Genomic DNA, 288,358 nt, shown 5'->3' with positions numbered 1-288,358 from the left:
ACATTGTTGGTATTAGTTTTCAAAATTTGTTTAGTGATCATGAGATAGTTGGGAGTCTTTGTGGTATGTTCTGTAGGTTGAGTTAATGGGACAAAAATATTCTTCTCCACTGCATTCATGTACTTGGCATCTTTTCTCTGAAGCGCTTGAAATACCATTTTGGGGTATGTTTTAGAGATGCTAAGGAAAATGTCTGGACTATAAAATCCAAATTGGGATTTCCTTTTCAGCTTCAAGCTGCAGAGAATAATTCCACATTGAATACGCATGCCTCTCAAATCTTCCAGGGCCTGGGTGTGTCAGAGGTTGTTTATGTAATGTATATAGTTTTATGGTCAATAAATGCTTTCTGACCGACAGATTGAGGAGGGAAATGGTACAAGGTGGTGTGTCTATTCATCTAATTGTCTAGATGACCCATGGGAGTTAGAAAAACATAAACCTCCCACTGCTGACTGGGGGGGAAGCTGGGTAATCACAGTTTTCAAGAAGTTGAATTTCCAATTAAAAAAAAATTCCTCAGAGAGAAAAGACGACTAGCCAAGGGGATTTTTCAAAGGAGAACCTCTAGGGTGATCAAAGAATTCAGGCAAAAAAATCGAAGAAGACCTAGTGTCCACTCACTGTGATTCTTGCTTTTCCTGAAGCAATTTTTTTTCATTTATCTATCATCTTTATTGAGATGTAATTCACATAACATACAATTCATCCATTTAAAGGTCATCAGTTCATCAGTTCAAAGTTTTCAGTGTATTCCCTGCTATTTAAAAAGGATAAATATTTAAAAAGGATTCCCTGCTCTTTAAAATATTCCCTGTATTTAAAAAGGGTAACCAACGAGGACCTACAGTATACCACAGGGAACTCTGCTCAATGTTATATGGCAGCCTGGATGGGAGGGAAGTCTGGGGGAGAATGGATACATGTATATGGATGGCTGGGTTTCTTTGCTGTGCACCTGAAACTCTCACAACATTGTTAATCGTTAATCGGATATACTCCAATATAAAATAAAAAGTTAAAAACAAACAAAGTTTTCAGTGCATTCACAGAGCTGTGTAATCATCACCACAATCTGTGGAGCAACTTTTCTTTTCTTTGCCCCTACAGAGGCCAAAGCAACCAATCACTCTGGCTAGGTTTCAATTTTGCTTTCCTGATGTGTAACCAGGGGTCCCCCTTTCCCCTAAACTGGTTCCTCTTATAGCCCTCCAGGATTCGTCCTCTCTGGGAGACCTGACATTTTCCCCAGGAATAAAGTTCGGTCCCGGAGTGAATCTCATGCCTTTCTACTCTTCCCCTGTGTGTCCCATCAAGAAGCTCGTCCTTACCTCGTCCTAATGACAAGAAGTGGAGCTAAAAACAAGTTGTCTGATACGTTCAAAGTCATAGGCACCGTCCTGCTGGTGGGATTAGAAACCGGCGTTCAGGCTCCCTGATTTCCCACTCAGCTTCTTGCCAGGGCCAGCGTGCTAGGTGGGGATCTGCTTGCTCATCTTCCTCTGCTGGTGCCATGTCCATCACCCCCCTGATTTTAGGCCTGGCACAAAGGAAGCACCGACAGATGCTGGTCCTCCTGATTATAAATGACGTCATATGCCAGAGAGATTTTTCTTCCTTTCTCCCCAAATACTGAAGCTATCTACATGATGGGCCCTTCTGCTCTCAGTTTAGAAAATAGCACGTTTAACATATTTTACAGCATGTACTTCGTGGCATCCTTGTTACCCACAGCACTTCACGAAGGCAGCTTTCCTCCACCCAAATGGAGCTTTGGATCTCAGCCGTCACCCAAGATCAAGGCTGGGCATTCACAATGACCCCGCAACTTCAGAGAGGTTAGGGTCACCAGGGAAATCCTGATAAATGCTTCAAAATATATTAAAAGAGCTATTCCCCAAGCTGACAGCAGAAGGGCCATCATGAATCCAATTCACGATTTCATGCCCACCACTTACTCCTATATGTGAGCCCCTGAAGTTAACGTTCACAATTTTTCAGATGACATCAGACCCCACCTTGGGTAGGTGGGACAGCCAGGACTGGGTCCCCGGGGGGCAGGTGGCTTCAGCGTAGCTACTCTGACCCATGGCTAAGCTTATATGTGGTCTCTTCCTTCATTCTTCTTTCCCCCTGGAATTTTGATTTTAAATGTAAGGTAAAAGGACCTTTCATTTTTTCTTCCTCTGTAAAATGGCATGATCAATTTTGAGTGCCATTCTTAGATTTGGTGATTATTCCATTATTTTTAGACACCTACTCCAAAACATTCAGCCTCTCCCCCTCCGTCACTGGATTGCTCCTCGGGAGCTGTTGTCCGAGCTGCGAGCCCTGAAGCCTGGGTCCCGCGCAGGGCATCTCTCTCTGGACCACTCCGACCTGCCCTTCGTGTCTCAGCTGGTGTCTCCTCCGTCCTGAGACCTTCCCTAAACCCAAACTAGGACCCCTTGTGACCCCTCTCAAAGGGCTCTTTACTTTCCCTTTACAGTGTGGATTGGGGCTTAGACGTTGGTGCTGCGTCCAAAAGCGCTCCCGGCTCCACTGAAGATGCAGCCGTGCAGGGGCCGCGGTCACTCTGTGTTCCCCGCTGCATCCCAGCGCCTGGCCCAGCGCTGGTGTGGAAGATCGTAAGAACAGGAGGGCTGGTCCAGAGCCAGGGTCTGAGCGGGCTCCCAGAGGTAGGGAGCGGGGAAGCTGGGGCTCCAAGGACCAGCCGCAGGCGGCTGCGAAGGGGCTTTGCGGGAGTGGGCGGTGGGGCACCCGGTGGTGCAGAAACCACACCCCAAACCAGGAGAGCTGGAGCGCAGCCAGGGGGAAGGAGAGGGGCAGGAGAGATGCGAAGACCATCAGGCTTCATCCTGAAGCCATGAGCTGCCTGGAAGGGTTTTGGGCAGGGGAGCAGCCTGACCTCCACTTGACAGAGAATGCTACCTGGCAAGAGGAGAAGGAAAGGGAGGGGGCCAGTTACGGGCTGTGGCGACACCCCAGTGGGGCAGGATGGTGCCTGTGACCGGAGGTAAGTCACCGTGTCCAGGGACGGGGATTTTTTTCTTTTTTAACTTTTGTTGGAGTGGATTTGATTTACAATGCTGTGTTAGTTGCAGGGGTACAGCACAGTGAATCAGCCATACACAAACATATATCCCCTGTTTTTTAGACTCTTTTCCCCTACAGGCCACTACAGAGTACTGTGTAGAGTTCCCTGTGCTGTACAGCAGGTCTTTGTTAGGTACCTGTTTTATATACAGTAGCGTGTGTATGTCCCATTGAGCTTTTTACTCTGTGCCAGGCACTGCCCCTCCTGGATTGACTCCTACAGGTTCCTGCCTTCTTATTTATAATCCCCATTGCTCAGCTTTGTACACTGAGGCAGAAGTGGCAGAACCAGCATTGAAAACCAGGCTGTTTCCTTGAGAGCCTGGGCTCTTCATTGCTGCCCTGAGAGCCCCTTGAACTGGAAACACAGGTGAGAGTTGTAGGCAGACAGATGTGAGTTAAAGCTGGGAGAGAAGGGGCAGATCTCCACAGAGGATGGAGGTGGGGAAGACAATGAGGGGCAACACTGATTCCTCAGGAATTTCACATTTCGAGACGGGGTACAGCAGGAGGGGCCAGGAGCTGAAGCCAGAACAGACTGTCAGAGAAGAAGAAGGCCCAGGAGAAATGGATATAAAGAAGCAAGAGAAGAGAACACTTCTGGACAGGGTCATCCCGCGCTCGTATCTACAGATAAGCAAGACGAACACCAAGAAGTGTCTGCCAGCTTTAGGGACATGAAGGTGACTGGAGACCCCAGGCACCCGGTCCTTTCAAAATTCATCATACTGAGGTAGTTGCAAACATTTTACCCCAAGAGTTTTATTTTCTAGATTTAGAATTTTAGGGCATATCAAATTCCAAAGTGGTAATTACTTAACGTACACTGCTATTCTCTGTTTTCATTTACTCATGCAATGCGCTTAGAAGCTGAAATATACTTATGCACTTAAATAAGATTTTCCTCTGACTCAGTTGCCGATCTCCTGAGAAAAATCTGATAAACTAAATTTTAATTAATCTCCGTTATACCCTTCTCATCTTCCCTCGAATGAATTAATTTTTTCCCATAGCAACTGAATACATAGTTCACTCAAACACTAAGTTTTACTTTAGAACCCATACTGCTGCTTACATTGTTCTCTGCCTGAATTTTTTTCCCCCAAAGTTCACATTTTTTAAACATAGGTGTTTTTTCCCTAAGATCCAGGGGATGTTCTATTTTATTGCCTATTTTTTACATTTAATTTATTCACTGAGAAAATATGTATTAAGCACCCTCTATGTGCTGGACAGTGTGTTGGCTCCTGGGGTGCAAAGATGGACAAGTACATTTCCAGCCACTAAAGGTAACAACCAAGTAAAGGCACAGATGCCTAAGTGGGCAGTTGAAATGTGATGCCTAAGATGCGGGCGGGGAAGGGGTGTTGGGACGCTGGGTCTTGGGGGAGTTCCTAATCCCACCGGAGAAGCTGATGCGAGGTGTAATGTAGTTGTTGCTGTTTCAATGCTGTCATAACTGAGTGAAGTAAGTCAGACAGAGAAAGACAAACATTATGTGATACCACTTATATGTGGAATCTAAAAAATGGTACAAATGAACTTATTTACAAAACAGAAATAGAGTCACAGATGTAGAAAAAAACTTATGGTCATGAGGGGGGAAAGCAGGGGTGGGGGGAGGGATAATTGGGGAGATTGGGATTGACATACACACACTACTATACGTAAAATAGATAACGAATAAGAACCTACTGTAGAGCACAGGGAACTCTACTCAGTGCTCTGTAATGACCTATATGGGAAAAGAATCTAAAAAAGAGGGGATATGTGTGTATGTATAACCGATATACTTTGCTGTACAGCAGAAACTAACACAACATTGTAAATTGACTCTACTCTAGTAAAAATTTTTTTAAAAAGTGATTAGTGCTTAATAACAACAGAACAAAAATGCTGTTTTGACCCAGTTTTGAGGTTCTGGCTAGAGGTTGGTCAATTCCCCTTCTTGAGCAGCTGATTAAGTCCATACTCCAAGCCCTTCACTTCCAGGGCCACTCGGCACCCACCCGAATCTCCCTGGGTCCAGGTACCGGATAACTAGGGACAGCCAGATGCCCAGAGCCCCAGAAAATATTCAAGGTGGTCAGTGTACAGCGAGCTATGCCACGTCTGCAGTGCATAACTGCCCCTAGAGCCCCAGCCTCCGGTGACTCTGTCCCTGGGGGTAAGCTCCTGTGTGGCCCTACCTGGTGGCCTTCTCCCATGGGAGCTGTAAGAACAGAGAGCTCTGCCTCTCATTTCTCCGAATGTCACCGTGCTGTGTGGCTCATTGTCAAAAGAGCCCTTAAATCTTATAAGACTGCAGGCTGATTCCTTTTTTTTTTTTTTTTTTGTATGTGTCAAGCACTTCATAAATGTTATTATTTAAAAAAAATTTTATTGGAGTATAGTTGATTTGCAGTGTTGTGTTAATTTCAGGTGTACAGCGAAGTGAATCAGTCACACATATACATATATCCACTCTTTTTTAGATTCTTTTCCCATATAGGTCATTGCAGAGTACTGAGAAGAGTTCCCTGTGCTATACAGTAGGTCCTATTAGTTATCTATTTTATATACAGTAGTGTGGATATATCAATCCCAATCTCCCAATGGATCCCTTCTCCCCCGCTTTCCCCCCAGTAACCGTAAGTTTGTTTTCTACATCTGTGACTCTATTTATGTTTTGTAAATAAGTTCATTTGTATCATTTTTTTAGATTCCACATATAAGTGATATCATATGATATTTGTCTTTCTCTGACTAACTTACTTCACACAGTGTGACAATCTCTAGGTCCATACATATTGCTGCATATGACATTATTTCATTCTTTTTTATGGCTGAGTAATATTCCATTGTATGCATGTTCCATACCTTCTTTATCCATTCATCTGTCGATGGACATTTAGGTCGCTTCCATGTCTGGGCTATTGTGAATAGTGCTGCTATGAACATAGGGGTGTATGAATCTTTTCAAATTATAGTTTTCTCTGGATATACGCCCAGATTGCTGGGTCATATGGTAGTTCTATTTTTAGTTTTTTAAGGAACCTCCATACTCTTGTGCATAATGGTTTTACCAATTTACATTGGTCCAGGTTGATTCTAAAATGTCATTTAGGAACTGGACAGGTGAGGAGATGTTGGCCGGCAGAGAAAGCAGTCCACGCAGAGAGGAGAGGATGACCACAGGCGTGGTGAGGAATCGGGGTGGGGCTGAACTGCCGGTGCATGAATGAGCGCCATCAGGGCTTTGGAAGTCTAGAGGAATATTTACGCAGGAGGGGAGGAGGCTGAGGTGGGAGGCCTGGGAGTGGCGGCACCAGAAAAATAGGAAGAGAAGCAGAATCCAGGAGGTGACAGTGAAGGGACACCCTTCGAGGTGTGAGAGGACAGTGTGGAGGGAACCCTATGGAATGAATGGGCTTCTAAAGTGGGGAGTGACCTGCAGGGTCAAATGCAGGACAGGAGCCCAGAAAGGTCAATGTAGGAAAGAGTCCATAGAGTTTGGCCATTCAGAGATGTGGGTGGTCCCAGGGAGAGCAGGTTCAGGGCGGTGGTTGATGCACAAGCCAGATTGTGGAGGTTCGAAACACAGGTGGGAGGTGGAGGACCCGAGTGAGGGAGAGAGGACGAGTCTATGGAGGCCCTTCAGTAGGAGGAGAGGAGAGAGAGGGGACCGTTTGCTACAAGCGGAGGCCAGCTCGAGGGGCGCAGGGGTCTGCTTCCTTTCTCTCTCCTTCTTCTTTTCCTTTTCTTTCCCTTCCTTTCTTCTTCCCCATCTCTCCTTCCTTCCTTCCTTCCTTCCTTCCTTCCTTCCTTCCTTCCTTCCTTCCTTCCTTTCTTCATCCCTCCCTCCCTCCCTCCCTCCCTCCCTCCCTTCCTTCCTTCCTTCCTTCCTTCCTTCCTTCCTTCCTTCCTTCCTTCCTTCCTTCCTTCCTTCCTTCCTATGTTTGAGCACATTTACCAAAAGAAGGGCTGGTGATAAAGGAAAGGGAATAGTGGACAGAACCAACAGCTGAAGGAAGTGGTGAGGCCAAAGGTAGAGAGATTGACTCTCAACCCAAACTGCAGAGTCTTCTCGCCTCACAAATGGCTGGTAGTGTGTGCGTGCGTGCATGTGTGTGTGTGTGTGTGTATGTGTACAGCCAAATCTCCTTCTTGGCAGATTCCATATCTGTGAGTTGGCCTGCTTGCTATGATTGATTTGCAACCCCGCCCCCCCCCCCCAAATCAATGCTCATGGTGCCTGTACGGTCATTTGAGGACACGTGCAGAGTGATGGAAAATTTGAGTCCTCCAGTGTGCATGTTCCCAGCCGAAGTGGAACAAAGGGTGCTCTGCCTTCATTTCAGCTCCCACACCTTAAACGAGTGTCCTTTTCACAGTCTCATTTAGTAACACGTTTTCTGCACATTTGTGCCCTTTGCTATTTTGCTGTTTAAAATGACCCCCAAGTGTAGTGCTGTAGTGCTGGCTGGAGTGAGTTTCTAAGCACAGGAAAGCTGTGACATGTCCTAAGAGAAAACCTGTGTCTTAGATGAGCTTTGTTTGGGTGGGAGCTTTAGTGCTGCCGACTGTGAGTTCAGTGGTAATGAACCAACAATGTGTATATTAAGGAAGGCGTCTTTAAGCAAAAACAGCCATAACACAAGGTTAGGTATTGACCAGTTGATGAAAATGTTGTGAGCAGAGGCTCATAGGAACCTAGCTCTGTATTTTCCCCTGAGAGCAATGGTTCATATTTGTTAATTCAGTGTTTCCAGCAACTTTGTAGAACATAACTCTTGCAAATAATCAGAATTCTCTGCATATGTTAACACACATACATATGTGTCCATATATATACAATTTAATGAAATTTCATGACATTGAATCTTCATACCATCTCCATGTGGCAAATCTTTTTATTTTGCCACTATATAAATGAGGATTTGGAGATTCTGAGAGGTTGATGAGTGACCCAGTGTCACTGACATGTAAGTAGCAGGGCGGAGATTTGAACCCAGGACGTATGGCTGTAGGGTCTGTGCTGTTAATTGTTTTACCACGTGTCTGTCTGTGTATGGATCTGGACTAGGAAAGGGGTATAAGTAAGGTGTTTTCTTAGCACCATTTGCCATCTGGTAGTACAAGGAGAAAAGGCAAGTGGATTGGTTGTGTGAGGTCAAAGGTGAGGCACTTCTAGGGTGAGATCTTAGGGTTGAATGTCTGGTCCTCAGAGATTCTGAGTGACAGGAAGACCATGAGTCAATGGCCAAGAGACAGTTGTTATTTAAACAAACAATCAAAACCAAAATGAAACCAAAACAAACAATCATTGATCCCCTCCCAAGTACCAGATACTGTTAGCAGCCCCAGGGTTACAAGGGTTCATAAAACACGGTCCCATCCTCAGGGATGTGGAATGTCACTCGGAGTCCTGAGTCACACATAGATGACAGTCAAACAGTGACATGCGCATCCTTCCAAAGGCAGGTGGAGTGCCTACCTGGGCCCACCAGCTCAGAAGAGGCTTCCTATAGGAAAAGCCACCTGAGCTCACTTGAGAAGAATAAGATGTGCGACTTTGAACCTCTTGAAATTCAGATGCCTCAACTTTGAAATGAGGATCAAAATAGTCTAGCATTGTTTGAGAATCAAACGTGGTAATTCAGTGAGAGCGTTCCATCTCAGGGATTTTTCATAGTTGTAAGAGACATTTCTTAAGATATTGAACATTTTCTAACCCCACCTGACCCAATAAGCCTTGCTCTAATTCTTCAGCCTTCTTTCTAGAAGCCTATGGCTGCTACTTAGAGTTCAAAAGCAGCAGTGATTATATTTACTAAGCAGTTCTGGAAAAGCAACTCAATATTAGGAAATTATAAAAATTATTGGAGTTTAATATGACACAAAATTATTACTTGCAGTGAGCTCAGGAAAAAAGGAAATATTGGGTGCAGATATAGTTATCACAATAAAATTCTATGTGACTTTTATTTAAATTTAATATTTTTCCCCAATCTGGTTATTTCAGTGAGTAGCATCTTCAGACTCAAGTATGTATTCGAATCTAAGACAGTATCTTTACTTAAGAAAGGAAAGTTATCTTCAGGAAGAAGGTCTGTCTTTGCAAGTAGAAATAATTGACTGAACAGGCGTAATGTGATTCACTTTTAAAGTATGTTCTCCACTATGACACTTCAGTAGTAATAGTAACAGTCTTTCTTATTTTATGCTCCACTAGGGCATATGTAGCCAATTGTATCGCCAGTGTAAGTCTGGATTACTTTCTATTACTTTCTATTGATAATTTTTAATAACTGCAGACATTTGGAACTAGAAGGCAGTCAGTGGTGCTTGCAACAAAGCAGGGGCAATTAAGATGGGTGAGGGTTTTAAACTCTGCATTGGTCTGTGCGCACCGGGAGAGGCAAAGTCAGCCATTAAAAAAATTAAACCATTTGGGGCTTGGGTTAAGGTCTGTGAACTGTTTAATGTCATAATTGCCTGCTGCCTCAATCATTAAACTGAATGAACTTCTAAGCTGAAATGTCATAAATGCTCAGCGTAAAGATTTATATAGCCCAGGTATCCGACCTACCACCATGCCATGTCTGTGGCAGGAAGTGTTTGTTATGTCTTACTCAACCTTTGGGGAAAAAAAATAAATAAATCCGGAAATGTGTTTGTTCTGGCAGTGATCAAAACATTAAGAACCAATTCTGTTATCTGTATGGTGGGTTCAGAATCTGTGATAAACATATCCATTTCCTATAAAAAATAATTTAGATCCAAATTCCTTTCGTGGATGTGTGTGTGTGTTTATTATAACAAATGAAAATGGTTAGTGTCATGTTTTCCCCCTGCACATTTTGCTAAAATGTGAGAGGAACATTTCTAGTTAGAGTAAATTCTGTTTTATGAAGAAGTACATTATTTGTGGTTGTCACTTACATTTTGATTTTATCATGTGCATATTATAAAATGTATGCTAACTGTAAAACAATATTTTGTAGTTAAATATTATTGGAATTTCCCCTTTCTATAAAATGTAGGATTATTTTAAAGTCGGAGATTTATATAACTCAAAATAATGGCATATCTCTTATTTAAAAATTTAAACTCAATGAATTTCAGAGACATTGTGACAAAAGTTCTCTTGTGAAGTTCTATCAAATTTAATACAATACTAACCTATGGATTGCACTTCTCAAATTATCAAAATTGTCTGTATTAAACTCTTACAAATCAATAACAAAAATTAAAAAATAAATTAAAATGGGCAAAAGACCTGACTGAATCCTTGACAAAAGAAAATACGTAAGTGGTAAATAAGTATGTGGAAAGACATTCAACATCGTTCGTTTCCAGGGAAATGCAAATTAAAATGACAATGGAATATTATGACAAATGTATTAGTATGGCTGAAATTTAAAGTGACTTAAAATACTAAGAGTTGGTAAGAATGTAGAATACCCAGAGCTCTTATGCACTGAGGGTAAGGGCATGTATGAAATGTTTAATATATACCAAGCCCAAAATTAGGCACTGACAAAAACGAGGAATTCTAAGAGGATGGCACTGCCCGTGAGATGGCTGGTCTGGTGGGGGAGCTGGTCAGGTGGGCAAATGATCACAGCCCTGGATCAGATGTAGGTTATGCAGGAGATGCTTCAGGAGCCCATGGGCTGGCACCTCAGCCAAATACGGCAAGGGGTGGAAGAGACGGGGGATTGTAGGTGGTGTATCAGCTGAACCTGAGCAGACTAGGAGGTAGAAGAATATTACAGCAGAAGAACAGCAGACACTAAAGTATAGACCTATGAAAGACTATGTCTGACTTAGGACACTTCTGGCAGCAGGGGAACAAGAGAAGGGCAGAAGTAGCAGGTGGGTGACCACAGAGAAAGGTAGAAACCACATATTTGAAGGACCAGGTACAATTCCATGCTAAAATATTTGGTCTTCATCTTGAAAGCTATGAAAATCCAATAAAAATTTTGAGTGCCAGGATCAAATTTGGTTTTTGCAGTGACCACTCTTTCAGCACCAGTGAAAATGGGCTGGGTGTAGGTAAAACTGAAGACAAGGTGATTAATGGATGGAAAACCATTTATAACTCACCACCAATGAGCAGTATAGAGTTACCTAGAACAGTGATCCAGATCTTGGTATCTGGAAGTTTCCCCCAAACACGTGTGTGTGCTCTTTTAGGAATTTTTTTTTTCTTCCTAAAAGTGCTGAATACTCCTAAGTAACGCTGCTGAGGAAAGCACAGGCAGATGATGACAACAGTATTTTTCCAAAAGATGATCACATTCAAAACAATATTTCATCACAGAGAGACTGCCTTCCAGAAGAGACCCTCGGAAGCTGAGGGTCAGGCAGCCTGTTCTTGGCTCTGTTGCCCTCTAGCATGGCTCAGTGGAGACCCCCTCGAACCCAGTGAGGCTGGAGAATCAAACCAATCTGAAGCTTTCCTCTGCCAGGGTTAAAGGTGGTCTCTAAAGAGCTTGGAGCAAGGTAGCTGGTCCTTAAAGTGCACACTGAGAAGAAGTCCCCGTGTGGTCATGAAGACTGTGCAGGGGACTTTGGCTCTGTGAGTCAGTGTCTGTCGGGAAAACAGTTCCTGCCAAGGTGGTTTATTATGGGAGTCTAACACAGAAGCAAATAACAGAGGTGTTGGAAGATATGAAAATGGGGGAAGTGAAACAATCCAGAAGTCAACAACTGCAAGAAGTGGCTGCTACCCCAAGGATGGGAGAGGTCAGAGGAAGAGGGTTTGCGGCCTTGGAGGACGAGTCTGCTTTGTGGACAGACTCCTAGGAGAGAGAAAGCCACTGTTGGAGGAGGCTTTGGAAACAGAGGTGGGATGGAGATATTACTATGCCTTCCTCCCCACCCCCCCAGCCCTCCTCCCCATTGACACACACTTCCACACCCCTAATATCCTGCCATGGCTTCCATTGGCTGAAACAAGCAGGAATCCAGTGGGCAGGGCATTCAGGGAAGTCGAGTCTGCAGGTGTTAGCTCACTGTGCTACAGAGCAAAAGGATAGGGAGGGGGGTACATGAGGGCAGAGAGACAAATAACCTTCCCAATAAGGGTGGTCTTCACAGTGGACCTTGACACATCTTTCCTAAGGTCAGCAAAGAGCAGTCAACTTGTCTGTTTCCAATGAGAAGGCAATAAAATTATTGCATCATGAGATCAGAGGGTCTCAGAAGTTTCCCATGGGTGTCCTGTTACATGATTCAAATTTATAAATACAGTTCAAACAAGTCACGCTTAGTTTATTTAACAGGAGGTATGGTTTTGTTTTCCTACCCACAGTAGGTGCACAATAAAGTTTGCTGAAAGAATAATCTAAACATGATCAGGACACAGAGGCCCTCTTATCTTTGTCACTTCTGAAGTCTGAAAGCAAATTTAGAGCTCAATTCTCAAAGTTCCTTTAACTAGAGAGATCTCTTCATTCCTGAGGGAGAGACTTAATCTTTGAGGAGGAGGTGCTTAACAAAGATTTTAAGGAAGCAGAACTTTGGGTCCATTTACAAAGAGGCAACATCAACCCTGAGATAGGCTATGATAATTAATTCATGATGGTAAAATTTTGAAAAAATAAATGATTCAAATAATGATAGTGAAGAAAAGGGGCAAAGGAAAAGGCGGCTAGACCCCTCCTACCATCACCTTATTCAGTCCATTGTTCTGCAGTCTGCTCTCCTGCGTACATCACGAGAAAAGTGCTGCTTCACTCAGAGACTCATAGGTCACTGGGTTCAGGACACTTTGCTGAGCTTCCTCTCCCACTGGATTTTATTACCCTTTGTGTTTATCTAATCCTCACAAGTTTGAACTTGCCTACACATCATCTTTCTGATCCAGCATTCAACTACATGCATGGAATTCTTATTTTGAGTTTGACACTGCTGAGAATATGGACCCCAAAAAAACCAAACCAACAAGAAAACTCAAAAGAAACTCAAGGTATGATTCTTAGTCTCAGGGAGCTGATAGATCTTGACATCCTCTTGTACTTTTTCTAATAATTTCTTCATTTAATAAGCACACATAGATCAGCTGATAACAGTTCACATTCCTTAAGCAGTCACTGTGTAGGAGGCACTGTGTTAAGCATTTGACATGCTCTTGTTTTTTTTTCTTTTTTTTAATCAATGCTTTTAGGTGTGTCATATTGTAGTTATCACTTGGCAGAAGATGCAATAGAAGCAGAGAGAGGTTGTGCTGGCCTGTAGGTGGTGGAGCCAGGGTCAGAACTCCAAGAACAGAGGCTGAAAAATAGGCTTGTGGCTCATAGGGTGTGGTGTCAGCTCATGACTAGTCAGCATGGCATCCTGATCCATATTACACTGGTCTACTAGGTGCCAGGCACTGTGCTAAGAAACAGAACACCAAGCATAGCCAGGAATGGATCTGGAACAATAAGAGTTGCAGTCTAATTCATGAGACGGTGTACAAAATGTATCCAATGGTGCTACAGCTGCTGAGAGATGCAAGATGGTAAAAGTTGCCAAAGGAGAAATTTTTAAAAGGATAGTCAGGATGGTTCTACCTGAGCAGTGAGAGAGACCTTGGGCAAGTGATGTTTTAGCTGAGTCCTGGAGCTTAGCTCGCTGGGCAGGTGGCAGAGGATGATGAGGGAGAGAAAATGTCAAGAGAGCTTATAGTAAAGATGAGTGGGAATCAGAATGGTACTTAGGGACATAGATTGTTCAGCACACCTGTATGTTGGGTGCCAAAGGAAAGATGGCAGAGACAAGCACCAAAGAGATGCGGGGGCCATGATCATTTCACCAAGAAGGGTGGACTTGATCTTGACAGTAATGAGGCATCAAATGACTTGAAGGAGGTCTTGTCTTTAGAGAGGCAACCAAGAGCAGAAAGAAGGAGATTGGAGTGGTACACAGCAGCCGTAGATTCGGTGTGAAACAGTGAGGACCTGGGATGGGTCAGGAGCACTGGGACTGCCTTGGAAGTGGAACCAGAGTATTGGCCATATAACTGTCCCTGGGGCTGAGAAAAAGAGGAAATAAGAAAAAACCTGAGCTGAGAACAATGGATTTCAGAGCCAGGCTTCAAAATAAGAAAATAGGAGAAAAAGTTGGTTTGGGGTAATGCCTTTTTTCTTATCCTCCTGCCTTTTCTCCCTTTGCCATTTTGTTAAACTTGTATCTCATCTTTTATTTTCTTATGTCTCTCAAAGTAGACCTGAAAGAAGGTGGTGGTTTGCGTTACATGATTTGAAATTAGTGTGGCAAGAATCTTCAGTCAAGCATGGATCCACACGTGAGAAAATTCTCACTCACTTCCAGAGAACCAAATATTCCCTAATTAATTTAAATATTGGTTATTTTTTAAAAATATTAACAGAATGAATTGGACAAATCTGAAAGATAATTCAAAGGTAGATTTGAAGGCTGTGAGCAGGTGGATAGTAATCTGTGTGAAAGAGATCCTAGATGGGCAATAGGTTTCTGACTTGGATGTCAGAGTGATACTAATTAGGCTGGACTCTTTAGAGAAAACAGTAATTTGAGGGTAAACATGGGGTTTTTTTTATACTGAATTTGTGTGTAGATTCTACTAGGCAGGTGGATCCTGGGTTCTTCAGCACAGGAGCAGGACTTGGATGGGAGACAGGATTCTGGGTAGCATTAGCAGATAGATAACCATGGGGTCAATGTTACACCCAGGCTATTATGAGTGAAGGTGAAAGAGGACCAAAGGCAGAACCTTACGGATGACAATGTTTTCAAGTCAGGCAGAGAAAGAGGAAGGAGCAGAAAATATTGGGCAGGAAGTTCAGAGAAACAGAAGCACCAAAAGAGCTTAGTTCATGTGAGCCAAGAGAAGATAAATTTAAAAAGGAAGAAGTCAGGACTTCCCTGGTGGGCCAGTGGTTAAGACTCCATGCTTCCAATGAAGGGGGCACGGGTTCGATCCCTGGTCAGGGAAGTACCACGGGCTGCGTGGTACAGCAAAAAAATAAATAAATATAAATAAATAAATAAATAAATAAAACACTCACAAATAAAAAAGGTAGAGACATACAGACAAAAAAATAAAATGAAAAGGAAGAGGTCAGTGAAGCAGAGGCCAATGGATTGGATTTGGGTACTGAGGGACCACTGGTGACTTCTGACAGCAAATTCAGTGGAATGTGGGGAATGGAAAGCCGATTGCCATGGGGAATAAGGACGTTTATGAAATCTGTGATTGTGGGAAAGTGTTGCCACTGGGAAAACTTGCTTGAAAAATCAAGCAGAGTAAGGTGTGGAGGCATTCTGCTCTTCCTGAATGCAGGGCTTGCCATGATTGCTGGGGGTTTGGGTGAAGAGGTAGATGTGTCCACCAGGCGGTGGAATTTATGCAGCGAAGCTGGGGGCTGAGGATGGGGGAAACACATCAAAGCTTAGATAACAAAGCTGATTATAAATAATTCCATACGCCACCCCACCAAGATCCCAAAGTATTTCAGTCTGTCCTAAGAGTTCCAGTACCCAAACCACAAAATAGCCCAGGGACGTAATGGCAACCTGAGACCACGTACAAATGAGATTAGCCTATGTGCCACTCTATTCCTGCTGCTGCTTACTGACCCCAAGTCTCTCCAGTAACATCAAATCCCTGTAATATCAGCGAAGTATGTTCCATCTGGGAATGTTTAGATGTTTTAGTGATAGCCTTAGGCTGAGATAGATGGTAATATCTACCGAGATGAGATTCACCGTCGCAGGGAATTCCAAAGGCCATGCTTTCATGGGCCCCACCTTTTCAAGATGGAACAAGTATGTGATAACTACGTGAACAAATTAGGCATATCACCCCAATGATATCGAGACAGGCAAGATCATATGTGTCCTCGTCCAACCTGAACCTTCACTTTTCGGCATCCCGCTTGGTCAGACCCTCTGTGAATCATGGTTCATGGTCTACTGATCTGCTATTAATACAATTTCTGTTGCTCTTTGAGCTTTTAGCCCCACATGTGTAATTCCTCCGAGAAATTCAGTACGTTATCTGAAAGGTCTCTCAGTGCCACTGCATCAATGCAAACCAGACCACACTGAGATGAACAAAGGGAATTTAACTTTCATAAGTTGGTTTTAAAAATGCATTTACTTTGACTGCACTGAAAGAATCTAAAAAAGATGAAAAGCATCTTTAGCATGCCAAAAACATCTGGTTTCATATTTTCAGACCAAAAGGAAATTGCATGAAGACTAAAATCTTATGTTTTGATTTATATGATTATTGGAGGGCTGAGAAGCTGCCAGTCACCAAGTAAAATTTTATGATGATAAATAAATAAGGAAAACAATCTGACAAAACAAGTTGGGGAACAAAGCTGCGTTTCAAGTTTAATTAACTGATAACAATGTTTATGATGGAAGAACTGTGCCACCAATTATACAGTTAGTAAATGTAGGCTCCCAATGAGAAGACAAGCCCATAAAACCTGACAAAGGGCTCTTCCTCAACTTGCTCTTCCTCTCAGCCTATCCAAGCAAAGTTTTGCTTCGTACAGTAAATCCTGCATCAATTAAGACCCTCTCTGAACACGTGCATGAGCTGGTCTCTTAGAGGTGGCACCTCTTAGAGGTGGTATCTCTAAGTAGCACATTTTAAATTGAACAGTAGTGGGAGTGATGCTTTCCTAATAAGCTGAGTGATGGTGTCTCCTGCAATTGACAGGCACTGGTAGAGCAGAAATGTAGCCGTCAGGGAAGAAAGAAAAAAACAACAAAAAAGAAAAAAGACTTGTTCTCATCTTTTTAGCACTATGCTCTTCCCTCCTCCCCCAAAACCTCAGACAAAATTCTAACAAAGTGTTCCTGTAAGAAGGCTTTCCTAGAGCCTGCCCATCAGCAGTGAGCTGGATGGAGGTGGAAGTTTTCCTTAATCGTGGATGGGAGACCGGTCTCTCTGCTGCTCTGAATCTTGCATTTAAAAGCATTGCATACTCAGTCGCTGCAATTCAAAGAATTAGGATCACAGCCATTGTTTGTTCCCAGAATACAGTTTGCTTTCAGTTGACCACTGAGACTATTTCATGCCATGTTTCAGCATTTATCATATTTTCAGAGGGGGAACTTTTCTTAGCAGATTTTATAAGCTGATTTACTCCAAATACTGAAAGAGAGAAACCTAGGCCGATACGTACAAGATATTATGTCCGATTTTCCACAGCTTTTGGAATGCTCTACTATTACCAGATTGAGGAACTATTTAGCTCCCTTGACTCTTGGCCTATTAACCATTACGCTCGCCCCCAACAGAATCCTTTCAACAGCAATAATTCTCTCTGTGCTTTTGGTCTCTCTGATGCTGAGACCCCACGCAAATAAGTTAGCACACTAAGCAGTGCATTCCAAATATTAGGTACCTTCCCAATGGATGCCTAATGAAATTGAAAATACATAGATATATCCGATATCAAGAGGTAGAGTATTCAGTCACATGCTTTTGTTGGTAAAACTCAATATTCCGTAGTCAGACAGAAGGCCTGCAGAATGCAGAGCAGTTGTGGAAAATTCCTGGAACTTTAAGCTCAGATACAGTTGCCATCAAAAACATTCTGAAGTGCATTTGTTGATCCAAGAGGAAGTGCAAAGCATTTGGAACTTTCGTTTTCCTAGAATCCGTTCAAATTTCTGCATGGTCACTTCCTGTGTGATTTTTATTTTCTTTCCTCCAGTTGTGTTTTCCATGAGTTCATTTGGTGCTATTAGTCGCTTCTTATTAAAATTATTAGCAATCCATTCAATTGTTTGGTCAGCTATTTTTTGGTCGTTTCTCTTTTTTAGGTGTATATGATAATTGTCACCCCTGCCCTTGATGAAATCAACTTTTCCCGCAGGCGGGGAAGCCGCGCTGGTTCATTTCGCGTCTGTCTGCCTGCGTCTATGTGCGTGGAAAAGTTAACATCCTGTCTTCATTGCTGTTGGGAATTACTACTGGCATGTTTTGACTCATTATCTTGAATCTTAACCAGCTGATGAAAAAAATTTAGTTTCGTCAGCTGATGAAGGCTCAGGGTAATGAGTCAAAACATCCGGTTAGGGCTTCTCAGCAGCCAGAAATGGGACTCGAGTATTTCACCTGACACAGCTGTCTCTCAATGCTGCCCAGCAAATGATTTCTTCAGTCTCTCTATTTATCAGAATGTCACAGCCACAATATGGCACCAGAAGGGATTGGCAGGCCACGAGCTCTGTCTTCTCCTAAAAAAGATGCATCGTACTTTTATTATGTTTTTCTCTTGTGGTGAGTATACAGAATCCAAGATGAGCGCGTGAACCATTTTTAAGTGTGTAATTCAGTGGCATTAAGAACATTGCTGGGGGCTTCCCTGGTGGCGCAGTGGTTGAGAGTCTGCCTGCCAATGCAGGGGACACGGGTTCGAGCCCTGGTCTGGGAAGATCCCACATGCCGCAGAGCAACTAAGCCCGTGAGTCACAATTACTGAGCCTGCGCGTCTGGAGCCTGTGCTCTGCAGCGAGAGAGGCCACGATAGTGAGAGGCCCGCGCACCGCGATGAGGAGTGGCCCCCGCTCGCCGCAACTGGAGAGAGCCCTTGCGCAGAAACGAAGACCCAACACAGCCATAAATAAATAAATAAATAAATTAAAAAAAAAAAAAGAACATTGCTGGGCAACCCTCACCCTTGTCCATCTCCAATATTTTTTCATCTTCCCAACTTGAAATTCTGTCCCACTGAACACTACTAACTCCCCATTTTCCCCAGCCCCAGCTAACCGCTTTTTGCTTTCTATGAATTTGACTATTTCAAGTTCCTCCCATAAGTAGAATCGCAGAGCATTTGTCTTTTGGTGACTGGTTTATTTCACCGAGCCCGATGTCTTCAGGGTCAGCCATGTTGCAGCAGGTGTCAGAATTTCCTTCCTTTTTAAGGCTGCATCATATTCCATGATATGTACAGAACAAATTTTGTTTATCCATTCGTCTGTCGATGGACACTGGGGTTGCTTCTAACTTTTGGCTATTGTGAATATGCTGCTATAAATGTGGATGTACACATATTGGTTTGATACCCTGCTTTCCGTTCTTTGGGGTATATACTCAGAAGTGGCATTGCTGCATCATACTCTATTTTTATTTTTTTAAAGAACTGTGTAATTTTATTTTTAAAGTAACCTAACCTGGAGACCATCTGACGGTGTTTGTGGAGCACGGCTTTTGATACCTCCGTGAGCCTCAGGCTTCCCGTTAGGAAGAAAGTGTGATCCCGGCCAGAAATGCTCCCTGCTGTTCATAATCAGAAAATTTGGTGAAGAAAAACCAATTGGAAATGATGAGTTTTCAAGTAAAACAGAAAGGGAATATATCTTTACAAAAAATATAAGCCAATGTTTACAACAGTATGGTTTTCCAGATATTTTCTTAAAGACTCCATCATCGACCGCGTGTATGTGTTTTAAAGTGATACACCGGAAAGTCTGATAGAAGGGTGTTTCCCTAGTGGGCAGTTCAATTAGAGCAGAGACTGAATAACACCTTCTCCCCAGTACTGACTTTGCTCACTATCATTTGTGACTGTCACCACTGCTCCCTTTTCCTCATGTTTCTTTTCCAAATTGGCACTTTATTTAGGTCAAATCTCCTTTGGTTCAGTAGCACAACCAGAAATCCACTCAAAAGAAAGATGAAATAAATGAGAACACAGAGGGACTTCACTTACACAGCAAGGGGAGTCACAGGAATAAGCATTGTACGAAAAATAAAAGCAGTCGTCAGTCTGAAGTAGAAAGGTGTCAGTCAGGTCTTAGAAAATTTGAAATGGTGAATGCCAGGCTGATGATGGGGGGATGGCTGTCTATAATTTTAAGTTACAAATACTACGTCTTGAAGTGTGGATGATTGATAGAGTGACACTGGCCTTTCAGGCTGAAAAATTTCTGAACCTAAGGAATTTTCAGGAACACCAGCCTCCACCATCCACAGTTGGGGACCTAGAGGCCCTGTGGTCACAGAGCTGTTAGGGGCAGAGCTGGAGATAGGAGGTGGTGAGGGTGTCAGAAACCCCACCCAGAGGACAGATTGACTGCTTTTCGGTCATCCGTACGTGACTAGAAATTATATTTGCAGGCTCTTCTCATATTTTGTTCGGCATCCTTCTGCCCAAATAGGTCCCCAAGTAAGTCTTGATATTTCCTGTGTTCCTACTACCCCTTCCAGGTGAGATGCCCACTCCACACCTAAGCCTTTCAGTATCCTACCCATCACAGATGAACTCCTGCAGGGTACCTTTTTGGTTCTTCCTGGTTGACCATTTTCTCTCTCTGGTGCATTTCTGTGACACTTTTCTTTATGTTATTACACTAATATTTCACTCAAATTATTTGAACCCTTACCTTCTCCTGGGGGATCATAGTTTGAAACTCACTTACCTTTGTAGCTCCTAATAGGTATAGTAGTTGTTTAGTGGGCATTGGAAGAATGGAAGGATGTATTTTAAAAAGAAGCCAAGGAGAACACCTATGAGAATCGTCTATCCCTCGATCCTCTAATATAGTGGGAGGGAAAAAAAAAAAAAACTCCCCCCAGATTATTTGAATATATCACTCAATTAGATTTTATGAAGGAAAAGTTTAATTTTTACAACAAAGGTTATAAACTTGACTTGCTCCCAAGTATTTATATCATTTACTTTCTCTGCAAGTGCGACAGTCTCTCTCTCCTTCTGGAGCATAAATGACTTGAAAATCTCCTTCAAGTCTTCAATGCCATCTTCTCCCAAAGGGCTGCCCTGACCATCTCGCCTGAAGATCCGACCACTGGCCAGTCCTTATGACTCTGCCCCATCCCACTGCAGCACCTCCCTTTCTGTCTCCAACTCCACACACGTGTGTGTGTTTGTCTGTATGTATGTCTGTTTTACATATTCTAAGTTAAACGCATCCTCACACACACCTTCCTTATTTGTGTGTAAACACACATTCCTGGACCGCATTCTTGCTCACCTTTCCAGCTCCATACATATCTTTTAATTAACCACGTTATGAAGCAGAGTAGGACTCTAGGACAGGGAGGGGCACATGTTGCTGGCCGGTCTCAGAGATCCACCTCTATACGAGGAGGCATTCATTAAGCAAGTGAGCAGCTTCATAACATATTTCAGGTACCAGTTTTCCCGTGGTATTTCCCTCGTAATAACTGGAAGACATTTTCATAACTCATCAGACCATGCCAACAAGACTGCAAACTGTGTGGTCAACTCGAAACGTTTTTAGGCCCGGAATTAAAGTTTGAAACTGAAAAGTGTGATAGCATTCTGAGCCATGCGAAACGTTCTTAGCGGTAAGATTCAAGTAGTAAAGCATCATCTGTCTCTCCGAAGGTGAGGCAGGAGGTGTGGTGCGGTGGCAAACTTTTCACAAGAGGGCGAGGTCCTTCAGGCCTGATCAGGGTGTGTGTGTGCGTGTGTGTATGTGTGTGTGTGCACGCTAAGTATACTTAGTGTATACTGTCTAAGTATATTTTTGAGAAGCACAGAATAGAAAATGTATTGCCTTAATTGGTCAATTCAGTGCAATATCTGGAAACTTGAAGGAAAGAAGAGCATGGCTGTGAAGGGTGTATTGAATAAACAGATAGTCACAATCACCTGAATCAACAATCACAGATAAAGTTGAGCTTTTCAAGTTGCAAGAAAAATCAGAGTTCTGGGATTTGCATCAAATTTGTTGGCCCGTTTGACCATTGCTTTATTCAATAGTTCATTCTATTTTTAAAAAGGAGTTCTAAAATTTGTTTCCTTTTGCTAAATTCATTCTTCAAAAATCATATATTTCAATTTAGTAACAGCCTTCAATCTTTGGCAAAGGCCTTCAGATTTTCTGCTCTTTTTCTGATGGTGTAGGGGGAAAAAAGCACTACCTTAATTGCCATGGTGTAGTTTTCTTTTAAAATCTTTCTTTTCCTTTGAAGGAAAAGTCTTAAGCTCTCTGAGATTATTTTGGCGTAATTTCTATTCCTTATCCCAATTTATTTTTCTGTATTTATTATTCTTATCAGTATATAATAATGTAAAGTGAAATAATGAAAAACGATACATCCCCTCTCATTTTGAGCATGAAAAAGAAAAAAAAAAAAGAAAATCTGTCCATAGAGACTGGAATACTTGGGATGTGACCATAATCTCTGTTGGTTCAATTAAATTAATAAGGATGATGGTTCTCAATAATATGCTGCCAGTGTCGTGTGTTTGAAGAAGTACAGAACCACCTGTATGATATTTATTCTTTTTCCTTGAAAACATCTGATAATCCCCTGCAAACACACACAAAGTGGGGAATAGTAGTGCCGTACCAAGAATTAGTAGGTTAAGAGCATTCTGGTGTTCTTTAGCTTACACATAAGGCATCATTACTTTTATGTCTGAGAGGTATGATGGAAGCATGTGTAGATACTTTTGACTCTGCCTCTTTTAGCTCATTACAAACCCATTAAAATCTCCACTCACACTTTTTATTAATGCAGCCCGGCCACAATGTTAATAATACGAACTTTGATTTGTGACAGATAAGTCTTGTATTGTGTAAGATGTTGCTGGCCATATCCTCAGCACTGCTGAAACTGGTGCTTCTTTTTAATTAAAATAGTCTAGGATTCTTCAAACATCTCAGACAATCTAATCTTAGTTTATTGAACACTTTGAATAAATATTGATCTCATTCATAAGGTTCTGAGATTTCTAAATCTTTATTGTTTAAATAATTTGGTTTTGAATTTGCACAATTTGGTAAGATGATTTGGGAGTGCACACATTGAAATATTTATTCTAATTGTAAATCAGCTATACTGTAATACTGCTACTACTAAATTCTTTAACTTTAACTTTCATGGTAATTTCTAACAACACCAAAGACACTCTAACCTAGACAAAATTTTATTTATAATGCCTTCTTAACCAGAAATTTTGTTTCCTAAAAAATAAACAACAATTGATTTCAAGCTAAGTCTACTTTTCTGATCATGACTTAATTAAGCAGACAATAATTTGTCTGAAATATTTATGTCATAAAAAGTAATGTTGGCTCCAAAATTACAATGTTTCAAAAGCATTTAACTTTCTATGCTTTCTGAAATTTTCCAGAGCTGTTTTCTAATCAGAAACTCCTTCTGCAGTAAGTAACCCTTCTCTACAAATGATTTTTTGGGGTTAATAATCTGCCTGGTAATAACACATACAACCTTTATAACACTCTAAACTGATCACTGAAAGTCAGAAATACAGGATTCTTTAAAACTTTAACAAACAAAATTTTTAAGAGATTTGTCTTAAACTTTTTTACTTCAAAATTACATTTTCCTTAACCTAAATTTTTATGAAATTCGATATGCATTTTTATAATTCCAATTATGCACAGGATCCTAGTTTGCATATACCCCATTCTCTAGTTATATTTTCATATCACATGAATTAGTTATGAGGATGATAAAACGCTATTTATTGTTTCTACACTACTTCCATTAACCCCATATCAAGACTCTCTTGGTGAACTATTAGAGATATTTGTGGAAAAATGAGACAACAGCCACTTATGTCTGAAAAAGTTTTCAAATAATAGAAATAGGAAAAAAAATAAACCTCAAATAATCAAGCTGGAAATTTTGATTAAATGGAGGTGAATACAAAATAAAGAGCTTTGCAAGTATCAACATGAACAGAAATGTGTGTGCATGAGGTTGAGCCTGAAATCGATTAAGAAGAGATGGTAAGGGCTTCCCTGGTGGTGCAGTGGTTAAGAATCCGCCTGCCAATGCAGGGGACATGACTTCAAGCTCTCATCCAGGAAGATCCCACATGCCGCGGAGCAACTACTGAGCCTGCACTCTAGAGCCCGCGAGCCACAACTACTGAGCCTGTGTGCCACAGCTACTGAAGCCCACGTGCCTAGAGCCCATGCTCCGCAACAAGAGAAGCCACCGCAATGAGAAGCCCGTGCACCACAAGGAAGAGTAGCCCCTGCTCGCTGTAGCCAGAGAAAAGCCTGCGCACAGCAATGAAGACCCAATGCAGCCAAAAATAAAATAAACAAATTTATATTAAAAAAAAGAAGAGATGGTAAAGTTGCAGTGTCATCATGAGCCCAGTTTTACTTAAGTTCTCACACTTTTCCTTTGCTTTCAATTTCTATTTTTATGAAAAAATGTGTATTTTTGTACCTTCAGAAGGAAAAAAAAATAGAACCATGATACATTTCAACATTTATATGGAAAACTTCACATGGTTTTTACTATTTAAATGTGTTTCTAGTCTCTGAGACATTGGTGATATTCCTGTGTCTCCTATGTGAGGCCCACGTGGACCCTTCACTCCCACCATATATGAAATAATGGACAGTTCTTGGAACATGGCGGGTTCTACCTCTGGATCTTGGCTCTCTGCCTTTCTTCACCTAGAGGTCAGGCGTCACCACCTCCAGGTAGATTTCCTTGGGGCTTCATCTGCCCAACCAGGAGGAGGACACACTCAGAAGAGGGGAAGGCGGAAGGGCACTGCTTTCCTCCCAACTCTGTGCTCCTGGAACAAGTCTAGACTTTCATGGAACCACAGGGAGTGGGGATGCTTTGTACCAGATGATCTATTCAAACTTTTAAACTGTCCTGTATTGGACTAGGGTTCAATATAATGACCAGAACACTGCAGAATCAAAAAGAATTTGACAGAGTATGGTTGAAGCAGGATTGACAATCATACAATAGTTTCCTATTTCTGTGTTGAGAATCCTCAAGGAACCAGATGATTATCACATAGTTTATGCAAATTGTACTTGGTTCTGCATTGCATATGTGTAAGTTCTGTGGTGTGAGATTAGACTGGAGGGGTTGATATCGTACTGTAACTTGAGGGCCTTGGCCCTTGAAGTTTTGGAGTGTTTTAAGTCCAGAATCAGTCAGTAGGGCTTATGAGATCTATCTCTATTTGCAACGTATTGTCACTGGTGGTGGGACTAGGTGAGAAAGTGGAAAGTGCAGAAAACTTATACCAGTTTCTATAGCTACACTTTAGGGAATGTGGGATAATTTTCAGGTCTAGTTTATTGTACTTTCCCAAGTAAAAAGGCATGAAAACTATCTGTTTTTAAGTTCCTTTTACTATCTCTCTGGAGCCTTTTTAGATGAGATTTTTTTCGTTGATCTAGTTTGTCTGAGATGAAATTTCCAGAACCCAGGGAAACTCCTTGATGGATATGGGTCATCTGGCAGAGCCCACCATGTTTAATTCCTAAATTGTAGCTTTGTTGTCCTTTATTTTCTCCCTGACAAAGATTTGGATTAGAAAATATGGCTTAAGTTCCATAAATGAGGGGAAAATGCAATAGATAATAACACAGTCCATTCTACCGAATTTTTTTTTTTTACTTTAAAAAAACTTTTATTTTGGAATAATTATAGACTCATAGAAAGTTACCAAAAAAAAAAGTACATTGTGTCCTGTGAGCACTTCATCTGGCTTCCCCCAGTGGTGACATTCTACGACTGTTGTGCAATAGCAAAACGAAGAAGTTGACATTGGTATCATACTGTTAAATAGAAGAGAGACCTTATCATTCAGTTTTCACTTGCCCTTATTTATGTGTGAGTGTGTGTGTGTGTGTGTGTGTGTGTGTGTGTGGTTCCATGCTATTCAATTCCCAAATTTTTGTTTTATTGATCAGGTCCCCAGGCTTCAGGATGACATGAATTTAAGTTCTCTCAACAGGTCAGATGGTCTGACTCCTGTCATAGTTTTTTGTTCCTCACCCTTGATGAATCACCCCGCCCACAAGCCATCCAGGCACACACACAGACCCGTGCCCGGAGAAGGGATGTCCCTACAAATCACAGTTTCTAATGCTGAATCATGCCATAGTGATTTTTACAACCAGGATCTCAGAGAATGACCTAGTTTTTGTGAACATTTGTATTTACTAGAATCATTTTCCATTAAAAAAGTTATTACCTCAGTTACCAGTTTTGGTTGACTAACTCATAGATATATTTATCTCCTCCCACCCGACCCACAGAATAATTACCATATGAGAAAACAAACATTGTATTTTTGGTACAATAATTGGTAATTGTATGGTTCCTTTCTTCTGCTTCTCCACAAGCTTTCAACACAACACTTGGGAACGAAGCAGTGAGTGTAGAGACAGGAGCACAAAACTGTTGACCGACAGCCTTCCAAGAACAGACGCCTTTGGTTGACAATGATGGTGCCTTTACCTCTCCATCCAGACCCCAGATCTCCATGTTTTAAATTTCATAGGCTCTGCACATGTTCCTGACCATAAGACTTTTTAAAATTGAAGTATAGTTGATTTAGAATGTTGTGTTAATTTCTGCTGTACAGCAAAGTGATTCAGTTATACATATATATACATTCTTTTTCATATTCTTTTCCAGTATGGTTTATCACAGGATGTTGAATATAGTTCCCTGTGCTGTACAGTAGGACCTTGTTGCTTATCCATTCTATATACAGTAGTTTGCATCTGCTAATCCCAAACTCTGAATCCATTCCTTCCCCACCCCTCCTCCCCCTTGGCAATCACATGTCTGTTCTCTATTGTCTGTGAGTCTGTTTCTGTTTCACAGATAAGTCCACTTGTGTCACATTTTAGATTCCACAATAAGTGATATCATATAGTATTTGTCTTTCTCTTTCTGACTTACTTCACTTAGTATGATAATCTCTAGGTCCATCCATGTTGCTGCAAAAGGCATTGTTTTGTTGTCTTTTTATGGCTGAGTAGTATTCCCTTGCATATATATATACCACATCTTCTTTATGCATTCATATGTTGATGGACATTTGGGTTGTTTCCATGTCTTGGGTACTGTGAATAGTGCTGCTATGAACATAGGGGTGCATGCATCTTTTTGAATTATAGTTTTGTCTGGATATATGCCCAAGAGTGGGATTGCTGGATCATATGGCAAATCTAATTTTAGTTTTTTTCCATACTGTTCTCCATAGTGGCTGCACCACCTTACATTCCCACCAACAGTGCAAGAGGGTTCCCTTTTCTCCACACCCTCTCCAGCATTTGTTATTTGTAGACTTTTTGATGATGGCCATTCTGACTGGTGTGAGGTGGTACCTCATTGTAGTTTTGATTTGCATTTCTCTAATAATTAGTGATGTTGAGCATCTTTTCATGTGCCTGTTGGCCATTTGTATCTGGCCATAAGACTTTATCATCAGACTGTCCTCTCCTTAACTGCGGGGCACATGGCTTGAGTTTATTTTGCAGTGAATACTGCAGGTCAGCAGGTAACTAAATAGAGGTGGGGATTGTAGGTTTGGGGAGCTGTTGCCTGAGCTTCAGTGACTCAGAGAAGCTTCATCAGAAGGTTCTGATGGGTCCAGGGTCAGACTAGGGTTTGAGGAGGGTCTCAGACAAGCCAAGTTGTGGTCCGTGGACCTGTCCCTTCTTCTCCGACAAGAAAGCTCTACCCCGGGGCACAGAGATGCCCCTGCCTGGACGCTGGCCCATCCACCCTTTGGTGGATTTGCCCTTCTGGCCACACCTTCTGCTTGACTCCCTTTCTGACCTCCTTCCCCTTGTTGCTTCCGTAGAGTTTCACTTGGTCAAATCCCTGAAATGTCAATACTGCTAGTATCTGCCCAACTACGCTTATGGGGGCTGCGGGAGAGCTAAGTAAGGTATTAAAAAGGAAAGTTGCTATGAAGCTGCTTGCATTCAGGTTGTATTTCAGAAATTATGTTCGGGGATTGACGTTCGTACAGGATAAAAAGGAATTTGAAAATTGGTTTAACTGTAGAATGAAGACAAATCATCTGAGAAGAAACAGGAGGAGTTGAGGTTGAACTCTTTATATTTTGCCATAACTCTTTATTATATTTTGCTGACTTTATGAATTAAACTAAGCGTTGAAGACAAGCAATGATGGGGAGGTCTTTTCTTTTTTTCCTATTATTTTATTCAGAGGAGTAAACTGGAAATTTCTGAAATGATCAGTTAGATACTTTTTGGTGACAAAATCTCTATGATTTACGACGATTATAAGATTTTTTAATCACCAGGGATGTTTTTACATTTCAGGTTTCATTTTAAGAAAAAGTTTCCAGTTGTCACAGATAGCTGAAAAGTTTACCTATTAGAGAAGCTAAGATTTTAATTCAGGCTAAAAAGCAAACATGTTTCAGTTGTATATAAGACAATTTATTTGCAAAATTTCATTGATAAAGCTTTTGTTTTACAAACTATCATTGACTTCAGAGAGCTTTTAGGGCATAAAACAAAAAGATTTCTTAGAGAAATACTATAATCACTAGTTTCCAGTACACATATAATTTATCTGAGGAGGATTCTACCGGAACTAAAATTACTGATGATAAAACAGCTGGACGGATATTAGAATAGCTAAATTATGGTTTTGTTGAAATCATTGTCAACAAAATTTAAAACCACATACCTCGTAGGAATTAAATTGACAACAATTAAAAGAAGTTTCACATTTTGGTAAACGCAAGTTGATTTCTGTGTTTTCCTAAATTAGGATAATTATGGCTACTTTTCTCTGAAGAATATGTTTTCATGTATCTCCTCTCATTTGTTACTATGATATCCCTGCAAGGGACAGATGTAACAGCCTTCAATTTACAGATGTGGAAAGCGAGGCTCAGATGACCAACTTTGCCTAAAGTAAAGTTGGGTCACCATACTGGCTTCCACTGAAACTTTTATGATTTTGGTTAAATTCTTTGTTCAATGGGAGGGTAGGGTGTGTAGAATATACAGAAAATGGTAATTGTTGTTCAACCTACACCTCCCTCCCTTCCTTCCTTCCTTCCGAAACTGAGAACAGTAGGTACCATTTACCAGTCTGTCTGTAATATGAAGGCAAATCTGATCTATTTTAAAGTACAATTTTGGATGGGTGTGTTTGGAACAGAACTCCCTTGATTGTAAAACATAATCCAAATCAGACTAAATTTTGATAGCATCTGACACAGGTTTGCAATCTTCCACAAAATCTTGTCTCAATTTGCCCCATTAGATAAGAGATAGAGTCACAGATGTAGAAAACAAACTTATGGTTACCAGGGGGGAAAGGCGGGGGACGGATAAATTGGGAGATTGAGATCGACATATACACATTATTATATACATAATAGATAATTAATAAGGACCTACTGTATAGCATAGGGAACTTTACTCAATACTCTGTAATTACCTATATGGGAAAAGAATCTAAAAGAGTGGATATATGTATAAGGAAAAAGAGAAAATATCATCTTGTTTAGGAATTACAAAGAATTTTAAATTTATACGACAGCTCCTATGGTTGAAAGGAGCAGACCAGAGCCCTGGCTGAGAAGGATTCTGAAATCCAGTTAGGAACCAATGTGACAAGAGGGCTGTGACAGGTCAGGGACCCTCTGTGGGGGACCCAGGTCTACCCGGGCAGCAGGCAGGGACAGGAGGTGGTGATAATCTTTACATACAACCATTTATTTGCTTCTGATCTGTACTTCAGTGTGGGTTAGCTGGGCAGTTCTGGCCTTGGTCTGGGGCAACTTAATCAACTGCTCTCAACTGGTGTCTTGCCCCTGGCTGGTTGATTCAAGATAGCCTCACTCACATGCTGGCAGTTAATGGTAGTTATTGGCTGGAACAACTTGATTGTCTTCTTGTGGCCTCTTCAGCTGGATAGCGGGATGCTGGCATGCTCCAAGAAAGCAAGCCTCATTGTACAAGCACTCATAAAGCCTTTGCTGGCATCCCATTTTCTGATGCCCTATTGGCCAGGGCAACTCACGTGGCCAAGCTCAGTGTCGATATCTGTGGGGGGACTGTACAAAGGCATGGCGACTGGGAGACAGGAGTCCCTGGGTGCCATCACCGTAACAATCCCCCCGTCCCCCAGCACACAATGCAGCTGCTATTTCTGATACACTGGGGAAAAATGAGGTCTAGGGGTTTGTAAAGCTGGGTTCAATCTTGGCTGACTTCACTTACCTTGGGTTTCCATTTCCCTCCCAGGTAAAAGGACATTATCACATTTGCTCCTCTTGCATTTGTAAAGATTCTTTGTCCCGTAATGTTTCAGAAAGCTTTATGAAAAGATAAAACCTCGCTATAATGGTTCAGTTTCCTGAACATATATCAATCCTTAAGTATTTTATTGAAAATAGTAAAACACAAACGTCAAGTTCTGGCCTTTTAGGAGCTGATGGTGTAGTGAGGGCGATGGGCCATGTACAGAGAACAGTAACAAAACAAAACCTACGACACAGGCGGGCTTCTGTAAATACTTTATAAGTTTCATAGACAATGAGCAAAGAATTCTTATGAATTCTTCATAGGAAGGAATGCCCACTTTGGGGAAATCAGAGAACATTTTGTGAAGATCATGTGTAAGGAGGGCCTGGAAAGACGCATCACATAAAGCCTTCTTTTTTTTTTTTTTTAATTACAAAAGTAATTCATTTCAATTATAGAAAATTTAGAGAAAAGGGAAAAGCATGCAAAAGACCTTCATTTTTACCATGCTTATATACACACACATTTTTAAAAAATGTATTTGTGAACACTGTTTTGTTAATAACAACATATTATAACATTTTCTACAAAATTAAATAGTTTTATTACTTTCCACTTAGATGGTTGCATTACATTCCAACTAATGTTGTGTACCATAAATAATTTAACTGTCTATTGATGGATATTTAGGTAATTTATTTTCCTGTCTTAATGGTGCAATAAAAATTTCTGCAAGCAAATCTTTGCTAATAATTTTTTAAGGATAAATTCTTAGAGGTGAAATAATTAAATCACACGGTATACAGATTTATATTTAAAAGCTTTTAGTATAATGAATATAATGACAAATTGCATACTTGGAAAAGCTGAACCAATTTACGGTTTTCTTACTTTAAGGGTCACATTGTCTTGAACACTTACCAACATAACTATTGCAATTGTGAGTTTTACTTTTCAGTTTGAGGTTAAACAACTCATACCTAATTTTAACTGGTGCTTCTTTAATTACAAAAGGTACTGACCTTTTTTTCTATATATTTATTTTCTGTGAATGAGTTTTTCTGAAGCCTTGGTCCATTTTCCTTATTGCTGCTAATCTTTTCTAAGACAAGTAAGAGCTCTTTAAATATCAAAACTAATAGCCATTTATCTGATATACGTCACAATATTTTTAGTTGTTTCATTTTTATTTTTGTAGTAATTTTTTACATGTTTAATTTTTATGTTTCTCTATAACCTTTCTTTTTATGGCTTCTGTTTTTGGTATTGTGTACCAAATTTATTCCAAAAAATATTATCTAAACTTTACTTTTATTTCTTTCTAGAAGTCTTATTGTTTTATTTGTTTCAAGTGCATCCGAAAGTCTAACCTCACTGTGTGAGTGTCTGTATAGGATGTGCCCACACATGCAGATGGTTAGCTGGTTGAACAAGCGACCGCCATTGAATATTTTCATGGATAAATAGAATTATTATAAGCAGAGAGGCAGTGTAGACCTGCTTGTCATGGAAACCCCACTAAGAAACACAAGTGGGTAGATAATAAGTAAAATATGTTTAGGGGCTACTCATGTGAACTGGTCCATTCTTAGAAGTGGATTGTAGAAAACAAGTTGAGGAAGGGGATGAGATGATAAAAGGTCTTAAATGACTGACTAAGGAGCATAAGATCAATTTGGCAGGTGTGCTCTGGGCTTTTCTTCTCCAGAAATTAGAGATTGTGAAGGGACAGAGCATCACACAGGAATGGGATGGAGCAGGTGCTGGCACAGGCTCCTGCTGCCCAGGGCAGGGGCTCCACCAGGGCTGAGACTGTGGTGTAAGCTCTCCAAGAGTCACTATAACGCTATGGACCCTACTTCCACTCCCACCCCCATCTCACTGCTCCTAGGGCCACGCCAAGAGCTCTGGGGACCCTCTCCCAGCCCAGGGTTCCCTCTTTCCCCAGGAACTGCAGGGAGGTCCTCTCCCAATCCTGCTCTTCTGACTACTGGCTTCACTCTTCAGAGGTGCTCCCCCATTTCCCTGATACCAAGGGATGATGTAAGGACCTCATGCCGTGCTGTTCTCTTTCTGGAATTCTGCCCTTCAGTGACAACATAGAATACTTCTTATGGAGGATTAGAAATAAAAAGCAATGGTTTTCTCTGTTTCCCAGAGGATAATCTGGAACTGCTTCACACTCATTGAGAACCAGCACAGCTTACTTGATGAGAGTTTGGACTCTGAAATCACTTGAATGAGACCGGGTTTAAGTCTCGTCTCTGCCATACGCTTGCTGTGTGACCTTGAGCTGGTTATTTAACTTCCCCCTTAGCCTCAGTTTCCTCATCGATTCAATGAGAATACTAATAGGATCTACCTGGGGCAGACAGGGCTCTGCTGATAATGCAGAGAACTTCCTGCCATTATCCCTAGCTAAGACAATCAGATTTTAAATCTGATTTTGAACAAATAAGGTGCTCATGGTAGGTGGGTTCCTTCCCTAATACCAGGGAGTGAGACTTTTTGGGGACTAAGTCACCCATAGCAATCCCTTTACTTTTGCTGGGAATTGGTTAAGAGATAGGCACGTGATTACGTTCTGCCTGACGGGACCTGGGAGAAGACCGTCAGAGGGCTTATGTATGGGAAAAATGTTCCTTTTTTTTTTATAAAGAAATAAGATGTATCTAGAAAAAGAAAGCTCTCTTTCTTCTTTTCTGTTGTTGGAGGCATTGTGTGAAGAGTAGATGCTTGGGGCTGCAGCAGCCATCTTGTAAGCATGAGGGGAAAGTCAAAACCTGCACAGAGAAATAGATCCAAAAGCCTGATATTATTGCACAAGTGAATTATTAACCTTTGACCCTCTTCATTCAGCATTTTGTTTTTAAGGTAATAAAAATCCTTATGTGTCTGAAAGTTCTCAGTAGGTGTTAACTAGTATTATGGCTATTGCTATTACTATAATTATTACAATGTGTTGAATATCTAATGACCACCAGGCACTATGCTCAGTGTTCGAGAACACCAGGAGCTCAGATAGGATAGACCTATTTGTAATTCTGGGAATTGCAATTTCCAGGCAAGGCCATTGCTTAGTTAAGGATGCAGCCCCATCTTTAATGTCAAAGAGCGAAGACGAAGCATTGAAGGTATAAGGAGGGTTATTTTGGATTAATTCATGGTCCAGGTCAGAGTCAGTGTCATCACCGCATTCAGACCTGAGCTCACTGGAAAGATGGGAGTTAACAGAGAGTAGAATAAAATCTAACACAGGGTTCAAGGTTAGCACCAGTTAACCATGTCCAATCTGACAATTTACCAAGTTTTTAAGAAATATTTTTTTCAAGAGTCTGAACTACTCAGCTATTATGGGATCAAAAGGTTAGGATTACCCATCACTATTTTTCAGGAAAAATGTTAATGTATTTTTCTACGAAGAGATATTCATGACCCACAAACTTCTGCAGAAAATTGGCTATTGGTGGTGAGGAGGTGAGGGTCAGCAGAGCTAATTAATTTCTGAATTATTTTGAATCAGGACCAGATTGTAAATATTTTATATTCAAATTCTTGAAAAAATGAAGGAGAAAAAAATTAGAAGAAAAATAAATAAAGCTTAAAAAAATCTTGGTAAGTGTATTTTAATCGCTGTCATCACTAAGTGTTAAGCGTTCACTGAGTCTGCAGGTGGTGTGTGTGCCCAGCTGTAGAAATGAGTGACCTGGGTCCTAGCAAAGATCCCCCAACTGCATCTTTGACTCTGTCCTGAAGAGACACTACCGAACTGCTCACATCCCGTTATGTATTCACCAAATTACACTGTTGTGTTTCTCACTGCCTTTCTCAGATTTATTGTATGTCTCCATCTATATCACCAATTCTTGTGTTTTCAGTGTCACTAGTTTTTTTTTTTTCTATTTGGATTACCGTTGCCAGCTTCCTGCCCAGCCTACTTCTTTAGCACGTCTATACCCACCTCAAATGACCACATATTACTTCAATTCATTTTGACGCTTAGTTCTGTCAGTGGTTTTCCCTAAGTATCAAGTCCATATCATCTCAGAGAAGCCTGCTTAGTCCTATTTTTTAGGCTAATTCTACTGAACGACTTTCCCATTCATATCAGAGATCCTATCTTCAGGAGGTTAGCGACACAGATGGGTTGCTTCCTATTAATTTTGTATTAGAACTCTTCTTTTTTCTTTTCTTTCTATCCTTCTCTGTGAAACTTTCACAAAGGCCATTGATGAGTTTTAAGCAGGATTCGTGGATATCTGTTTCTGAAATATTATTCTGGCTTCTTTGAACAGACTGTTTAGGGAAGAGTGAGCATGGAGACAAGAGAATTCAGTTAGTAAGAAATGCAAGAAAGGAGGATGATTTGGAAAAGAAACATGGGTGAGCTGAGATATAGTTTGGAGGTAGAATAAGCAGAGCTTGCAGCCAGATTGGATGTGGATGTAAGAGAAAGAGGGGAAAGGCAGCTTGAGGAGCTGGATCTTCACTGTGTCAGGTAATGAAGTGGGAACCAGGAGAAGAGGGTCAGGTTTCGGGTGTGGCTAGTCAAGAGCTCTGTTTGAGAGAGTGTTTAGACATTTCATTGGAGGTGTCAGAAAGGAAGTGGCAGTTATGGGTGCTGACTCAGAGGACAGAAATGAGCTAGGGACCTTGTGAAGCAGAGATTATTATACCCCAACATTCAGATGAGAAAATTGAGCCCCCCAAATGTTACCTGTGTCTTGGGCCACACAGCTGTTGGGTAGTAGAACTGGGATAAACCCACGTCCATCTGAAGCGGTGCTCTTTCACTGGTTCCTTTGTCAGTAAGAGCCCACATTGTCTTAGGCAGAGATGTAACCAAGGAAGAATATGAAATGGTCTCATTCTCAAGGCGTTTATGTTCCAGAACACGCCACTCCTAGGGCTAGGGTTGCAGAAAGAGGAAAAAAAAGCTAAATGGCAAAGGGTAAGCAGTGTTATCTGCATTTTATGGAACATGCATGGAAATTACCTAGTTTATAGCCTATGTGGAATATTTGGGATTGATAAAAGAGTTCGAGTGGTTACTTACGTTACAAAGTATTTTCTCAGCATCAAAACCCAACAATAGCCAGGATTCTTGTAATACTGAAAAATTTTTAGACAATTTCTGATTCACTATAAATCAGCATAGTGAGGGTATGTGGTGCTATCTTAATAAATATTAGCCAACATTTCTAAGAAAAAAGTTTTATTTTTACCTTATAGGGGAAACTCATATCTCCTTCCTTGTTGTCTTGGGACTAGGATAAAATGTTAATCAAATTCAAACAAAAAAGGAGGAAGAGGTAGCTTAAAAGAAGTTCACGTGAAAAATGATATGGCTATTTTGTGACCACAGTCAGGATAGGATAGCATAAGCAGAAAAAAATATTTTAAAAAATATATAAATAAATTATTCCTCCAGACGTCAGTAGCTTTTATAAGATAATTAGTTGCTCAGGTGAGTTAGGTGGCCTGTCTCTGTTTTGGACTTGAGATCTCCAAGGTGGCCATGAGAGTGGAAGAGAAGGAAAAAGAGAGAACGGGTGGTTTTTATCAGCCTCTGCCAGGAAGAAGTTGCAAGGCTCAATCTAACTGAAAGTAGAAGCTACAGGGACCCCATGGAATATTTGGACAGTTTGGTTCTACTGGAGGGGCTGATAATGATAATGTAGCAAATTCACATGGAAGGCTGAAGTAGTGGATACAGAGACAGGATCAAGGTGAGAGGCAGGCTGGCTGAACCCTGCCTTCATCGCTGGGATAGGTTGCCCCCCCGCCCCCCGGCCACATGGAAAGGTGACTGGCTTGAGTGCACAAGAGGAAATACTGGGTTAGTGGTGAAGGTTCTCTCACTATGAGGACTTGAAGCCGAGTCCGGCCTCTGGACCCCGACACCGAATTGAATCTCGGAGACAGAGTTTTGGGTGAAGTAGAAAAGAATAGCTTTATTGCTTTGCCAGGCAAAGGGGGCCATAGCGGGCTAATGCCCTCAAGACTGTGTATCCCAACCTGGGGCGGGGGGCCGGGAGGAGTCGTATAGTCCAGGGGTCGCTGATAAGGATCAGGGTGCAGGGCCCGCATTCCTTCCATCCAGAGATCATCTGGCCTCAGGTGATGATGGGCAACTGGGACCTTCTCTGGAATGTGCTTCATCAGGTAGTTAACTTCTCCCACCTGGAGGGGGTTTCAGTATCTGCAAACAGCTCAAAGATATTGCTGTGTGCATCCCTCGTGGGGAACCAGGACCCTGGCCCAAGGCTGCGCTGTTGTTTCCTGACTGCTCCTCCCTTGTCTCTGCATTCCCTCCCTTCCCTGATTAGCATCTGCTTGAACCTGTCCTTGGAACTCAGGGAAGGTCCTGGAGGCTGAATGAAGCCTATTTCCTGCAACCAAGAAATGGGGGGGCGGGCACAGAAAGGCTTTGTAGCCCAGGAGCCCCACAGGGTCCTGCTCGGTTTCGGACTCCGTAGAGGTAGAGGGGTAGTTAGTTTGAACACTTGGGGATGCGACCCAACTATCTTCTTCAGCTAGCTACAGATTTATCCCTCGTTACACTAGATGTGGCTGACAGATTCTGTTTAATGGAAAAAGGAAACCTCTACCTCCAAATAGAATGGTGCTTTCAGAAATACAGTGAGCTTACATATGTGAAATCATTCGCGCAGCAGCTGCACAGCTGTTTGTTGGGAATACTATGAGGGAATTTCTGCACTGAGTGAAGTAAATGACCTCTGAATATTTCGAACTGAAGGAGTCTCTGAGTCTATTATTTATGGCGGTCTCTGTCAACACATGTACTTTCTTGGACAATATGAAGATAAGGAAGTTTGAAGATGGAAAAAGATGATAACGCAAATCTTTTCTTATAACTTTTTTTTCCCTCAAAATTGCAGTTAGTTCACTTCACAATTGGAAGTTTGCACATTTTCATCTGTGTCTGCTGTAGATCTTGAAGTGTGATGAAGCAGAGCTCTGTTCATTTACCTTCCTTGACTCCACACTGACACTGATATTTTTGTGTTTGTGCAGAATGTCCTTCAGCATGTTTTTTAACTTTTCAGGAAAGGACAAAGGAAACTGCCGGACGAGGACATAGTTTTCCTTATTATTATTATTTTTTAATTAGAAATTCTATTTCCTTTTGGTCTTTTTTTTTTCTTGATCCTGCAAATTTATAGTTATTGCCTTAAGTTAGAAGAGTTCAGTTATTTCATTCATTAAACGTCAATCATTTAAATGCCTACCGTCCATCTTTGCTCATTCTCTCCTCCCTCTCTTCTGCCTCAGAGAAGGAAACATCCTACTTGTTTCCAAGTCTATGCCCATCACCTGGATTTTGATCTTATTTCTTCCTGCCTCCTGTATGATTATCCCCTTAATTCCTTTCCTTCTTTCCTTCCTGCACTATCTTTTAACTGGCTCCTTCCCCTCTGTGTGGCAAAAGGCCAACTTTCACCACCATGTTAAGAGTAAAAGCTTAACACCTTCCTTCAACTCTGCTTATCCCTGGAGGATTCTCTCTCCCTGCATCCCTCTGTCTCTCCAATAAAGCTCATGTCAATGCCTTACCTTTCCCTTTAATTGCATAGGCTCAAAATTTCTCTCTTTAATTCCCCCTTCCCTCTTGATCCACCAGGAAGTCATCACCCTGTCCACGGGACTTGCCTTGCCATCATTAATCCAGGTCCCAGTTAGGTAACTTCTACACCATTGCAGCAGCTTTCCTTCTGGTCTGGTTAGTAGCCTTCTGACTATTCTGTTCTGTTCGACGACACACATTCGTCAGATTCATTACCTCCCAGATGACCTCTGATCCTGGCATTCTCCTGACCAGAAACCTCTACTGTCTTCCTATGAAACTATCGTAAAAAGTTATAAGCAGCATGCTTTGTGAAGGTTTTACCCCCTTCTCTAGCTTCATCTTTAACCATTATCCAAGATGGGTTTAATATAGCGTCCATCCCCAAAATTCAACTTTCCTTCCCTTCCTGCCATTACTTCTCCTTAACCTGCCCTCTACCCCTTCAAGTTCCCTTGTCCAAATGGTACTGACCTCATGAGGCCTTTTCCTGAAACAATCGCAGCTCTCTCTGACCACCCACATCATCTGTTTGCGCTCAAACGTCTTGTGTATTGTTGATGCTTCACACTTCTTGAGGGCAGAAATTGTATTTATTTGGTTTAAACACTTAGATCTCCTGGTGCAGGACATTGCTATTGCTAAACCAACAAAACAATTGCTGGGGGAAGAAGAGACGCTGCCCCTTCTTTGTTTAATATAACTGGTCTATAAAACTGGGATAAATCTGGATCCTTAAACTTGATTTTATTCATGCTCTTCTGTTGTTCAGGATGTAGTCTCTGATTTTTGAATCTGGTAAATTTGTATGCCTTTCTTTTCTCCTGCAGTAAGTTAGTTGTTATTGTTGTTGGTAGGGATGTTGTGGTCATTATTCTATAGGAGTGTTACCATCTCCTGTGTTTGTTGGTGAAGGAGAACAGTTTCAGTATGAATCTTGGATTCTCGGATATTATCTGAAGTGCTTTTGTCATTATTAACGCTTCCTACTCCTTTCATTTCTCTAAATGCCGATGCTTCTTCCTTTAGTCTTTAAACCTGTAATCTTGCAGGGTACTTCTTTTCTTATAGCAATAAACAATGCTAAGTTGACTTTTATTTTTGGGTTTTAATATTTAAAAGTTGCGTCAAAGCTATGATTCTTATACCCCTCTGGTAATCTAAGGGCAGTTGGATTTTTAATGTTACCTAGATGAATCCAAAAGAATGTTCAGAAATTTGTTCAAGATGGGTAAGCCCCAAACAGCAAAGCACCAGACTTCTATTTTCAACCTATCCAGGTTATTCTGATACTAAATATTTCATTTTTTCCCCTCAGCTGGATTAACCATGTTTTCCAACTCATATCAATTTTCAGCATTCTCTTCCTCCAAAGAGATTTCTAAGAGTTTAAACATACATCATAACCAGTCCTTTAATTAACTCTTCTACATCTCTGAGAAGATGTTTGTGAATAAGCATTTATATCGTTTCTCTTGGAAATATGAGGAACAATTGGATCACATTTTTATTGCAACAGCACAAGAAGTTAAGTAACATAACTAAGTAGCATAGACTTCTGCACATAGTCAGTCCAAAGTAATATTTGTTAAATTCAGTCACTGGACAAATAATAATTTTCCTGTCACAATATTCAAGAAGACGCCTTCTCTCCTCCCATCCTTGTGGATTTTCTGTTTACTGGGTGGAGACAAGAGAGGTAAACAGGAATCATTTATAATAGACTCTGCAGTAAAGCTTCTACTATGAGTACACGATGGACGGGATGTCTAACCTCACTACATACATTATAGAGAAGAAGTAAAAAACAAACAAACAAATTGAACTTTAAATACGAAGTAGGAGTTTACAAGTTGCAAAATGTAGGGAGGAAAGGTAGTCGTAGGGGAAAGCATGCACCAAAGCTTAAAGTTGTGAAAATACATGACACATATATTTACTAATTCATTCTAATTAAATATTGAATTACACACTGTGACTAAGAGCCTTGAGAATTCATTTAATTCCTTTTTAGAGGAACAGGAGGCTGTGGCAGAGACAGAAAAGGAGTGGCCTGAGAGGTAGAGGAAGAGAAGAGGGTGATCCCCCTTGGGATTTCAGTTTAGAGAAAGTGCTGTTCATTTCACCGGGTGGGAAATTGACTTGCACACAAGGCAGCGATTGAGGAGGCTAGAGTCGGTTCATGTCTTGAGATACATGTTAAAGCCATTTAGATTTTAGACTCTAACATCAATGGTTCTCAACCAGGATGAGCCCTGTAGTTGTCTGTGAAGCTTTTAAACGATGTCCTCTGATTTAGATTTGATTTGGTAGCTCCAGAATAGAGCATCTGCTCTTTTAAAAATCCCCAGAAATGAGTCTGTCATATATTCCAGGCTAGGAACCAGGGAGGTGCGGAGAAGTCATTGTCTGTGTTATGCAAGTGAGAAATAGGATTGCAGTTGCATTTGGGGAAGGTCATTCTTCCCTAGAGACCACTGATTCTCAAACCTGGCTGCACAGTGGAACCTTCTGTAGTCTTTTAAACACACAGATGCCCCAGACTCACCCAGGCTAACTAAATGGGAACTGCCTTTGGTGGAGGCTGAGTGTCTGTATACTTTGAAAGCTCCTCTAGTGATTTTTGTACTAAGCATCATGGGTGTAGAATAGAATGGGGTTGAAACTTGAAGCAGTTAGGATTAGCTATTGAGAGGACCATCCAGGCATCCTAATAAATTCAGACCCATGAACATACAGTTCAAGGAGTGCTCTCTGTGTTTACAAACGTGTGAGATATGGTTTTGTTTGGAGAGTTCTCCTAAAGGTAAATCCTGTCAGCCTTGCATAATTTCCTAGAGTGACACCTGTGTTTCGTGCCCCTTTTCCTCACTTTCTTGTGTAAATGTGTGATGGTCTCCCTCCCAGGCACAGCCACTAGAGAAAGGTCAAAAGAGTCTGACATAAATTCAAAGAAATCTGACCAATTAACACGTGAAAACCAGAGTAAAATAATACATTTCTCTGTATTTCAAAGTTAGAAGAACTGGGGAGGGGAAATTAATTTAGATAAATTAGCATTTGTTGCATGCTCCCATTGTTCCAGCCACTAAAGGTGGAAGAACTTCGGGGGATCAGAAAACAAAGTGTGAGATCAGGGACATACAATGAGGTTTCTTTCAAAAGACTTCCCGCTTATTTCTCTGGGGCTGGTGGCCTTTTAAAGAGGCTGGCTCTCACATCTGTGAACCCTCCCATACCCTATTTCCAATCCCCAGTCCTCTGGTTGGAAGAGGTGGGCTTGTCCAGGTGAGAAGATCAGAGATACTTAAAAAATATACGGTGTGAAAAGTGGGTTTCCTAGCAGGTTCCTGTTTTCCATGGCTCTCACAAAAAGCAAGTTTCAGGGGGCGCTGAACCCATTGGTGCTGAGAGAACAGTCATCTGTCGAGCTTTCTTCTTCTCCTCCTACTTTGGGATAAGAGAAAAGAATCAAAGAAGAATCCAAGATGTCCTAGAGAATTAACAGTGGTGAAATTTAAGGGCATAGGGCAGGCTAGAGAAAGCAGCAGAATTCGATGACAGTTTTGCTAAAAGAAAGTCACAAGTTCCTGCCAGGACAATCATTTTCCTCCAAGCGGTGTTGCTCCAAAAAATGGACAGCAATCTTTGGCTGGTCAGTTCTTTTTTTTTTTTTTTAATGTTTTTTTATTGTGGTAAAAGTCACATAATACAAAACATACTATTTTAACCATATTTAACTGTACAGTTCAGTGGCACTAAGTGCATTCACACTGTTGGGCAACTCTCACCATCATCCATCGCCCGAATTTTTCACTTTCCTAAACTGAAACTCTGTCCCCATTAAACACTAACTCCCCATTCCTCACCCCCGCCCCCGGCCCTGGCCCCTGGCATCTACCAACGTACTTTCTAACTCTACGAATTCAGTTCTTACTGGACAGTATGGTCGATAGTGTTTTCAGTGGTGGCTGCAACAACACCGCCCTTTCCTATGTTCTTATTTTTAAAAAAAATAAATTTATTTATTTATTTTTGGCTGCATTGGGTCTTCATTGCTGCACGTGGGTTTTCTCTAGTTGCGGCGAGCAGGGGCTACTCTTCATTGCGGTGCGCGGGCACGTGGGCTTCAGTAGTTGTGGCACGTGGGCTCAGTAGTTGTGGCTCGTGGGCTTTAGAGCACAGGCTCAATCGTTGTGGAGCATGGGCTTAGTTGCTCCGCGGCATATGGGATCTTCCTGGACCAGGGATCGAACCCATGTCCCCTGCACTGGCAGGCGGATTCTTAACCATTGTGCCACCAGGGAAGTCCCCCTATGTTCTTTTTTATTTAAATTATGCTATTTTGAGATAATTGTAGTTATCAATAGCTATTGTATTGTAGTGTTTGTTTTTTGTTTTTTTGTTTTCCTCAGACAGTAATTTAATTAAGAAGTTAAATAAGTTGGGATAAACATGCAGCTGTAAAAAGCATTACAGAGAGATCCAGGTAACAGTTACCCAGTTTCCCTGAATGAACACGTCTTGCAAAATTATGCTATAAGATCACAATCAGGATACTGACATGGATAGTCAAGATGCTGAACCGTTCTGTCATCACAAGGATCTCTTATGTTACTGTCTTAGGGACACACCGACCACCCTCACTCTACCCCCATCCTGACTCCAGAGACCACTAATCTGTTCACCTTTTCTATGATTGTGTCGTTTCAAGAATGTTATCTAAATAGAATCACAGTATGCAGCCTTTCAAACTGACTTTTCTAGTAAGTCTAATTCCCTGGAGAGTCATCCATGTAGGTGGATGGATCAATAGCTAGTTTGCTACGGTATTTATGTGTCTCCTGAAAATGCATGTGTTGAATCCTAACCCCTGAAAGTGATGGTATTAAGAGGGTTAGGGGCTTTGAGAAGTGCTTAGGTCATGAGGATGGGACCCTTAGCCATGGGATTGGTGCCGTCATAAAAGAGGCTCCAAGCTGATTACCAGAGTGACTGCACCATTTTTCATTTCTACCTGCAATATGAGTGATCCCATTTCTCTGCAAGCTTGTCAGTATTTGGTGTGTTTCTAGTTTTTATTTTAGCTACGTTGATAGGTGTATAGTGATGTCTCATTGTGGTTTTATTTTGCATTTCCCTAATGCCTAATGAAGTTGAACCTATTTTTACGTGATTATTTGTCATCTATATATCCTTTCTTGGTGAAATATCTGTTCATACTCTTTTTCCATTTGCTAATAGGATTTTTTTTCTTATAGAATTTATCAATTTCCTAATTTTCTGAGTTTTTCATGATCTTCTTGAGGGTTGAGTCTATATGATGGAATGCTGTGAGATTTAGGGACTGGGATAAAAATCTGCTGTGGCCAATGACTTTTCACCCAAAGAGAATGACAGAGTCCCCCCATCTTAATGGACTTGCCACCCATGACTGCAGGTCTCACTTTTGAGTTTGAAGGGGCATTTTCCATGAGGCAACATGCCTCAACCATTACATTACTCTCCTTCACAACAAAACTCTTGATTTTTTAGCATTGCTCTTTTCAAGTGGCTAAGACATATACCATTTCATGAATAAGGCAGGGATAAATATTTCAGTTACAAATAAAGAAATCACCAAAGACCTTGCTTATTCAATAGCATATCAAATTACAGAACTTGGTTCTTTCGTTTTGAACATCTCCTACCTTTCTTTGGTTGAAACATAGAGTGATTTATTCAGATGAATAAAGGATTAAAAAGATACACACTAGGACATAATTTGGAAAAATATCCTGAATGATTTTGCTTAATTTTGAGCCATATCAATTCATCAGGCTGTGCTTCTAAAGCGCTAAAGTGATGTGTAAGATGCCAGGCACACTGGTGACTTCAAAAAAGAGAAAGATAAAATCTCACTTTCAAGTCTAAGTTCAAGTTATAGAGATTTTATTAGTACTCAAAAAAAGTGCCTGTAAGAAAGGACAGCTTATAACTAAGTGGAATGACTGAGGAAAAAAATGACCACAGGGATTTAGACTCGAGAGTGATCCCATGGATTGTGTTAATCAGAGAAGGTTTCTGGAAGGTTGTAGATTCAGGAAGGGCCCATTGGATGAGTGGGAGGTGGACCCTGTAAAGAAAGGCATGAGGGTTAAAGGAGGCGAATGACGTGCAGAGGCCAGGCTGTCAGCCACTCTTGTTGGAGAAGTGGATTTGTTTCAGATGGTACTTTAGCTGAGGACAGAGTCTGAAAGACTTGAAAATTAGGCTGAGGAAATCTCTATTTTCTGAGAACCTGGGGACTTTGAAATGTTTCGGACTGAGGATCGGTGCAAATAAGGGGAGGGTTTGTGCACACTAGTTTGCAAAAGAGGCTGATGTCTGGCGTATGGCCAGGACTAGATGAGGATGATGATGGTTGCGTATGTACGTGTGTCGGGGAAGGACCTGGAAGGGACCACCGTGAAACTGTGAATAATACATTTCTTTTTTTTTTTTTTTTTTTGGCTGTGTTGGGTCTTCGTTTCTGTGCCAGAGCTTCCTCTAGTTGCGGCGAGCAGGGGCCACTCTTCATCGCGGTGCGCGGGCCTCTCGCTGTCGCGGCCTCTCTTGTTGCGGAGCACAAGCTCCAGACGCGCAGGCTCAGTAGTTGTGGCTCACGGGCCTGGTTGCTCCGCGGCATGTGGGATCTTCCCAGACCAGGGCTCGAACCCGTGTCCCCTGCATTGGCAGGCAGATTCTCAACCACTGAGTCACCAGGGAAGCCCAATAATGCATTTTTAAAGAAAAAGTGTACTTTGTAAATGAAAGGCTATTGTAAAAAGTAAAACACACATGCACACATATGCACACGCACATGAGTTAATCTTTTAAAATTGTGTTAATTTCGTGGTTCGGTATCACACTGCTCTCTCCAATATTGCTCTAAGTACGGTTTCAATTTACCCATGTAGAGTTGAAAATAAATAATATTAAGTCCAGAATTGCAAAATCAGTAGTTTGACTGTGGCCTCGTTATCCGGCCCTGCATGATATCAACACTTACAAGGCTTGACCGAATAGATGGGATGAGAGAGAGAAAAGAATCAAAGATAACACCAAAGTGTCTGCTCTCATTGACTGGGAGAACAATGACAAATGCATTTATTTTAATTTAAAATTTTTGCATTATTTTTATATTCATAAGAAGTTCGTGTCTTATACATGGTATCCAAAATAATATTATAAGTAATATGCATTATAAGTCCAAAACATAGATAAAATCCTTGTCAAGCATATACTGACAGTGTGAGAGAAAGCAGATAAGTGATGGATTTTGGGGAGACATGAAAGGAGGAATTATAACCCAACAGTGAGATCATCATAAGCATAAAGGTGGTTTTTGATTGAAGTAATTGTTACCTTAATGCAATTCCCAAACACCAACGATGTTGTCTAGTTGCACATAAGTTATGACTCAAGTCTAACTAATAGAGTTAGATAAGTGTGTTACATTCTGGAAGAAACTCATATTGAATAACATTCAATATAATTTAATAATTATATTTCTTATTATATCATTGCTCTAGTGATAATTTTAATCCAATGATATAGCCAATATCAACTGTTTTGTGAATTCATATGTAATGACAGTGATATAAAACGGGAAGGGAGACATTAATAAATGTTTCTTAAGTGGAAATACATGAGTGAATGCATAAAGGGATATCTGCCATCTATTTCTCCTTCAGAGAACCTGACATAGGAAGAGAAGTGAAGCCAAGTTGACAACCCATGGAAATGGCCTTGGAAAGTCAGCTCATCTTCAGCCTGGGCTTACGTCAGGTCATCATGTCAGTTTTGCTTATTCCCTGAAATAATCTTTCATTCTAGTATATAGCTGACGTGGAGAACACAAGATCAAAGGAGAGGAGAATAAAATGATAAACCTCGCCTTCTGGATATTATGCGTATATCTCATTTAAACTCATTGGAACACTATTAAACTTATTAGACAAAGACCAGTATGCATGAGATTTAAAAGATGAGGCTCTAGGTAAACACTCTGCAATTCCCATGAACCGTAAAATCGTTGAGTGTGCATTTTTTAAAATAAGTAGATAATGAGATGTGATATCATTATAATAATGTCTAAGTAAAAACAGCCAACTTGCTGACATCCAAATTGTGCCATACATAGCTTAAAATAGAGTTGATGCAGTTCCTAAAGCCCATCACTCTGCCGTCGCATTCATTTGCCTCTATTAAAGGAAGGGTTTATTCCACCTCTTAGAAATAATTATAGGCTGAGAAGTCTCCGCTGTGGTCTCCTACCTACTTTGCCTCTAAAACTCTGGTTCCCCACGGCTTTCCTGGCAGAGACCCATCCCCTGATGTGGAAGACATGGCTCAAAGGACGAAAGCCCAGCTGAGATGGTGGCTTTCTGGGCAGGAAGGGCCCTGAGTGACTCAGCACTTATGGTAGGATCCTCTTGTGCTTAACTTTTGGGCAGAATTCTAGGTTCAGTTATACTCAGCGCTCAAAGCATGTGTGATCCTTGGTTTACCAACCCATGACTTTTTTTTGTTTCTTTCTGTAAAGCTTGAGGTTTAAGTACAAGAAAACAAACTGAGAGGAGAAGGTGAAGGAAGGTCCCAAGTGAGACCCCTTCCATCATTGTCATTCCCAAACCAACCACAAATACCCACTCAGTGCAGAAAAATCATTGCTAACCAGCTGGCCAAACCTAGGCTCTAGTTCTATAGCGACTCCTGACCTAAGGCAGCCCTGAGCTTTCCCAGTCCTTGTTCACCAACCATCCACCGAGCACCACTCCTCTAGGTGGAAGTAAATTATTTTAAAACCTAGAGCTCCTGCTTTCGAGGAATTAGCTGCCTAGTTACAGAGCGGAGATGGTGCTAAAATAGGAGATACTGTTACAGAATCAAGACAGATAATGTCAGATCACAGAGGCTGTGAAGTACAAACTCCCAGGAGGGGCAGAGGAGGTCACCCACTCTTCAAACACTCCATAAGGAAGGTTAAATTTCTGCTGGTCCATGACTGGAAAATGTGGTTCCAATAAAGGGAATGGAAAGAGAAAGGGCAGAATAATTAGTCCAGGGATAAATGGGCCTGGTGATACCATGTTATGCATTTTGGACTGGAAATGATTGGTGCCTATAGCAGGCGTTGCTGTTGCCTTGCCTCATAAGCTCTTAGTCTACTTCTGAGCTCAACTGCGACCTGGGGACACAGTTGCGTTCCTTGAGGATAGCATCCCACCTATGCACTCGCGTCTCTTTGCTTCTCTGCCTGAAGCTTGTTTTCTCATAGGAGCTTTCTCAGCCCGCCGACAGGGCAGTCAGAAAATGCTTGCGTTTCAATGCCCCCAGGATAACCCTCAGTCAACCAGGAATGGAAATCAATGGATAAATACCCCTGCTTCCCCAACCCTCTTTCTACACAGCAGTTCCTCAGAAGGTTGGCAGAAGGGAAAATGATGGTAGAATAGACAGAACAATGACACTTAAAGATATCCACATCTTAATTCTCCAGAGCCTGTGACTATGTCAGCTCATGAGGCGTAAGGGACTTAATCAGATGTGATTAAACTAAGGATCTTGAGACGGAAAGGTTATCCTGGATTATCTGGGTGGGCCAATGCTATTTTGCAAGGGTTCTTGTAAGGGAAAGAGGGAGACGGGAAGGTAGGTCAGAGTCAGCGATTTGAAGATGTGGCAGTGTTGGCTTTGAAGACAGAGAAAGGGACCCCGAGCCAAAGGATGCAGGCTGCCTTGAGAATTTGCAAGGAAATGGATCCTCCTTCAGAGACCCCGGAAAGGAGTGCAACCTGGTTGACACCTTGACTTTCCGGGGCCTTGTCACTTCTCACCTGAGTCACTAAAATCCCCTAGCTGGTCCCCTTGTTCGCTGTCTCTCTCTGCTCTAATCCAGCCTTCAAAGAGCTAACTCAAAGGCCACTCCTACCAAAAACACATTGATGAGACCCACAACGGCTCTTGTGACATGGATATCACTTAGAGTTGATTTTCTGAGATACAGGCTCTGGAGTCTGGTTACTTCTTTGTACATTCTGAGATCCCTAAACTTTGCTGTGTAAAGGATTCTCTTACACCCTCAAGAGTACATTAAAAAACGTGTATTTTAATGTTTATTTATTTATTTATTTATTGACTTTGGCCACGCCGCGCGGCTTGTGGGATCTTATTTCCCCCACCGGGAAATGAACCTGAGCTCCTGGCAGTGAAAGCATCGGGTACTAACCACTGGATCACCAGGGAATTCCCCAAAATAAGTATTTTTAAGCTCTACCCCTCTGGTAGACTGACCACATTGCCAGCCCCAATTAATGACCGTCCAATATCCAAGCCTTTTGCATGGTGACTTCATTGCTACTCCTATCAGGAGGTAGAGTCTATTTCCCACGTTTGAATAGCTAATTGTTCCAACCCCCAAAGATTCTGATGAGTTCAGAGACATAAGTTGAACAGCATTTGGAGTACGACAGGCCAGGGTGACCGAAGTGAGCATCAGGTGAAAGGTGCAGTTTGTTAGGGCAGCACAGGCCTGACCATGAGCTTGCAGAGCAAAGATGTTATTCTCTGGACCCGTAACTGGGCCAGGCCTCAGAGGGGAGAATATGCAGATGCAGGGGCACCACGCCTGGAGGACCTGTTGAACAACTGCACCAGCTCTGTGTCCATAAGAAGCTAGTCTGTAGTCGAAATATGGCTCTACAAAGCCATAGCTTTATAATTTATAGACAGGACAAAATATCTCTATTCTATTATCTTTGATATCATAGCTCTTTTTTGCTTTAATATTTTTTAAATTGAATTTTTATTTTATACTGGGGTATAGTTGATTTACAATGTTGTGTTAGTTTCAGGGGTACAAAGCAAAGTGATTCAGTTATACATATACATATATCCATTCTTTTTCAGATTCTTTTCCAGTATAGGTTATTACAGAATATTGCATAGAGTTCCCTGTGCTATACGGTAGGTCCTTGTTGATTATCTATTTTATATATTAGTGGTATGTATATGTTAATCCCAAACTCCTAATTTATCCCTCCCTTGCACTAACCATACATTTGTTTCCCCTTTGGTAACCATACATTTGTTTTCTATGTCTGTGAGTCTGTTTCTGTTTTGTAAATAAGTTCATTTGTACCATTTGTTTTTTAGATTCCACATATAAGTGATATATGATATTCGTCTGTAGAAAGGTATCATGGCTCTTAAGCAAAGGCTTACTTGGAAGGCACATAAATGTGGTAGAAGTGGATGGCTGAGCTCTGTCTTTTCTTCCCAACCCCGCCCTCCTCGAGGCCACTGAGAGGTCTCTGTGGACCAGAGTTAGAAAATCATTGACCTGCACGATGAAATTTACATTCCTCAGTCTGGTATGCAAAGCTTCCACAATTTGATTTTATTGTCCCCGTTGTTCACTGCTGCATAAAAACTGCTCCGAACTTAGTGGCATAAAAAGACCACTTTTTAATTATGCTCTTGGGACCTGTGGGTCAGGAGTTCAGACTCGGTACAGCAGCAGTGCCTTGTCTCTGCCATTTTGGGTCTGGAGCCTCAGCTGGGAAGACTCAAGGGTCCCGGGCTGGAATCTTCTGGAGGCTTTTTCACTCACATGTCTGGTGCCTCTTTGTGATATGGGAGGTACGATGACCAGATATGGAGGGGATATTACAGAGGGTGCATACCTTCAGGATGGCAGAGATGAGAGGAATCCCAGAATTGTCCTCTGTCCTTATGAGAGTCAGGTAGTAAAGCATCAACCTGGAGGGATGATCCCTGGGTGTTGTTAGCTAATCACCTTCTGGAAACACCAGAATCCTCAGGGAAGACTTCAGAATCATGGTGGAGGCATTAGATGTCCAATTGCCGATGCCTCTGGTTATAATTAATAGTTAGGCTACTCGGACATTATTCAGTCAGACAGTGGACCCTTCCCTGCCGGGAGAGCACAACACTGTACCATGTGGGGTACAATGGCCCTTAATGCTCACGTAGTGAGAGAGAAATTGAACCCAGGTACAGCCAACTGAAGACAAACTGCACCAATGCAGCACTTGTCCCAAATTGGTGTACTGGCTTGACCACTTGCCTGAAATGATGCATCCCTGGATATACTTATGGCTGGAAGAGTCCACCTTCCCCTTTCTCTCTTCTGTCTCTTAGTGACCCCAGAGTTAGGAGTGGGGAATGGTTTGCATCAACACAGGTGCAGAGAATATTTTTTCCCTACGACTCTGATTTTCTCAAGCAGGTGGGATATCTGGACTGCCGTCTGTGTCAAAAGCTGGGAGGGCACCACTCTGTAGACATTGTTATCTGTTGGCTGGGTGTCCTGTGAACAGGTTTGCTTTTCTTCAGGATGACAGAGGTCCCCGAGCCACTGGAAAACATTTGGAGGTAGTGTTTCCAAAAAGGCCACAGATGATGGCCTTATGACACTTTCTGGGATAATGTATAATTCCCAGCTTGTTCTTACAAATGACCATCTCCTATCTGCCAGGAATAGTCACCAGCCATTTCTAACCATTCTTCAGTGCCCGCAATGGCTGTGTCAGTAGGAGGCCTCATGCATCTTAGGTGTTTAAATGATAAGAGCTGTCCATAGGCTGGGGTATTACGTTTAGGGACATCCTTTGGGTTTGCAGCACAGACAGAGGGGTAAAATGTATCTAACCTAAGACTGATCTCAGAAGAGTTGGCCTCTTGCAAATCTCTGTGCAAACTGGCTCCAGTGCTTATGGTAAAACCAGCTGATTTGGTTCCTAGTCCTAGTGCAAGGTTTGGACTTCAGCTCTTCCCTCCATGCACAACCCCTGCATGCAATGCCAGAGGGGGAATTAACGATGTTCCTCACACCAGCTGCGGAGCTGGCAGTGGATGGCAGGAGCCAAGGTTCCGTCATTTCGTATTATTTTTGCATCCTGGTCCCCATCATATCAGGAAAGGGGTGGCACTTTCCCGATCACACATCATAAAAGCTGCACATTCCAAGGGTGAAGTGCCTTTCTCAGTGATGACATCAGTCTTTCTAGATCTCAGGGCTGTCCTTGCATGAATGGGTGATGAGAAATCCCACCTGCTACGGGTCATGCCCACGTGAGTTTCCCCAGCGTTTGCTGCCCCTGCAGGCCTGGACTGCCTGCATCTGGATGATGTGCAAGCCACCACGGGCTGAAGAAGCATTCGGTTTCCTAACCACTGCCACCGCAGGCAGGTTTACAAAGACAAGTAGCTATTAACATGGAAATCAAGCCAGGCTTTGAAACTTGGTGAAGCTTCTTGTCTCAGCCCACCAGGAGCCCAGTGGTGCTGTCCAAACTCTAAGACAGGCCAGAAACCCAGCTGGGGACGTCTACAGCCACTGAAAATGTAGCCCTCTGGATCCAGCCTAATCATTGGCCTGCACCTTTGCTTAATCAACATAAAAGACTCTTCGAAGTAGCCTAATTGTTCTTTGTGCCACATTCTTAATGTTTCAGAACCTGCCCATGAAACAGCAAAAATGATTTCAAAATTTTCCTCTTTGGGGGCCTGGTCAATTGATATGTAATGGGCATCAGGGAAGTAGTGTGCCGTGTCAACTGTACTTTCAAATGTTACAGGATAACCCATGAGCTGTGTATCACTGCAGATGCCTCAACTTTCTGACTTTGTGGGATGAGGAACATCATACTGAGTATTAGATGCTCATTTCTGCTGTCTTAGCATCTGATAGCACTGAATCCTTGCTGGGTCTGGAAAGCATCCTGAGATGCAATGACTTCCTAAGTAACCCCTGGGGCACTGCGTGTTGGAAGACTTGTCCAGCCACAGAAATGGTTCCATTTGTAATGATGAAGAGCTAGCTGTGCTTGGAACAAAGAGTGAAACCACAGAGACGCTAAATTAGTCCTAGGTTTACAGGGGCCTACCAGTGGATTGAAGAGGCAAGACTTGTATGCAAAAGAGAATCAAAGAATGATATGCATATATCTAATCCAATGTTAGAGTGAGGACAAATACATCACAGCCATCAGAGGTGCTCTGTCTTGGAAAGAAAAAATGATTCACTGTTCCGTCGATGGGAAGACGTGCACTAGCCAGTGTGACATTGAAGCCTGTAATCAAACTATTACAGATTTCCATGTATACTATTAAACAGATATTGACTTTCATGAGGTTATATCAAGATTTATTGGCCTGAGAGGTAAATATTGACTGATAAGATGCTGAGGTCAATAATTACCTCCAGGGACAATAAATCTTTATATTCACAGACACACAAATTCAATAGTCAGTGTGGTTTGTTAGATTAAACAGAAATTCCAAGTCATTAGAAATATCTGGAAATCCCTTTTTATAACCATGAATTCTGACAGTTTATAATTCATCTTAAGACAGCATATTTTAAACCAGATCTGATATAACTCTAGAAGAGAATGTTAGTTTATTTTTACTCATAGCCCTATGGAAAAAAATCATTTTATATATGTCTTCAGGTTGACTAATTCTATTCCAGCAGCTAAGCCAGCAATTGCTGCTTGGTAGGTGCTCAATATACATTTTAAAAAATGAAATTCATTTCGTGAAATGTGATATTTAAATTCTTACTCAACAACAAAAGCTGATTAAAGAGTATATGCTATATAATAATCATCAATGTTTTAAATTCACTCACTCTTTCACTGCAAAAATATTTATTCAGAATTTATTTTAGGGTAAAGGGCATACCGGGCAAAAGATTTCTGTCACTCATGACATTGAAAGAATCTGGATTGTCCCTATGAGTTCTTCATCTGAAATTTATTCAGAATTTTATTTTAATCAGAAGTTAACATTTCAGTACTTTTAAGTTTGCTGTAATTGAGAATTTAAGTTTATAAGGCATGAAGATACACTACACACTATCATCTCGAAGAGCTAATTTTTATGTAGGCAACCAATTATTTTGAAATTGCGTCTGGGTTGAGACATATTGCCAGGTACCAGGGAGATGGCAAAGGGGACCGGCCAAGAGTTCAGGGCTGGTGTCTGGGACTGCGAACCATGAAGAACTGGCGATCCAAATGAGTGCTCTTGCTTTGCTGCAAAACTGCAGTGCAAGAGCCCTATGTTCGGTGTGTGTCGTGGGCTGGCCTTTGTCCACGCCCGCCACTGCCCAAACCGCTGGCCACTCACATCGCTGTCTCCTGGCCCACACGACCACTCCACAGGCCCCTGCTCTCAGCTGGCCTTCATTCTCTTGTAGCAAGAGCCAAAACTCCGTCCTGAGGTTGGCTGTGCTACCCTGGGTTTTGGTGACCTTGTGGGAGATTTATGATCATACTATAACCATGTGCTGACCATCCTGGATTAACAACTGTTAACAACGTGTCATGTTTCTGCTGTCTTCCTGTACAGGAATCAGGATTCTGGATACTGTAACTGTTTAGTTTACTTTTATCATTCTCTCTCTCCCTCATTAAGGGTAACCACCAGCAGGAGTTTGGAGCTGCTTCTTCTAGTATATTTTGTTTACTTTAAAGCATATGCGCATATACATATACATATATGTCTATAAACAGGTAAATATTGTTTTACTTGGGCATTCAAATATTACTTAAATGGCTCATATATATCATCTGCATTGTTTTACATCTCTTTTTTTTTCGCACACTGCGTTTTAGATATCTAGTCAATAAACTTTTTACAATAATTGGTGCACAAGCTGAATCCCTTAAGATTGGAATGGATAAGGGAAATAATCACATTCTGATATTTTCCCTGGTTCATCAAGTATCGGTCTTTAGATCAGTATTTCTTAAACTGACATTCATATGTACTGTGGAAATAGAAGTGGGCTTTGTTCGGGAGATGTGTGGATGAACTTGTGTGTGTGTGTGTGTTTATAAATGTGTATTTACATATAAGTGTATTATTTCTGAGAACATGTTCCGTAGCTTTCATCAGATTCCAAGAGGACTTCCTAAGTTCCAATTTTTAAAACTACCTTTTAAGAGCTCCGATTAATTTCAGTGCCACAACTGAGGTTAGAGCTTGTTGGTACTAAAATAATGAAAAGAGGAAGCTATGTGCCTTAGTCCATTCGGTCTGCTCTAACAAAATGCCACAGACTGAGCGGTTTATAAACAACTGAAATTTATTTCTCACAGTTTTGGAGGCTAGGCCGTCCAAGGTGAAGGTGACAGCATGGCCACCTTGTGATGAGAACTCTCCTCTTGGTTCATGACCAATACCTCTTGTTGTGTCCTCACATGGAAAGGACTAGGAGTCTCTCCGGAGCCTCTTTTATAAGGGCACTAATCCCATTCATGAGGGCTCCACCCTTAAGACGTAAGCACGTCCCAAAGACCCACCTCCACTACTATCATCTTTGGGGGTTAGGATTTTAACATACAAATTTGGAGGGGACACAAACATTCAGACCATGGCACCGTGATGAAATCTCCTATGTTGGAAAATATGGAAATGAGTTTTTGAAATCATAAATAGCTGTTTATTTTAATCTATCTAGATATTTTATGTCACATGGGAATATTTAACCCCAAAAATATAATGATTAAATCAATTATTACATCTTTGAATTTTAGAAATAGGCATCAGTTACCAAGGATCTTATATAGGGAATTCAACGAACAAAGAGGTGATTGGTCTAGTGACCTTTTAATTATTCCTATGAATAATCTAATCCAACCTCTCTATTTTATAGATGGGGAACCTGAGGCCCAGACAACTGGAGGGGTTTATATACAATTACCTTTTTTAGATTCAAGATCATTGCAGTGTCATGGAGAATTTCAAAGGTCAGTTTGGTGTGGGGAGAAATAGAGACTTGGTCATTTTTTTCAAATCCTTGTCAGACATTGGGAAGTGGGCTAAGAGTAAAAACTGACTTTCTTGTTATTCTCTAGAACTAGCTGGCTTAGGAAAACCCAAAGCTGTGAATCAGGAAGCATGATGCAAAAGTAATTTACACAAATGTTAGACACTTGATAAGTTCAATTTTCTAGCCATAGATACAAATGCAAACATCCAACAAGTGTACTTTCAGAATGTGTTTAGTGGAAATATTGGAGGAGAGTACAGATGGATCTGTCCTCATGGAGCCATTAAACTCTTTGAGTTCTGAAGCAATGGGATGTTAGTAAGACACTGACCTTGTATTTTTGTTTCTTAGTTGCTGAAAAAGAGCTTCTTCTCTCACTCACATCAATCATTTAGCTACTTTTGGAAAAAGAATTTTAGAGGCAGAAAGGGTAGAAGTTAATCTTGCCCTATAATTTTGCAGGTGAAAAATGAGGTAAAAAGAAGTTGAAAAATTCAACTAGAGTCATGGGTTAATCGTGGCAGGAGACCCTTCGTTCTTGCTTCTCCTCTCTGCAGAGGTTGCTAGAGAGTGGTGTGTATTTGCTGGTTCAGGATGCAGTTCTGTGTAAGTGTCACATTTCAGTGGGTGAAGGAAGATCTGTGCATGCAGTTAAAATGTGATTGAGAGGACAGAATTTTTATCTAACGCTTCCAAATCCCTACAAGTGGACTCTAAATCCTGATTATTTTTAGAGCAACTATAGTGCTAACATCTGTGATGAGTAATGAAGGGACCACAGTTTTCAAAACTGTAAATGAACAGAACTAACAGCAAAGGACACCCGTCGTAGCCACTCACTCTTGGTTTATCTATCTTCCTTTCTTTTCTTTATTTTCACCAACTCACTTTTTTAACTTTATTTTTTAGAGCAGTTTTAGATTTACAGAATATTTGCAAAGATGGTAAGAGAGTTCTCATTTACCCCACACCCAGATCCCCCTATTATTAAGCATCTTGGATTTAGTGTCGTGCATTCGTTACACCTAATGAGCCTATACTGATGCATTACTATTAACAAGAGTCAACATTTCATTTCCATTCCTTTAGTTTTCACTTTACGTTCTTTTCTGTCCTAGGATCCCGTCCAGGAACCACATTTCATTTGGTTGTTACGTCTCCTTAGCTCCATTTGGCCGTGATAGTTTCTCAGACGTTCTTTCTATCTTTCTTTCTTTTTTTTAAAGACCTTGACAGTTTTGATGGATACTGGTAAGTTATTTTGCAGAATGTCCTTCGGTTGGGATTTGTCTGATGTTTTTCTCATGATTAGACTGGAGTTATGGGCTTGGGGGAGGAAGACCACAGAGGCCAAGCACCACTCTCATCACATCTTATCAAGGGCACCTACCATCAAATGTCCATGTTGGCCTTGACAACCTGGCAGAGGTTTTGATTCCTCCACTGTAAGTTACCCTCCCCCGGACCCCCTTTCCATTCCGTCCTCTCTGGAAGGAAGTCCCCATATGCAGTCTGCACTAGGGAGGCAAGGGAGTCACACCCCACCTTTTTCAAGGTGGGGAATCTACAAAATGGTATGAAATTTTCTACAGAGGAAATTTGTCTCTTCTCCCTTATTTATGTATCTATTATTTATTCAGTCACTTTTATATCTGTACGGACTCAATATTTATTTTGTACGTTGGGTTATAATCCAATAATACTTTATTTTGTCACGCATATGGTTCCAGCTTTGGTCCTGGGGTGTTTTTGCAGTTGGCTCCCATGTCCCTTGGACGTACTCCCCATTGTAGGTTTTGGTCGTAGTTGTTGTTTTGAGCACTTCCTGACTTTCTGGAACTACAACTTGCTCCAGGCTCATCTTGTATATTTCCCGTCCCAGTCCTAGAATACTGACCCATCTTTCATAATTATTTTAAATGTATTTTAGAGTGTGATATTGTGCGTGTGTGTGTGAGATTAAAACCACTGGCTGGATGACCTCCACTTCTCCTTCAGGTTTAATCTCCACCCTTGTCCCCCTGCTCTGTGTCCAGAGAGGCTGACCTGTATGGAATGATAAAGAGGCCCTTGCCAACTGGGCCCTGGCAATGGGGCGCCCCAGGAGGAGACAAAGGGGAGCGCTGATAATGAGTCTGGTTATTTGTCTGTTGGTTCATCCTCTGCAGTGGGGACTCCTTGGGCCTCATGCCCTGCTGAGGGTCTCAGTTCACTTAAGCCAGTCCTCTCTGCATGGGCTCCTCTGTCTCCAGTACCCCTGCCCCACGACCCCTTCACCCCCCCCTTCCAACTCCCCACTTTGGCCCCTTTACTGGCCCAGGGCACTGCCCTAAATCTTGTACTTTTCTTCTACCTTGCCCATGCTTTTGTAGACAGACCTTTTATTGAGCTCCTCAAATATCCTAATTTGATTGTATCAGCTCTTTCCTGCTGGGACTGTCTCCAATAAATTTTTGGAATAAGGTATATTTGAGGAAGAACTGAAGAAGAAAAGGAGTGAGTGAGAGTCAGAGAAATAACAAGAGAGACCAAAAGAGAGAAGAGATTAAGAAACGGTTTGGGATTGACGTGTACACACTGCTATTTAATATGGAAAACCAACAAGGACCTACTGTACAGCACAGGAAACGCCGCTCAATATTCTGTGATAACCTAAATGGGAAAAGAATTTGAAAAAGGATAGACCCATGTACGTGTATAACGGAATCACTCTGCTTCATACCTGAAACTCATGCAACATTGTTAGTCTACTATGCTCCAACATAAAATAAATATTAAAAAAAAGAAAACGTGATCAGAACATACAAGTATGTCTTACACCAACTTGAAGGAAGATGCTTGGATCAATGGCAGAGGACAGGTTTCTAACTTTCAGCCAATCTATACATTCTTATTCCTCTCACACTAAAGAATAATTTTAGATCTATGTGGGGATAGACAATTTTGTTTTAGAATTTAACTTTAGAGCTAATAATTTTAATATGTGGAGTTATTATTAATGCCTTACAGTATCCTGACAATGTGTTAGACACTGAATTCTCAAGTAGATTCAGTAAACGTTTCTTATTCATAGAAAACAACTGGGAAAGTTCCAAATTTATGCATTTATGAGGTCTTATATTTCCATTTGATTACGTTGGCTATCTTCTTAATGAAGAGAAAAATCTTATCATAGACAGTCCTTTAGATTTTGCAGTAAATGTGGTGAAAGTGTGTTCTCAGGTAAAAGAATCTTGAATCTCCAGGTTGTTTAGCATGCTGGCTGCATTATAAAATTTCCAATGAATACTGAAATACAAACATAGTTAACTACTTACCACAATCTAAAGATGCATCTTTTATTGCATACTAACTGTGTAGGTAGGCACTTAATATGTATCACTTAATTTAACTCTCAAAGCGATCCGTTCTGTTAGAATTGTGAGTTTTATAGATGAGAAAATTAGATGGAGAGACTAAGGCACTTGCCAAAAAACACAGAAAGACCACAAAAAACAGAAATCACACCACTGGGACTGGAAAACGGGTCTTCCTAACTATAAACCCCGTGCTTTTACAGTTATACTACTAGTTAATGTTGCCATTTACTCTTGGGGGGGGCAATTAATTTATAAGTATACAGACACTAAAATATGAAAATACATTCCTGGGAACGTCTCATTTTACACGGTGCACTAAATTTTTGGTTAATGTTGAAAATGCTTTTACTCTCTGTCCTGTGTTTTAAATAAACTTCAACTTTTTCTTTTCTCGAAAACACTTAAAATAGTCTATTGCCGATGCTCACATACGACTGAATAAGACAGGACAACTGGCTCAAACATGCTTTCATGGTTTTGATTACCATTTGGTGTCAAGGTATTTAATTGTGGTTTTATTTCAGAGAAACAAACAGTCAAAGTTATATTTGTGGGAACAAGAAATAAAATGACTTCTTTTTCTCCTTCTGAAGTTTTGAACTGAAGTCGTTTACTTAGTCTGATCAGACTTTTGCTTGGTGCGAAAGAGAATGGAGACACATTGTTTTAATCCAAGGAAAAGTAGCTGATTTGCATACATTCAGTGTGAGTTCACACAGGCCTGTTAACATCAGTGTTTAAGGAGACTGGGTCTTGGACAACTCTTTTGACTGTAAGTTAAATAATGATTTATTCACCGAGCTGTAATGCAGTTCTTTCTTTTCCTCATCCATTCCACAAATTAGTTTTTTATTGAAGTATAGTTGATTTACAATATTGTGTTAGTTTCAGTGTACAGCAAAGAGATTCAGTTATTCATATATATATATATATATATATATATTCTTTTTCAGTCCTTTTCTCTTATAGGTTATCACAAGATATTGAGTATAGTTCCCTGTGCTATACAGTAGGTCCTTGTTGTTTATCTGTTATATATATAGTAGTGTGTATCTGTTAATCCCACACTCCTAATTTATCCCTCATCCCCTCTCTCCCCTATGGCAACCATAAGTCTGTTTTCTATCGACAAATGAATGGATAAAGAAGATATGGTTTATGGATATATTTATATATATATATGATGGAATATTACTCAGCAACAAAAAAGAATGAAATAATGCCATTTGCAGCAACATGGATGGACCTAGAGATTATCACACTAAGTGAAGTAAGCCAGACAAAGACAAATATGATATCACTTATATGTGAAGTCTAAAAAAAAAATGATACAAATGAATGTATTTTCCACAAATAATTTTTGAAGACTATGTTTCAACAGATCTTTTCATGTGTTAGGTGTCCTACCAGGTACTGCAGTGACCATGCTCTATGTAAACCCAACCTTTTCTTAGTATTGGTTGTTACCGTGTCTAAACACACTATTCAACTCTGTTACAAATTTAAAATGTTGTGAAGGGCTCCCAGAGCCCCAGAGGATCAGGCTGAGGAGGTGCTTGGAGACATGAGACCTTCCAGAACGATGCCATCTCTACCTGTTTCTGGAGGCTGGATATCGGGGAGCTGGGGACTTTCTCAAAGTCAAGGAGCAAAAGCAAGGACCCTTGTCTCCTGACTCCCGGGCCTGTTCTCAAAAGGGATGCTGGCTTGCACAGGAGTACTGAGGGAGTCATTCATTCATTCATTCATTCATTCATCTGTTGGCTCAGTCAGTTAGCACATATTTATTGAGCATCTTCTGCAGGCAGGTGAGGCACTGTGCTAGGGGTTGGGTGCTCATTGTGGATAGAACAGAGCATGTAGGGCCCTCACGTGACAGCGCTTCTGTCCAGTTAAGGTAAGACACTCACTTCCTTCACTCAGTGAGAAGATAGTAAGTAAGTCTAATATAATTCATTAAATGAGTGGATTCAACTCTGAGTACAGGAGAAACTGTAGAAAGCTGATAATCAGAGAACAGAATAGGGGGGAAGAAGAGAGAATACGGAAGCTTGTTTAAGGTTGTTTTGGGAAGGGGTAGGCTGGGTTAGGATTCCTTGAGGATGTGAAGCTCAGTTGTAAACTGCAGGTGCGGGGCTTGCCAAGTGGACGTTGAGATGGGGGTAGGCGAGCCTGTTTCCTGCCCCAGCAACGGAATATGCAGAGAAGGGAATTTCTAACAGAAATTCATAAGTTTATGAAGAAATAAATAATGATCATATTTATGCTGTGCCGACTTGGTGTCACCACGTTCTCAAAGCTTTACATCTGCTGATTTATTAATCCTCATACCAATACTCTGAGACAGAGGCGTATTATTCCCATATTATGGCAGAGGAGGACCCTGAAAATTACAAAAGTTAAAAACCTCACCCAAAATCATACGGGAGAGATGGATGAGATGGAATTCCAACTACGACGTGTGGGTCAGTGTTCCTGCCCTCAGCCACGATCTTACTTCTTTCAGAACGTAAAGCAGGTAGTATTTTATGCCTTCTTAGTCCTCTATAGTTGGAGTTCAATTTCTACAGTTGGGAAAAATTACTGAAACCCCCAAATAATTTGAATTTATGCCCTGTCATACTGCATTTGCTTAATGAATGCAAGCTTCTATATTTCCTTTCATTTGTGGGTTTATGAACGTCGGCCTCATACTTCATAAGTGGTTTGATTTTTTTTTTAAGATGTCTAACTTGCCATAATTAAAGGGACTGACTTGGGACAAAAACACTTCTCTCCTACTTGTAACAATCCAGCACCAAACATACAAAAAAAAAAAAAAAAAAAAATACACAACCCACCAGCTCAGACAAGCAGCACTTTATACTTGTAACGCTCCTGCTATTTAATATATGTACCTTGCCCAGTTTCTGGTCTGGTTCTCTTCCCCTAGGTTTTCCTCTGTATCATTTTTGTGGCTGCTTCATTTCTGTTTAATATTTGCTTATTTTTGTTGAAATCCCCAGTGCAGAAACCCACAAACCAAACAAATACTAACGGAAAACACTGAGCAGCTCGTATGTCCTTGGAGACACTCAATTTTTTTGTTGTTGTTGTTTGTTTGCTCCCATTTGTCATCCTCTGCTCAGAGAGATCAACAGTTTTTAGCACACAGATCAATATTCTCTTAACCCAGACCTAATCTGAGGAGAGCCTCCCTATGTTTCACCTTGGCCTACGCCTCTCGTCTGAAGTTGCCTCTTTTTTTTTTTTTTCCCCCAGCAATAATTTTGTCTGAGTAAGACAGCAATTTTTCATCCTTTGGTCAAAACTGGTGACAAAAGAGGGAATAATGATTGCTGACATACGAAATGATGGATTTGACACATGGCGTGCTGAGCTGGGAGCTTTCACGCGCCAGCGTAGTAAGACTGATAAGCTGGCTGATGGTGTTCCTGACACAGCTGATGCGCCCCACCCCCGCCTCTAGTACCAAAACAACCACCCTGATCTTTTCTTTTCTTTTTTTTTTTTTTTTTGGTCTTTTTCTTGAAGAAGTTTTGTCTCTGACTCTGGACAGGAATTAAGTCAATGCACCGCTCTCCCAATCTAAGTCCACATTTGCCCGTCGTGCAAAAATAATCAATGTAGCTTGTCCCAACCAAAGAATACATCTTTACCCACTGAATTGAAGTGCTGTTTTTATTAAATGTTAACTTTCTGAATATAAAAAAAAAATGATCAATCTATGCCCTTTTCTCTAGCACGGCAAGGACAATACAGCACGCTACTTGAGGAAATATTAACAAATATAGCCAGTGAGAGGGAAACAGATGGGGCGAAGAAATTGAACCAGCAGATTTCTGGATGGTAGTCAACGAGTGGAGTTTTCTAATACTGAAACAGAACAGCTCTTTAATTTTTCTGAGCATCCATAGAGGAGAAAACACCTCTCCCCAGCCTCCTGGTCTCCCTATGAAAGACCTCCACCAAGGGACACAAAAGGGTCCCTTTCTTAATCCTTCTGGCAGAAGCGAATTAGCGCTTACAAAAGCGAGTGCCAGGAGGGAGGGCAGAAACGTGCTCCCGGCCCTAGATCTGGTTCCCTGGGACAGACACAGTGACCTAGATGCCACAGAGCAGGGCTCCAGCCTGGGATCCCGTTACATCTTTACACACAAAAGCTTCTTTCAGAATCTAAACTAACCAAACAGGAACAATTTTTATTCCTGCCTGGGCTCCTCCAGAGCATGTGTTCACATTTAAAAGCCTGCCCCATGTGCCATTTGCCTGCGTCCAGACTTATTTGTATTCTTTGATTTGCAAACCACGGCTGCTCTCGTCACCGGTAGCCCGTAAACACCAGTACATACAATTTACCTTGTAAAATAAACCCAGCTCCAGATTCCCGCTCTCTCCTTTCCCTGGCCCACTGTAGTATTTGCCTGGGGAGCTATGGCTTTTTCACCATTGCCGATTTGCCAGGGGCAGCTCAATATCACCCCTCTACCCTACAGGATGAAATGTATAAATATTCTAAAGAAATGTATAAATAGTCTAAGGTGATGCTATTTACAAAGCCACAAAATGGCTACTTTGAACTTTCGTTTAAAAGACAGTTTTAGAAAGAATTTTTCAAACTACCTCAAAAAAGTGATCCTGATTTTTTAAAACTGCCAAGCATCCCAAGTCCATACATGCTAAATGCATAAGGAAAAAATTATAGATACATGATCGAATGCATGTTTCAATCCTCAGAGCCAGTTTTCTTTCTTTTTCCATTTTTTTTTTCTTTTTTGGGGTGTGTGTGTGTGTGTGTGTGTGTGTGTGTGTTGATGAAAAACATTTCTCTTGTGATACATTAATCGGCACATCCTATGGTATTTTTCACAGTTTCTACATGTTTGACATTTTAGCCAAACCTGTTAGGAGGGGGAGTCAAATTGGAGAACTACAATATTTAGCTTTCAATAACCACTGCCAATATAATAGTTGAAGGAATGTAAAGTTCCAGGGGGATGATTTTTAATATAATTTTTAAGCACACAGAGATTTACTACAAAATAGTTCATGAGAGATAATAAAGCAACTCTTAAAAGATGTATATAAATATTTTGAGATGTGTGTCTTGTGAGGAGAAAAAGAGGAGGGGAAGTTAAATAGGGGGAAAATCTGGCAGAAATCAAGTTTCCCATAATGAGAAATACTCTGTAGAGAACAGGTCTAGAATAAGTTGCTATTTTTTATTCTTTTCCTTATGAACTAGATTTCTCAGAAAATCTTGAATTACCTGACATTTTTTTGTTTGCGTGTGTGTTTAAAATGAACCTTAAGGTCATGAGTTAGGGTGCGTGTCCTTAGCCTAGCAGCTCCTAAGTGAGAAGTGTGGGTAGTCTTCTGGCATTTTCTTTTTAATAGCAATTCCAAGTACAGAATTGCTGAAATGTAGAATCATTTTTGAACATGCACCTGAGGCCACAGGACAATCAGGAACATTTCGAGGGAGTCGATAAAATAAAAATAAAAGCAGCAGCCGCGTGCTTTGGAAAGCAGTGCTATCGGTCTTGGTGGCCTCGCCCTTCACCTTGGTTTGTTTTCTCATCAGCCAGTAACTCCTCTTGAAGCTGGAGGGACTCAGAACCCAGCCCAGAGCCCAGACCTGCCTTCTGTATAAGAGAATTTGTGGACACTTCCTGCCAAGGAGGTGTTTACATTATCATTTCATCCCCAAAGCATCCTCTGATAGACGTGATTCGGTCAAGTGTCCTGCCTTTCTTCTCAGAGTCCTACTCATCGTAGGACACAAAGAGTTAAGATGATGTGTCTTGTTGTAAAATTAATCAGATTCATATTAGCGGTAGTAAATGTCATGCTGGCACCTTTTCCTTCTCACACATTACAGTTTCGAGTCTTTGCTGTGAGGGAATAATGAAGTCAGGATATGCAGTGCCATATACCGTGCATCTTTTTTGTCAGTTTGCATAAGAAATGAATTGTCTCTGCTACTAAGGGGGTCATAAGAGCAGTGAGTTAAGAAGACTGCTTAAAGAAATGACATGTCAAAGGAAACAGAAACTGATTTTTTTAGCATTTTCTAGGTGGATTGTCTTTTTTGGAAATAAAATGTCCACAGATACCCCTAGGCGATAAAGTCTGGTTACTTTTAATGGCTACTGACCAAGGAACTTTCAAGTTCTCTGAACTTACTTACCGAGATCAATAAAACACAAATAACCTCTTCCAAGGCAAACCTGAACACCACCAGGAGAGGGACAGCCTGCCGCCTGTCCTACACCGGGCACAGGGGGGCTACCAGTTCAGCGCTGGCATCACATTGCCTGGGGGAGAATCACTCAGTTCTGCCTGAGGGCAAGAGTTATCTGGACCAAGTGATTCAACCTCATCCAGCCCCTTCCATCATAAATGAGGAGGATAATAGTACTTATCTCACAGAATTCTTGCAAAGATTAAGGTTGTTAAATCACATAAAGCTTTTGAAATATGCTGCCTCATAGACTGAATGTCTCTATAACTGTTAGCTCTTAATATAGATTCATTAATTCTTTAATTTACTTAAAGAATATTTATTCATTACTTGCTAGGTTGAATATTTGGGAGATTCAGGAAAAAGAATTGACTTGGGTCAGATGGATTGAGATGGGTAATGTTCTAAGAGGTGGTACTACATAAAATCACTCTATGTAGTAGAGAAAAGAGAGTACAGTAGCTCATAACTTAGTAAAAGAGGCAAAAAAATCCTCACATATAAACTCCTGCAGGGGTGGGTGGTAGCATCAGAAGTGACCCATGAGAAAACTGAATAACTACACGAAGAATGCAATTAGACCCCTCTCTCACACTGTCACAAAAATTAACTCGAAATGGATTAAAAATGTAAATGTAAGATCCAAGACTGTAAAGCTACTAGAAGAAAACATTGGGAAAAAGTTCCTTGACCCTGGTCTTGGTAAAGCTTCTTTGGATGTGACATCAAACGTGCAAGCAACAAAAGCAAACATCAAACTAAAGAGCTTCTGCATAGAAAAAGAAACCATCAACAAAATGAAAAGGCAACCTAAAGAACGGGAGAGAATATTTGCAAACCCTATATCTGATAAGGGGTTAATGTCCAAAATATAAGGAACTCCTACAACTCAATAGCAAAAAGTAAAAAAATAAAAAAATAAAAAATAAAAACAAACCAGAAATCCAAAAGATTCAATTAAAAAAATGGGCAAAGGACTTGAATAGACATTTTTTCCAAAAAAGACATACAAATAGCCAACAGGTACAGGAAAAGATGCTCAGCTTCACTAATCATCAGGGAAATGCAAACCAAAACCACAATGAGGTATCACCTCACACCTGTTGGAATGACCGTCACCAAAAAGACAAGAGCTAACAAATGCTGGCAAAGGTGTTGTAAAAAGGAAACCCTCCTACACACTGTTGGTGGGAATGTAAATTGGTGCAGCCACTATGGAGAACAGTACGGAGGTTCCTCAAAAAATTAAAAATAAAACTAGCATAAGATCCAACAGTTCTGCTTCTGGGTATATAACCAAAGGAAATGAAAACAGTCTTGAAGAGATATCTGCACCCCCATGTTCACTGCAGCATTATTCACAATAGCCAAGATGTGGAAACAGCCTAAGTGTCCATGGATGGATGAATGGATAAAGAAGATGTGAAATGGAATATCATTCAGCCATAAAAAAGAAGGAAATACTACCTTTTGGACATTGACCTTGAGGACATCATATTAAGTGAAATAAGTCAGATGGAGAAAAAACAAATCTTGTACATTCTCACTTACATGTGGAATCTAAAAATGTCAAACTCATAAAAATAGAGAATAGAATGGTGGTTGGCAGGGGCTGAGGGTAGGTGGGAGAAATGGGGAGATGTTGGTCAAAGGGTACAAACTTCCAGTTATAAGGTGAATAATTTCTGGGGACCTAGTGTACAGCATGGTGACTATAGTCAGACACACTGTATTATATACTTGAAAGTGGTCAATAAAGTACATCTTAAATGTTATCACCCTCTAAAAATGGTAATTATGTGAGGGGATGGAAGTGTTAACTAACCTTAGTATGTTACCATTTTGCATGATGTATGTGTATCAAATCATCACTTTATACATCTTAACTTGCATGTGTCAATAATATCTCAATAAAGCTGGAAATAAAAGGAGTCATCCAGGAGTCATTTTCAGTATTTCTCTAGCAGTTTTCACTTTATGTAAGTGATTTCTTTCCTCCTTTTCTCTCTGGACCTCCGGCACTTTTTATAATATATTACTTAGTTTTCCATTCTCTCTCTCTCTCTTTCTCCTTCCCCCTCCCAGAAACATCCAAAGTCTGTATTTAAATCTCACTGTAATCCTTTAAGTTAAAGCAGTTGCTGCTTCTCAGATGAAAACATCATTTTGTAACTTTTGCCAGTATCACATCATTTGGGAGCATATGGGAAAGCAAGTGCAACTTGGGGTAATAAAGGTTTCTGTCAAAAAGGTATAAAACTATGTTATCCTTTAAAACACACCATTTGATACCTCCTAATGCCAGAGTCTATTGCTATAGTTTTTAAACCAGCTTTATTGATTTCTAATTTATATATAATAAAATTTACCCCTTATAAGTGTACAATTTTATGAGTTTTGACAACAATATATGTCATGAAACCTTCACTCCAATATACAGAACATTCTTGTCACCCCAAAAAGTTCCCTTGTGCTACTTTGCATTTACTCTCCTCCCTGACTTCTGGCCCCCAGCAACCCCTGACCTATAGTTTGTTTTTTTTGTTTTGTTTTGTTTTTTTCTGATTTTATATGAACGGACTCGTAAAGTGTGTGGTCTTTTGTATCTGGCTTCTTTGACTTAGCGTAATGTTTTGGAATTCATCTATGTTGTTCGTGTATCAGTGGTTCTTTTAATTGCTGGAATTCCTTAGGATGGAAATATCAACATTTATTTATGTATTCACCAGTAGATGGAAATTTGGGTTATTTTTAGTGTTTGGTAATTGTGAAGAAAACTTCAATTTCATTCTAGTCTTTATGTGGTAGTATTTACTGGGTAAATACCTGGGAATGGGATTGCTGGGTCATTTGGTAATTGTATGCGTAACTTTTTAAGGAACTGTCAAATTGTCTTCCAAAGTGGTAAACCAATTTGTGTTCCCATCAGCAGTATATGAATAAATAACTTTTTGACTTTATAGCTGACTTGATTCAATCCCAATTTTGAGATCATCTACTATGACTGAGCAATGTGTCAGGTACCGTCAGGGAGCATTAGATCCTCCATGATGACTGATCAACATTCACAAACAATGTTAACACAAGGTAGGTTGTCATAATCACTATAATAAGGATAGAAGCAAATTCTCATAAATGGGAATTTATGAGAAGGAAGAAAGGATGAACGTCCATAAACTATTACTTAAAACTAAATAAGGTGATCATTTCTACAGTCAGCCTTGTTCAATTCACTTTACTTTGGCCAGACAATGAAACCTTTAAAGCTGTTTTCCCATGGGATTGTTATGAAGTTCAAGTGAGCAAATATAGGTGAAAATTCTGTGAAAAACACCAAGAGCTACCAAAACATAAAGAGTTATGCTAGTACTTATCACCATCTTTGTAATCACCAGTTTTACGTACCATGTTTAGTAGTCCTGGAATATAAAGATCCTTATAGAGCAGAGCAAGTCACATTGAATGTGTTCAAACCACTTGGGCATCTTTTTAAAATCAGATTCTGAATCGGTAGGTCTGGAACTTGGCCTGAGGTTATGCATTTCTAGCAACACCCAGGAGAAGAAGTTGTGGCTAGAGCCAGGCTGGGGGCTGTCTTTTTGGTAGGGCCCATATTTTTTTCAGGTTTTGCCAACAGCCTTGGCTCTCTTATTCAGCTTTGACCACCAGGACTATGGATTCTTCCCAATAAACCACTGTGTCCCTGAGTAACCCAATCTCCCATGTCGTTTGGTCCAGTAACAAGTACCCTGGCTCACTGATTCTTGGATTGGAGTGGATTTTTAATTTCCCCTCAACCACCAGAATTAACTCATTAGATTCTTGGACACCTAAAATCTCATGGAACAGTCTCCTTTTGATTGAATCTCACCTACAACACTGCATCCTCTATTCATTTACTGCGTCTGACTCATAATTGCAGTAAACATGCTCAGTATGTTTTAGGGCCATGTGCTTGTCCAATATACTTCCTTTCCCAAAAACCATGAAGCTGAAGAAATTAACATTGGACATGAAACGTATTCAACTGTTCAAATCAAAAGGTGAAAGGTTAAGACAATATGCTTTCAACATACGTGATGGACCAAAAACTAAGTTTTCAAATATACAAATAATTATAAATTATTAACCAAAATAAAACTTCTAATGGGGAGGAATTAAAAAGAAGTTATATATCAGGAAATATAAGGAAGAATATAAGAATATAAGAGGAAGCAGCTGTAGTGTTATTGATATCAGATAAAGAAGAGTGCAGAGAAACAAGTATTGGAACAGTCATGGATATTTTATCCACCAGATAACACCACAAAAGGCTATTTAAATTTTTTTTTTTTAATTTAAAATTAAAGGAACGTTTTGATACTCCTTTCTCTATCTTCAGCAGATAAAGTAGATAAAAAGAAGTACAGATTTAATAGGCTTGTATCAAACTTTGCACTCTACAAATAAAAAATATACATTGCCTTCAGAAGTATTTGAGACAATTATTGCAGACTCAGTTAAACATTGGTTGAGCCCATTCAATGAACCAAGAGAGTTTACATATTTATTTATTCCTCAGAATAATCCTGTGATGTAGCTCTTGCTGCAGATTTATTGACAAGGTCACAAAATCTCACAGAGTAAGAAATTATTAGGTTACATAGTCTGAAAGTGATAGATATAGCCAGACTTGACATTTTCTTAACCTTTTTGGGGGACAAATTTTAGACTTACAAAAAGCTGCAAAAATAACGCAGACACTTCCCTGTACCTCTCACCAAGCATCCCCTAAAGCTGACATCTTAACCTACAGTTAACATTGATGTAATACTGTTATTCACATTTCACTCACTTTTCCACTAATGTCCTTTCTCTATTCCAAGATCCAATCCTGGATCACACATTGTATTCCTCCTTGGTGTTCTTCGGTCTGTCATAATCCTTCCTTCTTACCTTGTCTTCCATGATCTTGATAGTTCTGGAGAGTAGTTGGTTGTTGTTTTATAAGAATGTCCCTTAATGTGGGTTTGTCTGATGTTTTCTCAGATTCAACTGAAGTTACACAGTTTTGGCAGGAACGTCACAAATTCATCTCAGTGCTTCATGTGAGTTTCACAAAGTGGTTAAGTCTAATGACTTCTGATACTGACTTTGATCAGTTGGTTAAGGTGTTTTCTGCTGAGTTTCTCCAACTCAAAGTTCCTGTTTTTCTCTTTGTTGCTAAGAAGTATCTTGGGAGACATAGGTAAAGACTTTGCAAATTCTCTTTCTCCTCAACTTTTGGACAATTTTAAAAAATTCATCATTTGCCAGGCAACAAAGTAAATTAAAATAATCTATAGTTTTATTTTGTTAAAATTGAAGTTGTATCTGTCATATTATCTGAGAAAAAAACCTCAACAAAGTAATTGTCATTCCACATCGAAACTTATAGAAAAGATACACTGATTGTTTTAGGGCAAGTAAGTAATCAATCTGTAATTTCAGATTATTTAGAAAATAATAGAATTGGGAATGATATGTCTCTAAATTTAATTACAGAAATTACTAAACTTAGAGGAAAATTTCATATTGTTAAATTTCCATTAATTGATTTAATAAAGCCTTTTTTTTTTTTTTTTTGCTCACTGTATTCCAAATACTACATTAATGGTGAGCAAAACAGATGTGATTCCTCTAACAGTGATCACAATGAGAATAAATGAACTTTTCATCTTAAAAATCTTTAGAGGAAACCATACAATAAGTCTAAGGAAAATAGGAGAAAAACATAATTAATGAAACAGTAGCATTAATAAGCAGATTGTAAAGCCAAGTCCTGCCCTCTTGGAAATGCAGACAGTGCATGTCAAGGCTAATCAAAGGGACTTCCCTGGCAGTCCAGGGGTTAAGACTCCATGCCTCCACTGCAGGGGACTCGGGTTCGATCCCTGATCAGGGAACTAAGATCCCACATGCCACGTGGTGCAGCCAAAAGAAAAAAGAAAAAAAAAAAAGCTAATCAGAAAATTCACAAACAACCTCAAAACCCACAAGCTCCATTAGGAAAGCACAAACTTTTCTCCTACCCTAGGAGGAAAAATTAACAAAGGGGGCAGATAGGGAATTCATAAAGAATATATAAAAATAGTCAAGAAACACATTTAACTTCACTAGTAATTAAAAATTAAAACAGTGAGATCCTGTTTTTCCCCAACAGACTTCCACTGAAGACGGAATGGAGAGACCCGGTTGGTGTGGTTGTGTTCAGAACATCACACACGGTGAGTGACAGGGTTAGTGGGTCAAGGCCCTTGATGGAAACTTATTTTCTTTAATTTTATTTTTAATTTTTAAAAGTATTTATTTTGGTTGTGCTGGGTCTTAGTTGCGGTAGGGGCGCTCCTTAGTTGTGGCTTGTGGGCTCCTTAGTTGAGGGTTACCAGCTCCTTTAGTTGTGGCACATGTGCTCCTTAGTTGCAGCCAGTGGGCTCCTTAGTTGTGGCATGTGAACTCTTAGTTGCGGCATGCATGTGGGATCTAGTTCCCTGACCAGGGCTCGAACCCGTGTGCCCTGCATTGGCAGGAGGACTCTTAACCACTGCGCCACCGGGGAAGTCCCAATATAGGTTTTAAAACTTGGGACTGGTTATTGTTTCTCGTGTATTGTACTTTTGTACATATTTGTCCTCTATTTTTGATTGCTTTGGCTTTGACTTTTCCCTCAGTGATTATCTTAAAAAGGGTTCCTTTGAAGGTGGGTGATTTCCACATTCTTAGATACAAACAAGCAAACAAACAAACAAAAACTTAAAGCTTAGTAGTGACTCTCCTCCCTGCTTCCAGCAAGTTTGGGAACTTGGTGATTTGCAGAATTCAATGCCCCGTGGCTCTTGATTTATATTTTACATTGCGTTTTGAATTTTTTCCGTCTGTCTTTTTCCTTATTTACATTTGAGTCATTTAATTATTATTAGCACCTCTTTCCACTGGCAACTGCAGCTGCTTTGGCTGCGACACCTTGCGCGATTACATCTGCTCCCTTTCCAAGGTCACAGAGCCGCACATGACTAGCTGGGACAGTCAGAGAGATGGCACTATTCCCATTTTAAAGATTTTTAATTTTTGGTTTTTCTCCAAAACATGAATAATGGATTCTTAGCACTTTCTTGGTGTTGTACCTCTGTGCCACCAGTCATGGAAAGCTCCTCCATGCTGCTAATTACCACAGGGGTGCAGCAGGCAGGGCGCTGGGTGGGGAGCGTCTCCTGGGGAATTCAGAAAACTGAACATTTGATAGGCCCTGGTAGAGAGGAAATACGGGTATCCAGTAATAATTTCATTAGTGAATAACATCTGAGAACCTTTATATATAATCAGCCCAGTGTAACATGAATTGGAGGGGCCGACAAACATCTGGGAACTCCTTCTCAGATCCCAAACCCTCCAGCCTGATCTCAGAAAGAGAAATACCTACTCAAGACAACTTTCCCCTGTTAGATGGGTAATTTACATCATCGACAAGTTTGCTTAAACTGTTTTTCACTAAATAGGTAATTATGACAGGAAATCTCAGCATTCAAGGGCATTTGTTATTACACTCCTTGAAAATAAATGTCTTTCTAAGTCGTGTTGGAATACCTGACAATTACACATGACGTGTGTGTATGTGTATCTGTGTGTAGTAAGTCCTGATTCAGCCAGAATCTCTATGCCAAGGACATCTGCATTCTTTTCGTTTTTTTTCTAGATATTTTAATTTTTATTGGAGTATCGTTGATTGACAGTGTTGTGTTACTTTCTGCTGTACAGCAAAGTGAATCAGTTATACATGAACATATATCCACTTTATTTTAGATTTTTTTTCCCTATATAAGTCTTTACAGAGTATTGAGTAGAGTTCCCTGTGCTATACAGTAGGTCCTTATTAGTTATCTATTTTATATATAATAGTGTGCATATGTCATATTTTCTATATGAAGAAACCTGAACTTAAATTCACTTGCTTTATAACTAAGATCTCAACGAGTTTAAATTTCCTGAGACTTTAGCTCCAGTTATATTCCAGAAACTACTTATGAAAACTGAAATCAGATATTTTCAAATTCCTTCATAAGAAATTTACTTCTTATTTCTTTATTCGGGGTATATTGAGTGCCTGCTTGATGCCTGGCACTTAGGTAATAGCTACCTGCTATTTGCTAGGTGTCCCATTGCAACTCCTAGGCATTGAGGGTGGGAGATACATGAGAAAAGAATTTGAAAAGCCCACATTCTGGTTATTCCTTTCACTACAGTTGTTTCTATTTCCCTTTCACCTCAGTTTCCTCTTTTGTAAAGTAACAAAAGTTGAACCGCACTGTGCTATTACCTCTTTGCTGGGCACCTAGGGAGGTGATTTTCTATGTCTTTGCAGGTGTCAAACTATAGCCTACCCAGGTCCCCCCGTAAGGAATGTGTAGCATTGTGGTTAAAAGCAGGAACTTCAGAATCTGACAGAACTGGGTGTAGATCTCAGCTCTGCCTATTGCTGCCCTGAGACCCTCAACAAGAGTCTTGACTTCTCTGTGCCTCAGTTTCCCCTTGTGTAAACTAGTGATGGAGGATATATTTGTGATTTGGAGGATTAAAGGCTGAGCACAACACCTTTCACAAAGCAAGTGTTCAATTAATAGTAACTGCTATGGAATCATCAATGGTAGACATTGACGAATACCACTGGAAGAAATTCCTCCATAATTACATGACATCCCTTTGACACATGTATTTCAAGGTCTGGGATAGAAAATCAGTGTGATCATTTGTTTTGACACATTCTCCTGATTACTGTAGCTTTATATTGTCTTGAAGTCAGGGAGTGGCAGTCCTCCAACTTTGTTCTTCTACTTCAATACTGCGTTGGCTATTTTGGGTCTTTTGCCTCTTCATCCAGACTTCAGAATCTGTCGATATCCACAAAATAACTTGCTGGGATTTTGACTGGCATTGCGTTGAATTTATAGATCATGTTGGGAAGTACTGACATTTTGACAGTATTGAGTCTTCCTATCTGTGAACATGGAATGTTTCTCTAATAGTTTTTCTTTGATTTCTTTCACCAGAGTTTTGTAGTTTTCCTCATACAGATCTTGTATATATTTTGTTAGATTTATACCAAATTATTTCATTTTGGGGGGGTGACGATGTAAATGGTATTGTGTTTTTAGTTTCAAATTTCACTGTTTGATTGTTGGTATATGGGAAAGTGGTTGACTTTTGTATATTAACCTTGTCTCCTGAAACCTTGCTATCATTGTTTATTAATTGCAGGATTTTTTTTGTCAATTCTTTTTGATTTTCTACATATGAGATTATGCCATCTGTGAACAAAGAGAGTTTTGTTTTTTCCTTCCCAATTTGTATACCTTTTATTCCTTTTTTGTCATAATGCATTGACTAAAACTCAGTATGATGTTGAAAAGCAGTGGTGAGAGGGGGCATCCTTGCCTTGTCCTTAATCTTAGTGGACAAGCGTCTCGTTTCTTACCATTAAGTCTGATGTTCCTTGTAGGTTTTGTATAGCTACTTCTTATCAAGGGGAGGAAGCTCCCCTCTAATCCTAGTGAGAATTTTTATCATGAATGGATGCTGGATTTTGTCCACTGTTTTTTCTGCATCTATTGATATGATCAAGTGATTTTTCTTCTTTAGCTTGTTCATGTAGTAGATTATATCAATTGATTTTCAAATGTTGAACCAGACTTACCTACTTGGGATAAACCCTACTTGTCATGGTGCATAATTCTTTTTATACATTGTTGGATTCAACTGGCTAATATTTTGTTCAGGATTTTTACATCTATGTTCGTGAGAGATACCGGTCTGTAGTTTTCTTCCTTGTAATGTCTTTGTCTGGTTTTGGTATTAGGGTGATGCTGGCCTCACAGAATGAGTTAGGAAGTATTCTCTCTGCTTCTGCCTCCTGAAAGAGATTATAGAGAATTGACATGATTTCCTTTTTAAATGTTTGGTAGTGCTCACCAGCGAATCCATCTGGGTCTGGTGTTTACGTTTTAAAAGGTTATTAATGATTCAGTTTCTTTAATGGATACAGGCATATTCAGAGTGTCTGTTTTTTCTTGTGTGAGTATTGGCAGATGACTTTTATGGACCTTTCAAGCTGCAACACTCAAGGAACTCTCATTGTCCCATCAGGTGGAAATGTACCCACAGGAACTCTGTCTCAGTTCTGCATCCTCAATCGTAAACTCAGGAGTTGGCACATCATGAATGTTCTTCACTTCAGGCTTATTCAATGAATCAAAACTCTGTGGGTAGGGAAGGGTCCTGACAGCATCTAGAGCAGATGGTGGGTGGATGAACATACTTTTTGAATGACAAGGGGGCTTTTGATTATTCAAGAAACCTGGGAACCCCTTGTAAATAGCACCAACAGACCCTCAATCTCCTGTCAAACAAGGACTTTGTGCTTCATGGGCAAGTCCCTCTGGGTTGACACTTTTTTCAGTTCTTATCCTACTAAGAGTGACAATTTCACAACAGGACTCAAGGGCATTCCTTAGATAAACATTTTCCAAAGAGAGTTCTTCTGTAGGATACCAGTTCTGTGGACTATTCCTTGTTGTCCTGTAGAGAAAATGTTCCTTAATCAGATATGTTGATGCCCACCGGGCTCATTAGAATTCAATAGCCACTTTAGGCTTGTCAGAGCCTTTTTTTTTTTTTTTTAAATGATATTGATTAATTGATTGATTGATTGATTGATGGCTGTGTTGGGTCTCCGTTTCTGTGCGAGGGCTTTCCCCATTTGCGGCAAGCGGGGGCCACCCTTCATCGCGGTGCGCGGGCCTCTCTCTATCGCGGCCTCTCTTGTTGCGGAGCACAGGCTCCAGACGCGCAGGCTCAGCAATTGTGGCCCACGGGCCCAGTTGCTCCGTGGTATGTGGGATCTTCCCAGACCAGGGCTCGAACCCGTGTTCCCTGCATTGGCAGGCAGATTCTCAACCGCTGCGCCACCAGGGAAGCCCCAGGGCCTTTCTTGCGCTCACACTCGCTAGGTAATCGCCGAATGTCTTTGACCTATGAGCCGCAGGAACAGCCCCGGGACTAGTGTTCTATGGCATAAATTTTGACATGCTGCCGTCAACGTTCTTGCATCCATTTCCTCATTCTGCATTCGTATTTGAATGATCTGGGCAGTGCCATGCTAAGCTCAGGTGTCATGGCTTTATTAGCTCAGGTTTGGCTGAAAGCAGATATGCAGGTACAGGTGTATGGTCAGGTCATTCAAGATGGCTGTCCTCTTTTTCTCTGCACATCACCTGACCGACCAATGTCTGCTTCACCTACACCTACTCACATGACTCACTTTCCTACCTACAGGCCCCAGCTGGTGATTGTTCTTATCAAAGGGATGGGGAACAGCTGGGGAGGCGGGCCCTATACTGGTTTCCCTGGTAACTAATGAGCTCAGCTGACTTCAATTCCCCTATAATTGGCAGTCTCCCCTTCCTCCTCGGAGCGAAGACGGCAAGTACGTCCTGCCTGCTGTCCGCACCGTGGGGTGGGCTGTCGGTCCAGGACCTTGCTTCAGACAGGTAAGCTCCCCGATCCATGAAACCATCGATGTCTCTGTTGCTGACTCCGGGCTCTTTCTTCGGTCTTGAGGCTGGGGAAGCTCAGGCCTTGTAGGCCTGTGGGGGGGGAACAGCAAACACATTCTTCCCGCATGGGGATGCTCATTAGTTCATCATATGAGGGTGTTATGGACTGAATGTTTGTGTCCCTGAAGTCGAATCTGGCCTCTGTACCCTGACACTGAGTGAAATCTTGGAGACAGTTTTGGGTGAAGTAGAAAACAATAGCTTTATTGCTTTGCCAGGCAAAGGGGGCCATAGCGGGCTAATGCCCTCAAAACTGTGTGTCCCAACCTGGAGGGGGTCTTGAGGAGTTTTATAGCGAAGGTTCAAAGAGGGCGTGGTCGACTCATGGACACTCTTCTGACTGGTTGGTGGTGAGGTCATCGGAAGTCGGCATCAACAACCTTCTGGTTCCAACCAGTCTGGGGTTTATGTGCTTATGGGCACCTAACCATTCATTTCTCCCACCTGGAGGGGGCTTCAGTGTCTGAAAAACAGCTCAAGGATATTGTTGTGTGCATCCCTTGAGGGGGAACCAGGACCCTGCCCCAAGGCTGCACTATTGTTTCCTGACTGCTCCTCTCTTCTCTGCATCCCCTCCCTTCCCTGATTAGCAACTGTTTGAACCTGCTCTTTGGAACTCAGGGGAGGTCTCAGAGGTCCTGGAGGTTGAATGAAGCCTATTTCCTGTAATCAAGAAATGGGGTCCACGGAAAGGTTTTCGTGCCCAGGAGCCCCACAGGGTCCTGCTCTGTATCATCCCTCAGAATATGTATGTGAAGCCCTAATCCCTGGTGCGATGGTATTTGGAGATGTACTCTTTGGGACGTTATGAGGATGGGGCCCTTGTGATAGGATTAGTGTCCTTATAAGAAGAGTCTCTCTCTCTCTCTTCTCTCTCTCTCTCTCACCGTGTGTGAGGACAGAGTGAGAAGGTGGCCATCTGCAAGCTAAAAAGCCAGCTGGTATCAGGAACCAAATTAGCTGTCGCATTAATCTTGGACTTCCAGCCTCTGGATCTGTGAGGAAATACATTTTGGTTGTCTTAAGCTCCCACCTCCCTGCCTACCAAATCTATGGTATTTTGGTACCATAGGTATTTTGGAAGCCTGAGCCGATTAAGGCAGAGGGCACTTACTTTCCGTTTCTACTCTGTCCACTTCCCCTGTATGTTGGAGGCATATAGATGAAGATACTTTTCTAGAAATTACCTGTGGCAGAGGAATTCAATCTCACCCTCCAGAATCAAGTGAAAGGGAGAGATATTTTTCTGTAAGATTTCACGTCATGTATTGTATCCGCTGAGCAAAAATGGAACTCTCTCTCTGTGTTAATGTTTCAAAGACACTTACAAGGCATTGTGCACTGGGTCTTCCTCCCTGTGTTGAAGGCTCTGCTCATCTCAGTGGGATGGCTGAGGGCAAAGGGAGTGTTGCCTGTGTATACAAATATAGTAATAATGAAGTCATTTATTTTCTCCTGATCCTGTATTTGTGAAAAAACAGAAAAGGATTCAATGTCCCTGTCTTGCTGAGCAAATCACCTTTACATTCTGGATGGGCAAATTCAAGTGTAAACAAGATTACATAGACATTTCAAAATACTTTTGGGAACGTGTTTCCAATGAAGCTTAAGAATTTATACGTCATCTATTCATTCGAAGAAGAGGTAGTATTGCTACCTAACCACCACATTTTTCAGCCCATTATGTTTTTTTTGAAGTATCGTGGATTTACAATGTTGTGTTAGTTTCAGGTGTACAGCAAAGTGATTCAGATATATATTCTTTTTCAGATTCTTTTCCCTTATAGGTTATTACAAAATATTGAGTACAGTTCTCTGTGCTGTACAGTAGGTCCTTGTTGGTTATCTATTTTATATATAGTACTGTGTATAGGTTAATCCCAAACTTCTAATTTTTCCCTTCCCCCCTTTCCCCTGTCATAGCCATAAGTTTGTTTTCTATGTCTCTGGGTCACTATTGGTTCTTAATGAAGATTCCACTACATTTATTAAGAACCTACTACGTGCAGACAGTGTATGGGACTCTGGATACACAGAACTACTCAAATGTGATCTGTAGTCTTAAGGGTCTCTGAGCCTAAAGGGGGGTAACATACAAGGACACAGGAGAATTATAACTCATCAAAGTAGCGCACCCTCCACAGTGCAGAGAGGGGGGGGGACACACGAACTATGGTTTGAAAGTGAGATGGAAACTGTTGAAAAGAAATGGAACTTTCTATGAAGACTTTTCGTTAATTCAGACTCCCTCTTGGAAAGTAATAAAGGAACCCAAGTTTGCCTGTGGTTTCTTCTCCTTTCTTTCCTTGCTTGCCTCTCCCCACACTACCATTTCCCACTACCGGCTGGTTCAGGGTCCTGGATACCTTTGTCTCATACTGACCCTGGGACACTGGGACTTTTCCCCCAGGACAATCGTGCTGAGGCTGCCTTCCTTGGCCTGTTCCCTGTACTCACCATCATGATCCCTGCAAAGTTCACTTAGAAAAATTACCTGCCAGGTGATCATTTCCTCAGGGTCAGGCTTACTGGATTTTAGGGAGATTCTGCTTGACGTCTGCCTTGCCTAGACACATCCATGAGCTAAAGAGAGATGGAAAAACAGGAAGTCTTCTCTCTCAACTTTCTGGAGGGAATATGCTTGCCTGTGATCAGGGATAATATTAAAAAATTTAACAACCATTAAGACAAGGTCACTGAACATTAAGGAAAGATGCCAGCCATTGGGTTCAAGCAGGGTCCCGAAGGAAGGTATATAGGATTCTGGGAGCTGTCGTTTGCGGCCAAAGCAGGGGTGGTGGAGGCCATGATGCCTTGGGGAGGGGCTCTTTCAAATTTATACAGTAAGCCCCTTACATACGAACGAGTTCTGTTGTGAGAGCACGTTTGTAAGTCCAATTTGTTCGTAAGTCCAACAAAGTTAGCCTAGGTACCCAATTAACACAATCGGCTATATAGTACTGTATTAATAGGTTTATAATACTTTTCACACAAATGATACATAAAAAACAAAGAAACACAAAAAATAAAGAAAACATTTTTAATCTTACAGTACAGTACCTTGAAAAGTACAGTAGTACCAGCTACATCACCACTGCTTTCACGCTTGCTTCCGTACATCCTGGTCTTGAAATAAAGATACTGTACTACTATACTCTATACAGTACTGTACAGTAAAGTACACAAAAGCACATCCACTTGTAGAGGATGCATGCATGTGACAATGTACGCAGACATGTGAACTAACTTACGTGATTGGACATGTGAATGCATGTTCGCATCTTTGAACGTTCGCAACTTGAAGGTTCGTATGTAGGGGACTTAACGGTACTATTAACTATTGGGATGGCTATGTTGATGTGTACCAGCTGAGTAGCAACCGTGTCTTTATGCTAAATTAATGATATGAAGTCTTTACTTAATAAGAGAATAGAGAACTTGCCATTTGGCTCCAATGATGGGGATTTTAGGGGAGTTAGAAAGGGAAGGTAATGTCATAAAAGGCTGCTCCACGCAACATGCTGGAGCCTGTTCTCTACTTCTCCTCCCCCTGCTTCTTTTCCCTGTCCTCATCCTCAGACCCAGACAACAGCATGTAGGCAGAAGCTATTACCCACATCCCTGCAGGAGTAACCTTGCTTTTAGGTATTAAGTCAATGACACTGCTCAGTTATGAAAATATTGTTCAAGTTACAAAGATACCTTGAATTTGCCCCTTGGTACTTTGCTCAGGCTTTATTTACTTTGATTTCAAACCATAAGTTTGTTTTACCTTTTTTTTTTTTTTTTAATTTATTTATTGATGGCTGTGTCGGGTCTTCGTTTCTGTGCGAGGGCTCTCTCCAGTTGCGGCAAGTGGGGGCCACTCTTCATCGCGGTGCGCGGGCCTCTCATTATCGCGGCCTCTCTCGTTGCGGAGCACAGGCTCCAGACGCGGAGGCTCAGTAGTTGAGGCTCACGGGCCCAGTTGCTCTGCGGCATGTGGGATCTTCCCAGACCAGGGCTCGAACCCCTGTCCCCTGCATTGGCAGGCAGACTCCCAACCACTGCGCCACCAGGGAAGCCCTGTTTTACCTTTTATTCTACCTAAGCTGGGAACGCCAAAGGTAAAAGTAAGTATTTCTTTTGGAAAGATATTTCTGTATGAACTTCTGCAGATTTCTGATTTACGATTTACCTGCCATTACATGGACCTTTTATGAACAGAATCTTCCATATCAGTAGGAAACACAGAAAGATGAGTACTTTTTAAAGGAACATTTAAAATGTTAGCCTCTGTAAACAATACAAAAAAAGTAGAAAGATATACTTCAGTTTGCAAATAAAAAGCTTATATTGAACTGTGTTTGGTTGGAATGCAAGCCAAGTAAATGACTCTTTAATGCCCTTTAGGAAAGGCAAGTTGGGTATGAACCACTGCCTTGCTTCTTCAGTGACTCATCTGAAATAAATGGTAATATAATGCAAAGCAGCTTTAGCAACTAATAAAACTTTTTGTGACTTAGCAATTACTAGAGAGTTCCTGAATGCATTTGTTTATTTTTGACAGCACTGGATTTTGCATTCTCTACGTTTGTTTATAAACAAGCAGGAAATTATCTCCAGAAGGCAGGTGATAGGAAAGATTTTCCAACCAGTGAGTTTATTCCATGTCCACTTGGGCGATGTGGTCGTTTTGGTTTGTTTCATCCCTCATTTTCCTGGACCATCAGTGCCTCCTGGTACTTAGGACAGCTGAGCAAATGGAGGCTTTAACAAACGGCTGGAGAGTGATATCTTACCAGGCTTGTGATGGTGTGTTTTCCTTTCAAACAAAGTTCGAAATAGGCCTTTCAGGCTCAGGGAAAAAAGATTTAAAAAAGTAGCTTTCTCTTTTGATTTGAAGAAACTATGATTTCTTTTTTTCTATTGTCTTGGCATAGACTTTTAATCGGTAACGTGAGCTTGCCTCCAGCAAATCATGTCTATAGGATGTTTTCCAAACTGAACTATTCTAGGGGGATTTTGAAATGTCTTTACCCCAATCGCACATAAAAATTGTGTCACTAGAGAAAATTCAGACGGACGTAAAAGCAATAAAAATTCTCAACGCGTTTTAAGTAAAAACGCCCTCTGGAAAAGAAAAAAGTGGAAATTAAAGAAAAACTGCTCAACTAAATACTTTCTGACTAACTAAAAATATGTACACTGGGGAAAAAGCAGACTGTTAACAATGCCAAATTAACAGACACCATCAGCAAAGCTGATCCGTATGTCTGTACTCCAAAAGTTTCACATACCTTTCCAATTAGAACAATGAAATGATTCCTTTAATCAAATACAAATCAGGACCACAATTTCCATTATTTTATGATAAGGAAAAAAAAATCACAAAAACCTGTAAAGCTCAGTATTCCTTTTTTCCAGATGTACCAATTTAATTTGTAATTGTAAGACACTGCCTGGTTTTAATGAATGTGTAACATATGGATTTGTTCATTTCACTGCCTTTGCATGTAGGGTCCCCAAGAGCAGGCATCAATCTTGTTAATGACACACAACATTCTGGAGATTAAATATTTTTAGGGATAACAGTTTCTATTACTCTGTTGAGCTGCACCGTATCTGTGCCTACACTGAGGCTCCTGGTCTATAATTTGGACATTTCCGATAGCTGGTTACCATTGTAGTTGGTCTTGCCCATGTGATTAAGTATTTTAAAAGTCACTCATCCAACTGTATGTTTAGGTCAAACCAAATAGTCCAAACTTTCTCCAAGGCAGTGAGATTACAATAATTGCCACTCTAGGCCACTGTGAGTCATGCTGATTCGTTTTACCAAAATTTAGAGTTTTATAATGATTCTGCCACCAAAAAATAGGCATGGGTTTAGAGCAAATTAAAGTATAATTCGATCGCTTCCCTTAATGAGAGCACACCATCATCTTAAGCATTAAGTCAAAATCAAGTATTGGCACGGGCGCTGGGAGGATTTGGACCTTGTGTTGTTGAGTGGCTCACCTTTTCTGGGATGAAGGATGGGAATTTACCCACAGATAGGGTCCAGGTGAGTCTCTGCCCTGCATGAATTCCCAGGGGAAGTAGGACATTGAAGAAAGGGTGTGGGAAGGGGGTAAAAGCTGGCGGATGGAGAAGCTGACCATGCAAGGACTGTTCAAGATGGGACAGGCTTCCTATTTCTGAGGTCACCTGTTGCTTGTACTTAAGAAATGCACTGTGTCCAGCCACACATTTTCTACTTAGGACGATGCTAGTTGGCCAAGAAATGGGACTTTTCACACCTGCAGTTTTATCTGAGTGTATTTTTTTCTTTTATTTTAGAAAATAGTGTTTAGTGACAGGAAGCTGAATCTTGTTGATATCCTGTTAGTTACACCACCCTGAGGAATTAGTAACTCTACCATAAATGCTCATTTGTACATTACTAGGTAGAAAGGCCTTAAGGTGACGCTTTGATGAACATTTGCAGGTGGAGCGTGAATACAGTACAGTAGTGCCTGCCCTGAGCTGGGCAAGGAGGAAAGGAAGGACTTAGGGATGGCAGGGACTTGGAAACAAACTATTTCTACTCCCGAGTTTGGATGGAAGCCTTCTCTAGTCTTTGATGCGTCAGCACACATGTGGGCATTCAGTGGTTTACCACCTCTACCCTTACTAATCTTCTGATTCCTGGGTTGATGGCCCTTTCTTATGGTGGCAGAATTAAGTCACTTCTCTGAATAGAATTTAAAGGCTGTAAGTCAGCTGTATGCTTATTTACCTGCCTTTCCCACTGGGCTAGAAGCTCCGTGAAGATAGAGAACTTGTCTGTCTTGTTCACAGGAATTCTGGGCACCCAGTGCAGTGCCTGACACATAGTAGGTGCTCAGTAAGTATTCTGTTTAATTCAAGGACGAATGCAGTTTACCAAGCATGCCACATTTATCTCCTTTGTAGTTTTCCTTTGCATATGACAAAATATGTCTTTTGTCCTAATTTCAGTCAGTTTGCTGACTTGCCTTTACATCAATGGGTGAGTATAAATATCTCTTGATTTCTTTAGCCTGTGAATGTAAATGTCAAGTTCTACAGCGTAATAAAAATTTCTGTGAAAAGTCATTTGATGAAGGTGTCTTCTACTATTAAAAAACGCCTCCCCAGTCTTTTGGGTGTGAAAAATCAACATCTCACAGTTTTTTTTCTGCTAAAGGATAATCCCTGAGTAATTTAATGTATCTCCACACTCTGGAGTCCATAGGCCCATTTGTCAACGCTTACCAAGAGCAGCTCTCTTATTTTCCTTGGGGAAAGCTAAGTGAAAAATTAATCTTTTTTACTTTAATAACCAACGTTATTCCTACACCTGCTTCAAATACTAAAATTATTCTTAAAATTATGCAAAACGATTGGGAAGTTAACAGTTTATCCTGTGTCCCGTATATTATTTGCACATAACTCGTCAGTGAGGCCCTACTACTCGCCAGCATCTGACATTTTGTGTTGCCAACACATACTCCTAAATTAGTTGTTAAAACTCAAAATGGATTTTCCCATGGAAACGAAATTATTAAAGGTGATTTGTTTTCCAGCCTAGATTGTTGCAGTTTATCGCCGTCCTGTGCTGCCTAACACAACCTAGCGCTTCTAACACCCTCCGTGACGGGGTCCCCTGGTTGGGATTTGCACCTTCATCCCCGTTTTCCAGATGAATAGCTTCATTACACAGACACCCAATAGGGAAGGCTAAAGAGATCAAGCAAGCACAGAGCCGAGCTTAATTTTGCCCCAGGTCTGCTTGAGTCCAAAGCCCCTAGTCTTCCCATCCTACATCCTTGCCTCCACGGAACCTGAATGGAGGTGAGAACACCAAAGGACTAAAGGACGCAATCTCTCAATAGATACATTGACTCTGCCAATTAGTCATCCTTGGCTTCCCACGGAATAATTTAAACTGCTTTTGGTTAACACTGGAAGCGTTTGAGACAAAACACTTTTCATAAAAGTGGCCCTAAGTAGATGTTGGAAGTTCTAGTAAGAGGTCAGATTAGCTGATCATGGCCACCATTTTGAATGAAAGTAGAGAAGGGAGTGGATAGACGGAAAGAAACTAAGCCTAACGAGACAGAGATAGGAAAGGGGATGCTGTGAAAGGGGAAAAAGGGAGCATCTTAAAAGTTGTCCCACTGATTAATGACCTACAAGGTATTAGAGAAACATCATACAATAATCATGGGTAACAGACACACGTATTGTCTTAGAAGCTCTCTGTGTCATCAGCTACTGATCTTATTAACAGTAGCTGAGGTTAGGTAGATGATCCTACAGAATATTTAGGATATTTACAGGAGAAGAATATTATTAGCTGGAGAAAAAAATAGTTTTTTAGTACGTGATGCTCTAGACCATTAGGAAGATGAGTGGTCTATGTGACAACTCCCCAAATGTGATCTACTTTTTTTTTTTTAATTAATTAATTTATTTATTTATTTTTGGCTGTGTTGGGTCTTAGTTTCTGTGTGAGGGCTTTCTCCAGTTGCGGCAAGCGGGGGCCGCTCTTCATCACGGTGCATGGGCCTCTCACTATCGTGGCCTCTCTTGTTGCGGAGCACAGGCTTCAGACACGCAGGCTCAGTAGTTGTGGCTCACGGGCCCAGTTGCTCCACGGCATGTGGGATCCTCCCAGACCAGGGCTCGAACCCATGTCCCCTGCATTGGCAGGCAGATTCTCAACCACTGCGCCACCAGGGAAGACCCTGTGATCTACTTGTAAGGGATGATTTTATATATAAGGAGTCTGAAGTGAACGTAAGCACAGTGTTAGCCCTATAATTTTACTGTCAATATAAAGATGATAAACCATGCCTTTGGTAATGTAAAAATCCAAACACAATAAAGTGAAAATAAAAAAGGGATACAACTGAGCCTATAAGAAAAATATTATTATTACAACTATCTTTATCTCTCTTTTATTAGATTCCTTCAATGCACCAAACATGTTATAGAAGTCTTATGTCATCTTGACAATAATCTTGCATGGTAGATGATATTACCTTATTTTACACATGAAGAAACAGAGTGGGTGAAGTTACGTAACACTCAGGTTCAGCGAGCTGCCAGTGGTAAAGACAGGATTCAAACTATGTTTTTCAGACTTCTTTCCTGTACCCTTTCACTCTGCTATTCTATAAAGCAAAAAGACACTCTCTTCGTGGTCTTTGACAAAAAGGAAAGGGAAATCTGAGCCTAACAACACTAAATAACAAATGAGGACCCTTGACAGTTAAATTGAGCTTCGTTATTTGGTGCTTAGAAACTTATTTGGCATAAAAGTGTGCATTTTCTGTTTTAGTCAACGCGAAAATATTTTCCTTCATTGATTCAAACTGTACTTCTGAACACCAAGTACTTTAAAAGCATGTATCAGACACAATGAATTTACAAAGCAATAAAGAGCACATCCCGCCTTACTCACTGACTTTAAAATGTAGGGAAAATAAAATGTGACCAAAATGTGACATTCTTGTCACTTAATCCTTCAGTCCCATAGGATGATAACGAGGAGGGATAAGATTTACAAGGACATAGATGGTCTCGGACGGGGTTGATCAGAGAGTGGATTTCAGAGAGAAGTGGCGCTTGAATTGGGGCTTGAAGGATGTGTGGGCAGAGACCACGGCTGGCATTTCAGCCTGAAGGACAGCATGGAACCTATCGCATGGAAGAAAGACGTGATCAGGTCCCCTGGGTGAGGTGAGTGATTTAGTAGGCTTTGGAGTCTTGGGATATAATGTTGGAAAGACTGATTGCATTCTGAAAAATAAAGAACTTCAGTTTCAGTTTTGATGAAATAGTATTTTATTCCATAGTCAAAAATTAACCACAGAAGTTGTTTAGCCAGAGAAATATACATATTTATTTAATAATATCAAATATGTGTAGCCTGCTCCGTGTCTATATGGTACTATTTTCTTAAGCCCTTAAGAAATACTAATTGATTTAATTTTTATCAGCCCCTTGTGAGTTAGTACAACTACCAGCCAGAGTTAACCTGTGAGGAAACCAAGACCCAGGGAGGTTAAGTAACTTGCTCAAGGTTACAGAGATGGTTAAAGATGAAGCTTGGATTTGAACTCAAGCATCTGACTTGAGAGCCTTAATCACAGCCATTGTGTTGTGGTGCCTTTAAGGGGAGAGGTCATTTTGCAGGACATTTCCTGTCTTGACTATGTAATGTTGCATTGGAGATGGGGGAATGGAGTCAGGAGTGAGGGCAGTTAAAACATCTCAGCCAATTGCCCACTCATGAAGTCACAGGTGAGACGGAGGACAGTCTGCAGAGGTCATACACTTTGTCATCATTATCAAGGATTAGACACTTTCTTTTTTTTAAATGTATTTTATTGAAGTACAGTTGAGTTACAATGTTGTGTTCATTTCTGCCGTACGGCAAAGTGATTCAATTATACGTATATATATATATATATATATTCTTTTTCATATTCTTTTCCATTATGATTTATCCCAGGATATTGAATAGAGTTCCCTGTGCTCTACAGTAGGATCTTGTGGTTTATCCATCCTGTACATAATAGTTTGCATCTGCTAATCCCAAACTCCACTTTCTTATTGTGAACTATGCTTTTTGTTTTATCTCATGCCCTTGCCTTGAATAAATAATCCCTGCTTTCTTTTCATTTGTATTTGTCTGGTATATTTTTTGGTACTCTTTTATTTTTAGTCTTTCTAAGGTATTTTATTTTAGATATAGCTTACACACACACACACACACACACACACCCACACTTTGATTTTGTCTTCTGCTATGATTTGAAAGTTTTTCTCTTTCAGTTGTTAACTTTATTCCAACTACATTTATTGATATGAAAGATAGCTCTTACCTGTACTTACATGTGGTTTCTTAATTCTTTATCTTAAAAACCCTTTGCTAGGTTTTTTGTTTTGTTTGTTTTGTTTGTTTTTGCTATTGTGTGTATGTCTGTGTAAACATATTTGCGTGTTTCTTGGTGCGTATGTGTGTGTCCCTTGAATCTTGGTAAATTTGCGGATGTGGGTGACAGAAAGGAAGAAAAACCAGAGATAAAGACTGGTGTTTTGAACATGAATGACAAGGATGACAGCATTGGCATTGAAATAAGTAGAGAAATCAGAGAAAATAGTTTAGGGGAAGAGCATTTGTCTTCCTAAATGTTTTGTTTGAGGTCCTGGTGTGTCCTTCTCATGGAAAGGGCCAGCAGATATTTGGATAAGATGGGAAGAATGGGGGGAGAGGTGACCAGAGAGGCCAGGTCAATTTGGGAGTAAACAGAGGGGCAATAGGCAAGGGCACAGCCCAGCAGTTAAGAACAGGGGCTCAGCATAGCACAGGGAGATCAGCTCGGTGCTTTGTGACCACCTAGAGGGGTGGGATAGGGAGGGTGGGAGGGAGGGAGCCGCAAGAGGGAAGAGATATGGGAACATATGTATATGTATAACTGATTCACTTTGTTATACAGCAGAAACTAACACACCATTGTAAAGCAATTATACTCCAATAAAGATGTTAAAAAAAAAAAGTGATTTCCAAGAGGGTGGTAAATAAGACAGCTACATTTATGCTCCAAAATTAGCAATAAATCATAATACAATTGTAAAAAAAAATAAAGAACAGGGGCTCTGCACTCAGACGCAGGTGGGGCTGGAGCATGCTTTATCCACTCACAGCAGTGTCCTTCTAGGAGTATATCTTGATCCCTTAAAGCTCAGAAATTTTCTCCTTAAGAGAAGAAAAAGACCGTAAGAGTTTCTACTTTTCGTGGTTGTTCTAAAGATCAAATGAAATCACGGAAACAACGTCTGCGCTTATTAGTATAGAATCAGGTATATAATGAACTCTCAACAAAATTTAGCTATTAAAATTACAGTTGACTCTTGAACAATGTGGGATTAGGGACACTAACTTCTTACACAGTTGAAAATCCACGTATAACTATTGACGCCCCTAAAACTTAACCACTAATAACTACTGTTGATTGAAAGCCTTACCGATAACATAAACAATCAACCCATATTTTGTGTATTGTATGTATATCCATGTATATTTTATGCATTTGAGACATACCTAACATTTTCTTAATTTTTTTGAAATTTCTAGGCTACATGGTTCATCTGCAAGGTTTTCAAATAGTCGCAAATCTCCAAAAACTTCTCCAATATAGTTATTAAAAAATCTGCATACAAATGGACACATGCAGTTCAAACCTGTGTTGTTCAAAGGTCAGCTGTGTAATTGAATGATTATGGCAAGCGTCATCCCAGTGGATGAAAGCACTGAGAGAGGTTGGAGAGAGTGAGACAAAAAATGAAGAATTTTGAGGAACAGGGAATTCAAATGTAGGATATAAGTAAAGGAAAAAGAGGGGCTAAAGAAATAAAAGTGGTGATCATTCAAATGAGAGAGAAGTAGATTTGTTTTTTAATTAATTAAATTTATTTTTGGCTGTGCTGGGTCTTCGTTTCTGTGCGAGGGCTTTCTCTAGTTGCGGCAAGGGGGGGGCCACTCTTCATCACGGTGCACGGGCCTCTCACTATCACGGCCTCTCTTGTTGCGGAGCACAGGCTCCAGACGCGCAGGCTCAGTAGTTGTGGCTCACGGGCCCAGTTGCTCCGCGGCATGTGGGATCTTCCCAGACCAGGGCTCGAACCCGTGTCCCCTGCATTGGCAGGCAGATTCTCAACCACTGCGCCGCCAGGGAAGCCCTGAGAAGTAGATTTTTGACGGGCAGAAGGAATGGAGGAGAAGAAGTTTAAAAAGAAGCGTCAGTTGAGTCTTAAATGTCCTGCTGTAATGACAAATGATGGGAAATGAGAAAATGTCATCAACCTTGAAAAGCAGATTGTTTTGGGGGAGCAAAGAGGACCGTGCTGTGTGGTTTGCCAAAGGTGGGAAGATAGAGGTTACGGATTACTTTTGATCACGTGAACCTGATGTAAAGATTGTATAAGATCTGGTCGGGATGGAGAAGAAGCTAGAATAATCCTCAGACATGGAATCCCTGGTGCACTTCCTGTGAGTCAGCAGAGGGCGAAGATTTGAGGGGAAACTCAACTGGCGTGACACCTCATGGTGACCACTGCATCCAGATGACCTGGAATATTTTAGGTGCGCAACAAAATTCAGTTGAATGAAAAACTGAATGAATTCGCAGCAAGAGGAGTGGATAGGGAAGATAGGAGCAGGGTCTTCTGAAAGTAGAAAAAACAGATTTAATTTAAAAATCACCTAATATATTTTCAAGCTGACAGCCTTGCATTTGTCAGTGGGGAAACTTAAAAAATATATTATTGTAAAAACAATAACAGAATATTACATAAAATTTAAATGGTATGTGTGTGGGGAAACTCCTGTAATTTCCATCATACTTATATAATTAAAGTAATTTCTGTATATTCCCTTCTAGTCCTTTATTCATATGCAGTCATATTTTTACATAATTGCAACCACAATATACAGACAATTTGCATCATGCTTTTTAATTTAGTTCAAGGGAAGTTTAGCTACAATTATTTGAAAGAAAAAAATGTAAAAAATATTGGGTATAAATATTCAGTTACCAACATAAGAAAGTTTCATTCGTCAGTTCTTACATATGGAAAGGAAAAGCAATAGAAATGGGATAAAGTGATTCAACTGCACTTTCCAGTTCTTAATGGAAAAAAAAATCTTTCAAATTTATGGAACTGAATAAAATATTATAGCTAAAGGCACTGGTAACTTTTATAATATTTTGCTAAGCATTGCTTCATGCTAAATCTTGATGCTTTCTGTTAAATTGCTGTTAATGCCTTCCTGTAAATATATGCTTTGTAATAGAACATTATTATTATTATTAATTTATATTAATAAGACGACACCATGTAAACATTCTTTACCTTTGAAAAACCCCATTTGATCTTTGCATGAAAAGCACAACACAAATGAGAGGAATACAATGCAGGAAAAATGATGGTGACATAACCTGGTTTCAGCAATCCTATGGATTTCAGGCTAAAATCACCCTGCAAAGGAAGCACTGTTGATGTGATGTCTAAAAATCATGGACATTTCTACTCTGAATACATTTTGCCTGTGATTCATGAGTCTTGTGAAGTTTATAACTTTTTTTTTCCTGAGGCACCCCTTCACAAGTTCTATAATTTCCATAATACGCCTAAATTTTAAAAGCTCTGGATCTGCACCTACAGGCAGCTGCAGAAGATGCAAAAGAAGACAGAACAGCTCTCTTCTTTCCAGTCAGGATTTTCTATTAACATGTCTGCAACCTCCACCCCACTCTCCCGCAAATTGGCAGTTGAAGGTAGCCCAAATAAAGAGAAAGAGGGGATTCATTAGTTGATTGACTTAAAATTTATTTTTGAGTTGAAAAAGCAAGCTTTAAAACTATTAAACTATTTTTAAGTAATTTTGAATAGTTCTCAAGTAGCTGTAACATTGACCCTTGAAGTAAAAAGATGGCAGAAAGTCCTGTGGCCAGATGCAAGAAAGTAAGCTTGCACTTTTGATTAAAGAATACATGGCTCCTTCCCCTAAATAAATAAGGTTCCATGCGTACATGTCCTCAGAGTACAGCTTAGTCAGCCAGCCACAAAACATAATTGGCCAGAGGGGGAGGACTTCAAGAAATTTTAACAATTCATTTCTAGGTAGCCAAAATTCAGTCATTGCCCCAAGGCAGGTGTCCCTAAGCACATTTATGTGTTTACAAGTTTTCTTTAATCCTGCAAAGGGAGGTTGTAAATTGGGAATGGTACAAGATTTGATTACAAAAATGGCCAGTGAAAGATCTTTGTGAACCTTAGTGGCCTGAGTTCCAGAGGTAGAGATTATGTAATCCATAGTTTAATAAAGGGATGTTAATTACATTAACCACAGCCAACATTCAAATATCTATGATGTGTATCAGTCACCGTCCTAACCACTTTGCAGATAATAGCTTATTTAGTGCCCACAGACAATCCTACGAGATTGGTTCTATTATTACTATTCGCATTTTGTAAATGAGAAACAAAGAGATCACGCAGTTAGCCAAAGAGTTAATATTTGAACCCAAGGAGCCTGATTCTGTTTATAACCACTGAGCAATATACCTCAACTATCACAAGGATTAAAATATAAAATAACAGAAGATGAAAATTAATTTTAAAATGGTTCTACTTCATGTCATAGTCGAGTAGTTCTTATCAAACAAATTCTTCCTTAGAAAACAATTACAAATTGGGGAGTAACCAAAACTAGGCTGAAATTGAAGGGCACTGAGTTTCCCCAAGTTCACAACATTTGGCCTCAGGGTAAGCCCCAGCCTTCCACGTGAGGCTGGCCTAAACTGAGATGAACACATTCAATCTTACTGTCTTAAAGAGCCCAAGAACAAAGCTTACAGGACTCACAATATCTGGAAAGTGAAGGGTGGGAGGAACGTTGGAAAGTGAAAATCACAGATGTGGTGCTCAGAATTCTGCATGTAAACTTCTAAACCTTGGGCTACCCATGCATGGGGCAGATTTCAAGCAGTGCAGCCAAAGCAAACAGCATATTTCAGCTTCTACCTACCACACAGTCCAAAGTTCCCATTCAGCTGAGTGAAACAACCAACACTTTCTGGAGGAATATGGCAGAACCCAGAATCTCCACAATATAGCATTCAAAATCTTCAGCAGATAATCCAGAATTACTTGATCTACAAAGAAACAGTAACACATGATCCAAACTCAGAAGAAAAGGTTATCAATGAAGCCCAACTCAGCGATGAGACAGATACTGAATTTGTCAGAGAAGGATTTTTAATTCAATTATTGTAATTATTGAAAATATGCTTGCAACCAACATAACAGATAGGAACTCTCAGAAAAGAAGGCAAATGATAAAAAAAAAAAAAAAAGGTCAAATGACAGTCCTAGCACTGTAAAACACAAAATATGAAATTTTTTAAATTTAGCAAATGTGATTCAGAGGAGATTTCAGAAGACAGAAAGAAGGCTACTGAAACTGAGGATGGATTAATAGAAATGACTAAACTGAAGAACAGGTAGAAAACAAACAGAAAAAAAGGGAGCAGTGCCTTAAGGCCTGGGCAAGAATTCCAAAATGTCTTACATAAGTGTGATTAGTATCCCAGAATGAAAAGAGAGAGAAAATAGGACAGAAACAAAGATTTGAATAAGAATTTCCAAAATTTTTCCAAATTTGTTAAAAAACATAACTTTATAGATTTAGAAGGCTCAGCAAAGTAAAGAGAAAACATTGAAAGCAGCCAGAAAAAGACACCACATGGCATGTAGGAAAACAATCATATGAATGATAATTAAGGATAAATGTATAAAAGCACTAAACTAAATTTTGGTCTATAGATCTATAATCCATCTCAGTGACCTTGAGCATGACATTTAGTCTCTCTAAGAATCAGTTTCCTTGCCTGTAAAATGAGGCATTTTTAAAAATAAGTCTAAGTCCTGTCTAATAACTGATAAGTCCCAATAACTTTTCATGAATGTTTTAGCTTTCAAGAGTTTGAGGAAAAAACAAGTGAATGTCATTATAATATCCCTACCTTTCTCATCTTACAGCTGAAGATATGTTAAATTATTAGGAAAAAACATTAATTGCTGTTGCCTTTTACTCATTCTTCATAACTCAGAGAAAATTGAATTTTGGTATCAATTATCTTTTCATTATATAATTTCTTTATATCTTGAAAAGTTTTAATCTCAAATCTATGGGCAATTTAATAGCATCAGTCTATGACTTGAATATATAGGAAGAATAAATTTATCAAGCTTTCCAACCTCTACTTCTGGAAACTGGGTGAAAATGCAAATCTTCAAAATATATATGAGGACTTCCCTGGTGGTCCGGTGGCTAAGACTTCGCCTTCCAATGCAGGGGGCGTGGGTTCGATCCCTAGCCGGGGAGCTAAGATCCCACATGCCTTGGGGCCAAAAAACCAAAACATAAAACAGAAGCAATATTATAACAAATTCAGTAAGAGACTTAAAAGAAAATATATATATATAAATGAAATTAAATGCCTCTCTGTTCTTAACTTCCTCATCAGGAAGATAATTCTTTCACAGTGGTGTAAGGATCAACATGTGAAATATGGTCAAATTCTAAGCTATAAAGCACATACGTTAATATTTATTTAGCATCATTATAAAAGTAATGTGTTTATTGTGAAATATTAAGAACACATAGAAGAGAAAATAAAAATAACTTTAATTTCTGCAAACTGTGGCGATATTTTGGTGTATCCCTCATTAAAATTTTTCTTAGTTCACCAGTACATAATCTTTTCTTGTTTTAGATAAAAGTAGCAGAATGTGTATGTGAATTTATGAATATTGATGACCTTTGGATCATGGGAGAGTGTTGATTTAGTTTTAGATTCTGCTTTTTTTTTTAAATGTTCATACCCAAAGTCAAATTTGTCCAGTACAATAATCACTTCCTCTAATTTCCAAAGCATGTTTACTACAATCAACGCTTGACCTCTTCTCTTGCTTCTTAGGATAGACTTGAAGGATTCATCACTTAAGGAATCCTGTAAAGATAAATATTGGATTTGGAATTTAAAATAGGACACAGGGTCATAAACAAATCTCCTGTCTTCTGACGACAGTAATATCTTGCCTGCAGTCATTAAGCATATCACTTTAAACGCAGAGTTTTCCAGGAGGGTTGGAGAAAACACGGTGTCAGTGTCCTTCTGGGACAAAGCGCATTTTACAGCCCCAGGAGCAGGTGAGTTTTTGGCATTCGTTCCAATTTTGACTGTGTGAAGGCGAAACCTAGTGGCTTTCCACCTGTGGGCAGGCTGTAAGAGACCTCCATGCTATTGGCTTTTTGCTTCCATTAGGTGACTTCCAAGGGGGGAAAAAAAAATCATGGATTTCCAAGAAAAAAGAAAAAGCCCTTAAAAATATAGCAGGAAGAATAAGTGAACTTTGGGGACAGACTTTAACTGGGCAATGAAACACTTAGGCTGTTTCTATGTGAGCCCTGAGCACAGTAGGAATTAACGTTACCAGCCAGAAAAATTACATTTTAAAATTTTACACCCTCAGATGCTATGAAAACCCCGGATCGTGTGATACTGAGACTCTTACCTGCAGAGGTGCCTGAGGGTCTGGTGTATGATGCACCTGATGTGTCTTGCAGGGAGATTCTACAGGCTCCAAGGAGGACAGCAGATGCGTGGAGGTTTGCATTGAAGCCCATTCCTTTTGCGGGAGGAGAAAATTGGTTGTTAGGAAGGAAGTGAGGTTCTTCCTACAGGGCCTCCAGGCAGCGGCTGTTCCTACAAGCCCACATGTTGCATTGAGGGTCTGGTGTTCAAAGGGAAATGCCCTCAAGGCAAGATACATGGAAATCTACAATCCAGTGTCTCTCCTAGGTTACTTACTGGAGGAGAGTTCTCCTGCAATACTGCAGGGATCATTTTTCTTGTTTGTTTTTTCTTATGTTTCTTTACTACCTATCAGTTTTACTATTTTCAGGGAACTCAGTCTCAACACTATGGCCTAGCTTTTAAGTCACCAAAACTTCAGTGAGAAGTGGTTTGAGCATCAGAAGAAAATGATACAGAGCAGTTTTTAGGGAAAAAAAAATTACATATGCATAGATGCTTTGTTTTATTTTATCTATCTATCTATCCATGCGTCCATCTATTTATTCTTGCTTTTTTGAAGTGGTCCTAAACTTTTTTCCTCTTGATGCAAAGTTGGCATCAAGTCATACTAAAGTGATATTTCTGTTGGACAATGTGTGATGGCCTAGGTCATGTCTTGCTTTTTCATTAATAAGGATGATTAGGCATCTGGTTTCTTAAAATTGAAACCCCCAAAAATACAGAATGTAAAATTGTAACATTATTAACAAAAGCCTGACAAAGCATTACCAATATTAATCACAGGTGAGCAATGCTTTTTAGTCATTTGAAATCTAGAAGATATGATATGCCAACATATGTTGGTATACCAACATATTTCATATATGTATATGTACACATATATATGCATACACAGATATGTATATATATATATACACACACATAGATATATAGACAGACAGACATTAAACGTTAAGCCTGATGTCACCATCTAGGCAGGGTCTTCAAGTCTGCTCTAAATTACAATCAACCGAGGGAAGAGTAAACAAAATACCCAGACAAATGCCCACTTCCAAAGACTTGTGGATTAGTTGGTCCCCTGGGGCTCAGCCATCAGAATTTTCAAAGCCGCCAGGTGAGGCTTAAGACGGGGCTGTGAGACGCAGCACCCCTGACAGCTCATTTTCTCCTTGAATGACCTTCTTGCTTCCTCCTTCTCTTGTCTCCTCCCTCCCCACCTCCCCTGCCTTGTCTGGCCCTGTTTTTATTTACTTATGTATCTATTTATATAGGCCTTTTCTTTTCTTTCTTTTAAAAAATGTATTTAATTTACATTTTTGTCAGTGGGCCCCATAGGGTGAGGGCAGCTGGGGAGCTGGAGGGATCGTGATGTCAGACCCGGACCATCTCTGCTTTTATCAGACCCTTTGCCGTTCGATTTATCTTGCCAGTTGAAAGATTTTGCAAGAATAATGTTTACACCTCGATCTAGGAGGTTGTGAGTTTAATTTTTTTGATTACCACAGGGAAAGCAGTCATCTCTCATCAGGAGCTGTGGGGGTGAAGTGCCACATTTTTCCTGAAACAGGTGTGTGGTGACTCTTGGGGTCCAGACAGACCGGCTTCAGACCATCACTCTCCCACCACGGGAGCTGTGACACCAAGTCCCCGGAACCACACGGGGTGAGAGCATCTTGGGGCGGGTTGTGTCTAATTGGAGGGAGGTTTGGGAACCCCAAACCCGCGTGGTTAAACAGCTTATTCCTCAGATGGTCACCACACTGGCTGAGAAGAGGAACAATTCCCAGTGTTATCACAGCCACGAAACTGCCTAACTGTCTGCCTGCAGGACTATATTTATTTAAAAAATTATCCAAAATAGGCCTCATTTACTTCAAAAGATCTACACATTCAATTCCCTCAGCCTTGAATATTAGTTGTATATTGTCTCAGAAATGGCTGGAAGAAGCCCACATATTGTTGATAGGATTTAAAGCATAGGGGGAAGTTTATTTCTCCTTGTTTAAAGATATCTGTAAAATATACAGATGTTTTCTGATAAGGGAGTTTGACTCAAAATTTTTCAATTTCTCCCTTCAGAGCTCTTACCAGCCTCTTATCTTCCTGCTAAATAATGGAATCTATTCTCCTGATCAGCGTGGTTATAATTTGTACATAATGATTTATGTGCGTGTGTGTGTGTAAAAATGCTGACCAACTGCTAGTGTCAGAGAATGGTGCTGTCAGAAGGTTGGAAACCCTTGGTCTCAAATCTGGCAAGAGTAGCTTTTTCTTTCCCAGTACCTTGAGGGTATCGTGTGTTTAAATAGTCAGCAAAGGGCTGGTTTCTTGTGAAGAGAGGGTTCTTATTCAGCCTGTCTAATATATTCCTGGAGATGTCACATCCTGAAATGATACCTGCTCCCAGAAAGTTTTCTTTGGACTTAAAGAGACTAATCTTCAAGCCACTGACCTTCCAATGTATTCAAAGAAGGAAAACAATGCAACAAAATATATGAATGGAGTATGTTTGCGTAATACACGTGCTGGAAACATCAAAGTAGTATTTGTAGGATCAAAATTTAAATATTATCCTATTAAGTTTGCCATTCTCTCAAGAATTCATGTCTTTAAACTGAAGGAGAGAATAATTTGCACTTGAAAAAGAGGGCTGAATTTTTCCATTTTTCTTTCCAAATCTGCTCTGTCCTATTCTAATGTGCTCTGTGACTCTGGACCACACCAGACAGGCTCCTTGGCCCTCTGTCCTGGAGTTGACTTTAGGTGTATGGAAGCACCAACAGGGGTAGAAGACCAGGGGATGGGAGGAGAGAATGGTCAAGGAATTGAGTCCCTTTTCCTCACTGCAGGGTTGTGGGTTGGCTGAATCCCTCTCAGAAGCCTGCGACCCCTGTCAGGCAGCCTCTCTTATAGCTACAATCTCTGCAGGTTCCAGGACCTTCTCCCTCCCGTGTACCTGCATGCCTAGGAGTAGTAACAGATTGGATGTTTCCCCATCTTGTGGTTTGGTTTCCTTTAACCAAGATTCCTTCACATTGTTCCTTTACCAAACCCTCTTCCACACCACCCCTCCCTTTGTGGTTTGTTTTTTTTTTTTGGTTGCGCCACGCGGCATGTGGGATCTTAGTTCCCTGACCAGGGATGGAAGCCGTGCCCCCTGCAGTGGAAGCACAGAGTCTTAACCACTGGACCACCAGGGAAGTCCCTGCCTCTCCTTTTGGAGTGGGCACCCACATGATTGGAGATCGATGGCTAAAAACATTTTTCAATCAGTAATGCGTCAACGATGACTTTCTGAGCACCTTTTACATACCTGGCATTGGAGGTTAATGAGGAAGCTATTAAAGAAGAGTCCTTGTCAACCAATAATATTTAACTTTGTTAAGCAGTGTGATATTTGCTACTCACAGAATAAGCTGGATTAGCGGGTGCTTGTGCTTTAATGCTGGATTCTGGGAGCTGGCCCAATGTGGACCAGGATCGCTATGGATTGAAGGTTTGTGACTTTCTAAAATTTCGTATGTTGCAACCACTCTGAGTCCCCAGTCATGGAGGTGGGGCCACTGGGAAGTGATAAGGACATGAGGGCAAAACACTCATGGATGGGATTAGTGTCCTTATAAAAGAGACCCCAGAGAGCACCTTTGCCCTTTCCGCCACGTGAAGACACAGCGAGAAGACCGCGGTTTAGGAACCAGAAAGCAGGTTGGCACTAGACACTGAATCTGCCGGCACGTTGACCTTGGATTTCCAGCTTCCAGAATTTCGAGAAATAAGTTTTGTTGTTCAAGCCGCCAAGTACAGGCTACTTTGTTATTAGAGCCTGAATGACTAAGACAGTGACGTTGCCAGCTCAGCGGAGGTGACAAGAGTTATGTCTTATTCAAGACTCAAGGTAATAGAGAGATGTTAGAAAATTAAAAATAAAATCCAGTCTATTTATTATTAAAATAATAATATAATATTATAATATAATATTATATAATATTATATAATAATATAATAATATAATATTAATACTTGCTGGAGCAAGTATTAATCCTTGTTTACTTTTACATGCTGATTTTAAAGGATAAAACCTGCCTTCATAAATAATGGGTCTAAACGCTCATCACAGAGAAGAAGTGGTGTTTTGAACTCACTTTTCACACTGTTGTAACTGCCTCATTAGCAGCTTAGTATCTGTTTAGGGTTAGTGAGAAATATTCTCTTTCTCCTTTTTTTTCTTTTTTTCCTTTTTTTTTTTTATGTTGTTTGCAAGTAGACAAAAATGTCTTCCCCAATGCTAGCATTTACTCATATTCATTCTGTTCAGTTGGAAGAAAACATTTTTTTCTTCTGTATATTTTTAATCTATATCGATGAGGACTCTTTGAGCTGCACATTACGAAACTGAACTCATTCTAGCTTAGGCAGACCAGAGAATGGCTGGTTCTTATAAAGGAAAACTCTAGGGTTCCCTTTGACTTCAGGCAGAGAGAAAATCTGGAGCTCAGGTCGCTTCATCCTGGTCTCTCTATTTGGATTTTTTGTGTGTTGTTTTCATTCTTTCCTGCAGATGACGAGCAAAGCCAGCTCCGCCCTGCATTTTTCCTATGACATATGATGCTGGGGGATGAAAGTATCTCTTCTGATTCCTGTGTTGGAGATGATCTGGGAGGACCCTCATTGTCTTCTTGGGCCCTGTGTCCAGCCCATCCCAACCTCTGTGTCCAGGTCAACAGATGTCTCTGATTATCCAGGCTTGGGTCCCACAGACACTGCCAGGGAGAAGGAAAGAGGGAAATGAGAAGAATTGGTAGAGGCTGGGGGACAGGAAAGGTTAGCTGTAGTTGGACCAGAACTGGCAAGGGTGATTCCAAGAAAACTCCACTCACGTGGCAGCCTTTGGGTCAATGGTGCTGCCATAGGTGTAGGAGGTGGAGCCCAATCTGTGAGATATTCACATGGCAGCAGCTGAAGTGACAGCCTAACAAATCTGAGTCTAAATGCCCACACAGATGAACCCAAAGGCTCGCAGGAGAACAAATGAAACAAACTCTTCAGTTTACACTCGTAAACCCTCAGTGGGGCAGTTGGGTAAGAAGATCGTATGGCCTAGCCCACCCTCTCTGCTGTAGGAAGAACTTTTTCCTTAATATCAAGACCTGGGTGTTGATCTTTGACAACCAGTCCGCAGCCTCTCTCCTTCTCTTTGGGAGGCTTTGATTAAGACCTTCTCAGTGCAAAAGAGAGGTGTTAATACCTTTTAGATCTCAAAAGGGAAGGGGCAGGTATCTTGGTGCTTTTACTTCCAGAGCCCTCTTTAGCCCATGAGCACATTGACCCAATTTCTTCCTTAACTGAAAGGAAAACATTGGGAGAGACAAACTTAATGGAACCACAAATACCAGTTATAGCAAACTCAAGAGTCAAATTACTCACTTGTCTCATATTTATTAACCTAAGAGATGCCTCTACATAATTGTTTATAGGAAAAAGAGATAATAGCATATTTCAGAGCATCTTTTTATTGCCAACGTGCCACCAACAAGTTTACCATGCTATCTTTATAATAAAACCACTTAACAGCATTAATAGAAAAATATTAATTACTGTATGCTAGGCATTATGCCAAGGATTTGGAAATAAATCGGACCCAAAGAGGGAAGGTTCTTTCCTATAAAGATGCTGTATTTTAGTGTAGGAAACGAGCAATAAGAAAATACAGCAATAAGTAATTAAAATAATTTCAGACTATGGGGAAGACCAGGATGATTATAAAAAGAATCCTGTGATAGAAAAACAAAAAACAAAAAACCACAAAAACCAGCCATGTAGGGAGGACTCCTTTAGAAAGAACAATTAGGAAAGGCATCTAAATGAAATGATTTTTATGTTGAGACCTGAGGTTTAGAAGGTGAGAGCCTTTGGAAAGAACAAGCAGAGAGAATTCCAGGGGGCGTGAACAGCAGTGTGTGGGCATAGAGTGAGGAAGGGGCTTGGTTTGTTTGTGGATCTAGAAGAATGAAGAAGAATGATGTGTCAATTGAACAAAGTGTGTGAGATGAAGAGTAGTACATGACTCACCAGACAATCCTGTGTTAACTGAATGGAAAACTTATTGTTAACATGTCCATACTAGCCAAAGAGATCTATAAGTTCAATGCAATTCTTATCAAAAATCTCAATAACATTTTTTAAAGAAATAGAAAGAAAATAATTCTAATATTCATGAGGAACAACAAAAGACTCCAAGTAGCTAAATCCATCTTAAGAAAGAAAACAAAGCTGGAGGCGTCATATGTCCTGATTTCAAAATATATTATAAAGCTACAGAAATTGAAACAGTATGGTACAGACAGACATGTAAAACTGAAGAACAAGATAGAAAGTTTAGAAATAAATCCATGCATTGATCTTTGATAAGAGAGCCAAGACTACACATGGGGGAAAGTAGTCTCTTTAATAAATGGTGTTGGGAAAATTGGATATCTACATGCAAAAGAATGAAATTAGACTCTTATACCATATACACATATTAACTCAAACATAAGAAACTGTAAAACTCCTGGAAGAAAACCTGAACAAGTGGGACTCCATCAAACTAAAAAAGCTTCTGCTTTTTTTAGTTTGATGGAGCAAAGGAAACAGTCAATAGAGTGAAAAGGCAACCTACAGAATGGGAGAAAATATTTGCAACCACTATATCCAATAAAAGATTAATATCCAAAATATATAAGAAACTCCTACAACTCAATAGCAAACAAATCTAGTAAACCTATTAAAAAATGGGTCAAGGACTGGAATAGACATTTCTCCCAAGAAGACATACAAATGGCCAAGACGTATATGAAAAGATGGTCAGTGTTATAATCACCAGGGAAATGCAAATCAAAACCACAATGAGATGTCACCTTATACCTGTCAGGATGGCTACTATCAAAAAAGCAAGAGAAAACAAGCGTTAGCAAGAAAGTGGAGAAATTGGAACCCTTGTACATTGTTGGTGGGAATGCAGAATGGTACACTGCTATGGAAGACAGCATGGAGTATCCTCAAAAAATTAAAAACAGAACTACCATATGATTCAGTGATCCCGCTTCTGGGTATTTATCTGAAAGAATGGAAAGAAGGATCTTGAAGAGATAGTAGCACTCCCACGTTCATCACAGCACCAGTCATAACAGTCAGGATGTGGAAACAAATGAAATATCCATAGATGGATGAATGGATAAAGAAAATGTGGTATATACATACAGTGGAATATTTTTCATCCTCAAAAAAGAAGGAAATTCTGCAATATGTTATAAAGTGGATAAACCTGAAGAACATTATACCAAATGAAATAAGCCAGTAACAGAGGGAAAATAAGGCATGATTCCACTTAAGAGGTATTAAAAATAGGGCAAATTCTTAAAAGCAAAGAGTGGGATGGCTATTGTGGGAGTTTGCACAAGAGGGGGAAGTGGGGAATTGCCAGTCAAAGGGCATAAAGTTGTATTTAAATAAGATGAATAAGTTCAGGAGATCTTCTGTACAACAATGTCCCTACAGTTAACAAAACTGTACTGTACACTTAAAAAATTTGTCAGGAGAGTAGATTTCAGGTTAAGTGTTCTTACCACAATAAAATAAAATTAAATTTGAAAAAATCATTCGAAGACAGACGAGGCAGCATAATATAGGCCGTTGTAAGGAGTTTGATTTTATTCTCTGAGTCGCTTTCCTGTTTCAGGCAACCAGACATTCTCAATTTAGAGAACTATCAGGTGTGAAACAAGTCCTTCCATGAGAGAAGGAAATCCATGAAAAACTGAAAATTCCCAGGATTCTATGTGCCCCAAACTGAATCCATCTATCACCAGACCACCAGCCTCCACGTACTGCTTCCCCCCCCCCCCCCACTCCCATTTTCTATCCTGGTTCAGACTATTATTCAGGTTGATTGTATTATTGTCCTCAAGTGTTTTCTGGTCCTTTCCGTGACCCATCCCATGGACGTCATACTTGGCCATGTGATTTGCTCCATCCAATAAAACAACAGAAGAACCAACATGTGGTACTTCCAAGAGAGGGACTGAGAGCCCAGCGGCTTTACCATTGCTTCTTTCCCTCTGCTCCAAGAGTGGCACATCCCATGTAGGAATTGCTCCTTCACCTTCAGTCTCAGAATGAAGATATATTGGAAGAAAGCTGGAGCTTTCCCAACAGCTGACATTGAACATGAAGGAGAAATCATCTTTTGCTGTTGTTAGGCCATGGAAACTTGTGGGTTATGTATTAGATGGTATAATGTAACGGAAACTGACAAATAAAGAATTGGTACCTAGAGGTCAGGTGTTACCATGACAGCAATGACCACCACAAAACACTAAAATGTGTGGCATTAGATGTTGACAGAGTGTTGAGCAATGAGGAAAATGTTATCAGATGCTGAACAATATTGCCCTGCTTTAGACAGTGGCAAAACTCAGGTAAACCTGTCTTCTCTACCGCCAGATGCATTGCTCAGTGGGGACCTCCCCACCCCTGACTGAAAATATGTGATTGGAAGCCAATCGTGAAAAAACCTCAGAAAAACCCATAGTGAGGAACATTCTATTAAAAGAAGTGGGAGGAGGGTGGGGCTGTGGTCTTAAAAATGGTCAATGTCATAAAAGACAAAGAGAAGCTGTGACAATGTTTCAGATGAAAGGAAGTGAAAGATATATGGAAGTAAACACAGTACCTGCCCTTAGCCTGGATGCCGCTGGAGAAAAACACTGTAAAGGGCGTTAATCGGTCACCTGACAAACTTGGAATAAGGGTTAATAAGGTTAATGTTTGTATCAGTGAGGAGATGACTGGAGAGTTAGGGCCTGGATTGATGGTAGTTTCTGTGCCTCAAAGAGCACTCAGGTATTAGAAAGATCACTGCCAAGTTTTCTGGTTGATCAAATCCTTGACGTTGTTTTATGGGCACAGGAAGTGAGTGTTGGAGTGGGAAGGGATGAAAGAAGAAACAGAAATTCTCATTATTTTGAGGCCTGAGGAGGGATGAAGGTTTCCTCTTTTTCTAGCAATAGAGCCTATATTGAACAAAATGTTTATTTTACAGCAGCTGTATCAGCTAAGGGAAATTGCTCAAAGACTCTTTTCATAGATTAACTAGCTGTCCTAGGATAACGTGGTGAGCATTATCTTCTTTTGCTTCATCATGTTTATTTCAGTGAATCTTGAAAGAAGCTATCTCAGGGGATTTCTATCTGTGCCTTACTTTTAACAGGACCTAAAACCATACAACTGCAGTTGTTATATTGAAATAGTTAATTCCTTTCTTTACCTACCTATCCAAATACTGCTTATATTTTGTTTAAATAAACTTGAATACTATATTGTTAGGAAATGACATTAGTGTCTACCACAGCTTATGCTAATCTTTTTCCTTCCCCTTCTCTCTCTTTTTTTTTTTTTTGAGAATTATCTGCAATATTAATTAGGCTCATATTCACTCAATGAATATACTAATTCATATTTATATCACTGCTTTTGGGGGGCTACTATGTGAAAGAAACTTTGACAGTCATTTGAAATAGGTATACACACCTTATCATCAAGGAGCTTATGGATTCGTGAATAGAGACTTGAAGAAAGAGCAGATAATTAAATACATATAATTCCAGAGTGCTGAGAAGATGTACAAGGAAATAAAAATAATGATAGACCAGACGATTAATATGGAAGACAGACAAAGAAGATCAAACCTAAGATTTTTTTAAGGTATAAAAACCATTTTATTACGTGAAATTTAAATAATGAGTGGATAGTGCTAAATATTTCTCAAAGAATATATATTATTTTTGATGCAATTATGCTTAAAATGACTATAGTTATAAAAAGAGTCAAAACAATGCAAATAACATGTGCACTAGGTTAAAATGGCAGGATTAAAAAAGAGCTAAAAGTTCTATAGTGATAATTATCTTTAAACTATACATTTTTCAAGTGACTCTAGAATAAGGAAACACTTTATAAATTAGAAAATAACAAAGAAATATAAACAAAAGATTTTGGAACTTTAAAAAAACTGCTTACAGATGGTTTTAAGGACAATTTCTTTCAACCCATCAAGGAAATACATATACTATATTCAGAACTCTTCCAGAAAATGGAAATGAAGGAAAATGCTTCACTGCTTTAGTAAACTAGCATAGCCGCAACACAATACTGTTTTGAAAAAATAACGTAAATCTAAGTCTACTTTACTTATTGGTATAGATGAAAAATACTTTAAAATAACAGAAGTTAATCATTTAAGAAGAATATTCTTAATTAAAAAGTACTGTTTCTGCCAGTAATATAAGATTGATGTAATATTAAAGTGAAACACAAAGTGGTAAACACAATTTTCATCTCTGACTGGAAAATCAATAGAGGCAGGAACTGTATTGCTCTTATTCACCATTGCAGGCCCAGTGTTATAGCAAAATAAGTGGCAACAAATATTTAATAAATAAATTAATTATCTAATTAAGCTCAGCTGTAAATGGGCCTTTCAGAGTATTCAAATCCATTCTTGATATATTTTGAAGATCACATCCTGGTATTATAAATACTATTGGGTTGGCCAAGTATTTAAGATGTTACGGAAAAACCCGAACACACTTTTTAGCCAACCCAATACTTATATAAATCCAACAGTCAACCTCATATTTAAAGATGAAACCTTGGAGGTACAAAAATCAAGAATAAAATGTGGATGTTACTGTCACAATATCTTTTAACATCGGCATAGAGATATTGGTCAATATAATGAGGTGAAAACACAAGTAATTTTTTTTGTAAGTTAAATTATTATCTAGAAAATCTACAAGTAAAATAAAAACCTATTAGACATAGTAGAAGATTAGCCTAATAGACATTCGAGTATGGATATAAAAAACTTTTCCATATGTTAGAGTTTGAAAATCCTACAGAACAAAATTGACCATATGCTGAGGATGTATGAGAAAACCGTATGTAGCTCTACAGATGGGTATAATTTGAGAATATAAAAAAGAGCCATAAAATAACATGTGAATTGGTGCTAAACATGGAGTTGTACAAAACCCTAAAATATCTGGCATTGGCTTACTACTGTATGGTGGGTGGTAAAGAAAATGATATGGCCTGTTGGAAAGACGATGAAGCATTATAAAACATTTGGGAGGCTTATCTTTAGATTACCTAAGATATCTGTGATCAAGGGGAAAAGACTGGAAAATAAACACTAATCATGGGTTTTGGTTGCTATTAGCAGTCTTTGGCAAGGTATCACGAGAAAGAGATGAGCTCTAGAAAGAACAGGCCAGTTTGCAAGAGGGATGAAAAAGGGAGAGAAAAATGCCAGAAATCTGGGGCCTTGCAATGTTGAAAAAACTGACTACTTATAAGCTCCAGATAGTAAGAGATACCATTGTAAGATGTGTCTTTGAAATATAAAGGCTCCTTATAATTCGGCTTTATGTTAAAGGTATGTGTCCAATCATGGGTAACGGTTTACGTAGATTCAACACACCTTCTGTTAAGTTCAGAGAGGAAAAAATGTAGGCAAGAACTCAGAGAAATGCTGTATGGAAAATGTATTGTCATGAAAAGAAGTGAGGGGCTCATTAACTTTGCCACATAGCATGTTATAACTATGATGTGAAGAAAAGGTCCAATATTCAAAGGAGTAGGACACCGGTGATTTAAACACTATTTAACGTATTTTTCAGAATTCACATGCTAATGAGCCTCATGAATCTCCAAGAAGGGACCATGGGAGATGGTGTTTCTCAAAATCCGTGTACCTAAAATGTTCTATATCTCTGTTCCATTCACAAAACAACCATCAACATCCCTAAGAATATTCTTTCATAGACCATAGTTTGGGAAACGTTAGAAGAAGCTAGGAAAGAAACCACTGATTAGATTAAAAATTGATATTTCAGCAAGTAGAAAGGTCCTAAAAAGAGAATGTAAAAATAAATGAGGCAAGATCCACTTTCATATGACTGAGAAAGCTCTTGCCAAATCAACCCTTCCATAGACCACCACTATAAACTCTGAGCAAAATACAAACAGCTCTCTGAAGGCAAAGGAGAATAATTTAAAATGTCAGTAAACAGCCATAAAAAAGGACAAAATAATGCCATTTGCAGCAACATGGATGGACCTGGAGATTGTCATACTGAGTGAAGTAAGTCAGACAGAGAAAGACAAATATATGATACCACTTATATGTGGAATCTAAAAAAGGCTACAAATGAACTTATCTACAAAAGAAATGGAGTTACAGATGTAGAAAATAAACTTATGGTTACTGAGGGGTAAGGAGGAGGTGAGGGATAAATTGGACGATTGGGATTGACATATACACACTACCAAAATAAAATAGATAACTAATAAGGACCTACCGTATAGCACAGGGAACCCTACTCAATACTCTAATGGTCTATATGGGAAAAGAATCTAAAAAAGAGTGGATATATGTATATGTATAACTGATTCACTTAGCTGTACACCTGAAACTAACACAACATTGTAAATCAACTATACCCCGATAAAAATTTTTAAAAATATGTGAGTAAGGTTACAGATGATCTGAAGGACATTATCAACCACTTTGACCAAGTTGACATTTATAATACCCTAACTCTCCACAACCTCAGAATACACATTTCTCCACACACATATGAGCATTCACCACAATAGCCATAAAATAAATGTCAAAAAAATTAAAAACGGTTGAAATCAGTCAGTCTATTCTTTGACTACAGTGGACCTAAACTAGAGATCAGTTGCAATAAAATATCTAGAAAAACCTCAAATATCTGCAATTAAAGAAATTTAGGAAATATTTTAGACTGAATGGCAATGAAAGTCCACTATCAAATTTTCACAAATGATAGTCTAAAACCCTCTGAATGATCCCCTGCTGCAGAAAACCTGGACATAACACTAAAGAACAGCATCTAAAGGTGTCGGGTGTGAGAAGCAAACAGACTTTTGGTGGGAAATTCACATTTGGAAGAGGAGAGATGGAGAACGAAATGATACAAGTGAACTCCTGTCTCCCCAGCTCTTAGCATGAAACTAAGTTCAACCGTCAGGGCATGAATAGCAGCCCCAGAGGACACACTTGGAAAAACCCAGTCTTTCTTCCCTGGAGAACCAGAAAATGAAGTTGCCAAACTACGAACCCCGAAGAGAGTGGAGGACCCTCCAAAGAAAAGAGCCAATTAAGATGAGCAAAGGATTTCAACCGACACTTCTCAAAAGAAGATGTACAAATGGCCTTTAAGTACATCAAAAGATTCTTATCACTTATTATCAGAGAAATGCAAATTAAAGCTACAATGAAATATCATTATTCATCTATTAAAACGGCTAAAGTTAAAAGGCCTGACAACACCAAGTCTGGGTAAAGATATAGAGCAACTGGAATGCTCATGCATTGTTGGGGACAATGCAAAATGGTAAAACCACTTTGGAAAGTGGAGTTACGATACTATGACATAATTCTAATTGGTCGGTATTTAGCCAACACAAGTAAAAATGTGTATCCACAAAAAAGTGTATTTGTGAATGTTCATAGCAGCATTATTTATAGTAGCCCAAAACCCAAATGGTTGGCAACTGATAAAAAGATAAATAAATTGTAGTACATCTATACTTTGGAATGCCATTCAGCAATAAACAGGAACAAAATAAGTTCTGTATAAAACAACATGATGCATCTTAAAAAATATAATAGTATGTGAAGTTTAAAAAGTCAATCACAATAAATCGTACCTACAGTATGATTCCACTTATATGAAATTCTAGAAACAGCAAAACTGCAGAGACAGAAAGCAGATCACTTTGCCCCCGAGGCTGTGATCGCAAAGAGTGGGGACTGAGTGCAAGGGGCCACGGGAAAACTTCAGAGTGGAGAACATTCTCTCTTGACTGTGGTAGTCCATTGCCTTGCTTGGGTGCAAAGAACCCCTCACCTTCCCTTGAACACAAGCTCCTGTGCCTTTTTGGATGCCTCTTCCTCAGTCTAAATTCTCTTCTTTACATGATGAAATCCCTCTCATCATCCAGGCTCAGCTCAGATGTGATTTCTGCTGTACCCACATCTGATCAATCAGAAGCTCCTTCATTAGTTCTCCTTTCTGTAACTCCTTGTACCAAATCCTAATCACATTATATTTTAAATATCTGGGGTTTTTTTTTAGTCTCTTTTAATAAATTGCTGCTCCTTAAGAAACTGGACCATGCCTTATTTTTGAACCTTTGCAAGCATCCAGCTAAAATCCCCAACAAATAGAACATAATCAATACATTTATTTTATGTTGCAATTTCTGATTCCCTAAAGAACAATTTTTACTAGAGTCTTCTGGATTTTTAAATTTCCCTTTCCTTTTAAGAAGATGCCATTAAATCGTCCTTTGTAGCCTTCACTTTTACCATGCTTTTTTTTGCTAGCGGACTCTTAAAGCCTTCTTTTGAAATGGGAATAAATAATTCTCATCCTTGGGAATAAGCATTATTTAATATCCTAAGAGAATCTTTTTGTTCGATAACCCTATATATTTTGCATAGAGAGCTGTAATTGAGAAATATGATTTGTCTGTACTATTTGACTTCACCTTAGTCTGTGTCCTACAGTAGGACATACTGCTTGAAATTACCATATATAATTTTGTATAGTATCATTACATTTCTCAACAAGCAATGCCTTGTCTCCATTTCCCTAAAACTTTCTTATAATATTCACATTTCCTTTATGTTAATCCTTTCTAGTCCTTCTCCACCCTCTTCTTACCAGTAGGCATACATGACTGAACAGCTACAATTCACTTTAGCCGCTGTTGATATGGTGAAGTAATTACACACCACAATTTTGTTAACGTATCACGGTATCATGCTAGCTGCCTTAATAACAGCACTATTTCTAAGAAATAATCAGTAGGAGAGTTTCTTGTTAATGATAATTAGACTAGCAATGCATAGGAGTGGTGTATTTTATAAAACCCTCATAGGTTAAGGAAGACTTAGCAACTCCTTTGAGATTAAAATGTGATTTAGACATGGTGAGAGCAGTCAGAAACTTTCTGACTAATCCTCGTTAGTGAACCATTGTTAAGAGCAGAGTCTTTTCCCCATTTTTCAGTTATCCTCTTAGAAAATCTACTGCCTATTTTATAGATGAAGCAATGGAGGTTGGTAGAAATTGCCTGATGGAAATAGCTTTCTCTTAGCCAAAAATTAAATGGTAGAGCTAGATTTGAATTCACGTCTGTCTGATACCTAACTTAATGGTTTCTCTGAGATACCAGGCTGCATCTCTGCGACAATCTTTACAAAAAATAATATTTATTACAAACCTTTCCAAACACACACAAAAGCACAGAGAAGAGTATAACAAACAGCATGAACATCAATCAGATTATACATTTAATCAAGGTTCTGCCTCATTTTCCTCATCTATTTCTTGGTCTCTCTTCCTTTTTCTCTTCTTTTGTTGTAGTATTTTGAAACAAATCTTAGATGCCATGTCTTTTCACTCATATATTTTCCCGTGCATTTTTAAAAATAAAACTTTTCTTTATGACAATGCCTTTATGGGCTTCCCTGGTGGTGCAGTGGTTAAGAATCTGCCTGACAATGCAGGGGACACGGGTTCGAGCCCTGGTCCGGGAAGATCCCACCTGCCACAGAGCAAGTAAGCTCGTGCGCCACAACTACTGAACCTGTGCTCTACAGCCCGCAAGCCACAACTACTGAGCCCGCGTGCCACAACTACTGAAGCCCACGCGCCTAGAGCCCGTGCTCTGCAACAAGAGAAACCACCGCAATGAGAAGCCCGCGCAACGCAATGAAGAGTAGCCCCCGCTCGACGCAACTAGAGAAATCCTGCACGCAGCAGCAAAGACCCCACACAGCCAAAAATAGATAAAAAATACATAAATAAATAAAACAATGCCTTTATTATACCGAACAAAGTTAACAATGATGCTGTGGTATGAGATATCTCAAAAATATCTACAAAAGTTGTTTTGTTCAAGTCAGTATCCAAAGAGTCCACACATCAAATTTACTTGTCTTAACACCGAAGAGTTTTAAAATCTAGAGCAGCGCCATCTCCCACCCCCTCCCGCCCTTCATTCTGTTTATACATGTGAACATTCCTATCAGCTCTAAAGCCTTGACTAGATTCAGGTTCAGGTTCAAAACATTTTTTTCTTTCAAAAATCCATCATAAGCAGTTGCGCAGTTGTCCCATTTTTAGAGATACTGAGGCTGATCATTTTCAGGTGCTGAAACCCTGATGTTTTCGTTGTCAAATTTCTCATCCATCTTTCATCCCACTGAGGATCTCTTCACAACTGAATTGATTCATTAGGTGTTGCAAAATGGTGTTTTTCTGATTTTGCCATTCCTTACACATTTATTGGCCACCTTTCTTCTGTAAAGAAGAAATTCATCATATCAAATAGCCTTATGTGACTTAGAGTGTACATGAGAAAGTCAGAATAAATGCTTAACTTTTCCCTTTCATTGACAATTTTCAATTTTCAGTGCACAGAGTTGGTGCCCTAGATATTTCATATCTACCCCCACCCCCCTCTCTCATATCATTGTGAAGTTATAGGTTTTTACATATTCAATATATTTAAATAAATTATTCTTTTTGATGCTAAAGTTGATCCATCTTTGGCTCTTGGATGATGAGAGATCTTTATGTTGCCTTCTTTGTCCTTCAGGTTCAACTCATCTGTCTTTGATCACACTCTTGTTTTCTGGCACAAGACATTTCTAAGCTCATCATGTTTATTTCCTGCTTTACATCTGGAATTAGCCATTACTCTAAGAAATCCTAGTTCATTTTAGTGGAGAATGGCATTTGGAAAACACAATCTGGGCACTAGGGCTGCTCATTGCTATCGAGTTATCATTGGTTATGGGCATTTTTAGGGGACAGAGCTAGTACATACATATCTAAAATAAAACAGTAATTTATATGGATATTTCTAGCGTCCAGAAGTTTACCTGACTTCTTTGATTTTATACTTCTATGTTTTTAACTTACACTAAAAATATTTTTTCTTAACAACGTTAATATAATTTTTTATTTGTGTCATCTGGAAATATATATACATATAAAATGGTTCTAAAAAATAACATAAATATTACTACTAACAAATAGACTACTGAATATTTTAAGATATGTTTACAGTTTTTATGTGTTCTTAGACTATCTTCCTCTGTGTACATCTGTGGATGTTCAGTTCACATACCATGTTCCAGAGTCACTTGAAACAAGTGTTCACAGATAAACTGTATAATATGATATATTCAGAGAAGTCTGTCTTCCTTTGCTAGCTCCTGTAACCTACATCCTCCTTCACAGTAGGTTACTATTTTTATTAGGTGACCATTTTATTGCTCTGTTCACCTATTCATTAACCAATGCCAAATTACTATTCTTTTTTTTTTTTTTAGGATTTTTCTGTCTATTCCTGCTGGTTTAATCTCCCATATAAATGCTATATTCTACCTCTGTAACTAAAAAGAAAAGAAAAGAAAAGAAAAGGAAAAAAAAGCTGTTATTTTTGTTGGGAATCATAATAAAGTTATATTAACTCAGCAAAATTGAGATCTTTAGGATTAGTCTTCCTATGCCACATTTTTATACTTATCCAAGTCCACATTTGTGCCTTTCAGAAATATTTTAATGTTCTCTGCATATAAATTTTGTACCTGTATTTTAAAGTATATGCTTAGGAATTTTATCCTTTTGTGTTATTAAGTGAATTTCCTTCTGTTATATCTTCTATTTGATATTTTATAGATATGATAACTATTTCAGTATCTTCATTTTTACATATGGCTTAGTTAAATTCTCTTATTTTTTTTTTTGTAATGGGTTTCCATTTCATTCCTTGATTTTTATAATAGACAATCATATCATCTGTGAATAGAGATAACAGTACCTCTTCCTTTACAGATTTTATGCTTTTAATTACTACTCTTATCTAAATCCTCCATGGTTCTGTTAAAGAGTAAACAGTGGACAATTTTGTCTTGCTCAAGACTTCATAGAGAGGGCTTTAAACACCAGTGAGATTTTACCTCACACTTGTTAGAACAGCTGTCATTAAAGTCTACAAATAACAAATATTGGTGAAGATGTGGTAAAAAGAGAACACTTGTGCACTGCTGGTGGGAAGGCAAATCGGTGCAGTCACTATGGAAATGAGTAAGGAGGTTCCTCAAAAAATTAAAAATAGAACCACCATATAATCCAGCATTTCGACTCCTGAGTATACACCCAGGAAAAAAAAAAAACAAACACTAATTTGAAAAGAAAAGATACATGCACCCCAATGTTCATAGCAGCACTGTCTACGATAGCCAAGACATGGAAGCAACCTAAATGTCCATCAGCAGAGGAATGGATAAAGAAGATATATATATATATATATAATGGAATATTAGTCAGCTGTAAAAAAGAATGAAATTCTGTCTTTTGCAGCAACATGGATAGACCCAGAGAATATTATCCTTAGTGAAATAAGTCAGACAGAGAAAAACAAATACTGTATGATATCACTTATATGTGGAATCTAAAAATAAAACAAATTAATGTATATAGCAAAACAGAATCAGACTCAGAGATATAGAAAACAAACCGGTGGTTACCAGTGGGGAGAGGAAAGGGGGGAGGGGCAAGATAGGGGTATTGGATTAAGAGATACAAACTACTATGTATAAAATAGATAAGCAACAAGGACATACTGTACAGTACTGGGAATTACAGCCATTATTTTATAATAACTTTTAATGGAGCATAATGTATAAAAATACTGAATCACTATGCTGTACACCTGAAACTAATACAATATTATAAATCAACTTGACTTCAATAAAAAATTTTCTAAAAGGCAGAAAATTTTAAGAAATAACAATGCCTTTAATTAACAATTCCCAATTGAGATGTTGTTTTAGGAACTGTTCAGGAAAAATTCAGTTATTTCTATTTTACTGAGTTTTTGAAAAACGTAAGGATGATTTTTTTTTTTTAAGCAAATTGGTCCTCTTTTTTTGCATTTTCCCTCTGTGTGTGTGGAGGAGGCTTCTCCTCCAGTCTGGGCAGTAAACCAGAACCTTGGGAAGGTGTGTGTGCTTCACATTTCTTCTTTGAGTTGGCTTTGGGAAAGAGTATTTTTGGGTTGATTTGCAAAATACAATCACTCTTAAGTTCTTAATGTTAATTTTAGAGCACCTCCTGGTTCTCAGAAGCCATTCTTCTTGGATATGGATACACTTTCTAATGAAAATACTAAACAGCCTTACAAACCGTGTGTGTGTGTGCGCACATGCTCACGTGTATGTGTATTTATGTTTATATATTACAAAATACCCTTTCTAAATGATTAGTGCTTTGTTAGGGAGATAATTTCTGAGAGCACCTTCCAAAATATAATTATTGTAAAAAATTATATGCTTATATAGAAAATTCAGATTAAGTGGGTGGTTCTTAAACATAGATTCTTCGGCAAGTTTCACAGTAAGGTCACTGACTTTATTAGACAGCTAAGTTTACTTTTACAATATCGTATTATCTAGTTATTCCGTGGAATAACTGGTTATTCCACGGAATAACTAGACATTCCGTGGAATAACTAGACAATAAAAATGGCAAGCAGAAAGAAATTAAAATGATTAGATACAAGACACATTTTTTTGAAAAAGTGTTCGAATTGCATAGTCTCTGAAATCTGCCAAGAAATTATTAGAACTTTCATTGTCATGAAGCTTAATTTGAAGGAGGTATATTTTCTTTTCTTAAAAAAATAGCTTTTGTTTTTCGTGGCAGAAAATCCTGGTTTATTGGGAAGGTTTTGAAGGATCCTTTAGAAGAGGATGACAAAATAAAAGCCTTTTCAGTGGCCTGTGGGAAGGCAGGGCCTGTCCTGAGATGGAATTTGGAACACAATAGTTCCCTGGGCAAACTGTCACTCAGTTTTCAAGGTGGAATTCAAATAACCCCATTGTTTTCAAAGAACTCCTACTTTGACCAGCTATTCCGCAGAATTAGAACTGCATTGATCCCCTTCCAAAGCATTTACTTTCAAGATTCCTTCTTGAGTATTATGTTGTCCTATTTGAGACTTGACCTCATCAAAATAATGTATCCTATAGATAAGAATTCTGCGTCAAGGAATTTAATTTGACTTTCCAGAGGCCAAACTCTGAAAGTGAAGTCCTGCAACATGTGAATATAACATGTAATTTCAAAAAAGAAATACGACTTCTCGACAGGGGAAAAGAGAGAGATCCTCCTCATTTAAGTAAAGGATTAGCTTTTAGAAGTTAGTTACTGTGATCCCAAGAAGAGAATGATTTTATGTGTTTTTCCTAGTATTTCAGAGATACTGAATAGTTAAAAATGAAAGGCGAATCAAAAGTCAATATTCAGTTAGCTAAGATCTTTAGGACAAAATAGTTGAATCCAAATAGCTGATAATTTTGAACATTTAAAGAGGGCTCTAGAAATGGTGCAGAGGTGGGGAGAGGAAATGGCAGGAGAAAAAAAGAGAACTTTCATTTATGGAGTGCTTGTTATGTACCCTTTGTGCGTATGTTTTTATGTCATTTAATTTAATCTTCAAAACAACACTGTGAAATGTGTACTATTGTTATACCTATTTTATGGGTGGAAAATGTGTCTCTGAAGACTAAATAACTTGTCCAATTCACACCATTAGTAAGCATGGTAGGCAGAATAGTCAATAGTATGATGATAATATGATAATAGGGTGACAAGAGAGGATTTTATACCTGCAGGCCATATTCTTCTCTGGAAGTTCACAGCATCAAAAGCTACCGGGATCCTATAAATTTCAGTTTCAAATCTTTATTTTAAACCAATATTTGCAATAGTCATCTTACAGGAAAATTTGCTTTCACGGTATAATATCCTGCATGGTATTTATTTATCATGTTGACATGATATCGATATAAACAGGTAATAGGTCACTTTTGGCCTCGGGGCCACAGTTTGCTGACCCTGGTGTAAAGATGTACAATATGTTCTGAGGTCACACAACAACCCATCTTTTGTGTGGTTTTTAAAGAGTAAATTTTCAGATATCTCAAAAGACGGCTCACTTAGCTCCTTTTTTTTAAGCTTAAAAATAATCTTGATGTGAAAAATGATTTGGTAAACCCGCCTATCTGCACTCACCTGAATGACTAGAAACAATCTGAGTGGCTGGGGACTGGGGGTTTCAAATGAGCCTGCATTAAGAAATATCAGAGAGCAGTGGCTTTGCAGAAATAAGGTACATAGAAATGCAAGCTTGGTTTTGGATATACATTTATAGACTGTGAAACGCACAGATCTTAAGTGTATAGTTCCAAAATCTCCATCACCCCAAAAACTTCCCTCAGCCCTCTTCCCAGTCAATCCCCTCCACCAGCAGAGACAACCATTGTTTTGAATCTTTCCCCATATATCCTTGTTGCTTGTTCCAGAACTTTATATGATATCTTTCAGTATTCTTTAAGTCTGACTTTCTATCACTTATCTATTGCAGTGCAGCAACTTTCCACAAATGTAGTGGCTTAACAAACACTCATTTATTATCTCAAAATGTCCAGGTGTCAGGAATCCAAGCACGGTTCAGCTCGGTCCTCCGTTCAGGGGGTCACAAGGCTGCAGCTCAGGGTCTTCTTCCAGGCTCGTGTAGGTGGTTGAGAGAGTCCAGACTGAGGCTCTCCGCATCGGCAATTCACAACACGGTCCTTCACAGCTTCAAGGCTAACAAGGGAAGAGATTACATTAGATAAGTCAGACCTACACAGTATAATTTCTCATTCCATTAACTCAAAACCAACTGATTGGGGAACTTAAATATTGCCATATTATGCAGAGTGATAGCCTTCCTATTCACAGCTCCCACTCACCCTCAAAGGGAGGAGAGCATACAGGGTTACGAGGGGTGGGGCTGTTCCCATCATGGGGATCTATCACAGAATTCTTTTACATTTACAATATCCATCTGTATTATAGATGTCACTACACGTATTTGTAGTTATTCATTGTATGAATATACCATAATTTCTTAATTGGCTCTCCTATTGACGGACTTATTTTTGTTTTTTCCAATTTTTGGCTATCATGTATAAAGCTACTATAAATACTCTTAAGCAATTTTTTGTGGAAATTTTTTTTTTTTCATTTATTCTGGATAAATACCTAGAGGCAAATTGGTGGGCTGTAGGAAGACTAGTTTTTTTTATAACTTCTTTGTAAAAAAAACAGCCAACCCATTTGACAAAAATGATTTTACGATTTCTAGTTCTCAGTTTTAGTTCTTTATTCATTTATTTTAATTTGAGCCATTCAAGTGTGTGGAATGGTATCACACTGTGGTTTCAATCTGCATCTTCTTTATGACTAACAATCTTCAGTGATGCACTTTTTCGTGGGGTTTGTGGCCATGCCCTTGAAAAGTGTCTCTTGAAGTTTTTGGCCCATTTTTTTTAATGCAATCATGGGGCTTTTCATTACAGAATTTAGAAATTCTTCATACATTATGAGTACAATTTCTTTGACCAATATATATTTTATGACATTTTTCTCCCAGTCTGTGGCTTCCCTATTCACATTTTTGAGAGTATCTTTTGATAATCAAATATATTTAATTTTGAGGTGTCAACATTATTGATTTTTAAATTTAGTATCTGGTATTTCTGTGGCTCTTTTAAGAAATCTTTGTCTACTGAAAGGTTCAAAAGATATTTTCCTACATTTTTTTCCAGTACCTTATGATTGGAAAATATTAAAGATTTTGTTCCTCTTTTTGTTGTTGTTTGTATTGTCTCTGTTGAGAAGTAAGTAGTATTTTTATTACTGTTTTTGTGTATGATAATGCTTCTTCTTGCTCTGCAGTTGTGTCTTGCAGGCCTAGAATTTCCATTTGTTTCCTCTCCTCTTTTTTCTTTTCTTTTTTGTTTCCCTTTTTGTACTGAGATTTCTGATCCATTCATTCTCTGTATAAATTTTTTTCTTTGAGTACTTGAACACACTTATAATAACTTTTCCAAAGTCTTGTCTGCTAATTGAAACATCCCTATTATTTGTAGGTCACATTTTTCTGCTTCTTTGCTTATCGATAATTTTTTAAAACAGGCTTTCTTTTTTTTTAAAGCAGTTTTAAATTCATGGCAAAATTGAGCAGAAAATATAAAGTTTCTCTATTCTCTGCCCCTACACAATCAGTCTCTTCACCAAAAAATCCCATGCCAAAGTGGCCACTTCTTAAAATCAACGAACCTACATCATAATCACCCAAACTCCATAGTGTACATTAGGTTTGTTCTTAGTGTTGTACATTCTGTGGGTTTTGACAGCTGCGTAATGACATAAATCCACCATTACAGTATTATTATACAGAATAGTTTCACTGCTCTAAAGATCCTCTGTGCTCTATCTATTTATCCCTCTCCCAACCCCAACCCTTGGCAACCACTGGTCTTTTTATTATCTCCAAAGCTTTGCTTTTTTTTCCAGAATGTCATACAATTAGAATCAGGTAGCATGTAGCTTTTTCAGCTCGGCTCCTTTCACTTAGTAAAATGCCTTGACATTCCTCTATGTCTTTTCATGGTTTGTTAATGCAGTTCTTTTTAGCACTGAATAATATTCCTTTGTCTGGATGTACCACAGTTTATTTATCCACTTTCTTACTGAAGGATATCTTGATTTCTTCCAACTGTTGGTAATTATGAACAAAAGCGCTGTTAACATTGGTATGTGGGTTTTTTGTGTTGGCATAAGTTTTTAACTCATTTGGGTAAGTATCAAGGAGTGTTACTGCTGGATTGTATGATAAATGTAGGTTTTGTTTTGTAAGAAACTGCCATATTATCTTCCAAAGTGGCTGTACCATTTTGCATTTCCACCAGCAATGAATGAGTGTTCCTGTTACTCTACATCCTTGCCAGCTTGTGGTACTGTCAGTGTTTTGAATTTTAGCCATTCTAATGGGTATTTAGTGGAATCTCGTTGTTTAAACTTGCAATTCTATAATACTGTGTGATGTTGAGCATCTTTTTATGTGCTTATTTGCCATCTGTATATCTTCTTTGGTATCTGTTAATGTCTTTTGCCCATTTTTAAAAATTCAGGGGACTTCCCTGGTGGCACAGTGGTTAAGAATCCGCCTGCCAATGCAGGGGACACTGGTTCTATCCCTGGTCCGGGAAGATCCCACATGCCGTGGAGCAACTAATCCTGTGCACCACAACTACTGAACTTGAGCTCTAGAGACTTTGAGCCACAACTACTGAGCCCACGTGCCACAACTAGTGAAGCCCGCATGCCTAGAGCCCGTGCTCTGAAACAAGAGAAGCCACTGCAATGAGAAGCCCACGCACTGCAACGAAGAGTAGCCCCCGCTCGCTGCAACTAGAGAAAGCCCGCATGCAGCAACAAAGACCCAACGCAGCCAAAAGAAAAAAAAAAAAAAAATTAAAGAAAAAAATCTGGTAGTTCATTTTCTTGTCGTTGAGGTTTAAGAGTTCTTTGGATATTTTAGATAGTAGTCCTTTATCAAGTGTGCTATTTGCAAGTATTTTATCCCAGTCTGTGTCTTGTCTTCTCATTGTCTTGGCAGTGTCTTTAACAGATGGAAACATTTTAATTTTAATGAAGTTCAACTTATCAATTTTTTTTTTCATGGATCATGCCTTTGGTGTTGTATCTAAAAAATCATTACCAAACTCAAGATAATATAGATTTTTTCCTCTGTTATCTTCTAGGAGTTTTATAGTTTTTCATTGTACATTTGATCTATGATCTATTTTGAGTTAATTTTTGTGAAGGGTGTAAGGTCTGTGTCTAGATTCCTTCCATGCATGTGGATGACCAGTTGTTCTAGTGCCTTTGGTGGAAAGACTGCCTTTGCTCCCTTGTCAAAAATAGATTGACTATATTTGCATGGGTCTATTTCTGGCCTCTCTATTCTGTTCCATTGATCTATCTATCATTCTTTCACCAATATCACATTGTCTAGATTATTGTAGCTTTATAGTAAGTCTTTGAGTCAGGTAGTATTAGTTCTTTGACTGTTTTTCTCATTCAGTATAGTGTCGGCTATTCTGGATATTTGCTTTTAAACTTTAGAATCAGTTTGTCGATGTCCACAAAATAATTTACTGGAATTTCTACTGGGATTGCATTAAATCTATAAATCAAGTTGAGAGGAAGTGACAACTTGAAAATATTGAGTCTTCTTATCCATTACTGTGGAATTTATTTACCTGTTCTTCTTTGTGATTTCTTTCATCAAAGTTTTGTTGTTTCCTCATATAGATCTTATACATATTTTGTAGATTTATACCTAAGGATTTATTTTGGTGGGGTGCTAATGTAAACAGTATGGTGTTTTTAATTTCAAATCCTGAGATAATTGTTTTTATATAGGAAATCTATTGGCTCTTGTCTATTAAGCTTACAGTCTTCAATCTTACTATAATTGATTAACACTTCCAGGTTTTCTTTTTTCTTTGTTGTCAATTCCTTGGAATTCTCTATGTAGACAATCATGTCATGTGCTAACAAAGACAGTTTTATGTCTTCCTTCCCAATCTCCGTATATTTTATTTCGTTCTCTTGTCTTATTATATCAGGAAAGTTTTCATGTACGGTGTTGAAAAGGAGTGGTGAGAAGGGGCATTCTTGCTTTGTTCTTGATCTTAATGCACAAGCTTCTGGTTTCTCACCATTAAGCATTATGTTGGCTGTAGGGTTTTGTTCTGTTTGTTTGCTTGATTTTTTTGTTTGTTTCTTTGTGTTTTTGGTAGATGTTCTTAATCAAGTTGAGAAAGTTCCCTTCTGTTCCTAATTTGTTGAGTTTTTGTTTGTTTTTTGTTTTTTACAATAAATAGGTATTGAGCTTTGTCAGATGTTTTTTAATACATCTAACTGATACAATAATTTTATTTTTTATTTATCCCATTTCATTTTTTATTTATTTAAAGTTACTTATTATATGAATTAATTTTTGAAATTTTTTTTTTTTTTGGCCACACCACACAGCATGTGGGATCTTAGTTCCCCGACCAGGGATCAAACCCACACCCCTTGCAGGGGAAGTGTGGAGTCTTAACCACTGGACCACCAGGGAAATACCAATTTTGAATGTTGAACCAGCTTTACATACTTTTAACGAATCCCATTTGATTGTGGGATTTGGTGGCTAATATTGAGTATACATTGTTGGGTCTGATTTTCTAATGCTTAGATGAGGAATTTTGAATCTACGTTCTTGAGAAATATTGGTCTGTAGTTTTCCTGTAATGTCTTTGTCTGGTTTGGGTATACAGTTTTTATTTTATGCTGGATATTGCAGTTGATGCTACGAGGTTCAGCAAGTGGAATTTTTTTATACAGATGTATACTGTGATCTCTGACTCGCCCTCTTAGAGTGGCCACACTGCTTTGCTTGAGCAAGTTCTTCCCGGCAGAAACGTGTGGGTAGTGTAGCAACCACATAGTGTGTCTTCCTCCACTCTGCTGCCTAGTTTTCAGCTTATGAAAATAGTTGTTTTATATATTTTGTACAGTGTTAGAGTTGTTTATAAAGAGAGGTTATTTAAATATCTGTTACTCTGTCATGGCCAGAATCAGGAGTCCGAGGCTTTATTTTAAGTCTTTTCTTGGCATTAAGTCTTGAGCCTTTGAACTACATTTCTTAAGACCAAATTAAAAATGTAAAATTTTTTTTTAAAAAAGTCAAAACACTGCATGCTCATTTGCTTAAAAGTTTTGTAACACCTGGATCTTCAGCCCTTCCCTTTCTCCAAGTCTGCAAATGCTAATTTAATCTGAGCTCTTCATCTCCAATGAAAAAATTTAAAAAGCCAATCTAATGTCCAATATTAGTAAAACTGGATAAAACTATGTATGTATTTTTGCTGAAGTAGAAATAGCTACAAAATCTGGGAGTTCTTTTCAAAGATCAAGAAATCTCTAGTTATGGAAACGCAAAACAAAACAAACCATCTTTACAAGGATATGACGCTTGATCATTGGTGCTTTACTACTTAGATGTGCTTTTCTATGCTTGTAGCCCACTTTATAATACGTTCATACAAGTATAATTTTAGGGAAAGACACAAATGTCATTTCAACTTTTTATCAGTGTTGGTAAAGAAGTTTCCAGAATGGTATGAAAATGGATCCAGGTGACAAGGTCTAGCCTCTCTTGTACGACATCATGATATGGCTGTGCTCATAATCTCTTCCCCTGAGTACAATTTCTGATATGGGACAAAAAAGCCACCTCCATTACACGGAAAATTACAGGCTTGGGTGAAAGCTGCACTTTGTATCATTCTTCAAGGAGACCTGGGTGAAGAACTTGCAGTTTTATTCCTAATAAACACCCCTCCCCACCCCCCAAATTGCATGACTTGCTTGGACTCTATTTCAAATTTGTTTTTAAAACTGTACGCTTCTCCCCAATCCTTATGGCAATAATTCAAAATAATGTGGTACTATACAATAAATAAAACCATTGTATGTTTACAGATCATTTTTTGTTTTTTTTTTAGTGGGGAAAGTCTTACCTGTGCAGATAGCCAAGGGCCACCACTAGGAAGGCAATGAGTAAAGTGGAAATCCTGTGCTTACCTGCCCTGTGGCTCAGGCCAGCGAGGGTCAGTGAACACCCCTTCATTTCCTCTTCTGTTCTCTGACCCCATCTGTTTGAAGAGCACCATAGGGACGGTATCAATTTCCTTATGCTAGCAAAAACCACCCAGAAGGATCAACCATTTTCTCAAGCTGCAATTCCCCACTGTCCTTTATGTGTAAGTCTATGTGTTCACATGATTGTCATGTATACATCATAATTTCACTGGAACGAAAATTTCAATTTGTAAATACAAGTAACGCAAAAATTCTGCTACTGCCACCCAGACAGCGGGCAGACGCCTTTATAAGATGGCTTGTTCTGACAATCAGCATTTCCTTCATATCAATCTAGAATTATGGCACTCTTGGGAGAAAATTGGTTATCGCCAATGTTGTTGCTGAAATTTGTCCTCGGTTTACCAGTGCGAAATAGAAACGCAGAGACAAGAGCTTGGGGTGAAGTAGAAAAGAATAGTTTTATTGCTTTACCAGGCAAAGGGGGCCACAGCGGGCTAATGTCCACAAGACTATGTGTCCTGACCTGAAGGGGTAGTGAGGAGTTTTATAGCGTTTAAGGAGCAGGGCGTGGTCAGCTCGTGGACATTCTTCTGATTGGTCAGTGGTGGGGTAATCAGGAGTCAGCATCAGCAACCTTCTGGTTCCAACAGGTCTGGGGTCTCCGTGCTTGTGGGCAGCAGGCAGTTAACTTCTCCCACCTGGAGGGGGTTTCAGTATCTGCAAAACAGCTCAAAGGACATGGCTCAGAATATTCTCTATAGTCCTTGAGGAGGAACTAAAGGTCCTTGACTGTGTTTAATGTCTAAAGTATTATTATTTTGTCTTGCTTGACTGTTTTCCTTTCTTTCTGCATTTTCTCACTTCTCTGATTAAATTTATTCTTTGACTAAAATTTTTCTACAGACAAAAGGCAGGTGGAGGACATGGAGTGTGGGGGTCTATTCTGGGAAGGCCTCATAGGGTCCTGCTCAGTACAAGGTAAATGCAGAATCAATGGGAGAACTATCAGCAAAAATATTCACTACTTTCCAGGTCATAGGAAAATTTTCAAAAAAAAGAAATCTTTCTCATGTAGAAGAAAGCTTATGCACACATTTCTATGCTACAGCTTTTGAATACTTTAATTTTTTTGGATGTGCCATGAACACATGGGCTCTACTGTTTGAACCCATTCCTCTCATTCATTTTAGCTCTCCAATTGTGCTTCTGTTGGAATATATTATACTCTATGTCAGGACATTTGCACTTACTATGGGTAAAGAAGATGTGGCACATATATACAATGGAATATTACTCAGCCATAAAAAGAAACAAAATTGAGTTATTCTTAGTGAGGTGGATGGACCTAGAGTCTGTCATACAGAGTGAAGTAAGTCAGAAAGAGAAAAACAAATACCATATGCTAACACATACATATGGAATCTAAAAAAAAAAAAAAAAAAATGGTTCTGAAGAATTTAGGGGCAGGACAAGAATAAAGACGCAGACATAGAGAATGGACTTGAGGACACGGGGAAGGGGAAGGGGAAGCTGGGATGAAGTAAGAGAGTAACATTGACATATATACACCACCAAATGTAAAATAGATAGCTAGTGGGAAACAGCTGCATAGCACAGGGAGATCAGCTCGGTGCTTTGCGACCACCTAGAGGGGTGGGATAAGGAGGGTGGGAGGGAGACGCAAGAGGGAGGGGATATGGGGATATACATATACATATAGCTGATTCACTTTGTTATACAGTAGAAACTAACACAGCATTGTAAAGCAGTTATACTCCAATAAAGATGTTAAAAAAAAAAGTGTCAACTTCTCTCTTTTTCGTCCTTGAAAGCTTAGTTCAAATGTCATTTCTGCAGGAAAGTCTCTCCTGACCAGTCTCTCCCTTTACATATCTTTAAAAACATGGTTTACATTTTCTATTTATAGATTTGTGTTTTTATGTGATGAATTCCTGTTTCTACCACGGATTGTATGCTCCATGAGGGCTGAGACTTTGTATCTTTTGCTCACTATTTTATTCTTGGGAACTAGTGCAATGCCTAACACAGTGTAGGCCCTCCATAGATGAATGCATTTCTAATGTTACAAATATTTTAAAATAAAGTTTCTCTTGCATTCATAATTCCTTAAGTAAACCGGGTCTTTATTTCCTCTTTCTTTCTTTTCTTTTTCCCTGTCTTGGTTCCTCCTCTTATTCTTTTCTTCCATTCTCTGACTTCCATAGAAGACTCTGAATTGGACTTCTCAAAAGGTAGGAGATGGGGATATCTTAAAAAGTAAGTCTTGTCTATAGAGACAAAAAATTTATTAGGTTTAATTCTGCCTTAAACTACTCTAGCAGAAAACTTCAAGAACTAGAATCTAAGATCTAGAATGCAGATTCATATTTCTTCACAAATGTATAGCAATTTTCTAGAACAGTGCCTGGCAGGTAATACTAGGGGTTCACCACGTATCTGTTAAATGAATGAAACAATGAAATAGGCAGAAGAATGCTAACATGGAACCACTGTGCTCTCACTGGCTTATAAAATTTACTCTTAGTTAACTCCTTTAATAAAAATTAGTTGCAATCTTTTGCCAGAAATCTTTGAATTGTACTAGTGGATGTAGAAAATCAGATGGCTTCCTGCAACTTCAGCAGCTGCCATGCCCAGAAAATTATTGCTCTGAAAAGTTTCCAATAAGGTATATGAAGATATTTGATACTAAATGCTTCTAACACAGCTAAGTTTCTAATAGTTAGCTGTTTCATCATATTAGAAGACAAGGCATCTTAATGGCTCAAAATTGTATCAATGCTCCCCAATCTATTTAATCTCTGGATAGTCCATGCAGTTACCATGGTGGGAGGAACCTACATTTCTATGTAATTTTCCATCTTCCTTTATTTGTATAAAGAACTTCTAAAGGGTAGAACTTATGTTTTAAAAATGAGTAATGAACATATGCATCCCTAATGCTATTACTTATTTAGTAATTTCTTCACCACCTTAGATTGAAATGTTAAGCTTTAGTAATGTAGCAGCAGTAATTATTTGTGTTGGCCAGGAAGTTCACAGTTCATGGGGAATACTGAATCACTTGAAAAGTTGGATTAGCCAATCTTTCTAGAAATCTGCTTCAATGGAGATACCAAGTCATTCTCTGCAGTTGACATATATTTGTCGAGGATGTTGTAGCAGGTGATAATTACTTGAATAGGGCACCTAGTCACAAAATCCTTCCTCTCCAGTAAGAAAAAATGTGGACACATTGTTAAAAAACAATAGGCAATCTTTGTCTTGTAAAGTAATTTTTTAAAAAATTTTTTCATTTTCTTCAATATGGACTTTATTGTTTTTAATTAGTAATCTTTGTTATTTCAGAGCGGTTCCATGATTACAGAAAGACTGAGCAGAAAGTACAGAGGTCCCATATCCTTCTCCTATCTTCCCACCTTTGGTTTCCCTTATTATCATTTTGCATTGGTGTGAAACATTTGTTACAATTGATGAGCAAATATTGATACACTATTATTAGCTAAAATCCATAGATGGCATTAGGGCTCATTTTTTTTTTTTTAATTATTTATTTATTTATGGCTGTGTTGGGTCTTCGTTTCTGTGCGAGGGCTTTCTCTAGTTGCGGCAAGCGGGGGCCACTTTTCATCACGGTGCGCAGGCCTCTCACTATCGCGGCCTCTTTTGCTGCAGAGCACAAGCTGCAGACTCGCAGGCTCAGTAATTGTGGCTCACGGGCCTAGTTGCTCCGTGGCATGTGGGATCCTCCCAGACCAGGGCTTGAACCTGTGTCCCCTGCATTGGCAGGCAGATTCTCAACCACTGCGCCACCAGGGAAGCCCAGGGCTCATTTTTTGTGTTATATAGGTCTACCGGTTTTGACAAATGTATAATGACATGTAGCCACCATTATAGTAACATACAAAATAGTTTCACTGCCCTAAAAACCCTCTGTGCTCTACCGATTCATCCCTACCTCACCCTAACCCCTGGCTACCACTGATCTTTTTACTATTTCCATACTTTCACCTTTCCTAGAATGTCGTATAGTCGGAATCTTACAGTATGTAGGTTTTTTAGATTGGCTTCTTTCTCTTAGTAATATGCGTTTATGATTCTTCCATGTCTTTTTGTGGCTTCATAGCTCATTTCTTCTTAGCACTGAATAATATTCGATGGTATGGATGCATGCTTGTTTATCCATTCACCTACTGAAGGACATCTTGGTTACTTCAATTATGAATAAAACTGCTATGAACATCTGTGTGCAGGTTTTTGTGTGTTCATAAGTTTTCAACTCTTTTGGAAATCCCAAGGAGCTCAACTGCTGGATCAAATGGTAAACGCATGTTTATTTTCCTAAGAAACAGCCAAACTGTCTTCCATTTTGAATTCCCACCCACAGTGAATGAGAGTTCCTATTGCTTCACATTCTGTCAGCATTTGGAGTTGTCAGTTTTAGATTTTAGCCATTGTGATAAGTGTATAATGTATAAGTGTATAATGGTGTCTCATTAGTGTTTTAACTTGCAACTCTCTAATGTCATATGATATTGAGTAAATTTTCATATGCTTATTTGCTGCATAGTTTTAATGATTACTAAAGTACTTCTAATATTTTTTGAGAGGGGACAGTATAAGACCTCAAATGATTGAGAAGACTCAGTATAGATTTTGGGGTCAAGCTTCTTAGTCACTTCCTATAGAACACTGTTGTATTTAGCAACTGTGTCACTAACTTGACAGTTACAATACAGTTTTTAAAATATCAGACTCGATTGTGTGTCACCAGCCTCAGCTTTCAGTCTGTGCTTTTTCCTGTGAAAAATGCCAGAGCTGCATTGCCGCCCATGATAATATGATGATTACCTCTCAGAGTAATAAAGGGGTTTTAAAATGAATGGCACCCTTTATGGGTTGATAATTCATGTGGATAGCTTGTGAGTGACCTGTCTGCTCATTTCCTTACTACTGTCCAGCTTATGTAGGCCTATCAGGCCTGGAAATGCTGCATGACTTTGACCTCAGTGATGAAAGAGGTATATACTCAGAGAACTGGACCCCAGCATGCCTGGTCCATAACCTCTGTATCCAGCTACCTACACTGATCTCAAAATGTTATAAATGAGACTGTCACTGAGAAACATTCAATTTTTGTATTAAAGTTTCATTTGGACATCTTGCTTCCCTGAGGAAAGGTGTGACACATTTGAGTAGGTTTCTCTGGGAAACTGTATAATTTTATTTCCTAGTGATCTTAGGAATGAGGTTAAACTATGCTGGCAGAGTTTAAATGCACTATGACTTGGATTAAAAACACACCGAGGTCACTTTCTGCCTTGTGATTCTTTCAAAGTAGCTTTTATATTTGAATGTCACTCTTGTGCACTGTGTTTAAATAGCAGAGTTCATAACTTCTTGATTATCTTAAGGATTATTAAAAAAAAAGTTAGTATAAACAAGAGTAAAAGAGATTGAAGATCATCTTTCAGTCCCAAGAAACACCTGACATGGTTTATTCTTCTAGCAGAGCCAAAGGCTCTTAAAATATTCCTGGCAGACTGTTGTTCTTAAAAAAACATTTACCATCCCTTGTCAAAAATAAATCAAATCATGCTAATCTTTACATGCACTTAAAAAGGGACCCAAATTATGAGATGGTTTTATATACCAGATTACTCCAAATATTGCCTCTCTCTTGAAAGAGAGGATAAAAATGAATCAAATATCAAAAAAGTAAATTGTTCGCTTTTATTGCAATCATTTTCTCTTCTATAGAGATAATTAAATATAGCTTAAGAGACAAAAGTGTGAGAGTCAGAGATAGACAGTGATTTCAAAGACCAGAATTTAATGTTTGCTTGCAAGATAGACCTATTAAAGACACACTATCAATAACATGTCAACTTTAGTTTATATTATGACTGCCGAGATGACCTAAAACGGATACTAAATGTGAAAACAGACAATCCTCTCTTAAGACTGACTATAACCTAGTGCTTTTTAGTAAATGAAACTTTATTGAAGCAACTGTATTGTTAGTGATAATTCGATTTCCTTTTCCCCACGTTCCATTTTTGTCTTTGAAAAAGCGATCATCTGTTTTATATGTATATATTTTAAGGATGTGGTGGTGGAAGATGGGCTTAGGCTAAAAATAGTAATATTAATACAAATTTGATGCAGTCAGAGCAGTTAACCAAATAGTTTATAATATAGCTGGGAAATTTAAAGAAAAAAATTAAGAGAAAGGACTAAATATAAGCTAGGTACCGACATGTTTTCAAATTTCTCAAGAATAAATAAGGTGGCGTTTGCACCCAAGATCTTGAAGAAAAACACACACATGTACAAGCACAAACACACACACACAGAAGAAAAAAATAAGCAAGGAAATTCTTTCCAATCGTTGGCTTCATGAATACAACTGCTCCCCTGTTCTTGAAGCTGTTACTCGCCAAATAAAACATCACGATTCCACTAGGAAATGGCCAGCTAAACAGAAAGTGCCATGAATCTGCTGCTGTTGAATATATGGGCTTCTCCATGAAGTCCCCTGTGTCAAAAATTGTTATAGAGGCTTTTTTGTTGTTTTGGACATTCCCAGTACTGGTTGCTCAGTGTTATGTAAATGACAAATGACTCGAAAAAATCCTGGCATAGGTAAATAAGGAAATCAGTTTCCTGATGAAAGGATCCAAACAGGTTCAACTGCCATCTGAATGCAGCTTCTTAATATCTAAGAGATGTTTGTAATCTTTGGTGAATTTGGATATTGTTTTATTAAAGCAGCATGAATTTACCTAGATGCATCGTCAAGGGGAAAAAAATCCAGAAACATGGGTTAGAGCCTTTTTGTTTATTCTTCACATGGACCAGATTTAGTTTTATCTGTACCTGCAAATAAAAGGTTGAGAATTTTGTGACCAGGTGAATCAACATAACAGATAGGTTGTATATTTGTCTTTTTTCTGTTGATAGGTCTTATAATTGATTCTGTAAAGTATTACTCATGGTGAAAAGATTCATTAGTACATTTTCCCTTTTTGAAAAAGTTATCCATGCTCCTTTTCATAAGAATTGAAAATGTATTTTAATGTGTTATATCAAATAATTTTATTTATAATTATCAAATAGTCCAGATTTGCACAAAATACTGAAAATAACAGACTCATATGCAACCACCGCCTGTATCAAACAAATGTTAACAAAAAATAAATATTGTATTTTTTTAAATGGTTGAAAAATAAAGTTAAAAAATACTTGAACAAAGTAGCCACTGTTTTTTAATACCCTAGTCCCACGTCCAGGAAAGAAGGTGAAATTAAAAACATAGACACCTTCCAATGAGAATGACATTTAACCACACAAAAATGAGTTACTACAAATCTCAAAATAGTATGAACTGTAAGGGGAGGGTGGAAAACTTTATATTGGAAGTTCTTTCAGCTGAAAATATCTAATATGTAGGTGAGGAACTCAACTATTTAACTTGAAGATTTGTTTTGCAAATCTAAAAAGTAGGCATTTTAAAAAAGTTTGCCTCCATCATACCTTCTAAGTAGAACTACATCAGAACATATTTTTCTTGTCCAGATTTTGTATTTGTTGTTTTGATTAAGCGAATTTTCAATACAAAGCTGTCAAAGCAAGGGAAGTCTCCATATTTAAGAGATTGTTAGTTGAGAGAGGTTACCAGCTCGGTAAAGATTTGACAACTGAGACCAGGCGACTATTCCTCATCTTTCCTGGTCCAGCCCTGAGGAGTATCTCCAATGTCACACATTTTTGACATGTCCAGACCACACAAGGACACCCACCTCATTTTGTTAGTGTTGCCTCTTGATGATTTAAATATAGATTATCCAGCTTATCTGCTCTTTACTACATTTGACTGTGAATGACTTGAACTTTTTACCAATTTCCAGTCTATCCTCAAAGCTGAAAGACATGACTTATGACTATTTGAAAGGATACAGTTACACAAAAAAGATTTTAGAATGCTTGAAGCGATAGTAGCATATTTGAAATATATATATTTGATATATATATATAAAGTATATGTATATCAGATATGTACATATTACCTTACAATGACTAATTGGAAGAGGGCAGCCATCATTTACATATTTGCTCATTTATTCAATGGACATGTAGGGATATGAAGATGAAGATGCATTTCTCAGCAGAATTCCACAGTCACATGGCTGGACAAATTAAGTGTCGTGAGTTCATGAAGAAAATTACTCAATGCTACGGTCATTTGTGGGACTCCCCTGACCCCTCCTTAGCCTTCCCTCTGTCCGGCAAGTTTCTTTGCTGACCTTCACATGCTGTTCTCCCCCCAGCCCCTCTGCCTTTGATTGCCCTCTGCCTTGCTGGACAGTCTTTCCAACGTGCTTTCTAATTATCCCAGCGCTTCCTATTCCCCTTACCAACATTAGGTCACACTTGCTCCACAAAACCTTCCCCAGTTTCTCTGACTCCTATTTTCTTTGTTATCTAAATTCCTTCAGGACATCCTGCTCAGCATTGGCGGATTCAGGGTCTGGAATCCTTGTCTGTGCAGGTGTGACATAGCCTTCTCCCCCAGAAAACAAAACAAAACAAACAAACAAAACAGCAAAACAAAACTACTTAATTACTCGGAACTTAGAATTTAATATTAAATTTTGTTTAAATAAAATGACAACCTAATCAAGTTATACCGCTTTTTTTCACAGAATTTTGTAACTCATTTACTGACTATGAGGTTGTGATGACATCCAGAACCAATACACCTTCACTCTCTTTCAACCCGAGTCTTTCTTTCTGCATAGAGCCTGACCCCACTGAATTGCTCTTTTCTTTGACCTCCATTTCAACTGATGAGCTTTACCTCTCCTGGTCCCTTCTTGAATATCAGCCCTCTTTGGTTGTTACTTGTTAAGTCTGAGTTTGCAGGATTAGACCTTAAATCATATAACTGTGATTCTTACGTGCCATTCCTAAGGAATAACGAGGTTTGAAGAGATTGTTTTTGCCGCTGCATGCGTTCATGGAAAAAGTAAAGAAAAATGCAGTCAGATGTGGATTTTAGCCACACTGTATGCTGGCTTTAGGCTGGTGTGTTCTCCTGTAGTGAGGTGTAAATTTGGCAACTTCAAGGAGGGGGAGAATTCTTACTGGAAGCACAGAAATATGAGAACTTTGTGGCAAATGAGCCTCCAATGTGGAAAGGTGGCAGGGCTGCCACAATTAGGCAGTGCACAACCTACAACCTTCCCTAGGGACCCTGCTGGCAGGCATTGTGGTGGAAAGGGCTTTCACCAGGAGCACTTGGTGATGACAATGAGACCTATGTGTTGGCTATGGGTGATAAGAGAGGGCTGACATTTAGACAAATTGGATAGATAACAGGTAGAGAAGGAGAAAGAGACTCTGATGGAACCACTGGTGAGATAGAAGATAAACCAGAAAGTGTGAAGTCACAGATCCAAGAAAAGAGAAGACCTCAAGAAGGAGGAAGAAATACTGCTGCAGATCAAGGAAGATATGGCGAGTAAGTGTTAAGAGGTAGAAACAGTCTTCGAATTGTACCTGCTACATTTTCAATCACATTTCATAAATCCACATGCCAACCTTGGTAATCGAGATCATCAACATTTTTCAGTCCTGCATGTTGCAATTTTTAAATTATTTTCAAGCAGAGAGATGATCCTACTAAGTCACTATTATTAAGACAAACTTCAAGGTGACCTTTTCCCAAGGTACAATAGCAGGAGATTGGTGTCTATGCATCCACACTCTCTCTCCATCATCGTGCGGGGAAATTTTGCCAACATTTTCACGACTGCTGAAGGTTTAACCTGGAATAACAAAGCAGAATAGAACTGAGTGCTCCCTGGCAGGGGGGGAGTCAGGGCCCCTGGCACTGTCCTCTTCTTGCCTAACTGGGACCAATGGGATCAAAGAAGGTATCAGATTACATAGGGTGTCTCACGGGACAAAGAGTTAATGCAGGTATCTCCAATGTCAAATTTGCTCTCAGGGAGCTTGACTCATTCTGTAAAAGATGCAACCAATTCCAGGACAAATAACTTTGATCTCCAACATATTTTTGCAAAAGTTTATCCCTGGTGCTAGGAGTTGGCCGTGAGCCTGCTTAGTTCCTCTCCACCTCCCTACCCTGCTTTTCACCCTGGGGAAGAGATATTTATGGGCTTGTACTCATGGCTCCCTTGCCCTTTGGCTCTGCTTGCTTTGTCCAGTGGGAAGAGCTGGCAGAAGATCAGACGGAAGGAAGCTGGCGCCTCGGCCATCAGCCCTCTTCTGCCTTCTTCTGGGCTGAATCTGACAGTCACTGTTTTCTCTCTGGATGTCATGGATCCTCTTGTGAGATTCCGATGGCTCTGCTCCAACCTTGCCCTGGGTGTGGGACTGTCTCCCTGCTGTGACCAGCCACACACGGATGCTTCACTCTGCCTCGTTTCTTGGCTTGATCCTCTCACGCCTTTGGAAAACAGTTCGTCACTCAGCCTGCCTCAGGTTGCCCTGTGTGTGTGTGTGTGTGTGATCGATCTCCATCTTGCCAGGACCCTGACTGACAGCCCCGTGTTGCTGGATGGGTCACGTCTTCTGGCTCATGGCAAGATGGTTGAAAACTCTCTGTGATCCACCTTTTGTTCCTTACAATTAATCGAAGTCATCTGCGCTTCATTATCGGAAGAGTTACAAAAAATAACGTGTATCTCACAAGTCACTCTCTCAGTTTCATTTAATTAAGAAAAAAAAAAAAAGAACAGTTATGAAGGTGTTTTTTAAACTAATGGTTCTACAAAGCTTCAATTCTCTTCTTTAAATCTCCTGAATCTTCCCATCTTAGCTTAGACTTAATTGTTAATGTAATTCTACAGAATTTAGGATTTCATTTACGTGCACAGGCAGTTAGGCTTCCTCCCTTTAAAATTTTTTTTTATTTATTTAATTTAATTTATTTATTTATGGCTGTGTTGGGTCTTCGTTGCTGTGCATGGGCTTTCTCTGGTTGCGGCAAGCGGGGGCCACTCTTCATTGCGGTGCGCGGGCCTCTCACTATCGCGGCCTCTCTTGTTGCGGAGCACAGGCTCCAGACGCGCAGGCTCAGTAGTTGTGACACATGGGCTTAGTTGCTCCGTGGCATGTGGGATCCTCCCAGACCAGGGCTCGAACCCGTGTGCCGTGCATTGGCAGGCAGATTCTCAACCACTGCGCCACCAGGGAAGCCCGGCTTCCTCCCTTTTAAAATCGCTTTTAAAATGTAAGATCTTAATATGTCTATGCTCTACCTTCTGCCTTACAGCCTATGGTGTTTCCTTAACATCTTTTCTCTTTTCTTTCTTCTGAGTGCTGCACTTGCTATCTCTCTCTCTGCTTTTTTTCCCGTCGTGACTTCTCTCCTATCTGTACCTTTTCCGACCTCTCTTCTGCTCTGCTTCAGTCACAGATATTTTGAGTCCTATTTAGCTTATCTCTTTCGTTCTGTTTTCACTCTTTGAAGAAGTCACATAAAGAAATCTCTACCGACTGGCCTACTGTGGCAGATCTTACTGCTTGTGTCCTGGGCTGAGGGAGGGTTAAAAAGTCACACATCCTTCTAAACTAAATTCATTTATTTTGATTTGGTTTCTTCCAGTGGTTGCTTAAGTTAGATATCCACCTTTTATTTCCGCACATGTAAGTGCTCTAATTTTAGGTTTCTCTCAATTTCGACCTGTTGTTTGTTCTATAAACAGTTATATGCGTGTTGATCATACGCCCTGCATTGCCCTTGACAAGGCGAGCTTCCAGAAAAGAGAGCACTGAATGCATAACTGCCTTCTCTGAAGCCCAGATCTGAGCCATGAGATCTCAGAGAAAGTGTTTTCATGATTATATGAGTTATTAGGACCCGATGTAAAATTTCACTTAGAGGCTCCCATGAATTGCTCCGTATGTCAAAACCCATCTCACACAATATTATCTTGGTGTCTGTGGCTCCCATAATCACAGCCCAGGATGTACTAGCTCCTCATGTGATAGAGATAAATCACTTTTGGGGAACCCTAATCATTCTTACTTTTAACAGGCAATTTGGGTTTTATTAATACCCTTTGTGTGTCAGAAAGCACAGAGGAAATAGGTGATGAAGTATTTTATCAAATGCAAATCTGTTTTCCTTCCCAAGGAACCAGTGAAAACTGAGGGTTATAAAAATACATAACTAATGCCAAGTGAATACTATTTAAACGCAACTGATATATGAAAAGTATTTATATTAGCGGCCCATGAAAAGGATAGTGAGGGAAGTTGTTTTAGTTGAGTATTATTTTAAGTGAGACTCTCGATTTCTGAAACTTGATTTGCTCTTTCAGTAAATTAAAATGCCATTTGTCATTATCATCAACATCAAATAACTTTTCTCAAGCACCACACACGCTGGCTCTCTGCTGGGAGTCTTCTAAAGCAAGGTCAAGGGAAATGACATCTCCTGTCAGGAGTTCACAGTAGATGCTAATGACATGGACAAATATCCAGAGTCTAGTCACAGGACTATGTAAGGACTTAGTGCTAAGCGGGGTGATAAAATATTATTTAGAAAAATAAGAAATGTCATATATTTCATTGGTATAAATAATTATACCATCGTGAAAGGCAGCTTGGGACCATTTACTACAACTAAAAATTTACATATTATTTTGACTCAGTAATTCTGCTTTTAGGAAAATTTTATCCTATGGATATCCTCACACAGGAGAATTTATTCATTGCAGCATTGTTTGTAGCAAAAGAAAAGTCAGGCCTAACCTAATGTTCATCACTAGGGTCTTGTTGAATACACTGTGCTGTGTCCATAGAGTGGAATATTATACAGCTTTACAAAAGAGTGAGGGAATTCTATATGCACAAATACAGAAAAATCTTCAAGTGAAAATAAGCAAGATACAGAGTTGGCAGGATGTGCTGTGTTTTTGTGGGGAAGATAAAAGTATGTGTCTATCTGTACATGTGATGCAGCTGGGGACAGAGATGGAAGAGAGACTTTCCCTGTACACCTTCTAGCCTTAAAAGTTTTTTCTAACTCATGTGAAGACATTATATATTAAGACAAATTTTCAAGTTTGAAATAATATTTTTAGGGAAAAGAAGAGATTCTATATAAGTCAGAATATGCATCTCTTTAACTTAGTGTGTGTGTGTGTTCTTTAAGAGTGAAATGTTCACTGTGTCAGCCACCAAGTGTTGCTATGGTCACAACAACATCTCTTCCCTGCCCCTTTCCCTGCAAATTCTTTACTTCTCTCACCCAAGCAAACTTTTTCCTGCAATAAATTATGCAGATGACTTCATGGAACCCAGTTTTGAGTCTATTTCTGTGGTCAGATTATTTCACCTCTATGATAAGAAGTTCCTTAAATTTACTACCAGCTTGATGAAGCAGCTCTTCTTTTATTTGCTCTGTGGTATTTTTCAATTAATAATCAACCTATATATACACATTGCACATCTGCTATGTATGTATGTATACGTAGAACACACCTTCAATAACCTGCAAAGGGAGCATTTTAGTTTTAAGATTTCATAGAATAATCAGTAATGACCATCCACATCCTTTAAGTATGTATAAACCAGATGATGTGTTTTATATTTTTGCATAGAATATTATTTACTCTCTCCTCATATGGCAGACCTCCGTGTCTTTGCATCCTTTACTCAATGCACGTTTCCTGGCCATGAAGAGGCAAATTTAATCCATTTATGCCAGTAGGAGTGCAAAAGCTGTTTAATGGTTTAGTTCTGTTTTTGTTTCCCATTACTTTCTTAAGCACGTCCTAAATTCTGGAATTATTTCTGAGAGATGAAGTGTGAGCTGGATAGGCGTGAACTTCAGATCATAGACTTAGAATCACTTCTGGATGGTTGGAAGGAAAGATAACTGAGAAAAAGTCACTGGAAGCAGAGTTTGGCTGATTCCTTGTCACCCTTGGACACTCTCCCTTGTCCTTGCTTTGACTAAAGTTCGTTGGCCACTTTTCTACTCTTTCCTGGGTTTAATTGTTATCAATTTAGCATTTCGCTACTTGGAGCAGCTTATGCTGGAGTTAACAGTAACTTTCCAAGTAGTTTCAGAAACTAATTTTGGTTGCAGAATTTGTTCTTTGAGAATTTCTAGTTGACAGTTTCTCAGAGTGAAAAGAATGTATTCATTTCCAATCTTTGGTTCCCTTTTCTGAGCTGGTTGTTTATCCAGAAGCACGCTTCACTCTGACACCAAACCTCCTCCATTTTGAATATTTATCTTGCCCGGAATTTTTGCAGGCTGTTTTTTAATCTAACTGCATCAGGGCCACCAGCTGTCTCTTGTTTCTTTGCTTATTTATAAACACCTCCTGCCCTCATCAATGAGCTCTGGTAAGATTAGAACGGAAGATCCCCCAGGGAAAGGATTCATCTCCAGGACTTATGACAGGGCCTGGCACAAAGCACACGTTCAGTAAATATTTGTTCAATGGCTAAATATTTGTTGAATGAATTAGTCAGACATGATTCCTCTGTATTGAAAACATGTTCCAAATCCCATCATAAATCACACTAGATTTTCTCTTGTTTGGTAGGGAATTATTGAAGGAGGTTGATCTCCAAAAAGTGTTTGAAAGAGTGGGTCCTTGCAGGATATATTTTTGCCGTAAGCAATTGCCATGAACCGAGTGGCCTACAAAAACAGAAATCTGTTCTTTCACGGTTCTGAACTTTGAAAGTTTAGCTCTAGGGGAGAATCCTTCTGTGTCCTTTCCAGCTTCTGGTGGCTGTCGGCAACCCTTGGCTTCCTTGGCTTGTGGCCATGTCACTCCAGTCTCTGCTCCGTCTTTATATCAACTTGTCTTCCATGTGTTTTTATCTCTTCCCTTATGAGGATGTGTCCCTGGATCTCGGATGACATGAGTAATCCAGGATGATCTCATCACAAGGTCCTTAACCTAATTACATCTGCAAAGACCAAAGGCCTCTTTTCCAAAGAAGGTAACATCATAGGCTCTGGGGATTTGGATATGAACATATTCCACCTCACAAGGATTATTGGGAAACTGCATTCATGCTCAAATGAGCTACAATGAGAAGATGGAAATTATCTATGGAGCAGTTAGTTGGTTTTCTGATAAACTCTGAAAGGTGCAGATCTGGGGACTGCTCCACAAATGGCAGAGGCCTGGGGAACCCCCCCACCCTGACACACACACACGCGCACACACACACACACACACACACACACACACACCCATGGAGCTGCTATACAAGGGGGAAAAACGTGCTGTCTCTAGAGGTTTTGTTTCAAGAATAAATTGCACCATGCAATGCCTTACATTTGCCTCCCATGTCCCTCTCCATTTCAGTGAAAAGCGGTCCTTTCTGCTCTTCATTCAGACCCACTGAAGAGACAGAGTCCTGGAGGAGGCTGGCAATGCTAGTCCCCAAGCTCCGTTTATAGGCAGGTGAATGCACAAAGCATTTCAGTCTCTGGGGTTGTTAAATTTGGCATTTTACCCAAGTTCTAAATTTCCTAAACTAACAAATAAATATTTTTCAGCCTATTTATATTTTGTACCCAAATATGAAGCACATTGCTGGCAAAGAATATGTAAATGCTTTTGAAGACCCTCCTCAGCTCTAAACCCGTAAATGGAAATCTTTGTCCTTGTTGGGCTTGGTCAACATCTCCAACTGTATATCTTCTTTGGAAAAATGCCTATTCAGGTCTTCTGCCCATTTTAAAATTTGATTCTTTGTCTTTTTGATATTGGGTTGTATGAGCTGTTTATAAATTTTGGATATTAACCCCTCATAAGTCACATCGTTTGCAAATATTTTGTCCCATTTGGAAGGTCTTTTTGTTTTGTTGATGGTTTACTTTGCTGTGCAAAAGCTTTTAAGTTTAATTAGGTCCCATTTGTTTATTTTCACTTCTATTTCTTTTGCCTTGGGAGACAGAGCCAAAAAAAATATTGCTACCATTTATGTCAAAGAGTGTTCTGCCTATGTTCTCTTCTAGGAGTTTTATGCTTTCAGCATTCTACTTAGGTCTTTAACACGTTTTGGGTTTATTTTTGTATATGATGTGAGAAAATATTCTAATATTATTATTTTATCATGTAGCTGTCCAGTTTTCGCAGCACCATTTATTGAAGAGACTGTCTTTTCTCCACTGTATACTCTTGCTTCCTTTGTCATACATTAATTGACTGTAAGTGTTTAGATATATTTCTGGACTGTTTATTCTGTTCCATTGATCTATGCATCTCTTTTGTGCCAGTACCATGCTGTTTTGGCTATTGTAACTTTGTAGTATAGTCTGAAGTCAGGGAATGTGACACCTCTAGCGGTATTCATTTTTAACAAGATTGCTTTGGCAATTTGGGGTCTTTTGTGGTTCTGTATAAATTTTAGGATTATTTGTTCTAGTTCTGTGAAAAAGTCATGGGAATTTTGATAATGAATTTATTAAATCTGTAGATTGTTTTGGGTACTATGGACATTTTAACAATATTAATTCTTCCAATTCAAGAACAAGGGATATCTTTCCATTTCTTTGTATCATTTTCAACTTCCTTCATCAATATTTTATGGTTTTCAGAGTATAGGTATTTCACCTCCTTAGTTAAGTTTATTCCTATGTATTTTATTCTTTTTAACGTGATTATAAATGGGATTGTTTCCTTAATTTTTCTTTCTGATAGTTCATTATTAGTGTATAGAAAAGTGACCAGTTTCTGTATATTAATCTTGTATCTTACAGCTACTGAATTTTTTATTAGTTCTAATAGGTTTTTTTGGGGGGAGACTTTAGGATATTCTATAAATAGTGTCATTTCATCTGCAAACTGTGACTGTTTTACTTTTTTCCTTCCAATCTGGGTGCATTTTATTTCTTCTTCCTATCTTATTGCCATGGCTAAGACTTCCAATACTATGTTAAATAGAAGTAGCTAGAGTGGGCATGCTTGTCTTGTTCCTTATTTTAGAGAAAAGACTTCAGCTTTTCACCATTGAGTATGAATGTTAGCTGTGGTTTCTCATAAATGGCCTTTATTATTTTGAGATATGGTCCCTCTATATCAACTTCGATGAGAGCTTTTATTATGAATGGATGTTGAATTTTATCAAATGTTTTTTCTGCATCTATTGAGATGATCGTGTAATTTTATCTTTCCTTTTGTTAATGTGATGTATCACATTGTTTGATTTGTGAATATTGAAACATCCTTGTATCCCTGGGATAAATCCCACTTGATCATGGTGTATGATCCTTTTTATATACTGTTGAATTCAATTTGCTAATAATTTTGAGGATTTTGCAGCTATATTCATCAGAGATATTAGCGTGTAATTTTCTTTTTTGTACCATCTTTGTCTGCTTTTGGCATCAGTGTAATGGTGGCCTCATAGAGTGAATTTGGAAGTATAGCATCCTCTTCATTTTTGGGGGATAATTTGAGAAAGATAGGTATTAACTCTTTTTATTTTTTTGGTAGAATTTCCCTGTGAAGCCATCTGATCCTGGACTTTTGTTTGTTGGGAGTTTTTTTTTTTTTTTTTTTTAATACAAATTCAATTTCCCTACTAGTTATCAGTCTGTTCAGATTGTCTGTTTCTTCCTGATACAGTCTTGGGCGTTTGTATACTTCTAGAAATGTGTCCATTTCTCCTAGGTTGTTCCATTTGTCGTCATAAAACTGTTTCTAGTATTCTGTTATGATTTTTTGTATCCCCGGGGTATTGGTTGTTATTTCTCTTCATTCATGTCTTCTTTTTTTGTTTGTTTGTTTGGGTCCTCTCACTGTCTTTTGTTGAGGGCTAAATGGGTCTCAATTTTCTTTATCTTTTCAAAGAACCATCTCTTGGCTTCATTGTCATTTTCTATTTTTTTTTTTTTTTTAGTTCTATTTTATTATTTTCTCTCTGATCTTTATTATTTCCTTCTTTCTGCTGACTTTGGGCTTTGTTTTTCTTTTTCTAATTCCTTTAGATGGAAGGTTATGAGCAGCTGATAAAGAAAAAATATATATGAGAAATATATTTTGTTCATCTGAATGATTTCTTAAAAATCACAATCTCACACAGGTGGATTAAAAATGCAAGTGGAAAACCGAGGAGACAGTTGGATATATGTATCTGGAGTTTAGAGGAGAGGTCTGAACTAGGTGTGTAGTGTGGAAATTAATGCAGATAGAAAAAAGGAGAGACTCCAACTTTGAAACATTGGAGAAATGATGAGGAGCCAGCAAAGAAAATTCAGAAGCAGCAGTCGGTGAGATGAGAACAAAATAAGGAGAGTGGTGTTCTGGAAGACAAGAGAAGATAATGTTTTAAGGAGGAGCATTTAACTGAATCAGATCCTGCTAGTAGGTCTAGTTCAATGAGGGCCGAGGAATAACAATTGAATTTTTTAATATAGAGGTTGCTTAATGGCCTTGATAAAAACAGTTTTGTTGGTACTGGGGTAAATATCTAATTGGAGCAAATTCGAGAGAAAATAGGGAGAAAGAAGCTAGAGACACCAATATAGATGATCCTCATCAGGAACTTTGCTTCAAAGATAGAGCAGTCAATGGACAGAATGATTAGACCAGGTCAGCGGTTAGCAATACACCGGCGTTACTGTGGTAGAGACAGAGCTGTGTGTTCTCTGAACTCCGTGTCCTTGCCCTGCTAAGCACACATTTAGAGATTAGCTTCGCAGGCTCACTAGGCGTGACTGGATTTCAGTTCATGAAATGTGGATGGAAATGCTATATTCCCTTACTGGGCCTCAACTTTAAAAATATGTCCTACCCCATCCTTCAGCGTTTTCTCTTTCCTTCACTTATGACTGGTTGCCTTGGATCTGGCAAGGATTCAGGGATCTTGGGGACGGCGGGGTCTTGAGTGTCTACAAGGAGCAGAGTCCTGCCACCAACCCACTTTGGATTTTATTATGTTGACATGTGACATTGGGAGTATGGAGGCTCTCTTTTATAATTACTAGTTTACCATGACTAATTAACCTTGAATTTAATCCTCTCAATGAAAGGACTCTACAATCTCTGGTTAAGATTGATATTTCCTAATCTGTTTAGTATTTTGCTGAGATTTCAGTATTGAAGTACAGTGCTTAAAATTTACCTACATGACCTAATGAGTCACAGCAAGAGTTGTAAAGCTGTATCAGTGGATGGATTTTGAAGTGCTCCTGAACTGTAAAAGTACTTGTCCTGTGGTGGATTGGGTGAATTTCCTCACGGAAAACACATGAAGGCTCCCTCATTGTCCACTGACCATGGGCTATACCTTCTGAAATGACATTCAGGGCCTTCTACAATCTGTGCACAGATTCAGTTTCCTGCTCTGAGTTTCAAAGTGTGGTTGTCTTCTCCCACCTGCACCACCCAGCAAACACTGAGAGTCCTGAGTAGAATCAAGTAACTTCTTTGATCAAGTTGTAAACTATGGATCCAGCAGTCAGTCAAAAGAAATAACTTTTATTCCTCTTATAACTCTCCATAAACCTTTGCTAAGATTTTCATCGATTTAAATTACTATAATAACCCAATATTTCAGGTAGTCTGGTTTTGAAAGAAGGCATTTTACATAATATACATCGATTACTTGAAAAGACATTTCTGTGTGAAGATCAGATACAATCTGTAACTTTCAAATGCAGATTTTATAATGTCCATCTCAACCCTGGAGAAGCAATTGTGCAGGATTTCAGCAGGAAGAAGACCACAGAATAATAGGTATCATTTTTTAAGGATGAGCTTTAATATCAGGCTTTGTGCTTATCACTTTATAAATACTAAATTTCTTTAATTCAAAGATGCTGCGAATTGAAACATGCAACTTTCTGGGGGAGAGGACAAAAGAAATGCACTTATTACCTTCAGTGAAAACTGCGATGGCAAGAAGCATCAAGATTTTAAAAACGATTATAAATGCATGGAAAACATGTATTTCTCAGACAAGGAAATAGATTATTATCTCAAGTCTACACAGTACAGTATCTACAGGTACTGAGGTTCAGGCGTAACCTGTCTGAAGTCACACACCTTGAGAGGGGCTGAGGCGTGGGTCACACACAGGACTGGGGACACTCTGGACTGTGCTATTTTCACCTCCCCAAGCTGGCTCTCCCCGACGTTTGTGCTTCAAACTCTAGATCATGACTGACTAATTAGACTGTGACACTACCCCCAAATATAGTTAAGTCTAGTGAGTGAATCTGTTTTAAAAAGTGAAAAAAAATACATTTTACGCCATTGATAATTTTCTAAATTTTCTCTCCCCAATTCATACATTTAGTGGTTTTTGAGCCAAGCATTTAAGGCTTGGTTGAATCTGAAGATAATGTCAACACTTTGTCAAGCATTTGAATTGCTTCCAGCATATTGTAGTATAATCCTCTGTCCACAAACATCCCTTCATTATTGCCTAATTACATGCAAATTTCATAAAATGAATGAGTTTTAAGGACTTGTCAATCTGTCATCCTAGGAACCACTGAAACATTTTGACTGCTAGATAAATAATCAGCAATAATCACACTATGCAAATTTGATATTTTCTGTACAATTATCTGAAACCATAAATAACTGGACACAAAGACATTTGGCATTCTCTCCGAGAGACTTGACCTACGGGGCTTTTTCCCTTTTCCCTTTTCTAACAAACGTGCTAGTGGGAAATTTGCTTTTCTTTTTTCCTTTTTTTTTCCCTTAATTCCAACTGTGCAAATGTACTGGTGGAAAAATTATGAGTACATAAATGCAAAGAGAATTTTGTTTATTTTTAATGTGTTTCCCCTTGGCAAACATTTTTCTGTTTCCATTTTAATTTTTGCTTTTTGTAAGTTTCATTTCCTCTCTCTTGAAGTTGTTGTTTTTCTTTTCTTTTTCTCACTAGTAAAGAGAATATAGGTGGGGAGGATTCAGTGTAAGTTATTTATTTTCTTTAAATTTATTTTCTCCATATTCCGCATCTTATTTAATTTTTCCTCTATAATTCATTTCTAGACTGTCTGCTACACGTCAGGCACTTGGGAGAATCCAAAATTGAAAGGCTAATTATCACTCTACAGCCAAACTTGGAGACATATAAATAGTATATTCTGGTGAATTCACCAGGTCTGCCACTGACATTTTTTCTTTTCTGGGGTTGATGCCACCTATGTTCGTGTAAGAATGTGAGCACCATCTTGTCGCCTGTACTTTTTCATAAAAGCAAGCTGAAGAGTTTTAATAACTAACATAAAGCTCTTTGATAATGTATCTGCTATCAAGTCCTCCAAATTGAAATGGCGCTGAATCATTCAGGACCCATATTTACCTTTGCTTTGTGAATATCTTCAAATTTATACAGCTCAGACATCCCACAAGTTTTTTCAGAGTTTAAAGTTCAATTAAAGCCATCACGATTATTTACTAAAAGCTTCGATTGACTGACTGATTGATTATAGGGAGAGAGACTTTTTGGTTATCGTTGGCAATAAGCTGCCAGCTATGAGTAGAAATGAACCCTTGCTTCTATGGTTTGTTAATGGCTGGGCTCATTAATGGAAATAAATCCAGCATGCCACTCATTTTTAAACCACTGAAGAATCGTCTGATATGAATGTAGGGCATTAGTTTTTTTTTTTAATTTTAAGATATATAGGCAAATAAAGTACTTTAGTTGATTTCACTTAGGAGGATAATGAAAGAGTGCCATTCAGAAACTTGGAATTTAAAAATGATTAATAAAGTGCTTTGCACCACATCTACTCATTTTCTTCTGTAAGTGAGGCCATCAATCAATAGAGAGCCAAGCCTGACTCATTGATACTATTATTTCTAAGTCTCTGCTAAACGTGAAAGCATGTATTGTGTTTTGCTGCCCCTAAAAAGGAGAGGGTTAACTAAATAGTTTTTCATGCTCAAGACAGACAACCAGGAAAGAGGAGGTAGCTGAGTTCCTCGCTACACTCTGCCTGAATCAAACATAAGCCGGCAACTTGGGCAGAAGAAAATGATGTTTCCTTCCAGTGTAACTGACAAGTTCAAAACTAGCTCATGGAAGCCCTCTTCCTTCAGGGATTCTACTGGAAGTATTGCCTTTCATTCCAGTTTTCAGCATTCCAATAGAAGCATCCAAAGCAGGCATATCGTAATGTGCAATTGCAAATTGCTTCAAGACCTGAGATGGTAACATTCTCGTCTGATAAAGGAAGACGAAATATGTTTCAACAAAGCCATCTTAACAAAACATATAAAACTCTCCATATGGGTGAGGTACAGAAATGAATGTTCAGAGGTTACAGCCGACCAACGTTATTTAATCCTAGAAGAATGGCTTTGAGGATACCTACAGATGCATCTATTTATGATCGTGCATGTTCTGTGAAGTATAATTGTGATGTGCACCTTGTACTATTTTAGAATGTAGTGATATTCTTAAAAAATTAAGGTATCAATATAATACCATTTCATATGCACCATTAAGTACTGTTAAATAACATTGAAATATTATGCTTTGGGTTAACATTGGAATTTAGAATATGCACCTTTCTAAGCCTATTTAGACTATACATTAGGGAGTATAAATTGTCCATAGGTGCCCACAGAGCTCTTATCATACAGAACTCTTCCTGGGGGTTCACTCTCATTAAGGACTGATGCTCTATAATGTTAATGTATGAATCTCTGGCTGAAGCTTCAGCTATAGTGTGTGTGTGTGTGTGTGTGTGTGTGTGTAATTCCTTGGATTCTAGGTATGAATAAAAGCCTAAGCAATCTGGAATCAGACAATTTCAACTGGCAAATCATCTATTCACATTGGCACACACCTAGATATTATTTATATGAAAAAGTCAAGCCCCTGCTTTGGTATTTCAATTCACAGGCTAGGCTTTGGATGTACATAGCTATAATTGCAGAGTTCTAGAAAGTGTCAAAATTTTGAGAAAACATGGACATGTAGACAGGGTATGTTTCCCTTGCAGTTGACTTGGAAAAGTGATGGTTTATTTTTGTTCATGTTATTTAAAGCACACTCATTATTCCTCTAGAGATGATAAAATAATACTAATCATTATTTTAAAAATAAGGCCCATCAATTTTATTTTTTTTAATCCTGTTCTCGAGTATATGTTATTGAATTCTCAAACATGATTACTGCCATTGTAGTCACTGAAAAATGATTGTTTTTTTCCAGAGCATTCTTTCTGACTTTCATAAATTTTTGCTTTCTTAATTGATATTCTGAATAGAGAAGCAGGTCATGACAATGTCAACAGGCCCGAGCTGCCTCTGTGCTTGCAACCTTGAGAACAGAGGTGGGACTTTGTTAAGCTACTCAGTGACATAACCCTTCTGAGAGCCAGGATGCTTGGGTGACACTCATGTGAGAACTCCAGCTGAATGGCCTATAGGTTTCAGGTGCAGTTATTAGCGCCATCATCAGAGATGTGGCTTGGAGTAAAAAAAAAAATATCTTCTTATAGCACAAATAAGGAGAACACAGATAAAGTTTTCTCCTTTTGTGTGTTTAGGTCACAGCTGCATCTTGAGCACATGGTAGCTTGTTTTGATGAATCATATTTAACTTATTTGCCGCCATAGTTGTGACTATGACCTATCTTCTTCTCTTTGTTTCTAAAGAAAGAGAAATATCCCACTTATTTTTAAACGCACCGCTGATAATAGTTACGATTTTTCTTTATAAGGCATCAGAGCAAGTTCTTTTTTCCCTGTGAAATAGAGCATACAACTAGAAAAGTGCAAAACATATCTAAGAATGATTATAAAACAAACACCACCACACTGAATATTGCTGTCAACATCTCAGAAACATCCCTTTGCCTCTTCAGTCTTCTTTCCAAAGGTGTAAGAGTACCTTGATGGTATAATTATTTCCTGGCTTTTCTAAACGAAATTTTTTTTTACCATATCGATGCACTGAATGATATGACTTAGTTGGATAATGTATTTAAAAAATCGATCCATGGCCCTGTTGATTCAGTGAAATCCAGTGGTTACATCTGCCTTACCCCAAACGCCCCCCCCCCCCATCCTTCCAGACTTGAAGACAGAGACATGCATCCATGGCCCCTACTTGCTGGGTAACCTTGTCTAATCTCACTGGTCCCTGGTCCCCTCAGCAAAGGGCATAATACTTTAGGCAAGGGTTCTGTGAATATCAAACAAGACAGTATGTGAAAGCAATTAGCAAATCACCGGGCATAATAAAGATACGTACAGTCCTCCAAGATAGAATTTGAAGGTCATTGGTCAGTGAGCGTAAATCCAGAGACAAATGACCAGGCTGGTTGACATCCGGAGTGAAAAAAAAAAACCAGATTGAACATAGATAACGTTAGGTTCCAATATCTGGAAATTTACCATGTCAGAGGGCCTGCCTGGTGTTGTTTTAGATGGTGGAACCATGAGAGCAGCCCAGATTTTTTAGGCGGTGGATTGTAGATCAGTGTAAGCTTTCAGAATTCTGAGCAATTACAACTCTTCAAAAAAAAAGAACAAGGTGAAGAAAGCATGAGTTTTGAAGTCAGATGGACCTGAATTTGGATCTTGTTCCTAGCCATTGCTGGCTGCATACATATGGGCAGGTACATCTCTAAATGTATGTACATAATACGCTAATAAGGATAAATACATCTGTGTAGACTACGGAATAAATTAGATAGTATATGCAAAGTGCTTAGGATAGTGTCTGACATGGAATTTATATTAAAATTGAATGAGTTCCCCAGCCTGAAGAGGACTCAAGATGTACTGAGATGCCAACTAGGCAAGGAAGCTTATATGAGCAGAAGCTACATCCGACTTGGTCATTATTGTATCCCCAATCCTAGTACCTAGCAGATTCACACTTAATGTTTTTATAATATGTGAACCAATAGAAAGGATGTCTGCTTGGAGTTGATCTTAAAATAGATCATCTGTATGTGATTCTTTACTTTTGAAAAATATTTAATTCTTGCCAATAGGCACACGAAAAGGTGCTCAACATCGTTAATCATCAGGGAAATGCAAATCAAAACCACAATCAGGTATCCCCTCTCACCTGTCAGAGTGGCCGTCATCAAAAAGTCTAAGAATAACAAATGTTAGGGACGACGTGGGGAAAACAGAACCCTTGTGCACTGTTGGCGGGAACGTAGACTGGTACAGTCACTGTGGAGAACAGTACGGAGGTTTCCCAAAAAACTAAAAATAGAACTACTATATGATCCAGCAATCCCACTGCTGGGTAAATATCTGAAAGAAACGAAAACACTAATTCGAAAAGCTACGCGTACCCCAGCGTTCATAGCATAACTATTTACAACAGGCAAGATACGGAAGTAACCTAAGTGTCCATCAACAGATGAATGCATAAAGAAGATGTGATATATATGTGATATGTATATACAATGGAATACTACTCAGCCATAAAAATGAAATTCTGTCGTATGCAGCAACATGGATGAACTTGGGGGACATTATGTTTAGTGAAATAAGTCAGAGAAAGACACATACTGCACGCTATCACTTATATGTTCAATCTAAAAAAAATAAAACAAATGAATATATATAGCAAAACAGAAACAGACTCAAAGATATAGAAAACAAATCAGTGGTTACCAGTGGGGAAAGGAAAGGGAGGAGGGGCAATATAGGGGTATGGGATTAAGAGGTTCGAACTGTTAGGTATAGAGTAAGCTACAACGAATCAAGATATGATGGGAGAGTTAGTATCTGGCAAAGGGGAATGTAATAGTCTTGATTGACTTAGACCAATATTAATCCCCCTGGTCTGGGCCCATTGGTGCCAAATTTTGGGTTCTATTAGCAATAGAAGAGGGTCTAAGCTGTTAGTTAGGCAATAGTATAGTGCCTGCTACACTTTCCCAATATTAAATCCACAGACCTACATGATTCTGTAACCATTTCCTCTTTTTTCCTTTCTGTAACAACAGAAGGCAATCCCTTTACCTGTACTCTGAATCCTGTTCCTCTCCCTCAGTTCTCAAGGACTTCATTTTTTCACTTGGTTATCCCCTTACTTCCCTATATCAGAAATCTTCCCTAGCTATTGAATCACACTCTAGGCATGCTCTAGGAGTGTTTTTCATCTTTAAAAATCCCTTCCTTACGGATACATAAAAAGATATGATAAAACAAACATAGTAAAATGTTAATTATAGAACTTAGTGAGATTTACTGCAACTTCTCTGTATGTTTAAAACTTTGAGGATTAAACATTTGAAATAAAATCCTTCCCTTGACCCCTCCCCCCTAAAAATAAATAAAATAAAATAAGCTACAAGGATATATTAATTGTACAATACCAGAAATATAGCAAGTATTTTATAACTATAAATGGAGTATAACCTTTAAAAATTGTGAATCATTATATTGTACACCTATAATTTATGTCATATTATACATCAACTATACTTCAATAAAAAAAGAGAAAAAATTTAAATCTTGGATTAGCTGGGCCTGACTGGGAAGGTGGAAAACAAACCCAAAAGGGAGGGCTTCATCAACGGGATGTGCCATCATGTGTTAAAAAAGGAGCTGCAAAATTCACCTCTACCCCTACTCTGACCTTCAAACTTAGGAGCCCTTAGTGGACAAACTGTGCTTTGGGAGAGTACTTTGCAAATTTCACTGTACACTGAAATCCTCAGAGGAGATTTTAGAAATCCCTGTGCCAGGTGACATCCTAGACCAGTTAAATCAGAATTCCTGAGGGAAGGACTCAGGCATCCTCCGTGTCTTTACAAGCTCTCCAGGTGATTTCGCGGTGCATCCAAAATTCCAAATGGGGACCTTAGGAGTCACCCTATGCCAGGCCGTGTTGCAGGTGTTGGGCAAGACGCCACAAAGCTCCTCGCTTAAAAAGCTGTCACTTCTCTGAAATGTTCCATCCCTGGTATGTGCTACAGGGGGTGTCCATTACCATCCACCCATGGCCAGCCCTGTGGGTGATTTCCTCTGCCACTCCTGGAGTGGGGAGATGCAAAGTGGATGTTCACAGAAGTGGGAGCTGAACTTGACTCAAATAGAAATTAAAAGATCTTTGTTGAACAAATATTTTAATGCTATTTGACCTGAGGTTCCTACAAAAGCATCTAATTGCCTAATACCCAGCATCCACAGCCATTATAAGCAGCTACCTATATGGAGTTAGTTGAGTGTTGGAAAAGTCCCCTCGATCCCAGCATTTGTCCTACAAAAATTGTGTAATGGCTAAACATTTCAACATCGATCATTATTTGTCACTTCGGCGTGTGTGGTCATTTAAGACATCAACCATTTCTAAGTGACTGTTTTTTTTTTAAAGATATTTTTGACGTGGACCATTTTTAAAGTCTTTATTGAATTTGTTACAATATTGTTTCTGTTTTATGTTTTGGATTTTTGGCCACGAGGCATGTGGGATCTTAGCTTCCTGACCAGGGATCGAACCCGCACCCCCTGCACTGGAAGGCGAAGAAGTCTTAACCACTGGACAGCCAGGGCAGTCCCTCTAAGAGACTTTTATTCAAAACAATTATGTGACGTTTTTGTAGGAAGTCTCAGATGAAATAATAAATGAGAGAAGATATGTACATTGTGAAGATTTATTGACATGTAAGCCATTGTTATTGTAGTTGATCATGTCTACAATGGCAAAGACTGGACAATGGAATATTAGTTGGGTGGATTTCAGGGAACAGCAGTGGCAAGTTTGAAGCCTGGAGTTCTGAAGTGCTTTGGAGAGGAACCCCCAAGAGGAGTTGCCTGTTCACAGTGAGGTTGGGAGGTGAGGCTCAAGAGAAGGAAAAAGGTGGTGATGTGACAATGCCAAAATCGGAATGTCCTTATCCTGGTTTCTACTGGGCGTGTGAATACCTCTGCACAAGGGAGCTCCCTTTCATGTGACTGAGGACCCTCTGCTCCTCCTTGGATAATCACAGGCCCTAATCCTCTCTTAGTCCTAACAGACTCTTTTGTTGTTGGGAGGTGCTGCCCGGAGTCAGCTGTCTCTGCCTCTCTCTCTCCCAGGAGTAGGCTGTCTCACTGGTTCTCAAGTTGGACTGAGACCTACATATGGGTTTTATAAAAAATGCAGAACCCTGACCTCTGTCCCAGGTCTACCAAAGAAGAATTGCATATTAATGGGGCCTAGCAATCTGCATTTTAACAAGCTCTCCGCCTATATCTGATGCATAGAAATGTCTCAGAAGCACAGGTTGATGAGACTAATCACTTTAAAGAATATATTATTCTATTTCGTTTTTATAAGTAATAAAACACATGCTACTAATCTTAAAATATCCAAAATGAAATGTAGTGCCTCTTAATCACTTATCCTACAATTATTATCCCTCTCCTGGGGACAGACACAGTTACCAGTTTCTGGTAACACTTCATCCAACAGTATTAAGATTATGACCTCTACTTTCATTTTGTGTACACTTGCCAGACATTCCTTTGCACATTTTCATTTTTTTTTTTTTTTTTTTTAGTATTTTAAGTCACTTTTTAGGGAGTGGTGGTCAGGGGGCATCTTGTATATAGTATGTAATTGGGTTTTGGTTGAAACCCAGTGAGAGCCTTTTTACATTGCACAGACTAGCTTAGCACACCTATGTTTATTTATGTGATAGATTTGTCTATTGATATATTTTATCCCATGATTTCTGTTTTTAATTTTTAAAACACTTCTTCACATAGTCCATTTTGTTCGGTTTTGTGTTTGCACGCAGTTTCTTTTCGAGACTATGAAAGTCTTGCACTGCAATACTTTGTAGCCATGGTGTGGTGGTACACGCTTAACAACCAGCTCTCCAGAGAAAAGCCCTGGATTATAGCATTTGCCAGTTTCTGCGAGATAAATATTACCACCATGACTATACATGTACGTATGTACACGTACATATATCCATATTCTAACTTTATATGGTTTCTTATCTAGACAATATCTAAGGAGTAATGGCAAAATTAGTTATTTTCACTTCATCAGCCACTTAAATATTTCTTCTGTTGACTTCTTTTGATATATGATATTTCATGATCAAAAATTACATATTTTGGGTCTTAGTAAAATAAACATGTTCTTGGGAGGGGGATGCTCTTAGGTGCTGCTAAGTTGACACCCTAGTGGCTCAATGATTGGGTCTTTTCAGTCATTAAATGAAAACCCAATGGGAATGAACCTGTCATGCTGCACACATGATCTGATGGAAATGGAAAGGTCTTCGGAGTCACACAGACTAGGATATGGCCATTTACAAGCTGGCTGCCTTATCTTGGGGGAATTAAACCATCTCTGTAAAGCTTTGGTTCCTTTTCTGTAAAATGAACATAAACTAACCACTTCACAAGGTGTCAGTGAAATAGTACATGTAAAACACTTAGCACAGGCCTGGCAAACAGCATGTGCCATAAATGTTGAAGTGTGATGCTTGAAAAAAATAGAAGGAAGACACCGATGCGTAATTCTCCTTCACAGTTGTTAGAGGCTGGGTCGTGTTCCCTCGAAACTCATGTTGCAGTCCTGACTCCCAATACATCAGAATGTATTTATTCGTCGGTAGCATCTTTAAAGAGGTAATTAAGGTAAAATGAGGTCATGAGGCGGACTCCTAATCTAATAGGACTTCTGTCCTTATAAGAAGAGGAGATTAGGACATAGACACACACAGAGGGAAGACCACATGAAGACACAGGAAGAAGACAAACATCCACAGACATGGAGTAAAGCCTCAGAAGAAACCAACGCTGCAGATACCTTGATCTCCAGCTTCTGGTCTCCTGGACTGTGGGAAAATAAAGTTCTGTTCTTTAAGCCACCTGGTCCCTGGTACTTTGTTATGGCAGCCTTAGAAAACAAATACAATAATTTTGCCACTCTTGAATTATATTGTATACTTTATTAAAGGGTATCTGTTAAATGTACCACTAATTGTAACGTAATGTATATTTTGTGTAGTCCCTGTCTTTATTAGACCATGCATGTTCATTTTTAGCTTCAAAATGTGGCCACACATCTAATATGAAGAGCACAACACAATCAGGAGCTCAGGGGCCTCGCTGAGGTGAGTGCAATGATCACAGGTCGCTAACACCCTGGTGAATATCTGCACCAACATTCAACAGTTAGGGTAGCAGGGCAGGAAGGTCGTCCTTGTGCCTGAAGAATGCCCAGGGCTGTACTACATAGAATGTGCAATGGGAAAGGAACAAACAATGTATCCTTCCCATTGGGTTTTTACCATGTGAAACCTATACAGGAATTATTCTTATTCTTCCAGAATGGGAGATCCCAGAAGCTCCAGTGCTGATGGGAAATACATTATTATACTATGTATAAAATAAATAAGCTGTAAGGATATATCGTAAAACACATGGAATATAGCCAATATTTTTCAATTATGATAGCTATAAATAGAATATTACCCTTAAAAATTGTGAATCACGATGTTGTACACCTGAAACTTATACAATATTGTGCATCAACTATCCCTCGATTAAAAAAAAAAAACAAGAAAAGAAAATGCATTATTATAGACAAGTAAGGGATTGTTGTTATAGGCAAAATATTTATTTTGTGGAGGAGAAATTAGTGCTACTGACTGTTCCCTTGATCTATTTCTGAGTAGCAAATCATCCCAAATCTCAGTGGCTTAAAATAACAATGACTCATTTTATTCACCAAATCTGAAATTGGGGCAGGGCTCATGGTGACAGCTTATCTCTGCTCCCCTGGGATTTAGCTGGACTAGCTCAAAGGCAGCTAGCTGACTCTGGATACTTCCTATCAGCTGGAATTCAGCTCTGACTGTGGCTAGAACACCTACACATCACCTTCTCATGTGGCTGCTGGGCCTCGTTACCACATGCTGGCTGGTTCCAAGGGACCGGTGTCCCAAGAGGGAAAGCTGGGTAGAACTTTTTCTAACCTAACCTCTGAAGTCGTGACATGTTGCTTCTGATGTATTATATTAAAACGAGTCACTAAGGTTGGCCATATTCAAGAGAGAGGACTCAGACTTCACCTTTTGATGGAAGAAGTGTCAAAGACTTTGAGGAAGTGCTTTAAAAGACTTCACCTTTTGATGGAAGAAGTGTCAAAGACTTTGAGGAAGTGCTTTAAAACCACCATATTGACCTGTTTTCAGTGGGCTACATGCTTTGGAATGTTTTCATTGTGGTGTCCACGGGATCGTGCATTCAGCAAATCTTCTTGATCTTCCTGTGACCAGATGATTTATATCTACAAAAAGACAGGCTAGGATTTTAGAGGTATATCAGTTTGAGACCAATGAGAGGGATATCTGTTTTTCTAAGAGAAACAAAGAGGCTCATGCAGAAATTACATTTTCTACTTTGGTGTTATTAGCTTCATGCTCTCACCCCTTCATGTCCAGAATGGTGAATATGTAAAATACATTTTAAACTATTGAAAATGTGTGGTTGGTGAATAATTAATGACATTTTTGTTCCCTGCTCAATTTGGCTGAGTTTCTAAGGTGGGATTTAGATTTTTATTGAAATTAATAGGGATTAATGTTCTTTGGAGTATTTCTGTAGTGGTGGGCTTGGTACTACTTATTGCGTATCTCTGTGCTATGTAGACGATACCAGGGGCTAATTTATTGGGGAAGATAAAAATAATGATTGCACAATTTAATTTTTTAATTGAAAAGAAAATAATCTAAGGACAATAGGAGATTGTAAAAGGGATGAAGCAGATGAGAACAAAGTTTTAAAAACATGGAGATGATAGCTGTTTAGAAGTGTCTTACCGATGTTTTGTTTTGCTCAGACAAATGAACCAAAGAAACTGAAGTATAGGACATGTCCAGTTAGCCAGAGGCTCTGGGCTCTGGAAAAGAAAAAGAAACAGACACATTCAGTTCAACACCTAGTTTAAATTTCTCTTCCTTAGCTTTCTGGGAAGATTTCTATAGAGCCTTCTTATTATAGACTCTCCTTTTTTTGAGGACAGTTATTTAATCATCTCTCTCCAACAGCCATCTGTTCTCCAGGACACATTGTCCCAACACATTCCATCTTTTATATTTTCCATATTTGTACTCACATTTTTTCCTTTTTCAGGCTTAATTCTATGTCTCCCTCCCCAAATCTACAGGCTTTTCTATAAGAAAAACTATAGGTAGAGAATATGTACAAATTATCATCAGCTGCCAGGAATTGTTGTGATGTTTCCTACTGTCAAATTAAAAGTGAAAAGAAGAACATGTCTATTAAAGAAAAGGCAGAGTTGCCCTTTCTGCCACAGATCAGTCCTCTGGTGTCCTCTGTACCCTGGCATCTATAGCGGTCAACATACTTGACGTTCCTTGAAATGCACTTGTCTATAACTTTTTAATTTAATTTAATTTAATTTTGTGCTGTTTTGTGCTGTTTTATTTTAATTTTCATATAGTTTCATATACATATGGGGTATAGCTGATTTACAACGTTGTGTCAGTTTCAGGTGCACAGCAAAGTGAATCAGTTACACAGATATATATATCCAATCTTTTTCAGATTCTTCCTGTATGGGAAAAGTATCTATAACATTTAAATACTGTTTATAAATGCTATTGCTCACTAAGAAGACTTAATTTTGAGAGTTGGTTCAAATTGCACCTACGATACTAGAAAAAGGGACAATCTGTAAAGTGAGGCCACATTTCCGACCTGGGAGGCTGGGGTCATGACCCTGCCGTCCCCTGTGAGGGTGACCATGGGAGGTGAGTGAGTTTGGGAGCCGGAGGGGGAGAGGAGGTCAGCTTGGTGAGAAGCTGATGTTCCCGTGCAATATCCAGGTGGAAATGTGCACTACGCCATTGGACATGATTCTGAAACTCAGGGAAGTGTTTGGAGCTGGGACTGTAGCTTTGGGAGTTGTCAACCTACAGATAGTAATTGGAACCATCAAAGTTGAGGAGATAACTCAGGAACAGGAAGAGACAAAAAGAGGAATTGGAAAACAAAGAACATAAGGTGTGACCGAAATCAAGATGGTAGAGAACTTGAAGCAAGGAGCGATCGACAGTGCAAAATGCAGAGATAGTACCTCATAGGATTAGGAGAGGAAAAAAATACCTATGGGACTTGGCAATTAGGAGTTTCTCTGTGTCTCTAGTGATGGCCATTCTACATGAATGGTGGGGAGAGAATATGGTTTGTTAATGGGGCCTTAAAAAAGAGTAAAGTTCCAGGGTGTTTAGAGTACTTATTTTTTTTCATGCTCGAAGTTGTCCTTCATGCAGTTTCTGGAATAGAAAGTTACAATAAAGATTACTGTGTTGGTTTAGGAAAATTTACTTGAGTGAGCTTCCATTTCAAGTAACAGCCAAAGTTGTATTTCTCCAACTCCTAGCTATACTTGAACAGTATGGAAGTATTGAATGGAAGCGCTACTAAATAAATTTAATAAACCCGTGACTATGGGAATACAAGCTACTTTGTGTAGCCTTTTTATTATTCAGATTTTAATTTTAGTGTCACCTCCTCAGAGAGGGCAATTTAAAGTAGATTCTTGGACACCTCTATCATATTATTTTATTTAAATTTTCTGCATAGCAACTACAATTATCTGATTTTTCAAGATCTATTCCCCCACCTGCCCATTAGAAAATAAGATCCAAGAGAAGAATCCTTGGCACTCTTGTTCCCTGCTATATCTTCCGCACCTTGAGTAGTTCCTTCTTGAATTGGAGCACTGCAACCTGGGACATCAAGAAATATGTGTTAAATGAATCAATGAACTGATATAGGGTCTCCAACATGCAGCTTCCAGACTTACAGTCTGATTTGAGATCAATAGCATAATAATTATAGCAAATGGAATGAGTACCGTGTGCCAGGAATTGTGCTAAGTACATATTGAGTCCTCCCAATAGAAATCCATTGCATTAATCCCTAAGCATTAATTTGGTCTTCTTAATAGAAAAAGTATCTGAGGCATATAGTAAATAAGTATTTTATTCGGGCTTCCCTGGTGGCGCAGTGGTTGAGAATCTGCCTGCTAATGCAGGGGACACGGGTTCGAGCCCTGGTCTGGGAGGATCCCACGTGCCGCGGAGCAGCTGGGCCCGTGAGCCGCAACTACTGAGCCTGCGCGTCTGGAGCCTGTGCTCCGCAACGAGAGAGTCTGCGATGGTGAGAGGCCCGCGCACCGCGATGAAGAGTGGCCCCCGCTCGCCGCAACTACAGAAAGCCCTCGCACAGAAACGAAGACCCACCACATCCAAAAATAAATAAATAAAAATAAATTAAAAAAAAAAAAAAGTATTTTATTCAATAATAAAGAGCCATTAAACGACAGAACTTGGATTTAAACCCAGGTTTGCCTGACTCCATGGCACATAACCACTGTGAATCTGGCCTTCTCTTTCCATTGAAATGTTGCATTGAAACTGTGTCATAGCTGCAGGTACACTGAGCTGAGGATGGATACACAAAGGCTGGCACTTACAAGTTCATTGTTCCAGGAGCAATATCATAAGTTAACTTCCAGTCTTTAGTTAATATTTGTTTCTAATATGGTGTGGCAAAATAATTAAGCAGACTGTCCAACCATTCAATAAAAATCATAATGAAAATATAAAAATATGATATTTATTATGGAAATACATAAATATGATACTTATTATAGCCATTGCCCTAAAGTGCTTTATATATATTAACTAATTTAATCCTCACAACAACTCTAAGAGGTATATTATTATGTCCACATTACAAATGAAGAAACTAGGATAAAGGAGTTAAATGACTCCTCCGACTTGCACACCTAGCTAGGAAGAGGTAATTCTAGGATTGGAAACCAAGAAGACTGGTGTCAGAGTGCCTAAGTAACTCCGGCCAACAGAATCAAATATACATTAGGAAATTTGGTGTCTTCCTAAAGTCAATGCAGTCCAGACCATGTGTAAAATTTTTACTACCTCAAAATGTACACCTCTATTTAATTTTTACTTCAGCTTGGATAAAGGTAAATGTGAAAGATCTTAACTAAAAAAAGGAAAAAAAAAATATGCTTAGTTATCCCAAAATGTTATACTTCAAATATCCAGAATGTTAGCTAGGTAACTGGACTGAATCTCTGACATTTGCTGGTTTTGTGCCTTAGACAAGTTTTCCTGCCTTAGATGGGACACTTTTGAAGCCATGATTAAAATGGTTGTCTTAACAGATGACGTAGGTTTGTATCATCTACACCAGGACTGTCCAAAGAACTTCTTGTGATGATAGAGATGTTCTATAAAATATATGACTGTAGAGCACTTGAAATGTGGCTCATGTAACTGAGAAACTAATTTTTAATTAAATTTAATTTTAATTAATTAAAATTTAAGTAACTACCTGTGTCTAGAGGCTACCATATTGGACAGTATAGATTTAGACTACTTACAGGCATATAAGATTTTGAGACTTACTTGACACAATTAGAAACTATAAAAATATTAGGAAACTGGACACTAAAAATGTTATTACACAAAGGGATAGTGGAACAGATAAACTATAATCCTATAGGCAAGAATTAAAGGGTTTAGTACATGGAGTAACAACAATGTTAAGTAAGCCAGAGGTATGTCAGTTCCATTGATCTGGTCCTACAGAGACAAAAGCTGTTCTGATTGCAACCAACAGTTAATGGAGAAAATTGGATCTAATCATCCAAATCTACAAATAAGTGACTGATATGTGTAAACAAAGAGTAATCCTGGAACTATACTCAATATTTTGTAATGACCTATAAGGGAAAGGAATCTGAAAAATTATATAGATAGATATACATCTATATACATATCTATATCACTTTGCTGTACACCTGAAACTAACACAACATTGTAAATCAACTATACGTCAATAAAAATTTTTTTTAAAAGTAAGAAAAGAGTAATCCCATGTATCATAAGCATGATGACTAAAATCATTTATTCAAAACAGAAAACCTGTAGTACCGAGCACAGAGGGACATCCTTTTCTTGGGAACCTATTTCTAGAGAACACTGCATACCTCACAAGTTCTTGCTGTGAAAAGGTGAAGGATAAGGAACTTCAGAACATTAAAGAGATGGATTAGGAATTGAAATCTACCCTTTCAAGGTAAAGGAAAGCAGCGTGCTATTATCAGTTACATTGTTTCCAATGGTCAATCCAGGAATGATAATTTCACCCAAGATGGCAGAAAGTGCCCTAAGCTGCTACAGCCCTTAGATGCTGCAACAGTCTACTGTAGGGAAGCAAACTTTTCCATCCCCAAATGTCTCTTTGGCATGAGGACTATTTCCATCCAAAAACAATCAAGGCCCAAAAGACTCAGGAAGAAACTTTGACTTTCCCCCTAACTGCCTAAAAAATATTTAGTTCGAGGGCCTCTTCCTGGAAAAGAGCTATCCCCAGAGATATCTGCAAAGAATATGGGCTAGGTTGGTGGAGGAAACCCTTCGTCAGGACCTACAGATCAGAGTTCACATTACCTGTGTCCTGTTATCTCTGCCTGGTCCCGCAAACATTCGTTTACAAACATTTGCTTTTCCATCTTGAAGTGAATTGCTTTCCTCCCCTTGGAAGTCCCAAACCACTCCCCTCAACATCCTCTTTTGTCTTTAGGTGAAGATGGTATTGAAGGTTAGAGTTTGAGCCATTTTGGTGAGCTACTCAGTTTTTCTGGGTCCCTCCCATGTATACATGTTATTAAACTTTTGTTTGATTCTCTCCTGTTAATCTAGCTCATGTCACTTTTAATTCTTAGACCAGTCAGAAGAACCCAGAAGGGAAGAGGAAAACTTCTTCCTCCCTGACCCTACCATGTACATGTGTGGTTTGGCATTGTTTAAGGAAGCTTATTTTTGGTATAATGTATTATGGCAACTTTTTTGGAATATAAATATTATTTTCGCACATTGCCTACACACACACACACCACGTCTAAGTCTACTTTTAAAAAATCCATTCAAAAACATTGCAAATTTAGGGTACTTATTTTGCTCTCGAAAAAATTCTTATCAAATCCTTTCATTTCATTAATTAATTAACCTTTTTTTTTCATTTGCTTCTTTGAATTTAATAAGATAGCAGGAAGCAAAGACATACCCCAAACTCATAAACTGCTATTTTGATTACAATTATAAACATAATTCTCTTTTGGTTCTAAATGGTGGTCTCTGTCTATAGATGTTCATTATTCAGTTTTGTTTATTTCGCACCTTCCTATAGAAGTAGAAAATGAAAAGAATAGAAATATCTTAAACTTTTGTAGTTTTATAGGACACAAATACAAATAACATGTTTTTAATTCCTCAGATATACCAACCATTGAAAGCTTACACTAATTACCTGTAGTTTCGTTAATGTTATAAGCTGCCCTTCATCTCTCCTACCCAGACACACCACTCAGTTTCCTAGGCAGACATATTCAACAGCTTCTGTTCACACCTGACATCAATTTCCTTTGATGCTCACAGTCTAAATGAGAATGCTACAGCAAGCTGTATTTTTGAAGTATACAGAATGCCTTTAAAATGATGGCAGGTATTTTCCTCATTAAAGCAGCCATAACAGATAGTTAGATATGACGCTGTCCCTCACCTTCCTACTAATTAATGAGTATGACTGCAACCCAAATAAGATCAGGCAATTAAATGTGATAACATTTCAGAAGCAAAGAAAATATACAACAATCTTGAAATAGCTTCTTACCGATAAATAAAGTTGATCTTTGGAAAATTACCATATAAATGTACTACTCTATCAAAAAAATCACACAAACTGAGGAACATAATAATTTTACTTTTAATTGAAACATGAGTTACAAATCCCATTAAATTGAAATGTTATGAGTTGGTTATAGGAAGGTATTGTAAACAAGTTCTGCTGCATCCTGCAACAGGCACAGTGGTTAAAGCAGAGGCTCCTTCAAGCATGTCTTGAAAGGCACTTTGGGGGCTACGTTATACTCATCTTAGGGAAATACAGAAGTGATTTTTTTTTTTGGTAACAGATTTGCGACTCGGTTTTGATAAAAATGAAAGTCGACCAAGGAGAAACGTGCAAGAAAAATGATTGACCCCACTGGGGTTTGTAAACACGCAAATACCAGGAATATTAAAGAAAACCTTCCAGAAAAGCTAGCACTGCAGGGAAACAAAAGTGAACAGACCATTAGGTAACCAACTGCTTTTTAATTTTATCAGTTACAATGCACTTTTGCCTTTCTATTCATTTTAAGTCTAGATAACTACTTTTATTAAAATACACAGAAGCCATGTGCATCAGTTGATTACAACCGTCTTGTTAGCTGTAGACCTCCTTTTCTGATCTTGAGAAGGGTCATGGCTGGTCATGCCAATACTTACAGTTCATTCTCCACCTCGTTATCTGAGCTGTGAGAGGAGTCCAGATGCAAAGAGGATCTCATTCCTCAGGGCACTTCCCTTATCTGTCACTTGAAACCTGGTTTGGATAGACCCTAATCCTGGCCTTGAGGAAAAGTCTCTATTTAATTGTTTGGTCTCCATAAACCTCTATGTCGATTTCTTAATGGTGATAATGAACAACACATTAAAATAACAGCAGGAACCTCAATCAAAATAATGTGCTGGTCTGAGGTGCCTATTGTGAGAAGAGCCTGAAAAACCAGCTCATATAAAAACACTCTTGCACCAACTCCTTCCAAGGGTGTATATGTGACTTGAAGCATTTGGGGATGCAGCATATCGTGGTTGTTGTTAGGCTTGGTTCTCTGGAGGTGTCAGTGGCTATGGGATCGATAGAGCCACTTCTCAGAACATGAGAAAAAAGAACGTGCCCGAAAGAATCTGATCCCAATCTAAATAATGTATATATGCATGAATATACGTAGTCAGTGAATATATATTATGAATGGATACATGTGAGCAGTGAGTTATGCCTAAATTGTGTATGTGAATAAAGATGTGAATTCTTTAAGAGCAGAAGACCTTATATGCTGCTTGTATTCTCAACCAGAGCACAGAGCAGTGCCTGGCGATTAACAAAAGGCACTGAAATTTTGTTGAATGAGCACACACACACACACACACACACACACACTCCCACACGCAGGCACACACGGGCGGCTGTCGTAGGGCGCTTTCTCTAGGAACACTCCGTCTTTTCCCTGCGTAAATCTCGCAGACCTAAGGATGTCTTTGTCGTTAGCTTCCCCCTCTTTTTATTTGGTCTCAAGGCGGTATTCTTTGTACCTCCCCCTATTCCTCTCTCCCCAGGGAATAACTGTATTTGCTCCTGAAGACATACCAAGCTTAGAGTTGATCTTGGTTTTCTGTGAAAACAGAGTTTTCTTGTATTCCTTTGGACATGAGAAGTTAGGCAACTAGGGCACTACTTTCAAACAAGGAGAGAATACCTAGTTATAAACAAAACTACAGGTGAGTTAGTTGTATGTTTCCAAAGAACATAAATGTTCATCTTTATCGAAAATAAGTTTAATGTTGTTTGGTGTTCAAATATCTATCAATAAGCAAATGTTTATTGTCCTTTTATAGAGAAATAATTATTTTTACAATTGGCCTGGTGGACTCCAGAAGAATTGGTTTGCCATCCTTTTATGCCTCTCACATTCTGGGTATCCTGACTTAATTGTCTTCATTGCACCAAGATGTGGTTTCTTCAGTGAAAGTGAGAATAATATATAATTCAATGGTTTTGTGGGCATCAAATGAGATAAGAAACTGCCAGGCACTATACGTGTCTAGTACATGGTGACACATTTCAAGAAGGAAACTGAAAAAAAGTGTAAATCCAGAGAAAATTGGTCACAATTCTAAGAGATCTGCAGCTACTAGCCTGTGGGGAAATTATGTTTGTTGGGGAAAAAAATAGGATGAACTTGAAACCTGTCTTCAATGATTTAAGGGGTTTCTATATGAAACAGAAATGCGTTTTTGTAATTTCACGTAGCAGAACCATGATCAATGGATCAAATCTTCCAAGAATGTGACTGGAGATCAACGTAAAGTGGAATTCTTAGCAAATATCATTACCCCCAGGGAATGGACCACTTAGCAAGGGGTTTGGAATTTGGATATAACTGGAATCCAATTACAGTTCATTCATTGGTTGGTTGTATACATTGAGCATGACCTTAATCTTTCTAAACTTTAATCTCTTTATCCTTAAAATGGGAATAAGTATCTATATAGAATATTAAGAAATATTAAATTAGGTAGTACAGGCAAATCGCTTAGCATAATGCCTGAATTAATTAATTAATTAAGGAATTGTATTTAACTATTTCCTATGACCGGAAGGACTCCAGCCCAGTGATGGTCGCTGAATCAAGGATGCTTCAGAAGGGCAGGGACCATGTCTGTTTTGTTCACGGTAGTATTCCCAGCCCCAAGAGAGAGTTGGGATTCACTTACAATTTCTCGATTAAATGAACAAATAGAAGAGATGGCTCCATTGAGTTGGAGTTTAAGATGAATGACTAGAGTCCCTTACAACTTCAAGATTTGGTGAACCTGACTGGGAAGTAGAAAAACAATCCTAAATGTTGGAACTAAACCAACTAGGTAAACTCCCGTCTCTACCTTTGTTTAAAACAAACTGCAGGAAAACAATGACTCCTCTTCCTAGAAATGCCTACTTAGGGAGTTCTTAAGAGCCATATAACCAATCTGTGCTTTAGAAATCAAATTCCTAGATTTAGATTCCTTTTAGTGGGAAATAACATAATGGCAAATATCTTTACTTAAAATGTCTTTGAAGAATAAGAGTCAAGAGCAGATTTTTTTTCCAATTAAAATGATTTCTATTGATTTGGAAAACATAGATGATAGGATTCTCAGATACTCACAATTTTTGGTAGAAGACACAATTACCAATGAGTTCTCCTAATTCCATTAGTGGCAATTAATTAACATTATTTCAGAAACACAGATATGTGAACACTGCACAAAAAGGCAGTAAAAGGTTTCCAGACTTGATTTTATTTCCTTTTTTTGGATTGTTTTTGCTTAAGTGACTATGCTTTTTCATTGCTGAAGCATCACACTTAACACATTTCTATGCATACACAATACTAATAGCAAATCCATACAAAGGCAAGGCTGGCAAAAAGTCATAACTGCTAAAAAAGTTCTTCTGTAAAATGCCATGAGATTATTTAGGTTAGTAAAAAAAAAAAAAAAGAAAAAGAAAAACAAACTAGCAAGGATTGTTAAAAACTCCAGAAGGATCTAATCAAAGTGTGAGACTGTGCAACATAATGACAGATGGAATTTAATGTAGATAAGAAAAAGGTAATGCATTTGGGGAGAAATCATTTAAACTTTTCATATACATTGGTAGGATCTGAGTTAGCTGAACTTCTCAGGAAAAAAAGAAGGGGTAATTATGGATGGAAGTATTCATTGAAGACATCTGCTCAGTCTTCAGCAGCAGTTAAAGCTAATAGACTGATGGTTATATTAATAAGGCAAGGGAAAATAGTATGGAAAATATTATGACATTATGCTATATAAACCACTGATTTAATTTCATTTTGATCACTGTGTTAGTTTTTGGGATCCTAGCATTTTAAAAGATGTAATGCTTACAAAGTAAAATTTAAAAAAAAGAGTAAGAGACACACACACACACACACACACACACACACACACACACACAAAACAAAAAAGAAACCAGAGCAGAGCCAGGGGAAGCATTAGCACCACAGCAGGTAAAGAGCAACCTTGAATACAGGAGGCTGCATTTCCCACCTCTACCCTCACGTAATCTTACTGAACTCATAATTGCAGTCTCCATGGATTGCAGCTTTCTCCCCGAAATCATTCCCAGAAGATTATTTACCAATGAGTTTTAAGCAAAGCATTTCATGCTTTTTAGCCCAACAGAAGGATTTTATCCTCTATTTGCCTGATACACAGTTGGTAGCTGCTATGTCTGAAAATATTTTTAGAAGTGAAAAAACGATTATTCTAATGCAAAGATTTTTTCCTCTGTGTAAATATCACTTAGATAAATCATAAAGTGGTGTCTGTGTAATATTCCCATTCATCCTGGCCTGTTTATTTTATACCGTCCATGTTTCTGGAAAGACAATGATATCCCTCTAATTAAAAAAATCTTGAGGAAAAAAGTATCTAAGTTGGAAGACGCATATAGTAATAAAACATTTTCTGTTTATTTTTTTCTGTCTTCCTTGTTTATCCCATTTAAATGAACTATGTATAAAGGTACAGTTCCTTTCACTGAAATTGCTCTGAACCATGTTTACCACTTACCTGTGCCAGAGCACCTTGAGGTGAGCATTAGTGTTCCGCCCCCCTGGACCAGATGTTGGCTTTGACAGTTTTGAGACCTGTGATCTTATAAGATCTTTTCATCACCAGGTCCTAGTTTCTCCTCTTTTACAATGGCAATGATAACAGCTAGCTCATAGCGCTAGTATAAGAAGTAAATGCAGTAATTTATGTGTAATTCTTTGTGCATTGTAAGTGCTCAGAGTTAGACGGTTCCAAATACATGGGGTTTAAATGGAAATAAAATAACCGTATTGTCATTTCATCTCAAAAGAATCTTTGCTTGCATGCAATTTAAGTTCTCCACACATTAAGAGTTTCTAGAGTCTGTCCTAAGTTTGAGAGTTTTCCCCGACCCAACCCCAAATTCCTCTTCATAGCCTCTCTACCACTAACCCCTGACGATCATCCCATTCCATAGCTAGGAGCACCAGTATTTGCTTCTCTCTGAATGCTGTCCATGCTTCGCCAACTCAAAGCCTGGTTCCTAGCACAGCCATCATTTCTAAAGCCCAATCCCCTCTTCAGTGCTTGCCTCAGTCTTGCGCAGGAAGGCCCAGCCAACACGACTTCCCTTCTGGAAATCTATTCAGTTTCTTCGGGAGCGTGTGATCACTCTGTACCTGAAATTTTGTAGCACTTAATCAGGATCAGTACTTGATTGCAGTAACATCATGCCTGGTGTTATTTGTATTATTTATCTAATCACTCCCCATACTTTCATGAGCTACTCACCTTTGTGTGCTCAACATGACCTGGCACAGGGCAAAAGAACATACTGAATGAATTCGTAAATGTACAACGTTATAGACTTGCTTCTTACCCTAAACTCATGGATACAGCAAATTCAAAGAACAAGAAACAAACTTTAAAAAGAAAATCTTAATCTCATGTAATAAACATAAAAACATAGATAATATTTACTTTTCCTGATCTTAGCTTCCTAAAGAACTATTATTAAAGGAGCAAGGGTTTGTGACTTTCTGAAAACGTGAAATCAGTTCCTACCAGAAGGACTACATTACCATCTCTAAGCCTGGACCAAATCATATTAAAATATTTGAAGCCTATTTGGGGAAAAAAATGAGCACCAAACTGCAATATGTGCAAGATTCTGTTTTTCTCTAAAAGTTCACCTTGGAGGAAAAATGGAAGGTGTCATTCATTTATATCCTTACCTATTTTGTTGTGTATGCCAACCTCCTCTTTTCACTTTTGAGAATTGTTTTTGCTTCATTTCCTACATCTTCTTTTATAATGACTAGCCATGAAGTTTCAGTGTTTCATATATGAATGAAAAAAAAAAGAAATAACATTTTAAAAGATCATTTCTTTCATTGAATTTTCCCATTCTTTGACTAGAATGAATTACAAATTTTCAAGGATGAGGATCATTATGTTAGTCTGTGGTGAGTGTTATATGAGATAAAAGAGAAAGGATGAGATCAGCTCCTATACAGCTGCTAGAGATACCCTCTTTATTGAAAGATGTATTTTAAATGTCCGCTCTTCAATGACTGGGCGACGATTTAAAAGACACAGCTGCTGGTTAAGTAACAGAAATGGCACCTGGGCTCCAACTGGGCTTAGGTGTGAGCAATTTTGAGAATAGGATCAGAACAGAAAGCAATAAGGTGAGGGTAGAAATACTTTTGCCGTTAAAGTCACCATCAAAGTCTACAGAGATCCCAATTTTCAAGGTATCACATTTAGAAATTCAAAGCAATTTTGAGAAAAGACATGCACTATGATATTGAGCTATCTTTTGAGTTAAAAATATTAACTGAATTAATGTTAGATGATTGAGGGGGATTTTTAAATCATGCAAATGAAAGAGGTATTTTTCTCAAGGCAATGAAATTCACGTACAGAGGAACATTAGCATGAGGGAAGCCTACTTCTGCCTAATCAAATGTCCATTAATAGTCAGAATGTCTGTCTTTTTCATTGAGTGCAGTTTAAAAAGAAACACATGAAAAGGTGGTCACACAAGACAGAGATGCCTTCATTAGTCCACATGAATGACACACTCTTCTCCTTAATGTTCTTTCCTTCTCTTCTAGTTTTCCTCAGAGCTTCATGAACAGTGGTGTGTGTAAACTCTCTCCATAAAATGCAGTTAGTAAGTTAGGGATAAATCAGTCACATCTCCTGTTAAAAAGTCCCTTTTCTGCAGCATCTTAGACAGTATTTTTGGTCATAGGGATGGATTAGACTTTCCATTTATCTTTGCTGTTGAGTTGGTCATGACCCTGGGATGGATGCAAGAAAGTGGGATTCCCCCATCAATGTTAGTGACAGGAAACAGTAATTTGGAGATATGAGCAACAGCATGACATAGTGGAGGGAGCTGTGCTTTACTGTAATGTTAACCTTCATCCAAATCCTGCTTTTTCTTCCTATTAATTGGGCACCCTTGGGGAGGTAAGCTATTTGATCCTTCTGTGGCTCAGATTCTTTATGTTTTCATTACACAAATATTTAGAAACTTCTGCTCGTTGCCAGGTACCATTCTGTGGTCTGACATTTCATGTAACCCAAGCAGAGGAGGTGTCTGCCTCATGGAACTTAAGTATTAGAGGGAAAATGTAGCAGTAAACAAACAAATGCATAATATTTTCATTCTAAGTGGTAACAAGTGGAATGAAGAAAAATAATGTGGGTGACATGGAGACAGCGATGGAAGATGCTATTGGAAAAAGTAGGTGTAAAAGATCATGATGTCGACATCTTAACTAATGGGATCTGAGTGAACGCACTGAGGGTTCCTCATTTCGTTTTAATTGCTCACTATAATGGAAATAATAGTAGCTATGTTGGTGAAAAATAAGACAGTTCATGTAAGGCACCAAGTAGAGTGTAGGGAACTCAATAAACAGTAGCAGCTCTAACTGTAAAATATTCTGAAATGTGTGGTCCCCCATTATACTTGATATTCACCTCAAAGTTGGGGTTCAAATATGATTTCCATCTCCCCAAAAACAAATTTGGTGCTAAAGATAGTAGTATTAGTCAAACTCTTTTATTTCTGTTTGATTCTCTTGTCCAGAGTAGAAAAGTTGAGGTAATTCTGCCTTTGTTTTAACACTGGACCATTCCCTCTTTGTTTAGCACTAGGGATTGGAAAATGTGTTAAGTGAGGTTAGATTAATGACAACAGCATTTGTGTCACCTTCAGTACTTAAATATTTCTCAAATATAAATTCTATAGTTTTTCCCCCTGCCATTTGTGTTTTGCCAATTGAAAGACCCTGAATCTTGGTCTCCAGGTCTATAATTCAACAAAGACAATATAGGCAAGTAAGACATGGCTAGCCGGATAGGATTTGGACAATGAATTAGAATTTACAGTGGGCTCCAAGAAAAATTTGAAGGTCAAGGGAGGGACATTAGTGTACAGCAGGAAAAGCTAATACAAGTATCTCAGATAGACAGTGTGAAGCCCAATCCACTCAGACGGGTCAAAGAATGGCATAGGAGTGTAGGTGGTCAGGGGAAATGTAGAAAGTAGTGACCAGGGACAGGGAAGGTAATTTTTAATGCACAATAGGCAATTATAGAAGTCATGATTAGTATTCAGCCGTGCTCCATAATGAATGAATAACCCGGGCTTAAAGAAGTAGGGAAGGGGTATTTGAGTCATAACCACTAGCCACAAAATGAAGAAGGGAGTCAATTTTCCATCACAGTGATCTAGCAGAAGGGAGAGCAGAGACATTGTGAAGGACAGAGGTACGAGATAAGAGGATTTTGTCTTCTCACTTCATCCTCTCCCATAGTCCTTGAATGAATGGAGGGGAGAGTCTGTCACTTCCATCAGCCATCGTGCATTGTTGAGTGACATGAACTAATTATTGACCACTTAATGAACAGACCTAACACTTGCTGAGGTTTATAACAGGTTCCAAACTCTTTAACTGAGTATTAAGTCTTTTAACCCTTGGAAACATTTTATCAGGTAGAAGTGATGATCCTAATTGGACACAGGAGAAAACTAGAATACAGAGGGGTGTGACTTTTCAAAGATCACACAGGAATTTGCAAGTCTTTGATCCTCACCTAGAGAGTCTGACTCCAGTGGCCTTGCTGTTAATGTACTCTGTACAGCCTTGTGCTTGCTAATTTAAGTAAGTACTTTATGAAATCTGGGTGGTTGGTATTATTAGCCTCGTCTTACAAATTTACCAAAGAGTCATAGAGAGAGTAAGTAATCTTTTCCATGAAAACACAGGTTGCACGAAGCATAGGAAAAAGAAAACAGCTACATTTTCTGGATTGATGTTCTCATACTTTATACTACACCATGCGGGGAGAAGACTAGATACTCTGTGTAGTCTTTCCTACAGTTTGATAGCAAGGATACTGCTCTTGGATCACCCTATTAGAATGATATTCTCAAGGACCAATACTTTAGAAGGGCAAAGCATGAGACAAACAAGGCTGATTTCTCCTGCTTCTGCTTCTCCTCTACACCCCACTGGGGCACATGACACAATGTTGGAAGCGGAGTGAAGTCATGACACTATCCATTGCCCTCATTTCATAAAAGGGGGGATCCTGTTTGACAGAAATATGACACAGTGTTTCCCAGGTCACCCAGTAGAGGACTACGCATATGTTTCTTGCCACTGTATCACATGTATTTATACCAGTTCTTTCAAGTCTTTATTCAAAACCACATATTTGTTAAGTACCTATTATCTTCAAAGGATCTCCCTTGCAACCCGACAGGTAAAAAGATGATGAGAATCTTACCTTTAAGGCAGGTGTCAACCAAGCACCCCAAATCACACTGTATTATAAGAAGAAACATGGCATACACTGTGTGAGACAGTCACATTGTCAAGGATGGAGACTGGGAAATGAGAGGTTGCTTGCAATTGATGGGATACAGAAGGAAAGGTTTCATGGCAAAATTAAATTTAGAGGTGGGCCTGAAAAGACTATCAGATGCGTGTGGTTTGGAGGATGAGATCCCTCAAGGCAATGGGCAAATCAAAGACCACCAATGGGCCAGTCTTTGACTTCAGTGCGGAACCAGGGGAGGTTTGGCTTGGCAGGAGAAATATCAACACTAAACGTTGGAAAATCAGGCGGGTGCCTCATTGTTTCAAAGACGAACTTGAACCACAAAATAGGGATCATTCAGAATTAAGAAATATTAAGGTTAAGATATATTTATTGGAATCTGGTGAAAAGAATATCTCTACACACTGAAACTAAAACCTGGGACATTAGAACTAACACACTTGATTCAAAAGACTCATTGAGGCAATAGCCATAACCAACAATATGAATAATAATTGGCCGGATCCAAGTCACTCACGCATTAAATCAGAACATTTGTATTACAGTGCTTGAAGCAGAATACACTTTTTTTATGCTAGGTATATGAAAGGCAGAGTCATGATAGAGTCGTTACCTGGACTCAGAATGTGCTGGGGCGGACACATTCTCAGCCAGTCCAGACAGCAGAGCTAAAAACATATTTTGAGGGAATATGCTAATTTTCTTCCACCTAAAGGTTACAGGTGATCCCCAGATTTCTCTGTTTCACATTTGATTATCTGTCTAATAAAACAAAAACTGTTTCTACTTGGTTTTTTATTATGATTACTGTTGTTTCCTGGAGGTCAGTCCGTTTTGGTGTCTTCTGCAGCACTGAGAAGCCTGCTTTCTGAAACTTTGAACCAAGTTTCTTTGGAAACTCTGAAAATCTCCAACAATCTAAATGGATTCCTTATTAGGAGACTTTTAACGCAGCAGATAGAGCTGGGGGATCAGACACTGTCTGTTCATTCTCATTTATGTTCTTGCTTATTTACACTCATGGGAGCTGTTTACACACCAGCCCTCTGGGGTTCATGAGAGTGGCTCCTGGAAATCACAGGAAATCCCCAGGAATGGCAGGGAATTAAAAGAGCAGCTGGGAAACTGAGGGCACCCAATGATAGCAGCAGGAAGCCCTGTGATGTGCAAGCCTAAGCACCTTAAGATGTTTTCAGAGAAAGTGAAACCTAAGTTTGGTCGTGGGAATCTGTCTATGTTGAACACCTCCTAACACTGCAATAGGATACACCCCCTTTTGAGCATGGATTCCACTCGTGGTTCCATTAGTTAGTAGTTACCTTAATGTGCATATACTTAAAGGTTACCCTTTTTTGTGGTGGTTACAGATTTCCTTAAGAACGGCTCAATAGCCATGCCAGGAATCAGAAGAGTCTACAAACACCACCAGAACCCATTTGAGAAAGGTCTTCTTCTGGAAAATAACTATGCCTTATGCAAGATTAAGAAAATATGCCGATAAGCTGATTGTGATAAGCAATAAGCATATATTAGTCAGGAATGCAAACAAAAAAAAATGTATAAAGGCAGAACGAGAATGTCCATTCTAGGATCCCTAAAATACCTGGGGGATATATCTCCGTGTTGTCTTTTACAGAAATAAGACTTTATATTGGGTAGGAAACAGCAGAATTTTATTTTAGGGAAGGAATTTGATAAGCATACCAAATATTGATTATCTTGATAAATATATTTTGAGATGACATTGTAGTAGGTGCTGATGTTACATTTGGATACGACCCTTCTTTCAAGGATCTTATCGTCTATGTGTAATTTATACTCTGAACTCTACAGAAAAGAATTCTGTATGAAAGTATTAGATTTATTAGATCATCCTTTGACAAATAAACAGAAATGTAAAACAAGAAGTGAAGCTGTATGTCATATATTAATTTTAAAATGCAAGTTACTAAAGCAGAGAGTTCATCCAGGTAATGAAAGGACTGTCCATGTGTTCCAGGGTCAGACAGTTTCAGAGGTTAAAAAAAAATGTTTGGTTCTATTACAGTGTCTTTAACATTATCGTCATAGCCTAATGCACCCCCCAAAATGGTGACTACGATAATTTTGTCTATCAATAGTTTATCCAATAAGTATGTATTAAGTGCTTATGATAAAAGAGGACAATTCCAGGTGACGATTCTACAAAAGTTAAAAAGTCAGACAATCTTTTGCCCTGATTTGACTTTATGATTTGGAAATATATTTATGTTTATGTATTGAGTCTATGTATTCCTTGATAAATAGCAGTAGCAACAAACCGGAAACTGAGTGTTAGCTGGGGATTCAACTAATAATAAGGCCTAGTCCACCCACATCCCTGGGAAAGACATAGTCTTATGGATAAGATGGAAATTCAAAGAGAGAAATATAACACAACTTGGACTCTTCTGGGATTTTTAAAACAGCTTTATTGAGATCAAATTTATGCTCCATAAAATTCACCCTTTTAAGGTGTACAACTTAACTTTTTTAGTATATTCACAGGTGCAACCATCACCAAGTTTTAATAATTTTAGGACATTTTCATCACCTTATGAAGAAACATTGCATCTACTAACAGTCACACCCCATCTGCCCACCACTAGCTCTTCTAGGGAAATCACTAACATACGCTTTATAGATTTGACTACTCTGAACTTTTCATATCAATGGAATCATACAACACATGATCTTTTGAGGCTACCTCCTTTCACTTAGCAAATGTTGTGAAGGTTCATCCATGTTGTAACATGTACCAGGACTTCATTCCTTTTTATTGTAGAATAGCATTCCATTGAGTGGATACATCACACTTTGTTATCCTCTCGTCAGTTGATAGATATTTGGATTATTGCCACTTTTTGACTACAATTTTTTTCTCAAATCAGCTTTATTGAGGTATACCTGACAAATAAAATTGTACATGTTTAAGCATACGATGTGATGATTTGACATTAAATGTATTTTGTGAAATGATTACCACAATCAGATTAATTAACACGTCTCTCATCTCACCTCACATAGTTACCCTTTTTTGAGTGTGTATTGAGAATTCTAAAGGTTTACTTTCAATGAATTCCAAGTACATAACTCAGTGTTATTAATTATAGTCACCATGCTGAACATGAAATCCCCAAAACTTGTTCATCTTATGTTATAAATGAACGCTTATACACATTGACCAGCATCTCGCCATCTTCATCCCGCCACCCCAGGCCCTGGTAACTACAATTCTACTCTCTGTTTTTATGAATTTGACTTTCTTTGGGTTTTTTTTTTTAAAGATTCCACATATAAGTGAGATCATACAGTATTTGTCTTTCTCTGTCTGACGAATTTCACTTAGCATAATGGCCTCTGAGTTCATCCATGTTGTTGTAGATGTCAGGATTTCCTTCCTTCTTCCTCACAGATGAATTATATATATTATATATATATATATATATATATAAAATGTATAATATAATGTCTGTAAATATACGTTGATGGACACTTAGATTCCATATCTTGGCTATTGTGAATATTCCTGCAATGAACATGGGAGTCAGATATGTCTTCCAGATACTGATTTTATTTTCATCAGATATTCAATATATAACCCAGAAGTGGGTTTGCTAGATTATATGGTAGTTCCATTGTTGATTTTTTGAGGAACCACCATACTGTACCAGTTCACCTTCCCACTAACAATGTAGAGTAAAGCCTTCCTCTTTCTCTACATCCTCGCCAACACTGGTTATCTGTTGGCTTTTTCATAAAAAAAAACCCTAACAGGTGTGGGGTGATGTCTCATTGCAGTTTTGCTTTGCATCTCCCTGATGATTAGTGCAGTTGAGCACCTTTTCAGGCACCTGTTGCAGTTTGTAGGTCTTCTTTGAAAAAACGTCTATTCAGGTTGTTTGCCCATTTGGTAATCAGGTGATAATTGTTTTTAATTGTCTCTTATAATCCTTTGTGTTTCTGTGGTATCCGTTGTAATGTCTCCTCTCTCATTTCTGATTTTATTTATTTGATTCTTCTCTCCTTTTTTCTTAGTCTAGCTAACATTTTGTCAATTTTGTCTATCTTTTCAAAAGACCAGCTCTTAATTTTATTGAACTTTTCTACTGGTTTTCTGTTTTCTATTTCTAAATGATTGTCTTGAGGATTACAATTAACATCTTAACTTAAAAGAGTCTAACTTAGATTAATACTAACTTAATTGAAATAGTTTTCAGAAATTTTGCTCCCAGATTGTGTCATTCTCCCCTCCTTGGTTTATAATTGTCATATAAGTTAAATCTTTCTACATTTTTAGCGAATAACACATTTTTATAATGATTGCTTTATGCAGTTGTCTTTCAAATTATATATGAGAAAAATATATGACCAAAAAATACCTTTATATTCTCTCTTATATTTATCAAACTAGTTTCATTCACTGGTACTCTTTATTATTTCCTGTGGATTTAGCCTATTATTTTGCATGTTCTTATTTTATTTTATTTTTTTTTGGCTGAAATGATTTCCTTTAGCTTTTATTGTAGGTCTGCTAGCAAGAAATTCTGTCCCTTTTTGTTTATCTGGGAATAACTTAACTTGGCTGAATGTAGCATTCTTGATTAATAATCTTTACTTTCAATACTTTGAATGTCCCACTGCTTTCTGTCCTCCATGATTTCTGACGAGAAGTCAGTGTTTCCTTATATTGAGGAGCCTTTGTACAGGATGAACCATTTTTCTATTACTTGGGAGTTTCTGAAAAAGTTAATGTTGACAATTTTGCCAGTGTTTTTGTTGTTTAAATGGATGTGTAGTTTTTTGAAGGCCTTCACTCCACCATTCTGGAAGTCCTACCTCCAAGCTCTGTTTTTTGTTTGTTTGTTTTGGACTCAACTGAGGTTTCTTTTATTTGTTAAAAGTCTGTGTTTGTGGGATTTAAATCTCTTTTTAAAAATTTTTTATTTTATATTGGAGTATAGTTGATTAACATTGTGTTAGTTTCAGATGTACAGCAAATGATTCAGTTATACATATACATGTATCTATTCTTTTTCAAGTTCTTTTCCCATTTAGGTTATTATAGAATATTGAGCAGCGTTCCCTGTGTTATACAGTAGGTCCTTGTTTGTTATCTATTTTAAATATAGCAATGTGTACATGTCAATCCCAAACTCCCAATGTATCCCCCCCAACACTCCCCCCGGAAACCATAAGTTCATTCTCTAAGACTGTGAGCCTATTTCTGTTTTGTAAATAAGTTAATTTGTATCATTTTTTTTTAAGATTCTGCAGATAAACTATATCATATGATATTTGTCTTTCTCCGTCTGACTTACTTCACTTAGTATGATAGTCTCTAGGTCCATCCATGTTTCTGCAAATGGTATTATTTCATTCTTTTTAATGCCTGGGCATATATATATCTGGAGGAAATCATGGTTTGAAAGAATACATGCACCCCAATATCCAAGCTCTGTTTTAAGTGGATGTATATGAAGTGCTCTCACACACATGAAGAGGGTACCGACACGGCCTTCAAATTTTTCGAGTGCAAATCAAGTGAGTAGCAAAAGAGGTACAGTGAACATTGAAATACATATCCCTTGACTTTAGAGATTTTGCTAGTCAATATCTATGTGGCTAGGAGTTTAAAACTTTTTATTTTGTAATTTGAATCCTCCATCATGAGCCATTTTGATGAAGCTAATAAGTTTTGAAAATTTTTTGTGAATATGTGATGACGGGAGTATTCTTAAATATACAAACATTCTATGTAATTATCAGCTATTAATAGGTCACCCAATCTCACATCTCTTTCATAGAGAAAATGGTCCCAACTTATTAAAAAATTATTAAAGTCCTATTTTATTATAGTTAAATACTTCATGTATTTGTCTAACATAAAATTTATTTGCATTCAATGTATGTAATAGCACCTATTATTAATAAATGTGGACCAGGGTTTTCTGCAATTATTCTATTTTCCTGTATATTATCTTTCAAGAGAAGAGACAGAAAGTAAAACTTCAAAACACTTACTACTTTTTGTTCATAAACTTTTCTCATCTTATAAGTCAAAACCCAACTATAATCACATGATAAATCAGACTTGATAAATTAGTTTGGGCTTATGCTACATGTTTTGGGCAGCAAGAGAATATCTGAATAAAGCCATACAGTTTCAGGTGGGCATATCCGCCAGTATGTTTAGTATGTGCCGATATAGAGACGGTGTTTGAAGGTATTTGGCTGAGGTTTCCTACTCAAAAGCTATTGTATCAAATGCTCTGTTCCAATCACTAGGGAGGAAAATCTACTCTGGATAGAAATTCTCAAAAACAAACTATGTAATTTAAAATCAATGGCTCATTTTGTTGTTAAAATAAATTGACATAAATAAAAAATTTTATTCTTTCAAGGACCACTTATCTAAATTTCAGAATTTTTAGCATTAAGCTATGCAAACTTTTCTCTTACTTCCACAAATTTGTTTAAGGATAATTTCAGACTAGTTTTACTCTGTTTTATTTTATTGTTTTTCCTATTAACACTACCACTATTAAATAAATACATGCCTTGACAGGCTGACAAGTGGCTGAGAACACACAGTTGGAATTACTTTTTCCCTTTCAATACATAGACTCCTCTAAATATCAGGGGTGTTTGCACAAGTGGTGTGTAAGAACTAAAGTTTACTTATTTTTTTTTTTTTAAAAGTAGAGTGTAAGAGAGGTTGAGCAGAACCATGTGGGGAATCTGACTGCCCATTTTTATGTCATACCAGCTTCATAGATCAGGGGTGGGTCTACCAGGTTAAAGGGCCATAAAAGAACAGGTTCACGTTCATTTGGTTTTATGTTCACTCATTTTTATTGAATTTAATAGGTGTTCCAAGGAACCCATAAAGTATTTTCATAGTATATTCCAATATATTAATATTAAATTTCATCATAATTTACCCTCTTTCATGGAGGAGTCCTTGCGTTAGTAAATTGAAGAAGTTAATATATGGGGAGAGAAATAAAATCCTTTCAAAATGGAACTATTTGGATCAATGTGCATAAAAGTCACTAAGTCTGTTTTATGTATATGATGTGTTATATTGAATAGTCATTCGTATTTATAAAAGTTATTTCACACATAATTACATGGCATCATCAAACAGAACTTTGGGCTGTATTCTTGACTGAAGGAGAGAAATGAGACAAATACTCGAAGATGGTTGAACTTGCACAAGGCAAAAAGTTAGGTGAGGATAGAGCAGGTACTATAGTTCAGTCTCTGTGCAGTGTCCTTTCTGCTATTACATGTGACTCTAATGGTTTGCCCTCCATTCATTCAACAGTTATTTGTTATAGAAACCACTCCATGTGGCCAGGCTTGGGCTGACGGTGCTATACTGTTGATACAGAAGTAAAAGATGTAACTATCGTTGCCTGGTTGCTAAGAGCCTACAAGCAAGAATCAAATAAATACTATATTCAAAATCCTGTGATAAACCGTAATGGAAAAGAATAGAAAAAAAGAATGTCTATAACTGAGTCACTTTGCTGTACAGCAGAGATTGGCCCAACATTGTAAATCAACTAGTCTTCAAAGAAAAAATTAATCCTTTGTGATCACTGCTATGATAGAATTAAGCAGAGTACCCTGATAAGGAGTATAGGGTCCAGGTAGAGATATGTGACCAAAAAAGAGCCCAGGAAAAAGAATCTGAGTATGTTGGAAGGCAAGGAATTTGGTAAACACTGGAGGTGAAGTGAGTTTAACCTTGAACATCCATAGGTTGAGGAATCTGTGGAACATCCAAAGGGTGACATCAAACAGACACTCACCAATATACCTCTGAACAGGTGAGGCTTTGTCTAGGAATCTCGATACAAAATCCATTAGCACAGTGAAGACTGTGGCTGTTAATGATATCAGCTACGACGAGCATATTATAGAGAAGAAGGTTGAAGGAAGAATTCTATAAAACACTAGAGTGCAAATAGGAGAAGACAGCTGTGAACAGAAGGGTGTGCTGTAAGTTGCAAAAAACAGGCAATATAAATATAGGAGAATATCCAGTAAGTTAAGGGTTGAAACAAATCCTATGCATTTGGGAATTGAGGCACTTCAGTTTACCTTTGGCAGAGTTATTTTGGTGGGATGGTTGAAGTAGAAGCAGCGTGTTCAAGAAAGAAAACACTGAGCATGTAGAGAACGTATTATATTTTGCTATATCATCTTCCCTCCAAACTTTTTTCCCTCTTCTCTTCCTTCCTTGCTTACTTCCTTCTGTCCATCTTTCCCCTCTTTCTTCCATTTTATTGTACCTTTTGAGCAAAGAAAGAAAGATGTGGATCACTTTAAAGGACTTTAAGTAATCTTTAACCTTTTAAAATCTCAGATCTGCCTGAACATAGCAGACTACTTGAATTGATGAGGCAAGGCTGGGAGTTCACAAGGCCAAGGCAGCTAAAGTCCACAGAGCAGAGTACAACAAAGGAGAGAACTTCCCAGACTGAGAGCTCTAGAAATCATCAGAAGGTCCCTGTGAAGTCTTCAGCTGATTACAGATGAACACATGTATGTGAAGAAATTATCTGAGTCCTGGAAAATGACCACCCCAAAAGAGCAGAGTAAACAATTTCTGGGGCTCACAAGGCTCAGCATGTCTGTGTCACCACTAGTGAGAACAGAAAATCTTATAATTCAGGGACCTTAGGTAGAATATTCAGAGGGGTATTGTCTCAGTAGTGGGGCAAAATTTAGCACTAAACTAAAGATTTCTGTATTTCTGCCAATCAAAGCTTAAAGACAATCCTCGGAAGATTAAAGTCTTTTCAAACGACTAAATGCAACCCAGGTTAACAAGCAAGTACCATGACAGATACTAAAATTCCTAACATCGAATAAAGTAAATTTCCCAATGATGGGGTTTCCATATCAAATTACCAGGCATGCAAAGAATTGAGAGAATATAACCTGTAATGAGGAGTAAAAAAAATCAGTGAGGAGAAATACACCTAGAAATGATAATAAGTGATAGAATTAGTAGAGAAGGATATTAAAAGGTATTGTAATTGTAGTCCATACATTCAAGGAATTAGAGAAAAAAATTGAGCATCTTAAGTAGGAAAATGAAAACTATTTTAAAAAATGAAATCAAGCTTCTAGAGACACTAAAATGAGAAATGCATGAGTTGGAGGATTTATTTTATAAGAAAAATTTAGTAATCACATTTCACCCTGCTTCTCCCATTACATTCAGATAAGAAACATAAACAGAATGCATGGAAACAACTGCTTTAGGACAGTGGTAAGTAGCATGTTTCCTGCCCCCATGACCTTCATGCTCTGGCATTACAACTGCGACTATGTTACAGCTCAAGAATGAGTCCAACGGGGTGTAAACCGCCACATGGAGGTGCCTTGACACCCTCACCTCCGAGTAGTGCAGAAATGAAACCAATCATAAACAGGAGAATTACCAGGTTCTGGAATGATCACGGTGGCAAGTACCCAAACAGAACTATATAACATTGCAAACAACATAACACTACACATCCTTTTGAAATGCACATAAAACATTCACCAAGACAGTTCGTATCCTGAGACAAGAAACAAACATGAAGAAGTTTAAAATAATTAAAATCATATAGGACGTGACATCAACAAGACGGAATGAGATGCCTTCTACCTTCTTTCCCCCGCAGATACACCGATTCAACAATACACGGACCAATTCCCTATGCGAGAAATCCAGACACCAGTTGAGAGGCTCCTGCACTCCAGGAGAATGCAAAACCAGCCACCCTGAAGCTGGTTGGAAAATTTGAGGCTCCTTACCACAATCCCTCGGCATGGTGCCACACCACTGGGTGGAAACTCCCAGCTCACAGCTTTTCCTGGGGAAAGGAAGGAAAGAAATGGACTATTTCCAATGTTCTGACTTTTCCAGGGAGCGCCCAAAAGAATGGTTTCTACCTTGCCTGAATCTGAATACTGACAGGAATGGACCCTAGGTTGAAAGCTACTGGAAGCAAAGATGGTACTGTGGACTTGCATGCTTGTACTCACCATAACTCTCATCTCAGCACAGAGCAAGCGAGCAAAAAAAAAAAAACAAAACAAAAATTCCCAGCTTCTCCCTGGGGAAGAAAAAATTGAATCCTGCATCCATGTTCCAACTTTTTCAAAGTGCTGGCCAAGACTTCTCTCTCATTTGTCTCAGAGTGCTGAGGCACTACAGCATACTAGAGTTTTCCACCTGTATAATTTGTCACTTAAAAATGCTACTTTATGTATTCTAGATCCTAGTCTCTTGTTGCATATGGATTCATAATTTTTTTCTCAGTCTGCAGCTCGTTGTATTAATTTCTTATTGTTGTTATAAATATTACCACAGACTTAGTGACTTTACACAGATTTATTATATTACAGTTCTGGAGGTCTCAAGTCTGAAATGTGTCTCACTGGGCTTAAACTAAGGTGTCAGTAAGGCTGTATTCCTTTCTCAAGGCTACTGGGGAGAATTCATTTGTTTACCTTTTAGAGGTTCTAGAGGCTGCCCACATTCACTGGCTCATAGACCCTCTCTATTTGCAAAGCCAGTGATGTAACTTGAGGCTTTCTCACAATGCCTTCTGACACTTTTCTGATTCCTTCTTCCACTTTTAAAAGATAATACCCTCATCTTAAAATCAGTTAACAACCTTAATTCTGCTTGAAATTTTAATTTCCCCTTGTCAAGTAACTTATACATCCAAAGGCTTTGGGGATGAGAACATAAACATATTTGGGAGACCATTATTCTACCTGCTACACTTTTCTTCTTCTTTTCCTACCTGGAGAATTTTACTTTTGCAGAGTAAAAAATTCTTTTAATTTGATGAAGTCCAAATTATCAATTTTTTATTTTATTGATTCTGTTTTTAGTGTCAAATCTAGAACTTTTTGCCTAACTCTGGATAGATACCAAAAAATTCTTTTTTAAAAAATTTTTATAGTTTTACATTTCATAATTAAACTATTGATTTTTTTGAGTTAACTTTTGTGTAAAGTGTGAGATTTAGGTAGGTGTTCATTTGTATTTCTTATGAATGTCCAGTTAATCAAACATCATTTTCGAAAAGTCTATCCTTCTAATGAATTGCTTTTGCAAATTTGTCAGAAATGTGTTGGGTATATTTATTTATGTCTGTTTCTGAGTTCTTTGTTTTGTTCAATTGATTTGTATGCCTATCTGTCTACCAATACCACACAATCTTGATTACTGTAGCCAAATAATGAAACAATGTGAGACAGTGTGATTTCTCCTACTTTGTTTCCTTATAAAAATTGTTTTAGATATTGTATAGCCTGTGTTTTTGCTTAGACATCTTAGAATAAGTTTATCTTTGTCTACAGCATATGTTGCAGAAGTTTTGATAGCAATTGCTGTAAACAATTAGATAAATTTGGAGAAAATTGACGTCTTTACCAGATTGAGTCTCCTAATTTGTGATTACATTTTTCTCCATTTATTTAGGTTTTCTTTGATCGCATTTTATAATTTTCAGCAAGCAAGTCCTACTCATGTTTTGTTAAATTTATAGCTAAGTATTTTATTTTCTTTTGAGCAAGTGTAAATAATACTTTAGTCCATTTATTTTTCCACATGTTCATTGTTATTAGATAGAAATGCAAGTGAGTTTTGTGTATTGATCAAATATCCTGCAAATTTGCTGAACTCATAATTCTAGGAGTTTTTGTTTGTTTTGTTTCGATAGCTTCTTTGAGATTTTCTACATAAACAATCATGTCATTTGCAAATAAGGACAGCATTAATTCTTCTTTTCCAATTTATATTCCTTTATTTCCTGTTCTTGCCTTGTAGCAATGGCTAGAACCTCTAATACTAGTTGAATAAGACATAAGTACTATTTTGAGAGTGGACATTCTTGCTTTCTTTCCAAATTTAGAGGAAATGCATTCAATATTTCACCATTAATTATAATGTTAGCTCTATGATTTTGTAGATGCTCTTCATCACCTTTAAGCAATTTCTCTCTCTTCCTAACTTGGCAAGTGTTTGACCATATACGGGTGCTGAGTTTTACAAGTACTTTAAAAAAATCATTTGATATAATCATATGATTTCTCCTCATTAGTCTATTGATAGGGTAGATTACATTGCTTGATTTTTAAATGTTGAAGCAGGCTTGCATACCTAGAATAAATTCTACTTGGTCAAATGTTTAGTTCTATTTATACATTGCAGAAATCATTTTGCTGATATAGTGTTAAGGATTTTTGTATCTAAATTCATAATAGATAATAGTCTGCAGTTTTCTTCTTAGAATTGTCTTCTCCTGGTCTCATCTAGCCTTATAAAATGAGTTGGGAAGTATTTTCTCCTTTACTATTTTTTGGAATATATTGTGAAAAAATTAATTCTTTATTAATTGCTCAATAAAATTCTCCAGTGATTCACTCTTGGTCTGGAGATTTCTTTTTCTGCAACTTTTAAATCATGTTTTCAATTTCTTTAATAGTTATAGGATAATTCCCATTTTCTATTTCATCAGTTGAGTTTTGTTGTTTGTGGTTTTCAAGAAATTGGCCCATTTCTTCTAAGTTGTCAAATTTATGACTATAAAATTGTTTGCTTTTTTCCCCTCAGTATCCCTTAAATGACTGCAGCTATACCACTATTTCAATTCTGATATTGGTTATTTTTGTCTTTTTATCTTTCTCATATTGCAATAAGCTTGTCTATTGTATTAATTTTTTCTAAGAATTAGTTTTTGATTCATTAAAATTCTCCATTAGTTTTCTCTTTTCAATTTCATCAGTTTCTGCACATGTCTTTATTATTTCCTTCCTTCTGCCTGTTTTGGGTTTATTTTGCTCTTCCTTTTTTAGTTTCTTGTGGTAGAAACTTAGATTATTGAGTTGAGACATTTTCCCTTTTTAAAAATAGCAACATTTAGTGTTATAATTTCTCTCAGTACTGCTTTAGCTGCTTCCTGCATATTTTGATATGTTTTCATTTTTATACAATTGTATGTGTTTTCTATTTATTCCATTGAGAACTTTTATTTTACCCATGGTTTATTTAAAAGTCTGTCATTTTATTTCCAAGTGTTTGAAGATTTTCCACTTGTCTTTCTGTTATTGATTTCTAGCAGATTCCATCATGGTCAGAGAACATAGTCTACGTGATTTCAGTTCTTTTCCATTTGTTGTCAGAGTTGTTTTATGGTCCAGGATCTGGACCATCTTATTGAACATTCCATGTCCTTGAAAAAAAAAAAGTGTGTTATTCTGTTGTTTGAAGTGTTCTGTATATGTGAATTAGATCCTCTTGCTTAGTTTTGCTTGTTTATTTCTTCTACCTCCTTACTCATTTTCTGTCTAGTATTTCTATCAATTGTTGACGATGGGATGTTAAAGTCTCTAACTCCATCGGTGGCTTTGCCTACTTCTTCCGTCAGCTGGTTTTGTTTCATATATTTGGAAGCCCTTTTATGTGTGTATGTATACATTTTGTGTTGTTTTTTCTTGTTGCATTATTTCTTTCACTGTTACATAATAACTAGACTATATGTTCACACAAAAACTTGTACATGAATGTTTGTAGCAACTATGTTTGTAACTGCCAAAAACTAGAAAAGACTCAGATGTACATCAATACATCAATGGCTCAATAAATTGTGTTGTATCTATACGATGAAGTACTAACTAACAATAAAATGTCATGAACTATTGATACACACAACAATATGAATGGATCTCAAAATCATTATTTTGAGTAGAAGAGCTCAGAGTATGTACTCTATGATTCTATTTTATATAAAATCTAGAAAATTTAATCTCATCTATATGGTAGCAGATAAGTAATTGCCTGGGGATGGGATGAGGAGGTTGATGAGAAAAGGATTATAAAAGGGTTCATTATTTTGAGTGTATTTGTAGTTTTATTGGTATATGTATATGTCAAAACTTATTCGATCGCACTCCTTCTATATATGAAGTTTGCAGGTCAATTATATCTCAACAAAGCTGTTGAAAAAATATATTAGGATTTAGCAGGAAAGTAAATTTAGGGGAAACTAATTATTATGCATAAAATTTTTTGGGCAACATTTATATGGTCATAAGTATGGACATCTTTAAAAGCATCACAAGACATCAACATGTTTAAATCAATGATGAATATAATAAAGAAGAGCAACAATAATATTGCTACTTGAAAAAAGTTCCTGGATTATTTAATCTATTTTCCAAAAGAGTAGTACTTAAGGAGAGCTACAAAATGGTTTCAGAAATAACACATTAATATGCTTTCAATCCAATGGAGACAAATAGTCTTTATAACAAATAATGTTAGAATAATTGGATCTCCATGTAAAAAATAAAAAGGAACTTAATTCTTAGCAACACTATATACAAAACTTAACTCAAATTTGTTAATAGACTTAAAAAGCTAAAACTTAATTCTTCTAGAAGAAAACATAAGAGAAAACTAGTTAAGCAAAGAGTTTTTAAATATGACACCAAAATGACAACTTGTTAAAGAAAAAAATGACAAATTGGGTTTCATCAAAATTAAAATCTTCTATTCATTGAAAGATACTGTTAAGAAAATGGAAATACAAGCCATAGACTGGGAGAAAATACTTCAAATCACAAATCCAGAATACATAAAATAATTCTCCAAATTCAGTAATTAACAAACAACCCAACACAAAATGGGGATAATATTTGAACAGACCCTTCACCAAAGAAACTCTATGCATGGCAAATAACCATGTGAAAAGATGGTCAAGACATTATTCATTAGGGAAATGTAAATTAAAAACATAATGAAATACCATTACATACCTATTTTATAAAAAGCAACAAAAACTGACAATATTATATGCTAGTGAGCATGTGGAACACATGGAACGCTCATATATTGCTCGTGCAAGGCAAAATCGTAGCGCCACATTGGAATACGTGTTGGCAGCTTCTTCTATAATTAAACATGCAACTACCGTATGACCCAGAAATTCTACTCCTATACATTACCCAAGTGAAATGAAAACCTGCATTCACACAAAGTTTCTTCAAATGGTAACTAATCATCTCTAAGATATAGCTCAGTGGTTTCCAACTCTGGCCACTGGAATCACCTGGATATATATATTTTTTAATATTCCAAAGCCCAAGTCACACTCCTAACCAATTAAATTAGAATCTCTGGACTTGGGACAGAGTCAACAGTATTTTTTGAAACTCCCTTAAGTGATTCTAATTTGCAGACAAGTTTGGAAATCACCAATATAGCTTAAAAGACAAATATCACTATTTAATATGAATTATTTTACAGCAAATTATAGGCACTGTAATGGAGCAAAATAAAGAGAAAAGAAACCCAAGTAAATTTCCTGATGCAAACTATAGAAGGGACCAACAGATGTTTGGAATATGATGAAACTTTGAAGGGGGGCAATCCTTAATAACTAACAATGTAATTCTTGATAAATAATAACCTAATTTCCATTGCCCTATCATGGTCAATAATTGCAGTCATCCCTTATTGACTGTCAGATTTTTTATTTGATTATTTGAAGACCTTGATTTTTTTCTGACAGTCTCCAAAATTAGTACAGTAGAATTCACAAGATAATTAAATTTTTTAAAGTTTGAATTTATCCCTTTCTCTCCACTCTCAAACATCACACACACACATATATACTCCCACCTAGACACATGCAGGATTTATTTTTTATATATCAAACAGACACCTCTGAGTTGTAATTCATCTGGCAATTAGCATTACTGTTTACATAATTTTGGCAATGAGCAGTATTCCTAGGTGACTGTTGCTTCTAAGCAGTCTTACAGCCCTCATACGAATCAACATACTGTTGGATATAAATACCTTCTTCATCCCACTTTACTTTTGAAATAGATTAGTCAAAGAGATAACTGTGGAAGTCATTTCTATGAATTTAAGAGTGAGGCCATTCACAAATTAATTCTGCAGTCCCCTCTGGCCTTTCTACAAAATACAGTAAAGACTCGAATACAGTTCAGTTTTATTTTTTTACCACCAGCTCCTATTAAATAGATCTTCTACTTTTTTTCACTCAGATGAGTGGAGCTGCTTCTTCCTTATATTTCTGCTCTCCTGGCCAAAGATCTTGTCTCTCATATTCTTAGAACACACACACACACACACACACACACACACACACACACATTCTCACTCCAATCCCTGCCTTCTTATAGCCCTTCTTTTTTTTTTTTGAATTTTATTTATTTATTTATTTATTATACACTAATATGTATAAAATAGATAACTAATAAGAGCCTGCTGTTATAGCCCTTCTAATAATACCAAGTCTGCAGAATCTGCCTGTTCATAACTCTATCTCAGAACTGCTTTAGCTCATCTCCTGGTTGCAATTGTGATGAGTCACATCATGTATCTCAATTTAGATGAATTTCTACATTGTGTAGTTATCATTGCAATACCTAGATACAGTCTAAACCCTGAATGTAAAATGCCATAGTTTATTAGACACATAACATGAAAAAATCATAAATCTACATTTAAAGTGCAATGCACTTTGTAATCTTAATATCTAATGAACTTAGTTGAAGATATTTCGTTATATGTATAATGTGTACCAAAAATGTATAAATATCTGGTCTTACATTTAGGTCTTTAATCCATTTTGAGTTTATTTTTGTATATGATGTTAGAGAATGTTCTAATTTAATTGGTTTACATGTAGCTGTCCAGTTTTTCCAGTATCACTTATTGAAGAGACTGTCTTTTCTCCATTGCATATTCTTGTGTCTTTGTCATAGGTTAATTGACCATAAAGTGCATGGGTTTATTTCTGAGCTTTCTATTCTGTTCCATTGATCTATGAGTCTGTTTTTGTGCCAATACCATACTGTTTTGATTACTGTAGCTTTGTAGTATAGTCTGAAGTCAGAGAGCAGGATTATGCCAGCTCTGTTCTTTCTCAAGATTGTTTTGGCTTCTCAGGATCTTTGGTGTTTTCATACAAATTTTAAAATTATTTGCCTAGTTCGGTGAAAAATGCCATTGGTATTTTCATAAGGATTGCAATGAATCTGTAGATTGCCTTGGGTAGTATGGTCATTTTAACAATATTAATTCTTCCAATCCAAGAACATGGTATATCTTTCCATTTGTTTGTGTCATTTTCGGTTTCTTTCATCAGTGTATTATAGTTTTTAGAATACAGGTCTTTTGCTTCCTTAGGCAGGTTCCTTCCTAGGTATTCTTTTTGATGCAATGGTAAATGGGATTGTTTCCTTAATTTCTCTTTCTGATAGTTTGCTGTTAGTGTATAGAAATGCAACAGATTTCTGTATATTAATTTTGTATCCTGCAATGTTACCAAATTCACTGATGAGCTGTAGTAGTTTTCTGGTTGTGTCTATAGGATTTTCTATGTATAGAATCATGTCATCATCTGCAAACTGTGACATTTTTACTTCTTCCTTTCCAATTCGGATTCCTTTTATTTCTTTTTCTTCTCTGATTGCTGTGGTTAGGACTTCCAACCTATGTTGAATAAAGTGGCAAGAGTGGGCACCCTTGTCCTGTTATTTTGTAATAACTGTAAATGGAAAGTAACCTCTAAAATTGTGTAAAAAATTTAATCTAAAATGTATAAATATATTTTGATGTTCATGCAACCTACACCTTTTGTCTAGATTACTTTTTAGTGTACTGTATACTTGCAAATATATTTGTAAAGTAGTTTGAAAGCAAACCCAAAGATGTATTTTTAAAATATGGGGAATTATTATGGTGATAATTAAGACAATTAACTTGATATTGTTGAAATACCTGGGTGAAACTTGTACTTATTTTTAATAATTATATTTTATTGAATAGGTGAATTGGGTGTTAACTCTGCCATTAGATAGAAAAAAAAGATCAGAGCCAATTTAAAAGGGAGAAAATCTTATTTTAAAAATGAATAATATACTCATCTAAGATGTTACTTTTCGGAATTTTCCAGGAAAGTTGTAACTGAAAAAGCACAATGTTGGACAAAGTATGTTCCTATCACTAAGGGCACCATCCCACTCTGGATATAGCTCCATAAATACTTCTTGCCCCTGGTGTATCATCTCTTCCTTCAAACCATGAATGTGGAAAGATCTCATACAACTGTTCCCAGCCATGGTGACTTCAGGGCTGTCATGAAGTGTCAGCAAACATAATGACTATCAGAATATGTCAAGAGCTAAATAAAGACCAGGGACTGAATAAAACACCTGGACACAGAAAACTATACATCATCTCCTTTGCTTCCTTTTTGAAAGTTGGCATATACAGTGTATTTTTAGCTGGAAAGGATGGGATGATTTTGCGTAATTCTCGACAGCTGCTCATTAGGCAGATCAGAACGAGATAAGCAGGATGAGATACTGGTTAAAACTGCAGAGTAGGTGCCAGGAGTATTAGATTTCAAGTCTTGCTCACTAACCATGGGTGACCTTGAGGACTTATTTTCTTTTCGGTGTTCCTGGCTTCTCCAGGCTTAGAGTTGGGAGGAGAACACTTTCCCAACACCTCAACTGCTTTCGTCGGAATTTGTAAAGCTTTGAGGTTCTTGAAGTCACAGGTTTCCCTTAGAATCACTGCCCCCAAAATATGTCACTCTGGCTATTTCATTTAGATATGAGCCTCATGAAGGATAAAGCATGAGATGGACATAGGAACGGAACTGTTGATAAAGTTTGATTTGCTGAAAGTCTATCTTTGGTGAGATTGCAATTATTTTTTTATCAAAGGGGTCTCAGATGGTTACCTTGTCATTAGGAAATTCTATTTCACCTCAGCCCAGTTAAGTGTACCCAAACATGATATGTACAATCAAATGCAAACATATATTTTGGTCAAGTTGAGTAAAGGTAGCACATTGCAAAGTTCAGTAACGTTATGGTTGTCTACCATTCAATGTTTTTTCATCTAGTCACTTATTCCCAGCCGGAGTGATGATCTCTCCTTTCAGGTTGAAAGTTCTGAAGAAAACGAGGCTTTCACTTATTCAATTACTGAGGTTAGCAAAAAAGAATAAGTTTAGATGTCAGTATTTAAAAATATTTTTGGTCTATAACCTGGGAGAGTTTCTTTTTCAGACCCTTGAATTAGAAGACAATAAGATAATGATGAGATAAAAACAGTTTCTTCCATAGAAATTACTTTACATTACAGAATGTCAGGAGTTCATAAGAGTTTTGTATTTCTTCAATAGCGGTGACTGCGGTGAGCCTTTCACATTAGCGTGTTCCTTTTTAGTATAATGTAATATTGACAACATTGATTTGATTGCTGGAAGAAATGTGTAATTTGATCTTAGTGTGTTAACATACAATTTTTAAAATAGCTTTGTCCTCTTTCATGTTTTACCACTTATAATGGTGATTTGAATGAGGGATATTTTAAAATATCCCGGTAGTGAAAACGTGAAATAGCGTCAGCCTGATCGATCTAATGAGCTTAGTGACGGACTCTGATACAGCTGATCACCTGGGGAGGCGCGAGGGGCCTGAGCAGTCAGCCAGGCTGATCCTGTGTCCCGCTGAGAATAAAGAAGGCAGGTACAGAGCCAGCGTTGGCTGCCGGTTTCCACAAGTAAGTTGCCTATGGTCAGCACTTATGATTCCAACGAGCTTCCATTGTCAGTGTTTGAGATGCTGGGAGCGTGTGTCAACCTTCGGACTGAGTCTGTGCCCAAGCTCGTCAGGGCGCTCATGGCCGTGGCACACGTCTGTGCACAGATACGGCTCACTGTGTACATCTCCATTACAATGGGTGACAGTAATAAATCCATTTCTTCTTTTTTTAAATTTAACTTAATTTTATACAGCAAGTTCTTATTAGTTATCTATTTTATACATATTAGTGTGTATATGTCAATCCCAATCTCCCAAGTCATCCCCCCCTCCCACTTTCCCCCCTTGGTGTCCATACGTTGGTTCTCTACATCTGTGTCTCTATTCCTGCCTTGCAAACTGGTTCATCTACACCATTTTTTAGATTCCACGTATATGCATTAATATCCGATGTTTGTTTTTCTCTTTCTGACTTACTTCACTCTGTAGGACAGACTCTAGGTCCATCCATGTCTCTACAAATGACCCAATTTCGTTCCTTTTTATGGCTGAATAATATTCCATTGTATATATGTACCACATCTTCTTTATCCATTTGTCTGTCGATGGCATTTAGGTTGCTTCCATGACCTGGCTATTGTAAATAGTGCTGCAGTGAGCATTGGGGTGCATATGTCTTTTTGAATTATGGTTTTCTCAGGGTATATGCCCAGTAGTGGGATTGCTGGGTCATATGGTAATTCTATTTTTAGTTTTTTAAGGAACCTCCATACTGTTCTCCATAGTGGCTGTATCAATTTACATTCCCACCAACAGTGCAAAAGGGCCCATTTCTTCTTAAAACAACTGTTTTTATCAAGCCCCTCCAAGAAAAACGTAGTGTAAAAATGCACACACATAACCAGATGCCAACACTGTAAGTTTTTCCCCAGGAATGCAGTTCAGTTTCCCATATCCCGTGAAGATAGAAAAAGAAAAGACACTAAGAAGTACATGTGATGGACAGTCAACACAGAACCCAGTGATGATAATGATGCTGGATAAATTGTCACAGCCTGTGAATAAGTCATAGGTCAAATTCATTTTATCTTTCACTTCAACTGAAGCTGGTTTCTAGTACTCAAGCCCACCGAGGGGAAATGTTTTAAAAATTCCTAGCCTGGGGTCAATATGAGTGGGGGAGGGTATAATATCATTTACTAACTAAGAACATTTGAGGAAAATAAAATCTGTATTTTTGGCAATACATTTTTTTCCCTAGAACATAAAACCGGCTAATATTTTGGAAATATTTAAGTTTTCACTAAAATGTTGAGCTTTATCTGATCTTGGTAAAACTCATTCTTGCTGCTAAAGTCAGGCATTATAATTTTTTTTCCACAGAAAATTCATATAGGATATAAGCCAACTTCTTAATGAAAATCTGGTTTTAGCTAACCACAGAGGGTGAATGGGACATAGGCAAAATGAGTCAACTCCTCTGATTTTTCCTTTGACAAATACCCCCCTACCACCCAGGGCACACATCTCTCTGAGAATTGCTTTTTCCCCAAGGTGAGCCCTGAAGTATGTGTGGACTAAGGGACTTTGCTAATGTGGCCAGGAGACAACACTTACCCAGACTGAGTCAACTCATTGGTTGACCAGGTGTCAACTGTACACTTTCAAGCAAGAATTCCATACAAGAGACACAGAGTCTCCAAGATATGGAGTTGAATTCTGTTACCCTTGAGTGTGGGCTAGATTAAGTCACTCTCACTGATGAATGGCAAATGTGATATATGACACCAATGAGGTTAGGTTATAAAAAGCCGGTGACCTCGGTCGTCTTGCAGTCTCTCTCTCTCGGGGATATCTCACTTGAGGAAAGCAAGGTGTCATGGTTTAAGCAGCCCTATTGTGAGGCCCATGTAGTGAGGTCCTTCAACTTCTGGTCAACAGCCAGTGAGGAACTCAGTCTGCCAACAACCCCAGTCTTGGGCTTGGAAGCAGATCTCTCATCCTAGCTGAGACTTTAGACGATTGTAGCCCAAGGTGAGAATTTGACTGAAACCTTGTGAAAGACGCGAGGCAGAACCACCCAGATGAGATGCTCTTAGATTCTTGGCTTTCAGAAACTGTGGGAGATAATACATGTTTATTATTTTAAGATGCTAAGCTAAATTTTAGGGTAATTTGTTACACAGCAATAGATAACTAATATAATTGGTTTCCATGACAAGTCATAATAGGAGTACAACTTTTGCACCCGCATCTCCAGGTTGTTCTTTTATTAGACTCTTTTGAAGGCATCCCCATGCCCCCCCTTGACTTTAACATTTCTAATTTCCTAAGACTCTGTCTTTGGTCCCCTTTTCCTCTTACTCTGTAATCTTAGGTGATATTATTTGCCTGTATAGCTTCAAAAACCAATTAAAACTTACACATTTATATCACCCATTTTCTTGACCAGGGTTTTTCAACCTTGGCACTTTCAACATTTTGGATAGGATAATTCTTTGTTGGGAGGAACTGTCCTGTGCATTGTAGGATGTTTAGCAACATCCCTCATCTCTGTACTCTAGACGCCAGGAATATCCTCCTCTCCCTCAGCATTGAACACCAAAAATGCCCCCAGGTGTTTCCACGTATAACCCCTGGGATAGCAGTCGATAATGTGGTTAGCTGAGGATAACTGTTCTAGACCTTTATTCAGAGATTCATATTCATATAGCCAACTACCTATCTAAGGTTTATTGCAGGTCTCCACTTATATAGTATAATCGCATAAGCACCTAAAACTTTGCATATTAAAATTTGAATTCCTAAACTCTGTTCCCCCAGCTCTTGCTAGAAAACTAGTTACCTTGGGTGTTCTTGATTTCATTAGAAGTCTACCTAAAAGACAAAATCCTCACCCCTGTTGACCAGACCTTACGTATTCTATCACATATCTATCTTCCTAACTTAACCTCAGCCAACTCTGTCTGCCCTTTAGTCATTTCCTGCTGGTCACTTTGTTTTTGTTTTTAGACCATCTTTTGTGCTGATCTCTTCCCTATATTATTGCCTTTGCACACACCTCACTTGCCCGGAATATAGTCTGCTTTCCTTTTTATCTTGCTTATTCTAAACCAACTCTCAAGTCTCAGCTAAAATATCACTTCTTCAAGGAAGCCCTCCCTGATTGCCTCAGACTACGGTTAGTCCCCCAATTATGATCTCAGGCAGTGTCTGTCTCTCTTTTTTAACAACTACAATTATTTTTGGAAACTTGAGTGCTCTTCCTTTCACCAAGAGTTTTAGCTTCATTGAGGGTATCTGTCCATGTTCCTTCACCTCATTATAACTTACACCTAGGTCAGTGTCTGCCAAAAAGTCATCACTCAGAAAATATGTGTTGATTTTAAAATTGAATGGCTAAACGAATAAACCAAGAGGTAATGGAAACTTTGCTATTCATGTTACTAAAGCCTGCAGATGACCCAACAGAACTTTATGAGTTCCTAGGTATCTTTTATTATAATTCTTTTGTACAAATATCCCCCATGTTTATACTTTGGGAAGTGTATGCTAAACTTTAGGTTTGAGCTTCACTGTTCCTCTAAGAGACAAAGAACGTTATTGAACAATAAATTTTGAAACTGCTGTCAGAGTTAGTGAACCAGCTGGTGAAACTATATATAACATGAAGAGTAATATATGAATAGAGTGAACTTTGATTCTGAAAAGTGTCAAAATACTTCAGTTTTACAAGTATAAATAAAAATGCTTTCTTTTTTCCAGAAATTATAGTAAAAAGCAACAGATCTATCTGAGCACATTAAAAATTTCTATGTGGCTAAAAGTAACATAATAATTACAATTTAAGAAAACTGAACATATGACAAAGTATTATTATTTTTATATTTAAAGAGTTCTAAGAAATTAATAGAAAAGGCAAATTATTTGTTAGAAATAACTAAGAAAGAAGAGAGTATGCAAAAAATAGGAATTAGCAATAAATACTATTTGAAAGAAAAAATAGTACATTCTGGTTTATTATAACAAAACATTGGAAACCTCTAGATCCAGTATAAAGGACTGTTTAAAGAACTGTATCTCCCTAAAATAAAACGCTATTCAGAAAATAAAATTGAGAATATAATCTATATTTGTTAACAAGGAGGTATGTGTGTTTATGAATACACATTCCAATGCACATATTTTTTCACATAGTTAAGTGGAAAAAAGGAAGTTTACAAAATATGGATATTATGATAACCATTTTTATAAAAATGTGTGGTGTGTATATGTCTAGAGAAATGTGTTAGTGTGGGATTATGTTTGGATGATGGAATTCCCTTATTATTTAATCTGTGTATTTGGTCTAAATCGTTTACGATGCATATCTATTTTGTTTATAGCCAGAAAAAGAGCTAGATTATTTTGGAAAAATTATCAAAAATCAACTTAACGATCTTAAATGTTTGCCCCAGGAAATAAAATAGATCTTAAGAAATTTAGCCCCAAGGATCTTTCTCCTGGAGATATCATTTCTTTAAAAAGAAAAGTATCCTTGCTGCTATATACTACCTAAAGCTTTCTTCCATGGCTTTTAAGAACTCCAATGCTAGCTTTTAATAATATAATCCTGCATTCTTTATGCAACTATCAAAGTTAAACTTAAAATTTTAAACCTTCCTAAAACTCATCCATCACATTAGTAAAGAAAATATATTGCCTTATGTCCCCAATGAAAATTAAAGCCATCTGCTAATTCCATAGCATACTTCACCTAAGTGTTTTGCAAAATCATGTAACTTGAGTAAACACAAGAAAAGAAGCAAGCAGGGCCTCAGATCTTCTTTAATCTCCGGCTGAGCACTATACAGTGGGGACCCGGCCATCAACAGATGGGAGTCTACTGCACAGGGTCTCCTTCACAAATAAACTGTCTTGTTTGTCCCTGAATTTTGTTTCAGTTTCATCATGATTAGCAAATGAGCTGGGTTCCTTTGGTGGGTCAGAGGAAGACCGTTAAAGCACTGTTTTATCTTTCTTTTGCTACAAATTTTTTGCTGAACCCTAAGGACCAAATTTAGAAATAGGAGATATGACAGATGTGCTCATAAAATTGAATGCATACCTGTGCTGCCTACCAAAGAGCCCCCCAAAGCTTCCCCCTGCGCAATGTTCTGATTTCCTAGTGCCACCTGTAACGGTCCCAGCAGGCAAAGTTTCCTTCCCATCTTCTGAGCAGGCTGGCAGCCCCAGCTTTGAGAATGTTCGTGACAAGGTCTTTGCAAATAAGCCCAAGTCGCACTATGTCAACTTCAAATGAAATCATAACACAGAAACAAAACATCCATAAATTGATAGAAATTATAGAGCATCAAATGAGATACAAGAATTTTATCTCCTCATTTGTATATTCCTGTCTCCCTGTCTATAAACATATGTTTGCACATGCTGTGTATTGAAAGATTAACATATAAAATTACAACATTGCATTTGTTACACTGTAGCTAAGGTTGTCTTCACATTTATATTTTCTGAGGTTTTATATCTGAACCATAAACATCCTCTCTGGACTGAAACTTGGTCACAGAGTGAAAAACTAGAAGTGTGTTCATCTTTCTCCTAAACATGGAACACATTTCACAGAAATGCTTAGATCTTTTTAAACATTTTTTTTAAGTTGACCTAATAAAAACATCATTTAAAAAATTAACCTCTAAAAATGTATACGTTAAAATTACTAACAATGATTCCAAACAGAAAACAAAGAGAAAGTTTATTTCCTGCATTAGTGAGAATTGAGTACGTGTTTTTAAATCTAATAATACTTAAAAAAATTTTATGATCATTTGACTAGAAAAAAGAATGTTAATGGCTTTTCAAGTTAAACACTTTTTAAAAATCCCAAAACAACATTAGAAAGCTACTTAACTTTTGGCGAGATAGTTAAATATTGCATGTGACATAACTGACTTAATGTTGCCTTCTAAATGATGCTAATAATTATGAAGCCTGTTAAATTATATATTCACACAACTTTTTAAACATATTATTTTAGAGGTAAAGAGTTAATCAAGTTTATCAAGGGTGTTAACACTATTTTGAAACTGAGTTCAATAGTCTGCTTTGAAGTAAATGTTTCAAGAGATTGATAAATTTGAAAAAAAATAAAACTTCAAAAGTCAAATTTATTCACTGGTTAGATTATTTCTTAAACATTATTGAAATTCTCATTATTCTTGTGGTGGTTCTGGGCACTGATTATTTTAACCAAGCTGCTTGTTTATTTGCATAGATCTTGCTTTCATTTATTAGAAAAACGTGTTTTGAAAATTAAAGCTCTCTCTAACAATTGGTTAAATGCAAGACAAATGTTTTTCAAATCACATAAAGTTTGTTTTATTACTTAAGAATATGTTTAAGTCCTTTTTCGATATTTTCCAAACATTCTCAAAAAACCTTTCTCTTGTATGTTTTAAATTTTGGAAGTGAGAAAAACATGTATTTTGTGAAATGTCAGATGCATGTTTACTCACTATTAGCTGTGAAGAATGTGGAGTAAATCCCCCTTATGGTACACAACTTTAAAAGTTCAGATTGGGAAATATGTGGCTGAAATGCTTTGGTGGTTTGCTCATTGAATTTGAAAAGTCCATCATGATATTTGGTGATTCTACAGTGTTCCGTTACAACTATGTAAATATACACACAGTATATCAGAGCATGGAGGATGAAATAAATGAGCAATTTTCCAGAGGTGGAAACACTAACTTTTGACTTATTACCCCAGTGTTGTTAAGTTATGCACTCATACCCAAAGGTTCTGTTTTCTTGTAGCCTAACTTCTGCCGTTGCAGTGGTCTCCCGGGAGTTGTGAAGGTACCTGGGCTCCACTGCCCCGGAGCCTACAGCGTGTGTGATTTAGTTACCTCTACATCCGTCAACACTCACCATGCTGAGCATTTGGACCTGCTTACACTTCACTGCCTAGAGGCAAATGCTTCATATCATCATTCCCTGGGGATTGGATCAGAATAAGTCACTCACCATTCAAGCCGGAAGGCTAGTGATGGGTCTGAACCAGGAAGAGCCAACAATTCTAATACAGGGCAGAGAGTTGATACTACTCAAAATTCTGAATTAATACTTTATTTCCTGTTCTATAAAATATACATTTCACACATTTTACAACCCTACTGTTTTCCTTAGGACATAAACATCTCCGTTTTTTGATTTTTTTTTTTTTTTTTTTTTTTTACATCAAGATAGCACTTTACAGATACAAAAGATCCCAAACTTGGTCTATCCATAGCCTGAAGTTTTCAACAGGAAAAGCAGATGGTTTCTGCAATGTTTATTCCTCTTCTGGTAGCGAGTTGGTATTTTGGGGAAGGAGGGATTTCTTTAATGCATGTAGTATGCCTTGAATTACAGAAATTAAAGATGATTATTCATTTTTTCTACCTGTTCTTCCATACAGGAATAATGGAAGGACAGGTAGAAAAGGTCCTGTCCATAATGCTTAACATGGTCTTTAGAATATGGACCCACTGCTAGTAATTGAATAAGTGAATACAAGAGTGAGCGAATAAATGCACAAATAAGGTATTGTTTTTTAGGAGGTAGGTGGCCACTTTACCCGCTAGTCTCCTGCAAATATTTCTAAAGTGCATGGCTTCTGGGAGATTGGGAAACTCAACAGCATGTGGGTGGCATCTGTCTGCACCGCCGCTGACTTTCGTGTGCACACTGGTCGCAGTGGTAGCTATGTTAGTCACTCTGTGGATTAACAGTACAGAGGGGACTGTACCCATACAATTGCTTTGTATTTATTAGCCTGGGACTGGATACTATTCGAACTTGAATCCACTGCACCCGCCATGTTGAATATGTTATACATTTTAAAAAATAATTGAAGACCTGCTCCATGTGTGGGATGTTAAACAATCATTACCATAAAATATGCGTGCTTTATCATTCTTCCTACCAAAGAGGACACTATTGGCAAACATCCCATTATTTTTGCAAAGTCTTCAGGCCTTCAGGCCAGCTTCCCCATCTTGTAGTTGGAAACACAGAGGTTATTAGATGGTCGGTGACATATGACATACCTATTGGGTCACATCTTAATATGATGTCTCTTAAGCAGAAAATCTGTCACCCGGCATTAGCGTGGCTTACTTTCTGTCACATCACTGTTGAATTCGAAGTGACGCCCTAACTGGCCACTGTCCTTTCCTGCTCTCTCTAACACCTGGTTACCTTACCTGTTGACAACAGGCTCAGATTCTTATAGCAATGGTCATATTTAATATATTACATATATATTACATATTTTACATCTATTATATATTTTACATATATGTAGTGCTTAATATATATATTAGGTAAAGTATTATACACTTAAAGTATTGTTCAAACTTAGAACATCATGACACTGTCAGTATTCCTTGATGTCAGAGATACGTCACGTTGTTAACTTTTATTTTCACTAAATGCAGCCACACTCTCCTGGTTCAAGTCTAATCTCCCATCCTTTTTTTTTTGCACGTCTCCTACTGCTGGCGAATGAGTCTACTCTGCCCCTCCACCATCTTGATTTTACAGATGGCATTTGCAAAGACTCACGTCAGTGTCTATATATTTTTTAGCCCATCTGTATATAAAAGTGGCCATACAGAAAAATGTCAAACACAGCGGCTACTAAGAGGAGGGTCTGCGTTTGCCCATGAAGGCGTGTTCATTTGGAATGGCGTTCTCCAGAAGAAGGAAAGGCCAAAGAAATTCAATATTGTTCACAACTCGTTCTAATCATCACTCCTTCTTATTGAATACGGACAGGGCTCCATGGAGACGCCCGCAGAGATTCCACGTTAGATTCAGTCGCCTATCAAGTTTACAACTCACAGCAAACTGGAGAAGATCCTACGAAAGCAAACCACTGTTTGAAACGCTCAGACTTGGTCTTTTCTGGTGCTGCCTCTTTCCCTGGATGCAGAAGACGGGGGCTCTGCTGGCCAGCACAGGGATGTTCATCTGGTGAGGGTAAACTCCAGAACCGAGCAGGGGAAAGAAGAATGTGTTTTTAGAGGAATTTTAGATGCCTTCTAATAAATCTGGATGTGCTTAAAAAAAATCCCCGAGGAATTTTAAAAAGTCTGGATGTGTTTTCTCAAATAACTATTTAAAGCATATTAGAGTTTTTTAATTGCACTGGGGACTTTTCAAAGCATATCAGGACAAAACAGTAGAGGATAGGCCCCAATATGCTAATTAATAGATAGCTAGACCCCTGAAATAAACCTGCAACACTCCATTAATCAGGCAGTAATTGAATTGGCACAGTGCTTTTGTGCAAACTACATGATAATTGAAAAACCAAACCTGGCAGCGGTGAGGGTAAGGTTCTCCACAATGGCGTGTAAGAGGGCATCCTGGCTCCTGTTGTCAGCGGGCAGCTAGACCTCCTGCCAGGAGGTTTGCATAGGGAGAAAACTGGCTACTCTCTGAGTCCAGGGTAACTTTGTCTCCTGCTGAGATGGTCTTTTAGGTGTGTGATACCCAGTGGTCATAAGCACGACCCTACGGAAACACACGTAATGGCTGATATGCTTTTCTCTGTTACCTAAAGACATCTGCCAATTAATGTGATTATAAAATGATAGTGAGGAACAGATGTTTCATTTGCTAATTTTATATCTGACTGTTTGAAAGCTAGCTACCAGGGGATTTAACTGGCAAATACTTCTTTGCTTACCAGAAAAGAAACAATGCATGCGTTTTTCCCACACAGCTGATGTGGTGTAATTCTGGATATTGGTTGTCTGTAGTAAGAGCTCAGTGAGGGAGCCTGATTGCTTCTAAATGAAGAGAAGAAAAATAGCATTGTAAGCCTTCTTACTACAAACAAAACATTAAACATATTGCTATACCAAAAAAATAAATAAATAAATAAAAGCTGTTGCAATGAAAGAGTTTTGCTTGTCATACTGTGATGACAATGGGTGGGAAAAAGATGCAGATAAAATGAAGATTGACATGAGCTTTCCATCTAGAACTTTAAAACAAATCGCATTGAAAAACTCGAAGACCTTGCACATTGTCAAACCTTTAATTATACGGGTGACGTGTAAAGAATGTGAAACCATGGGGAAAGAGTGAGATTTGGGGATCTGGAGAGAGAGGTTTTAAGAAATTAGAAAAAAGATTTAAGCAATAATGTAATTACATATTTTTTACTCTAGTTTACTCATTTTCTTCCCCAATGAAGGTGTGTACATTGTGAACTATACCTGAGATGGTGTTTCTTAGTCTAGATTCTTATTGAATCAGACCCTTCTCACTGTGGTGGGCCCTCACTCTCTGTGTACCAAGAGGCCACCGCTGGGTGGAAGTTTCTTTTTCTGTTCATGCTATTAAATATGAGTCTTTATTAAGAAAAACAAACTTGGATTTGGGTACTGGATATACCCATAACTATATTTATATTAGGCAAGTTACCTAACCATTCTTCTCACTTTTCTTACCTGTCCAAAGAGGAATCTATTTAAGATTAGGGTTTCAGAACTTTTAAAAATGTGTGCCCTTTTTAATGAAAGCAAAACCCATGGTTTCCCTTTAAAATTTTCAAATTTATAAAACAATATATGTAGCAGGATTTAAAGAAATCCCAAATCAAATTTATACAGAAAATGGCTTTATTTTCAAATCTCAGCCCCTTCCAAGCTTCAGAGAAATTGCAACTTACCTAAAAGCCATCAGGTCACAGGTGTTACTCTCCAACGATCAGATGTGGTGTTAGGACCTTGACGTGAAAGGGGTTTTCATTGTGTCGGACTGCCTTGCAGTCCTTACAACCTCTTACTTGGAAGTTGAACTTGAAACATGTTTCAAACGTTTCTTAATTTGCATGTAGTGTAATTGAACATTAGCCGGTGTCAACCAATGATCACCAGCTCAAAAGACTGTACCTATGCTACTGACCGTGAGTCTCTCTTTTGTAAAACAAAACAAAAAACAAATATCAGAGGGTTGCTTTTCTTATTTGGAGTTCTTCTCAAGCCCAGAGGTGCTTGGTTTCACTTTTTTTACTTCAAGGTGTTACACAGTGAGCTTTTATTAATCTTGTCTAGTGAGCTCATTTTGTTTTGCTTTATTTCCCTTCTGGCCACAGGCTCTTTTCCCTTTTTCCCTTAGATCCCCCCCAGTCCTCTTGGAGAAGATGCACCTTCTTCTCCAGCCTTAGTGTTTCCATGCATGGCCAGGGCTGAACTTTCCCCACTCCTGGTTTGACTTTGACCTCAATATATTGACTTGGAAGGGATAGGCTTGGAATCATTTTCAAAGCATTGATTCCTTCTGACTTGACTCCTCCTTTGTTTTCTTTCAGATCTTGAGTCCAAGACTTCCACCTTCACCTCCAAATCATAACTCGTGTTTTCCCACTCATCAGCATCCCATGGTCCCAGCTTCTGTCACTTCCTGTCTATACTTCTGCAATGGCTCCCAGACTCTCTGCTCTCACTCGTAACCACGCAATCAGTGTACAAGCCCTGACAGCCCCTTTGAACATGTAATCATACGTCACTCCTCCAAACCCATTTAAAAACCTATCAGCTGCTTCCCACTGCGTTTAGAATAAAATAATAAAGAATAAAGACATTAAACCAAGGTTCAGTCCCGATTTATCCCCTTATCCCCTCACCCATCTTTACCTCTTCCCACCCTTCCGCACTCACCGAATCACTTCCTCAGACGCCAGCAGGTCCTCTTGGCCTGCAGACCCAGTGTTTTCCATCCCCTTTGCTTGGCCCCCTCTTCCCTGGACCATGTGGTGTGTGGTTGATTTCTTCTATCCTTCAGGCTTCAGCTCAAGGATCATTTCCTCAACGAGCCCGTTCCTATCTTCACGAGCTCCCCCATCCCATCCCAAATCACTCTTCACTTCTGTTAATTTTATACGTGTAGCTTATCAGGATCTCCACTTGGCTGGTTCATCTGTGTACACTTTTATTATTTGTCTCCCACTGCAAGAAAGTACCTTCTGGGAGAATAGGGACTTTGGCTGTCCTTTTCCATGCCACACTCCCAACGCCTAGGACAATGCTCAATACATACTTGTGAAATGGATAAAAAAAAAAAAAAATGTTTCCACTGAAGGCATATGCTTACAGTCTGTGCAACTGTGGAGGAAAGACTAGCTCAGTGGTAGACAGAAACTAAGAGTCTGGGTCTTTTCCAAGTGTTTTCAGAAACAAAGAAATCAATAACCGCCCCAAAGTTCCCATATTTCTTTTTCTAAAAAAAAAAAAAAAAAAGAAACTCAGTTTTTAACACACGTCTACATCAATCAAATTTGACGCCATGGAAACAGATATAAGTAAGTCAATCTATTTTAAAGCAAGAATAAAATAAAAATAAAGAATTTTGTGATTCAGGGGTTGCCAGATTTTTCCATAAAGGGCCAGGAACGTAGTAAATATTTTAGGCTTTGCAGGCTCTATGGTCTTTGTTGCAAGGACTCAGCTCTGCTATTAAAGTAAAAGACCAGATGAAGATAAATGGCAGGGTGTGGTTGTGTACCATTAAGACTTTATTTATTGACACTGAAAAGTGAATTTCATGTAATTTTCAGATGTCATGAAATATTATTCATGTTTTGATTTTTCCAACCATTTTAAAGTGTAAAAATATTCTTAGCTCATGGGCCATATAAAAACCAGCCGTGGGCCAGATCTGACCTGCAGGCCATAGCTTGCAAATGTTGAACAGTCTGTAACTCCTCTGACTTGCTAAGAATCGATAATTGCCTTCACTTAGTGTTTCTAGGAGATTCTCACTCTGTGCATAGAGTCAAGGTCTTCTGAAGGCATGTGCATCTCTGGCTTTGTTGCTAAGAACCCTCCTTGAGTGTCAAAGTCATGAATTGCTTTAGAAGCTATACATGTCTTCATTTCTTGATACCCTTTCTGTCCTAGCTTTCTCAGTGGGTGAGTTCAGTTTCCTTAATATTATTTCCATAAATCAACACTAACCCGCATATTCTACTCTGTGCTATTCCATGTATTCCATTGTTCCTTCCTTCCCAGCTAGGGACTAGGGGTTGGAATGTGGAGAGAAAGAAATAGGATATGACCCCTGTGATCTCACCTCACAGAGAAGTTCTTCTCTCTTTATGACTGCTTAAAATTAATCACAGAATTTCAACTAAAAACCACTTGCAGTAGTCGGTTTCTTCTTTAAAAAAAACTGTCGGTTACTTATTCTCATCTCTGTCTTTCTGAGAAGAATTTTCCCCAAGTCCTTCTTTCCCTGGATAAATGTACCACCTTCCTTTTATTGGGTGAATAATAGCAACTCTCTCTTGCATACTCCCTCTTCTGGATATTCCTCTACATCCTTGCTCAAGAAGATTCCTAAATCCTTACAAACTTTCATCTCCATCCTAATGTCCTTCAAACCATTGCCCTGCGTAACTCCTTCCCTTCATTTCCAACCTACTTAAAGAGAGGTTATGGGTCATTTTGTCACCAGCTCTTCTAGTTACTATTGCTGCATAACTAACCTCCCTAGAACCTACTGTTTTCAAACAGCCATCATTTATTTTGTTCATGGACTTGCAGCTTGGGCAGGGCTCTACAGGGACATCTCATTTCTGTTCCATGATGCGTCAGTAGGGTAACTAGAGTGGTAGCCAGAGGATCTTTTTTAAGGGCTTCCACGTGGTCTGGGCATTGGAGACTGGGTTTGTTGTGTGACTTACAGCATGATGTCTGGGTGCCAAAAACAGGCATCCAAGAGACAGGAGGTGGAGCTACCAGTTTATTAATGACGACAGAGCTTTAATACTGACGTATATTATTGGTCAACAAGTCACAGAGCACGACAGATGCAAGGGAACATAGATCCCAACCTTTGGTGGGAGGAGAGTCATGTTTTAAAACCTTTCCTCAAAATTCCTTTATCGGTAACACTATTAACCTCCAAGTTACCAGCTGCCATGGCTTCCTTTCAGTATTTCTTCTATGTGACCTCTCTTTGGGCCTCCTTTCCCTCTATGTTCTCATTTCCTTTAGCACACGGGACACCGTTGTCTCTTTACCTCTTTCAACCCTTGATTTGTTTCTCTATTTGTTAATTTCCCTTTCTTTTCTTGTTTATGTATCTTAAATGTTGGAAATCTCCTGGGCTCAATCTTCCGTTTTCTGCTCTTCTTTCTAGGTGTTCTTACTGAGTTATATAGCACCAGTTAATATCTGGACTCGAAAGATGCCTAATTTATGGTTCAATTCCCACCCATTTTGCTGCGCTCCAGAACTCCTTTTCCAGTCGTGCCATGCAGGCAGTGCAAATATTCATATAAAATATGGAAATTCCACAGAGCTGAACTCCAGCTGTGTTGAACTCTCTGCCTCTTGAACCCTCACACCCCCTCCTCGAATGACTGCCTTTGCTCACGCCGTGTTCCGTACCCAGAATGCCCTTTTGCTCACTTGGGTGAACTCCTACTCATTCCCCAAAACCCAGCTGAAGTAGCGTGTACTGTGAAACCTCCCTGAATTCCAGGCAAATTGTGCTGAGTGGGTGCCCGAAACACCATGTTCTTTGAACGTGTGAGAGATGATCTCAGTTGCAATCCTGTGTGATTATAACCTTCAGCTCTATTCATAGATGCTAGGTTCCTGCTCATTTGTTGTGTGTGCAGCATAATTGAAGGGCTAAAATATGCCTTTAACTTAAAAAAATTGTGGATTATTTGTTTTCAGAAAAATCCAGGAATGTATGAATTTAAGGGAGTCAATTACTTTGGCATTTCCATACTTGTGTGAAACTAAAACTGGAGTTTTATTTTTGTTTCATTTGGGTAGGGAGTGGGGCTGAGTTAACCTTTAAGATGTAGGGCAAACTCTACTCTTTAGATTGGGATCATGTGTTGCATTTAGCAACCAAGATGACCAAAACAGACTTATGGAGATAAACTTACGGTTCCCCTATTTGACTTCAGCTAATTTTTGAGAAATACGGAATATGTCCACTGGTCACTTTTCCACCTCAGACCATTTACAATTGAAAGGAAAGCTGATAAACATCCAGGGTTTTTTAATCCCCTCTTCAAAGGAGAACTAATTTATCAAGTTGCCCTGTGGCCAATTCCTGTGAAGAGGTCTTAACCAAAAATGTTGATCAATATTTTGAAAACTATCAACATATGACTTAGGTTTTTAATGCCACGTTCTGAATAACATTAACGACACAAAGGATGCTAGGATAGCAGACGGCTGGTATGGTCCCATATTGTCTCAGAAGAAGCTGCAGTCCTTTGATTCAAAAGACAAAGAAACCTACATGGTGCTTTTCAATAAACAGTTTCATCCTATTAGGCATTTTGAACCTCCAGGCTTATACAGAGAAACTCTATACTTAGTTAGAGTTGGCCTGTTTAAAAAAATTATGGTAACACATTGGGGAATATCTTCTTGAGCTATCTTGTTTCTTCTAATCATTGGCCCCCCTTCACTGGAGAATTTCCCATTATTCAGCAACATATGGATGAAACATTTTCTCAGTAATCATGTCTGAACAAAGTAATCATTCTCTCATTAACCAATTATTCTTCAAAATCAAATGGAACAGGCATATTTGCTAAGAAAATTTACTTTCATAAACCCTATGGAATTAGATCTCACATATCTCATGTTCAAATGGTTTAATTCAAAGATCACAGTGTAGATAACAGAAGTAGTTAAAACTAGGTTTTTAGAAGAGGGAAAAGACAGGAGAATGAGAAGGTCTGTTTATGTGCAGAAATTCTTAATCTACCCAGCTCCAGGAGACTTCTTTCTCTTTTTTTCTCTCCTGTTGCATCAAAAGTTTGTGATTTGTTTTCAGCTCTTTTACGTTTTAGAAGATGTTGGATAAACAGCCTGACCAAAAAAATGAAGGATGGGTGCTATCTATATATAGGTGAGCTTTCCAGAAGGGTCCAACACAGTGGTTGGGAAAGGTAAATTATCTTAGAATTTCAGTGACCGCTTTAGTTCTGAGTGAGAGCTAGAAGCATTGGGAAAATGCGAAAGCATTTGCAGGGTGTCATTGGTGTGGGGCAGGGAAAGAGGGAGCCCAATACTTTTTTTGTTTTTTTCATTCTATGATATTTTGCTGGTGTCTCCCTCCATGGTATCTAAATAAATGTTTTATTCCATTTTGTACTCTGATGTGAATCACGCTGATACAAGAGGCTTCCCCTGACTTCTGTTTTATTTCTCTTTGTGATTGACTTTATGGGAGTCTATTCTGGAGATTCTGCTTTGCAGTTTCTGACTGCATAAGTCAGAATCCATACCAATAGAATTCTGGGTTTCCTGCCATAATTCAAGGGATGCCAAACATTTTCAGATGAAGGCCTAACACAGTAGAAATCATTAAAGCAAAGCCTGAAAATGAAATTTTCTAAGTTCCTGTTTTTGCTCCAGTTAATCAAAATAATATTTGAATCGCTGCCAAACAAGACAATAAAAGCTTATAAGTTCTTGCCCTTTCTCTGCAGTTAACCGGTTATAGAAAAGTAAGGTAAAATTTTAACCTTCTTTCTGTACCTCAGTTTTCTTTCCTATAAAATGGGTTCTTCTGCTGCATAATTCTATGACTCTTTGTGTTTGTATTAATGCAATTTTGCACATTTTCTAAAACAGCAATTAAAGACGGATCTGCCAACATCAAAAGTAACAGTAATGAAGTGCACAATCCTTTCCATTTAACCTTTATCTACTCACAAGTGGGAACGACATACACAAACCTCACAATAATGTCACTGTACAATACTTTACATAATTATTTAAGTGATCTCATACCCCTAGGCTGGTTTATCCATTATCAACAGGGTGATGTTTTATTTTCAATAACTCTTAAAAAAAAGTTTCTTGTCCACGCTGTTAAACATCACAACCTAATCTCACATTTAAGTCATTAGTGGCTGTCACCACAGTTCTCTGCACTGGGTAGATTTGGGAAGACAGCTGTCAGTGCAGCAGGATACAGTTTTTATAATAGTTTTATGATTCACCCTTTGAGATGAAGATTTGGACACCTGATCCCAGCCTGTGATTTTCTCCCTGTAATTTTCAGAATGGGTAAAACCAAATAACAGCCTCCAGGACTTGTAGGTCTAATGCCAAGTGTTTCAGAAATGATATCGGTGGGAACTTAAAACCATATATTTTTTTGTATATGCTGATCCCTTTCATTTGTTAGTGCTGGTAGATGATGGGAGAGGGGTGAAGCTGGCTTTCCTTCAAAGTCATAGCAAAGCCTTCGTTTTCTTTTCATTTTACTTTCACATTACTATGGAGGTGTGTACCAATGTTGTGTCGGTGAGTGTCAGCAATTTTCATGACAAATATGTGGTCGTAACAAATTCTATTCAACAGTATACTGAGCATGCTCTCTTTAAAGTCGAGAATACCTTTAAAAATATTTTGCTTATCCATAATGACCATTTAAATGCAAGTTACAAGGGATATAAGCGAGGTTGAATTTTTTTAATGTGGTTTAATATTGACGATGTTCAAGCCAACTTCCTGCATTGAATACAGCAAAGAGGAAGAGTTAGTTCCTCCCTTGACCTCCAGTGTTTACCCAAGCTTTGGTTTTGATCAAACAGAATAGCTTGGGGTTCTGAGAAGTTTGTCCTCAATCCAGGTTCAAAGTAACTCTTCTCTCCACACCTGGCACCTTTACTTGACACACATTCTTCTCTAAGTTCCCTAAAAACATCAGACTAGAGACTGAATCATCCTGGATGGTTGGGATTGATGAGGGAAGCTGAAAATGCAGGTGTCATCATTCCTCTCCTGGCAGTAGGATAAAAAAAACGGAGCATTTGTTATTTTTCAGGGCCTTGAGATTATAAACCTCATACAGTCAGGGTCGTACAAAAAAAAACCCTGGCACCTGCTTTGTAAGACAGGAGCAGTTTTTCCTGAATGATTGGAACCATAGCCGTCATGACCTGTGTCAAGGAGTCAAGGGCAACGAATGGATTCAACAAAGAGCAACTACCAAAATCTCCATAGACTCATTTGCAGGGAAATGAACTTTAGCTGATGGGAGAAGTATACTAACATTCTCTGAGCAAAAGAAAAAAAAAGAAAAGAATTAAACTACGCTCATGTGTTTCTTGGAGGCTACCCAGGCATCTCGAAGGCAAAAAACTTCCACCTCCTTCCACTCAGCGGGAGACATTCTGGGATGAGATCCTCTGGCTACGTATGCAGTGATGTTTGAAATGGTCCCGATGAAAGAAAGATTTGTGCGGGAGACAGCAGGAATGGCGAGCAGTGGGAAACTACTCCCTGGAGTTCGGGAAAGGAGTATTTGTAAGAAGCTTAAGAAGAAATAGAAACTTAATAATATGGTATTGAGGAAAAGGAGAGCAAAATTAGCTGTTTTAGTAGTAGTGATAATAGCTGGTGCAATGGCCTGTGTATCAGATTATGCAAATTAAAGGAAGGGGACTTTCAATATCAGAGCCTTACGCCGAGTACAGCACTTCTGCAGTCTAGTGCTTTTCAGAGGCAAAAGGATAAGAACCACTGCTGAGAGCTAAAGTGATCCCCGAATTGGATGGATCCTTTACAGAAAGTAATGTTAAAATAGAGGATATTGATGGACGGTTGATAACATTACTTAGGAAAATAAACTTGGAGATAGTGGAATGTGAAATTGATATCTCCTTGAAAAAAATCCTAAGGCATTTGTGAACCTCAGAAATAAAACAATTATTCATCTGTCATGTGCATTTATAAAGCACAGGAGGATGTGGAATTGTAGGGCTCTATCCTCCGTACAATTCATAATAAATTTCAGCTAGATAGAGTGTTCGCAGTTTAGAAGGTTTCCATACTCTACTCACTATGAAGGCAGGGGGATGTGGCAGAAACAATCTGGGCTTTGGAGTCGAGGTACCCAGGTTCTATTTCCCCCAGCCCTGGCTGTGGACCTTGGGCATGCTGCTTAATTAACCCGACTTCACTCATATCTTCTTCAGAAAGTAGAGGTAAGAATACGTGTGTCCCAAAGTTGCCTCGAGGATTCAATTCCATAACGTTACAGCTGCTTTAAGGTGCTGTCTCTGCTCCTCTGCTGGGAGCAGATGTGGAAAGAATCGACCTTCCTCCAATCGATATTTTCAACCTTGCTCCTGGATCTCTGCTCCCAGTCTCCTCGTGAAATCTTGGGTGAATTTCTTAACTTTTAGATTACTTTGTGTATTAAAACACTGATACATTACTTCAGTCTGAAATTGATTTAACTCTGTTCCTCAATCCAAATGCCAAGATCAAGCTGACCTGAAACACTGACTGCTTAGAGCATGTATGATCTCTCTCTGGGAGGTCTCTCCTCTCCCCACTCTCTCCAAGGACTAGTCATTCCAATGTGTTGGGAAGGGATGGGAAGAGAGGAAAAACAAAACAAAACAAAACAGTGTCTGTAGCTAGCTGACTTTTTTTGGTGGTGTTCATCCTGTTAGTTAATGCTGCTTCTCCAACTGCCCCTGATAGACTCTTGATACGCTCTGTGCCAGGCATCTAAGGAGGGTACATGTGTGGGTTCTCCGGGGGCGGGGGGGCTCCTGTGTTGGACAGTGCCTCATGTGTGCAGCCCTGTGCAGTGTCTCCCAGCCCTCCTCTGGCCCTGAGACCTGAAGGCTCTTGGATGGAGTACTAGAAAGAGGGCTGGAACCTATCTACCATCTAAGATGGGTAAACCCCCTGAACCACAGGGTCCAAAAAAATGCCCGTCCTCGTCAACTTGTGGGAATGCAGCCTTCCCCAGCACCATGGCTCTCCAGTTCTCCTCTCCACTGTCCAGATAGGCATAGGGTTATATTAACACACTCACTGAACTTCCTGCTGGACCTCCAAAAGGACAAGAACTCAGTCTTCTTTTTTTGGCAAGCATCTCAATTCCTAATGAGTAAATCTCTTGGAACTTGCCTTCACCTAGTTTGGGGGAGGGAGGGGAATTTCCTTCCACCAAGAAACTATGCTCCCACAGGCCCATGACTCTACTGGGTCAGCAAAGGCTGCAGCTGGGCATCCAAGGGGATGGCTGGGTGGCTGCATCTACCCAGTTCTTTCACCTCCTAGTAAGTCCCCCCAGATAATTTTGGGTGTGAATAACTTGTTTTCCTAGAGTTTCCATCTCTCAGCTTATATTCCCCATCTGTTCTTTCATGTTGTCTATTTTTTCCATTAGCACCCTTAGCATATTAATAATGGTTATTTTAAATTCCTGGTTTGATAATTCCAAAATCTCTGCCATATCTAAGTCTGGTTCTTATACATGTTAGTGTCTTCAGATGGTGTATTTTTTTTGCCTTTTATCATGTCTCATTACAGTTTTATTTTTATGTTTTTAAAAACTAAACAGGATGTATTGGCTATAAATAACTGGAGTCAATAGGCTTTTTGTTGAAGTCTTACATTTACCTGGCTAGGCTTTAGGTAGTTGTAGGTTTTGCTAGGTCTAGGTTTTGCTGTAGTTGTCATGTTAGAGGCTAAAATTTTCTCTGGTGTTATGATTTTTGTCTTCTCTATTGTCTTTGTGTTTCCCTAGAAATCCCTTCTTAAATAACATCTGAGCCTTGGTTTCCCTTGGCTTTTGTTAAGAAGAAGAGAAGGCTCTGGCACCCCTCTCCATGCCAGAAAATGAACTTTTTCTGATCTTCACAGTGACAACGTGAGTGGGCTCCTACAGGTAAAACTCACAAAGTTTGGGGGGGCTTCCTAAGGCTAAGACCCAAGACGCTTTATCCCTCAAGCTAGTCCATGCTCAATTCCCAGCAAGTAGTCAATTACGCCGTTGCTGGCTCCAGCACGGTTACTGCTCCCAGTGAGCTGTGATTCTCTGTATTTGCCTGTCTATACAACTTTTGGGGTGGTGATTTGTTCTGTGACCTCAGTCCCCTGGTGGCTCTAAGAGAAGTTGATTTTCAGTTTGCTCTACTTTTTTCTTGTTGTTAGAATGGCAGTGATGGTTTCTAAGATCCGTAATTGTTGGGCCAAAAAGCACAAGTCAATAGCTTGCTCTTAGCTGTGTGACTTAGTGCCAATATATTTATATAAAATACCTGGTATCTGTCCTGGTACACAATAAGGAAGCTGTTTTGGAAAAAGGTAGCTTCTTTTTATAAATCATTTCATCTTGAAGTTGAAAATGTAGGAGAAATCATGGAAACATTACTCTGAACGCAAAGAATTGTAAGAAATACAAATGTACTAGGAATCAATATAGGCAGACAAAACCATGTTGTTGTTTTTTTAACTGCTTCTATTACCGTTCTGAAGATTTATGACTTCTGAGTTTTCTTGGATAATAACTAAATATTTATCTTCCTGGAACAAAAGTGAAAGGTTGACAGGAATGGACCAAAATACTGAGAGGTCACTGAGATAGTGAATTTAATGGTAACCCTTTTTGAATAGCAGCACATCTGAAGAGCCCTCACCTATCACTCTGCTCTGGTCCATAGTCAAGAGTATCTGTCAAAGTCAAGGTGGGGCCTTAAAGAGAAGAAGTGGAGAGGCTCAGATTCACTATTTATACTGTTAAAAAGGAAAAGAAAACTCTATATCTATCTATCTATCTATCTATCTATCTATCTATCTATCTATCTATCTATGTCTGTCTATCTATCTATCTATCTATCTATCTATCTATCTATCTATCTATCTATTTAATTATCTATCCATCTAGCTATTATCACTTATCTATCTACTTTTTGTTATTATTATTATGATTATTATGCATCATCTAAATTCCAACCATGATGTATCTAATTTGTGTTCTCCTGCATGAAAACTGCTGGTGTTGTGAAAGGGAAGTTTATTCAAAAATGTGATGTTGCTGGCCACCACACAGGGTGACTCATTTTTTTTTTTTTTTACTTTATTTATGTTTTGAATATTTGAATTTTATTTAATTTTTTTTTATATGGCAGGTTCTTATTAGTTACATATTATACATATTATGTATACATAGTAGTGTATACATGTCAATCTCAATCTCCCAATTCTTCCCACCACCACCTCCCCCCGCCAGGTGACTCACTGTTTGACCTTCTAGAAAGTTTTATAGAATGTTCCTTGGAACTGATTTGTAGGCGTGAGGGTGGATGGATAGATCCATCGGCTCTTGTTTTCTATGTGTCAGGAGGTGCCATGGGAGCATCTGCCTCTCCGACTTCTGCAGTCTGCAGGCCTGAGCACCCAGGGGGTTCCTGTCTGATGTCCTCTGGAGGCGGGGCGGGGGCAGCACGGTTTGGGTATGATGCTCACTCAAGCTACATTTGTGTGGAGCTGGTCCTAGCAACGTTCCAGGTGTAAGCGAGACTGAGAAGTCTTGACAGTCGAATACAAGATAGTGCGAAGCTTGTGGTAACACGCAACTGTTGTTTATAGGAATCAGTCCCATTTTCTGGTGGCCCAGCAGAGATGAAAGCAATCTTGAAGATGAAATGGAGCCAGAAGACGCTAGCCATTTTCCTTCTATTTTTCTATAAATATTGAGATTTAAAAAGAAATAATAAGGCTACATTCATCAGTGTCTCAAACACCTGCCCGGACCATCTTACAGTTATCTCTGAGATAAAATGTGTTGCCAAAATAAGCCATCCAGAGCCTTTCAGTGAGAAAAGAAGACATTATTAAAGTTTACTTATTTAAATTACTCAAATTTCAAAGTATGTTGAGGTCAAGAGGAAGGGCTTTCTTAGTTAGTTGAGTTCAGGTAAACTTTTATTTCCAAATAGAAATTCTCTTTCTGTGTGCATATGTGTATGTGTGTGTACATACATATGTATAGGTATACGTATATGTATATGTGTTGAGCAAATATATACAGAGATACAGCAGATGTAAATGTATGCATGTATATATACATATGTATAGGTATACGTGTATGTATATGTATTGAGCAAATATATACAGAGATACAGCAGATGTAAATGTATGCATGTATATATACATATGTATTGGTATACGTATATGTATATGTATTGAGCAAATATATACAGAGATACAGCAGATGTAAATGTATGCATGTATATATACACACAAATGTATATATTTACAGAGAAGTGTATGTGTATATAATAGAGAGAGGTGTGCATGTGTATGTATGTGTATATACCTACAGAGAGAGATTTTTTCCTCAAAAAGGGGCCTCTAAACTCAGATATAAAAGGCATAAATGGAATGTAAACTTAAGGCATACTTTAAAGGGTAAGGTATAGAGATTTTAGTTTTCTCTTTAGACATAGATCTCTCCTGCGAGGTTTTCTTTGATACCTAAGATTTAGTATTTACTGATGTCCTTTAAGTAAAAAAAAACAAATTGAAAATGTCTTCACTTTCACATTTCCCAATTCCTTGATCACTCTTTCAAACACATCTTACTTCATCAAGGACCGCCTGAATCTCCCTCATGCCCCACCTACTCCCTTATCCTTTCTGTGCAAACTAAATGGAAGAATGCCTTTAATTCTTAAGATTCCACCTTTGTGTCAATAAATTACCCGTCCGTCTCTTTGATCTTTCTACTGTCTCCAATGTTGACCCCTTGTCCCTTAGCACTTTGAGAAATGTTCTGATATTTATCTAAACTTTTCTGTAATCTTCCTTTCATTTTACACCTTTGCTTTTCTGGTATATTTTTTACGCTTGAATTCATTCTATAATCTTCCCAGTTGCTTCCTATTTCACATACTCTTCTCTCTTACCCTGATTACTTTCTGCAACTCCTTATTTACCCATGTTGACCTTTATCCACTCAGAGTGTATTTATTGGTATGTGACATTCCTAACCCTTGGGTATACATTAATTTGTCATGGAATATTTTCCATTTCCCCTTTCTGGCCGTTGTAGAATTCCATCACTTTATCCCACTGGATTGCTCCCTCCTCTTACCACACTTTTGCAAAGAATGTACCCTCTTGAAATGCAGCATTTTTTTATTATTCAGTTTTGGATCCAAACCAGGATCACTGATATGGTAGGAATCACTATAAGTGACTCGAGTAAGTGTGAAGGAAGAGTGTCACGTTAGGAATACTCTAGCCTGGTGCAAATCGGTGTTCAGTCACTCTACAGTGGACCCACAAGCAACTTATCTCACCTCTCTGAATCAATGTGCTCATATCTGGAGATAATTATCTGTACTGCAAAGTTCCTGTGAAGCTCAGAGATCGTATATGAGGCCAGCTGCCATTTGGAAGTTGGCTAATGGGTGGTAAGTATAATATTGATAATATTTAATAACTACAATTAATTGTGATAGAAATTATTCATGATTCTTCAGGTATTTCATACATCATTCAAATAAATTATCTTGTATAATCTAACAAAACTCCTGTGAGATGAACAACAAAACACTATAATTCTGATTTTTTTTATTATTTAAAGGCAACTTGCATCTAGATGTGATCTTCAAATTTAACTTTTTAGAGTTTTAAATAAATCTTGGAGTACAAAGTGAATGAACAGTATAAAATTGGAATTTTTAGGGACTACTTTTCTGAGCCTTGAAATGCTCAACATTAATGTTTAGTAATTTTGAGTACATACTTGTATGAAGGAATCTTTTGGGCACCATGTGTGACACAGGATATTTTCACATGACATATAGCATGAATACAAACATGCAAGCGGAATATGGCTTTCCTTAGGCTGTATTCATGATCTCGTTCTCAGGATTGGGACTCACTTGCCCCAGACGCGTGGTTCTCAAACTTTAACATTCATTAGAATTACCTGGAGGGCTTATTAAACCACAAACTACTAGGTCCCACTCTGAGGGTTTCTGATTCAGCAAATCTAAACTACAGCTGAGAATTTGAATCCTAATGAGTTCCCAGGTGATCTGATATTGCTGTACATTCAGGTAACTAGCACCACAATCAAGATACAGGACTGTTCCATCACCACCAAGATCTTTTTGGGGTTACCCCTTTATAGTTACACCCCCTTTCTATCTCCCCACCATCCCAAACCAAAGACAAACTCTAATCTGTTTTTCAGCTCTGTAGTTCTGCCATTTTGAGAATGTTATAGAAATGGAATTATATAATATGTGACATTTAGGGATTGGATTCTTTTTTTTTTTTAATTCAGCATAATGCCTTGAAGTCCATCTGAGTTGTTGGTTGTAACAGTAGTTCATTCCTTTTTATTGTTGAGTGGTATACTGTAGTGTGGATGTATCCGTTTGTTTACTCACCTATTGAGGGATATTTTTGTTTTGACCAGTTTGGGGCTATTACAAACAAAGCTGCTATAAACAATCATATACAGAATTTTGTGTAGATAAGTTTTCATTTCTCTGGGAAAAATGTCCAGGAGTGCAATGCTGGGTTGTATGGTAAGTGTATGTTTGTTGTTTTAAGCAATTGACAAACTATTGTCCTGAGTGGTCACCTGCAATTCCCAGCAGCAGTACATGAGAGATCCCGATTTTCAGTCTCTTGCTCAGCATTTGGTTGGCACTCTATTTATTTCAGCCATTTTGGTAGGTTTGTAATGATATCTCCTTGTGGTCTTAATTTGCATTTCCCTGATAGCAAGTGATTTTAATATCTTTCATGTGCTTATTTGTCATCCCTATATCTTCTTGGCAGTGTCTCTTCATGTCTTTTGCCCATTTTCTTATTGGATGGTTTATTTCTTTATCATTGAGTTTTGAGAGTGTTTTTTTTTTTTACATATTCTTGATACGAGCTCTTCATCAGATATGAGGTTGGCAAATATTATTTCACAGATTGTAGCTTTTCCTTTATTTTTCCTTTATTTTTCTTAACAGGGTCTTTCACAAAGCAGCAGTTATTAATTTTGATGAAGTACAGCTTATCAATAATTCTTTTTTGATTTTGCTTCTGGTATCTTGCCTAAGAATTCTTCATGGAAACAAAAGACCTAAAATTTTCTCCTGTTTTTTAATAAATGTTTTATAGACTTTATCTGATTTTTATATTTTACATTTGAATCTATGACCTATTGTGAGTTAGTTTTGTATGAGGTATGAGGTTCAGTCAAAAAAGATTTTTTGGCTTATGAATATACAATTGCTCTAGCACTATTTGTTGAAAGGACTATTCTTTCTCCATTAAACTGCATTTGCATCTTTGTCCAAAAAGGTTGGCCATAGTGTTTTGGGCTAATTTTAGATTTTCTATTGTGTCCATTCATCTGTGTGTAGACTGCCAGTATGATACAGTCTTGATTACTACAGCCATATAATGTCTTTATGACAAGTAGAATGCCTTCTCCTATTTTATCTTTATTTTTCAGAATTGCTTTATTCTAATTCCTCTGCATTTTCATGAATGTTTAGAATAATCTTTACTATATCTACAAAAAGTCTTGCTGGGATTCTGATGAGAATTGCATTAAGCCTTTTTTGGGAGGTCTGGGGGAGGGGGAAATTGACAACTTTACTATGTTGGGTCTTCCAATCCATGAACATATTATGTCTCTCCATTTATTTTTCTCCTTTTTTATTTCTTTCCTCAGTGTTGTGTACTTTTCAGCACTCAACTCCTATACGTTACATTTACACCATGTATTTCTTTTTTTTTTTTTTTTGATGATTGTAAAAATTTTCTATGGAAATAATCATGTCATTTGCAAATAAGAACAGTTTTATTTGTTTCTTTGTGTTCTATAGGCTATTTTTCTCTTGCCTTATTGTGTTGTCCAGAACTTGCAGCACTTTGTTGAATAAAATGGTGAGAGTTCACATCCTTACCTTGTTCCTGGTCTTAAGGGAAAAGCATTCACTCTTCAGCATTAGCTATAGATTTTTGTAGATTTCTTTTCCCAAGTGAACAAATTTCCATCTATTCCTAGATTTCTGAGGGTTTTTATCATAACAAGTGTTGAGTGTTGTCAAATGCTCTTTCCACATTAAATGATTTTTCATCATTTGATTTTCCTCCGTTAGTCTGTTATTATGGTGAATTACATTGGTTGATTTTTGAAGGTTGTACCCAGCCTCACATCCATAGAACAAATCTCATTTGATCATGGTGTATATTATATGTATATATAATATATATATTGCTGAATTCTATGCGCTAACATTTTAGCAATTTCTGTCTCTATATTTATAAGAAGTCTGTAGTTTTTGTTTTTGGTATTTGATTTTGATATCAGAGAAATACTAGCTTCACATAAGGAGTTGGGAAGTGTTTCCTGGAAGAGATTGTGCAAAATTGATGCTGGTTCTTCTTTGTTTGATAGAATTCTCCATTGAAACCATCTGAATCTGGAGATTTTTAAAATTATGAATTACACTTCCCAAATAGTTATACGGCTATTCAAGTTATGTATTTTATATTGGGTGAGCTTGTGTCATTTATGTTTTTTGAAAAATTGATCCATTTCTCCTAAGTTGTCAAATTTATGTGTGTAGAATTGGTGGTGGTATTCCATATCATCCTTTGCATTTCTGCAGGGTCTGTAGTGATAGCCTCTGTTTCATTCCTATTATTATTATGTGTCTTCTTTATTTTTTTCTTTGTCAGCCTAGCTAGAGTTTTGTCAGTTTTATTGATTTGTTTTAAAACCTGAGCTTTTTGTTTCAGTAGCTTTTCTGTATTTTCCTATTTTCAATTTCATTGATTTCTGCTATTATGTTTACTATTTCCTTTCTTCTGTTAGCTTTACATTTATTTTGCTCTTATTCTTTTAGTTTCTTGAGGTAGGTAATTAGATTCTGATGTAAGACTTTTCCTCTTTCCTAATGTCAGAAGTCAGTGCTATAAATTTCTTTCTTAACACTGCTTTAACAGTATCTCACAAATTTTAATATGCTGTATTTTAATTTTCTTTCTGTTAAATGTACTTTACATTTTTTTCTATAAGACTTTTTCTTTGACCCATGGATATTTGGTAGTATGTTATTTACTTTCCAAGTGTTTGGTGATTTACCTGTTATCTTTCTGTTATTGATTTCTAGTGTGACCCCATTATAGCCAAAGACCATGCTTTGTATGATTTCAATCATTTTAAATTTGTTGAGGTACTTTGTATCAACTATATCCTGTGATGAATGGTGATTTTGTGTTCTTCTATATCTTTGCTGATTATCTGACTTGTTGATCTAACAATTGTTGATAGAGGCTTGTTGAAATCTCCAACTATAATTGTGGGTTAGTCATATTCTCCTTTCTGTTCTAACAGTTTTTGCTTCAAATATTTTGCAACTTTTTGCTTTATTTGTACACATTTAAGATTGCTATTTTCCCACTGGATTAAACTTCATAGCATTATTTATCATCATAATTATTTACTCTCTCCCATTTAACTTCAAAAAGTTTAAATGTGATGTGTTGGGCATGAATTTCTTTGGGTTTAACTTCTTTGGGGTTTGCTCAGCTTTTTGAATCTGTAGGTTTATGTCTTTTGCCAAATTTGGGAGATTTTCAGGCATTTTTCATAACTTATTTAGCCCTACCTTCTCTCCTCCTCGTTTTTGTACTCCAATGACATGAATGTTAGATCTTTTGTGATAATCTCACAGGTTCCTGAGTCCTCTGCCCTCTCCATTCTGCTCCTGAGTCTGTGCATTGAGGGTTTTTGTTTTGTTTTGTTTTGTTTTTCTTTTGAACATCTTCATTTGGTTCTTCTTTATATCTTTTATTTATTTGCTTAGATTTTCTACTTAATTTCTGAGGTATCTATTTTTTTAATTTGTTTCAAGTATGTTTGTAATTGCTTATTTGTTTACTATGGCTTCTTTACATCCTTGAAAGATAATTCTGTGTCATCTTGATGTTGGCATTTGCTTACTGTCTTTTCTTGTTAAATTTGAGATCTTCCTGGTTTTTAGAATGATGACTGATATTTTATGAAAAAGTAGACATTTTTGGTATTATGTTACAAGATTGAGAATCTTATTTAAATCTTGTGTTTCTGCAATCCTGCTATGACATTGCTCCACGGGGTGGTGGAGGCTGGGGAAGTCCACCAACTTTTTACTGACAGGTGGGGCTGGAGGTCCACATTCTACAGTTAATCTTCATTGATTTGTGATGGGCGGCTTCTCATTTCTGTTGGCAGAGTGGGGAGTTCAGTCTCCTCATTTTACCTCCATGGACACCGAAGTGAGGGCTTGATGGTAACTCATTACCGCTTTGCTGTTGGAAATCCCAACTCTCTACTAGGCTTTCTGGACACTGCCCCAGTGAAGTGTGGATGGAATCCAGACTCCCTGTGTGGTTTCCACTGACATTTCCACTGGAAGGGCACTGTTGTAGGATTTGTTACTACCTGGCAAGAATGAAGTCTCAGCTCTCTACTCAGTCTTCTCAGACACCACCCAGGCAGTGTGGTTGGATGACTCATTACAATCTCTCAAGGTTGAAGTTTAGATGCCCCAGTAGGCATCTAGGTTTGTTTGTTTTTTAATATATTTAGCAATGTAGAAGAGTTATTGTCTAAAAGTTATTTGTTTTGCTAGGCTTTTCTTTTCTTGGTTATTTGGTTAGAGAGAGCAGGATTCTCTTGAGGTCCTTTTTGTCTGTACTGTTTGGCATTTACTAGCTAGCTAGTTTCCCCAGCATGTAATTGGGGATATAGAAGGGATAAAGATGCAGCATATATATGGGTCTTGCTTTTGTATCCATTCAGCCACTCTATGTCTTTTAATTGAAGCATCTGGTTCATTTACATTTAAGGTAATTATTGATATATATGTTCTTATTGAGGTTTCTCAAAAAAACTAAAAATGACCCAGAAATTCCACTCCTGGGGGGTATATATCAGAAAAAAACCAAAAACAGTAATTCATAAAGATACATGCACCCCAATGTTCATAGCAGCATTATTCACAATTGCCAAGATATGGAAGCAAGCTAAGTGCCCATCAACAGATGAATGGATAAAGAAGATGTGGTACACATAATGGAATACTACTCAGCCATAAGAAAGCATGAAATTTTGCCATTTGCAGCAACGTGGATGGACTTGGAAGGCATTATGCTAAGTGAAATAAGTCAGACAGAGAAAGACAATTACTGTACGATCTCACTTATATGTGGAATCTGAAAAATATAAAAAACTAGTGAACATAACAAAAAAGAAACAGACTCACGATATAGAGAGCAAACTAGTGGTTACCAGTGGGGGAGGGAAGAGGGGAGGGGCAATGGGGTAGGGGATTAAGAGGTACAAACCATTATGTGTAAAATAAGCTACGAGTATATATTGTACAATGCAGGGAATATAGCCAATATTTTTATCATAACTATAAATTGAGTATAAACTTTAAAAATTATGAATCACTATATTGTACACCTGTAACTTACATACTATTTTACCTAACTGTACTTCAATTTTAAAAAAAGGAAGAAAAATAAGAAATAAAGAAAACCCAGGGAACTCAGCCCTGTGTCATTTGCAGACACCAGAGTTCCTAGCCAGTCTTCCCTCTTCTACCCACATTTTGGAGTCTTTTTATGTTTGTTTTATATTTAACGTCCAGGGTTTATATTTGCACTTAGTGGGTGGGATACTCAATCTTTTTTATGCCAAGTAGTGCATATGTCCACATTCTTTTATGTTTCTTTTATTAGTTTATACTTCTTCATGCTTTCCTTTGTAACTTCTAACCTCTGGATGTATTGTCTCTTGTCAGGTTTTATTTTTGACCTTAGTCATTTGAGTCGTCTCAAAAGATGGGAAAGATATGATATCCATTTCCCTAGCTAATATTATTTCTTCCCTGTCCACCCATCTGTTTATTTAGTACAGGCTTCTGTATAGACTTGTTACATATGCCTCCTAAAGATGTGCATGAATAACAAGAACCAAATAGGAATAAACTGGGATGGAGAGGATGGTCATAGAGATTCACCCCACTTCACCATCTGAGCCTCCTCTCAGCTAATGAGAGATGTCTCAAATCCTCTTTCTCTTCTCCATTTTGCCAAGGTCCCTATGCAGAATTCACACAGCTCCTGAAATTCAAGTCTGTTGCTTGAAGATAGTTCATTATAAGAACACAGTGGTAGCTTTTCCATCAATTGTAAACCACTCTAATGATTTTACACACATAGTTTTATGTTTTAATTATCCATTTTTAAAAGACTTTGGCCCTATCAATGCATGAGTGGTCAAAATCTTTGATCTATTTCTCTCTCTCTCTCTGCCTCTCTTTCTCTTTCTCTGTGTGTCCATTTATAGCTTGATCTTAACTTGATTTACCATTTCTATTCTGTCTCTACAGATACATATATATATTGCCTGTTTTCACTGTAACCCTAATCTTCACTGAAAATTTATAAATTTTGCTCTTCATGTCGTAGTACATACCCTATAAAGGAGATCATTAATAAATGCTTTTTAATGATGACATTTGTGCTTGGAGAGAGCACAAAATGAAACTCTGGAAACAGTCATTTTCAGTGACAGGCACGCAATAACTTACTTGAATCTTCTTTTGGTCATTTCACCAACATAGAAAATAAGTATAGTAACAGTGATATTTAGAATTCACTGGAAGGGAGCTGTGTACATTGGCAGTACTAACAGAATGGTAAATGTACTTGATAATTTTAGTGGCTTTCCTCCTAATTTATGAATATAATTTCTACAATAACATGGTATAGCCAGCAAAAGCAATCTATTCCAAGAGGAAGTAAAAATATATTAAAACAAGAGACAAAAAATAAAAGCACCTGGTATTTTAGTTTAATTTAGAAATATTTACTGTTTATTTGTCAGGTAAATATTCCCCATGTTCAGTATGATTGAGAATTGAAAACGTTACTGGTTGTAGGGCTAAAACCTAGAGGAGCAAGTCAGAAAACAGGGTTTGTCACCCCTTCTATCAAAGCGTCATCATAAGGGTTTACCAGCTGTGGTCACTGAAGTGTGATGTACGTCTACTTTCAGCTTTGCATCAGCTAGTGGGAGGCAATGAGAAAGACAGATCCTGGATGGTGGATTGAGATGAGAAGACAGTGGCAGAGAGACATTCATCAAGCAAGAGGAAAGAACAAGCGATGTGGTTAAAGCTGGGTGGATGTTGTAACAAAGATACGCACATTTGCTCAGAGGACTGCAAGGAAGTGGGTGGAGAATTTTGTGGGAATATCATTGTCAGTAACGTTTGAGTAGGTATAGAATTTATAGCAACAGATGTGTGCTTATGAAGGGTAAGTGGGGGTTAGGTAATTTTTTTGTTAGGGTATTTAGTGGGTGAAGAACTGGCCACAATCCTCAGATTTCCATGAACTGAAACGAGTGGTAAGATCTTCCATCCTGTGGAATGACTCAGCCTGATCCGTCTCATTCATTCAACAGTAGTTTGCTGCCCCGATTCTACACCAAGAACTCAATCAGAAGACCCCAGAGCACATGCCCACTGGATAATGGCAATAACTCATTCTGAACTAAGAAAGATACCTTCCCTTACCCTTCTCGTTGATATGTTTCGCACCAGAATGTTAGTTATATTTACAGAGAGACATTTGCAAAGTATTTATTAGAAGGCATAGACTCTTAAAATTCTCCAAGGTTTTCACTCTTTGAATTATCACTGATTTTGATGACATGCCATTTTAATTTTTGTTTTTGAACAACTCTTGTGTTTCCATACTACTGTGAAAACCTTTTTTATTTTCCTCCCAGAAAAGATGGTTTTGATACCACTAAATGTGTTATTTAGAAATTATTCAAAGAAAATAATTATTTAAGATCATCAGGGGCAGGGAGCATATCCCATAAACTCTTGTGCATGCACTCAATCAATATTAGGTCTGATTCTTAGTTTGAAATTTTAGTGAAAGAGATCTTTCTGTGTTATAAGAGCAGAAAGATATGAACTAAACAGAAGATAAAAGATTAGAAAGGAGAAGAGAATAGTATGTTAATTCTCATAAGAATATAAGAAAAAAGTTGAAGAACTAAGTGATAGCTGAATTGGAAATTATATTCTAGTTTTAATGAGTTGGTATCAAGAGCTATAAGGGGATAAAAACATCATGGATGAACTTCCCCAAACGAGAACACTTTTATCACATGTAGCAAGAAATATAATTACTGTCAAGAATTCATTGTGTAAGTCATCTTACTTCTATTTTATTTTTCTTTAGTGATATTTGGTGTTTTCAATGTATTACACTCTTCGAGGCATTTACTGTAGGAAACTAATATACAAACACCCTTTATTTTCTGAAACTAGTAAACTGTCTTCTAAATGCATATCTTATGAACAATTTTTATCTTTGAAAAAATGAATTAATGCTTTATGACACAAATAAAAATTGGAGAGATTTTTTTTCTATTTAAGAAGATTTTTTCCCTTTTCTTATAAACTGAACAGATTATTCATAATCCATTTTTTAAAATAGAAAAAAAATATACAAGTCTCAGTAAAGTTGGAGAAAGCATAGTATGAGAGAAAGTGCCCAGTTTACCAATATAAACAATCAAGTAAGAAGACTCTTTCAGGGTGTTCTTTGTTTATTGACATGTTTGAAAGAACGTATTATCACTTAATCTTTTATAAATAACATTTTTAGAAACATTTCAAGTTAGACACTAGTCTCTAAAAGTGATAAAGGATTGAACATAAACTCAGATCACCAGCTTGCCAAAGGTTTAATGGAGCTTTGACCATTAAGCCAACACATCCTTTGAAAGAATGATTTTAGACCAGCATCATCCAACAACAGAACTCTCTGAGCTCATGAACACTTTCAATAATTGTTCTAATACAGTAACCATTAGCCACATGTGGCTATTGAGCACTTGAAATATGTCTTGTGTAACTGGAGGAGCTAAATTTTTAATTTATAAGTTTAATTTTAGTTAAAATCTAAACGTAAACAGCCACAAGTGACAAGTGGCAATTATATTGGCCAACACAGAGTTAGATCAATGCCAAGTTTTAATCATATGGTTCAGGTTTTTTCAAACAAAATTTCTTTCGCAGAACTAAAGGAAATTCAAAAGAAGAATTAATGTTTCGTTAAAACCTCAAAATGAGTTTCTGGGGTATAGAAACCATTTAGTAAGTGTTACATTTTCCCCTTATTTCCTCTATGGTATTATATGATCACAATCTATACGGGTGATATGAAAGCAACATTTACATTTGGTACTGGTTTTTAGCATGTTGAGGAAGTTTGAAATAGTGAAAAAGAAGGTCTTGTGAGCCATTTAAAATAGATTTTTTTTTTTTTTTATGCTCTATCCACGACACATAAGGTCTTAGAATTGTCTCTTTTTCTCCCCCAAAGTGAAGTGGGAATGTAATCACCTTGCTCCCATCTTGTACTGCAATTGTACTGAATTGAACCTTGTAAAATCACAATTTTAATGGTTTAAACACAGTCACAATTTAATTTAGCTCAATAGATTAATTAGGAAAAATATGTACTGGGCTGAAGGAAGGGTAAACCCCATTTCAGAGTGTAGTTACCCCCCAAATTATTACACACTGTTATTTCCAGAAAGTATATTTTGGGGAAAATAAATCAAAATAAAAGTGTCTATATGAATATATGTATGTCATAACTTGCTTCCAGACTCCAGCACAGATGCTGAATTGCTATACTCTCTAACAAGAATATGATCTAAAAGAAAAAACACAGTCTCTGTTTCTGCCAGTTAATATATGGCTTAAATTTGCACACGGTTGGTGTAAATTAAAACGGAAAATCTCCTTCTTTTAGTTGCGAAGAATTTAGGGTCCCATTGTATTCCTTCCATATAGCTAACCACCTCCATAGCCCTTGGAAGAGGGGTAGCAGAACATTCTGTAGGGCAATCAGACTGCCTGCTTCTTACTACGGAAGGTTCTTAAGGACCCAAGGGTCTGGGCTTCCAAAACCGATGATGCTTGTTTATGCCTAAAGTAATTTATAGATGGCAAAGACACGGGAGAGACAGCATGGCACCGGACTCCTGGTTTCAAGGAGGAATGGAATAATTGATTGTGAACAAGGAGTCTTAACATCGGTACCAGCTGGTTTCAGATTCCCTTTTCCCTCTCTTGCGGGGTGGAAAACCCAGGACTTGCCACCCAGGGAGGGTCGAAGAAAGAGAAAAACAGCAACACGACGACCGGAAGCTATTTGCCTGGGAAATGTATTTGGGGCTGCTGCTAAGGACCCGGGAGGGTATTTCAGCGGAGGAAGGAATAGTAATAAAAACGGTGGTGGTGCCCCAGGGTATGAGGGGAGGTGGCAAAGGCAGGTCTGAAGCGCTGTGGGATTCCTCAGGCAGGGCTGTGCCCATGAGCTGCAGCCCACTGACTGCACGTATCTGGGGGCTAAAATCTGGCCTCAGCCTTCATGTGGCCAATGGAAATTGACATTTCCCATATCCCAAGGTTAGCTTAACAGTAATTAAAGCATCACATTGCACACGATTCTTCCCATTATAATTTAAGTGGATTTTATGCTATTTTAAAAACCATTCTAGTTCCCACTGTGAATAATGAATACAAATAAAGTTGAATGTCAGACCTGGAATACAAATCAAATAAGAAGACCTATAAGTGTCCCAAACATCTGCCCCCGCAATTCCCAAGTCTCAGGTGCTGCAGTGCCGGCCCAGCCTCCTCATAAATGGTTGCCCTGGTTTGCATTTGACGTCAGGTCACCTCTAAGGGCCACTTCTGCTCTATCTGAGAGTGATAAGGTACTTTCCGTTCTGAGACATCCTTCTATCTTCCACCGTATTTCGAGCAATTCATTCATCTTCCTAAGCAGCTATATCAGACAGTGCCGAGAGGATTTCTGAGGAGGTAGATAGACACACCTACTCTGAAATCACAAGGCCTTTCAGACACGATGTTTGTTTTCTGTCACTGAAAGAACGAGGATTTTGCTTGATTCTTTTTCTACACCTTGCGTCAACGTGCTTACAAGTGTCCCTGCTTCTCTGAATCCCTAGGAGGGGCTGCTTGCACTTACGCTCTCCTCCAGCTGTGGATGTGATATTGTCGTGTTCCGATTCTCGGCAACACAACAGAAGGTTTACATCAGCACCTCTTGTTCATCTCATTGTAGTTCATGAAATAGAAGGAGAAAATGGAGTCAGAACTTCACACTGTCTAGCTGGAAGGACAGTGCAAAAAATGTTGTGATCTCCTAACTCCATTTATAAATGCAAGGCTGGGGACAGATCTGGGTGTCTTCTGCCTTTCACCATGGATATGGAAAAACCTGTAGCCCTGCCATCACTCGCCGTAATGCAGAAAAGCCGGGTCGCAGGGAGTTGTTTTCAGGTTTTTATTATTACTAGGCTGAAGAACATTAATATTGTCATACAGATGGTCACCTATGCTGGAAGCTTATGAAAGAACTCTAAATTGTGGAAAGATTATTCTAAATTTAGGAAAGCATCAACTCCCTAATGCTAAAGGTGGAGCTGTGCTGCTAAACATGTTAGTATGTCTTAATTCAAACACCTGTTCTGTCCGTACGATACATAAAAAAGCTCTTATTTATTGCTTGCCTCTCCAGTTCAGATTTAATCTCACTATAAATTCATCTCATGTTAATTTATGTGCAAACAAAGACACACACATTTTAAATATCCGAATTGCTGGAAATAAACTTATTTTTAATTTTGTGCTTGTTTTCCATTTGTCAACCAGCAAATGAAAGGACTGAATAAATCATGCACTAATTGCCAGCGGTGCTAAATTTAGTGTGAGATCTGGAATCCTTTTGATCAAAACCGCTGAATATGAAATCATCCTCAGCTCTCTAGGCAACTTTATCCGCCTTTCTATTCTCCATCTGTCAGTCACCTGGGAATTTGTGAACTATTCCATATGTCAGGCTTGTCAATCACAATGGGATGTGGGAACGATCTGCCTACTGCATAGGAATTCTTGTTAAAAAATTAATCGGCATTTAACTAGTAGTTCTGTATTTTGAATCCCATATTGTTTGGTGTTTTGAAAATTCTTCTCCCTATATACGGTTAATGGAAATAAATTTTATTTAAATAATATAGCTCAAAAGTCTGTTCTTTTAAATAACATTTACAAGTGTGTGACTGTTACACATATATCCCATGTTATATATATATATATATAGTCAGTGGAATGTGCATGCACAATGTAACATTTAAAATAGAATGCCCCTTTTATGGAAACACTGACTCTGACAGCAAACCTATCTTAAGTAATGACATTCTAAATATATAAAACTTTAAAAGTGATAAACCCATGTTTTGATCTCTCCATTTTGAGATCCACAAATTTGTAAAGATAGTTCTGAGCAAAACATGTTTTACCAAAGGTGCTTTATTTTAAACTTAAACCAATCTAAAGTATTCAGATAACTCATTTAAATAGAGATGCAAGTAACAGTGTATTCATTACAACACCAGTGCATCTCTATAATATTAGAACATAAAGGAAAATACAGAAACCCTGAAAAGCATATATAGATGTCGGATGTTTAAATAGAAGCTTCATTTAATTTGAAATATTTATGTGTTACGTATTTTAACTCCATTGACTTCTGATAGAATTTGAGATGAAATAAAGCAGAACTAATGAAATATTAGAAAAAGATCAAAACAACATCAAGGTAAAAATAATCATGATGCTAGAAATCCAAATTAATGTACAGACCTTAAGGCTGTGAGACTTTAGGCAAGTTACTTAACTTTTTGGTGCTGTGGTTCCACGTCTGTGATACCTGAATGTGAATTGATACAAACCCATAAAGCTTGGGGGAAGATGAAATAAGATATGTAGGGACTTCCCTGGTGGTCCAGTGGGTAAGACTCTGCGCTCCTAATGCAGGGGGCCCGGGTTCAATCCCTGGTCAGGAAACTAGATCCTTCACGCCGCAACTAAGAGTCCGCATGCCACAACTAAGAGTCCGTATGCCACAACTAAGAGTCTGCACGCCGCAACTAAGAGTCCGCGTGCCACAACTAAGAGTCCGCACGCCGCAACTAAGAGTCCGCGTGCCACAACTAAGAGTCCACACGCCGCAACTAAGAGTCCGCACGCCGCAACTAAGACCCTGTACAGCCAAAGTAAGTAAATAGATAAATAAATATTTAAAAATAGTTATTAATATTAGGAAAATGCCAGCGAGATAGAAAGGCACTGAAGAAATATTACCCACTGTGTCGTCAGGGTCAGCGTCCATTCCAGACAGTTTGCAAGAGGACTTTAACTAGCTTTAGAGGCGTTGGAGGGGCTGAGAACATTGAAGCCATTGGCCACAATGCCCACCTGGAAATCAGTCATTTTCTCCCACATTTAAATGCCCTTCAGAGCTTTCCCATTATTCTCAAAGAGAAATCCTTAAAGTGGGCTGCAAGGCCCAGAGAGCAGAGGTCACATAAGTTCTCCAATTGTTATTGTAAACCATCCTCCCTTAAACCTCCACCTTCTCTCAACCTCAGAAGTACCCTGCTTCCCCCCACTGGGCCTACACCCACGGGAGCTCGTTTCCATGTTCCCTTGACCTAAATATTCTTCAGATTTCTATTCAAGTATCACTTTGTCAGCATCCTCCTTTGCCTGTGCCCTTACTGTCCCTGTGCTTGTTCCCAGTACTATGTAATCAATCACCAAATGTTTAGGTTGCAAATGAGTCTGTCCTTCTCTCCTTTAATTGGACATTTATTTGAGAGATTTTGATTAACGTTCGTCTGTCCCACTAGAGTGTAAATTCCATGAGGTCGGGGACTCAGACTGATTTGCTTCTCATTGAGCCCCATAATGGCATGAAATAGGTGGCCAGTATGTATTGATGGAATGAATGACCTACATTAATGGGTGAGTGATCACAATGATAACTAATAAAGAGACGATCATCTGTGTATATAAGCACCAATGTCCTAACTGAAATAACTCAGTAACTTAACAATGTTTAATAACTTACATAAAAATAAATTTTAAAATAGATATCATTGATTTCAAATAAACCTAGGAAACATAATTACATCTGACTTAAATGTCCGCAAAACTGTGGAAACTTTCTTAACTTCCACACGTAGTGTCACCTTTAGTTTTTCACCAAAGTCATTTTCTACATACACCTAATAGTTTCTACCCTGTAATTAATCTCTGACTACATGTACAGCCTCCCTCAAAAGCTGATAGATCTTTGAGTACCTGACTTGAGTCTTTTTTTCTTTTTGTAACATCTTTATTGGAGTTTTTTTTTTTTTTTAGATTCCATATATATGTGTTAGCATATGGTATTTGTTTTTCTCTTTCTCACTTACTTCACTCTGTATGACAGACTCTATGTCCATCCACCTCACTACAAATAACTCAATTTCATTTCTTTTTATGGCTGAGTAATATTCCATTGTATATATGTGCCACATCTTTATCCATTCATCTGTCGATGGACACTTAGGTCGTGTCCATGTCCTGGCTATTGTAAATAGAGCTGCAGTGAACATTGCGGTACATGACTCTTTTTGAATTATGGTTTTTTCAGGGTATATGCCCAGTAGTGGGATTGCTGGGTCATATGGTAGTTCTATTTTTAGTCTTTTAAGGAACCTCCATACTGTTCTCCATAGTGGCTGTATCAATTTACATTCCCACCAACAGTGCAAGAGGGTTCCCTTTTCCCCACACCCTCTCCAGCATTTATTGTTTGTAGATTTTTTAATGATGACCGTTCTGAATGGTGTGAGGTGATATACCTCACTGTAGTTTTGATTTGCATTTCTCTAATGATTAGTGATGTTGAGCATCCTTTCATGTGTTTGTTGGCAATCTGTATACCTTCTTTGGAGAAATGTCTATTTAGGTCTTCTGCCCATTTTTGTATTGGGTTGTTGTTTTTATGATATTGAGCTGCATGAGCTGCTTGTATATTTTGGAGATCAATCCTTTGTCAGTTGCTTCATTTGCAAATATTTTCTCTCATTCTGAGGGTTGTCTTTTCATCTTGTTTATAGTTTCCTGTGCTGTGCAAAACTTTTAAGTTTCATTAGGTCCCATTTGTTTATTTTTGTTTTTATTTCCGTTTCTCTAGGTGGTGGGTCAAAAAGGATTTTGCTGTGATTTATCTGACTTGAGCCTTTTTCTCCTTGGTTTCCCTACTGCTTAGCATAGTGCTTAATACATACAACCTAGTATGTTACAATTTGTTTTGTAAAATTATCTCATTCAGAACAATATTGCTTCTCTGTGGATGCTTAGCTCAGCTATTTATAAACTGCTCCTGTTCCATTGGTTCCAATGGGCCAGTTGGATGAATTCTAACCCATCATCACAGACTGCACGTTCATGCCTCTTTTCCTTGGCCTTTTGTCAAGAAAATACATTCCACTAGTAACAATAAGAACTAGAGGATAGAGTGCTATCAGTTCAAGGAAGATTCATCATTACCTTGGGAAAATAAATAATGGAGGGACAGGGGCAGAGAAGGGGAAAGAAGAAAGGAGGAGGGAAGGAAGGAAGGGAGGAAAGAATGAAGTAAGGGGGAAGTAAGGAAGGGAGAAATAAGAAAAGGAGGAAACCAAAAAAAAATCCTAGTAAGCATTCTTTCACTCCTAAAGAGGATCAGAAACACTTTGTAACCTTACCTTTAAAGGAAAAAAATTATCTCTCTTACTGAAAATTTGCAACACTGGAGGACCCAAAATATTGTCTAATGATATCTGAATACAGCTCTTAAAAAAATCTATGTTACATATCTCAGCACATTTACCTAGGTTGCTATTTATGAAAAAAAAATAGACTGAGGCAGAAAACAAAATAACAGAGTAAATCAGAAGAAAAAGATAAATAAAAAATTAATTTTCCCTATTATTATCTATTTATTTTCTGAGATATGGTTATTATTCTGTCTAATCAAGAGTGACAACTAATATAAGTAATGTGATAAATAGCTGCAAAAATTAAACATGATTTTATAAGAATGTGTAACCTTTGCTAGAAACACGAAAGTAATTCAAGTTAGCGATTTATTTTACATGACATGACAGGTTAAAAGATAAAATAATAATATTAATATATACAAAAAGGCCAATGATTTAGTTTAATTCCCCTCCAAGATGATCACTCTTAACAGTAAAAATAGAAGGAAACATCTTTAATTTGAGTAAAATCGCCATAAAGTCATCATCAAAGTCATATGTAAAGTTAAAATTAAAAATATTTTTAAATAAAAAAGAGAAACATAAGGACATTATTGTCACCAGTGCTAGTCAAAATTGAAGTGGATGCCCTAGATAAGGCAGTATGGTAAGAAAAGAGAAAAATTATGATACGAAAATTGGAATGAAAATAACACACTGTCTCTATTTTGGACCATATGGTAGGATACTCTAAATGAATGAAAACTCTAAAAGGAACCACTGAAAATCTATTAGAATACAAGAGGTCAGTGAGGAATCCCAATAGAATTCAATGTTAAAATTTCAGTTTCTCCAGAAATAAGTAGAAAATCTATGTATAAAAGATCTGATTTATCAGAGCAATACAAACTACAAAATACCTGTAGATAAACGTGATTAAAATTGTCAAAAAATATCTAAAGCAACCTATACATGATTTTAAAGAATATGATAAATAAAGTAATTTAGAGGCATGCTTTATTAGAAAAAAAGATTTAATATTGAAAAGTCTTCAATGCTCAAGATAATCTATAAATTGAGTCAATCTCAATTAAATTCAAACAGAAATCTTTTTAATGCAACTGACAAGCAAATTCCAGCCTTCATCTGGAGAAAAAAAGTCATGGCAATTGTTTAAAAAATTGGGAAATAACAAAAATGATGGACTTGTTCCAACAGATTAAAAATATATTAAAAAAACCAGGGTAATTAAATTAGTAAGGCATTGGTATAGGAATAAATACTCAATGAAACATTATAGACAGTATTAAAATGGACCCAAGTATGACAAAAGGGTATTCAAATTAATGGGAGAAATGAAGAACTATAATAAATGCTACTGGGAAATTTGGCTATCTTTTGGACCAAAAATTTATATCAAACCATACAAAAATTAATTTTAAAAAAGCTATGAAGAATTTGAATAAAGGGTGATCTGTGAAATGGAAATGATACTATACTTCAGGGTTTTGCTGAGGCTTAAGTAGATCAATACTTGTAATGCATCTAAAATATAGTAAGATTTCACTGTTCTTCTCACTATTATTGTTTATAGCATCTTGGTTTTGTGTCTTGCTTACGAATATTTACTCTCATGGCAATAGGAGCAGTTTTCTCAGACGTTTTATACTAACACTTCTCCAACTTGGACAATGACACTAGAAATGACAAGAAGACAATACAGCCCTAAGAGTGTAAACCCCAAAACAGAGCTTGAAGATACAGAAAACAATATATGATTAATTAATTTTCTCCAAGGGAGCCAAGAATATACAATGGGGAGAGAATAGTCTCTTCAATAAATGGTGTTAGGAAAACTGGACCACCACCTGCTGAAGAATGATACTGGAACCCTATCTTATACCATTCACAAAAATCAGTTTGAAATGTATTAAAGACTTGAATCTGAGACCTGAAACTGTAAAATTTCTAGAAGAAAATGGAGGGATAAGCTCTTCAACATTGGTCTTGGCAATGATTTTTAGATTTGACACCATAAGCAAATGCAACAGAAGCAAAAATAAACAAGTAGGACTACATCAAACTAATGAGCTTCTGTTCAGCAAGGGAAACCATCAACAAAATGAAAAGGCAATCTATGGAATGGGAGAAAATGTTTTCAAATTTCAATTCATATAACTCAATAACAGGAACAACAATAAAAACTCCAAATAACCCAATTAAAAATGGGTAAAAGACTTGAATAGAAAGTTTTCCAAAGAAGACATACAGGGACTTCCCTGGTGGTGCAGTGGTTAAGAATCTGCCTGCCAATGCAGGGGACACGGGTTCGACCCCTTGTCTGGGAAGATGCCACATGTGGCGGCAACTAAGTGCATGCACCACAACTACTGAGCCCACGTGCCATAACTACTGAAGCCTGCGTGCCTAGGGCCTGTACTCCGCAACAAGAGAAGCCATCGCAATGAGAAGCCTGTGCACCACAAAGAAAAGTAGCCCCCACTCACCACAACTAGAGAAAACCCATGCGCAACAACAAAGACAGCACGCAGACAAAAATAAACAAATTAATTAATTAATTAATTAATTAATTTAATAAAAAGAAGACATACAAATGGCCAACAGATACATGAAAAGGTGCTCAATATCACTGATCATCAGGGAAATGCAAATCAAAACCACAATGAGATATCAACTCACACCTGTTAAGATGGCTTTTATCAAAAAGAAAACAGACAAGTGTTGGCTAGGATATGCAGAGAAAGGAACTCTTGCACACTGTCCCTGAAGTATAAACTGATATAGCCAGTATAGAAAACAGCATGGAGTTTCCTCTAGAAATTAAAGATAGAACTACCGTATGATCCAGCAATCCCACTTCTGAGTATATATCCAAGGAGAATGAAACAATTGCCTCAAAGTAATCTCTGCACTCCCATGTTCATTGTAGCATTGTCACATTAGCCAAGGTATGGAAACAATCTATGTGTCTGTCAATGGATGAATGGATCAAGAAAAGGTGATTATAAATATACAGTAATGGAATATTATTCAGCTTTAAAAAGAGTAAAATCCTGCCATTTGCAACAACATGGGTGAACATGGAGGACACTATGCTAGGTGAAATAAGCCAGACAGAGAATGACAAAGTAATCAGTTAATTAGGAATAAAATTAACCAAGGAGACAGAAGACTTGCACGTTGGAAACTACAAAACATTGTTGAAGGAAATTAAAGAAGATACATAAATGGAAAGACATCCCATGTTCATGAATAGTAAGACAGCGTTTTTTAGATGAAAGTACTGCCCAAAGAGATTCACAGATTCAAACCAATCCTTATCAATACCATAATTGCTTCTTTTATGGAAATAAAAAAACCCATCCTAAAATTCTTATAGACTCTCACAGGGCCCCAAATAGTCAAAACAATCTTGAAAAAGAGCAAAGTTGGAGGAGTCACACTTCCTGATTTCAAAATTTACTGTAAAGCTTCAGTACTCAATAAAGGGTGGTACTGGCAAAAGGACAGACGTACAGACTAACGAAATAGAATAGAGAACTCAGAAATAAATCTTAACATACGTAATCAATTGTTATTTCACAAGAGTGGCAAGACCATGGGAAAGGTGGGAAAGGACAGTCTTTTCAATGGATGGTGCTAGGAAAACCAGATATTCAAACACAAAAGAGTGAAGTTGGAATGATTCCTTAGACCATATACAAAAATTAACTAAAAATGGATCAAAGACCTAAATGTAAGACTTAAAAATATAAAAGTCTCGGAAGAAAACATAGGAAAAAAGCTTTACGATATTGGATGTGGCAATGATCACATGGGTATGACACAAAAGCACAGGTAACAAAAGATCAAATAGATACATTGGACTTTATTAAAACTAAAATTGTTGTGTATCAAAGGGCACTATGAAGTGAGTGAAAAAGACAACCCACAGAATGGGAGAAAATATTTGTACATCATCTATCGAATAAGGAATTAATGAACAAAATATATAGAGAACTCCTAAAACTCAGTAACAATGAAACAACACAATTAAAAAAATGAGCAAAGGACTTGAGTAGACATTTCTTCAAAAAGGAGGTATCTAGAGTAAGCAAATTCATAGAGACAGAAAGAAGAATAGAGATTACCAGGAGCTCAGAGAGGAAAGAATGGAGAGCTGTTTCATGGGTACAGTGTTTCTGTTTGGGATGATAAAAATTCTGGAAATATTGGTGCTGGTTACCAAACATTATGAATATACTTAATACCACTAAATGGTATACCTTAAAATAGTTAAAATGGTACATTTTATGTAATATATGCTTTACCAGAATAAAAAAAGACAAAGAAATAAATATATTACTAACTAAACAGAATTTGTGAGAATTCATTACTAGCTGACCTGCTCTACTAAAAATACAAAGGAAGTTCTGCAGGCTTAAAAAAATGATACCAGGTGGTAATTTAAATATACAAGAAAGAATGAAGATGATCAGACATGGTAGCAAGTAGGTAAATATAAAATTGCGTGTGTATAAATGTTTTATATTTATATATGGGTATATATATCCTTCTTCATTAAATATAAGATTGTATAAAGCAGTAATTATAATGTTATACTGTTGAGTTTGCAACAAATATAGATGTAATCTATATTTATTATATAGCAATAGCACAAAAGACAGGAGAGGGAAACAGGGCTATATTGCAACACCATTGCTATATTTTACCAGAATTAAGTCAATATTAATGTGAAGTAGATTTTGGGAAGTTAAGATATGAAATGTAATTCTGAGAAAAACCACTAAGAAAATAAATGAAAAAATGGTTAAAAGATCAGTAAAAGAATTTAAAATTACATTAAAAATGTCTCTAACACAAAACAAGTCAGTAAAAGAGTAGCAGACGAACAAAAAAGGGATGGGACAAATATAAAACTAATAGTAAAAAAGTAGAAGTAAATCCAACCATATCTAGAATTCCATTAAATGAGAGAATGAGAGTGGAGTAAACACTTTGATCAAAAGGCAGAATTTTTAGACTGGACATAAAGTAAAATACAACCAAATGCTGTATACAAGACACACTTTAGCTTCAAAGAAATGAAACATTCCCCAGAGAAACTTGCCTCATAAAATCGTGGATTCTGAGTTTATTTTCCGTTAAGTATTCCTTTAGCTAGAGACAATTTGCTAAGGTTATTCTGAATATAATATATTTTCTACAGCAAATGTAATTATTCCAATTGGCAAGTATAGACCAGTTCACTTTCTTTCCCTTTTTCCCTGGGGGAGTCCCCCAGTAAAAGGAGTAAATAGATCTCAGCCCTGCTGCTTTAACTCTTTCTTCTCCCTGTGATAAATTTTTCTTGGGTTGAGTGGAATTGCCTACAGAGAAGCTTAACTTTGCAATAACTTTCCGTTCAATGCTAACTTTCCTGATTAATATTTTTAAACTTTGTTCTATGAGCCTCCTGTTTTTCAGAGAATTATTTTTTATTCCTTGCCTTCCATTTTGGTCGTTTGATTATTGTTAAGTGTATTTTTTTCATACATACCATCTAGTTCCTTGGGTACAAATGTGGTTTCCATAATCTGAATTTCTACTGCGTTAGTGTTATAATTTTACTATTTCTAATAATAATTCAAGTTCTGCTATTAAGAAATAATTTTTGTATTCTTGTTATGAAGGTATCTTTTATCTTTTCAAATGTTCCCTAAGGATTACAGTCATTTTCTTAAATCTTCAAGTATGTTCTCAGAATGGGATTGACTTCTATGATATTTTGTTTTGTTCCCCCCTTATTTACTTAAAAAATTTTAATAAACTTTTTATCGTAGAATAGTTTTAGACTTACAGAAGAGTTTGCAAAACTAGTACAGGTTTCTCACATACCCCACACAAAGTTCCCCTTACTATTTTTTTTTAATATTGATTTATTTATTTATCTTTGGCTGTATTGGGTCTTCGTTGCTGTCCGTGGGCTTTCTCTAGTTGTGGCAAGCAGGGGCTACTCTGTTGCGGTGCGTGGGCTTCTCATTGCAGTGGCTTCTCTTGTTGCGGAGCACGGGCTCTAGGCGTGCGGGCTTCAGTAGTTGTGGCACACGGGCTCAGCAGTTGTGGCTCGTGGACTCTAGAGTGCAGGCTTAGTAGCTGTGGCTCACGGGCTTTGTTGCTCCGCGGCATGTGGGATCTCCCCGGACCAGGGCTCGAACCCGTGTTCCTTGCATTGGCAGGCGGATTCTTAACCACTGTGCCACTAGAGAAGCCCTCCCCTTACCATTAAGATCTTACATTAGTATGGCAAATTCTTCATAATGAATGAGCTAATTTTGATAGATTATTATAAATCAAAGAACACATTTTATTCAGATTTATTTAGTTTTGATTTTTTTGTATGCTTGAGGATTTCATCCAGGTTATCACACTATATTTAGGTGTCATGTCTCTTTTGTCTCCTCCTCTCTATGACAGTTTCTCAGACTTTCCTTGTTTTTGCACAATGGGCATTTTTATCAATTGTGATATAATATACATAACATGCAAATTACCATTTTAAAACTATTTCAGTGCAAATTCACTGATATTAAGTACATTTGCATTGTTATGCAACCATCAGCACTATCCATTTCCAGAACACTTCCATCATCACAACCTGAAACTTTGTACCTATTAAACAATAATTCCCTGTTCTCATCTCTGTTCAGATCCTGGCAACTACAGTTCTACTTCCTGTCTTTGTAAACTTGCCTATTCTCAATACCCCATAAAAGTGGAATCATACAATATTTGACCCTTTGTGTCTGGCTTATTTCACTTAGCATAATGTTTTCAAGGTTCATCTGTGCCGTAACATGTATTAGAATTTCATTACTTTGGAAGACTGAATAATATTCCCTTGTATGTATATACCACAGTGGTTATCCCATCATTTGCTGACAAACCTTTTGTTTATGGTGAATATTTCTATTATAAACATTTGTGTACAAATATCTGTTTGAATCCTTACTTTCAATTATTTTGGGTAAATACCTAGAAGTGGAATTGCTGGATTATACGGCAAGTCTATGTTTATTTTTTGAGGAACTGCTATTATGTCTTCCATTGTGCCTGTGCTATTGTATATTCCCACCAGCAATGCACAAGGGTTCCGATTTCTCCACATTCTAGCTAACGTGTTATTTTCGGCTTTTTGGATAATGGCTATCCTAATGGGTGTAAAGTAGTATCTCATTATGGTTTTGATTTGCATTTTCCTAATGATTAATAATGTTGAGTATCTTTTCATGTGCTTATTGGCCATTTGTTTACCTTCTTTGCAGAAATGTCTATGCCAATCCTTTGTCCATTTTTGAATTGAGCTGTTTGTTTTGATGCTGAATTTTAGGAATTCCTTATGTATGCAAGACATTTATTCCTTATCAGTTGTAAGATTTACAAATATTTTCTCCCATTATGTGGGTTGCCTTTTTATTCTCTTAAAAGTGTCCTTTGATGCTGAGGTTTTAATTTTGATGAAGTCCAATTTACCTATTGTATGTTTTGTTGCTCATGCTTTTGGTATCATATCGTAAAACTCATCACCAAATCCAGCGTCATGAAGATTTTCCCCTATGTTTTCTGCAAAGAGTTTTATAATGTTAGCTCTCATGTTTAGATCTTGATACATTTTGAGTTAACTTTCACACAGTGTGAGGTATGGGTAACTCATCATTGTTTTGCAGTGGACATCCAGTTTTCTAACCATCATTTGTTGAAAAGATTGTCCTTTATCCCATTGAATGGTCTTGGCACCCTTGTCAAAAATCATTTGACCATGTATATGTGGGCTTATTTTTGAAATTTCTATTCTATTGTGTTTTTTCTATATATCTTTATGGCAGCTACCACATGGCTTGATTACTGTACCTGCCATCTCCTATTTAGTTTTTGGTATGGACTTTTAAAAAGATGTTTTAGTACTTCTTCCATATTTTCTCTCCATAAATGTGGTAGTCCATCAAGAGACAGTCCAATTGAAACACAGACTTAACTGAAGCATATATTCCTTGGGTTTGGTGATAGGGGTTATATATTCTGCTCCTGGTTAGTTCTACAGTCAAGGTAAAGTTAGGGCTGTAAGACAACCAGGTTTGTCTCCTATTTATGATCAAGTCACTTGTCCTTAATGCTGGATGTGATCATCCTATCCCTGGTGGTCTGCCTCAGCATGTGGTTGGCCCTGTTAGTCCACTTCTCCAATGTCACGCAGCCTGTTCGTATCCTCTTAATGTGGATGTGTAAGGGGTAGAACTATGCTTCAGATCTTCTTACAGCCAACATTTGGTTTCGGAAAAGTGAAAAATTTTAGTTGTGCTCTTGGTTATGTATTTTAACAAATCCCATAGGTGTAGAATGCCTCATGATTTCAGGAACATTCTCAATGGTTGCCATTAGTTTTGGGTTCTGTAAGGGATTTTTAACTTTCCAGAAGCTTTTTTGTGCATTTAATGAAACACTGAAGAACTGAGTCCTCAGATTCTTTTACTATACTCTCCTCTCAGAAGTCCTCTCATGTGTTTTTGTTAAGACCACCATTTATCACTGCTCTAGATTACATATTATAGAAACAGTAACCGAAATACACACAAAAAGAACCATGTTCTTTTTCATTTCCAGTAACTCTGGTGTTTTGTACTTTCAGTTGTCAGCAATGGGGAATTTTGGAAGGAGTCATACTTTACACTTTTCTGGTTGTCCATTTGGTTACTCTTATTTGATTGGACTATTATATACTTTTGTATACATTAAAAATGAACCATTTTCTGAGGGTAGCTTACTACAGTATAAAGTCAAGTTAGTCCCTCTTCTGTGCTACCATAATGCCCGGTAAAGCAATCTATGATTGCACTGACCACACTGATATATAGAACATGAGTTCCTTGACACATTTACCTTGGTCTCATTCATTTTTGTAAACCAACAGAAATTAACATGCAGCAAGTGAAAAATAAACGTACATTGAACTCATTTATTGAACAGAGAGCTATTCCGTCTTTTCTGTATAACATGCATAGAGATGGGCAATGAAAATAGAACAGTAAGAAAGATACGTGATCTCTGTACTCACTGAGCTTATATTTTAAATGGGGTATATTTGTTTAAATACAATCACCAAATAAACACAACATTTCAACTCACGCTATAAAGAAAAAGAGCAAGATGTTTAAGAGTAGATAATAGGGACTCATTTTGTTTGAATGAAGAATGAATGAATGCATTTACTGACCCAGTTGTAATGTGGTTATACAGATTCATATCGACAATTGGATATGACCATTTAAAAAACAAAATAGGAATCGGCCAAGATGAGTTCAATTGCTCAGAGTGAGACAGGGAATTTCATAAGTGCAATTAATTGGCAGAAGGTGTAAAATTAATGAAGGTCATTTAAGGGAAGCTGGATGATCTTCTTAAGAATTCTGTACTCTAAATTGGCCACCCTTGGCATAGTGCGATTGTTCCAGTGGTTCTTCGGTTGACTGGGCACAGACCTCAGTGGAGCACGTGATGAAGGTCTCTCTCCTAGGATGGTCCATGCATTTATACAGTGAGCTTTGCAGCTGCCTTGTTTTTCCTGGCAATCAGAAATGTGCTCCCTTATAGTAAGCACAAATTTTCTAGAAACACTGTCGATGTCCCCAAAGAACTTCTCAGATATACAGATTGTGATTAGCTCTAGAACCATATCTTGTTCATCTTTGCTTCTCTAATATCTATCAATTGCCCATACTAAGCTGGTATTCAACAAATGTTAGTTAAATAAATATTTATATTTCTATAATATAAATAATTTATATTTCTATAATGTAAATGATAATAATATAAATAATTAAGCTGATTACTTATTACACTACATATAGAATTTTTAGGTCAATAGTTTGCTTTAGCTTATGTTCATTTTTGATGTTGTCACATATAACTACATACAAGTAATTATAGAATATATATCCATATGCAAAATTTATGTGTAAAAGCTTAAATATACCTATAATATGTGAAATCATTTTTACATTTTAAGCACGTGTGTATGGATACAAACACCCACAAACATATACAGTGCCATTTTAAAATAAGGAAACGCTTTTATAAGGCACATGGCATTTTAACATATATATAGAATATGTATAATCTCTTGTTGATAAACACTCAGGTCTATTTTTTTCTGGAAAATCTTGTGTGAGAAATTTAGAAAACTATCGTAGTCCACAGGATTTTTGTCAAAACATTAAATTCTCAAGGTGGAAAGCTTGTGGACCAAAAGTAATTAATTATTTGAACTTCATGTCCTCTTATGGACAACTGAATGTAAATGTCACAATTTTTTTCAAATTATATATGGACGCTACATATGTTATTTATATCACAAAGATTCAAATAAGTATTATACAACAAAGTATATAATGTAAAAATCTAAATACACACATATATTTTCATATGAAAACACAAAAAACACAAACACATGCAAACACAACACACTTTGTAAAAACCCAAATAAAGATTTTTTAAATTTTTACATCAGGCCTGTCTCCCCAAAATTCTGGGCTGCTGCTATGAATGTGTGCCTCTTATTCACTGGATCTTAATGTTGCTGGCATGAAAAGGGGAGAATGAGAAAGGACACTACTTTGACTCATCATTACATTTCTTTTACCCTTTTTTCTACATATTCTGTATGTTTTTTTCCTATTTCACAACTTCTATTTTCAAATTCCAAGACTCATTTTTATACAATAAAATTTGTAAAGTGTGAATATTATAATGAGATAATGAGGTTTCACGGCCAAACCAAAGAAACATTGCAATATTTTTATACAAATGAGTAATTATCAACATACAGGAAATAGTCTATAATTGCTTACTTTCAAAACAATACAGTTTTAAAGAACTCAAACAGACTCAGTATTTGTTCATGCAATTATAGTCGAGAGGATAGTTTACAAGAGTGATCTGGTATAAGATCCTCTGGAACTTAATATTTGGAGCAAAAGCATAATTTAGGTGAAATTAATTGGGAGGTGAAATTGCATTAGAATATTTAATGCAATTGGTGCCAATTTTCATATCTCTGGGTTGATAGTTTTGTTCAATATAAAATAGACATGAAAACAAGATGCTTTAAATTAAGACATTTTATCCTCATCAAAAGATATTTATCAGTGGCTGCTAGTATTGGCAATATACATATATGATATCATGGTACATATATGTATGTATAAGCATCCTGTATTTCTAGTTATTATTATTTAGCCAATATTCTACACAGGATCTGGGAAGTCATTGGAATCCTAGGCACTTCATCACTTAAGAGGAGTTGTAACATTAATCACACGGAAGGTCTACAGAAAGTAATAGAGCTCTTGTAGTGCATGAAAAGACTAGAAAACTGAAAACATTGATCTTTAAAGAGTCAGAATATTTGTGTATAATTTCCTTCCTATCCTCCCTTTCGTCCATTCTAAATTGTCTGGGCTTCTTTCCCTCACCATTGGACGTCTTCAAGAAACACCCCTGCACTTCTGCCTCAGGAAACAAGAGGAAACAAAGAGAAAACGCAAACAGATCCCACAGTAGAGAACAATAAAATTTTATTATGTTCTCACAAAGTTCACTCCTCCCTTTTCTTTCAACTCAAATCTATACAGTTAACATTCAAATAAATTTTATAGGCCCCCCAAATCTCTTCTAATCCACCTGGATTGTTCAAAGGTTAAGTACTTCCTAGTTGTGCCATTTCTAAGTAAGTCCTTACACATAAATACAAACGCATTTATTACAAGTATGTCAAACTGCGTGTTTCGATTGGCACATTTCTGCTCACAGTTGTATCTATGTCTTACTTGTAAAGATGTGTGTGCAAAGGAATTCAATACCCCATTTTAAAATGCAGCACAAGAGCCAATTTCTGCAGAAAATTAACACTTAGTGACAATAAGAAATCTATGAATGTTACAAAAGAAGAAAGGAAAGTACTACAGGGATAAGATGAAACACATAAAACGTTATTTTATTCTGGAAATGAAATTTTAATTATGAAGTCTGTGAGAAGAGTGACCTGAATGAACCTGAGGATCGTTTAGTGTAGTCATGAAAGGCAGAGAAATTTGGGTCTGCAAGATAGATGGCAATAGAAATAAGGTGAATCTTCTTTTATCTTTGTTTCTGTTATCTTAAACATGGTATTCCCTTCCTATATTGGCCTTTCAAGGGTCCCTTTTCTTAAATATAAATGTATTTATTTATTTTTGGCTGTGTTGAGTCTTTGTTGCTGCGCGCGGGCTTTCTCTGGTTGCAGCGAGCGGGGACTACTCTTTGTTGCGGTGCACAGGCTTCACATTGCGGTGGCTTCTCTTGTTGTGGAGCATGGACTCTAGGCGCGTGGGCTTCAGTAGTTGTGGCATGTGGGCTCAGTAGTTGTGGCTCATGTGCTCAGTAGTTGTGGCTCGCAGGCTCTAGAGTGCAGGCTCAGCAGTTGTGGCGCACGGGCTTAGTTGCTCCGCAGCATGTGGGATCTTCCCGGACCAGGACTCGAACCCATGTCCCCTGCATTGGCAGGCGGATTCTTAACCACTGTGCCACCAGGGAAGCCCCCAAAGGTACTTTGATTTGTATTTTCTATTCAACCTTGTTTGCAGTTGAGTTTTATTAAGTTGTTGGTTACCTATCATTTACCAAGAAGTATCCGGAAACCAACTGAAGGTAAAAGGAATGCAACTTCCTGTTACTTGTAGTCCAACAAGATTGCTAAACGGAGCCCACCCTGCCTTCCTTCCATAAGTAATTTTTGACGGCATACTATATGTCATCAGCACTCTAGGCTTTGGAGATATGAGTAGCGAATCAACTCATGAAGTCCCTCCCCTCACAAAATTTACATTTCTGGGGTGAGAGATGGCCATTAAACAAAAAAAAGAAACAAATTGACACCTCATTCTGACAATTCTAAGATGTACTATCATGTTTCATGTGTTAAAAATCTTTGCATCAACATGCACCTTACATTCACTGTTGTCTAGGTGGCACTTGTGATATGTCGTTTAATTATAGGCTTTCTTATTTTCAACATTTCCACAGAATTCTGCAAATTACGTCCATGTTGAGTATATTTGCCATGTAAAACTATTATGACATGGCACTGAAATTAGAGTTATTTTTACACAGGTATAGAGCATCAGGCATACATTATATATTAAACAAATATTTTAAAAATTGCAGAACACTGATATTCTCCTGAGTTCCTTATTTTCTTACAGCGCAATAACCACGTGCTTTATATGACTGAGAAAAGGTAGACACCAACATATAAATGAAGATTGTCTCGCGATTTTGTTCCAGGTGAGATGTGAGCAACAGACGTTGTATTCATTCAGATCAGGCAATCCAACTGCAGGCATTGTCAAGCTCACGATACGAGGCAAGGCCGAAGCCCAGGTCGGATTCGGCCAGTAAAGATTGGAGCCACTTTTAGGTTCAGACACTTCACTGCTTATGAAGACAGTAAAAGGAAGGGCAGGCAAAAGTGCCAGCTCCCTGTGGTCCTTGTCCTATGAGCCAAAAAATGCAACAACAAAACTGAAGAGGCCAGAAGATAATCCCACATGATTTGTGGGACATCCTGACTCCCAGAAGACATTGCAGAATTCAGCTGAGCAGTTATAGTCTACTGCTATACCTTGAAGAGGTGGAGCAGAAACCAGTGAGGCAGTGAGAACTGCCCATGGTGGCACCCAGAGGAACGAGGGAGGCAGTGGGAGTGACTTTGGGGCAGCTCATCAGAAATCTCCCATCTCTCTCGCTCCTGATATATCACAGGGACTCTGCCCACACTCAGATAAAGCGGAGTGAAAGCCTTTGCACGCATGCCTATGGACACGAGCAAGATCACCATGGTACCTTGGTGAAGCGGTCTTCCCACATGCAGAAAATATTGCCAAATTCCTTGGAGTAGATAAAAAATAATTCAGAGTAATGAGTCTACAGTGACAGATTCAGGCATTTGACTTCAGTCAAAAAAGGAAAACAATATATCAAAACTATAATAGATATCATTAGCTAAGAAGAAAATTAAAAAAATAAACAACCAATAGTGGAGCATTATTTTGAGAAATGCTAGACGACAAAAACTCTTGAATGTGTATAGGATGATAGTGTAGAAAAACATGGACATAGACAATTCATTGTTTCTTAATGTGAAGAAGTTTTAAATAACTCAGTTTCTTTTATTGTACTTTTCCTTTTTTTGTATGTAGAAGGGTGGTTAGGTGATAAATATCTATGCTTAATTAAGTCTAAAGTAGTTCTTTTAGTATAGTCAAAATAAGAATTCTAAATGAAGAAAAAATTATTTCACTTTTTATTTGGCAGTGATGTGTAAAATAGCCATGTATCTTACAATCATTACAACTTATACTCAGCTAAATAGTTTATGTAAGGGAATAATACTTGCTATGGAGAAAAATGAAGTGGGCTAAGATGCATAAGGAAGCAGGGGAGATGAGCCCATTTCACAAAAGTCATCAGAGGAGGCTTCTGTGGTGAGGTGCTATTTGAACAGAGACCTGTGAGAAGTAAAGCAAAGGCCACGTGGATATTTGGGAGAAGAAGATTCTAGGCAAAATTCACAATACTTGCAAAGACCCTGAGGTAGGGGTTGGCTTCATGTGCCTGAGGGAGAGCCTGAGGCCAGAGTGGCTCCAGGAGAGGGAGAAAGAGGTCAAAGAATCAGCAAGTGGCTAGGTCTGGAAGGGTCTTGTGGGTCATGGTTAACACTTCAGCTCATTCGCTGAGCGAGAGGGGAAGCCATCAGAGTGCTTTTAGGATAAGAAGGACATGCTCTCACTCAGGTCTCAGAAACATCATCCTGGTTACTATTTTTAAAGCAGATGGTAATAGGGGAAGAAGAGAGAGCATGGTGGCCTGTTAGTAGGTCTGAACTCAGGTAGTAGCAGTGAAGGTGAATAGAGATGGTTGGATACTGACTATATTTAGAAAGCAGAGCTGGTAGCGTTAGCTGATGGATTGGATATGGAATGCAAGAGGAATAAAGGAATAATGAATCACTCCTTATTTTATGACCAGGAATCAGGGGTTCAGTTTTCAAAGTGTTAGGTTTGAAATGTCTTTGATTAATTCTCCATTATCAAGTTGAAAAATGGATATGAGCATCTGGAGGTCAAGGAAAGGGGTCTAGGAGCAAGATGTTAATTTGGAAGTCATTGATGGCTTTAATGAAAGTTCCCTGTATCTCCATCTAGTCTGAGTGTTGACCCAGAAACCCACACCCTTCCGCAAATACAGAGAGGAGAGTCCATATGTTACTCAGGTAAGTACCCACAGATTCTGATCGTTGGCGATTCTGTCCTCTAAAGAGTCTCTGCTCTGAAGAGTTTTCCCTTCCTTCCCTACCACTAAGTTTACCAATTCTGTGGTTCACCCTCTTCAGAGACTAGTTCTAACCCAGCTATTTGAATTTACAAGCAGACCTACTTTGTTTCATAAAGGAGAGTCACACTGGGACTATAATTTTGAATAAGGTGAAAAAAATAAAAATGTGTTCCTTTTCCATTGGCTACTCAAAAGCCAAAGAAACCACTGAGAGAAACTCATTGCCAATGTCTGAATGGGCAGAACCAAATAACAGGCTCCAGCTCCGTCAGTAATGAGCTGTCTATAAAAAAAAATGTGATACTCATCAAATCTTAGGTTTCTCATGAAGCAAAAGAATGAATATGATGACATTACAAGACTGAAATCAACATGTTATTTTCATTATTGCCAGCAATCTCCATGATGTAAAAGTGACTAGCAGAAATACTTTTTGTTAAAATGATAGAAAATTTTCTTATAGATTATGTATAAAGAGCACCATGGTGAAAACTGTAATTATGTCTTTGGTTTTCATTTGTTTGGAATGAGTGAGTACTTGTGTTTCTAGTTAAAACCATTACTTGATTCAGCAGTTCTTGAAATTCCCTGGAGAAGGGATGGAACTATAAAAAGTCATTTTCATTACACAGTGTCCTGTAGTTATATCATCAGGTAACTTTGATACAAATGTTAGTTTGGGGGATTACAGAACAAAAGTAACATATTCAAATGAATTCCTATAATATTAAAAACAGATATGGACAGATGTAGCAGGAATTTTACTCTTGTTATGCATTTGAAGTTCTGTTCTACCCTCATAAATCAAAAACTCACCCAAATGATATTTTCAGTATGTGCAAATGTGGATATAAGCACTGTTACTTTTCAATTGTGCAGAATTTCTGAAAACCCATCATCACTGTTGGTGTAATATTTTATGTTGGAAATTCATAAATGATTGGAAATATTAACTAAAATGTTTCTGGTCATCAATTGTTCCAAGTTTTAAGAAAAAATATCACTAACCACAGCTCTCTTTCCTGCTTGGGTTTATTTCTTAGAATAGGAACTAATATCTCTTAATTTCTAGAGAATTTCAGAAAAAGATTGTTGAACTGGGGACTTGGTTTTAAAAGGATTTTTAAATCATAGAAATAAAAGGACTAGCAATATTTAACTTCTTAAGCTTGGTGATGGTATATGATCTATCATATGGTACCCTGTATTTTGGGGGAGGCTGGAATATTTCATAATTAGAAAAATATGTGCCAGTAGTTGAGCCATTCAAACAAAAGTGAGTATATAAATGAGCGTTTTTTAAAAATTTATAATAATGTCCATAAATTTGTCCACATGTGACATAGCTAGCTCTGCACTCACAATTCATTTTGTAATTCACACCATTTTAGATTATGATTGGCAAATTTGAGGAAAACCAACAATTCTGACCATAGAAGAATGTTTGATTTGCCAAAATTAGTTACAACATAGAAAATAGCCTAGTTTGCTATTTTCTCCTGATTAAATTGTATTACCTTACCTAACACCAGTTTGTAATAGCAAGGTCCAATCTGGGAGAAATTCTGGAATTGGGTAATGAGGACCTCTGTAAATCCACACCGCCATAAAATACTGCAATGTTGGCAAAAAAGAGTCAAAATCAAAACTTTCCCATCTCTAGAAATTAACCGAAGGCTTGCAACATTCTGAGGAATATTAATTGAAGAAAAGGTGCTGAACCTTGTTGAGACCAGCAGGGTCAGTGGCTTGGCCCTTTCCATTCTCCTCTCACAAACACTGAGCCTTGAAGACCATCAGCTACACCACTGCAGTAGCTGTAAAAGCCAGCAGCCACTGGAGGGGGCAGACCACCACAAAAGTTCCTCAAAAGGTGCCAGCTCCCAGAGCAGGGTCACTTTTGTGCTGGCTTGGGGCTCCATTCTGGAAAATCCCCATTTACAGGGGATTGTCATTATCTGGCCTGATTCAGAGCTTGCTCTACAGGAAAACCCCTATTTCCAGGGTGTTTCTTGAAAATCAAATCAGCAACAATTACGTAATATTGCAGCAGCCTGAACAAATCATATATAGTCCCTTATCAGTGATTTGTATCTAGTTTTATCTTGTATCAGGACTTGTACCTAAATATATAAAGAACTCTTAGAACTCATTAATTAAAAAGATGAATAACCCAATCTGAAAATGGGTAAAATAATTGTATAGAAATTTCTCCAAAGAAGGTACACAAAAGGCAACAAGCACAGGATATGATAATTAACATCATTAGTCCTTAGGTAAATGCAAATGAAACCACAAAGAGATACCATGTCACACCTACTAGAATTGCTATAATCAAAATAGTAGACTGTAACAAGTGCTCGTAAGGAAGCAGAGAAATTAGAACCCTGAGAATGTAAGTGTTCCTAAAACAATTTGGAATTTCCTCAAAATATTAAACATGGAATTACTCTATGATCCAGCAATTCCACTTTTAGAAATGAAAACATATGTCCACACAAAGAACATACAAAGATATTCTTTACATTATTCATTACAGTGAAAAAATGAGATTAAGCTCAAATGTTCAATGCTAATAAATAAGCAGATGTGCTATATCCACACAATGGAATATTATTCAACACTAAAAAGGAATGAAATATTGATACATGTTAAAACTTGAATAAATCTTAGATAACCTATACTGAATGAGAGAAGGAAGTTAAAAAAGACTGTGTAATTTATTATTTCACTTATTTTAAAAGTCCAAAAATTGCCTAAAGCTATGACACCAGTGAAGGCAAACAAGAAACAAGACAAACATTTAAAAAGAAAATCTGAAAACAAAGTGTTTATAGGGTGCTTTATAAAGCCCTAACGTACTCCTGTGGAGGTAGAAGGCCATAAGAGGCCATGTACACATGCACGGAGGGTTGTACATAAGCCCAGAAAAGACCTTAGGGAGCACCATTCACTCCCCAGGCCCAACATGTGTCCCTGTGCAAGGAGGAAGTGAAGGCTAAAGCAGACTTCTAAACTGATGTAGTGGAAATGATTGCCCCAGCACACACACAGCCTCTTGGCAAAGGGTGGGAAACTTGCAGGATGGAGCTAATTAAGGAAGCTTCTCCTTTTTTTTTTTTTTTTTTTTTTTTTTTAGGCTGCACGGCACACAGGATCTTAGTTCCCTGACCAGAGATCAAACCTGGGTCCCCTGAATTGGGAACGTGGGGTCTTAACCACTGGACCGCCAGGGAAGTCCCATCACCAATCTTTATGTGACTACTGAGCTAACCAAACCAAGACTTCAGTGTCTGCATACTACAGAGCCTATGGCATAATAGAATTAGTCCAGAAAATGTAGTAAGTAAACTAATCACTTCCAACAAAACTAGTAGAAAATCGAGAAAATAGGATTTCCAAAGTCTCATATCATATTACCTAAAATATTCAAGTTTAACAAAAAAATTATGAGGCAGGAAAAGAAATGGGAAAAAAACGACCCCCCCCCCCGAAAGCAGTCAATACATATTTCTCTTGAGGAGGTCCAGATGTTTGATGTATTAGACAAAGACTTTAAGTCCCTTATTATAAATATGTAAAAGAAATAAAGGAAATCATATTTTAAAAAATTAAAGGAAAGTACAACAGTGAAGACTCACCAAATTGAGAATATCAATAAAAAGATTTTTAAAAGATGTTTTAAAACATAACCAAATAGAGAGTTTGGAGATGAGAAGAAAAATAAATTTAAATATTCACTAGAGGGGGTCAATATCAGATTTGAGCTGCAGAGAAAAGAATTTTCAAAGTAAGAGATAGATCTGTAGTTATTCCTCTTCCAATCTGAGATACTAAAAGAAAAGAGAATGTAAAGAAATAAACAGAGCTGCAGAAATATGTGGATCACCATGGAGAATAACAACATATGTATAATATCAGTCCCAGGGAGAGAGGGAAAGGGAGAGAAAAACCATTTGAAGAAATATATTTTATAACAAGTAAATAAATTGAATTAGTAAGTCAAGATCTTCTCACAAAGAAAAGTTCATGCCCCAATGGTTTCACTGATGAATTTTAGTAAACATTTAAAGAAGAATTAATATCAATAGTCCACAAGTACTTTCAAAAAATAAAGGAGAAAGAAAACTTATAATTCATTCTATGAGGTCAGTGTTATCATGGCACCAAATTAGACAAATCCATCATGAGAAAAGGAAACCAATATCCCTTGTGAATACAGACGAAAGATCAGAAACAAGACGAAGATATCCTCTCTTCCTCATCTATTTAACATGTGTTTTGTGGTTGTCCCTCCGATGGCGAGATTTACCACCCTCACATGTTGAGACAGATCACGCCCCACACATGTTGTATTAATTCCATATGGCTGCTGTAACAAATTACCACAAACACAGTGGCTTGAAATAAAATATATATTTTTTAGATTTCAGGAGTCTAGAAGACTGAAGTCAGTCTCACTGGGAGAAAATCAAGGTGTCGGTAAGGCTGGGCTTCCTCTAGTGGCTACTAGCGGAAGGTCCCTCTCTTGCCTCTTCCAGCTTCCGGTGCCTGCTGGCATTGTTGGCTTGTGGACTTACCATTGCAATCGCTACCTCTGCCTTCACATTGCCTTCTCCTCTGGGTGGGTTTACTATGCCTTTCTGGCTATATCCAGTCTCCCTCTGCCTCTTACTAATAAGGATACTTGTGATATGATGTACCAGGACAACAGTCAGAGATGGCAAAAGTATTGGAATTACGAGACCAGGAATTTAAAACTGCTATGACTGTTATAGTAAGAGCTCTAGTGGAAAAAAAATAGACAACATACAAGAGTAGATGGACAATGTAAGCAGAGAGAGAAAAGTTCTAAGAAATAATAAAGAAGAAATTCTACAGAAAACAAAAACAAAAACAATGCAATAGAAATGAAGAATGCCTGTGATGAACTCATTAGTAGACAGACGCAGCCAAGGAAAGAATGCGTACGCTTAAAGATATGACAACAGAAACTTCCAAAACTGAAAAGTAAAAAGAAAAGACTAAAAAAGAACCAGAACAGAGTATCCAAGAACTGTGGAACAACTACAAAAGGCGTAACATATCTGTAATGGGAAGACTAGAAGAAGAAAGAGAGAAAGGAACAGAAGAAATATTTGACTCAATAATAACTGACAATTTCCCCCAAATTAACGTCAGACAGCAGGATAAATGCCAAAAACTCCATCTACACACATCATACTCAAACTTAAGAATGCGAAAGATAAAGATAAAATCTTGAAAGAAGTCAGAGGGGAAAAAACAACTTACTTATAAAGAAACAAATATAAAAATTACATCCAATTTTTCCTCAGAAACCATGAAAGAAAGAAGGGGTTAGAGTGAAATATTTGGAGTGTTGAAAGAAATAATATCACCAACCTAGAGTTCTGTATACCTGATATTATCCTTCAAAAGTGAAAGAGAAATAGACTTTCTCAGACAAATAAAAATTCAGGGAATGTGTTGCCAATGGACTTGCTTTGGAAGAAATGTTAAAAGAAGTTCATTATAGAGAGGGAACATGATATCAGTCAGAAACTCAGCTCTACATAAATAAAGGAAGAGCATCAGAGAGAGAACAAGTGAAAGTAAAATAAAAACTTTTACTTTCCTTATTCTTAATTGATCAGACAGATAAGAGTTTGTTCAAAAATAATAACAGCAACAATGTATTTAATTATGTATGCTTATGCATAAGTGAAATGACACTAATGATACAAGTGACAGGAGGCGTGAACTAGAAATATTTTGTTATTAGAGGATATTTGCACTCTTCATGAATTAGTATGGCATTACTTGAAAGTGGACTTGGAATATTGCAAATATAAATTGCAAACTCTAGGGCAACCACAAGAAAAAGTAAAAAAAAAAAGAAAAAGAAAAATAAGAAATAAGAAAAATAAATACAATTGATATGCTAAGAAAGGAGAAAAACAGAATCATAAAAAATGTTTAACTAAAGCCACAAAAGGCAGAAAAAGTGAGGAAGAAAAAAATAGAAACAAAGAATAAGGGAAACAAATAGAAAACAGTAACAAATATGGTAGATATTAACCAACAATATCAACAATCACTTTGAACATCAATGCTCTAAAAACAATTAGAAACAGAGATTGTCAGAGTAGATCAAAAAACAAGTCCCAACTATATGTTATCTATTCAAAATGCACATTAATTATAAGTGCATATATAGATTAAAAATAAAGGGATGGAGAAAAACATACACAGCAAATAGTAATCAAGAGAGCAAAGTTAAATTGATAGAGCAACTTCAGAGCAATGAAAATGATCAGGGGTAAAGAGTGGCATTACATAATGTTGAAGTGGTCAGTACTCCAGGAAGACATAACAATCCTTAATGTGTACTTGTCTAACAACAGGGCATCAAAATAAGTGAGGAAAATGCTTATAGAATTACAAGGAGAAATAGATGAATCCACTATTATAGTTGGGAACTTTTTAATACCCCTTTTTTAGAAATAGACCGATCCACCAGGCAGAAAATTGATAAGGATATAGTTGAACTCAATAGCAACATAGACCAACTGGATTTAATTGACATCTATAGACTACTTCATCCAAAAACAACAGATTACACATTCTTTGCAAGCTGACCTGGTACACTGAACAAAACAGATCACATTTTGTGCCATAAAGCAGACCTTAATAAATATAAAAGAATAGAAATAATACAATAGACTATAATGGAATTAAACTAGAAATCAATAACCGAAAGATACATGGGATAGCCCCAAATACTTGAAGATTAAACAACATACGTATAAATAACACATGGATCAAGAATGATACCTCAAGAGAAATTTTAAAATATTTTGAAGTAAATGAAAGTGAAACACAAATTATCAAAATTCATGAGATGCAGCAAAAGCAGTGATTAGAGAAAAATGTATAGCATTGAATGTATATAGTGTAAAAGAGGAAAGATCTAAAATCAATAATATATGCTTCCACTTTAGGAAACTAGAATAAACAGCAGAAGGAGGAGGGGAAAGAGAAGGGAGAGGGGAATAGAAAGTAAGGGGAGGGGGAGGAGAGAGAAAAGGAGAAGGGGAAGGGGAAGTGGAAGATAGCAGGAGAAAAGAAATAATAATAACTAGAGCAGAAATTAATAAAATTGAAAACAGGAACTCAATAGAGAAAATCAACAAATCTAAAAGCTGGTTCTTTGAAAAGAACAGAAAAAAACAGTAAGCATCTACCCAGGCTAAGAAAAAAAAGAGAGAGGACACCAATAACTAATATCAGAAATGAAAGGTGGGACATCTCTGCAGACCCCATGGGCATGAAAAAGATAATAAAGGGATACTATAAGCAATTCTATACCCACAAGTTTGATAACCTAGATGAAATGGAACAATTCCTTCAAAGACACAAGTTTCAGAAACTCACACAAGAGGAAATAGACAATCTGATATGTCTATATCTATTAAACAAATTAAGTCAACTTCCCAAACAGAAAGTACCAGGCCCAGCTGGGTTCACTCGTGAATTCTAACAAACATTCAAGGAAGAAATTTCACTGATTCTCTATAATCTGTTCCAAAGATTCAAGCCGAGGAATACTTCCACTTCCCGTACTGTTAATTCATCCAAACATGTCCTTTCTGCTTCTATCCTGTGGTTTGATTTGCAGTTCTTATTTGTGGATGAATGTAGAAGAGAATGTGATTATGGGAGAACAAAGTTGGAAGAGAGGCATCACACTAGCTATTTCATTATAGCTGCATAATTGTCTCATCGGTGCCTATTACAGATTGTGTTGCCATCCAGGCTGCAGGTAATAAATAAAATATCTCTGCATCTTCTTCAAACTATCACGTTTATATTATCTTAAGCAAAATTGCATACATGATTCTCATCTCAGCTCTATAGTTTCTGTATCTCTCAAATTTTGATAATAGGTTGGCCATGAAATCTTAGTTTCATTGCTGTTTTTCTTTATGTCTATGTTAAAGTTGATATTTTATTGGGATGTTTAAAGAGGCTACATCAAGACAGATGACCAAAGTATGCTTTAAGTTAGAGTTCCTGGTTATCTTAGAATTTAAGATAGGGCTCATTCTCTTACAAACCATACATTTCTGTCTCAAAGACCTAGTGTATAAGCTATTCTTAACAATTGTACCCTTATTTCAAGTGAAATATAGGAGCTAAATAAATTTATTTATTTATTTATTTATTTATTTATTTATTTATTTATTTATCGGCTGTATTGGGTCTTTGTTGCTGCGTGTGGGCTTTCTCTAGTTGTGGCGAGCAGGGGCTACTCTTTGTTGCGGTGCGTGGGCTTCTCATTGCGGTGGCTTCTCTTGTTGCGGAGCATGGGCTCTAGGAGCATGGGCTTCAGCAGCTGTGACATGCGGGCTCAGTAGTTGTGGCACGCAGGCTCTAGAGCGCAGGCTCAGTAGTTGTGGCGCATGGGCTTAGTTGCTCTGCGGCATGTGGGATCTTCCCGGACCAGGGCTCAAACCCATGTCCCCTGCATTAGCAGGCAGATTCTTAACCACTGTGTCACCAGGGAATTCCCAGGAGCTAAATTTATAAAGAAATAATGTTATCAGAGCTTTTATAAAGTAAGGAAGTATCTATTTATTTATCTTTTGAGAAAATCCAGGTTTCCATACAGTATAGTATTAATGACATTATTCACTGTAGTTTGTCTCTATATTCTGGAAAATATTCATTCTTTTAATTTTTGTTCTTAATTTATTGAGTCTCTACCTCCATCTTCCTTTCTGGTATAGTTCTCTATTATACTTGCTCTGCTTTATGCTTGGGTTAACTTGCTCTTTCTTCATTTCTTTACTATGCTGAGACCTTCCCGCCAATTTGCAAGGAAGCAATATTCTCTGTTTAATTCTCTTTGAAAGAGAAAAGCAAGCTTCCAAACTATGAAAGATCAAATCAGAATAAAATATTAGTGTAGTATTATATTCTAAAGCAATAAACTTAACTATAATTAAGGAACACAGTCAAAAAGCACCTGGACCTATTTCATCTTCAATAGCATGCAAAGGCTATAATTAACTGTAACATTACAATAATAAAGTTTGTTTTTTCCTTTTATTGTTGCTGAGATTAAAAATATTAAATAAATTGAGAGAAGACCTAAACATCACATGTGAAAAAGGGAGTGAAGAGGAGATTATTCCACAATTTGATCTATCAGCAAAATAAAACATATAGGTACCTGGAATATTATATATAACATCAAAAATTAATCAAAAAAAATTAAAAGAACCATATAATAGGCTTTTGTTTTTATGTCCCTTTCTCTAGCTATCAGAGTGAAATCAGCTGTAAGTAATTTATGAGTTATGAGACAAAGCACTCATTTCATATGTTCAAGGTTGATATACAATATACATTTTGAATGTTTTCAATTATAAACTTTAAAAGGAGAAATATAAATACTAATTCATTTCTAATTCCCTAATTGAAATGTGAAAAAAATCTTTTCTTTCTTTTCACATTCCAAATTTCCAATTATTTTAAATACTTGATTATTTTTCCTTAAGGGACAAGGATAATTCTATCAGGGCACAGTGATCGTTGCTTTTAATTGCTCAGTTACTCTATCCAATGACCCAACTTTGGCTTCAGGTTGCTATAGCAATTAAAGTGGGAAAACTGGGAAGAAAGCCTAATAACTCTTCATTCAATCCATTATATATGGTTACAGAAAACCAAAAAGCTTCCTATGGATTCTGAAACGGATGCATCACCTCTGTAGATAATGAAGTGTTTTGGTGGGAATTTGTGCAAAAACCCGATATACAATTAGACAAATATGTTCTCATATCATGTTTCATTGAAGTTTGTGTGAGCCTTCGTGCTTGTCAATGGGTCCTGATCCTAAATGCGTTTATGCCTGATTAATTGTCAATATCGGGCAGGAGTTTGCTCATTAGCTCCTTGCAGGACCTGTTTTAGATTGCAATGAGCTTCATTTAGAAGTGATATGCTAACTGGTAATAAACTGAATTGAATTTTTATCTTGTGGGAACAGATCCTGTTGAAAAAACATATATGAAAATCTTCCAAGAGCACTGAATAAATTCATATTATTCTCTGTTATGAAATTTGTTGCTTTATTATGCATGCTTCCTTAGTTAAATAAAATCTTTGTGTTTCCTCTTTATTTTATATTTTGTTTCAATCTGTTTAGTACCTCACCATAGATATACTGATGCATTCAACTAATATAACTTCTACATATAATAAAGCAAATTTGTTTTAACTAACTTTTTAGGTAGAATTCAATTTAAATAGACCACATGTATTGTTAAAAATGTATATTTAAACCATTAATCAGAACTCCATAAGGCAACGTGCTCAGTGTTTTTCCTTTAAATTCATTAAAATTATTAGAAGACCTAATAGTAGACCTGCTTTATCAATATATGTTGACTGTACTAATGGGATTAGGAAAAAGGCCTTTAAAGCACTGAGGAAGATCACATTAATAGGTATGGCTAAATTAGCTCAAGATAGAGAACTCAGAAATAGGTTATGCCCACAATTATTCCTAATTTTTAAATCATAATTTTTTTGTCTTGTTGTGCTTTTTTTTTTTTTTTTTTGCATTAAGCCCGACACTGACTAAACTCTGTGATAAAAAGGCTCATCCTCTCAAGGATCACAAGTTAGAAGTTTTCAAAATTATTGAAGCACCACTAAGAATACTTATTTTATTAAGCTCATATCTACACACTAAAAATAGACTAATTTCACTAAATAATCTAGTAGTTGCTATTCTCATTATTTTATCTAAAGTGGGAGAATTAAAATAAGAATATGTGATAAGATACTTTTAATTTGGGGCCCCTTTAAGAGAGAAAAAATTTGTGACAAGGCATAGAATTTTGTTTCAGAGGAGATCTGCAAATATACTAATTGAGTCAACATTAGAAATAATTATATATATATTTAAGAATACATTTGAAATTATTCTCTCTAATCAACACTTATCTGTACTCATAAAAATAAAGATGACCATCATTAAATACAATAGCAACTTTCCTTATTTTTTGTCTTTGATACATTGGAGTTTCTATGGAATGATATGATAAAAAGTTAAAGAGAATTCCAATTATTCCACATGTAGAATTAAAAAAAAAAAAAAAAAACATCTTGAGTAGATTGTGGGAAAGTGCCATCCCTACTGGCATTTAGAGGATAATTAAAGGTTTTACACACTCAAATCAGTCATGTGCTTAAAGAAAAAATTCCTTTTTTAGTGATATTTTACGGTTCTCACAAAGACATAGTGAAGGAAATAATAGAATTTTCTTATTTGGTTAAAATTTACAAAATAATGCAGATCCTTTCTTGGAAAGGAGAGCATACTTGTCAATGGAAGTATGCATTTGAGGATAGTTTATCCTTAAATGAACGAGAGATTATGTTATTTTTGTCTCTTTTTTAAAAATCAATTTCAGGACACAGACTTTTAAATTGTCATAGAAAGATAGGAATACAGGATTCCTGAGAATCTCTTTTTCTCTAAAAATTTGCATTGTTCTCATTATTCAATAATTTAATTTAAGGAGTTCTGTGACTACATTCACCAATGACCAAGGTGAAATTAATTATATATTAATTTTTTATCACAAGTTAAGATGAATATATATGAAAATATTGCTTTGTGCCTATTTTCAAATACGTCACAACAGAAAACTGACAACTCCTATGAAAGTAAAGTAAGAATTCACAACAGAATCTAACATATGATTATTGGAAAATAGATCATTAGGAACCTTGGAAATAATAATAGCAGTGTGATGTGAATTCCCTCTACAGAAATATATTATCTTTGATTTCTAAAGTAATGAGATCCTTCCATCCTTGCAAAAACTCCCATGAAGGGTATGATGTTCTCTCACGAGTTGAAGTTCAGGTCTCAGTTTACCTGTTCACCTTTCACAACTGCTCTTTCAGAGACCCCCTCATTACAAGTAGTAATTGCTGCTTTCTGAACAGTACACTGGGGATTTTCTCTTCTGTGCCTTTCTTATGAGTATCAGGAATAAGTGCTATTCATCTCAAACTTCAAGATCATGTCCACCTACTTTTCTTGGTCCCCTTCAGTTCCACTAGCTTAATGCACTCCTGAGTACTCTTAAGAGACATGATCCCGCATACTGAAATCCCTATGACATTTTTATTGCGCCCATCTTATTCTACATACCTTGCAGTAAAGCTATGTGCCTTGAGTGCAGTCACAGAATCCTGTAATACTGGAATACATCTTCACTATTAACAGAGAGAAAGCAAACACAGTAATAGCAAACTCCACAATGAGATATGAAAACAATATTTTGTCTAGTGGGAGGAGGGATGGAGAAAACATCTAGGAGTGAAATTGGTGGGTTATTTGATAGGTTTATGTTAACTTTTAAAATTACATGCTGAACTTTTTCAAAATGGCTAAACCGTTGCACATTTTTCACCAGTTAACAAATGAGGGTTCTAGTTTCTTCACATTCTTGTTTGCATTTGGTGTTGTTTCTTTTTTTAAAAAAAGAAACCTTTCTGGTAGGAGTGAATTTGTATTGTTTCTTTAATTTGCATTCCCCTAATGTGTAATATGTGTGCACGTTTTCATGTGATTACTAGCCATCCATATATCTTCTTTGGGAGAATACTTATCCAAATATTTTGCCCATTTTTAAACATTTATTATTATTGTTATTACTATTATTATTAAGTTGTAAATGTTCTCTATATATTCTGGAAACAAGTCCTTAGAAATATTTGATTAGCAAGTATTTTCTTCCAGTTGTATCTTGTCTTTTTTTTTTTTTTTTTGATGGCATCTTTCAAAGCTTAATTTTTTTTTTTTTAATTTTGATGAACTCCAATTTATCTCTTTGTTGTTGTTATGGATTGTGCTTTTGGTGTCCAAGTGTCTTTCCCTAAGCCAAGGTCGCGGAGATCGTCCCCTAAGATTTCTTCTAAAGTATTATGGGATTGGCTCTTATATTAGCTCTGATTCATTTTTGGGTTAGTTGTTGTGTATTGTATGATGGGACATGAAAGTCTACATTAATCTTTTGACATGTGGACATCCAACTGTTCTACTTATATAAGACTATCCTTTCCTCATGAATTGTCTTGATGCATTTGTTGAAAATCAGTTTGCCATAGTTGTGTTTGTTCCAGGACTCTCAGTTCTGTAGCATTGATCCATATTTCTATCCTCACACAAATAGCACTGTTTTGCTTACTGTAGCTTTACAGTAATTTTGAAATTGGGAAACATAAGTCCTCCAACTTTATTCTTCTCTTTCAGAATTTTTTTGGCTTTTAGATCTTTGCAATTCTATATAAATTTTAGGATCAGCTTCTCAGTTTTTATAGAAAACTATCATTCTGAGATTTTGATACAGAGTGTGTTTAAATGTGTAAATCAATTTATGAAAAATTGACATCATGAAAATGTTGGTTTTTTCATTCAAAAATATGGAAATTCTCTCCATTTAGGTAAATCCTCTTTAATGTCTCATAGCAATGTGTTGTAGTTTTCAGTGTATATGTCTTGCTCTTCTCTTGTTAAATTTCTTCCTAAGCATTTTATTATTCTTGATGATTTTGTGAACAAATAGTATTCTTAATTTTAGTTTTGGATCATTTTTTACTAACTTGTTGCCTGTGCTTTGTTATCATATCTAAAAAATCATTGGCAAATCCAATGTCATACATTTTTGCCTCTAGGTTTTCTTGTCTCTAGGATTTTTTTAGGTCTTATGTTTAAGTGTTTGATCTATTTTGAGTTAATTTTTGCATATGGTGTAAGGTATAGGTCCAACTTCATTCGTTTCCATGTGGTTATCCAAGTTTGCTAGAGCCATTTATTGAAAAGAATGTCTTATCTCTATTGAATGATCTTGGCACCCTTGTCAAAATCAGTTTTTCTGGGCTCTTTATTTTATTCCATAGGTTTATATGTCTGTCCTTATGCCAGTACCACATTGTTAGTAACTGTACCCTTGAGGTACATTTTGAAATTTGGAAGTGTGATTCCTAAAACTTTGTTCTTTTTCAAGATTGTTTTGGCTATTTGATGTCCCTTGAAATTACATAGGAATTTTAGGATGGGTTTTTCTATTTCTGCAAAACCATGCCATTGAAATTTTGTCAGAAATTTCATTAAATCTGTAGATTGCTTTGGGTAGTGCTGTCATCTTAACAATATTAAGTCTTCCAATCCATGAACATGAGATGTCTTTTTATTTATTGGTGTCTAATCTTTTAGAATGTTTTGTAATTTTCAGTGTACAAGTCCTTTGATTCCATGTTTAAATTTATTTCTAAGTATTTTACTCTTTTTGATGCTATTGTAAATGGAATTTTCTTAATTTCCTCTTCTGATTGTTCATTGTTAGTGTATAGAATCACCACTGATGTTTCTGTGTGTTGATTTTGTATCCAGCAACTTTGCTGATTTCATTTTATTTATTAAGTTCCAACAGTTTTTTTGTGAAATCTTCATGGTTTTCTACATATAAGATCATGCCGTCTGTGAACAGAAATAATTTTTATTTTTAATTTCCAATTTGGGTGCCTTATATTTCTTTCTCTTGCCTACTTCTCTGACTAGAACTTTCAATACTAAGTTGAATAGAAATGACAACGTCAGGCATTTTCGTCTTATTTCTGATCTCAGAGGAAAAACATTTTGTCTTTCACCATTAAATATGTTAGCTGCGGGGATTTTATGTATAGCTTTTATTGTGTTGAGAATTTTTTCTTCTATTCCTAGTTTAGTGAGTACTTTTATCAAGAAATGATATAGAATTTCGTCAAATTTTTTTTTGCATTAACAGAGATTATCAAGTATTTTTATTCATTCTTTTAATTATTTTTCTAGTTCCTTAAAGCGTAGTTATGTTATTGATTTGAGATATTTTTTTTCTTTTTTAATGCACATATTTACTGTCATGAATTTCCCTCTTAACACTGCTTTTGCTGCATTCCATACGGTTTGGTATGTTGTGTGTTTGCTTGTTTCAAAGTATTTTCTAATTTCCCTTCTTGTTTTTCTTTGACCAATTAGTTCTTTAAAGGTGTTATGTCTAATTTCCACAAATTTGTGAATTTTGCTGCTTTTTAAATTGATTTCTAGCTTCATTCCACTGTGATCAGAAGTGATACTTTGTACGACCTCAATCTTTTAAAATTTATAAAGCCTTTTCTGTTGCCTAACTTATGTTCTATACTGGAGGATGTCTCATATGCACTTGAGAAAAATGTGTAAACTGCTATTTTGGGGTAGAATGATTGTATGCATCTGTTAGGTCCAATTGGTTTAAGATGTTTTCCAGTCCTCTAATTTCCTATTGATCTTTTGTATCATTGTTCTATTTTTTATTAAAATTGGAATTACTGATGCTCTACTATTATAGAATTGCCTATTTCTCTCTTCAAACCTGTCAATGTTCCAGAGTATATATTTTGGCTATGCTATTTGGTGTATATATGTTTATAATTGTTATATCTTCTTGGTGAATTGACATTCTTGTCATTATATAATGTCCTTCTTTATCTGTTGTAACGTTTTTTGATTTAAAGACTATTTTGTCTGATTTAGTGTAGCTATTCTTGTATTAGCATTGAATTTCTTTTAACATTCTTTCACTTTCAAATTATTTGTTTCTTAGATATCAAGTGAGTTTCTTGAATACAGCATATACTTAGATCATGATTTCCCTCCATTCTGTTAATCTGTGATTTTTGATCAGAGAGTTCAGTCCATTTACATTTAAAGTAAGTACTTATACAGAAGGGCTTCTGCCATTTGCTATGTTTTCTGTATGTTTTAAACTTTTTGGTTCTTTGTTTCCTCCATTATTGCCTTCTTTTACATTTAGTGGATTTTTAGTGATATGTTTGCTTCTCTTTTTATTTTCTTTTGTGTATAGTCTACAGATTTTTTATTTGTGGTTACCATGGGGGTTACATATAACATTCTAAAATTGTAACGATTTAATTGTAATTAATACCAACTTAACCTCAACTGCATGCATGACTCCTATAAAGTTCCAACCTTCCCTTATATTATTGATGTCACAGGTTACATATATATATATATATATAGTGTGCCTAATAACATAGTTCTATAATTGTTTTTCATATTTTTTCTTTTAAACCCTGTAGAAAATGAAAAGTGGGTTATAAACCAAAGTTATAATAGTAGTGGCTTTTTTCTTTGCCCATGTGTTTACCTTTACCAGAGAACTTTACATCTTCATACTTTTTCAAGTGACTGTCTGGTGTCTTTTCCCTGCAACCTAAAGGATTCCTTGTATAATTTCTTATAAGGCAGGTCTAGTGGTAATTAACTTTATCACCTTTTTTTTTTTTTAATCTGGGAATGTCTTAATTTCTCATTCAGTTTTGAAGGACAGTTTTGCCAGATATAGAATTCTCAGTTGACAGTTCTTTTTTTCTTTTAGCCCTTTATATATATAAATATCATCCCACTGTCAGAAACTCCAGGTTTCTTATGAGAAATTGGCTAAAATTCATATTGAGAGTCACTTACACATGTCTTATCAATTTTCTATTGCTGCATTTAAGATTCTGTATTACCTTTGGCTTTCAACAGTTTGATTATAATGTGTCTTAGTTAGGGTCTTTTTCAGTTTATTCTACTTGGAATTTACTGAATTACTTTGACATGTAAATTAATGGATTTCTTCCTATTTGAGAAGACTTTGGTCAGAATTTTGGTCATATTTTAAGAAATAATGTTTCTTTCCCTTTCTTTCTCTCTTCTTCTGGTACTCCTCTTTTGTGTATGTTAGTCAGCTGGATGGTGTTCCACAAGTCCTCTATGCTCTGTTCACTTATTTATTTCTTTTCTGCACCTCAGACTCAATCATTTCCATTGTCCTATCTTCAAGTTCACCTGTTCTTCTGCAAATCTGCTATTGATCCCCTCTAGTGAAGTTTTCATTTTAGTCATTGAAATTTTCAGCTCCAGGATTTCTGTTTGGTTCTCTTTTTATAATTTTTATCTGTTTGTTAATATCCTCCTTTTATTCATATATTATGTTCTGAATTTTTCTTAGTTCCTTAAGCCTATTTAAAACAGTTGTTTCAAAGTCTTTGTTTAGTAAGTCCACTATCTGGGCTACCTCAGGGATGGTTTCTGCCAATTAATTATTTTGTTCCTTTGAATAAACCAAAACCTATTTCTCTGTATCCCTTGTGATTTGTTGTTGTTGTTGAAAATTGGTATTTGATTTTTGTAATGTTGTAACTCAGATTCTATCCATTCCCTAGGGTTTACTGTATTTTGCTTTTTGTTATAGCTGTTTTGATTATTGAAGGCTGTTGTATTCCACTTATTTCGAGACTTTTCCAAACTACTTTTTCAAAGACTATTCCTTGGTGTATTTACTCACAGTTTTGTTGTTGTTGTTGTTGGTTTAAGCTTGTGCTCAGCAAATGTTTTGACAAAGATTTTCTTGAAATCCAGGAGCTGAAAGAGAAAAGCAAACAAAGATCTCCAAAAATAATAATAATAATAATAATAATAATAATAATAATAGGACAACCACCTCTCTCAGTCTTTAAAGACTAGCTCTGTGTGGATGTATTCCTTCAGCAATTAGCTAGGTTTGCTGTGAGTCTAGAGATCAGATGAGGTGAAAGCTTAAAGTCTTCTCAGAACTTCTGAGCGTGCATCTTGCCTGGGCATGAACATGACTTTCCAAATTCTCCAGTGTATGCAGTTGCTTTTGAATGCCCTAATTTCCCAAAGAGTCCCACCCTAGTTTTAACTATGGGCTTTAGATGGTCTGTTGTATATCTCTGTCCAGAATCTCTTGTCACAGGTGTCTGTGGATCTGTTGTCCCTTGTAGCTTTTACTGGTGGCATCTCCTATCTATGTTCCAAATTATGTGAGACAGAGATGAGCAAGTCACTATTCATGTATCCCCCAGCCAGGTTAGAAAAACATACACAGTAATTTGCAAATAACCTCTGCTCTGCTCCCTCCAGTTGAAGGAGGGTGATTGGTAACTAGGCTTCCCTTGCTCATGATCAATATGCTGTGTGCTGGGGAGGGGATGAGGGAATGCAGGGTAAAAACACTATGAAACTGCTTAACATTTTGAAGATGGCTTTTTCTTGATTGAGCATTTGCTTGATTGTTGTAAACCTTTGATTGTGTTCCAGAGCACCTATGAAGTTGATTCACATAATTTCTCTTTATTTGTTGTTGTTGTTTCTGTTTGGAAAAGAAGGCGTGGGGCTTCCTAGTAAGCCATTTTGTAGACATCACTCTCCCAAGGATTCTCATTTAGCTATGTCTAGAAATCTTTTGTTTATTCTCTCATTATCTTCTAAGACCTCTAGGAAAGGGCCAAAATCTTTACAATCAAGTTCAACATTTCATGACCAACTTCTTTTTCTTTTCATTGTTCTAGATGTTTTCAGTGATTACCTAATATTGTATGTAGGTTGCCATTTTTAAAATTTCAACAACTATGAATATGAAACACAAAACTTTAATAAGTTCATTAGTTTGTCTTCCTATCAACACATATATAATGGACATTTCTTGGAATTAAGGATATAAGTATTCTTTCTCTGTACATTACTTGAGTTCAGGTACTAAAATAGTGAGATTTTTATGTGGCTCTTTCAAAATTCTGATTTTTCCCCCCATAATATGCTATTCTTTCATTGTGATTTCCATACCAACTTCTGTTTCTCTAATGATTTTAAATATCAGTATTTTATTCTCACTTCTAGAGTATTAATTTTAGAATATTAACTTAGGTATGTGAGAATGGCAATTTTCCTATTTATTGTGTCTGCTGGTTCTCTTGATGCTGGTACATTTTCTTACCTGGTTTGTATCTTTGAATCATGAGCTCACCTTACCTTCATTTTTTTCCTAAGTGAACTGGATGCCCTGTGTTGTAGAATCATCTTCTAGACAGTTTTGTCTTTGTTTCTGCTGGGGTATCCAACTTGAGATATACACATACAAAGCACCCCAAGTTAAAATGAATTCCAGCCCCCCAAGCTGAGTGTGGCATAGATTTAGTGTTTTTATTTTTCATAGAAAATATTTCCACATGGAGCTTTGAAAAGTGAAAGCATATTTTCTTGTACTGTGGGATGGTGGAGTGGATATTTTATTTGCCTTTTTAATGAAGTGAGCAGAACTTCTAGATTCCTAATTTTATGCAGGAGGTTTCAGTTGCAAATCCCTACAACATTTTTCAACCTAAAAGAAGCTCTAATATTTTTTCTGGTTTTCTCTTCATTTCTCAAGTTTCAATTTCTATTCCAAACGGTTGAAGGGTATTTCCCATGGGAAGTTCTTTTCATTTCATTGATTAATTACATCTCATAAAAAGCACAAAATTTGTATATGCTCCAGACAGAGTTGAATAATGTCAAAATAGAACAGTCAGTAAATACTCACTTTGTGAGATTTTAGATTTTATCCAATGCTGATGAATGAATACAATTCATTTTTAAAATGCTTCAGAAGACACATATGCATTATTCAAAGTATTGTATTTTTCTATACCTAGATACATCTTAGCTTAATACACAAATAAGGGTAATATTTAATATCACTATTTTATAATTTACCCTACTGGCCAATGCATACCTATACACAAGGATGCTCAGAAATAGTTAAGAGCATAAGCTTCTTCAATGAGATTCCTAAACTCTTCTATCCCTTATTCTCATTGAAAGTGGTAATATGGCTCTGAAAATTAGGACCTCTTTTTCATGTGTTCCATTTACTGAAACAACTTGGAAATTTCACTGTAGTATTTTTCTATTTGGTGTCCTGTGGTATTACATAAAATTTAATATTTATTTTAACTGTGTATGTGTGTGTGTCTGTCCTTATCTCTCTTTCTGTATAGATGGGTACCATAAGTGATAAATATTGAACATCAAATTTAGACCTAAATGTCCTACATTGAATATTTCTCCTTACATGAGAGAGTAGGGGATGAGTATTTTGGGGTCATTAGAATTGTCATAAGATGCAGATTGAAGGATGATGGAGAAGTTCAGATGCAGAAGTCCCAGGAGATGTCATCTGCATAGGAAGGATTTCGTCTCACGAAACTCCCAAGTCCTATCAGCCCTCTATTTTGATCCTCTACTTGATGACTAAACCTTTGGATAGCTCAGTGGTAGAAAAGGATATAATTCCATCTGTAAGATTTTCCCTCACCAAATTTAATTGAAATCTCTTTTTTGTTGATAGGTATGGTTGCTAAGCCTCTAACTGAATGTTTGGAAAACAATTCTACAATTGCCGCATTTGTTGTCGGTAAGAAGAACGAACACAAGGTCAACTAGCTGAATTAACTAACTCATAAAAGGTATTTAATAAACGTGTGTCTGTCTGTCTGTCTCTCTGTGTGTGGTTGTGTGTGTATGTGTGTAACAAGATTCTTCTTGATTATTCACTTGCCCAGTGTAAATAGCTCTAGGATAGTGGGATTGTGTATAAGTTGATATTATCAATGCCGAATGGTTTTTAGCTACAGCCTGTGTAGGACTTTTACCAAGGGAGACATTCTTTCCCTATCCTTCCAGGAAGAAGAAATGGGCCTGGGGGTAAAGAAAGGACAGAAGGAATGCTTCATTTTCATTCTGGGGGACTAGGGACAGGGGCGGGGGATTCCACACAAACTTGACTTGTCCTAATTGCATTTTTTTCTGACTTAGAGTTTTTTTTGTCACACTTGTATATAACATAGTCACACTTCACCAACTTCAGTCATGCTCAGACACACACACATGCACACACACCCACACGCACGCGCACAATTAAAAGCATAGGTGGTGCCTCTTCAGTGTAAATAAGTACTGTGAGGCCCCAATTGTCACAATTCTTAAAATAATAACTTGGAACCCTAACTCTTTATTTTCCACTTTTCCTTCCTCTCTTCCCTCAAGGGGTTTGACAGACACTAATTTTTTTAACGTGGAAACGCAGTAATAATTTGAGTCTCCATTATTACAAACGTCTTTTAAAATGTGCTAAGGTAGTGAGACTCTTGGCTGTGCTTTGTGAGCATGTTTTGGTGTGACTGATTTTTGGTTTTCTCTTATAGTTTATGGCATCTCTGACTGAGTTTCAGGCAGATTTTTTCCATTATGCACCAACACCCATTACTGGTTTTACTCTACTTTTAGAAGAAATATGATTTCCCACTAAGGGGCTTTTTTCTTCATAGTCTGTACTTTAGGAGATTGAGGCCAAATATGTGCTGTCCAGTATATGGATCTAGATGTGCGGATAGCAAAACAGTTTCCCTTCCAAAGAATTCTTTCTATAAACCGTAGCTTTGTAGATTTGGCTCTAGCAGCGAACAATAGCCGAGGTAAGATAATTCGGCCTTTACAGCCAGTGTGGGAAGCTGAACCAGTCTCACTCTTCAGGTAAGCAGTACATGAAACCCACCTGGGGATCTTGGGAAAGTCTGTTCCACACTCCCTCTATGCTCCGTTTTGTTTTGCTTCTACCGCTGCCAAACCCCCGTGAACTCCAGAGGACATACAATCTTTCCAGGTTCCCCACCTGTAATGAAACAGACAAGGGTAAGAGCCCCATTAAAAGAGCTCAAGTACAATGGCTCTTCAACCATTGCGTTTAAACCAGTTGAAAACCCACTTAAATAGTCTCATCAGAGCTGGTCGCTGAACCACAAATCAGGAAGAAATTTTTTTCCCTCATAAATGCCATTCCATAGATATGCTCTTGGATGTTGTCAAATGTAAATTATCAAAGGAAAACAAGGCAATAGCATGTGCTTGGCAATGATCGTCCCTTGGGCTCATTTTATACCCACGTATCAATACGAGAGCCTTTTATAGCAGTGTTTCCCTGGCTGGTGTCCATCCATCCTTTCCCCTAGCTGCCCAGGGCTGGGACAGTGGTCCATGGACAATGCCACACAATTACTGGAGTATAATTCCAATCGAATCGCTTTTTATAATTTTGAGGAAAGTTAGATATCAGAAATACAACCTGTGAGGCCAGGTTTATGTTCATATAGACTTTTAAGAGTGTAAGGTTTCAAGGATGGTTTTATAGGAATCATTAACTGTTTAAAAGGCACCAGTTTCCTTCTGTCATTAATGACATGCGTAACAGTTTAATGTAATGCTACTTTTAATTATCACAACCCTTTCTTTTAAATATCAAATTTCCCTCTCTCAACTGTCCTGCGTTCTCTTTAGATTCTCGTCTGTCACTGTAAATGCCATCACTTTATTCCTCCTTTAGATGCAGTGACAGGCCCACTCTTATCCCAAGCTTTATCTCTTTTTCTATCCTTTATTGTACTACAAAGATCCCTTTTTCATAGTTTACAGCTGTATCCGCTTTCCACACGTGGCAAATGATTGCCTCGGTAAAGGTATTTTCTGTTTCAATCTTACATTTTCCCAAGGGAGAACAAAAGGGACAAGCTTTCTGAAGTTGGTTTCACTGAGAAAATTGTTTAGAATTGCCTCATTCCTCAGCAGATTAACGAATGCATACAATCCCAGCTTAAGTGCTATTGTACTGCACAATTTGTCCATTATACTTTGTCCTTTCCATTTAGAAAACCCCTCACCAATTAAAGTAATACAGCCTTTCCAATACCTGCTCCCAATTAAATCTGAGCTGTATTACCTGCCCCCATGCAGCTGGTCACAGATTCCTACCACTTACCCGCATTCATTAGGGCTGTTCATTATCAAGGGGATGGTGGCAGGAATTCAAGCCATGGCGTTTCTTTTAGGGCTCACCAAAATTATCAGCTTTCCACCCAAGGCCCCAATAAGGACAGGATTAAGGGGAAGGAGAGGGAATTCATACAGTAGCAAACTTTCATTGTTTCTGCTTCGCTCCTGTCCCTAACACATCAAAAAGATACAGTCCAGGTACAAAAGAACACTCAATTAAAGGATCACTTTTCCCTCACTCTCCAGCCTGAAGTGCACCCCACCTCTCAGCTTTGTTCCTCTGTCTTTCCTGCCCTTCCCCTTCAAGCTCTGTCTCCAAGACCACGGTGAGAACCGTCAAGAAATGCTCTGAAAGTGAGCAAGAAGCCCACTTACTGCGAGCTCTGTCACTGAAGAGCAAGGTTTCCCTAGCTTCAGGCTGGACTCCGGTTTTGAGAAGTGTCATTTTTCTATCCAAGGCTTAGAGGGAGCCTGAAAGGGAGGAAGGTATGGGTGGTGGGAAGGTGCTGGGAGCCGTGACTTAATTACTCACGTGGCATGATGGTATATGAGTGGGGTCTCCCAGATAAATTTGATCTGCTAATAACAATAAACAGACATCTACAACTAACACGCTGTACTTTCATTTTAAAGAAGGAAATATGGCTGTTAACTCCCTGGAAACTCCTGCAGTTCTCTATCGTAATTATTAGTCTGAAAAAAAAAAATCAAGTTGGGGGGCATGCCACAAATGGGAAAAGATCACTGATTAAAAGGGAACAGTGAATTAAAAAGCTCTAGGGAGAAAGCACAAGCTAGCTGCCGGGGGTAGCAAAATTCAGGTCCTGAGACTGTTGACAAAATAAATGTCATAAAGCCTCGATTAAGAAGGGCTCCGTTAGCCCTGAAGAGACCAGACCCGATGGGCGAAACAGGCACTGGTGGTCTTCCGGGGGGTGAAGGGGATTCAAAGCCAATTCCACTCGTCTCATCTGGAAGGAAGAGACTGAGGTCCTGCATTAAAATGTCCCTTTAACAACATTTCATTAAGAGATGGAATTAATATATATCCTCTCCTGAATGCTGGAATAATCACCCATCCGTTAGTAACATTTTTAAAGGGACTTCAATGACCCCCATACCTCTAGTGAGGAGGTGTTGTGGGGAAATCCTGATCCTAGGGAAACTCTGGACATTCACAAAGGGACAGATAGATGTTGGGTGGATAATCAGTGAAAATCCATCGTAAGCAATCTTGGGATCGACTTTACTGTAAGTCTCTATTATATACATACAAATCTTATCAATGAACAGCACTGTATGCTTATCCATGGCTTTTTTTTTTTTTTTTCTTGAGGGGGGAGGTTGTATATTAGTGTTTTCCTCTCAATTAACTTCCAGGCAATTTTCCCAGCTAAACGCATAACATCTTTGGCAAGATGCCAAACAAAACCTTAAGACCCAACACTAAATTCTGCACTTATACAGGGAGCTTAGATTTTCATGTGGTGAACTGGACCAATGCCAGCAACTCCCACTATAAACCCAGCAGTGGGAAAGCTACATATTTTTTTTATCAAGAAACTCTACTTTAGACTTCCAAGACCACTTGAAAATGGCACTATTTTAATGTGCCTTTTAGACAAAATAAAAGAAAGATTTAACTTGCTATTAAATTAACCCAATTAGCTATTTATTCCATGTAACCTTACACTCTGGAGGATGTTAAATCAAATATACTGGCAGGGAGTGAATTTTTTTAGTTAATTATGGAAATTACAAGATGCATTCTAGACAATAGGTTCTTATGCCTTTTTCCTCATCCTTTTCGCTCTCGTGATTATTAGAATGCTTCTTAATATTTTTCCTTTTTTATATATGAAATGGAGTACCCAGGGCACAATGGGGCTGAGGGACCAAGGAGGAGTGGCTGGGGAAATTAACAAGAAAAGGAAAGCTAGTCAAATAGAAATGTATACAACAGTCATTCCTCGCAAGGCTTGCCATCAATCCCTCAAACTTCGCTTTTTTGGGTGCGCTTTTATTTGTACGTTCCATTCAACACATGTGTTCTTCCAACAATGTCGTGCTTTTCTAAGGGCTCACTGCAGCTGGACTGCTTTGGGTCTCAGTCAGTCTTTCTTGATGTTAAATTTAGAACCAAACTCTAGGAGTTTGAGTTCATGTCCAGTGGGATCCACAAGTTGAGGTAAAAAACCCTTTTGAGAACTTGTATAGTGTCTGATAAACCTCTTCTAGCACTAGAAAGCCTTTGGAAAACAACATTTTGAGGATTTAAGACGCAATGAACCAGAAACATACGGATTAAGTTTCCCCTGAAATACTCAAGGGTTTAAAAATTAAGAGAGAAATGCTTGGCCAAACAAATCTTGCCAAACCAAAAAAATGTGCAAGACAGTCCAAGACAGTTTGCCAAACCCAAAGTCCTGATGAACTCTCTTTCCTTAATATTAACCTTTACTATTATTTAAAATTTTTTTTTGCTTGACAAATCTGGAGTTTTAAACACGTCTGGAGGGGGTTCAGAGAACAGCAGTTCACATCAAAGTGATTTTGCAATTTCAAAAACAAATCATAAATCACAACCAAACAACACTGTGAATTTGTCTACATAAATTCGAGAGCCAGGCTAGTTTGGCCATGTACAGGCACACAGTTGCACCCATGGCAGGGGGCCCAATGTCTGTTAAGCAGGTCAAGGGCTCTCAGAGGTGGGAGGACTCTGGCTGGAGAGAACTTGGAAGCACTTATGCAATGGACTATGGCACCAACTTCAACTAAATAGGCACAAGACAGATGGTTGGTACCAGCGGAGGGTTTAATATAAAAATATGCAGAAAGATGACTTCCTAGGTCACCTCACTGTTTTGTCACTTGAGGGCTTTGAAATCTGCCTAAGAAGCTATTAGGAAACTATTGATCCCCAAAGAATTCTTAACGTTTATTTTTAGTTGTCAACAACTTCAAGAATCGACTCAGTGGTTAGTCCTGCATCTTTGACCCTCTGTAAGTTTTAGCGGCACCATGAGACTCTCAGTGCACAAAACAGCTACAACAAAATAGCCTAAGGAGGAAATAAACGATCTCAACCATCTTTTCCTCTGTCTTTTCTGAGATTTATTATCTGTTCTCTCAAATCACGTTGGAAGAAGGCAGATTCAGTGCTGCTTATGGGCAGCTCTGATACTGGAAGAAGTAGAAGGAGCCCGGACTTGTAACTAAGGACAGCAGAGGCAAAGAATAAATAAAAGAAAAAGAAAGGCAGAGGGACAATGAAAGGATGAAAGACAGAACAGAAAAAAAAAAAAAAAAAGCAAAATAAAGTAAAGAAGAAAGGAAGGAAGGAAGGAAGAGAGACACTCAGCACACACATAGTATTAAGGAAAAGGAGACTATAGTCAATTTGATAAACACTTGCTGTACATTTTGTCACATAGAATTTATTTGTCACCGATTTATTTTGGCATTTAACTACCATTCTTCAAGCAAGTCAATTATAGTCCCACATAATATGATGGTGATAGAGCTGGTAGTAATAGTAGTGAAAAGATAGATCAGCATTTAGAAACTTTAAAACTGTCTCTAAGATAGAAGGGACAGTTTGATGTGGAAAAACTTCCTTCAAATATTTCGGAAGAGCCATGAGGGTCATTTGACATTTTAAGACCCATTTAAAGATACAGCAGGAGTTAACTAGTTGACTATGGAGAACTGATATTAAAGAAAAAAATGTATCCATGCTGCTAAAACACCTCAAAATCCCTGCAAAACTCTGGATTATTTATGCAATAACTGTGGTCTATACGGTTTATTCTACATGAGAGGCTTTTGTGCCCACAGAATATAGTGACTACAACAAAAGATCTTACACTATTGATAGAAGGGTAAATTAATTTTTGTTTGAAACTCTTGGAAAAATGGAAGAGAAGTAATTTTGTTAGTGTATGAATTTCTTAAATGTGTATTAATGAGTCAACTGGCAATTGAGAAATCGCTTAACATATAATATTTTCCATCTCCTAACTAGAAAAAAAATTTTTTTTTCATCCATAAGGGCAGTCTAAGAAGATTGGGCAGATTCATACTGCATCTTATTACCCCCCTTAATTTGTATCTATTTATATAAAAATTAGCATAATTTGACTTAAAACTTCTATTACTTTGTAAAAGAGTTATTTCTCACCACAAGCAGCAGCAGGCTTTTAGAAAGAATTTTCTGCTGGGAAGTAGTCTAAGCTTGTGTTTATACATAACTTCACTCTAATCTGTACAATCCAAAATTGCAGGGAGACAGACTAGGAAAAAAACTATTTGCTCAAGATTCTTTGTAAGGATTTTAAGAAATATCATTGTTTGTTTTTTTTTTTTTTTTTTTTAAAGGTAATCTGATTTTAAGCACACTTGCTTTGATGTAAAATGCATTTTTTAAAGGACCAGATCAAGCTTCTTTTGGACGTAGAGGAGGGCCTGCTTGCCCACTACAGATGGGGCCATCCTTAGAAGCTGAATGTGCTCGTTTCCACCCAGCCCAGCAGGTACAGTGAAGTCCCGTGAGGCGGAGAGGTGTAGCATGCACGTCTTTGTCTGTGAATTGCTAGAGAGCAGGGATTACCTTTCTTAGGCATGAAAGCCGTTGTGCAACATCTAAATAAATAAATAAATAAATAAATAAAACCTGGAAGCCTTTTGAGTCTGGAATCAAGAGTCAGCAGCCCAGGTGGGGAGGCAATGTCAGAAAAAGCCCAAATCAGAATGTCTGATAAAGGTAAATGAAGGGTGACATGTCATTCCAAAATCCAGCCACAATCAGAACACTAGAGAGGAGGCATTACCTCAACTTGAATCAGAATCCAAAGTCAGGGTCAACAGGCACATGAAGGGGCAAGCCAAGAAGTCCACCCGGGGCAGGGCATGGGGACAGTAGACCGCAAGCCATGGGCCCAGGGCTCCTCAGGCTTTTTAGAGAGAAGGAGTGAAAGAGAAGGCAAAAGCAGAGATAAAAAGGCAGCCCGGAAACCAGGGCTGGGGTGGGGTCAGCAGGTTACGGCGCCCTCATCCGTCAAGGTCCACACCTGGCAGCCAGGCCCTGGACCCCGGCAGGCTTCGAGCGAAGCAGGGGGAAACCTCCTACAGAGCACGGAGCAGTAAATAATATAGATCAACTTAGGCTGCTGTTTGTTTATTCAGAATCTAGTCCTTATGAAAAAGCCGCTAACTACAAGGAAAATGCTCCTCGCTCCGAGGAGGGCAGTTTATTTCTGTACAACAATTACTTCTGAAAAGCCAAGATTTCTTTGCACCGTGGAGAAAAGCTATTGTGAAATAGGCTTGATTGAAAGACCTCGTGCTCCCGTCTTTGGACTGATCTTTCTGTTCTTTTATTGATTCAGGTCTCAGTGTCTAAACATAATCTTGTCTTTTGCAGCAGAGTTCAAAGCAGAGGAGATGTTATCTCATCAGTTTTCATAATTTCCATATGACTCACCATCTGGCTCTTAGTGTGTGCCGCGTCCCTCCCACTATAGCGCTCAGCTCTGCACAACCCAGGCACACCTGTAGCTCCTTCTCAGACTCAGCCTCATGTGCCTCCCCTCAGCCTGGACAGCACTTCTCTCCTTCGTTATGGTGTAAATATTTACAGACACCCAACTGCGTGTTTAGTCTGTGCTAGGAACTGATAGAACAATAAGGTGACCTCTGGAGCTTGCCTGTTACTAACGGTACTGAACTTGACCCACCGAGACTCATTTCTGCTTTCCTTCGGGAAACCTCCTCTGCTGACTCATTTTGAATTTGTCACCTCTTTCTAAGGGCCACCACAGGAAAAATTCAACATATTTAGCACTAGTTCATCGGAGTCTGTATTTTAATTTCCTGCATATCTCACCACTAGGGGATAAGCTCTACCCACCATATCTTACTGGCACCAGGGTTTTGTGCGCTGTAGTTATTCATTTCCGACAGCTCTTTGTTCAATGGTTGGTTGATGGATAGATGGACAGATGGTTGGATGGATGGATGGATGGATGACTATTTGGATATAAACAATTTATATTACGCTATATTTGTTCCTTGAGTTCACTGTGCACTGCCCATCACTTTTCAAGACAATAACTGCATTACTTTCCTGCCTCAATCTGGAATTAATGACTTTTAAATTTAAGCTGTACACACCTATCAAACAACAAATAGAATAATTCCTCATGTGTTTTGTCATAGAACTACTCACTATAAACATTACCGCCTACATAGTAGTTTTCTGTTACCACACTAAACTTTTTTGTGATGTAATGGTGCATATTTGTCAAGCTAACAATACAGTATTAATTTAATAATTAACAAAGTTGTGATTGTCAAAAGAGGGTCTGAATTGTGATTTGATATATTTCTTAGATGTTTAAGAAAATATTTTTGTATAAAAAGTTCAGTTAATATGTCTCCAATTTTCTTTGATTATGCAAAGATATTGAATCTGAATTATCAATTTACATATCTTTAACTTTCTTTTAGAGATACTTCAAAATGAATACATGACTATCTTTATACACTTAAAATTCACATATAGTTGATATTCATATTTTAGTACATCCTATGTGGAAAATGGAAGTTTGCTCTATCATGTTTTGACAATTTAAAAAATTCGTTTCTCCATCCAAAAAATCCTTGATACAGTAGGCTGATTCTGGCACAGGTATCATAATTCAGAAATGTGTAAAAAAATGCTCAGAGAAAGCCATATCTAATATCACCGTCCTAACACATTTGATATAGATATAGTATCGCCGAGCTCATTATAGCAGACCCTATACTATAATTATATTACACACATTTTAAATTATCGTTATAATTTAAGTCTGCAATTTTGTTTGGGGCTTAGATTTTCCATATTTGTTCACACATGTGAATCATTTAAATTGTTGAAGTAGAATCTGTTTAGCTGTTTTGAATTATATGAATGAAAGAAAAAAATACTTTCTCTTCAAAGCAAATTAAGATATTTGAGGATTCAAGTGAGACTGTCTGAATTTATAAGCTTGAAAATTTTGGAGTCAATGTGAATTCTAAAATATTTCCTAATTTCCCTCAAACACAATTTAAAATTACAAATGAACTAATTCTTTGGTATAAATGAGATGAAATTATCAGTTTATGTAATCATTTTAATTTCACTATACCAACAATACTGAAGCTAAAATGAACGTCATAAATTATTAAATAATTTTAGATTTTTTAAAACTTTCATACTATTTTGGTGTATATAAGTACATGATTAAAAAACATTAACATAGGACAGGACATTCAGAGGTAAAAACTAAATAGCTCTCTATTATTGTTCCATAAATGGAACAATAATACTTCAATAGTAAAAGAAAATTCTTATTTCTAACAACAGGAAATGGAAACGTGAAGAATAAAGTATATTACTTTACTTTTTGTATATTCGACAGACTAATGTGGTCTTTTACTATAGAGCTGTAGTAATAGTCCAATTTTAAGGTTGTTTCTGTATAAATATATAAAAATGCAAAAGCCAAAATTTACTCATCATTAATTTACCCTGAACAGATTCAGTGTCTGTTACTGGTAGGTGGAGTTTTTAATTGGAGACCTGGATACCACCGGTCCTTGAGACCATGCACTGATGTATTTATACTTTATGGAGAAACTTGGCAAAAATTCCAGATAAACAGAAGAGTTTTAGGCTAAGGTTTTAAGGAATGGAGACCACTATCACCCTGTCTAAAACTGACCTGAAGTATAAGCTTTCAGATAATGTGAAAAATCACTTCGTCTGTGTCAACTCTCACCTTACTTTGTGTTTTAAATTTCATAATGCAATAATTCTCGTATTGTTTTTTCTTTCCCTTAAACATTCATCTTTGGAAGTTAACAGAGACAGAACGATCAGCCAGAATTTTTACTCTTGATCATGTATTTCAGGTTATAATAAAACTCAACATGTTAAAATGTTCTTTCTTGACATTTATAAAACAGCGGCAACAACAAAGGGCACTTGTTTATGAAAACCCGAAGACTCACAGTAGTAGCAACATCTTTCAGGTTCTCATTCAGCACGAGCCCTTGTCTTACCTGGACCAGGTCAAGCAGGGATGGCTACATGAGCTCCCAGACGCTGGCCAGAGGCACCAGGAGGAGCTAGGGCTACAGCTGCAGGTCCAGACACTTGGGAGAGGGAAGACGGGGGAAAAGTCAGATAGGACTGCAGAGACGAGATCTTCACAATTGGCATCCTGAACTTACTGCTTAACCTTTTCTTCTGTATTAGTAAAGAAACTTTATTAAATGTCTCAGAGACGATAGGACACATTTTTCTCTCCTAAACACTCCAACTAGCCAGAGGCCCACAGAGTTTTCATTATTGTTAACAAGATAGGAAGGAAGGAAAGCCCTGTCTGGAGAGCTCTGACATTAATACCCATTTGGAAATCCTCTGACGCAAATATAAGTAGACCTACCAGGTACAGTGGACCAACATCGTTAGGAAAAATGTTGTACGTTGCATGTCATAATGGAGATTCAAATACAACCTGTGAAGCGGTTAATGTAGATTTAAAACTAGAATTCTGAGGGCAGATTAAACTTAGGCAACTCGCACAGATAGTAAGTTTCCCTAACAGTATAGATTACTGCATGACAACCTCACATAGGGATTATATCGCCATTTAAAATTTTAGCTCACTCTATTTTGAAATGTATTTTAGCACAATTACGGGTAAATAAAATTGCCATTTTTTCCCTCAACGTTGCATTTCAACTAAACAGCCTTCTAACTCCTCTGGAGATTTTGTAATTTAAGTGAATTTCACTGTTCAATCTTGAATAAAATAAAGAATATTGAAATAATTGAAATCATTTGAAATATTTATTGAAATATTTGAAATATTCATGGAAATAGTTGAAATAATGAACTGATTGTTAATTCCTAATTTGCTATAAAAATTATTTCCATCTCCCAAGCTTTGAAATGTATCCTCTAATTTTCAGTTTTAACTTAAATATATGTAATGTCAAGTGTGTTTTTAAAAAACTGTCATGCCATTATTGTATTTATAAGCTGAATCCCAATGTTCCAACTGCTATTTAAGCATTAAAATGTAAGCAGAAATTTTAGTTTTTTAAAAATTTCTTAATTGTAATTTTGTAATCCCTTCACACTCTCTTGTGAGCCATCTTTCCTTGGTGAGACGGGAGTTGGCAGCGCTTTTAATCTGGTTAATTGTTTCGGCACATTTCCATGATACTTCAGGCATTATTTAGTGTCTGTGTGTAGAATGTGGTAGTCGTCACTTAGGTTTTGTCAATGAAAACATTTTGCCTGTGTAATGGTGATGTAATGAGAAATATTCATTGTTGTCAACAAGAGAAAATAATCAGCAAATTTAATAATGTGGTTATCATTTATAAAGTCATTTGTGGTTAAAATAAAACTGCAGTTTAATTTTTCCTAGTGGTTGGTAAAGCAGAGTAATCTAGAGCAGATTTGGCTTGTGAAACTGAGAAACCAAATTTTAAATTTTCTTTAATTTTAATTACTCTCTATTTATATTTAAATACCAACTGGTCTAGAGCCAGACCCCGTGCATTTGAAACCTGATTCCATCTGTTGCTGTGTGATTGGAAGAAGTTGCTTTCCCTGAGCCCCAGTCCATATATCTGTGAAATGGGATAATAATACCTACCACATAAGTTCCTTACGAGGATTAAGTAAGATGCCAGTCCTTAAAACAGGGCCCAGCACGCGTTAGGCACTCAATAAATGTTAGCTATTAATATCATATAGGTTTGTATTTTGCATTTCACAGCAGTCAGCCCAGCTTAGCTATGATTTTCTTAGGTCGTCACCTAAAATAAATGGAATATAATTGTAGCTAAACCAACCAATGGGTTGGGATTCAGCCTTTACTTATCACATAAGTAAGTGAGGAATCCTTGAACTTTCTCTGTTAAAGGGGTACAAATGACAGACCATCAGCCTGTCAGGTGGAAATAGCAAAGTATGTTTAAAAGATTTGTTCAATCTGCTTCAAAAATACTATTTTGTGTGAATTTGACTATCTGAAGGTCTGTATGTGAAAACAAAACCATAAAATATTTTAAAAAATCATTTTGTATTTATTGCAGGAAATACACTGCTTTTCTATTAACCGTATACCTAGTGGTCCTCAGGATATTAAAATTAAGAAAAATATCGTGTTTAAAGGAATTTATATCTTTATACTTTTGGACATTTAAGTACTAATATTAACAAATCTATAACTCATATGATACTTTTCTTTCCTCAAGGAATAGGGGTAAGCTTAACTAGCTAGCACCTCCCATAGTCAAAATTAAGATTTGCGTTTTAATGAATAAAACTCTAGACAGAGGCAACCTCTGAAACTAAGCAAGGGAGAAGGAAAGTTAATAGAACCACACAGGTGATTTTCTTTATTGTCCTATTTTTGATTGTTATGATGTTAAATTATTTCAAAGTAGAATATGTGAAATACTAAATTGCATACAATAAATTCTTCATGGAAAGTTTGATCCTGAGTTGAGATAAGAAAATTTGGAGTATGAAAGCAAAAATCTGTTCGTGGTGTGTTCAGAATGGAACGGGGCTCAGCCTGATAGGTGTTTTCTCAGTCACTCTGGTCTATTACAAAATGCTTTCAGAAGTATGTTGAAAGTGGGAATTTTCATCCCCTTCCAAAATGATATTTTCATGCTGAGTTTAGGTTGTTTGAAAATGGCCATCAAAAAGCAATGTGAAGGAAGACAAATATCTGATATCATCATTAACAAATATTTGCTGAATACTGAACATCCATAATGTACAGTGTGGGGGGCTTTCAAAGCAGGGGGAAGATGTGATTCTTTCCCCTTAAATCTGGTGCGCTTAAATTTGATCCATGAAAACCTGGGCATCACATCCAGAATCCTCTGAAATTATTATGCAAACTTAGGTGTGTGAGTGCATATGCACTTTTATGTGGGTGTGGAGCAAGGGTAGTGTAAATTATGAGAATATCCACATTTTTTGTTAGATCCTCAAAGTATTCCATGACTATAAAAATGTTAGCCATTAATCTCCTTGGATCACATCTAAATGGTAGCTACGAAAAGCCCAAGTATGAATCTGAACCTGCTTTTCATTATGATGTTACTATGCTGAATAGTCTCAGATATGGGGGTTCTTATGCAGCCCAGCGTCCTTAGCGATTACTCGTATTAAGCCTGGCTTAAGCCCTGTGAAATTAGTGATAACCTGAGCTGCATCTCACTGCCTGTTCAGCTTCTTCCAGACAACCAAGAGGATGTTTGTTTTGCCCTGAAGTCTAGGACAGTGAGTTAGACTGCGCTATAAATTAGTGATTTTCCTTTTTTTTTTTTTGATATTCACATAACACCTTAAATTTTGGACAATCTGTGTACCCTCTAGCATATAACAAGTAGATATGCAAAATATTTTCTCATCGATCTAAATATTTTCAAAGCATGTGATTTCTGGTCTATTGTAAATACTGACATTTACAAATGAAAGCGCTGCGCCACTCTTTAAAATGTATCCAATGAAATGTAAATACCATAGGGATTTCCTTTGGACCATCATCCATTTAAAAAAAATATATGCGGGGATGGTGGTGGGATGAATTGGGAGATTGGATTGACATATATACACTAATATGTACAAAATGGATACCTAATAAGAACCTGCTGTATAAAAAAATAAATGAAACAAAATTCAAAAAAAAATATGCACAGGATGTTATTGAATAGTCAGGAATTTTATAATGTTTCTTTCTCTTCTTGAACTCAATTTCCATTCCATTCCCATTAAAGAAGTTTATCCTACTGTAATATATTTTGGGGCTTAGAAATCTTTTATTGATCATGGACTCTTGCAATAGAACAATGTATGCAACTGAAATTCTAAAAGTAGAATTCTGTGACCACAACAATTTATATTTTATAATTGTCTCTCTGGATGGAGTTATCATTATAAATCTATTTAGTACACAGTTGATGAAAATGATATAAACATATTACAAGACTGACAGCCAAAGCATGCAGCTTTGCAATGAGTTAAAGTAGGCGGCTCACCCTGGAGTATTTCCTTCAGAGGCCTATTTGCGTAGCTCTCATAGGACTCTTCCCCTTAAAGTGATGTACTTTTTGACAGTAGCACAGGTAAAAATGCAAGAAAAATCCTTTAAAAAATTACTATGACTTTTTCTCCACTCTGTAATATGCCCAAATTCAAGAATACCAAGGAGTCCACTTCACCGACAACAATATTTTATACGCCCCCTTTGTTTAGCATCTCAGAATAATGAGCTACAGTGCAATGATGGCTGGGCAAGAAGTATGCTTGACTTTGTAAAGTGAGGGAAGATTGGTTGTGATGAAAGCATGTCACCTTAAGGAAAAGAATGGAGGAAATTTAAAAAAAAAAAAAAATTGAGGAAGGCCTTTAGAGTCTCTTGCAAATTCTAAGACTCCTGGTGATATATCCATAAAATAAGGTCTCCACAGGGTCTTAACCTCTCCCTGTGTACACACCCCCCGATGTTGCTACTTGCTCTCCCATGGAATCCTGGCTGTCCTTTTCCCTTGTTTAAACAATAGAAAGTCATTAAACTAACGTTGTATGAGTTCTGGGGTCGAGACTTTGAGAGGCCTTGCAGCTTCTGCTTGGACACTCTTGGGAACGTCGGTTCAGCATGCCATACAGGGTTAGTGAGCTTATGGGTGTCTAGCAGGCACATGGAGAACAGAACAGCCTGCACCAGCTGTCAGGCATTGAGTGAGGCCATCCTGAACCTTTAAGCCAAGCTGACGTCCAACTGAAGGCAGGGAAACGTCACAATTGCCCACCCGCCAAATCATGAAGGCTTACAATTCATTGTTGTATTAGGTCACTAAGATTTGTGATGGTTTGCAAAGCCGCAATAACTAACTGATACACTGTCAACTTGTAAGACATCCTCTAGAATTTTAGGTATATTTTTATTTAAAGTGATAGTCCCTCCCAATGAAATAAATAAAGTTGTTTTATTTTCACAACTGAAATAAAAGCTGTTCCGGATTTTTGGTTAAAAAGTATGTCTTAACAATGAAAAGCTCTGTAAAAAGATCTTATTTTTTTTAAAAAAGTTCTAAAATAAATTGATATAAATGTCTAAAGCCAGGCTTTGAACACATGGAAACACATCACATACACAGGTGTGTACACACGCACACACACACACACACCCTCCCATAAAGTCAATTAGAAATCAGTCAGATTCAATTTAAAGTATTGATGTCAGGAGGAATTCCTGCCTATGAAAGAGCAGAGTCTGGCTCATAATATGTATATAAGAACATTACCGGGAATAATCAAATGAGTTATTTTATTGTGTGAATAAGATCGACCACTTCTAACAAAAATGACATTGATTTGGGAATTTGGGACACAACCACAACATCTGTAATAAAGTATTATTTTCCATCTTTACACAGACAACATCATAAAGTATTTCTTTTAGTCTAAACCACAATTCTTGTAGAGGTCTAAAAGGTTTTATGCTGTATATTAAAAAGCCAAAATAAAAACCAAATGATTTGGGAGAACCATGAGCTAATTTGCAAATACAAAGTTAAAGTTCTTCTCTTCATTTTATGTCTAAATCAATTTTCAATCGCTTTAACATTTCAGTATTTTTTCTTTGTGGACACTCTGGGATTAAGAAAATAAATCCCCTAAATAAACTCATCACACCTTATTTGACATGAAGGAAGCTGTGTGGTCCTGGGGACCTCAGGGCTGTGCCTATCCCCTAGAAAACGATTTTGCTTCAAAGGACATAATGTGTGGTATTAGAAGTTAGTAAATGTGGAGAATTTAGAGGATCGAATGTGAAAATTAGTAAAGTCAGAGAGCACTAGCAGAGGAAAACGCCTTGGAAATCTGTGACCCACACACACTTTTGACATTGCAAATCCAGGAGATGGAGCACGGAGAGGCAAAATTACAACTAAATAGTGGGCAGCAATCACTACACCCAGGGCTTAAACCCAGACCTCTTAATTTTCACCCAAATGGGCTTTTGTCTAGAGGTACGCAATTTCTTATTGGAAACCCTTGGGGCCAAATGCTTTGGATTCTTAATGTCTCAGAGTTGAGTGTAAACTGTGCATATTCTAGACTTCACAACATCCCTACTAGGATCTGAGCTAATACTCCATAAATAAATGTTAACATTTCTGCAATGAGACACATAGGTATTTACACGAAGTGGGATAAATTCAAAATTAAAAACCTCTTATCAGTTCAGGTTGGGTTCTGTTTCTAATGAGTTTATTGCCAAACTGACAGAAACAAAACACTTTCCCTGGGATTTTGGAACTCGAAACAGGGGATTCGGGACCCTATACATTTCTCACTCAGAAATGTCTTTTAATCCCTGACCACAGTTTTCTCTTTTTTTCACCCTGTTCTGAATTCTAGTTCCATATAGAGTATCTTTAAGAAAAATCTCGTTTCGTCTTTTCTCTTTTCTAGTATCTCTTTTCCCCTCACACTCTATAGCCATGACTACAAATGGTACTTCATTGCTTTTTTGTTCAACTTTATGTATGCAACATGGTTCTAATGAGAAAATAGGTGAGTCGATGTTTAGAGAAGCCCTAGGTACCGGACTACACACATAAAGTGGGGACCCTACATTGAAGGATCCAAATGCACTTCTAACACTAACAAGGCTTGGTCTTCAGATGCTGGGGCAGCTTAGATAAAGGCTCATCATCAGGGTCAAGATCTGTGGAAAGCACTCAGTGATTAAATGATGCAGTGATTTTACATGACTCAGGGGTCACACAAGTATAGGAAGACCAAATCTGCCATATGTAACGGAAGTTTAATTTAATTATAAAAAATAAGGACAGTGAAGACTAACCTTCGCCATGGTGCCACTCTGGTGCACATATGGGCATTTTGGGTCACATTACAATGGAATGGAGGGCCTATGAAGGGGAAGAGCACTCACTATGTCTCTGCTATAGATTTTTAAAGTTCTCAGTTAATTATTCCAATTTTTTGTGAGATATTAAAATTCTAGTTTAATATTTGATTTTAAAAAAGAGCCTATATGGGACTTCCTTGGTGGCACAGTGGTTAAGAATCCGCCTGCCAATGCAGGGGACACGGGTTCGAGCCCTGGTCAGGGAAGATCCCACATGCTGTGGAGCAACTAAGCCTGTGCGCCACATCTACTGAACCTGTGCTCTAGAGCCCATGAGCCACAACTACTGAGCCCTTGTGCCACAACCACTGAAGCCCGCGTGCCTAGAGCCCGTGCTCCGCAACAAGAGAAGCCACCGCAATGAGAAGCACGCACACCACAAGGAAGAGTAGCCCCCGCTCGCCACAACTAGAGAAAACCCACGCTCAGCAACAAAGACCCAACGCAGCCAAAAATAAATAAATAAAGTAAATAAACATTAAAAAAAGAGCCTATACTTTTTTTTATATTCCTTTTCCACTTTTTCTAAAATTCCCAATACACTTAACACTCAATTAATTGGTACTGGTTTTTGTGGAAGACATTACAAATTCACCAGCCTGTCCTATACTCCTCTCTCTGCAGGTCCCTGGAAGTTACACTTCCCCACTCCCCTGAAGTGGGGCGTGGTTATATAACCAGTTTTGGGCAACAATACATAGGAGAAAAGTCAGGTGTCTTTTCTGGGCAAAGCATTTCAAAGGCAAAGCATAACCCCTGTTCTCACTCACACTGTCTCAGCAGATTCCTGTATTTAGATGTCAGCAACATCAGAGGCTGGGGCCTCTCCTAGCCTGGATCCCCGAGTGACTTGGTGGAACACAGCAGTTTTCTTCTTCCCTCTCTAAGACCAATCCGGCACTGACCTTTAGCCAGACTGAAAATTAGCTTGTTGCTTTAAGCTATGTAGATTTTTCAGATTGTGGGGTTATCTCAGCATAATCCAGAACATCTGACTGGAAAAATAATTTCTCTACCAAATGGCTGTTTATCCATCCATCACTCCAACTCTGGACTTTCTCAAAGTCTTTTAAATCCATATGCTAAATGCCAACACCTAAGAGATGACTTTGCTCTTTGAGGTGAATATATAAAATACTGATACAATCCCCTCGGATGCTCTGGTAAACTACAGCCCCAAAGTAAAAATCTTTCAAGACTATTGGGATATAGCCATATTTACGTAACAATGTTGTGTTCACAGATCCACAGATATTGAGGGTTAATGGCATTTTTTTTCCTCCAATTTTTTAACTGGTTGTAGCAGTTAAGCATTGTAGCGACTTGTTCAAGATAGAGATTCTGGAAAAGCATTAGAAGTGAAGTATCATGTGAGAAAAGCCAACTCTTGTACATGATTTAGAAGAAAGTATATTGATATTATAGAACAAAATCAGCATATCTAAAATCCAAGAATTGGAATATTGGAAAATGCAATAAAATTGCATGAGAACTTCAGTGGTATATGTGTGTGTGTGTGTGTGTGTGTGTGTGTGTGTGTGTGTATGATTAGCAAAGATTTTAAAATTGTTTCAACAATTTTAATCTGAAATCTGAGAATTCAGATTTGTTGAAATTCAGTTTTTCCCTTACATGGCGATCTGAAATGAAATTTTTGAAAAAATAACCTTGAAAGTCTCAATATTAATATGTGCAATGAGAAAACTAAAAGGTGAAACAATATATTTATACATATGACTGTTTTCAGTTATAGGAAAGGAGCTGAATCAATGGAAAAGATAAATTTTTCAGTCTTACAACATATTTTTAAAATCAGTTAATTATCATTTTTTTAAAAATAGGAAACAAAATCCGTACAATTTGTGAAACCAAGGTTTATTTTAAAGTATCATTATAAACAGATATACTTTTCAATCTGTAAAGTGGGTATAATAAGTTCCTCTTAAAGGTGGCTGAGGTTCAGATGAAATAAAATTTGTAGACTATTGTGCAATGAGAAATCAATTTACGACTGAATATAAGATATGGTTTTAATTTTCTATTTTCCTTGCTGACAATTTTAATGTAATTCAATATGTTTTCCTCATCAATCTGCCTCTTTTATGTAAGGAATGTACTTCTTCATATTAACTACAGACACATTCAGGGTTTGGACTTGTCAAGTTGTACCAGGCAAGCGGAGTTAACCCTTATCCCGGCTAACCCGAGTTTAGCAAAATGAGGTTTGTAGATATGAAAATCGAACTACTTTATTCCAAAACCCAAACTTGATTATCGGCTTTTTCAAGAACACACACCGCATCCAATTTATCACACATTTCACTGACCACTTGGATGCAAATACGAAAATGTAATTGTAATTTCATTTTTTTAAAAATTAGAATTCTTCAGTTTCTCTGTGGTTATATTTTATTAATTGCTGCGTACAAGGAGTCAATTATGTGAGCAGACATGATGCTGTAAAATTTTTAAACAAAATCAACATTTTCTCCAAGCTCATGAGAATATTTTTATGAGCCTGTACTTTTGTATTTTTAAATTGACTCTGAGATCCACACACATCAATTCAGCTACAGTTTGCACACTGGAAAATATCACAAAGGGTTTTCAATAACTAGAATTCGTCTGTGCACCATATTTAAAATCCAGATCCTTAAAGTACATTGGCGGATGTTTATCAAAATTCTAATTGACAGCCAGCATCGTACCTAAGATGCTAAATTAACCCACATGCATTAGAGACCCCTCCACTCTGCTCATTGACAAGTCTTTGTTTGTTTGTTTGTTTGTTTGCCTGCAAAGTAGTTGCTTCCATCAACTTCATTTTGCTATTTCCTTAAATCTTACCTCCCCCTGCTGGCTGTGCATCATGGAACGTGTCTAGGTAGACTAAAAAAGAGATTGCAAAGGTTGGAGACCTTTCAGAAGAGCCACTAGTAAAAATAAATACCTTCATACATGCATATATAACTACATGCACACACGTGTACACATACACACCAGGAAACTAGACCTTTCGGTAAACTAAACCAAATCTTAGATTAGAAGTTTTTGGGCAATGAAAAATAAAATTTTATTTGAAAGGGTAATATCATATTTTTAACAAGAAAGACACCCAAGATACATCCTTCATTCATATATGCTAGAATAGTGAAGTCTATCCTTTACTTTTACTTTACTTTTAAAGTCTATACTTTAATCTAGCCATAGATTTAGTTATATTGTCACATACACGATTTGCACACAGCTTACCAGAAATACTAAGAAGACAGATACTCATAGTTCTGTATGTTGATTCATATTTTAGCAGGCCAAAACCATTGATTATGCAGCAAGAAATTGAATTGTTATGTAGAACTTTTATTGTCTTATAGGCATAAGTAAGTGTATAGGAACTTTTGACCGTTCCCTGCCTTTCTGAATTATAGACTGGTCCTTCAACTAGAATATCTGGCCTGAAATGCTGAAAGTGCTTGCTAAATCCAACACATATGGAACCACAAGATGCATGATTTTCAGAACAGTGTCTACATGGTCGGCAATTTACATTAAATTGCTATGTTTTGGTTAAATGGCACCTCAGCTTCCCAGCAACTCTTTCAATAGTTGTTTCTTTAATTATTACTTAATTTTGTGGTTATGACTGGTTTTCAGTTAAAGAGGGTACTACTGACAAATTCAATTAAATGAAAATAGAGGACTTAATGGTCCATGCTAATGCTTCATTTCATACATAATATTTTATCATTTTCTGTGCAAATTTGTAATGAGTGCTTGGTTTGTATTAATAAATGCTTACATTTAGGCCACATAAAGTACAGTAATTAAAATATTTTGCTAATAATATTTACTTATAAGTGCTTTGGAAACAATTAACCCATTGATTCCAATTACTTTTATGAAACTAACTTCCAAGAATACAGTTCTTTGGCATCAAAATTATTATTTTAATGCTACTTTTAATAAAGTGCCCTGGGTGCTATTTTATTATATTTTAATAGAGCATGTTATACATCTGCTGCTTTCTGGAACACAGATTTCATTGAATAATAGCAAACAAAAATTTAAGCAAAACTACCATTTTTTGGAATTTTGAACAAAAGAAGGCATAACACATATGTTATAGATCTCCTTTCCAAATATTTAAACCAAGAAATGTAACTGTTTATTGTATTGAAATGAGTAAAAGTTGGTCGCCGTTTGCTCTTTAAAGTAAATGTTGCTCTATGGTATTTTTGCTTATAACCTATAACAGAAATCATCTGTAGACAATTTACATTCCTTCTCAGACTAAAAGAAGATATGTTGCCTTGCCAAATGAATAAAGATCTTATTTACAAATATGTTGCAGAATATGTGTTGCTCATAATTCAAGGAGATTACAGCGTTAAAAATTAAATACACATATACAAAATGTATAAGCAAACATAAAAGAGAGATCATTTTATTTTATTTAGAAAGTTGGAATTAAATTTGTGCAGGATGATTCAGTTTCTAGCCCACATGAAAAAGGAACAGTAAAAGACTTTTTAAAATCTCACCTTTGGAAATGTGATCTGTAATTGGCTAATCAGTGTCTAAGGTTCTTTTGAAAGTGGCTATCAAAATGTAAGAATAAGGAAAAGCAAGACCCCAAAGCATTGAGATTATAAAATAAGGAAAATGAAAAAAATATTTTGCTATAGTCTCCTCCTTTAAGACCAACAATGAGAAAATTAAAACCCCAGCTGAACTCTTCAGATTACTAAAGCATTAGGCATTGAGCTTTAAAGAGTTTTAAAAGGCATGAAGGTCTGGTTCATTAGGAGAAGCCCTTAGTTTTAAAAAACAAGTTGGAAAGGATAGTCTTAGTTTTCACATCAAAATTCAACCTACATGGAAGGAGAATTTGAAAAAGAATAGATATATGTACATATTTAACTGAATCATTTTGCTATACCCCTGAAATTAACCCAGCATTGTTAATCAGTTGTACTCCAATATAAAAAAATTTTTTTTTTTAAATTCAAGGCATCCAATGATTATGCTTCGGTCGAAGCACTACTTCAAACATTTCCTTGTAAAGAAAACAAACACAACTTCAGGTCAAACACTGAATAATAGGACGGCTAAATTTGTAACTCAGATGTACCTTGGCCCCCCAGGTTACGATTTAATTGTCTCATAGACCCTTTGGAAATATAAGTCTGTAAATTTTCACTTTAGATTGGTATTTTCAGTAATTTCAATGGGGTTGGAATACCTCTTCCTCTCCTTCTTCTTCTTATTATAAAGATCATCTAAAACAGAGTAGAAATTTAGATATTCATGCACATATATGCATGCACAGAAAAGGTGCATTTAGTCCTTGGAATTGATGATAGAGCAGTTCCTTCCACCAACAGCCAAACAGGAAGAGGCGTGGCCACCGACATGCTCTTGAATATTCATGCACGGTTTTTGTGGGTTCATGGAAGAAGAGAACAGAAAGTAATCGTGATCAGTCACCATGATCTACAGTGGCTTTGTGTGTCCGGACTACTTTCTGCTGACTAAATGGCCAGATTTGACGGATCGCGGCAAAATGGTTTCCCCGAGTAAAAGAGTTAAATTAAATATGTTCTATTGTTTACAACATCATTAAACTCCTCCCACTTTCACCCCAGAAAATTCTCCATCTGGTTACTTTTCTTTTATAATATTCAATATGGAGTAAATATTTCTGTATGCTTTTGCTTCTTCTCCATTTTGAAAATAGCTTTAATTTGTAAAATATTTTTTCTAATGCCTAAAGTAAATCATTCTGTAGACAATGCTTCTTTCAAAGTTATAAATGGCTGAATCATTTCTCTTTCTGAAGCTACTGTTGGTACAAGACCTGATTCTGCCTGTAGCCTGGCAAAATATGCCAGTGGGATCAGGAAACTGGGGTTTCAGGACTCAGGCATGCCTGTTCTTCTCACTTCATGCCTGTTACAGTAGCCTCGGCAACTGTGGCTCAAAGCATGGGAGATGTGAAACTTTTCTGTCTGGTTGCCTTTGAGAAGTGGATAAATATTCCAGCTCAAGTCCAGGACGGTATCCTTGTGATCACAGAGAAAATAAAACAGCATGCTTTCATTGGGGTGAGGGGATTAGACAGTATCACCTTCCTGGGCAGAGGAAGACAAACCTTGTTCTTTCTTTGCTACCTTTTTAAAATCTCCAGTGTTTGGAGTTCGACAGCCCAATT

The 288,358-nt window shown here is 37.8% G+C and overlaps 1 non-coding gene across 1 annotated transcript; it reads left to right on the top strand.

The window, feature by feature from the left end:
• Window positions 1–226,137: 226,137 nt before the first annotated feature.
• TRNAR-CCU (transfer RNA arginine (anticodon CCU)) lies at window positions 226,138–226,210 on the top strand. The gene has a single exon. It is a non-coding gene; the product is annotated as a tRNA-Arg (tRNA).
• The last annotated feature ends 62,148 nt before the right edge of the window (window positions 226,211–288,358 follow it).

The sequence above is a fragment of the Eschrichtius robustus genome, chromosome 15 (genome assembly GCF_028021215.1).
Source record: "Eschrichtius robustus isolate mEscRob2 chromosome 15, mEscRob2.pri, whole genome shotgun sequence".
NCBI lineage: Eukaryota > Metazoa > Chordata > Mammalia > Artiodactyla > Eschrichtiidae > Eschrichtius > Eschrichtius robustus.
Note: the sequence above shows the minus strand (reverse complement) of the source record. Positions and strands in the feature narration are given on the sequence as shown.